Raw genomic sequence first — 288,358 nt, forward strand, 5'->3', positions numbered from 1 at the left:
CCAATCTTGATGCCGGACGCTTGCCAGAATGCGTTTTTGCATCAGCATCTTGAAAGGGAGTCTGTGTAAAGCCCGGTTCAGTACTCACAGGTCCAAGACTGGCCACAACCCACCGCCTTTTTTCGATACGATGAAGTAGGGGCTGTAAAACCCCTTTTTCATCTCGGCCGGAGGGACAGGTTCTATCGCACCCTTCCGTAGGAGGGTGGCAATCTCCGCGTGCAAGATAGCAGCGTTTTCGTCCTTCACCAAGGTGAAGTGGATACTACTGAACCTGGGCGGATGCCTGGCAAACTGAATCGCGTAGCCGAGTCGGACGGTCCGGACCAGCTATCGCGACGGATTGGAAAGCGCAAGCCACGCATCCAAGCTCCGTGCGAGAGGGACCAATGGGGAAATCTCGTCAGACGTACCGGCGGTTGGGGCCTCGCGGCGGGGTGGAGCTCGAGGTGCCACACCATGTCACAGCTGGGCGCTCAGGGGCGGGAAGACTGCCGTTGGAGAACCAAACCTGCCAAATAGAGTGGTGGATGGTGGTCGTGATGACGGCTGTGCACACCGGATACGTGACCCAGGGAACAAGGAAACCGCTCTTGCTGAACTCTTGGGTACTGCAGCCACTTGGGCATGCAGCACAATTAAATGCAATGGTAACAAAAAGATTCTCCTCCCGGCCCTCGACCAGGGGATGGAGTGGTCTGCTTACCAGCTCCAGAGCAGCGGGTTTCATCGTCCCTGGGTCGCACATCTCAGGGATGTTTTGAAGCCTTTCACAGGTTCTTGGAGGCTCCTGGACCACTAAGATCGCCCAAGAGACCGCGCCGTGACCTTCATCGCTTGGAGAGTGAGGTCGGATACCGAGCGCAGTTCCTACATCAATCCCGGGGCGGAACTACCCTCGTGCAGTTCCTTTAGCGCCTTGGCGGACTTGCAGGAGAGCCATGGCGTGCAGGGCGGAGGTGGCTTGTCCAGTGGCACCGTAGGCCTTGGCCGTCAGAGATTACATAAACCTACAGGCCTTGGACGGGAGCTTTGGGTGCCAGGTGGCGGCGCTCAGCGGGCATAGGTGCACCGCGAGCGCCTTTATCCACCAGGGGGATTTCCGAATAGCCCTTGACCACCTCACCATTGAGGGTAGTGAGGGCGGGGAAGCTGAAAGATTGGGACCGGGCAGTAAAAAGTGCCTTCCACGACCTTGTCAGCTCTTCATGCACTTCCAGGATGAAAGGAACGGGGGCGGGGCATGGCTTTGAGCGGCACCGCGAGCTCAGGAGCCAATCATCAAGCCGCGTGGGTTCAGGGGAGAGCGGAGGGTTCCACTCTATCCCGACGCTCGCGGCTGCCCGGGAAAGCATGTCATCATCTCCGCGTCAGCCTGTGACCGGGCAACCGCACCCGAAGGGAGGAGCCCAGCTGAGGCTTCCACGTCCGACTGGACGAGTCCGCTATCCAATGCTGCGCTCAAGAGCTCATCACTTTCGCGGGCTCTGAATAAGAGATAGAACTCGCTGTGAGACAAGCCCGCGGACTCATCCGGTAGCCCGATCGGGGCAGATGAGCGTGCTGGGGAATGGGAGGTCCGCGGGGGATACCCGGTGGAGGCGGTCCCATTGAGGTCCCCAAATTGCCCCCAGTGCTATCCGCGCTGGCCTCATACCCGTGGGTAGAAGGACTGAGGTGGGGAGCCTCTGGGGTGGCTTGCTTTCTTACGAAGGTAAGCCGCGACCGCATCGTTGCCATGGACATGTTCTCGCAATGAGTACAGGACCCATCCACGAACGCTGTCTCCGCGTGAGCAGTGCTCAGACATGAAAGACAGTGATCGTGACCGTCAGAAGGCGAGAGATAACTAGCGCAACCAGGAATAACACACAAAGGAAAGGCATCTTTAAAAAGACACGTCTTTAAAAAGATGTTCCATGTGTGCCGCTCTTTTAGAGAAATATACTCTTATTTCTGCCGAAGTGCCTAGGGGCACTCTCTGCAGTGCACCAGTGCAGAGGAGGGAGAAGCCGCTGAAATGCGCCGTCAGATCCAGCAGAGATGAATGAACAGTCGTGGGAATTCAGCTCAGTGAGCATGACAGTTCGGCTCCGAAGAGAAAATCTGAATGAGTGATTGCATACCAGCTCCTTTTATTTACATTTACATTTACATTTATTCATTTGGCAGATGCTTTTATCCAAACCGACTTACATCATCTTAAGGAGACAGTGGTATGAAAAGTGCTGTATTACAAAGTTTCACTAGCATCATAATAGTATTCAAAACAGAATAAAGTGCAACAGGAATTTTTTTTAATTTATTTATTTATTTATTTATTTATTTATTTATTTTAATGACTGGTTAAGTGCTCATGGAAAAGATGTGTTTTTAGTCATTTTTTTAAGACAGAGAGTGAGTCAGCTTCACAGATGGAGTTGGGAAGGTCGTTCCACCAATGTGGTATGATGAAGCTGAAAGTCCGGGAAAGTGTTTTGGTGCCTCTTTGTGTAGGTACAAAAAGGTGATGTTCCTTAGCCGACCGCAGGCCTCTAGTGGGCGCATAGCTCTGCATAAATGATTTTAGGTATGCTGGAGCTGACCCAGTGACTGTTCTGTATGCCAGCATTAGAGCCTTGAATTTGATACGTACATCAACCGGCAGCCAGTGGAGAGAGACAAGGAGTGGTGTAACATGTGCTCTCTTTGGTTCATTAAAGACCAGACGTGCTGATGCATTCTGGATCATTTGCAGGGGTCTAATTGCAAATGCAGGGAGGCCTGCAATGAGAGCATTACAGTAGTCCAGTCTAGTTATGACAAGTAACTGGACAAGCAGTTGTGTGGCATGTTCAGAGAGGAAGGGTCTTATCTTCCTGATATTGTAGAGTGTAAATCTACATGATCTTGTGGTCTGTGACATGTGGTCCGATTTGGAAGGCATTACTGTAGTTGCACCCAGCTGCACGGTGATGTTGTGTTCAACAGCAGGATTAGCTGGAAAGACAAGGAGTTCAGTCTTGGCTGGGTTGAGTTGCAGGTGGTGCTCCTTCATCCAGGCCGAGATGTCCGCCAGGCAGGCAGAAATTCGAGCAGTCACTGTGGTGTCGTTGGGCTGGAAAGACAAGTAGAGTTGCATGTCATCAGCGTAGCAGTGGTAAGAGAAACCATGTGCCTGATGGGTCCCAGTGATGTTGTGTATATAGAGAAGAGAAGTGGCCCAAGCACTGATCCCTAAGGTACCCCAGTAAGTAGCTGATGTGGCTTGGATACCTCACCTCTCCAGGCTACCTTGAAGGACCTACCTGAGAGATAGGAATTAAACCAGTCACACACAGTTCCTGTGATGCCCAGCGAGGAGAGAGTAGATATGTCCTGTTTTATACCCGTATGTCCGGGGGAGTGGCATGCAAATACCACTCGCCAATTTTCATTAGCCTTTTATCAAAGACCAGAGGTGTCTCGGCTCCCAAGAGTGACCCCTAGTGTCACTACATCGACACAACGTCGAGTGAGTGACAGATAGGGAACTCTGGATACAATGGATACAATGTCAAACAAACAAGTTATAGCCAGTTTTGAAACATTTTACTAATCAGAAATTAGCATAATTAATTCTGTTTCAAAATAATGGTCAGCATCATCCAATCACAGCCAACCATGTTAAAATAAAATTTAGCATTATAAAATTGCTAAATTACTATCTGAATCTATGTAATGATTACCATTGTCCCATGACTGCCAGCCATGTTGAGAGGTCCAAACATCATCTGCAACCTGAAACTGAACTAAACTGGAAGTTTGGAGTGAATGCACTTTGCTATGAGCTGCTCCCTTGCTCCCTATTTAGTGAATGACTTAACCTCCAGTGTGCTGTCTGTCTGCACTGGTCTCAGAACTGTTCGAAATTCACCTTATTTTCTTCTCCATATAAAGCTTCTGCAAGCAACATTTTTCAACTTTTGGATGAACCCATTGATTCTCAGTGTGATAAAGTTCAGCGAATCTAGAATTTCTAAAAAAAAATAGCGCTTTAGTCTTCTATACTGGTTACTGTGTTTAACAGTGTGCCGTTTCATAATACATCTCTAAAAAATTTAAAACGGCATATCAGATAAAACTAGAGACTCTTTTGACTAAAACAGGCTTCAGTGTAAAAACTTAATGAGGTTTTCTCACCAGATGTAGTTTTTTTGGCGTTTCTCCTAAAGACAAACTCCGCTCTGATCTGCGTCATGTTGTTTTGTCACATGACTCGGTGCATGAAAAGTTATCCCTTAAATGACAGCCCAGAGTGTCCTGAACTGAGATCAGTCGGTTTAAGTAAAATTAAATTATACATAGCAACTGAAATTAGATGATAAATTAGGCCTTGATGTCTTGCTGTGGAGGTGGTCAGATGCAAATATATACCACAGTGTGACATCACAATGTGGAGGAAATGTAAGCATAAGCGTAGTTCTAGCAGGAAGATCTCGGGATTCATTTTATCAGGCATCCATTCAATCACAATTCAGCCCCCGCTTTATAGCCCGCTCAGCTGCCTCTCATTGTTTTCATAGTGTACTCCCGTTGCGTTCACCCCCTCCACCCCATCACCACTAGTTTAGGTCCCGTCCTGGGCAGGGGTGAGCTCCACTCTGCTCCCCTGCCATCATCACTTCCAATAGGAACCTGCTTTTGGCAGGATCTGACGGTTCAAGCAAACATCGGAGTGCTGAACCATAGGACGGTGATAAAAGTATCATTTTATTCACATTTATTCCAACAATCTCAAGTCTTTCTGATAGTAGAAAACAATTATTTTTGGCAGCTTGGTTTCAACAAATGCTTCTTTTGTTTTGTTTTTTTCCATTGAGGAGAATTTTTTGAGCTCTGAAAATGACAGTATGTTTTAATAGTACAATGACCTCTTATATGTTAAAAGATCAAGGAAAATTTGAATTTTTGAAAACTGAATACCTTGGCTTTTACAATGTATGTTTTTTATACAGTGCCTTACAAAAGCATTTAGACCTGTTATCATTTCATTTTGGCTGAATTTCAAATCCTTAGATAAAACTGTATTACATATAATTAAAGATGGACTATTTTTGGTTATTTTTTCAGAACTGAAACTCAAAGACAATTAAAATACTGTAAATGTTAACATTAGAATATCTATCTATCTATCTATCTATCTATCTATCTATCTATCTATCTATCTATCTATCCGGTTTAGTCTGGTAAGTGTGACGTGTTTTTTCTCAGCGTTTGTCGTTCATGTCACCGTTCAGAAATTCCCGACCCCTGTCTCGCGTTCAGGAACTGCCCTGTCCTCGCGCGCCGCAGCTTTTCTCATTCTGCACTGGCTGCTGTCAGCGCGCAGAGTCTGTACGGCGAGGCGTAACGCTGTTACTTCACTAAACCCCGTGTTGACACATTAGATATGAAACTATCGCTATGGATATTGGACTGCCCTAAAAACACAGATGACCTGCCTTAAACCCGGAGCGAGACGGTACGTGTTTGTCGATATATCGTCTGTTTACCGCTCACGATTGCTTGCGTTTACATTACAGTATAAGTTATACGTGTTTGTGAATTAAAATGCCTCCGTTACTCAGACTGAAGTTCAAATGGGCTTTATTGTCGAAGTTGGGCTTTCATTAAAGTCACGGGCGATTGTTTTTGAGGTGATATTGCGCTGTCTTTTGAGTTTCACACACTGTTTTGATTGTGGAGTGATTTTACCTCATCTACTATGTGACACTCAAACTCTTTCACGCGAGCAGTCAGGATAATTGTAAACTGACTGCTTCATTCGCCTGGTTTCCTCTGCAGTCAACAGACAGATTATATTATTTCTGGTTGCTTGCAGGTTCACTGTTGTGGTGTATGTGCTGTCAATTTCACTGACATAATGGACTAATAATTTACTAGAATGAACGAGTATTTTCTCTCTTCCATATTGTATTTCCCTAAAATTACAAGATCTGGAACTGTTATTGCATTCATTTTATCACCTCAATCTATATTGTTTCTTTACCACTTGCATTCAGTTTCATAGTTTGCTGCTGGCTGAGTGAGTGTCACTGAGTAAAGCCTTTGTTTTGTCTTTAATTCAAGTTTTCATACATTTCAATTATATGCTTAGTTTTACTGAGGTGGTGTTTAACTCATCCTTGAGCAGTAGGAACTGGCACAGCACTTGTGTCCTGTGCATCTTGGAAAGATCAGATCTCTGTCATGCTGTCTTTATAAATATCCCAGTGGGGTCTCTCTGCTGTGGGTGCAGTTGGGCATCCCGCCTGCACTAAACGCATGCCTGTCCCACTCGAGCGTAACCTTGAGCTGTGCTCTGTTCTTTGTCACTAGCCTGATAACTTGACAGATACTGATACGGCTGGTAAGCCTCAAGATCGTTTCCTCTCTCCAATTAGCCCAAAGTAGCACCTGATCAGAGCTTGGGGCTCTCTTGCATTAATCACTTCCTAAGTGCCGGAATTGATCGTTCTGGGTCAATCACAGCCTGTTATTTCTAAAACACGTTTCTTTTGCCACTTGGACACATTCGCAAGACTGAATTATTCAGTAGCGCTAATATCTGGAAAATATGCTTCCTAATATGCATCCCGAGAGTGAAGTCATTCGCCACCTGGTTTGATTCCTCTCCACACATACAGCCATTCAGACACTCCACAGGCTTGACTGGCTGCCAGTGGGCCACAGTGGAGTGCTTTTTGGCGAGGTTTGGCCAGCTGTGGTTTGTTACTCTTCCCACTGTAGTCCATCCTGCCTTAGCTCGCTATTGACTGAAGCTCATTAAACTTGATGTGGTGGCCAGTGCTGAACCACTGACCCTTACAATGGGCACCTCCTACAGTACATATGTGTGGCCCTGCAGAGAAGTCCGTCCACAGACCCACAGGGCTGCTTGTAGACTGATACCATAGGAAGAGACTAGGCTGTGATTACAGATTATATAAAAAGGGATAGCTGAAAATAATGGTATGGTGAAATGAAAAACAAATTAGCTTAAGGTTTTTTTTAACTCATTTTCAAACAGGCTGAATAGAAAACATTTGAGTAAATTGCTCTATCTCAGTGTCAGGAAAAGACTGCGTCGTGATGAATGACAGATATAAAAACATGGGTTTGAAGCTGTGAAATGGACCTGATCAGTGATCTTTTGCAGATATGGAGTAATGTATGAAGAGCATGCATGCAGAATTGCACACACTCGCAAAGACTTGCACGTAGCAATTTTGGAGGTATACAATTATGTTGCTTGCAAAGTCAATCTATTTCCTCTTGGCTTTGTTTTATTTAAGCAAAGCAAACCTCATAATTTTTGGAAGCATTTGTTGGACCATACAGTCTATTTCGGGGTGTACTACTTGCTTGCATTTATGCTCTTTTTTTTCTAGAGCCTAGATTAAACAACTTTTAAGTAAAGGGAGGTTAGCAGCAGCACTGTTTAATCAATGTAAGCCATGCTGGATCTATGAAGGTCTCTTTGTAAAGTGTGTTTAACAGCAGCTCCTGTTGTAGTATGTATCAGAAGTAATCTCTCAGTGAATGAGCACTGCTATACTATTGCATGCTGTAGATTTGAATTGTTGTCCCACCATGTGCAGGACAGGAAATGACAGCTGGACATTAAAGTGGCTTCCATGGAGGCCACACCTGGACAAGATCTTCAGAAGAGGCAGACAGCCCTGACCATCTCATGAACTCCTCAGACTTAACAGCTTTTCCCAGCAGGGCTGTTGCCTGTTTGCTCTTACCTCATAAGGAGAATATCAAAGATACAAGAAGCAGAGACAGAATCAACTGAATGTTGATTGTTTGTCTGGTTTTGATGGTTTGTAATTAAACTGAAAATGAACTTGGGTTATTCTCACAAATCCTATCAAGAAAATGTTCTGGAAATATTTAACCCCTAAAAAAATGAAATTATATTTTGCATAAAGAAAATGAAGCCTACATTTAGGAGGACCATTAAGATTTTTTGCCTTAGATTTTTGAACATTATGTTCAGGACTGTTAAGCACATTTTCCCCCTCAACTGTGTCCAGACCTTTTACTTGTACTATTCCTATTGATTTTAGTGATGATTGTAATTATTGTAACACAGCCATGTTTTTACTGTATAAGAGTAAAAAAGATGCTGTTGTACAATGATTGTATTTAATAGAATCAGCTAAAATGAAAGGCAGTCCAAATTAGGGATGTGCGGAAAGACTAATTTCACTTGTCTAAAAAGAAAGGATCCCTCAGAAAACAGTAAAAAAATAAATGGTGTTTATGCGACCCATTTAAAATACTTAATCTATTCCACCATCCAAATATGACACTAAATTCCGCTGAAAAGGGGCATTTATCTGCGACGTGCTTGCCTTGCATTATGATCATTGTACATAAGATATAGAACATGACACGCATTCACTGAATCAACGTTAGCGAATACAGGCATATTTATTGAAACAATTATATGAATAGTGCAGGACCAATTAAGCAACCCTAACAGCCTGTTCTAAATGGAATTCACCAAGTAAAATTACTAAACATATTAAAACAGTCAGGACATTGTTGAAAATAATTAACAGGTAAACAAAATCTACGATAAAATAATGTGCTGAAAAAGTTGCTTGTATTTCACAACATGCATTAGCCTGTGATCTAATATGATAGCTGTTCGGTTAAGAGTGTTAACCAATAACAGTTCTGATGTAAAAAAAAAAAAACACAAAAAAACCCCACCCATAGTGACTTGCAAGCCAACCTTTTGGAAATCCGCTTTCCTGCACCATCACCGAAGTGATTTCCAAAGATTCTTTGCTCGTCTTGCGATAGACATTTTCCTGTGCATGTCACAAGTGAGAGATGAAATGCATGAGAGGTGAAATTAAACGTTATTTTAGAGCCCGACCGATATGGGATTTTTGAGACCGATATCGATTTTAGAGGGGGAAAATTCATAGATTGCCGATATAGTTAATTTTTGAGCTGGAATGAAAACAGACATTTTCTATGTGGATTGTGCACCGATATGACTATGCAAAGGTACTCAGAAGGCTGCTTTCTTAAACAAATATTTTTATCAAAGAATATTTGACATTTATTATTATACATTGTCAACAAATTCTAGAAATGAACACTGAGAAAATAAAGAATAAAATACAATAAATAGCTAAATAAACATCAGTACTGTATGTTCAGTATCAGTCAGTTGCTGACCATTTAAATAAAGAATAAATTCAGATAAACTAAATAGCTAAATAAACATCAGTACTATTTAGTATCAGTCAATTGCTGACCAATTAAATAAAGAATAAATACAAATAAAATAAATAGCTAAATAAACATCAGTACTGTATGTTGAGTATCAGTCAATGGCTGACCATTTAAATAAAGAATAAATTCAAATAAAATAAATAGCTAAATAAACATCAGTACTATTTAGTATCAGTCAATTGCTGACCAATTAAATAAAGAATAAATACAAATAAAATAAATAGCTAAATAAACATCAGTACTGTATGTTTAGTATCAGTCAATTGCTGACCATTTAAATAAAGAATAAATACAAATAAAATAAATAGCTAAATAAACATCAGTAGTACTGTTTAGTATCAGTCTATTTTAATACTGCCGGTCGGGCATTACATCTTTTTCATAATTGTATTATTAATTATATTTAAAATATAACATTAACAAGACAGTAATTGAAGCGCATTCTTTGTAAAAATATAAAGCATGTGTAAAAACAGTTTAATGGGGAAAAATATTGATCGACTTGTAATTTCAGTGTCCACTAGCAGCATCAATACCATTTAGTCAACTATTCAACAAGTCTTGCACATCCCTAGTCGAAAGGGAGTACTACTGTGATGTATAAATTCTTCTAATAATACTGCAATTTAAATCATCCATAATTATTTTTCACATTGTGGTAGTAACAATTCAGTGGTAAAATGTGCTCATTCATGAAAATAAATGTCACAATGTAAAAAATATGAATGGCCTTACAAACAGGCTTCATTTTCTATAAGCAAATATAATTTATTCTTTTTTCTTTTGATTTTGTAGTAAAATAAGACCAGGATATCGCAGGTTTTGTGAGAGTCAACCACCTTTGTCTTAGGGCACTGTTAAAATAAACCTTTGAGAATGTGTCACCAAAGAAATGCAATTTTTGGATGAGCAGTGAAATGTTAAATATTTGCAGTCAACAGGTAATGTGTATAGCTCATTCATTTGGGAGTGTTTTTTACCAAACACTCCCATAAGTCACCATGTACCTCCTCCATTCTTAGCATGACATCTGTAATGACATGTTTGGATTACAACACAACTTGTGTTTATAAACCAAAATGGCTTGGTAGGCACAGAGCCTCAATGGAAGACACTGTGCCAGCTTCTTCCTTTCTGTGAGCCTCACCCAGCATGATTCTCTCATTGTATGCATGGTGTCTGTGCTGATTAAAATGGATTGCCTCAGGTTGGTTTACATCAATACGGACAGCCATCTCAGGGTAAGTACAGCGTTAAGAAAACCCTGTGGCAAATGGCAAAGGATTGTGATCTCACCATCAAGATTAATTTGTTCATTCATTATTTGCACCCTCTGCCTATATACTTCCATTCAGAGCGAAGGTATTTCCGTACCACAATGTTTCTCAAACCATTAGAGATTTCATTCAGCAAACCACAGAGTCCCTGTGGGTGAAAGGCTTCCCAAGAAGGCTCCTGATTCTTAATATAGTTCAATTTAGATGCAAAAAAGTTCTGGCTGCATGAGGCCCTGCTCTTTTCGCAGTTATTTCCATAAAGCTCAGACAAAACACTGCTGTCTATGCCCTGAATATAACTAGTGGCTTGCGACTTGTATGTGCGTGGCACAGACTCGCTGCAATTGGAGATCTGAGGCTTGCAGAATAAGAAGTGACAGTTCTCTGGAAATGCCCAGTGGAATAGTAGGGTTATGATCAAATCTTTCTGAAACCATAACAACAGATCTTAGCAAATCTCAGACATTATTGCTGTCTCTGTTGAGATCTGGCCATTGCTTTTGTGCAGAATCTAGGTAGAGCATGGCAGAAAGGGATTTATGGAACATATTCCCTGGTGTGGAGGGAGTTGGTTTGTATCCTCCACATTTGTTTCCGAGGGTGTGTTCACACTTAGTTCAGTTCTCTTGGCCCTCTTGGTCCGGACCAAAAAAGAAAATGATACATTTAGTCCTGGTTTGCTTAGCATTCACACTGGCATTTTTAACACCAGAAACAAAACAAAAGGCATCAGGAAAAAAATCACAAACTGATTGGACAGCTTTTATGATGTATATTTTGCGACGGAACTTGCCGAACATCCAAAACAATGCTGGCTGCTGGGCGAAATGCGCTCGTTAGATTTATATGTGTATATATGGTGGTATTTGTACCAGATGAGTACAAATGAAGAGCTAATAAAATGTGTAAAGGAGTCAAAACAGCACCAGGAATTCCTCAAAAAAAAAAAAAAAAACTCTTATCCGCACTGTAAAAAAAAATGTCCCCGTTAAGTTACAGTAAAGTACTGGCAGCTACATTTGCCAGCATAAAACTGTTATTCTATAGTGTACCTACTGTAATCTACAACAACAGTTTATTACTGTAAAAAATATTACAGTACTGTACTGAATAAAATATAAGCTTTACAGTATAATCCTGTCAGCAGTTTGGTTGCCATTATACTGTTATTTTAGTGTTCCTAATGTAATCTTCATAAACTGTTTATTACTGTAAAATTAAAGTACTGTATAATGTGATCTTTACAGTATAACACTGCTAGAAGCTAATGATTTAAAAATTTTACATTCTAAAATTAAAACACCTGAAAATTGATTGGATAGAAATGGCTCAGACAAGAGATGGCCTTACAACATTAGGCTTTTATTAATGCCAATACAGTATCAAACACATTCAATGCCAATACAGTATCAAACACAATTAATTTTTTGTAAAATACAATCCCTAAAAACACCATTCCTCATGCTGAACAGGTTCTCAATCTGCATGTCCTAGTCCATGTACCCAGAATTCAGTTTCCTTTTTTCTATGACAAGAGATGGCCATATAACATTACGCATCAAACACATTCAGTAGCTAACAAATTTCAAGTAATGAAATTCTTGTAAAATACAATCCATAAGAACAGTTAATAATGTCAAACAGGCTCTCAACAATCTGTATACAACTTGCATACCACTTAATGTACCCTGCCTTCAGTATCCATCTTTCATTATGATAATGCGCAATAGAAAGCGAGTTAAAGAACAAACCTGGAACTTCACAACTGAGACAACTTAACTGAACAGAACACAATGCTGAGACTTGTCACCTTAAAATTATGGCATGAAAAATTACTGCTGCCTCGGTGTGGAGCTCCTCAGTTCTTTTGTTGTTTTTGTTTGTTTGTCCTGTGTTTAGTAATCTTTTTCCAGTCAGTTTTAACAGAGACAAACTGCTGAACATTCGACAGCATGTACCAGACAATCTTTTCCCGGTTTTTGAATATTCCGACGTTTAGCTAGACATTTTAGTTGGAGGCGCAGCTCTGCTGTTCAAGAGACGCAGGCGAGGAAGACGAGCCGGTGCGCTGGTCAAACTCCGTTGACACGGATTTCGAACAGAGCTGCTGAGTATTCACTTAGCGAATCTCCGCTCTCTTCCTAACAAAACGGACAAACTACATTTCCTCACCCGCACAAACAAGGACTTTTCAACCTCTGCTGCCTTGTGCTACACAGAAACCTGGCTGAGTGAAGCCATTCCGGACAGCACGTTACATCTGCTGGGCTTCCAGCTGTTCAGAGTGGATCACATCACGGTGTTAACGGGGAAAACAAGAGGCGGTGGAACACGCTTTTATATCAATGAAAGTTGGTGTACAGATGTAACAACGTTAAAGAGGATGTGCTGTCCTAATAAAGGGCTCTTTATTAACTGTATTAATTCTGGTGAGTGTGTATATCGCGCCAAACGCGTGTTTGAACACAGCACTGCAACAGCTGGCTGATCAAATCACAGACATGGAACAACAATACCCGGACTCAGTTATTATTATTCTTGGGGATTTTAACAAAGCAAATCTCACATGTGAACTGCCCAAATACAAACAGCACATCACATGCCCCACCAGAGACAGGAACATACTGGATCATTGTTACACAACAATAAAGGATGCATATCGCTCTGTCCTTAGAGCAGCTTTGGGACTCTCTGATCACTGTCTGGTTCATCTTCTTCCAACCTGCAGGCAGAAATTAAAATCAACCAAGCCAGTAGTAAGGACTGTAAAGAGATGGACCAATGAAGCAGAGCAGGAACTACAAGCCTGCTTCGATTGCACAGATTGGAGTGTTTTTGAGGCTGCAGCCACAGACCTGGATGAGCTCACAGATACTGTTACATCATATATCAGTTTCTGTGAGGATATGTGCATTCCTACTAGGACTTATTTAAAGTTCAACAACGACAAACCGTGGTTTACAGCAGAGCTCAGGCAGCTTCGTCAGGCCAAAGAGGATGCTTACAGGGGTGGGGATAAAGTCTTGTACAATCAGGCCAGGAACACACTGAACATGGAAATCAGAGTGGCTAAAAGGAGATACTCTGAGAAGCTGAAAAACAAGTTTTCAGCTAACGACCCTGCATCAGTGTGGAGTGGCATGAAACAACTCACAAATTACAGGAATCCTACCCCCAACCCTGTAGGGAACCAACAACTGGCTGATGACCTGAATGTGTTCTACTGCAGATTTGAAAGGCCCAATCTCACACCCCACACCCACTCTGACCTTCACTTCACACCAACACCTCCTGCAACCCCCCTCCTCCCCCCTCCTGCTACTCAACCTGCACTTAAGATCTCTGAAGATGATGTGAGCCACGCCTTTTGGAAACAAAAGACAAGGAAGTCTTCAGGCCCAGATGGCGTCTCACCAGCGTGTCTTCGATCCTGTGCTAACCAGCTGGCCTCCATTTTCACACAGATCTTCAATAGATCACTGGAGCAGTGTGAAGTCCCATGCTGCTTCAAACGCTTAATCATTATTCCTGTCCCAAAGAACCAAAAAAATCACAGGACTTAATGACTACAGACCTGTCGCCCTGACATCTGTTGTCATGAAATCGTTTGAGAGACTGGTGTTGGCCCACCTGAAGAACATCACTGGACCCTTTCTAGATCCCCTTCAATTTGCTTATCAAGCAAACAGGGCTGTGGATGATGCAGTCAATAAAGGATTGCATCATATCCTGCAACATCTGGACAGACCAGGGATATATGCAAGGATCCTTTTTGTGGACTTCAGTTCAGCTTTCAACATCATCATCCCAGCTATACTCCAGAATAAATTACACCAACTCTCTGTTCCCATGTCTATCTGTCAGTGGATTACCAGCTTTCTGACGGACAGGCAGCAGCTTGTGAGACAGGGGAAACTCACTTATAGCACCTGTACAATCAGCACTGGTGCCCCCCAGGGATGTGTGCTCTCCCCACTACTCTTCTCCCTCTACACCAATGACTGCATCGCCAAGGACCCCTTTGTCAAGCTCCTGAAGTTTGCAGATGACACCACTGTCACTGGCCTCATCCGAGATGACGATGAGTCTGCATACAGAAGGGAGGTTGAACAGCTGGCTGTCTGGTGGAGTCAAAACAACCTTGAGCTGAACACGCTCAAAACGGTGGAGATCATTGTGGACTTTAGGAGAAACACCCCAACACTGATCCCCCTCACCATTCTAAACAGCACTGTGGCAGCAGTGGAGTCATTCAGGTTCCTGGGCACTACCATCTCACAGGACCTTAAGTGGAAGACCCACATTGACTCTATTGTGAAAAAGGCCCAGCAGAGGTTGTACTTCCTTCACCAGCTGAGGAAATTCAACCTGCCACAGGCGCTGATACAGTTTTACTCAGCAGTCATTGAGTCTGTCCTCTGCACTTCAGTAACTGTCTGGTTTGGTTCAGCTACAAAATCAGACATCAGAAGACTACAAAGGACAGTTCGGACTGCTGAGAGGTTTATTGGTTGCCCCCTGCCCCCCCTTCAAGAACTATACACTTCCAGAATGAGGAAAAAGGCTGGAAAAATCACTCTTGACCCCACTCACCCTGCCCACTACCTTTTTTGAACTGTTGCCTTCTGGCCGACGCTTCAGAGCTCTGAGCACCAGAACCGTCAGGCACAGGAACAGTTTTTTCCCTCAGGCTATCCATCTCATGAACAGTTAAATTGCCCCATTGAGCAATAACTATGTACAATACACAGTTTAGTCTTTTTTATATTTATCCAACACATCCAACCTCTTCTGCCATTTCATTCCTCTGAAAAACAAAAAACAAAAAAACATTTGCACTGTACATAACAGATTTGTATTTGCACTGTACATAAATATTTGTATTTGCTCTGTACATAACAGATTGTATTAGATTTGTACTACCCATGTGTATGTGTGTATGTATGTGTGTGTCTGTACGTATGTGTATAATTAGTTTTATTTTTAATTTTTTATTATTATCTATGTCTTGCTGCTGTTTTTGTATTGTTGTACACTGGAAGCTCCTGTCACCAAGACAAATTCCTTGTATGTGTAAGCATACTTGGCAATAAAGCTCAGATTCTGATTCTGATGAACATCTGGTTACAGTGTGGACTGTTCCTTTGTGAAAGTAAGGTCCTGTGTGGAGATGTGTTGTGGACTACATAAGCCCCACTCAAAGTCCATGAGGTTTTTTATAAGGGTGGCCACATGAGGATTCACAGTTGCTGCCTTTTTCTGGACCAGCTTCCCTGTCTTCTTGGACATCACCTTCACCTGGCTGGCCTTTGTTCCTCTCTTGGGGTTTATACCAATGACGCGCCTAAAATGTAAAAACGGAGAAAGCATATAAGATATTAGGTGTGGTAAGTAAAGATTATTTGCACAGGAACCCATCGCACTGACCAAATAAAAAGTCTTAAGATGTTTTCTTATGATAATGACCTCTGTGTCTCATAATTATGAGAGGATGATCTCATTTTGAACTAATTTATTACTCTATTTCTGTGTTTCCTTCTCTCTCTATCCCCCTCTCTTTTGATATCAAATTCAAATTCCAAAATTACCTTTATTGGCAAACACGGCAGACGTGAGAGCAACTTAATAACGTTCTGTATAACTATCTAGTGTATTACTCTATAAGCATGTAATGTTTATACTTTTCTGACACTATACATTTTTCGTCACATTGTATGAAAGGGCATGTCTTGCCTTCGGTAATATGACTTTTCAGATGTAAGAGAAGACCCCGGATATCCTCACATTTAGAGCTACACCAGTCAATATGACATGTTAAATCTCCTGCACTATCCAGTTTAGTCCTATTCTTTCCATCTTTATGGCGGTAAGTGTGAAACTTGAAGGCTGAAAACGTAGAAAAAGCTCTCGTGCATTCAGGGTAACCACACTTAAAAGATGCATTAGACAAAAAAACTATGAGTTCTCATGTGCCTGACATATGCAAATATATTGCTGCAGGTCTTAGCACATATGTTGCAAGTTATCATCTTTTTGCTGCAGTCTACAGGCCTTTAAAGCAAAATAATCTCACAGGTCCAATACAGACAATCTTGATGCTACTTTCTCACAGAATAATACTTAATAACTCGCATAACAAGAAAGAGTCCCTCTCTAGGTGGGGAGAAAAGCAACATGACACTTCCTACAAACCTTTATACTTGAAATAACAGCCCCACAACAAATAGTAAAATAGTCTCTGATGCAGATTTTACAACAAATCAACAGAGGATCACATCTTTCCTTGCACATTTGATTAGATTGAGAATTAACATAAGTTAAATGTGAATGACCAAGCTAGCTAACTTAGTTTGTTGATTTGACTGCTTAGAAATTCTATGAAAACTATGAAAATCAAATACATTGACACGTTACTGGTAATGTGATTCAACGGAAATATATAACATTTTGTTCACTCAGCAGCTAGTAGCTAATGTTAACTGAAAACGTGCATGCATGCTTGCAACATGCGGTTAAGTCCAAGTAATGTCAAGCGGTAATTTTGACTTTGTTAGGCTTGTCACTTCGGCAAAAACATTCAATGCAATGTAAATAAAAAAAAAAAAGATATAACAAGATAACGCTGACTTTGATGAGATCGCAGTTACCTTAACTGTATGTAGGCGAGGAGGAATGCAGCAGGTGAATGCTCCGTCCACTTTGGTGCTGGCAGGGTCAGAGTCAGGGTGAAAATCGTCTTCTTCAATTCTTCCTCTTCTTCTTAAAATCACTGATCTATAATATTTTACGCCTATTTTTTTATTTCTTTATATTGACTGTGTGTTGAATTAGTTGATGCATGCTCAAATGAGTTATAGGCGGGGTCAAGCAACAGAGTCAAACGCAAGTTTGATTTAACTGAAAAAGAAAAAATACCGTATTATACTGTAAGACTGAACAGTAGCTTGCTGTTAATATTTTGCTCCTCAAAGGCATCCTCATTTACAGCATTTAACTGTATTTACGAAGAACAGTACATTACTGTACAAAATTCCCTGTATTTTTACAGCAGTTTTTTATAGTGCGTTCAATCTGATGTGGCTTGGATAGTGCTCATATGAGTCCAGAGTTTGAGTGCAAACATTCAGATTGCATGGCAGGTAAGGAGAAAATCTGAAAGCTGCTCCCTCCAACTTATTTAAAACTCAGGCATTGCCATAGAAACGGCTTGTCTGTTTTAACCCAGCGAACATCTATAAGTAGAGAGCAGTTTTCCTGTGATTCAGATGATCCCTTTGAGGTAACAAGATGCTCAAGAGTCGTGAGGAACCTGAAATGTGAAAGAGTGTGCCTCAGGTTTAAGTGCAGCTAATGAGTAGGTGAGTCTTTTCCACATGAAGTAAACTGGACCAGAATGTCATAAATAAAGTCATATTTATAATGTAAGTTGGTGAATGATGGCCATCTTAGTGGTGCTGCAAATTTAAAAGTCTGATGACAAGCTTGATTTTATGCAATCCAATGCTTGCTTGATTACTGTTTTGTACAAGGTCAAGCTCATGCCCTTGGGAACCTTTTAGCTATGTTGCTTACTTATCTAATCTGACTATTTTATGTGTGTTTGAAGAGTAATCTGAACCAGAATTCCTTAGTGCTGAATGGGTATGACATAATAGATAACATAATCTACGGATGTCTTATCTTGTCTCTTGTGGTAGTACGACTTGCCAATCATACAATGAGGATCATTGTATTCATCCCTCATGTCTGCTGATGAAATGTTTCTTTGCACAGTGTGGTGGGTGGCCATTTTCACAAGGCCATGTCACTAACTTTTATTCAAGTTGAAAAACTATCATTTGAAACTCTCATTTCTTTAGTCCTTTAGTTTAATTTTACAGTAATCGGGCTGGTTTCATTCTGAAACAAACCAGTAACAAACAATATGCTGGAGTGTTTTTAAAGGAAACCACATTCTGGGGGGCCTGGGTAGCTCAGTGGTAAAAGACGCTGGCTACCACCCCTGGAGTTCGCTAGTTCGCTAGTTCGAGTTCCAGGGTGTGCTGAGTGACTCCAGCCAGGTCTCTTAAGCAACCAAATTGGCCTAGTTGCTAGGGTGGGTAGAGTCACATGGGGTAACCTCCTCATGGTCGCTATAATGTGGTTCATTCTCGGTGGGGCGCATGGTGAGTTGAGCGCGGATGCCGCGGTGGATGGCGTGAAGCCTCCACACGCGCTATGTCTTCGTGGCAATGTGCTCAACAAGCCACGTGATAAGATGCGCGGGTTGATGGTCTCAGACGCGGAGGCAACAGGGATTCATCCTCCGCCACCCGGATTGAGGCGATGCAACCACGAGGACTTAAAAAAGCGCACTGGGAATTGGGCATTCCAAATTGGGTGAAAAAAGGGGAAAAACCAGAGGAAAAAATAAAAAACACATTATGCACATTTCTGCAGAAGGGCCTAATGCCTGAAGTCCTTCACGCTCGCAGCATGTTGCAGTGTTTCCCACAGGATTTTGTGAGAGTGTGGTGGGTTGACCTCGGACCCTCTAGAGAGGTCTGGGGCCATGCTCCCCTGTAAGAAAATTTTGTACATTTTAAAGTTAAAAGCATCAATCTGGTGCACTTTGAGATCAAAATTAAGAGGCTAGATCGATGAAGAAATGTGTGCTCTTGTAAACAATTTTGTGCACTAGTAATAATTTAATCATAAACACATTGGTTGCAGAGCTCGAAATTAAGCATTGTCATGTGCTTGTCCTCCGGACAAGCAAATTGGTCATTCACTTGTCAGAGTAAAAAAGATACTTGTCTGGATAGAAAATAAGGACATTTAAGTTACATGCTCAAGTAACATGTCAAAGTTTATGTTGTATATTTTTCTAAAATTATGACCGATGCCCAACCTAATAGTCTACATATGCAATCAACTCAATGCTCTGCAACAGAAATGTAAACTGCAGTGGGTAGGAGAGGAGGCTTGTCATATGATAATTAGTTTGTTACCTATGGTAGTCAAATAAAGAAAAGCCTCCATCGCCATCATTTACAGCAGGGCTGTTCCCACTTCTGTGGAATGACATCTACTTTTTCACCATGTTATTGCAGCAAGATCTACCATGTACTTTAAAGGCTATACATTATCACAGTACCAAAATTTCAGGAGTCTTGTGAAATTTGACGGTTCTCAATACCAGTTTTAATTCCACAACAAATAATAACACTAACTAATATGTTAATAATGGAAGAATGGTTTCAAGTTCTTAAGTAATTATTCAAGACTAGTTAACAGTCAGTAATAAAATAACAATAAAAGACAGCAATGAAAAGAGATTAAAAATAATAGAACAAAAAATACAAATTAAGAAAATTCAGTGCTTTTGTAACAGCTTTAAAGGTTTTTAACATCAGTAGGCTATTAAGCATTCATGTAAACATTCAGAATGAAATACAACATGAAACTACTACTGGTCTTCACTGTATGATTATAATACATTAATAATTTTTAAAGCTACTAAAGTTACCCAGTCAAGAGCAGTGAGTGTTTTCTCATTTTCTTTTTCTGGTTGTTTGATTATTATAATGACTCACTAGAGAGCAGCAGGTCTATTAGCTTACATTTATACTTACAATTCTGACATTTTAATACAAATCTACTTTTTTCTCTGCTGTTTACATTCACTTTTGACATCACTCTCTGTGTTTACATGAATGTTGTATGTTCAGCACACAGACATAGCTGCCTGTCAATCAAACAGGGCGCAGCTGTTACTAGATCAGTAGCGAATTAAAAAATTATGTGCTCTGGATTACTTTCAGCAGCAGAATAAGAATATGAACTTTCTAATAAGTGACACAGGCCTAGGCTATCACAAATATAGGCGGTTATTTTTTTGTAATTGATGATTTAATCAGTCTGCTTGTCCAGTCGGCAAGTACAATTCTTTTTCACTTGCCCCTTAAAAAATCCACTTGTCCCGGACAAGCAGACAAGCGTTAATATCGAGCCCTGGGTTGTATAGATATGAATGGTGATGACACGGCAAAAAAGTCACACCCACAATGCATGGTAAATGAGATGGAGTTTAACTGACTGGGAGTGAGAGATGCTTTGCCGAAGCAACAGCGCAAAACACAACGTTAGAGATCTTTTATGTTATTATGAGAAGTGTAAATATATTTTCGGTTCATTATGAAACTGTGGCAGGACAATTTAGACTGTGGTGGGCTACCCATAATTAATGGGAAACACTGCAATGCGTTTCCTCAGGGCAGCTCTGGTGTCACTTCACAGGCCTGTAGCGTGTGGAATGCAGCGGGATGAGTAAATGTCCATGCTCTGTGTGGCCAATCGTTGTCCTCTGTTGTAACACTGCTCTCTTTTGTGTTCTCCAATCAGCCGTGGAGGAAAATACATTCTTTCAGTGTCAGGAGCGCTGCCAAGAGTTCCACAGGAAAATTCAAAAGGAAGGAGGGCAAAATAGAGAGAAAAAGAGAATGAAGCTATTGTGTGGTTTTAGTTACATGCCTCTCTTATTGCTGTGCTTGAATGGCACAGCACCTTGTAGGTTTTTGTCTATAAGGCAATGTTAAATGTTTTATTGCAGGCGTTACCTCTAACCATGTTAATTATCATACTCTGGCATGTTCTTATTAATGGCAAGACGCTGAGATAAATTAGTTGGTTTGGTTGATGTATATTGTGAACTGATAGAGTGTCTTTTATTATGGAAAGACCAGAAACCTATGGAGTCCATGTTAACAGCGAGCATGTGGAATAGTAATATCACAGGGTTGCCGCCCCACTTCCTTGTTTATTTTCTTTCTAAGCGTCACCACCACAGCAGAACACAATGACCGGTGGATGCTGAGCTTTTAGCAAATGCAGGAGATTGTTATACCTCCTTCAAAATATATGACCATTTTCTTTCAGTTCCATCACCTCAATGCTTTGTAATCACACTTGGGCTGGACAGAACCAGAGCTCCAGAGGACCAAATCCTTTTTGTGATTGCCATTTTTTCATCTATCCTTATACCATCCCCACACAGCCTCGCTGGTCAGCTTGGAAAGCATTTAACGGAAGGTGATGAAGACATGTGAAAGAGTTGATGTTTAGAGCCCTCTAGCAGCTGTGGAACAGACAGGGGTCATAACAGGGTCCCCCATGCCCCTCCCCATCACTTGTGGGAAAATGCTCTTTCTCCACCCTAATGGCTCTGTCACTCTGTGGGGAAATGTAGAGAAAGCAGAGATCATAAATCAGTTCTGTCCCTAGGGGAAAGAAGAGAGGACAGAAAACAAGCATTAAAAATTTTATCACGTTCCATAAATGCAGGCCATGGAGGCTGCTGATGTTATTCATGATCGCCACCTCCCTCAGACACTGATGGGTCCGACACCTCGATGACTTGTAGTCAGTTGTGGTTTATTGATTGCGATGTCTTGCTGGATAAAGAGCAGATGTTGGCTCTCAGAGGCCATAGTGAGGTGGTTCATGTGCGTTGAGATGGGATTCAGGGTAGCTGTTATGCATTCAGCCTTGCAGGCTGATTCACACACTTCCAGTGCATCTACAACAAGTAATGGCACCCCTGTGGATCATAGGAGATCAACTTAAACAGACAGCTGAAACAGCCCAATGCTGCCATTCAGTACTCAGAGGCTGGGATGTTCTTGAAAAATTATCTTCCATCTTTGAACCTTAGAATTTTAGTGTTAGTGCTGTCAGAATGCTGGTTTGTCTTTTGGACAAATCATCATTCTGTCTGTGGCAACTTTTGCAAAATGATACTTTGTGGCTCTTCACAAGTATTTCTGCTGTTCCGAGGTGAAATGTCCACTGAGTGGGGCTAAAAGCGAGTTAAATGTTCTCCCTAAAGCCCCGTACACACATGCAGCGACTTCCAGCAACAAAGCTACTAGTTGTCATTCATTTTCAATGAGAGCTGGTGACTTCTGGTGACACGAGAGACAGCGACATCTGGCAACTAGATGTGGGCGTGTCCATCGACTTGAGAAAGTTGAGAAAAGTTTACATTAATGCAAATGAGGAGTGACTTTTGGGAGCGACAACCAATAGGAGTGAAGAGAGTGTCAGTGATGCTCACGTTCTGTCTCCGTTAATGGCGTCAAGTGCAGGCAAGACAAGACAGAAGTTTCTGTGAGCGATTTCACAGTTCTGTATGATTTGTCTGTAACCACATACATGTATATAATAAAAAATTATGGGCAGAAAATAAATTTTCAGCAGTCTGAGTGAGTTTGATTTGTACATTGATAGATTGTTCATCTTATTAATGATATGATACATTGAGCACTGCTACAGTTCATATATATCACTCCCCTACAGAATGTGCTTTTTTAGGGACAAGAAAACTGATTCCTTGTCAAATTAGAATGATGTCTTAGTTTTGCTTCCTCTGTGATCAGATTTTCAAGAGATATGTCCAGACGTGCAGTCCACCAATAACGTTATAGCGACATCAGTAGGAATGCCCACAAGCTCTGTACTGTGAAGTCACTAGTGGGCGTTTCTACTGCTGTCGCTGTAACGTTATTGGTGGACTGCACGTCTAGCAATTTTTTTGAAAATCTGATCACAGATGAGACTTTTTTCTAGTAAAACTAAGATATAATTCTAATTTGACAAGGAATCAGTTTTCTTGTCCCTAGAAATTCACATTGTGCAGGGGAGACGGTTTAATATAACCTGCAGCAGTGCTCAATGCATAATATTATTAGTAAGATGAACAATCTATCATGAATCAAACTCACTCAGACTGCTGACAGTTTCTTTTCCATGCATCATTTTTATTATATCCATGCATGTGGTTACAGACGAATCATACAGGACAGTACAATTGCTCACAGAATCTTCTCTGTCTCGCCCGCACTCGACTCCATTATCTCAAAGGAGATGGGTGACATGAACTCCACAGACACTCTCTTCACTCCTATTGGTTGTCACACCAAAAAGTCACTCTTTAGGTTCACACAATGCAAGTGAATGGTTGCTTTAAGGGTAACTATTCCTTTAAGATTAATAGGCTGTCAAGATTTAAATAAACAAAACCTAGCTCCCTACCCTAAACCTTAAACCTAACCGATCGTGTCAGATAAAGCAAATGTTAGATAAAAACCGATTAAGCAACCACATAATTTTGTGGTGTTTCTGTGACCCTTTCGGCTCACGTGTCGACTCGCGAGCTCTTCAGGACTCGTATCCTGGTCTTTTGCATTGCAAGAGCAACGCATCAGTTGTACAATTTGATCACACTCAAATAAATGTATAAATGTGGTTGGTTATGTAATGCAAAGCCTTACAATGCACTATAATAAAAGTGTTTTGATGTTAAAAGAAAGCATTGTGTGAGGAACAGGGCAAAAAAGCGTTTAAAAATGGACAAACTGCCATTTTACTCCTGTATCATTTACTCATTTGTGTGAAACGGAATAAAAGTTGTTGTTGTAATGCCTCTATCCTTCATTTCACCAGGAAACTGGTGATAAGTACAATGAGCCATGTAAAAATAATTTAGCAAGAAGGTAGGTATAGTAATATTTTTATGAAACCCTGTAGGTTATTTGCTTTAAAAGCCTATGGATTTTTTTTATTTTTATGATTATAGGCTTTATGCTGAAGGCCTCATACTTTTTCAGAAGAAAATCTAAAAATCTAGCTTTATATGGAAGACAAGTTCCCTATCCCTTGACATTTCCCCCCCAAAAATACAAATATTTATAATCCAGGATCAGCTATGCCCAGAGGACTGCTGTCGAATGCTGATGCATTTTCTGTGAAAGTCATTGCTGTGTTCCTTGATGAAAGCTAAATACAAACATAAGCATGGTTGCTGTGAGATTTTTGGGTAGAATGCTGACTTTTGTTTGTCTGCAGGGAATAAACTTAACTCAGGCTTAGTGTTTGGAAAGGTTTTAATTATTGTTCCCTGGAAAACGCCCTGATTATAGGTGGAGTCCCATGCAAGGAACACAATGTAGCATAGCGAAGGTTGCAACATGTCGACATGACTATAATGTTAATGCTAGGCTGTTAATGAGAGGGAAACATTATACCTGATTTTATATGTAAACTCATGTGTATACCTGATGGCTTGCACAAAGCTCAGGGCAGAAATAATTCAACATACATTATTCAAATGACCTTTGAGCTACATGTGGCCAAAACTGATTAGTATTTAGTTGCTAGTGTTCTTTTTTCACCCTATTTATTCTGGTGCATTACAAAAACCCAATGACACACTTCCTTCAGGCTGCGTTTAAGTAGTTTCCATGGTTACAAACGCACTTGCAGCTGGATGGGCAAAATGAGCAGAGAGCATGTACTCCCAAACCCAATCCTTAACTCTCTCTCTCTGCTCTGTCCCTTAAGGTCTTGTTTTGGCAAAGCAGGGGGAGGATTTCTGGGAGGCGTATAATGCAGTTAAGAGTAAAGGAAGTTGATTGCACAGATGTTGGTCCCCAGCACAGATGTGGACATACTAGAGTGGACTGGAGGAGCCAAATTGAAGTGATTAGGAGGTAGAAGCTCATTTATGGGGCATATGGTGCAATTGAGAGTTAGGTAGAGATTTTGAGTTGCTGAGAGGTGAAGCTCTTGTCGAGGATCCTTTGGTAAATTCTTCAAGCATCTGTCACATTCATATGAAAAGACAAGGTATGTGTTTGCTCTACTTTTCATCTTACTCCAAAGAATTGTCACAAAACTACCTAACCTCCTTTGGCTGCTTTTAATAAAGGGAACTTGAAGGCTTAGTTCACCCAAAAATGAAAATTCTCTCATCATTTACTCCCCCTCATGCCATCACAGATGTGTATGACTTAGCTTCTGCAGAACACAAACAAAGATTTTTAGAAGAATATCTCAGCTCTGTACGTCCATACAATGCAAGTGGATGGTGACCAGCAATTTAAAGCTCCAAAAAGCACAGGCAATCGTGAAAGTAATCCAGTGGTTACATTAATGTCTTCTAAAGCGATATGGTCACTTTGGGTGAGAGACAGATTAGCAGTTTGCAGTACTTAAAATCGTTATTTTATGGATTTTAAGCCAAAGAAGATTTTTAAGTTGACATAATGCATCACTTTTAAGTTCACCTTATAACTGACATTTTGTTTTGTACACATAGTAATGCAAATTCTGTAAAGATAAATGTAATAAATATGTACGTTTCTGAGTATATGCTATTAATTTTTTTATGTTGTGGTTGTTGAGCCAACAATTAATTTTATTTCAGTGAGGAGAACAAAGTATGATGCTGATCTTGAATTTAATAAAGTTTGAAGCATAAATAAACAAAACATTAAAGACAAGTTTTAAGGGTGTAAGATACACTTAATGTATCCTTGTACTAGACCAGGGGTTTTTCAAAGTCTTAAACAGTTTATCAGGTATTTTCCTCTAGTGTTATATTATCAACTTCATCATATTCCAGGTGTTGGAGCAATTCACAAATGATGATCAATAACCTTAAATTCAGTGTGACAGACTCATTCGGCAATGCATCATACGCTGATGCGTTATTAATGGCTATATTTCTATTAATAATATTAAACCATATTCTGCAATATTTTTATTAAAAATACATGTTTGTCCTTATGACAGTGGAATTACTTAACTGTTTTTTAGCCTATATTTGTCATAAACTCCCATCACATGAGCCAGTCTCCGCAGGCCCAGTTCCAGATCAACATCACTGAGGGTGCTTCTGAAAATAGTGGGGGTGCTCTGTTTAAAGTGGAGATGTATCATAATTACACATTTTTTAAAAGATTAAATATTTAAATGCTACTAAAACAACATAAAGATTTTTTTTTTTTTTAATGTACAAAATATTTATTGCTTCGGGGTTTTTTTTTCTTTTCGTATGATCTGTCGCTGAAAATTCTGTGCCTGCAGATTAGGACATACTGATTTGCAAAATCATACATATAAGTTTGTGTTCACAAAATGCAGGGATTTTTGTATGTTTGCTGGGATTCAAGAAAATCTGCTTGACAATTTACAGTATTAGTCTTACATATTCAGTTGGTGCAATTATTTTAGGACTGGGGCCACATCAGCCGTTAAGTAGAACATAGAAGAGAGAAGATAAAACGTTCTGCATAGTTGTATCTTTTAAGCCCAGACATGCACTCAATGAATGATGCACAATTTTCTGAAGTGCTTACTGATGGGAACATTCTGCGATTGCTTGAAGTTTTGCTGCTACTTTTCTATCATGTGGTAGTAAAACTGAATAAAGGCTGAATAAAATTGTTAATTGTTTATTTTACCATACTTCAATGCAGTGGTAATTTAGTATTCAATTTAACACTCTACATCAGGTGTCTGGTTTAATAATAAAATAAAATATTCAGAAATTTTAGATTCTAAAAGCTTATTTTAATGTTGGCCACAAAGTGGACAAAGTTGTTTTATTCTCAAAACATTATCAACCTGTATACATGCTCATGGGTCATGATCTGGGTCTTGACAATGGTTTGTTTGGCATCCCATTCAGCACACAACTGAATAAAACAGGCTGCATGACACTGATAAATAATTCCTGCCAGAGTAACATTATTCACCATCATGCCATCCCAGATGTTTATGACTTTCTTCTGCAGAACACAAATTAAGATTTTTAGAAGAATATTTCAGCTTTGTAGGTCCTCACAATGCAGTGAATGGTGGCCAGAACTCAGAAGGTCCAAAAAGCACATAAAGGCAGCATAAAAGTAATCCATATGACTCCAGTGGTTAAATCCATGTATTTTGAAGCAATATGATAGGTGTGGGATGAATATTTAAGTCCTATTTTCTAGACTTCTGCATTTTACAAATAACACAAAGAAAAAAAAATTCCTCTCTCGCTTGCTTTTGCTCGCATGGCCCCTCCGTGTGCGAATGTTGCGAAGATCTATTGGGATTTTACCAAAAGTTCATCACTGAAAAGGTTTGCTCGCAGACTTGCCACTAAACAGCACACGCAGCATCACGAATGGACACGGAGTGGCTGCATCACAATTTTCTTTGAGCATAATATTGCACTATTGAGCGCTAAGCATGCATGGTTGCCAGACTGCACAAATTAAGTATGACATAAGGTGAAATAGTTAAAATTTTTGCAAGTATAAATCTCTGATTGGGGTGATGCATCTATTATCTGGCAACCCTGAGCATATTAAAAGCTTGTGGATGCGTGACAGGTCCCAAAGCCAGATAAATGAAAGATCGAATAAAAAACGTTCATGATAAATCGACCCGCAGGCAGTAGTTTGTCCTGGTCTGCAATTGAGGGTGCTCTAAGGTTCGTTTGAGGGTCAAGCACCCCCGTAGAACTGGGCCTGAGTCTCTGTCTCCATGTGAAACTTCACTTGTCACAAACACATGAAGACACATCGACCTGATATTGAACTCGTAAAAACTTTTTCGCGTGGTGACAAATGAACAGAAGCAGAGCTATATGGCTTTATAAAACATTCACAAGTGCATAGGACACATTTTGAGCACACAAACGCACTCTATTAGCCCTTTTCCACTGGCATGGTTCAGGTGCGGGTTCCTGGTCCGGTGCGAATTCTCGAACTGTTCCGTGCATTTCCACCACAGAAAAGGCCATTCCGGGGCCGAAAACCTGGTTCCATACCGGCCCTGAAAGCTTGCTGGTCTCTACGCAGGAACCGATTACGTCAGGGGACGGAGGGCGGGATAATGTTTCATCATCATGGTAAAGTTTTCCCAAACAACAACAATAGCTACCGTCTGCAACAAGGAGTACTTCTTCACTCTATAACAATAAAAAAAACAAAATTATCAGACATCATAAGCTTTCAGGTAACACGATGAAACGAGTGCTCTACTTGCGATATGGTATTTACGAAGATCCGAGATAAACTCTACGCGAATGAAGATACAGCACAACATGATGCACGCCGCCTTCTATCGTCAACTGACAAATCATAAACAAACTGAAAAACACTTAAGGGAGTACAGGGACCATAAGAAGGACATAAGCAAAAGCGACAGTGGACAGAGCAACGATGTTTTGGACTCCGACACCGACCAGCCTGCTAACTAATCAGGGCACTGAATTCAGCGAGTAACCTTCGTGATAAACAGGGAATTGCTGGTGTCCTCTGCAGCTGATCTCAGTGAGTTGTTATATTTGCCAACTTTATTAGCTTTTCTTACACTGTTGTCATCTTATTTTGTGCCTTGTTTTGTTCTGTAATGGGATTTTTGACTAGCTACTCACTAAGTTTGGAAGATCGCGGCTGTCTGTTAAGTAAAACGGTGGGAATCTCAATCAATAATATTATATGCTATGGCAAAATTCCAAATACAACCATCTGCTACACCAGTGTCAATAATGATTCGAACTTGGCAAGTTAAGCCATAGTTCATACAATATAATGTAATTACATTACCTGTCGTCTTTAGCGTAGGTGTCGTCTCTGACAATCTTGTTGAGCAATGTAATAACGATGGATTGCATTAATCCGTATTAGAGCCCGACTGATATGGGATTTTTGAGACCGATACCGATTTTAGAGGGGGAAAATTCACCGATTTTTGAGCTGGAAAGAAAACAGACCTTTTCTATGTGGATTTTGCACCGATATGACTATGCAAAGGTACTCAGAAGGCTGCTTTCTTAAATATTTTTATCAAAGAATATTTGTCATTATTATTATTATTATAATACATTGTCAACAAATTCTAGAAATGAACACTGAGAAAATAAAGAATAAATACAAATTCAATAAATAGCTAAATAAACGTCAGTACTGTATGTTTAGTATCAGTCAAATGCTGACCATTAAAATAAAGAATAAATTAAAATAAAATAAATAGCTAAATAAACATCAGGGGCCGGTTGCACCAGCTATACGTATGTTACAACTTAGCCTAGTTGTGGCGTAAATAGGCACTAAGTCACAATTTATGCTCTTCTAAATATTTGAGTGTTGCACCGTTAAATTTAGGTAGGACATAACCCTACGTATAAACTAAATATATAAGGCAGCCTCCGACCAGGAGTAACTGATAGAATGAAAAAGCAGACTCATTTAATGACATCATTGAACTCATGTTTTGGTTGACAGGCATCAGTCCTTTTGACATATATGATGGTGTTGGCATTTACACTCATTTACATTTACGAGAGAGGGAAAAAAAAAAACGTTACCTTCAGAATGAAACCGATCTAACGGTGCCGTTTTTAGGGTGCGTCGCCCGGTGTCAAGTTTCAACACATTCAAAATATATATATATATAGGATATTAAAATTAATAAATTCTATTTTTCCAGCCTGTTGTATTAGTATTTATCACCCCTCATTTATTTTAGATACAGTTCCTATATATAATTATTTACATAGGGCAAATATACTATTTATTAAATCTACGTTTATTACGTATCCTATTTTAATGTCTGGAAAACCAGACTTTTAAATATTACATTTTATAAATGCAACGACTGGAATTGTTCGGCTGAAGGGGGTACCAAACTGTGAATCCTGAATAAAACAGTTTGGTGAATACATGTTTACACGCTGACAAGTTATGAAAGTAGCTACATGGTTAGCTAGTTAGCTGTAAGCTCGTTGCCATGGAGCGCAAAAGATTGACTTTATTTACTTTCCAGCATTGTGTCTCACCAGCTAGGTAACAGCAAAGCATGAAATCAACACTCATCACACACAATCCACCACCACACCATTGTCTACTGAGCTGCAAAAAGATGCTCTGATGTTTTACCTTTCAATCTGCTACATTACTGGCAAACTATAGCTGGCTAACAGCAAACAGATGTGATAAACGTGAGTGACATGGTTGTCAGAGACAGGGTTAATGTTATATTAGTTATATAAAATGATGGGGTCATTTTTTATTAACATTCCAGTATGTATTTCACAAACTAGTTAGCAATTTAAGGAGAAGAGATCACTCAAATCCGCACCGTTTAACTCCGCCCTGTCTGCAGAACCACGTCAGTTCAGCTCTGTAAACAATGGAGTCGGAGCATGCTCTGCTGGACAAACTACGTAATGACACCAAATCTAAAGCATTGTTTTCTGCACTATATGTTCTGAAAAAACGTTTTCATATCGGCGCATATCGGTAAAATATACGACGATACCGATATATTGGTGAAAGGCTAATATACCGATATTTTCAGACCGAAAGCTGTATACAAACACACTGTGACATGCCATGTTTGTTTATGTTTGAGGTAGTCACGTGAAACTACCACGTAGACAGTAACCAGTTACGTCACCGTTCGGCTCTCAGGTCAATGGAAAAGCGCAGCCGGTTTACGATAGGCTCCAGTTTGCCCTGGCCACGGTGGAGCACAGGCTCGGCATGTGAACCATTCCAATTTTGGTTGAAAAGGGCTATCTGAGCAGCATAGGCTTTGAGAGCACACGTCCAGTTTTGTCGGCAAAGGAAATCCCCATGCAAGTGGAGTTCATGACATTTAACAGTATTATTAGACCATAGAACTATGGTCAGTTATTAAGCTGGACTATGGCTCATTAAGCCAATAATTTTCATTTATCTTCACAAAAAGTTTTTTTTTTTTTGGATTTATGTATCTTTTGATTTTACTTGAATTTTACGTGAATTTATCATTAATCTCCGGTCTCCCCTGACATGCTCTGGCGCCCCACTGGGAAGGTGCGCCTCTCCGTTTGAAAACTGTGGTAATAGACAGTACAAACATAATTAACTTATTTTCTTATTTTCATAATTTATTTTTAGTTTATATAGTTCATTTAATCAACTTTTTCTTCTTCTGTGAAACAAAAAGAATATATTTAGAGGAATCTCCAAGCTGTTCTTTTCCATATGATGAAAGCATAATTGTGAGCACAGGCTGTAAAGCTCCAACAAAAAATTTCCATATGACTGGTGTGCTGTATTCCAAGTCTTCCGTAGCCATACAATAGCTTTGTGCGAGGAAAAATAACAAATTTAAGTTCACTAAAAATTTTGGCTTCTCTTGTAGCTTTAAAATCTAATTTGCATACACATTTTCAAACCTGACACTTCAGATGTCATACCAGATTTTAAGGCTGAATGATTAACTGCAATAAAATTGAAATTGTGATTATGACCTGATGCGATTTTCAAACCGTGAGGGCCGCAATTTAATTAAATAAATAAATAGTCTCAACGCGCTGCCCGCTGTGCTGAGCCTACATGCATGGCTGTTTTGTGTGTAATGTGTAGTGCTTTCTTAAATGCATGTAAATGGGATTAGTGTATTACACTTGTGTTTTAGAGTGGTTCTGTGCTCCATACACACAAATTCTGTCTATCTGCTGCCCTGAGTGACAGATGTGCTCTGCGTTTGGCTGTTGTCAACTCAACTACAAACAACTTCTGTCCCTTCAGTTTTCAAAGTAAAAGCTTCTGCCGAAATAAAGGCTTGAGGGTTTAACTGGACTGCATAGTAAGTTAAGAAATGTATTAAAGAAATAAATTACTATTGAATAATAATGATTATTATACAATAATAAATTTCTATAATAATTTCGTAACTTATTATTATTGCAGTTGACTGGGTTTAAAAAAAAATAATGAAAAGTTTTTTTTTTTTTTTACATAGCAGACAGATGCAATGTGATTGTGATGATTTTTTCCCCTCTCTGTTTCCACTGTCTTATTTAGTTTGGTTCTTTTTAGAGGACTCAAATACTTGTAATTGGATTAAATTACAATTTACAATTAAATAACAATTTGAAGATATTCATAATCGGACTACAGTTACTTTTTTAGATTACATGATTACATACAGTGCATCCGGAAAGTATTCACAGCGCTTCACTTTTTCCACATTTTGTTATGTTACAGCCTTATTCCAAAATGGATTAAATTCATACAAATTCATCAAAATTCTACAAACAATACCCCATAATGACAACGTGAAAGAAGTTTTTTTAAATCTTTGCAAATTTATAAAAAAAAGAAAAAGAAAAAACACATGTATGTAAGTATTTACAGCCTTTGCTCAATACTTTGTTGAAGCACCTTTGGCACCAATTACAGCCTCAAGTCTTTTTGAGTATGATGCTACAAGCTTGGCACACCTATTTTTGGGCAATTTCTCCCATTCTTCTTTGCAGGACCTCTCAAGCTCCATCAGGTTGGATGTTGAGCGTCGGTGCACAGCCATTTTCAGATCTCTCCAGAGATGTTCAATCGGGTTCAAGTCTGGGCTCTGGCTGGGACATTCAAGGACATTCACAGAGTTGTCCCGGAGCCACTCCTTTGTTATCTTGGCTGTGTGCTTAGGGTCGTTGTCCTGTTGGAAGATGAACCTTCGCCCCAGTCTGAGGTCCAGAGCGCTCTGGAGCAGGTTTTCATCAAGGATGTCTCTGTACATTGCTGCATTCATATTTCCCTCGATCCTGACTAGTCTCCCAGTTCCTGCTGCTGAAAAACATCCCCACAGCATGATGCTGCCACCACCATGCTTCACTGTAGGGATGGTATTGGCCAGGTGATGAGCAGTGCCTGGTTTCCTCCAGACATGACGCTTGCCATTCAGGCCAAAGAGTTCAATCTTTGTTTCTCATGGTCTGAGAGTCCTTCAGGTGCCTTTTGGCAAACTCCAGGTGGGCTGTCATGAGCCTTTTACTGAGGAGTGACTTCCGTCTGGGCACTCTACCATACAGGCCTGATTGGTGGAGTGCTGCAGAGATGGTTGTTCTTCTGGAAGGTTCTCCTCTCTCCACAGAGAGATGCTGGAGCTCTGTCAGAGTGACCATCGGGTTCTTGGTCACCTCCCTGACTAAGGCCCTTCTCCCCCGATCGCTCAGTTTGGCCAGGCAGCCAGCTCTAGGAAGAGTCCTGGTGGTTCCAAACTTCTTCCATTTACGGATGATGGAGGCCACTGTGCTCATTGGGACCTTCAATGCTGCAGAAATTTTTCTGTACCCTTCCCCAGATCTGTGCCTCGATACAACTCTGTCTCGGAGGTCTACAGACAATTCCTTGGACTTCATGGCTTGGTTTGTGCTCTGACATGCACTGTTAACTGTGGGACCTTATATAGACAGGTGTGTGCCTTTCCAAATCATGTTCAATCAACTGAATTTACCACAGGTGGACTCCAATCAAGTTGTAGAAACATCTCAAGGATGATCAGTGGAAACAGGATGCACCTGAGCTCAATTTTGAGTGTCATGGCAAAGGCTGTGAATACTTATGTACATGTGATTTTTTTTTAGTTTTTTATTTGTAATAAATTTGCAAAGATTTCAAACAAACTTCTTTCACATTGTCATTATGGGGTATTGTTTGTAGAATTTTGAGGAAAATAATGAATTTAATCCATTTTGGAATAAGGCTGTAACATAACAAAATGTGGAAAAAGTGAAGCGCTGTGAATACTTTCTGGATGCACTGTATTAACAAGGCAACGCAGTAAATTGTTAATAATTTATTGATCATCCTAATCATTCTCTTTTTTCAATCTTTTGCCTTTTTCATTCTAAATCAGCATACCGATTATATGTTCAGTAAGTCTTTGAGTGTTTTGGAAGAGAGGGGGAGGTGGAGTGTTCTGTGTATTGCACTCAGAACTGATACTCACTACTAGCCAGCCAGGTGAAGATGGAGCGGTCTCTGCATTTAACCACTGGCTCTATAGAGATAATTTTATTTTTAAGAATAAAATTACACCAATTGTATATGTAACAAGACCTTTAGCTCCAGGGAATGAGGAAGCAGGAGATGGCGATTCCAACACAGACGTTCACTTAACCAACGGGATATAAATAAATCAAAGGTGGAAACAAATCAGGGCAGCTTTCAGTATTACGGCAAACACACAAACAGCTTGTCAGCTAGTCTCTCTTTCTCTTTCTTCTGCCGCTGTCTCCTCTCCTTAAAAGCCACCATCACTCCTCACTGTAACACAAAAAATGGTGTTAAGTACAGGTGGAAATCAATCACCACTCATCTCACCCGGCCTCACTCCCCACAGCACGGCACCTGGCCACGCCCCCGCCTCCACAGTATAATTTCATTTTTAAGAATGAAATTACACCAATGGTGTGCAGCTCACACATTGAACTTATTTGCTTCAAAGGATCTAGTGGATGCCATCTCTAAGTGTCCTGCCTGCAGTGTACACAATAGTTCAACTGCAAAATGTGGAGCAATATGAAACAATGCCCATTGCTCTACTGTTGCTGCTGATGCAGTGGAGTCCACTGCATGAAACTTGACATAAAACTTAAAAATAAAATTTAATTGTTCCTTGTGTGACTCTGTGGAACTCCGCTGTTTTAAAATATTCTGCTCTTTTAGAATATTCTTGCTGTTCAAAAGATAATATCTTGCTCCTCAGCTTTGGAACAGGTGATGGACTATCAGTAAGCAGTAAGGGTTAAAAGTGTTTCAGTGTTTTTAGAGGAAAGCTTTGACCTAGCAATGTCGTTGCTGTTGATTTTATGTCATTAATGTTCATAATGTTGCTGTTGTTTTATGCACTTAAACTTGATGTCTCAGTGTTTTGAATGATAAACTTTGGCCATGCACTGTCATTGCTGTTAGATTTCATGTTTATTTCATTCATGTAATGTTTAATGCATTTTTTTAAAATGTCATAATGAGATCTTTTTGTGAGGCTCTTTTTGTTAGTAATAAAGACTAGAATACATTTTCTTCCTCTTTATACTTTTATGTTAATATGATTATCCTACTCAAATGCATGTGACACAAAATAAAAATGGAATTAAATTGAAAGTAATCCAAATGTAAACTGATTAGATTACCCCAAAATGTGATCTGTGAGATTTTATTACTAATTTCATTTTTTTGTCATGTAATTTGTAATCCGTACCTGATGACAATTCACAAGTAATCCGCCCAGCACTGGTCAGCAGTAAATCATGGGCAAAACATGGCCATTAATTTTGGTTAAAAGGAATCACACATTTTTTGCTTTATGTATATCATATCACAGTTCAAATCGCAATCACAATTTTTTTCTAATCGGAATTCGTTTTGGTTTTTTTTTTGTCCAAATTGTTCAACCCTACCAGGTTTGATGTCAGTGAAACCAAATACCATTGGTTCTTGCATGTCTCGCAACCTAACTGTTAACACAGCAAAGTTTAAATATGTGGGAATGAAGCTTGAGAGTTTCAGCGGAGGAAAAGAAAGAAAGTCATATGGGTTTGGAACAGTTGAATAAATTATTACAGGATTTGATTACAGAATTTTCTTTTTTGGGTGAACTGTTCCTTTAAAACAAACATTTAACAAGGAGGAGAGAAGTACAGCAGTAGTACATTTCTTGAGAGATTGTGGTATCTCTCTTTATGTGGAATAGTTCTGTCTTTCTATCTTCTGCCTGAAGTTTGAATACATCTGTCCAGTTGCCTTATTTCACTTCAGATGTGTGAATTTTAAGTTTGTTACGGATTCACACCCAGTCATGAATGATACAGTTTTCAATGGTTCCTCCCTGGGTGGGTCACTAATGGCTGTAAATGTTTATTTTTATATGTTTCTTATGTTTCTTTGTTGTGTAAAAACAGCTTTCCTGTAAGAGCTTGTTATGAAGTGTTAAAGCGATTGAGGCACATTATCTCTGTTTATTATTGGGCAAGGCAGGTGATGTTTTTAACAAAGGCTTTACAGTCTCAAAATGATGATGTGTGTGTAATCATTGGTAAGAGTAAAGCTTGCGATGGCAAAATAACCTCTGCTTTAGCAGTTGTTTTGACAAGTTTGTGTCTGTTGTTAACTATTATATCATGTCTACCTTCCAAACTAGGTCTATCACACAGTGTCTCAAAATGGGATATGGTTATTTGCATGTTTACCTCTAGGTCAGGTCAACACTGAGCTCATCTGAATGTTTCCAAAAAAAGCTGAAATAGCCCCAACTACTTCTGTGAGTTTACAAGTTCAGTAGATGCTCAAATAGATTGTCAGGGCATATTTCACCCAAAAATCAAAAGAAAGAATCAAGAAATAGCCTAATAATTTGTTTAAAGAAAATGAAGCTTTTTAAAAAGATAAATGATTCTTTTTGTTTTGCATTATGAAAAAAAAAATATTCTCATTAATGTAATACAAAAACTAATGACATTATTTAAATTACTAAGTAGCCTATTTTTACATCATAGTAGTAGGCTATTTGTTGCACTGACATTAATTTATGCTTATTTAATTGATAAATTTTAATTTTTTTTTTTTTTATGTAATCCAGTAAAAACTACTATATTGCACTGAGAATTTAATGAAAATCACCATTGAGAACAATGAGAATTACATAAACAGTCAAAAGTTTTCAGGCATTCAGACACATTACGATAATTAGATTTTGAGGGAAAAATTTGCTTAATTTTCATGAACATAATTTCACAATGAAAAAAAATACAATGTACTATGTTTAGTTTTTATGCACAATATCGTTTCTTTAAATAATTTCTATAATTTCTTTCTTTGGATTTTGGGGTAAAATGTGACCTGAACCTGTTTTTGCAAAATTTTTCAATTTAAATAATAAAGATGCTGACAAGCATCGGTGTACTACTGTTTTTGTGAAAGTCTAATTCTTCTGACAGTGATAAACAAGCCAAAGGGCAAAAGGCCAAGAAAAATAATCCTTCAAAGCTCTGGGATTTAGACCTTGGCCAAGAAAAATATATCATGGAATTCAGAAGTTTTGCACCTACTCAATCATGATCTCTTCTTTTGTGGCACTGATTTAGAGGGTGAACTATGCCCTCCGTGATCACTGTGCATAGAAACTTACTCGCATATGTGGAAATCAGAATATGCAAATTCCTAAATATATCAGCTAGAGTTAGATGGATATACAGTGCATTCAGAAAGTATTCAGACCTCTTCAGGCCTTATGCAAAAATGCTTTAAATTATTTTATTTTTTTTTCACATTAGTCTACACTCCATACCCCATAATGACAAAGCAAAAAACTGATTTTTGATAACTTTGCAAATTTATTAAAAAGAAAAAGCTGAAATATCACATTGACATAAGTATTCAGACCCTTTGCTATAACACTTGAAATTTAGCTCAGGTGCATCTCATTTCTCTGGATCATCTTTGAGATGTTTCTACACTTTGATTGGAGTCCACCTGTGGAAAATTCAATTGATTGGACATGATTTGGAAAGGCACATACCTGTCTATATAAGGTCTCACAGCTGAAAATGCATTTCAGATCAAAAACTAAGCCATCAGGTCATAGGAACTACCTGCAGAGCTCAGAGACAGGATTGTGTCAAGGCTACAAATATTTTTTGGCAGCATTGAAGGTTCCCAAGAGCACAGTGGCCTCCATAATTCTTAAATGGAAGAAGTTTGGAACAACCAGGACTCCTAGAGCTGGCCGCCTGGCCAAACTGAGCAATTGGGGGAAAAGGGCATTTGTAAGAGAGGTGACCAAGAACCCGATGGTCACTCTGGTTGAGCTCCAGAGATCATGTGTGGAGATGGGAAAAACTTGCAGAAGGACAACCATCACTGCAATACTCCACCGATCTGGGCTTTACGGCAGAATGGCCAGACGGAAGTCTCTCATCAGTGCAACACACATGAAAGCCTGCTTGGAATTTGCAAAAAAGCACCTAAAGGACTCTCAGACAGTGAGAAACAAGATTCTCTGGTCTGATGTAACGAAGATTGAACTGTTTGGCCTCAATTCCAAGTGTCATGTCTGGAGGAAACCAGGCACCGCTCATCACCTGCACAATACCATCCCAGCAGTGAAGCATGGTGGTGGTAGCTTCATGCTGTGGGGGTGTTTTTCAGCAGCAGGGACTGGGGGACTGGTCAGGGTTGAAGAAAAGCTGAATGCAGCAAAATACAGAGATATCCTTAATGAAAACCTGATCCAGAGCGCTCTGGACCTCAGACTGGGCAGAAGGTTCACATTCCAAAAGGACAATGACCCTAAGCACACAGCCAAGACAATGCAAGATTGGCTTAGGGACAACTGTGTGAATGTCCTTGAGTGGCCCAGCCAGAGCCCGGACTTCAACCCAACCGAACATCTCTGGAGAGACCTGAAAATGGCTGTCCACCAACGGTCCCCATCCAACCTGACAGAACTTCAGAGGATCTGCAGAGAAGAATGGCAGAAAATCCCCAAATGGAGTGTAGATTGATGTGAAAAAAAATATATATTATTTAAAGCATTGTAGCATAAGGCTGCAACATACATTTTTTATAATTCTATGAATTGATTTTAAAAAGTATCTGCTGATTAATCGGTTACCTGCCTTTTCCACCACCTTATGGTATCAGCAAAATCCACTATCGGTTAGAGTTGCACGATCCTGGATGAACTGAAAATCACGATATTTTGGCTTAGAATAAAGATGACGATTCTTTTATGATTTTGAAGAAAAAAAATATTTCAGTGATTTACAATACCTGAGCATTTGATGTTGTGTTGCACTGGTAAATAAATAAGCTAATATGTAAAAAAAAAAAAAAAAACACTTATTAAATTGAAACAATGGAGCCTTCACTGTTTCTTTTGTAAACATTGCTTCAAGCTTTTAAAGTAATTATTCAAGACTCAGTAATTAAATAGAGATCAGAGTAACAGTGCTTTAAGTTTTCAGTAACAGTAGCGATTAAATATTTAAATATATATATATATATATATAGATAGATAGATAGATAGATATAATTAAATAAATATATAATGTTAAACATTAATAATCTAATGCAAAATAAAACTACTTAAACTACTGACAATCTTTACTGTGTGATTATTAGTTATACTGTACATTAATACTACTTTGATGCAGTTAGAATGTCTGAATGCCTATAACAGAGAGCAGCAGGTATATTAGGCTGCATTTACACATCATACAGATCCAATATTTTGAAATATAAGATTTGTGTCCCGTCTGCTGATATACTGTATTAACAGCTGTGTTTACATTAATATCCTGTCAAGCATTTTGACAAAAAAAAAGAATTTGGCTGTTCACACAGCTGCATTCATCACAGGACATGATCACACAGGTAGACATACGCATATGGGTGATTGAAAGTAGCCAGCTGAAATCAAACAGTGTGTGGCTACCGAATTGAGTCAGAGCTTGTTATTGCCGGTATTTTTCAGCATCGGTAGCAATTAAAGTTTTTTAACTGAGCATCGATTTTGTGGCACCCTTAGCCAGTCGTTGTGGCACCCTGCAGTTTGGGAACCACTGCGCTAGACTAACGTCTTTCGCCATTGCGTTTCCTAGTTTATTCAACAGCTTGTGCGGAAGTGCTGTTTTTAGATGCCATATCAAGTTAACATCACTTTAAAAACGTGTCTCGAATTTTTTTTTGACTGTCTTATTAAGGCATGCCATGGGAACGGTAACATACATAGCTGAATCGATGTCATTTAGGAATTAGATCACGTGGGTGTCTGAATAAAGATTGCAATCTTTTATTTTTTATTTATAAAATTTGGAATTTCCCAATTTGGAATGCCCAATGCGCTCTAAGTCCTCATGGTGGCGTAGTGACTCGCCTCAATCTGGGTGGTGGAGGATGACCGTATCCGACACCATATCATATCAATATTGCGATTCTTTATAGGCCTACTTAGTCTAGTGTGATTCAAAACTAGGATGTATTGTGGTCCTTTACTCACTTCTTTCGCATTCATCTTCATTGGACTCCAAATACTCTTGCTGACTAACTGTATAGACTGTATAGACATCCTTTAAGTAGGCCACAAGTTCAGTGATTACATTGCAGACTGGTTCGAGTGATTCACTTAAGATCTTAGAATTAAGATGATACTGTAATGGATTAGTATGTGCTCAGGTGTTCCATGGTGTCATGTAGCACTGCATTTTGGGTTGACTTAGTCATTTTTAAGGGTAAAAAAAAACTTTGCAAAGTATTAAGTGTACCATTTTATTATTCTCCTTAAAAGAGTAGAGGGAGTGAGGGGTATGCAGTATGTCTGTCTTTCATTTAAACAAAAAGTATTTTTCTGTAGTGAAACTTTCAATGTCAGGTAAAATATTAACAACACCTCTTGAACTGATTCAGTTCTGTGCTCTTTATTCCACAGGTATGAGTAAGAATCCCCTCCTGACTGTGAGAGCAGTGCTGGAGCTGGACTCATAAACAGGTAATGAATGGAAGGAGCAGGTAGCTAAATCTAAAACCCATGTGATTGTTGACAGATGGTGCTTGTTTGTTTTCCTGCATAATCTAACTCAGAAGTGGTATGTTTTTACTGGAGTTCTACAAATGTAATGCCTGCAGAAAGCTTAGCTATTGCCTCTGCACCACAAAATCCCAAAGGCACCATACTGAACACCTGTGTCTGCTCAGACCGTGTAATCATCTAGTTTTCCTTCGTTTTACAAGTAGGTGAATGTAATATTTCTGGCAGAGGGTCTTTTAAATGCCATTGAGTAAACTGAAACATGGCAGTAATGACAGCCTATAGCCTTAAACTGTTCACTTGCTCTCTCTGTGAAGCCGATTTTAAGTCAGATGAAAAGAGAAACTCTCAGAAGATATTGAAACACAGCTATGCTCTTAACCTGTAAGTCAAGATGGCTTTGTATGATACTCTGTGTAGCCCACTTCAGTGTAGCCATTGCTCAAAAACCTATGTGAGTCACACTTACTGCAGTGGTAAAACAACCTAACAATCTGGCCTCAGTCTCACGGGACATTCTTAAGGAGTGAGGTAAGACTGACCCAGGAAACCTCCCAGCATTTCATTCTGTGGATTATTTCTCTTTATGGGAAAATACTGTCACCACTCCTTATAGTGTAGATCCCTGTAAAAAAAACCAAAAAAACAATTCATCCGAAGCAGACAAAGCATTGATTAAATTCAGAGTAATGTGTCTACATAGTGCAGCCTTGGATGTTATATAGTAATAATAATTCAGAGGTAAAAGAAGATTTTTTTTCAGACAGACAAAGAGAGACCGAGAGAGAGAGCAATAGAGAGGTAGGTAGTTAAGAAGGCAGGTTTTATTTTTGCTGTGTGATTTGAAATGGAAATGTCTTTCCTTAGTATTTTGCATTAAAAACCTTGAAATATAAGAGAATTATAAAATTGTAATTTTCAGACTTAGAAAAGTACCTGTGTAATGCTTAAGACAGTCCCATTGAAAAACAGTGCATGAGCTGCCATTAAATCAGGTAGTGAAAGAATTTGGTCAATGCCCTTAATAGACTAAGATATGTCTTTTTCAGATAATGATGCAATTTTATTGAAACATGTGAACCCTTTCCCATAAATCATAAATCATGGATGACAACTTTGATAAAGCACATGTGCAGTTCTGTTCCTCAACTGCTTTGAGTTTTCCTCTTACAGTCTTAATCGCAGGTTTACAGGACAGTTTACCCAACGTTCACTTTATTTGTTGGGCTGGAACACTTGTGTTAAATATTGGGAAAATAGATCATGTAAAAACAGTGGCAGCTCAAAGACCAAGCTTTTTCTTTTAATGAAAGACTGGGCAAATAAATCATAGATGCCTGTGTCTTGCAACCATTTGTTAAAAAAATCCAGGTGTTTTCATTAAGACCTGTCTAGACCTCAAACCATGCTTTTATCGAAGTTGGTCCAGAGGCTTCTGCACTGTGTGGCTGTGTAATATTGCGCAATTAATACATGATGGGAGTGAGTTTGAGTGAAAACACAACCATCTGGATAGAGTCTATGACTACTTCTGTTATGTTTGATTGAGTCAAGTACGAGCAGCCCACAGTGATGTGCTTGAGGCATGTCTCCATGTGGCCCCATGGGTTTTGTGGGAGAGCAATGGTAATATATTTCCTTGAAACACATTTGGCAAATTACATAGTTTTTCCACTAATGGTTTTATGCAACCATTGCTATGGCCAGTTAGCATTGTTTTTGTTGCAGGGAAAATTACCCATGCCCAAATGCAAACATTCATTTGTCTGAATGTTTTGTCCATTCCTCCATTATTGCATTCATCACTGTTATTTTTTTAATCGGTCAAGAGAGTTATAGGGGCTGTCAGACTGTACAGACCATGCACGTCATGCATGGCTCTGCTTCATTTCTCCTTTCTAAATCACAGTAAACTCCAGAGCGAATACATAGTCTTCTGAGAGACTCAACTTCAAATTCTCTCTGCCAGAACCTGCAGAGTGACCTGCTCTTCCATCTTAGTCCAGTCTCACTTTCTGAGTCTGATTCTCATGTTAGGTAGACTCTACAATAAGGAGACCCAGGCCAGTGTGATTGTTATGCCTTACAAAATATCATTTGATTTTATGTTTTGAACATTGTTATTCCCCTGAAAAGGGTTTGTTCACCCAAAAAAGATTTTTCTCTCATCATTTACTCACCCTCATGCCATCCCAGATGTGTATGACTTTCTTCTGCTGAACAGATAGAAAAAGATTTTTAGAAGAATATTTCAGCTCTGTATGTCCACACAGTGCAAGTGAATAGGTGCCAAAATTTTGAAGCTCCAAAATCCACATAAGGGCAACATAAAAGCTCTCCAGATGACTCTGGTGTTTGAAATCTGACTCTGGTCGACTCAAACGACTCTGGTAGTTGACTCTGATTTTATTAAAATTGCAAGATTTATTTGTTGATAGTCTTGGACGCATCAGTAAGGATAGGTTAAAAACAGTGCTGGGTGGATTACTTGTGAATTGTAATCAGGTACTGATTACAAATTACATGACAAAAAAATGCAATCAGTGATGGAATCTCGTAGATAAAATTTTGGGGTAATCTAATCCGATTACTTTCAACCAAATTCTGCATGGTTTAATAAGTAGTGCTTATGTCCAAAAATTCAGATAAATGATTGCAAATTTAAAAATATGAAGGAAATTTTCATGTTTTGCCCCGTGATGCTGATAGAGGTCTAGGCCCTCCATCAATGACAGACTCAGATGTGTTTGAGTTTAACAGGCATTTCTTTTTGGAGTTTCTTAAATTATGGACAGGCTCCCGGGGCACTTTGGCACAAATGTGATCATGCAATTTTGCCATTTTACAAACACTATCCACGTGTAGTAAGAGATCTGTCCAGTTATATTTGTGAATCAGCATCACAAAAATGTCTCAAAGTTATCACTACACCAAAAGTGCATTCATATACATTTTTGAAGTAGACTACAAAAGCAATTTAAGAAACTTAAAGTAACTTTGTGGCATTAATCCAGTTGAATATGAAATGGTGGGTATTTGGGCATTTTGATGAGTTTGATGGACAAAACCCTTCCAAAGACATTGTGGCATGGAGTGATAATTCAGATAATAATTTAAAAAATGTGTTTGAGTTGGTTAGATTTTTTGATGTTAAGTAAAAAAAAAAAAAAAACATGCAAACATTCCTCTTTGGAAGGCAGAGTTTACATTGCACAGTGATGTTTTTGCCTGTGTCTCCATAAAAATGAAATTATCTCTATAGATCCAGCGGTTAAATGCTGAGGTAGACCGCTCCATCTTCACCTGACTGGCTAGTAGCAAGTAACAGTTCTTAGTGCAATACACATAATACAACACAAGATATAAATTTAAGTATACTTCTCAGAAGCAGTGAGTGTCACCATTCTTGTATATACAATAGATTTTCTATTGCTAAACAACTGTTTACATTCCCACTGAGTCACAGGGGTGCACTGACTTTGCTCCCTAGAGAGTTTGTGTGAGAGCAAAAGGAGGGGGGGAGGGGTAGTGCGACTAGATTGTCTATGTGTGTGTGTGTGTGTTTGTGTGCATGCATGCATGCATATATATGTGTGTCAGCGTGTGTAAGACTAGAGAGATAGTGAGCGACTGGGCGCTTTTCAACCGAAATTGACATACATTTTACATATTATTCTGCTTATACCACAATTTATGACATTGTTCAGGGTTTTATCTCAAGACATTTTCTGGTTTTTGTCCCTAAAACGGTCTTGTGAGTGGAACTACTTTCTTCTGCCACAGATTCAGCGTCTTGCTTTGACACAGCCCAAAGCCTTCGTTGCTAGTTTGAAAACATCACTTTAGAACTAGCAACGAAGTTTTCAGGCTTTCACTGCTTTTAAGCACTTATTGGAGAAACAAGCTACTGTGTGTTTGTTTGTGTGTCTGTGTGTGTGTGTGTGTGTGTGTGTGTGTGTGTGTGTATTTTCCTGGTATCTACAATAATAAATGAAACAGAAAAGCCAGTGAACAAGTATCAGGATTTAATTGTTATATTTTTCTAATATCTACAGTTATAAATAATGAAAAAGCCTGTGAACAAGTATCAATATTTCTTTTTTTTGTTGGATTTTTCTATTATCTGCAGTTATAAATAACAAAAAAGCCAGTGAACAAGTAGGCCTGACAATATTTTTGTATTTTTTTATCAGTTCTGTTTGTATTTTATCGGCATGAAATGTAAAAGACTGTGAACAAATAGGATTTTAGGGTTTATTTTGTTCATTCCCAGTTCTATTTAATTATTCTGTTCATTCTATTTAATTTACATATTTCTTTATTTGATTTGGCAGTGCTTTATTTATTGAAAATAAATTGCACATATCCACAGATTCAGCTTCTTGTTTTTATACAGCCAGAGCCTCTGTTGCTAGTTCGAAAACGTCACTTTAGAACTAGCAACAGAGGATTGCGATGCTTGCACTGCTTTACTGGAGAACTTACTGAAGTAACAAGGTATTTGTGTATTTGTGCATTTGTTTGTGCCCATGAGCAAGTGAGTGAGTGAGCGAGAGAGAAACAGAGAGACAGTAGCGGATTTAGGCATGGGTAACCTGTGCAGTTGCCCAGGGCGGCATCTTGCGGGGGGGCGGCGGCATCTTGCGGGGGGCGGCACGAGGCACCCACACAGCCTGAGCTATGTCCCAAATGGTGCACAATACACAGTGTACTTACACTATGCCGAAAGTAAATTACATAACAGAAAATACTTTGTAAAACAGACCCCAGCCAACAGGCAGAATAAACACAAAGAACGCATAGATTCATTCACAGAACTGTCTTGAAGGTGTGTTCCTCCACAAAACAACTTCCAGCTGATATAAAGCCGTTCAGTGTCCTCGGACAGACAAACAATTGTTCAGTGAGCTGGCTGTTATGAGTGCAGCAGATGACGTAATCATTCTAATGTCCCTTAAAAATACTCCACAAAAACAAACTCCAGCCGCTAGGAGGAACCAGCACGAAAAGAAACAAAACAGGCATCCCAGTTCCTCGGATAATCAAGAGCCAAACTCACTCGGAGGCCGCATAAAAAAGTACATCATGACTTACTCAGCCTGTCAACTTTATAAAAGACATCCATTATGTGAGCATGTAGATATTTTGCGGTTATCCGTAGTGTTCATTCTCAGTCTGGCCGGGAACTTCAGTGTAAAAGCGGTCGTCCGTCAATGCAAAAGTTTCTTGAAGGAGTCATGCCACAAAACAGACAATCGAGTCACTGAACAGCGAGTCAGTCCACTAATATAAGAAACATCAAATGGCATACTCACTCCAATGTATTTATGAAGGAGAGTGCCTGTTTGGGACATGTAAATATGCTGCCATCCCTGGTGTCTATTCTCAGTTTGGCTGGAAACATCAGTTCGAAAGCGATCTTCCGTTGATGTAAGAGTTTCTTACATTCCTTGAACCGATCGCGTTTCTCTCTTGTCGAACTCGCAAAGTCCGGGAACAAGAAAATATTGTGACTCTTCCAAGAAAGTTCTCCTTTGCTCCTCGCCTGGAGCAACACGAGATCTTTATCAGATGATCTCAGAAATTTGGCCAGAATTGATCGGGGCCTGTCTCCCTCAGCAGATCTGCAAGCCAGGACTCTGTGAGCTCGCTCAATTTTTATGACCTGTTATGTCGAGTAGACTCGGGAAGAGCTCTTCCAGGAATTACACATTATCTCTGCCCTCTTCATGCTCAGGAATTCCAACAATTCGTATGTTATTCCTTCAGCTCATATTTTCGAAATATTTTAAGTTTTTCCAAAATGTGTTCCAAGTCTGTTTTGGACACGGGCGGATTAGCGGATAATTCCCTAGATAATCCAGATAATCGATTCGTTTCTCAACATCTGCGACTCGTGTGACCAACTCAGAGAATTTTGTTTCCATCACCGTAATCGATTGACGTATTACAGCGAGATCCTCCAAGTCAGCAACAACCTTCGTCAGCATCAGCGAGATGTTGGACAGTTGATGCTGAATATCTTCTCCCGACGCGCCATCCAAATCGAGTCCCTGGCTCGCAGCCCCGTCAGAGGCCTCAGCTTGAACACGTAAGTGTCTTTTAATGTCTCCAGAGTCTGAGGATTTTGACTTATTTGCCATGTTTACCTCAAAGTGCAAATATGTAACTGGGTGTATCGAATCTCACCGGATTATAACATGAAAATAATAAAAAAACTAACAAAGTGCGCAGAGCTAGTAGCTCACACATCTGCTTCTCGCATGGCATCATGTGTCCCCCTCTAGTGTATGAATTTTCAAAGTGTAGTATTATCTCAGATAATACTACACTTTACATGAATGAATGTGCTGTTTTTCAGCAGAGAGAAGTGACGTTTCAAACGCATGCAATGTGTTGCCACTAGCTTTAGCATGTTAGCCAAACATGGTCCAGCACTTATTTCTCAAACATTTGACATATTCACACACTATTGTTTTCAGGCCAGCATCACAGCCAGGTTACCTTGCCCCTTCCTCTATATGTAGGGCAAGCTGTGACCACTGAGAGTATGAAGTGTTCAACATTTCACACACTGTTATTTCGGTTGAAGAGGTACTCGTAGTACTCTTCTTATCATTGCATTTTTAGTGTGAACATACTATGTGCAATATTTTTGATTTGGTACACAGTTCTTGTAAGTTTAATGAAAAGTATAAATATATTTTTTTGTTTCACATATAAAATAAATTTTCTTTTTTTATGTAGAGGGGCAAGTGAAAATGTTGGAAATTTTGACTAGTAGGAAATAAATCCTTACTGTTCAGCCCTACATTTGAAGCTGGTCTTTTTAACCATGCTAGACTGTTACGGCACTGACTAAAGCTGATTGGCCTCTTCTACGTTTGACTTTGAGGTTTGAGAAGCACTTGGATTTACTGAGGGCAAACCACACTTCTCTCTTACAAAAGGCACTGTAAAATGAAGCCGTCTTCTCCAAGAGTGGGTTGTGACGTAAAGGAAGTGGAGCCACTGTGTCTCTGTCAGACAGCTGAGGATGGATGTGTGAAGCCCGTGCGCTCTCTCCTACATAGCACAGTCTCGGCTCTCCAGACCTGATCTGAGGATCACATGCACCAAGACAAAACTAATAATAGATTAAAAACACTTCACCTTTCATTAATAGTGAGGGGAGTGGCAGCGAAAAATACGTGGAGCTAGTGCAACACATTGGTCTGGCAGTTGTTAGTGTTCCCTTAACTGCTTCTCCTGGTGGCCCACGTGTTACACATAATTACCTAAGGCAGCATACCCTATTTTCAAGCTTAATACTACTAAACACTCTAAAGCACATGTTATTGTGAATTGGCAGCCAAATAGTCTCTTAAGCTGTTCAACCTGAAATGGATATATTTTGCGATGGTGGTCGAATAGTTAAAATTTACCAAAGGTTGCTTACTCTGTCTCAAGAATTAGTACAGGGAGATCATAATCCTACTCTATCATCACCCTTGAGCCTTTGACCAAGGCACTTAACCCCATGTTTTTCAGCAAAACATTCCCTGCAATTAACGTACTGTACATCACTTTGAAGAAAAAGATTCTGTAAAATACCAAGTAAACAAGTAACTAAATATGTGATTAGTATATAAGGTTGTTTTGAAATGCCCAAGTGAAGTTATCAACAGAGCCCAGAAGAATAAGTATTAAAGACCCCATGAAACACTTTACGAGCCCAGTTTACTTTTCCTGTGCTGACTTATTTTCTATTTCAACAGGAATTTTGGTCAGGAAATATTGAAGGGCCTTTTTTAAAATAGCTAATAGGCTTTTGTTATGTCACTGCCATGATTTGCTTCTTGCTAGAGCATTTGATTGCTGTGCAAGACAAACCTTCAATATTTTTGGTTATTTTTTTCCCAGAAAAGAAAGACTAAATGTTAGGGGTGTAACGATTCCCTCGTTATCTTGATGCATCAATTAGTTATCCTGCCTGTCTATATGCATTGATCTTGAAATATGATTTTTGAATCGAGACAATAATCGATTTAAAATGTATAAAATTGAATAAATCCCAATTCAATTGTACAATATTTTACAATTTATAAATATTTAATTAGTTACATGGATGATTTAATGAAGTTTGTTTTGGTAACATGCACGGCGTTGTTCTCTAGCTCTCCCCTCAGACGCGCGCTGCACACTTCTGTCGGCCTTCATGGGATCACGGCCACTATCAGTTCCTTCCGTAACCCTCATTGGAATATTTCAGAACAGCTTTCGAGCACCTCGGGTCTGATCTCTCCTCAGGATGGCCACTGACTATCACAAGAGCAATTGACAGTTCGTGCTCTTGTCTAGAGTGTCTTTAAGAGTTCCATTCTTTCAAAAACACTGTCTGTTAAGCCATTAACTGGTTAGGCAGCAAGTCAGCCAGAAAGCTGCCTACGTTTTCGATTGCAGCCAGTATTGCATGGCCACTACTAAGGATGCCATGGTGTGAGTTTTTGACGGCTAGATTACCATCTGTGAAAAAATTGCGGTTAACCAGTTTTACTATTATTTGCTAATGTTCTTTTTATGCAACAGCACTGAGGCAAAAATGTCATATCATATCACAATTTAATATGTTAGTGGGAGTATTTCTTATGGTTAAATGGATGCTAAGCGCAGCCCTACAATAGGAAAACGGATAAATAAATAAAAATAAATAGGAGGTATTTAATAAGAGATGCTCCAACAACCTCTTATGCGCATCCCGAGCTCAGCGATGTGCTTCAATGTTCCTAGAGTGCTTTGAGGTGCTTCAAAAGTGCATAAATGTAATATTATTGTAGGTGTGCAATAGGGTTGCGCGGTATACCGGTACTAAAGAAATATCACAACACCAAAAAATTTTTAACGGTACGATATCATCTTGTTGTTAATTTCGGTACCATATTAAAGTATGCTGCCATTAGCAAAATGTATTGTAATATGAGAGTTTTGAGATGAAATCAAAGACTATTTGAAAATAATAAAAAAAAGTCTCGATATGGCCAAGTGTGATAATTTTTTGTTATTAACTATTTTTTATTGATTCCATATACAAATTTAAACAAACAACACAAGAATACACGGAATCAATTTTTAACAATTATATGTCTCCCGAATCTTAAATTGAATTAGGCGCACCCTTGCATCTCTGCAGACTTGACATTTTTTTAAATCTTACCCCATTCTCCATCTTCCAGTACTAAATTCAAGTCTCTCTCTCATAACTTCTTAAGAGATCCCATCCCCTAAACTCTGAATTTGCCAGGAATAGTACACTGAAGCCTCGTGACCCTTTCCAAAAGCAGCAAGCACCATCTCAAGAGTGTCTGCCGCTTTAGGGGGCTGTGTACTACACCCAAAGGTGGTCCAAAGTAGATGGCGCAGCTGTAAGTACTTGAAGAATTGAGATCTGGGAATCCCAAACCGCTGTATAATATTTTCAAAAGATCTCAATGCTCCATTTTCATACAGGTCACCCAGTGTAGCAACTCCCTTCTCAATCCATTCTGTCCAGCAGAAAGAGGACTTGTTAATGCACAGTTTAGGGTTTAACCAAATACTTGCGGCAATGTTCAGGTAAATGTCCGAATTGAACACGTGGGAAAACTTTGTCGACACTAAATGCATGTGCGAGATAATGGGATGTGTCTTTACTTCTCCGGGCAGCTTGGTAGAAAGACTTTGCAATGGCAAGATAGGGTCAAGGACCTCCTGTTCAATAAAGAGCCAGGGAGAGGCTCTCTCATGTGGAAGTGACCAATGCGCCAAATGTCTGAGACCAAAAGCATAATAGTAAAACAAAATCTTGGAGAGACCTAACCCACCTTTGTCAGTTGGCCTGTGTTACTTGTTAAAATGCATCCGAGGACGTTTACCCTTCCAAATAAAAGATTTAGCTATACTATCAAATTGTTTAAAATAAAAGGGGAACTTCAATGGGGAGAGACTGTAGTAGGTAGTTGAATTTTGGAATACAATTCATTTTTATAACATTATCCTTTCCAGTCATAGATAAATGTAGTGAAGCCCACCTGTCCACATTGTTCGAAAACCTTTTTATTAAAGGGTCATAATTCCCACAAATTTGCTGTGAATAAAATACCCAAATACTTAATGCCCTGTTTGGACCACTGAAAGGCACACGGCTGAAAAGCCGTTACTGGGCAGTATGCTGTCAGAGCCAAAGCTTCGGATTTAGACCAATTAACTCTGTATCCCTAGAACTTAGAAAAGGAATTAATAATTCTGTAGAGGCAAGGCATAGGTCTAGTAGGGTCGGAAATTAATAATAAAATATCATCTGCATAAAGCAAAAGCTTATGCGCCATACCTCCCGCCACCACCCCTGGAAAATCATCTTCCCTTATTATCATGGCTGCTAATGTTTCCAGGGCAAAACAGAACAATAATGGGGAAAGAGGGCAACCTTGCCGGGTGCCCCTCTCCAGAGTAAAATAATCTGAAATTAATCCATTTGTTTGTACCGCTGCTACCAAGTGTCTATTAAGTAACTTAATCCATCCAATAAAAGTATTCCCGAATCCGTATATTTCCAAAATCTTAAAAAGATAATCCCATTCTACCATATCAAACGCCTTTTCGGCATCAAGTGAGATGGCAGCAACCGGAGTCTGATCATTTGCCACTGACCACATGATATTGATGAAACACCTGATGTTATCAGAAGAGCTGCGGCCCCGAATAAACCCCACCTGATCTCTATGTATAAGAGATGTCATAACTTTACTCAGTCCGTTAGCCAGAATTTCTGACAATATTTTAACATTTAGCTGGATCAGGGAAATTGGATGGTAACTCTTACACTTGCTTGGATCTTTGTCCTTTTTAAGTATCGAGTTAGTATCAATACCGAGGTACCAGGGCTGGTATCGTTCCGAAGCCAAAATTTTAGTATTGGAGCAACCCTAGTGTGCAACATGTAGTTCACGGCATCCAACAGTTTTTCTTCTGCAACAGTTTATTAAAGCAATCCTCTGTCTGTCAGGCACCCCACTATAAAGAATCCGCTACAGACTTCATAAAAATACATTTTATTTAATCTGTCTACAACACCTCGCAAATAAACCTGTGGACTATGCATATTAACAGGAACATTACTTTCAGCAGGCAATTTAAAGTCTGATAATGATTAAAATTGAAATGCATTGCTGAATGCTGTGGATCTGTACACAAGCAATGCTTTAAATAATGTGGCTAATTTAAGACTCAAATTCTCAAAGTTTACCACGCTGATAGTAACTAAACTCAAATGCACAGCGCACTGTCAGCACGCTTAAACATTACAATTTTTTTTTTTTCCATTTTAAAATTAATTTCATAAAATTAATTCATTACTTCAAAAGCACCACAGCAAAAAATATTACACTTTTTTTTGTGGAAAATCCTGTCCCATTTGTAGGATGTGTATCTTATATGACTTCTGTCAGCATGTTTTCATCCGTCGTCCTCAGTAAATCTCAGTCATTCAAATGCTTCCAAAAAGCCGATTTAAGTCGCTTTTTTGATAGATGAGTGTGGTAGATCAAATTCCTCTGTTATATTTTGGAGTTGGTGTGTAGCCCCAGTTTCATGTTCAGTTCATGGTCAGTCTATAACCATATTAACAGCTCCACTACCCACCCAGGCACAAGAGTATTTCACATTTAGGTTTACAAACTCTTATGAAAAACGTTAAATAATAATGCAAATAATATATATGAGGCCTTGATGAAACTGAATGTAGTCATATGATGTTACTTTAATGCTATAATATTTAGATAGTTTTACTGATTCAGGGTTCCCATGGTCATTGAAAACCTGGAAATATCAGGGAATTTTAAAATTGTGTTTTCCAGACCTGGAAAAGTAATGCAAATTAATAATAAAAAAATAAAATAAAAAATATTGCTATTTTTATAGTATATTAGGAATATGGAATACTTTTGTAGTTATGTGTGGCTCTAAAATATTTTATCACCACATAGCACTCTGTTGTATTCCAAGAAGCCTGTATATAAATGTATTTCACTAACATTCAAACTACTTTTAGTGCAATAAATTATCTTAAGTATTTTGTATTTCTTTTTCTTCCCTAAAACACATTAGGGGGAGTATTTAAAGAATACTGTAAATTAATTTTAAAAAGTGCAGAATGAAATTGTTAATCGAATCAAATCAAATTTCATTGTGAATCGAATCGTTCTGTGAATTTGCAAAAAAAATTTTTTTAATTGAATCGAATACCTATGAATCGTGAGTCTAATTGATTCGTTTTCAACCCAATGGTTCACCCCTAGTAAACTTAAATCTGCTGAAAGTTAGTTGTTAACTTTGTTAACTTTTGTTAACTAAAATTACACTGGCATACAGAAGGCCAGATTTTAGATTTGACTCTATGTTTAAAGCGGGAATAGTTCACCCAAAAATGAAAATTCTGTTACCATTTACTCGCCCTCATGTTGTTTCAAACTTGTATGACTTTGTCTTCTGTGGAACACAAAAGATGTTAGACAGTATATTAGTCTCGGTCTCCATTTACTTTAAATGTTTTTTTTTTTTTGTTGTTTTTTTCATACAATGTAAGTGAATGGTGACTATTGTCATTCTGCCTAACATCCCCCTTTGTGTTCCATTAAAGAAAGAATGTCATTTGAATTTGGAACAATATGAGGGTAAGTAAATTAAGACAGAAATTTAGTGTGAACTGTCTCTTTAAATTGTTTTTTTGTTCTTCACATGCAGTGCAAAGTGTTAATAAGTTGGTATAAAGAAGTTCTGCACTATCTTGTCAAAATTAGAGTACTGTTGGGCTCACATTTCTGCAGTGTCGGGTCTCATAATAAAACCTAACACCGGCTCCACTTTCCAGCCACTATGTGAGAGCCTTGTAGCCACATATGCTGCCATTTAGATTATTCTTTTCCTTACCTCATTAGGACCCTCAGCACACAGCAACTAATGCCTCCTACACACTACACGACTTTCAAAGACTGGTATTGTTCATATTACACAACTGTCTGTCTTGTCATGAAAGTCATAGGGTTTTCAGATTACACGAGGAATCGTCGACAGGGGTGAACACATTGCAAAACATTTCACTATTGACGAATCCCCGACTCTGCCTGGATTCCAAATTACGTTTCACAACAGAGTACACGCGAGAAGTGATACGAGATACGAAAACAAATGCATGATCATATGTTATGCATTTCAGAATATGATGTGTATGTTTTTAATTGCCTTCACATAATGTGTAAAGGCATCATATATTTTATTGGTTACAATATGAAAAAGTACCTCCTACTGAAAAATCTGCCTATTTGCTTACCTGGCTGTCCAAGAGAATTGGCAGTTTCTCTCCAAATCTTCTCTTTGTCCACCCGGTTGTGGTACAGTTCAGAGGAAAGATCAAATAGGCACTGGTGCTCCTGGCAATGTTCCACTAATTTTACCTCCATTTCTTTGGTCCAATGAGACTTTCTTGATACCGCAGCCATGCTAGTTGATGTTCTATTGCAGGTACATCAGGACTCCTCCCACTGAAACTTCCCGTGCCCCGTTTCTTGTTCACTCTTTGGCTGTAGTTCAACACTGCAGTTGTATTCAGTCAAAACACATTTCACATTGCGCGATTTGGAATCGCAGACAGGTCCAGATATTTAACATGCTAGATATCTCGCTGACATCGGCGACGCATCGGCACTTCTCTCAGATCGCGTCTTTGATAATTTATACACTGCGTTTGTCGCTCACGGGAGCGAGCTTTGATTTGCCTATGATTTTGGGCTTTTGTTGGTGATCTCCACAAAACTGTCGGCAAGTGAAAATCGGGCCTAAAATCGTGTAGTGTAAACTCGGCATAAGAGGAACCCACCCAGTTCCATATTTAAAAATCATCAGTCGGCATATCTGCAGCATGACCTTAGACTGACAGATAGTTGTTTTATTGCAGCTTCTGTTTTGTGAGGAAGAGGACAGAAAAGGGATAATTCACCCAAAAACTTTAATTCTCTCATTATTTACTCACCCTTATGCCATCTCAAACTCATATAACTTTCCTTTTTTCTGTGGAACACAAACACAAAACCTCCAAGCTCCAAAAAGAACATGAAGGCAGCATAAAGGTAATCCATACAACTCCAGTTGTTTAATCCCTGTCTTTTGAAGTGATCCGATGAGTTTTGGGTGTGAAACAGACCAAATGACGCATATGCAGAGCGCTGTACACTGACAATGATCATTTTTGGGTGAACTATTCTTTTAAGGGTCACTAACATTAGCTCCTATGAGTAAAGCTAGAGAATGATCTGGCTAACTATTGCTTTACTGTATATTTGATAATGCTGCATATCCATTTTAGATTATGACATTTCCTCAATAGGTGAAAGTAACTTTACACAGATACTTGCCAGTAATGAGACCTGTGATGAAGACATACTGTATGTCTGTCATAAAATCTGGATAGTGTTTTCCAGGATTAGAAAGGTTTATGGCTCCAATAGTATAAGCAGCTTCCTTCAGTCAGGCAATTGCATTTTCTTTACATGGAGCCAGTTTGAGAGCTGCACTTATGACTGTCATACAACTATGCCAGAATTGAATACAAATGATATGACTGATTCCAGTCACTCACAAACGAACAGTTGATATGTCACAGAAATTGGCTCACATCAAAGTGAGTTTGCCAGACTAATAGTAAAGATCTACTGAGCCTATACATTTAACTTATTAAAAGTACATTATAGCATTATACTGTATACATTTAAGCAGTATAACACAAGCAAGAGTGCTATTGCTCTGAATATCAGCATGGCTTTGATTCGGCTGTATTCTGCAGGTAATTACAGCCATGCTGATATTCAGATCAACAGCAGTCTGGCTTGTGTGGTATTTGCTTTTATACAGCAGTTTTATAAACAAGAAGTTAATATGGAGTAATTTGCATTTTAGGCACATTTTTGTTTGCAGTTTGTTTACTTTTGCTTCGTCAAAGAACATAGTTTCTAGAGAAGCCAATGCAGGACACAGGAGCAGCATTGACCTTATCAGCCAGTAAACATGGACAAGTGGAGTGATACAAACAGTGAAGCATGCCAGTGCTGTTATATGAAATATAGTGGAACGGAGCAAACTGTTGTATATTTATAGTGTTCTTTCTGTTGTATATTTATAGTATAGCTTTTGATATTTATAGTGTTCCTCCTGTTTTTTGGCAGCTTACTGTATGAGCATACTCATTATCAGCAAAGCACTTTTCTGTCACTGTTCTAGTTATGCTTTCAGTGATAATTAGAAGTGATAATAAAAGAAGTGCTTTCAATAATAATTATATTTGTAGCACATGTAATCCCCTTTCTGTTATGATCTAATTAAATGCCCAACCTCTCAGTGGTACCAAGAATTTCAAGTTGTGAGACTATTCCATTCATAGCAGCTGTCTACAACTACAGCTGGGGTTGTAGTGTTGGATCAGTGATTCACAGTGTTACTGTGACTCAATAACTCCACTAGAGCAGTGTTTCCCAACCACTCTAGTGTGCCGCGAAAGATTGTTAGGTGTACCGTGGAAAATGATCAGATTCCACAAAATAAATCAGGGCTGCGGACTGAGACAAATAATTCAACCATTTTTCCTAACAGTTCGATTAAACTTTGCAAGAGGTCGCATTGGTGCGACTACAAAGTTGGCTGACTCTCTGATTGTGCTCTGTCATTTTCTGTTCCGTATGAGAAATATCAAACGGCAAATGTTCCAAACGCGAAAGGAAACAGCTTTACCCGAATTAGTCAGCACTGCTCAATGGACAGATCAGCGCAGAGACATGCATTTACACGTGGACTGGTCCTGAGCGCTCAGCTGCGCAGATCATCATAAACAGAGCTGCGAGAAGCACGGGCTGGGTCGCGAATTCGGCATTGATTATTTGTTTAAAACCTCTATGAAAGCCCATAATGTGTCGATGATTAAACCAGTTTAAAATTGTATTAAACGGCCCCAACATTCTAAACAGCATTGAAAAGGAATAAAGGAGAAATCTGCACAATGAACAGATAGAAATTGTAAGGTTTCAATCCACACATCACAGATATTAAAAAAATATTTACCATGAACTTATATCAATATAGTAGTGAGAGAATACAATTTAATTTCAGAATGTGTTTTTCTTACGAAAAATGCCATAATTTGTTTTATGGTTACTGTTAATCATGGTTTTACTTATACTTTTGGTTACTATGATCTTATTGCAAATGCCACAGTTAAAACTATGGATACAGTGGAACTTTGCTTCTGTGTAAAATCTTTTCTAATGCCCTCTGATTGTAGAAAAAGGCTTTGTTTGTCTTCAGATGACTGTATTTTAATCATCAAGATCCTGATAAAAAGAAACCGTGTAAGAAAACAAATTTTCTTTCAGTTGGACTGGTGCGACCAACTCAAGTACTGGTGTGACCATTTGTAGAATTTAACACCGGTGCTACCGCTCTTAAATGTTAGTCTGGAGCCATGTAAATAAATAGATAAATAAACAATTATTTGCTGTGGCATTGCAAGAATTAATTTGCAAGAACAAATCTAAAAATAAGAAAAGAATGCAAATTTGTTGTTTTATTAATTTCCCAATTAGCACTCTTGCCACGTGTGATGTCATTACCGTACATACGTGACTTGCGTTTTTTGCATAGCCGAATTTCAAACATTATGAGTAAACATGCAACTAAAATGGACAGAAAACGTGGAAGTTCTTGAAAAGGAAAACTATCAACAATGGTTATGTGGGACAGTGGGATAGAGGTGTGCCATGGGATTTGTTTAGTTGTAAAAGTGTGCCGTGGCAGACAAAATGTTGGGAAACACTGCACTAGAGCATCTTAGTACCGGACATCCTGTCCATCATCTTTGTTTTGTCTCTCTGGCCTATGACATGGGTCCAGATGCAGACTGGGCTGAAGACCCCACTCGCCATTCATAGTGGCCATTCTATTTTATTCTATTGTACGTAAGTAAGTGTGTTTTGATATGTAGACTAAGACACCGGACCAATTTATGGCCAGTCTGGTCTTATGTTATCTAGCTGTAGCGCAACAGGGACACCTGGGTCTCCATCTCTTGCCGCCATTCACACCCACCCCAGACTCTCATTCTCTCCTTTCTCCTGGATAAGCTCATCTTGGTCACAAGAGACTAATAGCTGCTAAATACCCCTACCATTTTCATTACAAGTAGATTAAGGCAAGTGTGGCTTGAATATGACGAGAGCACGTACGTCCTGTAAGATTAAAAATCTGCCTTAAGTCTATTTATCGTAGATGTTTTGAGTTCAAACAGCAAAAGTAACAGACCATAATATATGGCCAGACTTATTAATCAACCAGTATTTGGCCATTTTGAGATTCAGAATCGGCCAATCATTGTGCCCCATTGGCCTGATTTACAGAAGTGGTCTTTCAGTGCTGTGTTCGTTCTAAAATATACCAACATATTTTTAAATTTTCAGTCTTCATTTTTTGTTGTTGTGAATTTTAAGGATATATTGTGTAAAATGTATTTATTATTTATTTATTAAAGGGAAAAAAGCAAATTTTTTCACCATTAAAAAAGTTTTACTCCTAAATCAGGGCTCAACGCTAAGGATTTTTTCTTGCCCTGCCAAAAGTTTCACTGGTCCCAACACAAAAATGGCAAATAGCTGTTTTTATCATCATGGCTTTAAAGAATGTGTCCAAGATAATTGTTTTTTTTTTTTTTTTTTTTTTTACATATATTATGTTTTTAAGACAATGTTCCCCAAAATGTAATCACATTTAGAATTTGCAAGATATGATTTATGCCTTATGTAACCCCATATAAGTGCTTTACAGCTATAAATTCATAAATACATCATATTAACTTCAGCCGTCCTGCCATTTACACATGAGTTTTTAAGCGAAGAGTTCAGTGCAGCAGATGATGGGTTTTCGGTCACCCGTTTAGTCATGCTGTCATGCAACTTTTGCCCATGTGTAGTGTTTTCACACACAGGATCAAACATTTAGTCTCTGAGTTAAAGATGTGTTTATTGGCTGAATGTAATAAACATGAATCCGTGAGAGGGGATACTTACTACTAAATCGGTTATGACCTGTAATATACAGTAGGTAGATATTAGGCCTAGTCTGTAAATTAAGAATGTGTATATAACATGAAATCAGACAACCCAAACAAGACCAACACTGACTGATACACAAAGCACAAAAACAAAACATTTTGAAACATTACCTAATTAAATATATACTTACATTTTGAATACTGAGCAGCTTGTGATTTCCAGGTACCTGTATTACCGGGGTTTAACAAAGTTTATTACGTTTCATTCAGCGCTTCATCTCTAAAGGCGAATTAATGAGAGAAAATGTGCTTTTTTTTTTTACAGTGAGAATAAAACTAGCGCTCTGTCCCTTTACAAAAGCGCATGCACGTTGGTGCCAGATGGGCTGATTTGAGTATTTCTGTAACTGTTGATCTCCTGGGATTTTTATGCACAACAGTCTGTAGAATTTACTCCGAATGGTGCCAAAAAAGTTTTTTTTTTTTAAATCCAGTGTTCGGCAGTTCTGTGGATGAAAATGTCTTGTTGATGAGAGAGGTCAACAGAGAATGGCCAGACTGGTTCGAACTGACAAAGTCTACGGTAACTCAGATAACTGCTCTGTACAATTGTGGTGAGAAGAATAGCATCTCAGAATGCTATTCTGAGATGCGGGTTGGCGCTGTTTTGACGGCATGAGAGGGACCTAAACAATATTAGGCAGGTGGTTTTAATGTTGTGGTTGATCGGTGTGTGTATAAAATCATGAGCACTCACATGAGATGAGGACTCTAGTCATATCAGTAACCTTATAAAAGCTGTTCTACATTGGGGAGGGGCACCCTCATGGGGGCTGCCATTTTAGGATCACATAACCAGATGAATACAATGCTTAATCTCAGTAACCGTATTTTTATTGGACACTTTCACTCTTGGATTATATTAATCTTGGCTGACTGTGAATAGTGAATTTCTACAATGGAATCTGTAACTGAAAACTATTGATTTTGAATGATGCTGCATCCACACCACCAGTCCAAGATGACACAAACAATAAGTTACTGAGTGCACCTTTAAAGCTGCACTACAGAACTTTGGGTTCTCTAGCGACACATGTGGTTGAAACTAAAACTTGTGTTGTTATTTGGCACTGCTCTTCTGGCGATAGAGGTCTCCACGGGCCTTAAAATGTGGCCTAACCCTACCCATACCCGAGACACGTAAACCGACCCAATCCAATCGGTATTTTCAGATTTTAAACCAAAACCCAAAATCGCTCACTCTCTTTATAATTTCTTTTCAAAACAATAGGATATATGTAAGCTTTGTAGACAACATTTGTAACAGTATAGTAACAGTGAACATACACAGGCAGTAAACATAACACGGCACGGTGGCTACTCAGCACACCAGAGCAGATGGGAAAAAAAACCATGGCTTTCTGATTATGAAGCGCTGAAAAGTTGCTTGGTGCAGAACAATCTGCATTTGTGTATAACAGTCACATGAAGTTCTTTGCAGCTTCTTCAGAATGTCAAATTTTTGTGACACATGTACGAGACACTGCAGCGATCAAAGCCGTCCAGCCAGCACATGTTCACAAAGGACCACAATTGAAAAACAGTGCAGATGCACAAAAACACATTGGTTGTGAACAGCATGGCACGTGTCCACTGAAGTGGAAGAAATCTGCTCAAAGCCACTCACTACACCAGAGACAGAGCTGCCGCTTAGGGGAGTGGTACAGTGACTTTGAACTGAGATTTTCAGTTCAAGAGCAATAATGCTATCTTAAATATCCACGATTACAGTTGAAAAGATGCCAGCTTCATATCCTAATGCTCAAAGTAGACAAAGTGCTGAGTTATTACACTTTTGCTTACCCAGCCACAGTATTGAAACCAATGAATGCATGCAATTATCATTTGAAGTCTGTTTGAAGTCTGAATTAAACATAATAATGAGATTAAAACACTGAATCCAGAAGTAACTTCAGCATTATTATCGTCAGATTTTGAAGGGCTTATGACAGACGTCACTGCTTTCAGGACATAGTAATTGGTTGCCACCTGGCTTTTTTGCCCCACATTTGAATAAACTTGAGCATTTCTCAACTTTTTGACACACTCAGCTGCTCTCAACGCTTGTTTCATGCCACTGTCAGTCTCCATCGCAAGTGTGGCACTCACACTGCTCCCACAGGAATGAATTGAAAACGCCTGCTCAGTTCCGCTCACTACGTGCCAGTGACTCTTCTGTTTGCGAATGTTGTAAGAGGGCATGCGCAAAACAAGGTAGGCCGATTTATTGTTTCATTAGTTACAAACCAGAACCCGAAGTCATACTTGAAAAACTGACCCCAACCCGACCCGAAACCCATTGGGTTTTCGGGTCCCGTCGGACTTGGGTTGGGTTGCAGACCTCTAATGTATGCCCCTGGCACATCCATTCCCTCTGGATCATAGAGCTAGCACATGCCCAATGTACTTGGATTTAACTGTTTTATCTATAATGGACAGCTTTTTACTATTACTATTGTTCATAATGAAGCCTGAAACATACTCTCCACAAGTACATGAACGCAGGCACTTCTAGCTCGATTTTGTGCCTTGTTGTGATCCAAAATGTGTCACACCGACATTCATAACAAAATGCAAGTACGCCTTACATTCTTGCATTGCCACAAGGGCTCATTTGACTTGGGCCAGTAAGCAACCACCTAGCAATGCCCCAGCAACCACAGAGCAACATTCTACATGACCCTAAGACATTACAGATATTACAGTGCATGATTTTCTGTAAAAGCTGCTTCGAAATGATGTGTGTTGTTAAAAGCTCTATACAAATAAAAATGACTCGACTTCTAGAAAAACACTCAGAACAACTTACCAACTGCATAGCAACACCCTTGCATTGTAATATCCAGTTTTGCTGGCACTATACTCACATTTTCTTCAGTATATTTGCTTATAATGGAAATACAGGTAATTGTGTCATCACAAAATCTAGTTCTTTACAAATTCAGACTTAACTGATGCAAATAATCTGTTCGGGTGCATTTTTTATTATTTGTTTCTATCTCCATTGCTTTCTTGTTGCTTTCAAAAAGGTTAAAGCCAGGGTGGAGTCAACTTGTGTTAAAACTTGTGTTTGTTTTGTGATTGCAGGATGTCATTAAATAAAAACAGATATCAAGCCTGGGAAAAGGCTGGAAAAGGAAAGTGTTGCTATAGTTTTCTTATTAAACAATAAAAGGAGTCTTATATATAGATCTTGTTGACATGCCAATGAGTGTTTCTGTTAAGAGCAGTTGGGGAGTGATAAGCCTTATCAGAGTGAGATGGCAGTGTACTGTAGATGTGTAATTTAAATGCTGGCTGTTTATTTTTACAGTTCTGCTGTTTCTATCTCTAGCTATTAAGATCTGTCAGGAAATGTTCCCAGCACCCCTAAGCAATCCCGTTTGAAATAATGGCCTTCCAGAATTCCTGGAGCTACAATGATAATTGATCTCTAATAGCTTTCACGGTAACATATTGATGCAGCCATAAATAAAGCAGGCTCTATGAGACATTTTTTTTTTTTTTTTTTTTAGAGCGTTTGGATCTTGTCTCTGCACTTCCCGTAAATCTTACCACTTTTTTCTAAGACCTTGTGTAGGCAATCATAGATTTTATCAGCGTCACTCAAAACCATTTAGTTAGAACAGCACTAATGGGCTTTTAAAGGCTGATCTTCTGTTGAAAGCAGCATAAGTGTAAGGGCAGACATTCTCTTTCCTTTGTGTGTTCAATAATCACATTTCAGGCCTGCACTGGCTCATGTGTTAAATTTTACACTGAGGATGCCTAAGTAGGTCTTGGTGAGTAGTTTTAATTCTTTTCAAATTGTATAAAGCACACTTGCTGCTGTACGGCAAAGCTCAAGCACCATTTCCACCATCAAATCCATGTCGGCCCTTATGAACACAGTGGTTCAGCATGTTAAAGCATGTGCTCTAACCACAACCTTGTCTTATAGAAACACATTACTATATGTTCATTTTTGCAAAAAAAAAAAAAAAAAACAAACAAACAAACAAACATTTTTTACGTGGCTTGTTGTATGTATCGTGGCAGTTCCCTGGTGAAATTAACACTAGAGGCACTAAAACAACAAGGAAAACGGCAGATTATCAGATCATCAGCACTTACTTTTCACCCTGTTCATCACACAGTGCTATCTTCTGACATCAAAACATTTTACTCTAGTGCATAACATTTTAAAATTTGCATTACATAAGCAATTACATTTATAAGCTTGTTTGAGAATGACCAATTGCGCGGTAGCTCATCTGAAAGAGTTTTGCTCTTGCGATGAGAAGGACCTGGGTATGAGTCCTGAAGAGCACATCGAGTTGCAGTATTGATGACTCGTGAATCGTCTCGGTTTTGAACACTAATGACTCGGACTTGGACTCGAACATTGGGTGCATTCTGACTTGGAGGAGAGGACTCGTTACAACCATTAACTTTTGCGTTCTGCCATTTTATGGCTTGAGATCACATGCATGTCATGCCATGTACCGGTTGCACGAGCGCAAATCTCTGCGCTCGCATGCGGATTTCCTTTGCTTTCTCTCAAAACTTGATGTGCACTCTCAAATCTCCCTGCCCTTGATCAGAGAGTGCGTGTGCCATTCAAAACGTGTCATGTACTCGCAAATCTATTATAACGCAAAATAACTCTGCCTCTGTTTATTCATACAAATATTCTGCCTCTGTAGACGAGGTATAGCGAAGGAGAATACCGGAGTTTGAGGAATCAACTCGCCATTTAGTCAGTGGTGCATAATACATGGTTAAAGTCATACTGTAAGAATGATATTCTGATGCTCACTGACAATGTAAGAGACATGAGCAAATCAAATGACAGAAACCGTTAACAAAGAACACATTGCGACTCAAGTCCTCTCAAAACTTTCACCTCAGTAGAAAACTTACCTGCAGAAGTTTGTCTTGAATGCATAAATTATTTTTCAGAATCTTTGTGGCAGCACATACGTAGAAAACTTGAAAAAATGCGGAACAAAATTGTAAATCATTATTACGAGTTATAATTATAACGGGAACATAAGATCATGTTGACGTGTTCATGCGTTTATTACAGGTGCAGTTTTACATAGAAACTGAGATTGGCTCGTGTGATGCGAGTTAATCACAAATGTAGGCTAAAACAGTTAAGTAATCCCATCGTTAAAAGGACAAACATCCATCCATGAAAAATCATATGAATTGCTCCAACGCCTGAACTATAATTAATTCTGATAATATAACACTTGTGGAAAATTGTGACGATAGATAGATAGATAGATCTCAAGTAATTATTTAAGACAAAGAAACAGTTAGTACTAAAATAAGAACAAAGAAACAAATTAAGAAAACTGTGCTTAAAGTTTCCAAAAGCAATATCAAACATTCAGGTAACATTAAGAAAAAAAACCTACAGAGATGGTATTGTTATTGTGTGTATGGTTTCTCACATTTGCTTTTTCTTAGCGGCACTGGATATTTCACCTTTAACCTCATGCGACCCAACGTCCACATGTTCGCAATACTCTACACTGTCATTTAAGTGTTAAACTTCTGGCGCACAGTGTCACGTGATATAAGAGTGTGACGTTGATTTCTGTGAGGCGCTCATACGGGCACAATGCCAACAAAAGTGCCTCTGGTAAGAAACTTCTGTTTTTTTATTTAAACCTGTTTGGCTGTAAAGAGTAGCGTAGTTTCGTTTAATATGCCGCTTTAAAAAATCCATTAATTTCTTGCACGTCAGCACACTGATAAATATGAAGTCCACGTATGTGGAAAACAGGACATTATTCCCTCAAAAGTTGAAAAAGCATGTTAGCTCTTTTGAATAATTTTTAACTATACACATCTGTGGGTCATTTTGCTTCATTTTAATATATATTTTGTTATATTTTATTTTATCATCACTGTACAATACTGTTTTATTCATTAACATTATTACATGCATTCCTATATATTTACTATGCATTTTCACATTGAGAATAAATGTATTCATCCAAAAGCTGAAAAATGTTGCTTTCAGAAGCTTTATATGGAGTTGGGATGAAAATAGGGTGCTGTTCTGAGACCAGGGCAGACAGACAGCACACCGGAGGATAAGTAATTTACTAGATAGGGAGAAAGGGTGCATCTTATAGCTTTCTATGCAGTTAAGTGCATTCACTCCTAAAATCTGACCAAAAGTTCAGTTTCAGGCTGCAGATGATGTTTAGACCACTCAGCATGTTTGGCAGACACGGGACAATGATAATCAGTACAGAGATTCAGAATTTTATAATGCAAAATTTTACTTTAATATGGTTGGCAGTGATTTGATGATGCTGGCCGTTACTTTTAATCAGAATTATTTATTCAGCTTTGTAGGAAATCATCTGTAATGTCTATAACTTCTCAAAAACATGAACAACCAACTCTCTTGGAAACATAATAAACTATTTGATGAAAAAAAAAACAGACTTTCTATAGCTTGGGATTAGGCCCTAATTAAAATTTTACAACTTAGTCCTGCTGTCCACATATGTGGACATACATTTTTAGGAAAACTATTTGCTCTAGAATGTTATGTTTTATTTTATTTATTGTTTGTTAGGTGTTACTTGTTACAAATTAAAAAAGGGAAATGGAAAATGAACAAAGCAGTCATGCGGGGGTCTCAGGAGGTTAAATTGCCATGATATATTTAAGGAGCCAAGTAATGTAGTTGTGCAAAAATGTTGCAATAGTCTTCATCAGTCTAATAAGTCCATCAGTCTTGCTAATCACTGGGCTAAGACTCCAGCTCACAGAATGTTTTCTCGAACTTAGATAATGGTGCAGCAAATAGCTTTGTGAGTCTCAAGTGTGTGCAAACTAAAGTCTCTTGTTAGTGCTGGGAGTTTGAGTGAGTACGAGAGGAGGCTCGGTTCATATACAGTTTACAGCAAACACAGTGAGCTCCTGTCTCTGGACAGACTATGCCAAAGAGGAAAGCTTTGTTCTGAAAAAGAATGCAGCTGTTTATTCACCACGTGTGCAGTTTCAGCCTCTGCGGACTGAACAGAGGAGGATTAAGCAGATACAATAAGCTTACCCAATGCCAGCCACCTGAGTTTGACTCTCATCCCTCAAAGCTTGCCTAAACTTTGGAGCACTTTATCAGTCTGATCATCTGGAGATAAAAGTTTGTGAAATGTCTGTGAAAATTCTCAATTATCTAGACCACAATAGAACAATATGAATAATTGAGAACCTTCACCTCTGCAAAGACTCTAACAATGAAGGGACTTTAATTGATTCTTGGTTCCTTCCAAGGTTTCTTCCTCATCTTAAACATCTTTGGGAGTTTTTTCTTTCTGTTGTTGCCTTTGGCTTGCTCACTGTGGAGTTTACAAAGCATTGTTCTTTATAAAGCTACTTTAGAACAATGTTTTTGGTGAAAATTGCTATACAAATAAATGAAATTAATTCATGAAGAAGGGAGCGGTCTGTGGGGAAGTCTTTAAATCCCTTTGCTATTCCAGTGCAGGCAAGCACTGAGCTGGAACATCTTCGAATGTAAAAACAAGCTCTTATTCGAGACTAAATTACCTCATTTAAAGTTTCATTGACATGACCAGTGACCTGAAAGAAAGGGTCATAGTGTTCATGTAAATGGTAATGGTAATTTAGCTCTTGCTCTGTTCTCTTAACCAAAAAAGTGAATTGAATATAACATTGGCTGACTCCAACAATTCTCTTGTGATGTCTTGTGATGTCATAGTGTGTGAGTCTCCACCATTAGACCACAACTGATGAAGCCAATTGGATGAGTGGTGAAAAATCTTTAGCAACAGAAAAGATTTTACTGATGTTCCTGAGATTTTCCTAATGTTGCTCTGTACAACATCAGGAAAATCCAGCCCTTCCTATCTGAGCATGCCACACAACTCCTCGACCAGGCATTTGTGCTATCCAGGCTGGACTACTGCTATGGTCTTCTGGCAGGCCTTCTGGCATGTACAGTCAAACCTCTGCAATCGATCCAGAATGCAGCAGCGCGATTGATCTGCAACGAGCCCAAAAGAGAGCACGTCACGACTCTATTCATCAAACTGCACTGGCTGCCAATGCTTGCTCCTGTTAAGTTCAAGGCATTGATGCTTGCTTACAGAACAACCACCGGCTCTGCACCCACTATCTACACTCACTACTTCAGGTCTACGTACCCTCCAGAAATTTGCGTTCGGTGGGTGAACGGCGCCTCGTAGTGCCATCTCAAAGAAGCAAAAAAATCACTGTCCAGGACTTCAACTGTTCCTCTCTGGTGGAATGACCTGCCAAACTCCACCCGAGCAGCTGGTTCTCTAATATCCTTCAAAAAGCATCTAAAGACACAGCTCTTCTGTGAGCACTTGACCCAACCCCTTTAGTGCACTGTCTTCTTATTTATTAAAAACTCTCGTCCTCCTTGCTAGGGTCAAAACAATTTTGAAACTTGTATTACAGCATTTGTTTTACTACTGCCTCCTTAGGATGATTCAATTCTGTTGTTCTCGTCTTTTGTAAGTCGCTTTGGATAAAAGCGTCTGCTAGATTATAACGTGATGGCTCGCGACGTATTGAATCATAATATACTGCATGTGTCACTGTGTTTCTTACCGTAAAGAAAATAGGCAATTTGCAGTTTTATTAAAAAGTGAGAGTTTGGTTTTGTGAGTTAAAGATGGATCGAAGGGAGCAAAAAGGTAGAGGGTAGACTTCACCTCATTATACACTGCAACAAAATACATTTTTGACCTGTTTTTGTTTTGGCTTGTTTTCCAAAATAAATATCTAAAACTCTTCTAAAACAACACACATTTACTTTAGGAGCTTTGCTGTAGAAGAAAAAAAATTTATCTGAGAATGTTGAATATAATATTACAAATTCAAATATTTTAAAATATTTAAAAATCCTTTAAAAAATGCATTCACATGAGAAGCAGCATATAAGATATTTAGACTTGCTTTCAGAAAATATATCTTGCATATGAGTATATTTTGTCTTTACTGCACTCACAGAAGTATAAACAAGTGAAAAAATACACTTAAATACAAAATACACTTATATTCAAGATACATTCTCTGAAAGCAATTCTTAATATCTTACATGTTGCTTCTCAAGTAAATGTATCATGTTTTAAGGATTTCTATACAATTTTAAATGGAGAACAACACAAAAACATTTGATAACAATAGGATTTTTTGCAGTGATATTTTACCAAATTAAACTTAATAAAAAGCATTTAAATGTCATTTAGAGGTATTCTTAAAAGATGATTTGTCCGCTTTATTGTTAGTAAGCATGTTTAATACAACCTTTTAACTCAGATACAAGCTGAATAGTCAGTTAAGAGCTAATGATTAATTGTTGCAGTAATCACCGAATAGTCAAATAATCATTCTAATAACTGTTAGATTAGTCGATTATATAAAAAAAAAAAATCGTTAGTTGCAGCCCTACTAGTGAAGCAAAACCTGGAAATACCCCAGGTTTCTCAGAAAAACATTCTACAAGAAGAGTGCTAAGAACAATGTATTTAAAGGGATGTGATAATAGAATGAAGGTTTGGTTTATAAAGTCTTAAGTGTGCTGCAGGTGATGAAGAGGTTAAGGGTCACATGTTTGCTGCAACCATTGAGCGATCCAGACAAATTCAGGTCAGCTGTCAGACATGATTACTATTTTGAGTGGGGAGAAAGTATCTAAGATGCAGGAAATTTAAATTCCTGTTTGCTTTCACATTCAAACAAACACGTCTTTTTCTCTCTCTCTTGCACCACCCCTAACTCACCACAGTAAGTTCCTTGCCAACACCTCCCTCCCCTATGACTTTGTGGAATAGAGCACAACAATAAGGTTCCAGAAGTAAAAATCCCAATAATGTTCTCCTCAGAAATTTATATTTTATTTTTTATTATTTTTATTAAAGTATCATAATTTCAAGACAATCTTACCATGAGTTCTGAGGATGCTAAATGCATCTGTAGAAGACAAACCGGTGTTATTTCATTTTCATTTTTACAAAATCATATGCAATTGCCAAATGCCTGAAGAACTACACTACCCACAGGGCTCAACACTAAGGATTTTTTCTATTGGCCTGATCGGGCCAGCGCTTCAGATTTTTACTTGCCCTGCCAACATTTTTACTGGCCTCAAGTAAAAAAAATAGCTGTTTTTACCATCATGGCTTTAAAATAATGTGTCCGAAGCTATATATATATATATATATTACATTTTTTAAGTCAATTTCCTCAAAATTGAATCTTATTTATAATTTGCAAGATATGATTTATGCCTTATGTAACCCCATATAAGTGCTTTACAGCTATAAATTCATAAATACATCATATTAACTTCAGCAGTCCTGCCATTTATACATGTGTTTTTAAGTGAAGAGTTCTGTGAAGCAAAGGTTGGGATCACCCGTTTAGTCATGCTGTCAACTTTTGGGCCATTTGTAGTGTTTTCACAAGCAGGATCAAAAGATTTAGTCACTGAGTTTGATTTGAGATTTGATTATTGGCTGAAAATAATAAAACATATTAATTTCTGAGAGAGGAGGCCTTGCTACAAAATCGGTTGTGATTTGTAATATACAGTAGGTGGAAATCAGGCCTAATCTATGGATTAAGAGTGTGGATAAAAACATAAAATTTGACAACCCAAACAAGACCAAAACTGACTGATTCTCAAAGCACAGAAAGAAAATACCTGTAGGCTACAGAAATTAGAAATGTAACAGGTGTGTTATGAGGATGACTGTTTTAAATAGTCATCTTCAGCCTGCAGCTGAACAGCTCTGAAAACAACAATAGCCATAGTGATCTTGCTTCTTTTCATATCAAACGCCATTATCATGTTGAATTAATGACAACATTTTGAAACATTACTTAATTAAATGTATTCTTACATTTTGGATACTGAGCAGAATATGATTTCCAGCCACATGTATAACCGGGGTTTAACAATGTTTATTAGGTTTAATTCAGTGCACAATGCTTTGCGCTCTGTCCCTTTGCGAGTGCACGTGCACATTAAGGTGGGCGTAAACGGTGCGATTTTCGGCTGTCGTGCGAGCTCCTGACCGATTATTTCCAGTCGGGAGATAGTTGGTACTCGTGTGGTCATGGCTCGCATTGTGTGAGAAGAATTATGAGCCAAGCCGAGTGGCTTACGAGCAGCTCATGACTTCCCGATCATTTTTTGAAATGTCTAAAAAACTTGGCCACTGTGGACATGAATTCGTGAAGTGTGTGCCGATTTGGCGATCTACCTGAATTTGACTAATCAGGAAAAGGTGTTACAACTCAGACAGTCACTGAAAGCTTTTTTCACATTTGGAGAAAGTGGTCGTGTTAAAACTGTGTAGTCCTATATTATTCACAGCCACTGGGAAGGATTCTACAGAAATGCCATGCTGTTCTCTGCTCTTCAAACAAGTCATTTGCCATACGGGTTGCGCTAGAAAACAATCTTTATCACTCTGACGGACAGAGTTTAAAAATTTCCGCCATGGTCTATTTCTATTCATCATACTTGCATTCGTTTTGGTTCTTGGGCTACATTTAGGGGATTATGTATGTAGCATCTATTATAATTGTATATGCGCATGATAGATATGCAAGCAGTGAGATGAGAAGTACCTAGCCTACATATAAAGCTGAATAATACGAGATATATCTGTCTGAAGTGCCACAGAGCCATACGTCACAGCAGTTTCATGACAGCAGCGCAAGGCCCGCAGTCTCAGGCCAGAGGTTAGGGGTGGAGCTAATGGAGCCACAGCAGTCTCTTGGACGATGCTTTGTTTTGAAGTGTATTTTCTTACATTTGTTAGCTTTAAAACGTGCTTTTTTCAAATCTTAAACATTTAAAGGTAACACTTTTCAATAAGGTTCCATTTGTTAACATTAGTTAATGCAGTAGGTATCATGAACGAACAATGAACGATATTTTTAACCATTATTTATTAATCTTGGTAATGTTAATGGATAAACACACAATTGTTCTTTGTTAGTTCATAGTACATTAACTAATGTTAACATATACAACTTTTAATTTTAGTAATATTTTAGTAAATTTTGAAATTAACATTAACCAAGATTTACAAATGCTGAAAACCTATTGCTTGTTATCATGTTAACAAATAAAGTTAACAAATGGAACCTTATTTAAAAGTGTTACCCATTTAACTATTTTAAATGAGATAATATGATTTCCTTCATGTTCATGATGTTAAAAATAGTACTTAAAAAGGAGCAAAGCATGGGCATTTAATGTCATATATATTTAACCATATAAAACCAAAAAAATAACATTCAATTTCAAACCTAGCAAAAATTTACATTGAACAATTAGAAAACTAATAAGAAATGTTATTATTGAAAAAATAGAAATAAATAATAATTTAAACAACAGCTACATTTTAACAGAAACACTACAACTTTATACAACAAATAGACAACTCATCACAAGAACAACTGACTCTTAGGCCCATCTTATCATGACATAACAGGAGACAAATCTCCATGTCACCCCTGAAAAGAAAATGAAATGTGATGGTCTCTCTGGAATGTTCTGGTTCTTCAAAAAGATTATGGAAGGCCCTTTCCCTGTACTCTTCTTCCAACTGTAGGAAACAAGGCTCTTCAACTGATGAACTGTTTATTCCCATGCAGCCATTTCACAGCTGTTTCGAGGTCTTTTATGATTGGTAGATCCTTCATTAGAGAAGAGTAAAAAATATATATATATTTTTTTTTAATATTTGCAACAACACCTATATATAAAGTGTGTGTATGGGGGGGCGGATTTTCTCCCCTTTTTCTCCCCTTTTTCTCCCAATTTGGAATGCCCAATTCCCAATGTGCTCTAAGTCCTCATGGTGGCGTAGTGACTTGCCTCAATCCGGGTGGTGGAGGACGAATCTCAGCTGCCTCCGCGTCAACCCGCGCATCTTATCACGTGACTTGTTGAGCACGTTACCGCGGAGATCTAGCACATGTGGAGGCTTCACGCCATCCACCGCGGCATCCATGCACAACTCACCACGCACCCCAACGAGAGCAAACCACATTATAGCGATCACAAGGAGGTTACCCTGTGTGACTCTACCCTCTCTAGTAACCAGGCCAATTTGATTGCTTAGGAGACCCGGCTGGAGTCACTCAGCATGCCCTGGGTTTCGAACTAGCGAACTCCAGGGGTGGTAGCCAGCGTATTTACCACTGAGCTACCCAGGCCCCGAGATTGCAATCTTTTATTGATTAATCGTGCAGCTCCTTTAGATACCTTTTAGAGAGAACTCCAAAAATCTCCAAAAGAATTAGAGCCCACCATTTCCTTAATGGTATGGTCACACTTGAAGACAGAAAAAAGAAAATATTTCAATATCAACTGCAACAACAGCATGAAGTCCAATTTAATTACTTGAAGTGGTCTTCAAATCTAAGGATGCACCCAAAACAATAAACAGCATACTGAAAAACAACAACAAAAAACAACTTCAAAAACAGTTAAAATTGCATAAAAAGTACTATGCAAATATGTGTTTACAGTATGGTATATGCCAGGTTTAGCATGATCCATGCTCTGCCAGTTGAAGTACAGAGTTCCTGCATTTCAACTGGTAGAGATAGAGCAAGGATGACAGAAATGCCAATGTTTTGGGTTCCCAGGAATCACATACATTTATAAGTCAGTACTTTAAATGCACTTTGTTACTTTCAAAAAAAGCATCTGTCAATTAAATAAATGTAAATGCATGTGTCCTTATTCTTTCTTTCAACAAATACTTATAATGCACACCAATTCTAGATGTATTTATGTCAATGTGGCAGCGGGGGCGTGGTCAAGCACCTCTCCGGAGAGAGAGAAAGCGGTAAGGGCGCTTACACCTGAGTTAAATTATGTCTAACACCTGTCTCTAATTTCAGTGAGCACGGGGAGAGCGGCATAAATAGAGCCACACCGCAGGTATACGAGAGAGAGCCTGGGCACCAGAGACCCGAGTGTGAAGCGAAGTGTTAGTTATTGCAATGTTGAGAGTTTATTTTGTGAAGTGGTTTGTGTAGTTTAGACTAAGCTTAGTGAACAACATAAAAGCTCTGAGAGTGTATACCTGCTGCAGAGAGGAAAATAAAAATCCTTACCTGAACCAGGAAACCTGCTTCTCGCCTCCTGCTTCCACTGAGAAGTATTACAGTCAAAAACATGATTTACCTAAATTCCAACAACGTGAAAACCCCACTGTTTTGTTGCTGGCGTGGGCACTGTTGTACTGGTGGTTGATGGTGTGTATCTGACCGCTGGTGTGGGCACTGTGCACTGTAGTTGCTCAGTACAGAGAGTGGTAATTGAGTGATGCTCTACAGCCCAATCCACATCTGTGAAATGTGAAGTAAATATAAATATTTGTGCTACATATGTTGACAAACAACTCAAGATGTTTATATCTCAATGGACAACTGTCTTGTTGTGGCTTTGGGGATGCAATTTTAATTTGTCCAGTCTGGTCTGTTTAAACACCCTGACCATGCAAAAAGGGCAGTGGAAATTGCTCCAACTGAGGTAATGTTTGACCTCTCCAAATAGTAATATGCCTTTATAAGGGGAAAAAATGCACCACACGCATTGCTCAATTTTGGGAACTTTGATCAATGCAACAAAATACTTACAGCGCTCAAAAGTATAAGTAAGCTTATCAGAAATAATAACAAAAGATTCAGTGACTTAATTGCAAAGCCCATTTCCAAAACACATTCCAAATGGTAATCAAAATGTCCACCCAAAATATTTCATTTAATAAAGCATGACAAAAAATTAAAGCTTCAATAAGAATAACAAGAAACACACCTACAGATTCAGTAGTAAGCAGATAAAAACTAAGCATTAATGTATGGATTCATTGTTCACCAAATAATGATCAATTTAATAAAACATTAGAAAAATAACAACTCACCGTGCTCTCCACCATGACAGTTCTGTCATCATTAGCTCCACACAATACAACGATACTTGAACAAAAATGAGCTGCATGGTCGAGTTGCCAGAAAGAAGCCAATGCCACAAAAAAGCCCGGTTACAATATGCCCGACAACAATTTGACACGCCTCACAGCTTCTAGCACACTGTAATTTGGAGTGATGAGGAAGGACGAAAACGCTGCTACCTTGCGCGGAGATCGCTACCCTCCTACAGGAGGGCGCGATAGAACCTGTCCCTCCAGCAGAGATGAAGAAGGGGTTTTACAGACCCTACTTCATCGTACCGAAAAAAGGTGGTGGGTTGTGGCCTATCCTGGACCTGTGAGTACTGACTTAGGCTTTACACAGACTCCCGTTCAAGATGCTGATGCAAAAACGCATTCTGGCGAGCATCCGGCATCAAGATTGGTTCGCGGCGGTAGACCAGAAGGATGCATACTTCCACGTCTCGATCCTTCCTCGACACAGACCCTTCCTGCAGTTTGCGTCCGAGAGTCAGGCGTATCAGTACAAAGTCCTCCCTTTCGGCCTGTCCCTGTCTCCTCGCGTCTTTACGAAGGTCACAGAGGCTGCCCTTGCCCCATTAAGGGAGGTGGGCATTCGCATTCTCAACTGTCTCGACGACTGGCTAATCCTAGCTCATTCTCAAGAGATGTTGTGAGCACACAGGGACCTGGTGCTCTCACACCTCAGCCGACTAGGGCTTCGGGCAAGCTCCTCCCGGTTCAGAGCATCTCTTTTCTCAGTTTGGAGTTGGACTCGGTCTCCTTGACGGTGCACCTTATGAACGAGCGTGCCCAGGCGGTGCTGGCCTGTTTGAAGGCGTTCAAACAGAAAACAGCGGTTCCACTGAAGCTTTTTCAGAGGCTCCTGGGGCATATGGCATCCTCAGCGGTGGCCACCCCGCTCGGGTTGATGCATATGAGGCCGCTTCAGCACTGGCTCCAGACTCGAGTCCCGAGATGGGCATGGCCCCACAGGACACATCACGTGGTCATCACGCCAGTCTGTCACCGTCTTTTCAGCCCTTGGACCGACCTCTCATTTCTATGGGCAGGCGTTCCTCTAGAACTGGTCTCCAGGTGCGTCGTGGTGACGACAGACACCTCCAAAACGGGCTGGGGCACTGTTTGCAATGGGCACGCAGCCGCCGGCCTCTGGACGGGTGTGCGACTGCATTGGCATATCAACTGCCTCGAGTTGTTGGCAATTCTGCTCGCCCTGCGGAAGTTTCAGCCGTTGATCCAGGGCAAGCACGTGTTAGTTCAGACAGACAACACGACAACGGTAGCGTATGTCAACCGCCAAGGCGGTCTACGCTCTCATTGTATGTCACAACTCGCCCGCCGTCTCCTCCTCTGGAGTCAGCAGCAATTCAAGTCGCTGCAAACCACTCACATCCCGGGCAAACTCAGCACTACAGCGGACGTGCTGTCATGACAGGTTACCCTCAGGGGAGAGTGGAGACTCCACCCGCAGGTGGTCCAACTGACTTGGAGTCGATTTGACAGGCACAGATGCACCTGTTCACCTCCCAAGAATCCTCCCCACTGCCCGCTCTGGTACGCCCTGACCGAGACCCCCCTCGGCATAATGCGCTGACACACAGCTGGCCCCCTGGCATGCGCAAATATGCGTTTTCCCCCAGTGAGCCTACTTGCACAGACCCTGTGCAAGGTCAGGGAGGATGAGGAGCAGGTCGTCCTGGTAGCACCCTACTGGCCTGCCCAGGCGTGGTTCTCGGACCTCACACTCCTCGCGACAGCCCCCCCCCCCCCCCCCCGAGGAAGGATCTGGAAGGGGAGGCTGTCCCCTTCCACCTTGAAGGTGTACGTTGCCGCCATAGCAGCACACCATGATGCAGTCGATGGTAAGTCCTTAGGGAAGCACAACCTGATCATCAGGTGTGGTCTCCGCTGTGTCTTCCCCTTGGGAGGGACACCCCCCGACTAGACCTGGCGGCCCAGTCGGATAATCCTCCTTCTTTTTTAGGGAGTGGAAAAAAAAGATGGGGAAAAGAGGCCACGACTGGGTTAAGCCTGTCTTTATCTTTTGGGTAGTCGACTTGTCCCCAAAAAGAGCCGTTTGACACTCATAACTATGTTGGGGGAGGTTATGTGTCGACCTGGTGTGCTGGCTATGAGGCACAGAGTAGTCTGCCCACCACACACCGCCAGTTCACGTAACACAGTTCAGCCAATTGTGGCATTTCGTATAGGGACCCCTAGTGTCACTACATCGACACAACGTCGAGTGAGTGACAGATAGGGAACGTCATGGTTACTTGTGTAACCTCCATTCCCTGATGGAGGGAACGAGATGTTGTGTCCCTCCTGCCACTACGCTGAACTACCCGCTGAAATGGCCGGACCTTATATCGGCTCCTCAGCATAAAACCTGAATGAGTGGTTGCATACCAGCTCCTTTTATACCTGTATGTCCGGGGGAGTTTCATACAAATACCACTCGCCAATTTTCATTGGCCTTTTATCAAAGACCAGAGGTGTCTCGGGCTCCCAAGAGTGACCCCTAGTGTCACTACATCGAAACAACATCTCGTTCCCTCCATCAGGGAACGGAGGTTACACAAGTAACCATGACATTTTTTTGCATGATCAGTCATATTTTCAAAATCAATGCCAAAATTTCACAATTTCTGCCAGGGTATGCAAATTTTTGAGCACAACTGTATATATATATATATATATTAATCGGTAGATGAGTTTTCAGCTAATGCAGCCCCTGGCCATGCCAGTCTTCTTTTTTTATGTCTTATAATGATAAATAGTTTAAAGAATTCATACGATTGCCCCGGAATTCGCTAGGTCGTAAAGCTGTTTTCTACACATTGGTAATTGCTGCTGCTAAGACACTTGGAAAAGTGTGAGGACAGTTCTACGAGAGCGCGCTCGGTTTCTGTGCGCTCTTGTGTGCTCACGCGACTGTGCCTCGCCGCGTCCAGTATATTATGCTCTCTCATCTCTGAGTGCTCGGTTAGAAAACTTTGTTCGCTCCGTGTATTTTTTGTGCTCTCTCACTCGTTGTCACTAACACTAACGTTATAAATGCAGCACTGGTGATAGTTCTTGCAACTGACCTGAATCTCTCTCACACTGGCCCTGGGCCATCGGGCAATCCTTATGGTCGAGCCCTGACCCATAATCCAAAAGTGAGATCCACCAATCACAAAAGTTGCTATTACTGTGGAAACAGAAATCACTGCAAAAGAGCTCAGAAGTGACCATCCACTCCCACAAACCATTGCAAATAGTGTTCAAAACGTATATGTACATGTTTGAATATTTTGCAGTAAACAAATGGCTTAATTGAGCCTAATTTACACAGGAAAGAGGTGTTTTTGCATGGAAAGGAATTACAAAGATTTCATTTAAATACTCGAGACACAGCACAATTCCAGCGCTGACTGCTTAAACTAGAAGGTTAGTGAATAAGATGCAGGTATACTGTATGCCTCGTGCAAAAGTGGCACAACTGTATAGTGAATTCGCCTCACAGTCTTTAACCTTTTGTCTTTCTCTGATTTTCAAATACTTCTTTGCTTCAATTCAAATGTTGTAATGTTATGATTCATCCCAGAGCTGGTTGGTTTGTTTCAGTGAACAATGGAAAATTACTTCCGGACCCAGTGCGGCATAAGAAGTGGACCGTCACTGTCACTCTATTGTTCATACACTGTCCCTCTATTGTGCATACATGTGTACGTCTTTTTATTAATGCAATGTGGTATTTGTATCCTCTCTTTTATTGTTGCACCTGTCTGTCTCGTAAAATAGGGAGGTGTCTGTGGAAAGTTCTGAAGTCTTTTTCCTATTCTGGTGCTGGTAAGCACAGAGCTGGATCATCTGTGGATGTGAAAACAGTCTCGTATTCAAGACTAAAGTACCTCTGTTTAATTTATGAGACCAGTGACCTGAATGAATGGGTTATAGTCTTCATGTGAATGGGACAGATTTAACTCTTACAATGTTCTTTTTGCCAAAAGAATTAATAGAATAAAGCATTGGCTAACTAATGATTCACATTAGTTTGATGTAGCACAACAATTCTCGATTGGGTCATTTGAATACTGATTAGTGTGCTTTTGCATGAACAAATCAAATCAAAATTAAATTATATAAAAACTTTGTAGCCCTACTATAAAAATTGCCTTTTGGTGTGTTACAGAAGAGAGGTGTTTGTAAATGAACTGTAATTTGTGTGCGTTAAAAGGTATTAAACTCGAAAACACAATGATTGCTTCAACATCAGATAATGTGTATTGCACAATCAACAGTGTACAAAACAGTCACCTCACCCACAATGTACAGTATATGCACCCCGCTGTTTGCCAATGAAGTGTCTTTAAATGTTTGCATTCTTTAGCAGCACACTGTAGACTAGGTGATCAATAATCTAGGTGTGTTATAATCTTTATCAATCAATAACGAAGCAACCAAGATAAATTTTAAACCCCCTTATGATCCTTATACTCCACATGTGAAATTAATATGTATATAATAATATTAATATTAAATATTAATATTAAATATTAAATATTAAATATTAATATGAAATATAAGGGGTGAGATGTCAATCAGAGAAGAGTAATAGTGTGCTGTGCGGTCCTTATCTTGCTTGAATTGGGTATGGAAGAATGTAAAGCCTGCCGTTGGTCAAATGGTCACGTGCCAGAAGGACTTTCAGAAAGTAAAACAAGATTTTTCGACCCAGTACACCAGGGGTAAAGAACTTCTATATACAGTATACATATATATTTGTGCATATTTTTACCACATACTGTACTACAGAACATACAGTACTGTGCAAAAGTTTTAGTCACTTGTCAAAAATGTTGCATAGAAAGGATGTCTTCAAAAATAATGCCATAAATAGTTTTAATTTATCTTTTAACATCATACAAAGTCCAGTAAACTTTAAAAAACTAAATCAATATTTGGTGGACCACCTTTGCCTTCTAGATACACTTGTACACATTTTTCAAGGTTGGCAAAAAGTTGTTCCATATATTTAGTCTCAATTGCTTCTGTCTCTTCAAGTAATCACAGAATGACTCGATGTTGATATTCGGGCTCTGTGGGGGCCATACCAGCTGTTGTATGGCTCCTTGTTGTTCTTCTATTCAATTTTATTGCAAAGGGAATGTTGAAATCTAAAATTGGTATTTCCAACTGATTCGCTAAAAGCAGAATGTATAAAATAACCATTTTAAGACAAATGATATATATTTTTTGAAAAATATAATGCGCCTAAGACTTTTGAACAGTACTGTATATAAATGCTCTGTGTTGAACCATTCCTCATCTCATTCTGTCTAGGTAATCAGCTTGTACTATTTAATAATATGTTGGCCATATTCTGTTTCTCTACCCTCTCTGGATAAAGACTGATCTACAACCAGGCAGAAAGTGAACATCCACTGTACCACTAATCACAATTAATGTTGTTGCTAGTGACTGGCAGCTAATGCTTTGAAAGACGGTGACAACCCATTTCACCCATATGCTGTCCGCATGATCTTCTGTGGATTTGATGACCTTTTAGTCATTGTCACATTATAATGTGCATATTTTGTATGTAGATTGGTTACCATGTGAGAACTTGCCAGTGCGATACTGCAGATATTGTTGACTTTGTATGACAAATTGCTTATGTTTCTCATTTGTAAGTCACTTTGGATAAAAGCGCCTGCTAAATGAATACATGTAAATGTACCAATTTAGGATAGTTCTTATTTTACCACTCATCAAATCACAGTACTGAAATTGTACAGAACTCCACCTTCAGTTCTGTACTAGCCTAGGCAATCAAATTGATGATGCAGCTTAACTGTTCTGGGAAGTGTTTATTGTAACTTGACCTTGCTGATTTTTTGCAGTCTTTGTTACTTTAGCAGAGATATCTGGATTAGCAAAAAAAGCTGCTTTGAAGCATCAGGCAGTCTTTCAGCACTGACACAATCTGAATTAAGGCCTGTGTTGACATGACTCTAAAGAGAGTGATTCTTTTTTAAGGCTGTGCTCAGTGAATGAGGGGAAAAAGCACTCTCAGCCTTATAAGGTCCAGCTCATTTAAAAAGTCAGGAAGTGCTGGATAAGACTCATTGTTTCACATTTGAACATGCCAAAGAAGATAAAAGCGTATTTTTCATATTGTTCCTGGAGAATGGAGTATTTTTTGTTCCCTGTCTGTCACTCACTCGATGTTGTGTCGATGTAGTGACACTAGGGCTTCGATCTTGAGAGCCCCAATCACCTTTGCTTAAAATAGAAAAGGCCAATGAAAATTGGCGATTGGAATTTGCATGCCACTCTCCGCCCTGGACATACGGGTATAAAAGGAGATGGTGTGCATCACTCATTCAGATTTTTTCTTCGGAGCCGAAAGCATGTGTGTTCGTCCTCTCGCTCTTTGCTACGCTGATGAATTCTTACGCCGCATATCAGCGGTCACCCTCACATGGTTGAGTGCTGTGTTTCCCCTGGGCGCTTTGGCAGCCTGAGTCTGCTGGTGCTAAAAGAGTATATTAGAAAGAGTATATTTCCTTCTAAAAGAGCTCGCGCAAACGCTTGCCGTCTTTTTAAAGATGTCCTTCTGCGTTTGTGCTACTGGATGTGGCCGTTATCTCTCCCCTCCTGATACCCATGAAATCTGCCTCGAGTGGCTGGGACGCCGGCACGCTGAGGCGGCTTTCGTGGAAGGGTTCTGTTCTCATTGCAAGAATATGCCCATGAGAACGTTGTGGTCACAGCTCACTTCCTTCTTCATGAAGCAAGGAGCCACCACGGCTGCTCCCCAACTCGGTCCGTCCTGGGCTGACGCTCAGCCGGCCGGGTCGGCAAGCACCGCGGGCAATCTGGATGTGGACATGGGAGCATTTCCACCGGCTCAGCCCCCGCTGACCTCCATCCCCCAGAAAGCTCGTTCCGTCCGTACGAGCTGTCAAGCGATGCGGGCGGTCTGCCTCGGGGCGGGTTTAATGCAGCTCACGATGAGGATGAGCTTTCGATTGCGGCATCGGAGGGTGGGCTTCTGCTATCGGAAGCGGACGAATCTTCTGAGCTCCCGCCCACGGGTGGTAGAGCACAGGATGAGTTGGATGCTGAGATGGCAGCCGTGCTTGCCCGGGTGGCTGCGAACATCGGGCTGAAGTGGAACCCTCCACCCTGCCCTGAGCGTTCACGGCTGGATGATTGGTTTCTGGCTCGGAGCGCAACTCACGGCCGTGCCCCACCCCGGTGTCTTTCTTCCCAGTAGTGCACGAGGAGCTAACGAAGTCGTGGAAGGCACCTTTTACTGCCCGTACACACTTTGCAGGCTCGTCCACACTGACTACCCTCGAAGGCTGAGCAGCTAAGGGATATGTCGAGCTTCCCCAGGTAGAGCGCACCATAGCAGTGCATTTATGCCTGCAGGGCGCAGCCACCTGGCACGACCGACCAAGGCTCCCTTCCAAGGCCTGTAAGTTCTCTTCTTCTTTAATGATGAGGGCTTACAAGGCCGCGGGTCAGCATACTGCATACTGACTTTGGTGGACCCAGGCAAAAACGATTGTTGTCGCTGGGCGAGTAAATCTGACAATGTACTCTCCCCTACGGTAGACATTCCGTCTTAGGGAACTTGTTTTTTTATCGCTAGGTCCATTTGGCTCATGTACCTATGCGATTTTGTCAGGATATGAATATTATAAACTTTTCTTGTTACCCAAGCCTTATGGTTCTATATGACTGTTTTGTATTGTCAGGGAACTAACTGGTTGAACTTGCATGAACATGCGTTCTAAAAAAAAATGCATCATCATGCAATGTTGGGAAATTGACGTGCCTAAGTATGTTACTGTTGTTGATATCTGGAAATGTGCAACCTAACCCAGGCCCTGGTTTGCAGTGTCTTCAAACACCCTCTGATTTTAAATCTAGAACTGGTCTTGGGGTTTTTCACCTAAATGTGTGAAGTATGTTGTCTAAAATAGATGGAATTAGGATCTGGGCTAAAACAATAAATGCTGATGTTATTCTGTTGTCTGAAACTTGGCTTGACAAGTCAAGTTCTTGATAAGGATATATGTATAAATGGTTACAATGTGTATCATATGGACAGGGTTAAGAATGGTGGTGGCGTGGCTATTTATGTGAAGTGTAACTTTCTAGTTAGTGTGGTTATATCTGAATACATCTGAATAACAGTTGATATAGCTTTGAATCTTGAAGTTCCTGAAGGATTCTCTATAATGGTGGTCGGCTGTTATAGACCCCCTTCAGCCCTCAGTGATGCACTTTCTTCTTTCATGCATCTGATATCTAAACTCCTCTTCACTGAAATTTTGATTGAGGATCTTAATTGTTGTTGGTTAAAACCAGCCTCTGAGAATTTTAAAATGTATTGTGATTCTATGAATCTTACTCATCTCATTAATTCACCTACCCACCCAAATATTAGATGTCCAGAAAAATGTACTCTAATTGATTTGATATTGATTAATATGCCGCATAAGTTCTCTGCTGTTGGTGTATTCTGTAATGATTTACGTGACCATTGTGCTGTTATTGCTGTTAGAAATGCTAAGGTCCCTAAGACAAAATTGCATTTTATTCACAAGAGAAATCTAAAGAGTTTTAATGAGCAGCCTTTTTTACATGACTTATTTTATTTTAACTGGAACAGAATTGAGCTTATTCCTGATGTGGAAACTGTCTGGAAGTTTTTTCAGGATAGCTTCTTACAGATTATGAACAAACATGCCCCTTTCCGCAAGTTCAAGTTTCCGAGTTAAAGGCCGCAATAATCCATGGTTCTCTTCTGAGCTGTCCTGTCTTATAATAATCCATGGTTCTCTTCTGAGCTGGCCTGTTTTATAATAATCCATGGTTCTCTTCTGAGCTGGCCTGTCTTATAATAATCCATGGTTCTCTTCTGAGCTGGCCTGGGCTAAAGCAAGGATATCATGTTCTAATACTGACTGGCTTCTCTTTAGGCAGCTTCAAAATAAGTGTTCTTCTCTTCTCAGGAAGGCTAAGTCTGAATATTTTTGATCTATCACTACAAAAAATCTGAATGACCCCAGAAAGCTTTGGAAGGCTATTAAGTCTATTTCAGGCTATACCAATGCCAATACATTACCGGCATGTATAATGAAAGACTTAGTTGCTGTATATCACAAAACTGAAATGCTGAATTGTTTTAATAAGCACTTCATATCTTCTGGTAAGTTATTTGATTCAGTTTCTTCTGTCTATGTGCAACCGTGAATGGCTGAGCCAATAAGAGCTGGTCAATGTTTTAGTTTTTTGCCGTTCTCAATTCAAGAGGTGCACAAAGCCTTAACATGCTTAGATCAAAGCAAACCTACAGGTCCTGAACTTCTTGATCCCTGCTTTTTCAAACTGGCTGTGGATTTTATAGCTGTACCTCTTACCTAATTTTTAAATCTTACCCTGGAATGTAATGAAATTCCTAGGATCTGGAAGACAGCATTTGTCCTACCTCTGTTTAAATGTGGAGATCCTACACTTTTAAACATTTATAGGCCTATCTCAAAGCTGTCACCATTGGCTAAAATCCTTGAAACTCTTGTTAGTGAGCAACTTAAGTAGTTTCTGTACACAGATTCCATTTTATCAATGTATCAATCAGGCTTCAGAAAGAAACATAGCACAATTACAGCAGCCATGAAGGTGTTAAATGATATTATGGATGCTCTTGATAAAAAAACTGCACTGTGTTTAACTTTTTATTGATCTGTCAAAGGCCTTTGATACAATTGACCATGTGATCCTGAAGCAGAGACTGTTGAGTATAGGTCTCTGCTTTTAATTCTGTTCAAACTTCTCTGTCTCAGTTGAAGCTTGTAATTAACACTGACAAAACCAAACTAATGGTATTTTATAAAGCAAAGAAAAGACCCCAGAAGCTTCCACCAATTACTACTTTTCAGGGTGATGCAGCTGATTCTGTTACTTCATATAAATATCTTGGGATTTTAGTTGATGATAGTCTTTCTTTTCATTCCCACATTCAGCAACTTACAAAAAAACTGAAGCTAAAACTGGGATTTTATTCCAGAAATAAGGCTTGTTTTTCTTTTGAGGCTAAAAGGAGGCTGGTATTATAATGGCATTCCAATGGCGATTATGGCAACTATGGCGATATTTTAAATATGAATGCTTCTGCCCAGTGTTTGAAATCAATTGACACCCTTTACCATGGAGCATTGAGATTTATTCTAAACTGCAAAACTTTTACTCATCATTGCACTTTATATGAAAGGGTTGGCTGGCCTTCTCTAGGCACCCGTAGGCTCAGTCACTGGTATATTTTTATCTATAAAGCCTTTCTGGGGTTTCTCCCATCTTATTTGTGCATTTTTATTCTTTTTATAAGTAGCTGTTATTCACTTCGGTCACAGGACCTTATTTTACTAACTGTCCCTAATGCTAGAACTAATCTTGGCAAAAGGGCTTTTATGTACTCTGCTCCATCGGCTTGGAATGCCTTACAAGGTAGCCTAAAAATGGACAAACTTGTCCCACTAAGTGTTTTTAAGTCATTGATAAAAGCTTTTGAGACTGATTCTTTGTTCTGTCAATGTTTTAACTAGTGTTGTTAGGTTTTTGATTGTATTTTCTGACTTTTTATTTGATTTATGTTGCCTGTCTGTAACTGTGAAATGACTTGCTGCTGCCTATCTTGGCCAGAACGCTCTTGAAAAAGAGATTTGTAATCTCAAGAGCCTTTCCTGGTTAAATAAAGGTTAAATAAAAAATAAATTAAGAAAAATCATGTGGCTTGTAAGGTCTAGCAAAGCTTGCTCAAACTCCTCTGTGTGATCGAGATAGTGTCAGCTCCTTTGGCCATTCTTTCTTCAAATAATTCACTCTCATTCCCTCTCATCATCCCTAATCCTCTATTGGGATTAGCTTTCCTCGTTGTATTTCTCCAAATACTACAGGGTGGGGGTGGGCAAATCTAGGGGGCAGTGCATTCTTGCATTACTGTGGCGGTAACAAACCTCAGTACTCAAGGGGGCAATAGAGTTACTTTCAAAGGTCTTTGCCATTAAGCTGGATGTGTTATTCGGATAAATTGCTATAAATATATTAACTTTAAATAACTTGTTCAGTAATATTCACTTATATTCACAACAAAAAGTTGCTCCGCCATGAGAGTAGTTTGCTTGAAAGACAAAACTTCCCGTAGAAGCAGACACACATTTATTTTTTTTTATTTCACACTAAGGTCTGCTATGGCACCCCTTGCAGCAGCATTGAGACTCCAACACATACTGTATATAGGTTGTGTTATGAATTGCAGTCTGACATATTTTGGAATGCATTGGCATGAAATCGAGCTTGTATTGCTAGAAGCACATGTTGATGTAGGCCTACTTATGTAGAGTATGCTTTGACGTTAAGAATGTTTAAGACCAGTTAGATTTGACTGTGTGATGCTTCCTAATAAATACTAATCAAAAATCAGTGAATGAATCAGTATCAAAATACAGACTGCAAAAGTTCTCTTGTTAATGCTTTACAACTATAGCCTATAAAATAATTTTAAAAAGATCACCTTGACCTAAAACTCATCTGAGCATCCATGAACTTTGTGCAACATTCGGGCATAGTCACTTTAATGACCTTTCTTGTCCCCAAGACCGGAAAATAAATATTAAATGAATTGTTAATAGTTTTTTTATTTTTATTTTTATCCACTTTTCTCCCAATTTGGAATGCCCAATTCCCACTACTTAGTAGGTCCTCGTGGTGGAGCGGTTACTCACCTCAATCTGGGTGGCGGAGGACAAGTCTCAGTTGCCTCCGCTTCTGAGACCATCAACCTGCGCATCTTATAACGTGGCTCATTGTGCATGACACCATGGAGACTCCCAGCATGTGGAGGCTCATGCTACTCTCCACGATCCACGCACAACTTACCACTTGCCCCATTGAGAGCGATAACCACTAATCGCGACCACAAGGAGGTTACCCCATGTGACTCTACCCTCCTTAGTAACTGGGCCAATTTTGTTGCTTAGGAGACCTGGCTGGAGTCACTCAGCACACCCTGGATTAGAACTCATGACTCCAGGGGTGGTAGTCAGCGTCAATACTCGCTGAGCTACCCAGGCCCCCGAATTAAGCGGTTGGTCTTAGTCAAGTGGCTTTAAACTACTGTTATTCTACTCATTTGGCCTTTTGCTTCTTTTCACAAACTTTCCACAAGCCTATTTCTGCATCTTGTGCAGTTGGGTTGAAGACATAGAGGTCTGGCTCAGTCAAAGAGCAAAAACAAGCTTGATTGCTGATGTGGGAAGAAATGATGAAGCAGGCATATTCTTTACAGCCATGCCTGATTCACACTGTCTGTGCCATTATGTTAAATGGTCCATCAGACACCGTGGCCCAGTTTGGGAGGGATTATTTTTGGAAGCTCTTGAAGAGTTAAATCTGGATCAGTTCACTGTTTGGGATTTGGACATGGAGAGGAACTGTGAGATGCTGTTATGTTAATGATGGAGTTAAAGGTGAATACAAAACTCATCTTATCATTAAGCCTCTTTTCACTTAATGTGAAATAGGTCCTGACAGTACCAGGGCATTTGCTCCCTCTTCCCTCTTAATACTTTCACTCCTCTCTCTCTCATCTTCATCTGTTTACCGACTCATTCTCTCTCTCTGTCTCTCACCTCTGCTAAATCCTTTTCAAAAGCAAACACATAAGTGTCTACCAGCATTCCTGTGACTGAGCTGGAATGCCTGTCACTGAGGTAAAAAGCCATCAGATGAGAATCAAAGAGGAACAACACTGTGACCTGACTCCTTACAGCCAAAGTTCAGTTAAGCAATATCACACTGGCATGAGTGCTGTGAAACAAACTGAAGTGTTTCAAAAAGTAAAGAGTTCCAGAACTGTATGAAATCGCAAAACTCTTGGAATGCCGCTTTGTCCAGTCGGATGGTAACTAACTCTTTAACCTTATATACTGTATATACAGTGGCTTTCCCTCATGTACAGAAATAACTTTATAAAATGGATAGTTCTGGCTCTCAATTAAGATTGATGAGTTATGTCTGAAGGAGCTGTAAATTAGTTGATATACTCTCAACTGGGATCACACATCGATTGAGTTCTACTGTATATTAATGCAGCAAGTTGTTACAAACCATTAAAATAGTCAACTCAGTTATTATTTGGTTACACTCCTTAACCTTAGTAAAATAGCTGTAGCATATGGGCTCTTGTTGCTAATTTCTATTATATTAAAATCTAATTGATACTGTAATATCATAGACTTGCTTATTTATGCTTAGAATAAAGTCATTTATTCTCTCATTCCCTCATTGCCAGGCAGTTCATCTCATCATCATTAATTCATTTGATTTTGGGCTTGTGTAACTTTCTGAGAAAACTGATAAAACTGTGTTTCAGCAGAACAGCCCATTGAGTCATTATCGGCCATGAGCTTTCTGCCTCTATTGGTTCCATAGACTCTTCTGTGACCGCTGAGTATGGCAAATGTTTAGTCATGCTGTAAACATTAAGAAGTATTCAAAGATCTCTGTATGCGGAAACTTCTGTACTATGGGTTTGCTCTAGACAATAAAACAGGTATAGTGCTTAACTGAGCTTAGTTTAGCATATCCAGAGCATCTTTAATGTGCGTTCTGTCTCCCTCCGCCTGGCCAGTGATTGTTAATGAAGCTAACACCTGAAAATCATGGGAAAATCAGCTAGTGAAGAGCCAGCTTAATAATAATAAAACTTAGTGCTTAATTTCACAGTGGCATGGTCAGCAGATTTGGCAAAGTTATCTTCTAGACCAATAAGTACTACCCAAACCAAATGCACAAATTAACAAGATTTTTTGGACATGTGATATGTGTGAATGTTAATTTAAGATAGTCAGCAATGCTATCTGATGAGCTCTGCTTTATAGATTGTTTTGGACAAAGTCTTAAGATGTTCTTTACCACAGATTAGATTCTTCGGATTTCATCGGCAAGCTGAAGCAATCAATGACTTTCTAAGACGGTGGTTGAATACCTGCTTTTACTGTGTGTTTTGGAAATTCTTTTGGTCATACATGAAGTAACTGTGGTGGTTTCACTGCGGGTAAGTGAGTGGTGGAATGTAGTGTAATAGGCACTGGCTTAGATGCAGTAAGCCAGTGCCTGTTACACTACTAATTGCTGGTGGCTATTCTTGCACAGATCCACTTAATGGAGCATGTCAACTTTTTACCATGAGTTTGGTCTTTGTACATGAATTTAAGATGAATAATGAAATCACTGGTGATCAGTAGATGTTCTATGTCTTTTGTTAAATAAAAAAGTGGTTTTGAGGAACAGATATTTATGAGGCTCTATACATATGCTTATCTCTTTTGCCAACCATATGAAACCACATGATATGGGGCAGTAATTTTGCAAAGCTTGAGGTTTCTGGGAGTTTCGCAGTTTTTATTCAGCAGGAAATAGACTTTATTTTTTAACACTCTCCCTTGTTTTTCCCCAGCTGATGGTTTGTGCCTGATAGTGGTTTTAAGAAGCTGTCATGTTACACTTTCACTGATCTATGTTTCTTTTAGATGTTTTATGGAAGTTACAGAGAGAAGACAATGTGGTGTCAGCCACAATACCTGCCTATGGAAGATTTCTAATGTGAAATATATTGGGTGCTTCGTTCAGGAACATGTTTGGTTATTAGCAATAATTAATAATTATCAAAGATAATTATTAATTATTAAAATCAATAGAACATTGATTAGAATAAACATTCTCTTATTAATCCTTCAAACCAACAATCATCAAAGACAACTATCAATTATGAAAATCAATAGAATATTAATTATTATCAAAGAAAACTATTAATTATTAAAATCAATAGAATATTAATTATTATCAAAGACAACTATTATTAAAATCAGGAGAACATTGATTAGAACCAACATTATCTTATTAATCCTTCAAATCAACAATTATCAAAGATAATTATTAATTATTAAAATCAACAGAACATTGATTAGAATCAACATTAGCTTATTAATCCTTCAAATCAACAATCATCAAAGATAACTATCAATTATCAAAATCAATAGAATAATAATAAGGATTAATATTGCTGGGGCACCTCCCTGGAATCAGGAACTAATAAGTAGACAGTATAGTAGTCTCAATATAGGATTGTTCTCTTAGGAAAGTCGACGTCCGGAGAACATCGACATTCAAAATGAAAACAATGAAGGCTTGAATCTGAGCACTGACATCCCCTGCCAGCCCTTGACACGGGTGCATGCAGAACAATACCAAAACACATCTCTTTAAAGTATAACAAAGTTAATTGATGCAGTAATATCAATGAATAATCAATACAATGCAGTCGATAAACTTCCTATTTCCAACTACAAACTAAACAGTAACATGATTAGATATGGTAACAAATAAGCTTATAATACATGAGAGAAGGATAGGTGTGTGTGTGTGTGTGTGTGTGTGTGTGTGTGCGTGCGTGTGCGCGTGTAAGGAGAGAAGGAGGGCACAAAATGGCAGACATGGCTCTCGTGGAGAGTACGTCACGCAAGGTTTCTGGCAGGAGAATGTGGCCGTGAATGTGGGCGGAGAGACTGGTTAATGGTGTCTGCCCATTTAACTCATGTCTCTGCTGGTACAATAACTTAGGGACAAAGCTGGGCTCTACTGCCAAGTTATTTGCTCGGCAAATGTGTGTGCGGTTATGTTTGTGAGGGGCCGTGTGTGCAGTTAGAACGAGAGAGAGAGAACAGAGTGATGGCCGGTATTAGCAATCGTGGGAGAGAAGGCAACCGTTAGTTTTATCACTCAGCGATGCGGTGAACGTCCACCATGGTCGTTGGTTCTTTAATGGATAAACTCAGAGTGCCGGTCTCACCCACGATGGCGGAAATGCACAAGCAGCCCAACGTGGTTGGACGACAACACAGCAAATCTCATTCGTGGTAACAGAAAGTTACATTAATACCTTGAGTATTATTAGCAGCAATGAGTGGACTCGGCAGTCCGTAAACTGTACAAGCAATAGCTTTGTTGCTCAAGAATAACACACTATAATAATCTATCTCTGCCCAGACGTAAACCTCTTACTTGAGTCACGAAAGGACACAGGTAGAATGTGTGTTTGTCCGTCGTTTGACTCCGACTCGGTTCCTCAAAGCTCAGGTGATGACAGGAGGCCGTTTCCTCGCTCTGTCGGCGTGTGGTACGGCGGCTGATTCTCAGCAGGTTGGTGGAGATATCAGCGAAGTCGACTTGGTTGAAGAAGGAAGAGAAATCTTCTTTCTTCACTTCTGCAGGCAAATGGGTGAGACGCGGATTTCTCAGCAGTCTTTTTTCGGATCCGTTAGCGTTCCCGGTGGAACATGGAGAAATCTCAGCTCGTCCAGCGAGATGGAGATTGTATGGCCAAAGTTCAGGTACGTATGTTACTTCCTTGAGCAACGAGGCTACACCTGAGTGCAGCGGGGCTACAACTAGATGCGGCGCGTACTGTCGCTGGAAGCGAAGCTTAGAAGGATCTCCGAGGTTTTTATACTCTCGTTGACATCATGGTTGAGGGACGCGTTCTGTCGTGCGTTTCATCCAATAGGAGTTGAGAGTTCGATCCTTCAGAATTTTACACATAGGTGTAAATTGAGCAAGGCTTGATGGGATCTGTAGTCTGTTTTGGACTCCCTTTGTTTGATTTTGGTGCCGTTGTTGTGGCTATCAGGCTTTGAGTGTTCCTACAGGCCGCAGTCAGCCTTTATGACTGTACATACTGTAGGCCTGCCTTTGTCTCCTATTTGAGTACATGAGGCCCAACAAATATAAATAAATTGTACTTGCAAATTACATTCTGAATACCATTGATTTGATATATGAGACTAAGTGCACCTACACATCAGAGAAATCAGCAACAGAACATTTGATGGATAGGAATGCATCAGATGTGCTTTGAGTTTGTGGAAAGAGGCAGGCCAGTTTGAAATCAAGCCGGAAAACAGCAAATTGGATTTCCAAATGCACAACTGGACACCTGTCTGAAATTCTCATTTGTGAACAGATTCCAACTTTCTGCATTGCACGATGGAGTGTCACTTTCGTAAACCCTTGCGATGCCTCATGGACCTAGAGTACTTCCAACACTGTACATTTTAGATGTATCCTAGATATCTGTAGATATTGGGAATACATCCAGTAAACAAGCCTGATTAGTTGGCATTTAGGGAATTATCTCATACCTCCATCAGTCAGTCTTAAAGGTGCAATGTGCTTTGTGTGAGATTTAAGATCTGGACACAAGAAGAAAGCAGGCAGAATGAGTAGACGTTTTGCTTGCTAAGTAGTGGCCCCCTTTTCTCAATCAAAGGTTGAGTCACTGTGAATAATTGTGAAAGACTCTGGGCAGCTGGGCACTAACACCTGCTTAAAATTGCTGCTTCTCACCCTCTAGCCTGTGGGAAAAAACAGCACAATTATTCCTCTAGTTTCGACCCTGTTCCAGTAGGGTGCCTCATCATGTGTTTGGTAAGGGGTGCGGATGTGGTGACCGGCAGAAAGCACCTATCTGGTGTGGATGGGGCTTGAGTATGAGTCAGCAATGCTCTGCATTCCCGGACCGGACACTGATGTGTCTATCCTAGAAGACTGGGTCATCAGTATGCAGTTCTCCTGTGGCTGTCTATCATCCAAGCTGGACGGACGTACTACTGTCATCAAAGTAGGAAGACGCTGCAGTATAAGAAGACAGGGTCGAGTTACTGCCTTCTGGGTGCCAGTCTCCATTAGGATCTTTGTCTTCTCTATAGCTCCCATCCAATTGTCTGTTAAATTTATATAAATATACAGTGAATATACACCTTTAAGTCAGACTTAATGTAAGGGTTTCATTGCATTAGATAACTATCGGATTAGATTTGTGCTAATTGTTTTGAACGTAACTTGTTAAGAAATGAACGTAACTTTTCAAGGAATGGATAAAAATATAAACTGAGAATTAATAAAAACAATCTAAAACTGAAAAATTAAATCAAAGGCAAAATGTAAACTTAGTCTTCAAATAAACAACATCCTTTGGTAATGATGTTCACTGCTTGTGTTTGCTGATCAGGTTTTACGAATTCACTGCTCGCGTTTTCAGTCACTCTTCCAAAATCTTCATTTACACTCTTGAGTTTTCGATCACAGTTCTGGCACAAACCTTATGGACGGGGCTAACAGAGAGGAGTTCTCATTGGCTGGTGGGTTTTTGAGTGACAGCTCTTTGACCTGGAAGTAGAGATCAGTCAGTAAAAAGGGGCTCTGGTTCAGCTGTTGCGTGTAAAAGTGTGAGAATCTGCAAGGGGCTTGATAATTCATTAGTGTTTAGTGATATATTTAGGCCTTCGCTTTTGTATTTTATGTGGGGTTTATTTCTCCTAATAATACTTTGTCACATAATTACAAGATAATATACAATATATACAGAATACACAACTCTCACTGAACAATATGTAAATGTAATACACAATATTCATATTAAATAATACACACATTGTACACAATATACAGACAACAAAAGACAATATACATATTGATTTTTAGATGCATTACACCATTTAGAATTTAACGTTCATGAGGACGGCAACACATTAGAGACTTGTTTCTTTTAATTTATTCAGTGTTCCTGTAGGCCAACTATAGATTTTACGGTCAAGTATAATTTAATTAATCACCATACATTATTTGAAACGTTTTAATTGTCTCAATTGTTTACAGACAGATTGTTTCACTTTTAATTGACTATATCACAATTCCAGTGGGTCAGAAGTTTACATACACAAGTTAACTGTGCCTTTAAGCAGCTTGGAAAATTCCATAAAATGATGTCAAGCCTTTAGACAATAAGCCAATTAGCTTCTGATAGGAGGTGTGCTGAATTGGAGGTGTACCTGTGGATGTATTTTAAGGCCTACCTTCAAACTGGGGGTGCTTTGCTGTAGGAGGGACTGGTGCACTTCACAAAATAGATGGCATCATGAGGAAGGAAAATTATGTGGATATATTGAAGCAGCATCTCAAGATATCAGCCAGGAAGTTAAAGCAATTTCGTGGTTAATATGGTTTTACTACTAACTACTACTACTACTACTACTACTCAACTATGATTACTGTAGTAAGACCATGGTTAATTATATCTTAATCATGGTTACTACCAAAAACATGGTTACTATAGCATACAGTCATTACTACAATATTACTACAATAAAACCATGAAAAATCTGACGTACCTCAGGCTGCCTCGAGTGTCCTGCTGATGACGATGACGGTATTCGTCCATGCCGCTCCTAAAAGCTTTTCGCGATAAAGTAGTAGTAGGTAAAAAACGGCAGTTTACCAGATGGATGTCTGTTTTGTGAGGTTGCTTACTTGCAATAATGCTTAGATATGTTTTCTGGTAGGGTTTTTAAAGCTTATATTGGTTGTCATGCTTTAATGAATCAAACATTGCGCTATAGACCTTATTCACAGCTGCACCATCTTTGATTTTTAATGGGAATGACAACGAGGCTGTGAAGGATAGATCTAAAGTCTCTTCAATGGGCTGTACAGTTGTTTAAAGTGTTTTTGTGTTGTTCCACTGACAAAACATTGAAAAAATATCTTTTCAAGAAATTTCAGTTGACAAAAAAAAAAAATCCAGACAACAGTTGTGTAAAATTAGATGTGATCTAGGGCTTTTTGATATACTTTATATAGTGGGCTTTATACAGTGCATGTCATTAAAGAAAACGATAAGTCTATCCCTCATAGCCTTGTTTTCATTCCAGTCAAAATTCAAAGATGGTGCTACTGTAAATAAGGTGTAGTGTGAATTCTGATTATTGCATAACATTGCTTTCGTTTTTCGAAGTTCCAAATGTACTGGTTTGGATATGTAGTTCAGTTTTTATTTTTATTTAACTAATATGCATATTAATGTGTTTAGCTTGTAACCCCTCCTTTATAACTTTACTGCCAGTTAAATGAAAAAGAAAACAACTTAGAGGTGTAATTTTAGTATGCATATTTCTGCATTTTATTTTCATGTTTAATGAAGCATATTTTATACCCGTTATTATTTAATCCTCTTGTGTTTTTTTGTTACAGTTTCATTGTGTGGACACTATATTACAGTTTTGTTTTATCCATAAGGCTGTAAATTGTAATCTAAAAACAAGTAAATGATTTCCTTTGAACTCATATCAGCTATATCACTGGTTTCACCTTTTAAATTTGTGATATTTTATGTGTAGTTTAATAGTGCAAAATAATTTGTACTACTTACATTGATTTCCGTAGTGCAGTATTAACTATAAATATGATCTACTTTTTCTGTATTCTTTCTTTAAATTAAACACCTGTTGGTTTGATATTTGGAGTGAAATTTTGGACCATGAGATTTGAAAGAGTGGAGCTTACCGTGCAGCTCAACACCACGTACATCGAAATCAAGTGATCGATGAAAAGTCCATTGCTTGTTGAAGCTAGAGTCGGTTAGGACAAAAACTCAGATTTAAATAAAAGGAATAACTTTTAGCGTTTGTGACTTTCTTTGTTCCACCTTCCTGTGCCCTTCTCTGTTTGACATTTTGACTCTATTCTGATTTTTTCTTTTTCTTTCTGAAGTAACAATTGTCCCCTTTGCACTCCCTGTATTTGACCTATATTTGAGCTCAAGCTTGGCCCAGAGGCTAATGGGGCAACTCTGTTCCCATGCTGTCTGCATGCTCTTTGAAGAACTTCAGGCTCCCAGTCGTTATCTAACCCTCAAAATCCTGTTGGAGGCCCCAGTGGAATGAGTGGTAGATAGAAGAAAAGAATTAGAGCGAAAGAGGAGGAATTGAATCTAATGAAAAGGTCCAGGGTCTACCTGTTCCCTCACTTGGAAACAAAATACATGTAGTTTTGTCTGCTTGGACAAAATTAACATTACAAGTGTCTATCCACTCTTGTCTGCTGCTTTGACATTGAGAAGCCTTTGATATTTTGATGAGCAGGCAATGTGCAGTGGATATTTGAATGAGAACCTGATAAAAACCGATGCACAATAGATGCAGTTATTACTATTAGCCAAGCAGCTGTTGCAACTGATTATCAGTGCAAAGCTTTTTCCAAAGGATCCTTTGTTGTGGCAGAGGGCTCTTGCTGATTATCTTGTTTCTGTAGATAGAGCATTCATGCTGCTCTGATGTCTTCATAAGAGAGTGAATAGTTATAGCCACTGCCGCATTGTTCCATCTGAGTGATGTTGTTTCAAAACAATAGACACTAATTAAGATTTAATTGCTGACTGCTGGTTTCTTTCTGCTGCAATACAAATCTGAAGAACAATCTATAATTACTTTGTCTCTCTTTTGGGGTGTAATTTGTGTTCCCAGAGAGTTTTTAAGAGCCTCTGACAGATAATGGGAATGCATCACGAATTATGTCACTGATAAGGCCTATTTTTCTTTAGACTTGAAGTAACAGAGCAAAGGTGACATTCCGTGTCACCTTAGAGATACATCATTTGTATTGTTTAATGTCAAGTCGGACATGTTCCTAGATTTGTTTTGTTGGTCCAGCAGCAACATTCCTGTTAAACAAAGATAGTCCTAGCTAGGGGTGCAACAGTTCAGATTTCACATAGACTAGTGATATTAAAAAGAAAAATAACCACACTTTTACATGCATTATACTATATGCTGTAGCAAAATGCACAACACTGTAAAATTACAGAAAATTTAGTACATTTTGTGAAATGTCAACATTTATTGGAATATATGCTCTTAAAGCTCATTGTGAAACACCGTGAGGGTTCAGCACCACTCACATATATGCATTCAAAAATAAGTGAGGTAGGCTATATCTAGCAGTAGCCCCAAAACTGCTCCAGTGTGAAATCATTAGTGTCTATGATTCGTTCAACCTCTTTAGAGTTTTATGGAGGTAAGTAATTTAACTATTTATTAAACATTTACAAGAAAGCATCTCAGTGACATTAGTGCAGGATAAACTGTTAGAACTATTATCGTGATGAGCATATTATCTCTGGTGAGCTCTTAAAACAGATTTCACACTGGCTCTGTGAACTGACTCTGAGTGAGCAAGGGTGAGTGAGACAGAACGTGCATGTTAAGAGGCAGACTGAGAGTGTGTGTGCATTGTGCTTTGTTTGGTGTTTAATTCATTGTTACATCTCTTTGCAGTTTATTTTTCCACTTTTATTAACTGTACTGCATTATCTTTACAGATAATAACTGTAATTCTCTGGAAAATGCACAACTTATAATTATAATCATACATATTTAATATTTATATGGTGTCCACTGTCCAGGAGTCATTAGACAAGCGATGAATGTGTCATAAATTATTTTTTTTTTTTTTTGTCCTGACCCTTTTGCTATCCCTAACCCTAACTATTATTAGGGGTTCAAGCGCTTAGCGCTGAAACCCTATTGTAATTGTTAAGATTTTTAGGGGTTCAAGCGCTTAGCACTGAAACCCTATTGTAATTGTTAAGATTTTTAGGGGTTCAAGCACTTAGCGCTGAAACCCTATTGTAATTGTTAAGATTTTTATTATTATTATTATTATTAGGGGTTCAAGCGCTTAGCGCTGAAACCCTATTGTAATTGTTAAGATTTGTATTATTATTATTATTATTATTATTATTATTATTATTATTCCGCCATAAAATTGATCGGGCAGAGCAAACCATAAGGCCTAGAGACTTGAAATGTGGTCAGATGGTAGTAGTGTTGCTCGCTGCTTAGAAACACGGACTCGGCTAAATCGGTCAATAGGGGGCGCTACAGCGATAAAAAATGTGAAACGGCTTTTAACTCCTAGACCGTTTGTCGTAGACTCAAATGCTTTATACCATTGGAATCCTTGGCTCAAACCAAACAAAACGTATATCTCCGATTTCATTTCTGCCTATAACAATTTTCCGCCATCTTGGATTTTTCATAAAACATACTTTTGCAAAGTAGTCCTAGGTTTTTCGTCCGATCGGGACCAATCCAGCGGCAAACGATTCTATGGAGTCTCAATACCAAAAGTTATCAAAAAAAGTTTGAACTTTCGACTTGAACTAGCTACGGTATGCGAAAACATCGGAAGTAGGAGTGGCCAATTTTACGTAAATGGCTATAACTCTTGAAGTTGAAAATCGGCATGCAGTGTCTTTGTCCAAGGTGCCATGACTGTCTATGAGGACATTGGCGTATCTAAAAAAAAATGGCTGCCACGCAACTTCAAAGGCCACGCCTTCGAAGGCCGCGAAGGTCAGACTGAGCATTGTTAATTGGGACAGTCTAGCCTACGGGGGACTGTTCCTGTCACCTAACAACTGTGACTGCTGCCGAGTGACTGTAACGTTTGTACTGGACTTTTTTGAAAGTTATATTAAACTGTCTGAAAACAAAACAGGGTTCACAAAATATTTTCACCATGGTCCATTTCTGTATATAATAAGGAGTATAAACTATATATAATCAAATCTTAGTAAGATATGTCAACATTTGAACCACTTTAAAGTTTTTTTGTTTTTTTTTTACATTTGTATCATTAGCCTTTGTCGTGCAGCAGTGAAACAATCAGCCTTCGAATGCGACCTTTGAAGGATGCAGCCTCTGAATTGGGACGCAGCTATAATTCATATAATTTGTTAGATCTCCTCATACTGAACAACTTTGCCTCAAGAACCACTGCTGTCAATCAAATCGTTCATTAAATATTCACAATTATGTAAAAAAACTACTTTTGTGAACTAGTCCTAGGTATTTCGCTCAACCTCAATAAAACCAATGCAGTACAATTTTCTGGACTCTCTAGGTCAATAATTATCAAAAAAAAAAAAAAAATGAACTTTACCCTTTGGGTTGCTATAACAGTGTCATTTAGAAAATGGCCATGGTCAAGTGTACAAATAAGCCTATAATTCCAAAACAAAAACTCAGAACTTCACGAAATTAGGTGAGCACATGCTAAACAAACATGCAGACTTTTATGCAGATCGGACCATAGGTGGCGCTATGAGCTTTAAAAAGCTGTAAAAACCATATATTTCCTTAGTAAATTGCCTGTATTGGCTGTAAATGGTCTATTCCATCTATGATCTAGGTGGTTACATGCTTGCTAAATAAAACATAATACCTTTTTTTTGCACGTACTTGTGCTTATGCATGTGCAATTGCTGCTCGCAGCTATATTTTTTATTTGTTCTATTGCTTGTAATTCGTTTATTTTGTTCTTATTTTATTACTGTTTACTTTTATTGAAAAATTACTTAAACTTGAAACAATGTTTACTCAAATAAGTAAGTACTTATAAGTACTTTGTACTCAGTACTGAAGTGGTATTGAAATTGGTATTGAGAATTACCGTGTAACAATTTTTTTTTTTTTTTTTTTTTTTTGGTTCCTGGGTAGTAAGTGTTATTTCCTAATTGCTTATGCCTCAAAAGTATAGAAAATTGCTATTATTCCCCACAAACTTTGCTGTTGTGACCAGGACAGTGATATTTTGAAATGTACCTATTTTCCAGAACATTCCAGATAGATTCAGTGCTGAATAAACTTGGAGTAACTTCTAGAACTTTCTAGAACTTTCCAGTAATATAAATAGTAATATAAATTCAGGGGCCTTAAGCCCACCAGTTCAGTTTAGTTCCAGCTGCCTAAGTGAATACATATCAAGACCTTGCTGGACATCTTGAAGTATGATGAGTACGGCTGGGAGGTCATAGGAGACTTTAAAATTGTGGCATCACTGTCCTGGTCACAAAAGCAAAGTTTGTGGGAAATAATAGCCATTTTCTATACTTTTAAGGCATAAGCAATTAGGAAATAACGCTTACTACCCAGGAACAAAAATTGTGTTACATAGTGATCATCAAATTGCTTTCATATGTAAGCAAATGGACATTATAACTTAACAATTATCAAATTAATTTGAATCTAATCAAAATGAATTGAAATTGCAATAAAATAGAATCTGGAAATCTGTATCAATACCCAACCTTCGTGGGGATTGCACTGAAACCAGTCTTCCACTCAGTTGCCATTTTAAAAGAAAATATGTCAATCTTAGTAGCGGTCACATTCATAATGAAATTGATTCAGTTTTCAGTCAGAAGACACTCAGGCCTTGTTTCTCTGTGACAATTTTGTAGTCTTTAAAACTAGGGATGCTCCAATTAGGATTTTTACAGCTGATACGATCACTGATCTTCTTGTCACCTGATCGGTCGATACAGATCCTGATAATTTCACCTTTTATTAGGATCTCGGTCATAACTGGCTATATATAAGCTTTCTGCACACTGTCACTATTAATTGAATGTTCCTCTTCCTAGTAAAATCACTTTGCCTAGTTTATGCTGACAAAAAAAAAGTTTAAAAGGCTTTTTTTTTTATTTTATTTTTTTTTATTAGACTTTAAAACAAGTATATTCTCTATATTAAGATAGATATCCCTATAAAAAATTAAGCTTAGTGTCAAACTGATGACCCAAATGTGCAATTAAATGTTAAATGTTTGGGTATTGATTCATTGTCATTATTTCATATAATTATTATTATTCCTTATTTAATTTCTATATTATTTTTGCATTATATTTAATACATTATATTATGGTATCTTAATATTGTATACAGAATTATTATATCTATAAATTCCTTTCCTGCCTTTTCATTTAGTTGGATGATTGTATTAATAGTTAGTTTTTAACTTGTTGCTGCTTGAACTTAATGAGGGGAACACGCGCTCTCATGAGGGCAAGAGATGAAAGGAAAGCGGAGGAAGAGTGCATGTTTCTAGACTCTACAGGTGCTATTATTGTCAATGCGGTTTAATCGGGAGATATTTAATAAAGAAGTTTGAATTACACCACATCTTGTAACTCGCGCTATTACTGAGATGCCTGTGCCCGGCGGAGACTGAGAAGCTGCCGCCGTGAACGATTATAAGAAACGTTTCACATGTTGTGGTATTTTCCCTTTGCCTTGTCGTGTGTGAAACGGCACATTAACAGTACAGTACACACATTTTTCAAATTTGCCATACCTCTCCTGCTGCATCGTGCTGAATCAAGTTTGTTGTCTTACAACACTATGCCAGTATTCCCCACACTCCATGATGCCATGACAGTACTGCTGAAGTGTTAAAGGAGCTGCGTGTCTTTTTCGACATGCGCGATCGGTTTATGCGATCTGCCAAATTACCGATCACCGATCGAATCATAGTATCTGAATATCGGCCAATACCGATCGGTGGCTGATCGATCAGAACATCCCTATCTAAAACCTATTTAGGCTAAATTCTCCAGTAGCTATCGTCTAACAATTTAATTTAATTCTCATCTCATCATCATCATTAATTCTCATGCCCTGAATAATAACTACACACTTCATACCATAACTCTCAACATTTCATTGAATTCTTTGAAGTTTTTGCAATACTCATTTTGCCTTCCTTTTCAGTGGCTCGGGCATCCTTCTCATTTTCTTCCCGGGGTTCTGAAGGGTTAAATGAGCATCCCGGTCACAGCATGAAGGAGTTGTATCCAGTATGCCTTTAATTCTTCTATTATTAATGTATTGTTGTTGCAGGGGCCAAGTTCTCTCTTACAGCGAAGGCTTTTGAAAGTCATTACTCAAGCTGGGACAAACAAAACTCATGGCAGGCCCCCTTTGGCAGCCTGTGTACATTAACAAGACCGGACTTGACCGCTAACAAGGGAGGACACAAGCTCCACCACTATCCCAATTTCCCTCGTGCTGCCGTTTCTATAATGGTCCTAAACCCTTTCTGGGCTTCCATTTGCTGTAATTCCCTTAATCAGGTCTATTTTACATTGTTTTACCTTTTGTCCCTATGCTCTTAATTGGGCCAAAAATAAGCACAGCAGCATGTCATGATTTATTGCTCTACCTGGCAAAAGTAACAAGATCTGCTTCCCTGCTGGGAATGGGGTATTTGTGGCATTATTTCCACTAGTTAAGAAAGATGTGCCTGTGCTTCCAATATTGTACAGCCCAGAGTCCTGACACTGAATTGAAAACTGCTGGCAGATGTGATGGGAAACAAGTGTGACTTCTTAGCATATGAGTGTTACAGTGTAATTAAAATGTGCAACAAATATATACAGTGAGAACGATGTGATGAGAAAAATAATGAGGCCATTATAGATAGACAGTGTGTTGCATCCTCATTCCTTATTCTCCTGCCAGTGGTCTCAAAACTGTGGTTGGATGTCTTGCTCTCTCCAAACTGTGTGTTTGTGTGTTTTGTGAGCAGCTTTCTCCATAACAATCATTGCATGCTAATTACAGCATTAAGCTTAGATAAAGAGTGTTGCCTGACAATTAAAACCTAATCTTCCAGCAACGCTCCCTTGATTGTCATACAATACTAGCCTTTCAAAGCCAGCTAAATGAGTTTAGCCTTGAACCCGTTGAGGTTCTATGCAGTAAGAAGACTCCCATCAGACGTATAAGATGTTTGTATGGGCGTCCACACCCCTTCAGTGATGTGCAGGTGTAAAGGCTTCTACTGTAGCCCCCCACAGGCCTGAAAATAGAAACACCCACCCAGGCCAATAGATGACCAAGCAGGCAAGGATGAGTGCAGGATCATGTGTTGATCAGCCCATTAAATTGTCATTAAAAAGCCATTGCTTTGCTATGCTCCACACTCTTCCTGTCATATTAAGTTCAGCCCCACTTGATGACAAGTTACTTCAAAGCCCATTTTGAAAGCACACTATGTTATTGAGAAGATCTGTTTGGGGGATACTGGAACTCAAGAGTGTTATCCGCTACGATAAACAAGATCTGCAGTGTGACTGTGCTGAATAGAGCCATGGTCGTGGAAAATCAGTGCTACTCATGGTAAACAGGGACAACCACAAGCCCAGTGTCATTATATTTACTTTGAACCTTTGATATTTAACAAAGAAGAGCCTGCTGTGGTTTCCTATGTGCGATTCACATAGCAGCCCCGCTGTGTGAAATGTACATCACTGTGACTGTGATTGTGTATCTGTAATATCAGTTAGAGGAGACATTATCATTTTGACCTATAGAAGTAAACATTACTACTATTTTTAAAACACCTAAGATAAAGAATAATATTTGTTATGGGTTGATTGTATAATTTATACATTTAAATTGAATATTGGTGACTGTTAATAATTGCTTCTTACATTTCATACCAAGGGAATTTCTGTCTCAACTTATGGCAGGAAATAGACATCCAGGAAATGTAATTTCCTGGTAAAGAACTACACATTACTGAAAAGGGGAGAACTGTTTCAAGTTTTCATGATTATTTGTTCTTATTGTAAAAAGCAGTCACTGTCTTTAAAGGCCTTAATAGCTCACACTGGTGCCAGTTGTGAGAACCCACAGTGTACTGTAACAGGCTGGGCAAGCAGAGCCAGTCCATTGTGAACAGTCTCTCCATAATAAATATCAAGGGTGTGGATTGCAGACTCCCTGTAAATCTCCCTCTGGATATTTTTCCAGGTGTCACCTCGTTAGTGCCCATGTGTAAAACGCAGCTCCAGCAATGAAACCATGCAAAAAAACATCAAAGGGAAAGTTCACCCAAAAATAAAAATTCTGTCATCATTTACTCACCCTCATGCTGTTCCAAACCCATATAACTTTCTTCTGTGAAATACATAAGGAGATGTTAGGCAGAATGTCAGCATCATACACCATTCACTTTCATTTATGTGAAAGTGTGTAATTCCTACACCATTAAATACATCAAACAGAATTGCAAAAACAAACCTCAAACTGCTTTCCCACCCCAAATTCATGCCATTGGTGAGCCAATGTTGCTGTGTTGAGCTGGATAGGCTACCCAAACAAACAGAACAATGTTAGAAAAGCATTAGCAAAAGTGTTTACACTTTTTGGGGAAATCAACATAGTTTATTTCCAGTTGACTCTGCATATTTATCTGGGATAGGAGAAAGTATTTTAACATTGAAAAAATTACATCAGCTTTAACCAGAGAACTGTTAAAGTGTTTTCATAAAATACAGAAATGTAATGCATCTATGAGGTTGTTTGGTAATGAATGCGTTTTATATTGCTTTAAATACTGTTGTGTGTGGCCGTTGTCAGGATTTATACAAGGTAGTTATAGTGGGAATCCTGCGAAGGAGTGATAAATAAAAAGCAAGAGAAAGAAAATAAAAAAAAGAGAATACTATGGCTGTGGAGAACATTTCCAGTTGAGACTAGTAATTCTTTATGCATACTAATAATCAGAATCAGAATAAATATGCCTCCAGTCTCATGGTGACTCATCTGTTAACTTAATTAAAATTAGAGAGAGAGAGAGCAATTCACAGGAATAGTTCACCCAAAAATGTATATTTTGTCATTAAATACTCATCCTCATTTTGCTCTAAACCTGAGTGTAGGGCTGGGCTACAAAACAATCTCAATATTTATAAAAATAAAAAAAATCCTAGATATCAATGATAAACTTTTGAAGTTTACATTTTCGAAATTTAGCCAAAGTTACACATATAGACGATCATGTGCACATCGCTAAAACGCAAGCAATTCTGCAAAGTTATATCCTGCTAATATGATATTGTTGTGTACCGCACAAAACAGCACTGACAATGCAATACAGCTATCGACTGAACACAGCAGTTACTTCGACATCAACACAATTGCTGTTTATTTATGTTCTATTTAGTTAAATGTGTTTTCATGATCCATAGCGCTGTCACGTCTGCTAATTAAAACAAAATAGACTAGTGAAAAACTTTTACACACGATTACTTAAAAGCATAAACTCCCGGTCAAAACAAGGCTAAATACTGTGTGATACAATGCGTAGATCCTGAGGTAATCTTCATGGAGCACGTCTGACATACGAGTGGGAATAGGGAGGTCGGTTGGCTGCTCCCGGGTCCTAATGCCTGCAATTTTGAAGTCTAACAGACATGTGGAATGCATTTCCGTCCTCAGTAATTATGTGAAATGTATAGATGAAGTTACTGTTTACAAACAAATGCTCCACCCCGCCCCTTCCGGTTTCTTTTGGTTGTCCAGAAAAGAACTGCTGTCTATGGGCGCTTCGCTCAAATTGCGCTGAAACTGTCCAAAAAGTGCTGTTTGTGGGGTTGAAACCCGTTTCCCACAGATTATTGGAGATTAGGGCTTCTTTAAATTTCCACCAGATATTTGCATCAGGGAAAACTCAGGATTTTACATAAATTATGATATTACACGGGTCACCGTCATTATTATCACATCTGCTCTATTAGACACAGTTGACCTGCAGCAGCTGTTGGTGGATATTAACTTTTTTTATACGAAGAAATCGTCCAAAGTCAGATCGCAAACGGCTGTTTTTAATTTCCAATGTGCTGTCGCTGTGACAGATATGAGGTCAGATATGACCTAACGATGATCTTATGATCAAGACCACTATATACGATATAACGGGAGGAATGGGACCCGTCTCCACCACCATATGGACTACTGTTTGTGAAAGGATGTCAATAAAAAATATTGTTGTTCTGTTAAAATTATGTCTTTTCATTTATTTTGAATGGAGTAAATCAAATAGTTCAATCGAAAACAGTTATATTTTTATATGGAATATTATCGTATGTGGGTTAATAATTTAAGCAGTTAAGACACATATTGTATGTCTGATGGTAGTTTTCATTTCAAAGTAGCCAAATTCTTAGGCTTTATAAATGTGTTAAACATGTGAGAATGTGTATTCATCAACCTGTTACATGTCCCACATAATAGGCTCATTGAACCAAATTTAAACTTGTTTTGCTGATATTTCAGAAAAGAACCCACATAATTTCCTCACTGTAAACCATAGATATTCCTTTATAATAAATGTATTTACATTAAAAGACATTATTTAATTGTATAAAGCTTAAAAGATTATTAAAACTGCAGCGCTGCCTATTTCCAATATTGAAATCTGCTGCTCAAAAGAACCCAGAAGGCGTGGTTTTCTGCGGTCTGACGTCAGAGTAATTTAATCTATACTGTGATACATGTTGATAACAAACGATTTAAAAACAAATATTGTGATACGATTTTTGGCCATTTCGCCCTACTCTACCTGAATGCTGTTATTTTTATTTTATTTTATTTTATTTTTGTGGAACCCAAAAGACGAATTTTTACGAAACTTCAACACATCTCTTTTCCATACAAGAGCAGTTCATGGTGGTCTCACTGACTCCAAAAAGCATAAAATAGTCCAACAATTTACAGTAAGTGCTATGTTCCAAGTCTTCTGAAGCCATACATTAGCTTTGTGTGAAGAACAGAACAAAATTTTGGTCAAGTCATTGTTAAAGGGATAGTTCACCCAAAAATGAAAATTCTTTCAATTATTTACTCACCCTCATGGTATGCCAGGAGTGTGTGACTTCTTTCTTCACCAGAACACATTTGAAGAAAAATAGAAAAATATCTTAGCTCAGTAGGTCCTTAAAATGCAAGTGAATGTATAAACTTCATCCATACGACACCAACTGTTAAATTAATGTCTTTTAAAGGGACACGAATGCTTTTGGTGTGAAAAAGTTAAATATTTAAGTACTTTTTTTTTTTAACTCTAAATCATGCTTCCGGTGAGCAGCGGTTTGTGCTTGTGACATAATCGCACTGGCATTTGAAACACGTGAGAATTGATCCACGCGCGTCACAGCTGGAAGAGCAGCGCTGTTTACAAGTGAGGAGGAGGAATGCTGTACAGTATTGGTTTTGGTTTAGGTCTGTATTGATCTGTTTCTTTTCTCACAATGGTGCATTTGTGTGCTCATCCTGGATGTCTCAACCATGTGGAGATCATGAGATTACATCTGTATCCATGGCAACACGAATATGTCAAATGAGAGACCACTTGGACTCCACCCTCTAGTGAAGGGTTGGATTAGAGTTAAAAGTACTTAAATATCTATCTTTTTTCTCACCAGAAGCGATCGTGTGGCTTTAGAACAGTGGTTTTCAACCCTGTGCCAGGAGACCCCCCAACACTGCACATTTTGGAATGTGGATTTTGGAATGAAGAAGTAAAAGATTTCAGGGTAAACTTCGACAGCAGTGAATGGGAGACCACAGCAAATATTATTTTCACTTGTCCATTTGCTCCAACAGCAAGCGAAAAAATCCACTATTACTTTTCAGTGACTTTCCAGAAGAGGAAAAAAATTGAGAGTGGTGGATTACGACAGATGAGGGAAAATGCCAAATTTACTGTCACTCCCTTAGCAGTTGTAATAGAAACCCCCTCGCAGCTGTGGTAACAAATTTTTTTTAACTAATTCCAGGGTAATATAACAAAAAGCATGATGTTATAAATTGACACTCAATATTTAAAAAATTGCTAATATAAAAAAGTTTTAACAGCTGGTGTTGTATGGATGAAGTTTATGCTGACTGTCTGTATTTTTTGGAGCTTTAAAAGAGAAATTTCCATTCACTTGCATTTTAAGGACCTACTGAGCTAAGATATTTTTCTATTTTTTTTATTTTTTATTTTTTTTTTTTCAAAAGTGTTCTGGTGAAGAAAGAAACTCATACACACCTGGGATATCATGAGGGTGAGTAAATAATGAAATAATTTTCATTTTTGGGTGACCTATCCCTTTTAGGAATTTTAGGTGAACTTTTGGGTGAACCCTTCCTTTAAAGCACATGATGGAAAACATTCCATCACATCTCGCATTGTCAGACTTTTTACTTAACTGCGAGAAATCAGGTCTGTTTTGCAGGTCATTCTGGAAATCCAGGAAGAGGCTGTCTGACCAACACGTAGCACCCAACCACAGTTTTCGTTTTTGTCTTGTGACATTTAGGGGTGGGTGTATCTGCATTTGGATATAACTCAAAGGGAAACATACAGAAGTGTTCAAGAAGATTTCATATACTTGCTTCTGAGTATGTCAAAATAAAGTAAATGTATTAAAATAATTTATTCCATGATCCTCACAGACTTTCGCAAATACAATGACTATTTTTTACTAGAAGTGCTTCAAGGTATTCAAGGTACCCCTGTACGTTGAAAGCATGACTTTGTTTCCAAGTAGACTGATTTGAACTTGCAATGTTTATAATGAGTCTAAATGTTTGTGAAATAGACAAAAAGTCTACATTTTTATTACAGTTTTAAGTTCACAAAAGTTTTACTAGTACAGGATATAAACAGAAAGACTGCTCATATGAAGGTTACTGTTAGAACTGCAATACTGCACTAAAAAAGCGTAGTCATTAGAAGAATATTTAATTAGATTAATAAGATTAAGTATCGAACCTGGTGCAAGTACAAGTAGAACTGTTCAAGTGTGGCATTTGTGTATTTGGAGAGCATTCTGGTGAGTAAACTCACAATATGTGAAAGAAAGGCAGAGAGAGGTGTGTTGTCAAAGATTGCAAATAGAGTGTCTGTGTTCTTTCATCTCAAACTCTTTAACTGCCTCCACTGAAGTGGGCCATATGAACATGACTTAAGAACACTTTTGATAACACAGGAGACCTAAGATCCCTGAGGCTTCAGTATTTTTTATAACCACATGCCAGGTTTCAGCATTAGGTGAGGTATTACAGCACTTCATTTTGTTTTTCAATTACTTTTTGGATGAAAGACACAATTTGTGGTTCACTGCTGACTTTTTTCTGGGCTTAGTACTTTTCAACATTCTTTTGTGGCGTAGATGTACCAAAGTGAGGTTAAAAGGGTTAAAGTGCTCACAGATTAATAAAGAGAGAAGTTTAACAAATGATCCAAAGACAGGTAAATCTGCAGTGCTCACTTTTAAGAGAAACGAAACATTAAAGATATGCCTCTCTGATGCTGTCATGACAGTGACCTCCTTTTTCATTTGTTTTTCACTTTTAGAAATAAAAAATTTCTTTCAATTAACTGGTCTTTTTTCATACCCCTGACTCTGTTCCCATTTTGTTCTCTGAAAACGAGAACTTGTGTGTGTGGTCTATTTGGAGTGTGCTGAGGCCGGAAGTTCAGTGTTGTTTATAGCTTACAAAATAAGGAACTAAGCCTTTCTTTACCCTGAAGATGCAGTGTCTCAAAGACTGTCTGTACTTCGATTGATCATAATGTCTAAATGTGCCATCTCTCACTCCCCTTTTGTGCCTTTTTACTCACAGGTTGCATTCACATTGGACTGTCAAACTTATGATTCTGGCTGGCAAGAGAGAGAAAGCAACATAAATACAGAGGGACAGGGAAGAACATCTGTGGAACACATCAACGGAACGCTGTCATCAGGTGGGCTATATGTTGTAGCATTGAAGAGGAGGCCAGAGGACTTATTTATGCCCACAGGCCTCTCCTGTCTACAGGGGGGATGATCTGGAGCACTGCACACTGGCCTTTCATTAGGCCAATGAGGACCATGCTTAGGAATGGATAACTTTGCCACTAAATGTTACAGTGCAACTTCCCTTTAACTATGGACAACCGATGAAGGATTGATATGGAAAACCTCCAAAAAGCAATTTTTAAATAACTACGAAGTACTTTTTTTTCTTTTTAGGATAGATATTCTTTGTCATTTTTATATAAATGTGTCTTTATAGCACTGATTGTTTTTAAGTGACAAAAGTTATATCACATATACAGACGTTTGGATTTATGAATAAACAAAGACCATGGCAGCAACCTACCGCATTGTGGTCAGCAGCATAAACTGTTACAACAGTGTAGTAATTGACCGTCGTGTCCAGCACACTGTACACTACTGTAATGGACCCTGTGGTGCCCTAAAACATGGACTTCACTGCACAGTGGCTCACCGGAGCACTTGTGCTGAGCTTATTAATGCCCCCATGTCCAGACCATGCTCTGACCGGCCTGTCAGCATTCATGAGTCAAAAACTATTGAGAACGGGAACTCCGGGTCTGGTTCCTTCAGCGATGACTATCACCAGGTCGTACCTAGAGTCAAGAAAGGACCGACCATGCAAAGCTCAGCCAGCCTCAAGGATATTACAGGTGAGGCCATTAACCTGGCCAGTGGTAAAATCAAAGAATTTTCATTTGAGAAGATCAAGTACTCCTCCAGCCACGTGACTTTCAGAAAGGGTCGTAAGGTTAGGCCAGATTCCTTCAGCAGAAGGTCTACAGATCTAGACATCATCTACGGCCAGTTCACAGGCAATGATGAGAACTGTCCTCCATTCGGGCTATTTCAGAAGTCTGTACTAGAAGAGCATAAGTTGAGTCGCAGTGTGTCCTTGGAGCAGAACCTAAACAGCATGGCCACGCTCTACCTGAACAGCCTCACAGAGGAGAACCTAATAACCCGCATACTGGAGAAAACCAAGACAGACAGCAGTGCCTCAGGAGAAGACATTAAAGCCTGTCTGGACATTCTCCTCAAGTGCTCAGAGGATCTAAAGAAGTGCACGGACATCATCAAACAATGTATCAAAAGGAAGTCCATGGGTGGAAGCAGTGATGACTCAAGTAATCCTGAGGCCATTTATAAAAATGTGATGGCTCGTCTGTCCAATTATTTGAAAAGGCTTCCTCTTGAGTTGGAACAGGGGCAAACTGTGAGGCAAGAACACAGTGAACTTGCTGAACTAGTCAGCAGCATACATGGGCTGCAACAAATTTCCTTTTCCCCCATCTTTGGCAACGAGCAGCCTCCACGTTACGAGGACGTTGTTCACTCGCCCCCACCCACAAAGCCTCAGGTGAAATCCTCTCAGCCAGAACCTGAAGAAGGCTCTAGGGATATTGCAGGCAATGTGCAACCCATGCAGAACCTCCCTGGTTTTTCAGCACGCACATCTCCGTCAACTAATGGTTTTCAGCAAGGCAGCTTGCCTTCAGCCTCCAGTAGCAATTTAACACCCTTTATCTGCCACCACTCAGTTCCAACCAGCCGTTCAGACACTTACACTTCCACAAACTCGCTCTTGTCTACCAGTAGTGAGAACCTCTGTAAAGATGCCATGGAGGCTCTGTATATCGAGGAGGAAGCAGATGTGGGAAGGATGCCAGACAGGACCGTTAAAGGGAATGGGAAGCACAGCTGTAGTCTATCAGAGTCCAGACATTACTCCAAAAAACCCACTGGCTACTCTGAGCCTGGTGGCAGTGTTTCAGAAAAGCTCCCTGAGCTTAGCAGAAATGAAACCGCATTCAATCTTAAAAAGGACTCACATGTTAACCAGATATATTTGCCAAAAAGCACAGATTCCAGACCATCCTCAAAGTCAACCTTGCACATTACTAAAGGAGGGACTGATGACATCGATAAACTGCTAATGGACCTTGAGTGTCTTTCCCAGAACATGCAAAAGGAGCCTCCACTGCCCCCTAAACTGAAGAACTGTGCCCAGCAGACAAGCTCCTCCCAGCACCAGCATTTGATTAATAACCCTAAAGATCTACCTGTAGCAAGTCCTTCTGGCCCCTCACTGGCCAAGCACTCTGAATCAGAGGTTGAAGCCAGTGAGGAGGATGATGGAGCATTGCTACTCAGGATTCTTGAGAGCATTGAGAGCTTTGCTCAAGAGCTGGTGGAGAGTGGAGCTGGGAGAGGTACTCAGTCTAAGGAGCGAGAGGTAATGCGTCTTCTACAGGACACACTGGCCAGCACCAAAGCAGAGGTTGCTCCGCACCCAGTGCCAGTACCTTCATCTGAGACTGCACAAACACCAAAGCCCATACCTGCACCAACGCCCTCAAGTGCACCTGCAGCCATACCTACCCCTGCTCCTACTGTGAGGGACACTGGCTCAACACTTCTTATCCAACAGACACCAGAAGTCATCAGGGTGAGTTCAGCTAAACCAGGTCTATGTATTTAGATTGTCTTTGGAATCCTGCCACATTAAAACAGTATTTGTTTCTGCTTGATATGCCCCAGGCGTGCATTAGTGAAATGGAAAATCCATTTTACCATTAGCTGAAGCACAAAATGATTGCCTCCATAGATGGTAAACCATTACATCAAAATCCCTTTTTGAAATATATTGTGTTATATGCATGAACTGGGGCAAGGGTGTCTTTAGGAGAAATTAAATTGGTTATCAGTATAAGCAGTTATAGGACTAACTGTTACATATTTTTAGCTGGTAATTTTGTAATGTCTCAGGTTTATTTCATCCATACTAAATGACATCACTTTCTCAAGTGTATGTAATAGCTTTAACGTCTTACCCTGAAAAAGTTAGCAGATTGCAGAGAGGCACTTTGCAGTTAACAGTGGGGTCAGTATCATGTGTCTTTGAAGCTGGCTGTCAACTTTAGCCCATTTTCTGCACATCTATCATGCTGGGGAAAAGAAAGCATAGTTTGTCATACTCTAGTTCAGGAGTCTCGGTTGAGATACCAGCAGGGACGTATTTGTGTAAATATGAATGACTTGAAGTGATGGTTTATCCAAAAAATAAAAATTCTGTCATCATAATCTCATCCTCACGTATATGACTTTCTGTATGACAGTCATTATTCACTTTCATTGTATGGAAAAAGATGCAATTAAAGTGAATGGCGACTGAGGCTGTCATATTGCCTTATATCTTTATAACTTTTGTGTTCCACGGATGTAAGAAAGTCTTATAAGTTTGGAAAGAAAGTCACAAAAGTTGAGGACAATATGAGGGTGAGTAAATGATGACTGAATATTTTCTTTCTTTTCTTTTTTTTTATTGCCATATGCATGGCAATCCACTATTGCATAAAACAAACTGTACAAAAATATACAGGTGCATCTCAATAAATTAGAATGTCATGGAAAAGTTCATTTATTTCAGTAATTCAACTCAAATTGTGAAACTCGTGTATTAAATAAATTCAATGCACACAGACTGAAGTAGTTTAAGTCTTTGGTTCTTTTAATTGTGATGATTTTGGCTCACATTTAACAAAAACCCACCAATTCACTATCTCAAAAAATTAGAATATGGTGACATGCCAATCAGCTAATCAACTCAAAACACTTGCAAAGGTTTCCTGAGCCTTCAAAATGGTCTCTCAGTTTGGTTCACTAGGCTACACAATCATGGGGAAGACTGCTGATCTGACAGTTGTCCAGAAGACAATCATTGACACCCTTCACAAGGAGGGTAAGCCACAAACATTCATTGCCAAAGAAGCTGGCTGTTCACAGAGTGCTGTATCCAAGCATGTTAACAGAAAGTTGAGTGGAAGGAAAAAGTGTGGAAGAAAAAGGTGCACAACCAACCGAGAGAACCGCAGCCTTATGATTGTCAAGCAAAATCGATTTAAGAATTTGGGTGAACTTCACAAGGAATGGACTGAGGCTGGGGTCAAGGCATCAAGAGCCACCACACACAGACGTGTCAAGGAATTTGGCTACAGTTGTCGTATTCCTCTTGTTAAGTCACTCCTGAACCACAGACAATGTCAGAGGCGTCTTACCTGGGCTAAGGAGAAGAAGAACTGGACTGTTGCCCAGTGGTCCAAAGTCCTCTTTTCAGATGAGAGCAAGTTTCGTATTTCATTTGGAAACCAAGGTCCTAGAGTCTGGAGGAAGGGTGGAGAAGCTCATAGCCCAAGTTGCTTGAAGTCCAGTGTTAAGTTTCCACAGTCTGTGATGATTTGGGGTGCAATGTCATCTGCTGGTGTTGGTCCATTGTGTTTTTTGAAAACCAAAGTCACTGCACCCGTTTACCAAGAAATTTTGGAGCACTTCATGCTTCCTTCTGCTGACCAGCTTTTTAAAGATGCTGATTTCATTTTCCAGCAGGATTTGGCACCTGCCCACACTGCCAAAAGCACCAAAAGTTGGTTAAATGACCAAGGTTTTGGTTTGCTTGACTGGCCAGCAAACTCACCAGACCTGAACCCCATAGAGAATCTATGGGGTATTGTCAAGAGGAAAATGAGAAACAAGAGACCAAAAAATGCAGATGAGCTGAAGGCCACTGTCAAAGAAACCTGGGCTTCCATACCACCTCAGCAGTGCCACAAACTGATCACCTCCATGCCACGCCGAATTGAGGCAGTAATTAAAGCAAAAGGAGCCCCTACCAAGTGTTGAGTACATATACAGTAAATGAACATACTTTCCAGAAGGCCAACAATTCACTAAAAATGTTTTTTTTTATTGGTCTTATGATGTATTCTAATTTTTTGAGATAGTGAATTGGTGGGTTTTTGTTAAATGTGAGCCAAAATTATCACAATTAAAAGAACCAAAGACTTAAACTACTTCAGTCTGTGTGCACTGAATTTATTTAATACACGAGTTTCACAGTTTGAGTTGAATTACTGAAATAAATGAACTTTTCCACGACATTCTAATTTATTGAGATGCACCTGTATAAATGCTACTATTTTTTTACAATCCACAAATACACAGAGATAATTTTTTATATGTAATTTAATGTGCAAATGAATACTGAGCTGTTTATGTTTGTACTCTGCATCAATAATGTACATAAATGTGCTTTTGTAGTCATGATAACTGTTATTCCTTGGACTTGATTCACATTTGTATGTGGGAAATCCCAGTGGCAGTACCGCGTCTGTTTCAAATGAACACCAGCCCAGCTGTCCATAGATATAGAAACTCTCCCCTAAAGATGCATGTTGCAAACAAAAAGTTCAAGGGTATTGGTCACTGACGGAGAACTGAATTCATATTCATGACCTATGCATTTGAATGGTTAAAAATGACCTTTCTCAAGAATAATACAGAGAGATGCTTTTGACATTTCAAATCTAGCACCACCCCCCCCCCCATGTCCTCTGTTGTACATCTCTCCAACCCACTTTTCATTTTTCTCCATGGTAAATCCTCACATGTTTATTTTCCTGGATTTGTAAACCAATACCAGTTCAGCTTCTATCTAGAGCATGCTATTTATGACGTTGCCATGACATCTGTCAAGAGTGGAACCCCCTTAATAATGGAGCTCCTCCTACAATTCTATTTCTGTACCTGCTCAGTGCATAACTGAAAACCCTTAAGGTGGACGAGTCACATACAAATACACACCAATGTGATTCAGGTTTTGTGAATAAGAAGTCAATTAGACCAGAGTGTTTTTGCTTCCTCATGGTGTGAATGATGCCACTGCATTTAGCCCAAGTCTGTTGCATATCTCTCCAACTAAGAGAGCACACTTCATTGCTATAATGCTTTAAAGTGTAGAGGATTTCTTGGATTGCTAGTGCAATAACTGCCTAGGGGTTTGATCTAGAAGAACAAGGTGGAATTAGTACAAGCTTGAAGTATGCTTGTAATCCTTTGAAGATTAGCTTATTTCAAAGATATGAGAGTTAGATGTTTAGATAGAAAACATGCATGTTTTTATAAAATGCACATCACCCAGGAACAGTCTCTCATTTGTCTACATGTTATTTTGGGATCAGGCTGTGTTGCTGTAGCCATGCAATTGGTGTGGTGGACACACAGTCCTTTTTCGAGAGCACTGGTAGGTCATAGCAAGAGCAGACAGCAGGGATTTTGGCACAGGCAATGTTAATGGTGTTGATTTGCCCAGGGCACTCCTCCTCCTCCTTGTCATCCCCAGACAAAGGTATCAGAAGGACTAAGTCAGTTTACTTCCCGCCTACTATTCCATTCCGCTAAGAGACTGGCTGTCGCCAGAGGGAAAGCGGACCCAGTGTTGCCGCGGGAGTCACAACTAAGTTTGGGAATAGCTTTCTGCTAACCCGATCCGTTCTCAGGCACCTGAGGGAGCAATAAAAATAAGAGCGCTACGCCAAGAGCCCTGCCCACTACCCCATTTAAACACAAAGCTGCCAGTCAAAGAGATAATCAAGGGTGCAGAAATGTTGGACACTCTAAACAGTTGTGTCAGACCTGTTTGCTGTTTTCAGTGGGAATCTGGGAAAGAGGGTTTAGGCCCAGTTGCAAACAACCCCATTATGTTAAGAAAACCCTTAGTTATAATTGTAAGTATAGTGTTGCTAGGGGAATTCCTGCACCACTATCGTCACCAAATGGCATTGTAAAAAACATCACTCCCCTGTCTTCCATTGGATGTACAAACAGATAGTCCTGCCCCAAACTCATACCATTGGTCATTTTGCTGGTTAGGGCTGCTCAAATAAACAGATAAATATTTTGATAGCGCCACAGTGTTGTACTTTTAGGTAAAATCAACCTACAGATGGCTTATAAATTACTCTTTTATATTAAGCTGGTTTATGAGAAAGAGTTTTTACATCAAAACAATTCCACATAAGCCTTAAGGGGTTTGTTCCATATAGCTGCTGATCTTCAACACGGTGCACCTACAATGCCCCAAATGCACCCTAGTGCTCAGCTGGCCTGTGTTTTCCTTGTTTTATCTCATTTAGTTCCTGTGTATGTCATCACAAACACAAAAGCACTAAATGGATCAAGATGTGGCCCATCTGTCAGCATCTCTGCATCTGTGGAATTGACTCCAGATCTAACAGTTACTGTTGTGCATTGCTGCAGACCTGATTGTAGTCTTTGTTTGTGCCTCATGGCTCATTGCTAGACCAAACAGCAGTTGAGGTTGAAAGAGGAAGGTCAATCAGGTTGACCTCCTTACTTCTGTCACAGTGCTGACTAGGTAATCTCTTGCTCTGGATGCTGGGGCTAGTATTTGTCTCTTGAGGTTTCTTATTTACCACTTCTCTCTATTTCTGGGTTTTACATGTTCTTCATGGTTAAAGCTATGAACCAAAGAGTTCATTTAGGTCTGGAGCTTGTGGAGATAATTGAAATGCAAAGGTCTGTAATGTATGGCTTCATTGCGGAGACTTAGATTTGAGGCCTGCATGTAAAACATGGCTAGTTACTGCCTGCTCCATAGGGATTGGAGACCTTGCCCTATTGGTGTGACCACATGGTGCAGACAAGGCAATATGTCCTTCACTGCACCTGTCAGGAAGTGCCATTAATCTCCATGGTGACAGGGAACCCCTGCTTGGCAATAGGAGTGTTACAGTCAATATAAATCAAGAGGATCTCTTCCAAGAGCTCTGGCCAGCGAGTCATACTCCGAGCCACAGAAGCACCACAGTGGGTCACCACTAGCCTGAGTAAATTCATTGAGAGCAAGTTGACTCAACACCTCTGTTGAAACTTCTCTTAGAGGCCAATTATGTGAAGAAGAACTCTTGAGTGCCCCTGTATTTTACTTGAGTATGGTCATGGTTAAAAAAAGGCCTGAATTCTGTGTGAGTGAGAACAGTCCAGTCTCACAAAATAATGTTTATCCGTGCACCACAAAAATGTTGCTTCGAGGCCATTTAACCTCCTTATCCTAAGGCCTCATTTCAGAGGATCCTGTAAAGCTCTGTTACTTAGATGTATTTGATGGCTGGGCTGTTTCATGTGATTCGGTTGTATTTTTTATGAGAAATTGTTAGAATTCTTTACATACCTAAGTCCATGTGAAAATTAAAATTGACCCCATTGGGAGACAGAGATTCTCTTGATGGCAACCTGACTTTTAGCCTCCACGTCCTGTCCACCCTCTCAGTTCCCAGCATTTAGAGGCTCAAATAAATCTTGGCCTGATTCTTGAGAGAAAATGTGTATTCCGTTCTGGCTTCATTCTAGTATAGAATGCCTACACTTCACAGCTAATTTCTGATGGAGAAAATCAAGTCCCGTCCGACATTTATTCGCCTTCATTATTCAGTTTTACTCAGTCATATTATGTAAGTAAAATGGGTTTAGAATATTGTTTCATGTTGACTTTACATTAAAATTACTGTAAATTTATCTGCCTGTTATTTATGACTCTCGTTGCATTGTTTCACGCATGTTAGCTTGCTTACAGCCCTCTTGCGTGTTGCCTTATTTATGTTATATTGCTGTTTTCGACTGTGCCAAGTAAACAATCACATGAACATATGTACATAGTTCATACTGTACTGTAATTAAAATATCTTGCCGTAATTAACAACATATTGCCGTTTTAGCTACTTCTGTAATTTGCATCTTTTAAACGTGATATAATCCTCAGCGTTATTCAGAAACACACGGACATTCAAAGATAACATAGGCTTTAACCTCTGAAATGAGGGTAAAATGGCCACAGAGCAACGATTTGGTGGTGCACAGATAAACATCAGAGTGACGTTTTCTTGTGTTGAGCAAGGGAATGAGCAAGCATGAGACAGACCACTACAATTAGGGCACCTGCTCTTAGCATGAAACCAACAGCAACTGGAGACCTAGAGGAGAGAAAAATACATGAGAAACAAGAAACAGTAAGACAAAGTGAAAAACTAAGGGAAAAAACATTTGAATTATGTTAATGAGAATGACACAAATGGGAATTCACAACTAACATTTTCAGTATATGACCATCAGAATTACTCGAGTCTCAAGTGACAACAGTTGTTCTTTGCGCACTCCTTAAAGGACAGAATAAAAATGGACAACGGAGAAATAAAATGCATAGTGAGTGGCGAGTGAGGATGCCTTTTTGTCCACCTTCTTATATGCTAGAAGTGTTTGCATATGGTTAACTGGGAATTACATCACCAGCACGGCTGCCCCGCATCGAGAGGAAATGAAATCACAGCCCAGGCTTAAGCCAAGAAACCCACTTACACACAACACCCTTCTGTGAATCGCTGCCTGTTGCTATTTGTGAATGGTTTCCAATACAAAAAAGCAATGGCAGAGGCTATACCTCTGGTTTGAAACAATATGAAACTACATAGTAACAGAACAACATCCGGCCTCAAACAAAAGATAAGCAGTGTGTATCAGTTAAAGGACTGATAGAGACCTCCGGGTAATTTCATAATGTTTTACTACCAGCCCTTGAGAATATTTTCTCAGGATTTAGTAAGGGATGTGCTAACACGGTACTTAAACCTCCATTTGTGTCCGGGGCTGCTTAAGTACATGAGCTGGCATGATGATTTGGCTGAAGAAAAACAGCAGCTCTGTGTTACCTCCTGTACCGTGACCATCAGTGATGTATCACGAACAGTGGCTTCCTATTTTTTCAAAAGTGGAACTGTTCACATGCTCATTCATAGTCTCAAACTATGTGTTTTGTATTTGGGTGAATAGCTTCATGGGATAGATGTAGGATGACTCCAGTTAATGCGACTGGAAATACAGTTGTAGAGTCTTTTTTCTTTATTTTTTAAATACATTTTCAGAGCAATGATTTTAGCAATCTTTTAGTGGGAAAAAGAGAGTTAGTGTGAATATGGTTTGTTTATACAAAGACATAAGTGAGGCCTACTATTTTAAGTGAATTTTGTATTGAATTAGTGATAAATGTTTTTATTATAATATTTAACTGTCTGTCATTTTAACAAACTACATAAGGTTTACACACCCTTCAAACGTACAATCTTTTTTAAAACTGCCCAAGTAAAAATGTTTAAATGTAAGATTTTATATTTGTTAGAAAAAGCATTACAAATAGCCAGTGTACTGTATATTAGAGCAGGGTTTCCCAACCACTGTGCCGTGACACAAGAGTGTGCCGTGAAAGATTGTCAGGTGTGCTGTGGAAAATTATCAAATTCCACAAAATAAATAAATGCATGACATTTTTTTTTTATAATTTCAGGGATCCAAACTCCTCGCTGTTTTGAAACCATAATCAGTCACTTTTGTGATTGTGAAGAGCAATGATTAATGTGCAAAAGTGAGTGATATTTATAACGCGTTAAGCGTCTTTCACATGACTCGCGTCAGCGCTGCAGAATACATTGAAGTCTATGAAGTGACGCCACTTTACACCAAAGTGTTTTTCACACACACGTTTTTGCTTCACCAAAAATGTCTTTGAGAGTACTAAGCAACAAGAAATATTTAAAAACTGTCCAAATTTGCGAAGAGACATTGAATGTCTCATAATGTCTTTTAATTAAATATTACCTTATCGTTTACGAATATCAGAGACCCCAGTTATTGAACTAATTTAAATTCACCAAGAAAACGCTTAGACCTAACCATAAATGAGTCCTTTTATTACTTTCTGCTATCAAAGCAACTGCAAGCTTTTTTTCTCTCTTCCAAATACATGTTTTCAATGTTTATTGTGCACACCTCCCACTTTTTTATGTGGCAAACTCGTAAAATCGCCCCTCTGTGACGCTTTCTGCAACTCTTTCATGTGGAGGGCAGTGCGGCGCTTGACGCTGGCGTTGAACGGAGAGTTGACGCCTCGACTCAACTCATGTGAAATGTGCTTTACAATGACAAAAGAACATTATTGAAATTATTATTATTTGTCTATTATTGTGGTCTTTACTGATAAAATCCATGCTCAGCAGTTTAAATAGGCTTCTGTAGGAAAATTATACCATAGATCTGCTTTGTATTTATAATTCTTATACTGAAGTCAGTAGATTTGTAGCCATGCAAGTTTTAATAAAGGAGAAGGACGTTATTGAAACTCACTATTATTAGACTATTATTGTTGTCTTTTTGGATGAAAAATAATGCTCAGACTGAAGGAAGACTATAGATCTGCTTTGTTCTTTTAATGCTTAAACACTATAAAATCTCTTGGTAGATTTCGGTCATGAACAACTCAAAATGATTCACTGACTCACTCATAGCACATAAGACACTCATTTGTCACCACCTAGTGACATTTCCAGAAGGGGTACTGAACTAATCAGATAATAAAATTGAACAAATTTGTGAAACAGAAGCAAGCCTCACCAAAATACTCTTTATTTTGCAGCTAATTCTGCACAATTGTAAACTTGAATAAACTTGAATCACTAAAATAGCTGGAATTGGTGCTTTTAGTTTATTATTTAAAAAAAAATATCCCCAGAAAGAAATTTCATGGACCAGAGATTGTCTTACTTTTTCGCCCTTCATGAGTTTGCATCCCTGTAATTTGTTGTGGCATTGCAAGAACAAATCTACAAATTAAAAGAGAAGCAAATTTGTTGTTTTTTCATTACTAATTTAGCGCTCTTGCCACCTGTGACCTCACACAGCGTAGCCTACCTATGTGATTTGTTTTTTTGTTTGTTTTTTTGTATAGCCGAATTTCAGACATTACAAGTAAACACGTTACTAAGACGGACAGAAAACATGGACAAGTTCTTGAAAAGGAAAGATATTGATGATGGTTAGCCTATGTGGGATAGTGGTGTGCCATAGAATTTTTTAGTCGTAAAAAGTGTGCCGTGGCAGAAAAAAGGTTGGGAAATACTGTTTTAGAGCAGTGTTCAGCAAAGCTAAACTCTTACTTTGCAGCAGACTTGCCAAAAACAATACATGGCTGTGATCAAAGCCTTAAAATTATTGAGAACTGCATAATAGTTCCATGAAGGTTTTACATTTATATGCAGTGAGCCTGCAGGGCTCCAGACTAACATTTGAGAGCAGTAGCACTGGTGCCACCAAGTTCGTCAGATGGTCGCACCAGCACCTGAGTTGTTTGCATTATAATTTATTATTATAAATGACAATTAATGCAGATGTTACAACAGTCAGTTGAAACAGTCTGTTTATTGAACGTACCTAATTTTTTCACTGAAGCTGCGTATGGACACACATTCTACGACAAACCTCAAGGGGACAAGTACACAATCACACACACATTTTTTTATATCTGTGATGTGTGGATTGAAAGCCTTACAATTTCTGTTCATGGTACAGATTTCTCCTTTATTCCTTTTCAGTGCTGTTTAGAATACTGGGACCGTTTAATATGATTTTAAACTAGTTTAATCATCGACATTATGGGTTTTCATTGAGGTTTTAAACAAATAATCAATGCCGAATCCGTGACCCAGCCCTGTTTATGATGATCTGCGTGGCTGAGCGCTCGAGACTGGTCCGTGTGTAAATGCACATCTCTGCTCTGATCTGTCCATTGAGCCTTGAGCTGCGCTGACTGATCCAGGTAGAGCTGTTTCCTTTTGCTTTTGGAACATTTGCCATTTGATATTTCTCATGCGCAACAAAAAACGACAGCGCACAATCAGAGAGTCGGACAACTTTGTAGTCGCACCAGTGCGATCTCTTGCAAAATTTAATGACACTGTTAGGAAAAATGGTCGCAAAATGCAACCATTTAGTCGCAGTCTGGAGCCCAGGCCTAATTCTTAAAAAATCAAATTGTGATTATTTAGTCTGTTTACATGATTGATAGATACTGTAATGATACAGTTCTGTCCGAATGCCAGAGATACATGTCCAATAGACAGGCAGATCCCCTTATTTTGACATGCTGTCTTGAAGTTTTCATCCCAGAGATTACCCATTATACTGTGAACTGAGAGAAAGACAGAACTCACACTGAGAAAGTTACAAAACCTTCCAGACTACCCATGTGCCCTGCATTTGAGTAATCAGAGCAGTGTCACTTTTAATGCCCAAAGTTCAGCATAAGTGCTTATTAAGGGACAATGAATAAAGGCCTGCTGAATGCAGAAAAATTGAATTTTCATTGAACAGTGTTAATGGCTGATATTTACCAGCTCACTAATGGCTTGAGGCAGCAGCATTTGTTTTCTGTTCTGTAAAATCAAAAGGCAGTAACTACACTAACACTGAACCTCCAGGGGAAAAAAAGAGAAAAGAAGTGTGGGTTGTGTTGTTACTGCAATTCTCACACTTTGTTTTCTCTGAATCTGAGCATAGTTAAGTCAAACCTGTCTGTCACAGGACAGTATAATCTAAACACAGTCCACAGTCTCAATTTTGACAAAATACATAGTTACTGCATTTAGCCTTTGCAAAATGGCAGTTGTCATTAGTCGCTTTATCATTATCAGGCCAAACGATTCTGAGCACAGTGAGTAACAGCTGTCCTGTTTTGTTCTCTTGCCCATCAGCCCATTCTAATTCTGATTTTGCTGAATCTCAATGGAAAAAGAAACCATAAATGTGTCAACAAGCCCAGAACTTTAGAGTCACAATTCAGCAACAGTAACCATTTGGCCTGTTGGTTACCTGCATTACTGCTTGCAATGTAATGATTAAATAAGTTTTGAAAGACTAGGTTCATTTCAGCTTGGTCTGTATATTTTCACAACAAATAAAACAATTGCCAACTCTTTCCACAGCTTGTAGGGATCCTGTTACAAGAGAGATCTCAAAACTACAGCACCTGTAGAGTTGGCAACTTTTCAAGAATAGGGAATAAGTTTGGAGGGAAGCCTTAGATTTTGGCAGTGTTTTGTCTCTGTCATTAGTGTTTTGCCATAGTGTTTTTGAGAGACCATGTCACTATGATGCCTTTACTGGGTGTGTTTTTGCAGCTGGTTCTGCTGGCGGGAGTGAGTGTGTCAGGAGTAGAGGGGAAGAAAAGAGCTCAAGAGAAAAGGGGAAGGAAAGTAAGATCTTCAGCTGACATTTTTTCTTGCCGACTATAACTGGATTATCTGATCGGAGAGTGTTTGCAGTGAGGCAGCCACTACAAGGCATGAAGCATCATGTGTTCCCAGGCTTTTAATCCTTGTATAATGACTAGCTAGACCTGAAGAGAGAAAAATTCATTTAAGCATGGATCATTTATTTTGTCTCAGCTTTGGAAGTAGTGAGTGCTGTATGTAAGTCTGTGGCTGTATGTGAGTCTGTGGCATCCAATATCCACACACATTTACAGTAAATCTGACTCTTTTACTATTTGGTCATGGAAAAGTTCTACAGATGTTAAACAGATAGTTCACACAAAACAGAAAATTATGTCATCATTTACTCATCCTCATGTTGTTCCAAGTCCATATAACTGAAATTGTTAGGCAGAATGTTAGCATCAGTCACCATTCACTTTCAAATGGAAAAAAAGATGCAATGAATGTGAATTGTGACTGAGGCTAACATTCTGCCTAATGTCTATTTTTGTGTTCAACTGAAGAAAGAAAGTCAAGCAGGTTTGGAACCACATGAGGAGTGAGTAAATAGTGACAGAAGTTTAATTTTGGGGGGAACCCTGCCTTTAAGTCCACTTCATAAAGTTCAAAAGCATGTGGAATCTCAGAAGTCTTTGAGTGTTGTTGAGACTCTACTGGAGTTGAGGAATTTTCATCCAGGGATCAATGTCTGCCATCTAGTGTTTCAGAGAGACCACACAAGATAAACTACATTGTATATACACAGCATAATATGTATGGAAAAAGACAAATGTCCCCTTGGCATTACAAGGCCTTTCTCGATAAGCCACATTTGTTGCTGTTACTCACCATATTTTCACCTATGATCCAGTGCAGTCTAGGGTATTTGGGATGTGTCAGCCAATGAAACCTGCATGCTTGTCAAAGATTCCATCTGCCTTGAAACCTCACTTGCCATAGGCCTTATTTATTGCACTTACTAGACCATATCCCCAGTCTAGAGTGCACAGGGGCAGGAAATGAGATACTTGACACTTCATGTAAAAACTCTCAGATCCTTGCCACTGCTTACTCTGCCCCATAAAAGTCCTGCCCATAGGCATGGGGTGCTTGAAGTATTTTCCTCTGTCTTAGTTGATCTATGAAATTCCTGACCTCAAACTGTTTCACACAATGTGACATATACAGTGAAGTTGAAAAACTGACAGGCTGTGAGCCAGACAAGACTTTTCAGAATTTCCGGAATCCTGACCTTGTGTCAACCTGGGTGGTAAATGGCATTGCTAAGAATGGTTTTAACAAGTCTGACAACTGCTTTAAGTGTGACACTAATGACAACAACTGTATATGGTGGCAAAAACTAGTCAGATTTCAAAGCCTTCGTGCTCAGTCCAGGTAATACTCTTGTCATATAGTTTGATTAATAGCAGGAATATCTTGATTGAACAGCTGTCATAGCTTTCATTCTTTGAGACCTGTCTTTAACCACTTCAAACTGTATGAATGTGACTTTGAATCTTCCACAACTACTATTTTGTGGCAATAAAGTGACAACTAAGTTCAAATAATAGATTTTAAAAATGTTGCCCATAGATTTGAATTCATCCATCATACCTTTGTAATACTGTAACTTCAGCATATCATGTGCTGTATAAGCCCATACCACCATCTGCTGGTGCAGACTGTGAGTGCAGAGGCCTCAGCTCCATAGCAGTATGTTCTCGTGTCTTCATGGACCTTGCAGTAAAGTTACACCCATATCTGTATCTATATCTGTTTCTTTTCTATTTGTAAATGGGACTGATAATTTCTTTCAGAGTGCAAGCAGTGGATACTGCTTGGATACAGTTTTTTCGTGCAACTGAAGATTTGTGATGTACCATCCTAATACAACAGCAAGAAAACAACATTTTGCCACTTGAGGAAAATTTAACAAGTAGATGTAAAATCTGAGAAATAAGTGAGTTATTTGCAGTGTGTTTGAGGTGGCCACTCAGCAAGCAAGAGGCCTATATATTTTATATATGCTGCAGTTTTACCTCTTTACAAAGACTTTTTGAAGTGGCACAGAGCCACATCAGAGCTGCTTTAGCTTAGTAGTGAAAAGACAGCTTTACAGAAAGATCACAGTGCCACTGTACATTCTGTTGTCAAGCTCGCAGCTTATTTGGGTCTAAAAACGTGAGCAGGTGTCAGGCCAGCACCTCAAAGTGCCCTGACCTGCCCTGAAATAGATGGCAGCAAAGTGGTAAACAACAGCATGTGGAGATTACATTGAGCAAGAGCCACAAACACAAGGCCACCACAAATCAGTTGCAATAATACTGCATTTTCATGTCACCACACTTTACACGTGCTGAACTAAGTTGGAGCATAAAAGTCATGCAGTTACGTATCATACCACTGTGCCGTCAGCTTATTCACATTACAAATATCTGTGCTGTTTCACTACTTTCCAAGGAACAGACTTCGATAATTCTTTCATAAAATTAAATGCTGGCATTTTAATGTATTATAATGATATATTGTTAATTCCATATATATGTTTACAACTAATCATATAAACTAGATATAAAATATTATAACTAATAACATCTTTATAGTTGTAGTGGGGTCCAAAAGTCTGAGACCGCATGTGAAAAAACATCTATTTTCCATTCTTTTGTAATTTAATAGAAACCTTTTCATTATATATTGTAATATCTGCATAACAATTTGAGTGTATTTTTTGAAAGTTTAAGCATCATAATTTTTCTTTGTTTTACATTTTGAATGAAAATTAAATTTTACATTAAAAAAAATACAATAACTTTTGGGTATTCTTTTACTAATTTATTCAAATATATATTAAGTATGACTTATATAATATTATTAGTGATATTTTTATAATCTTATAATTATATGTAAATGACAGATGGAAACATTGTCAAAAAATTACTGGAACTGACACTGTCAAAATATGTTATGCATTGCTTAAACATGAGAAGTGTAAATGCTGGAAGTCAGAGCTGTCTAGCTGAATTTTAAGTTCACTTTTAATATTCTGGCTTTTGAAAACTCTTTCCATCCTCCATGGCCCTGTCTTTGTGAGCTGAAATGTAACGGTTCTTCTTTCAGTGGCTCCACTCTGTGGCTTTTCTTAGAGGAAATTTAGCCTGGAATAGAATAGGCCCTACTAAAATTCACTTCCTCAATTCAGCGCACTGTCGAGTGAGTGTAAGGAAATAAGGCCTCTTTCATGCCCCCACATTCCACAGAGGCAAGCATAAGTCCAGATAAAGGGTTATCGCTATGGTGATGGCATTTGGCACTGCTATTTTCAAGCACTCAGATTGAAACAGTGGTGTATGTTGAAGTGGGCAAGTGGATGTTTGAGTGTGTGTGGTGGGGGTGGGGTATTTGGATGTGTTTTTAAAGTCTGCCCAGTGCCTGCTGCAGAAATAAACTGCAAATTAGAAGCTTTATCTTTGGGGATCATTTTACACACATGGCAGTAGCTCCTGCGTCAAAGCAAGCGAGAGAAGGTGGGGTGAGGATGAGATATGCTGTCCAGTACTGGTGTCTCTCTTTCTGCTCAGCAGTGAAGAAAGATAGACGGCCTCTGCCATCTGCCCCCAGTCAATCCGACTGCACTGTTTGAGTTCAACCTGATATAGAAGAGTTATATGTGTAGAGACAGGTTTATGTGCTATGAGCATCAGTTTGCTTTAATACTGTGTGAATGGCTAATATGATAGTGTTGATCTGTTACTATGCATCATTATGTAACTCAGAATAAGATGTTGAGTAGTAATTTATTTGACAAGTTTTTAAAGAATGTACAAGATTGATAATATAAAGCACCATGCAAAACAAGAAAGAAAAAAGACTGTAGAGGATAAAACAACACAATAAAGCCAATGGCTTATTTCCATTGTGGTACTCTTATGTAATTAAAAAGATGGGAGCATAGGTTAAAGAGGCCAAATAAAACATACTAAGCTAAAAAACTAAAATATATTAAGCTGAAATCTCACAAAAAATCTTCAATCAATTGGAAAAGAAAAATCATTTTACGGCCATTCTAAAACCTCTTAGCCTGTATATATTTTAAAGACACTGATAATTTATTCCAGACAATTGTGCTTGTGCATAAAAAGGTATTTTTCCCAAATAAATATTTGTATTACTACCCTTTGTGACATATTTGTGATTATCTTTTAAGTTGAAGTAGTAAGCCAAATTCTTTGGAATAGAATTATTTAAAATTTTATAGGTGAGACCAACCCTCTATGGACACATTGGAGAAAGAATAGCCATTGGCTAGTAAATTTTTGTTTTACTCACCAAAATGTTGACGACATGTAAGCATAATGCAACTAAAAACTGAAAAAGATATTATACAAACTGAGAAGGCGGCATCTTCACACATATGGTAAGCACTCACTGAGCACTTAATTAAGAACACCTGTACACCTACTTCATGCGATTATGTAATCAGCCAGTAGTGTGGCAGTAGTGCAGTGCATAAAATCATGCAGATACGAGTCAGGAGCTTCACTTAATGTTCACATCAACCATCAGAATAGGGAAAAATGTGATTAAATGAAATGTAAAAATGTGATGAATGTCAGTGATTTCGACCGTGGCATGATTGTTGGAGCCAGATGGGCTGGTTTGAATATTTTTGTAACTGCTGATCTCCTGGGATTTTCACACATAACAGTCTCTAGAGTTTACTCAGAATGGTGCCAAAAACACACACACAAAAAAAAAAACATCCAGTGAGCGGCAGTTCTCAGACGGAAATGCCTTGTTGATGAGGAAGGTCAACGGAGAATGGCCAGGCTGGTTCGAGCTGACAGAAAGGCTATGGTAACTCAGACCTCTATGGACAAATGTAGTGAGCAGAATAGAATCTCAGAATGCACAACAAGTCAAACCTTGAGGCGAATGAGCTACAACAGCAGAAGACCACTTCTGTGAAGCTGAGGCTGCAGTGGGCACAGGCTCACCAAAACTGGACAGTTGAAGACTGGAAAAATGTAGCCTGGTCTAATGAATCTCGATTTCTGCTGAGGCACACAGATGGTAGGGTCAGGATTTGGCGCCAACAGCATGACTCCTTGCACCCAACCTGCCTTGTGTCAACAGTACCGGCCGGTGTTGGTGGTGTAATGGTGTGGGGAATGTTTTCTTGGCACACTTTGAGCCCATTAATACCAATCAATCATCACTTGAGTGCCACAGCGTATTTGATTATTGTTGCTGACCACAGGCCACAATTTACTCATTTTCTAATGGCTATTTCCAGCATGATAATGCACCATGTCACAAAGAAAAAGTCATCTCAAACTGGTTACATGAACATGACAATGAGTTGAGTGTATATACAGTATATACACGATCAGCCACAACATTGAAACCACCTGCCTAATATTGTGTAGGTCCCCCTCGTGCCACCAAAACAGCGCCAACCCTCATCTCAGAATAGCATTACATTTATAATATGCTACATAGGAGTGAGGGTATAAAATGTATTTTTATTGCAACTGTGGCAGTTTATAAATGTTTATATTTTAAATTAATAGTTTTTAATTGTGTTTAGGGTACTGGTTATCATTATAACAAATGCCATCATTTGTTTTATATAAATCATGTTACATCCTGAGGTTACCATGGTGTTGTTAAAAAAACACTGTTAAAACTTTAATAATTAAAATAAAATAAAACTATGGTAATTTTTTAGGGGCAAATAGAAAATAGAATCAAGGGCTTTAAAGCCTGGACCTTTGTGAATTATGGATATAGCTTTTTTTCTTTTTCTTTTTTTTCTCTCTGTGTAAAATCTGTTCCGTTCTAATGCTCTCTGATTGTAGAAAAACAATAACTGGTTTTGTTTGCTTTCAAATTTCCAAGAGATGACTGAACTTGAATCAACATGATCCTGATGAAAGGAGTCCAAAATCGCACTGTTAAAATAATTTAGCCTTGTCTAATTTAGTGTGAACGTTTGACCTTTTATAGATGTTATAGATAACCTTACTGTTTCGCCAGTAAATTTACATCTGCATAGCAACTCAAAATCAATGCCTTACCATCCAATGAGCATTTCAGTGGGCCAAAATATGCAATATTATTGGTAATTGCACTTATTTTTGTAATATAATAATAATATCACTTTTATTATTAGTTTCTGTCTTTAATTTTATAGGCCGCAGATCTAAGTCAAGTCATTTGTATTTTTATAGCGCTTTTCACAACACATATCGTTTCAAAGCAGCTTTACAGGAAATCATGCATTAACAGAAAATGAAACTGTAATAATTACAGTGTCTTACAGTGATCACTGAGTAGTTTGATTAAATATGATTGTAAAATGTGTATAGAAATTAAATAAACAATAATTGTATTTAGAAACCCAGTGAGCAAGCCGAAGGCGACTGTGGTAAGGAACACAAAACTCCATAAGATGTTGGTTAATGGAGAAAAATAACCTTGGGAGAAACCAGGCTCACTGTGGGGGCCAGTTCCCTTCTGGCTAACATCATGAATATTATGCCAGTATTAGTTATTTGTGTGCAGTGCAAGTCATGGTTTTAAATTTGTAAATTAAGTAAGCGTTAAGGTCCAGTGTTTTAAAAAGAAAAAGAAAATATTTTTTTATGAACTGTAAGTTTAAACACTGATGTCTTTGAAGTTCATCCTGGATTAACTGCAGAAGTTCACATAGATGCATTGACTTTTGTTAGTTGGCTGATGAAGGCTTTTGTTGGCAATTAAATTATAGTCTATGGATTCCATTTCAAGAGTATAGTCCATCAATAGACGAAGGTGATGCAGGCAGAGATAAATGATGAGGTGCATTGCAGTTCAACCTGCAGGTCATTTGGATGAGGTTCAGTGGGGTCCATCCTAAGTCCAAGGTTCAGGCAGTGGCATATGAAGTATCCGATGTCTTACAGTTGGAGTTGGCATCAGCTCATCCTCTGAAGTCAGAAAACTGAAGTGATGTCTGGCTAGCACCGGCTGTGGTTTATCGTCATCTCTCAGCGACACGTAGCATTGGAGTCCGACACAAGCAGGAACGGAGCTGGATCTGGCAGGCTCTGGTAACCTTGGGATATTTAGGCTGATATGAAGCAGCCTAATTGTAAGTTGATGGATAAATTAGGTGTATACCTGGCTAAATAGATGAGTCTTTAGTCTAGACTTAAACTGAGTGAGTGTGTCTGCATACCAAACAGTGTTAGGGAGACTATTCCATAGTTTAGGAGCCAAGTATGAAAAGGATCTACCTCCTTTTGTGGATTTTGATATTCTTGGAATTATTAACAAGCCAGAATTTTGTGATCGTAATGAACACAAATGACAGAATATAGCGTGTCAGAAAGTACTGTGGAGCTAGACCATTCGAAGCTTTGTATGTAGTTAACAGAATTTTAAAATGAATACGAAATTTAATAGGTAGTCAATGTAATGACGATAAAATTTGGCTAATATGATCATATTTCTTAGTTCTAGTCAGCACTCTGGCACCTGCATTTTGAACCAATTGGAGTTTATTTATTGAACTTGCTGGACATCCTCCCAGTAATGCATTACAATAATTTAGTCTTGAGGTCATGAACACATTAATTAATTTTTCGGCATCAGCAACAGAGAGCATGTGTCGTAATGTCGAATGCTGTTCTACAAACATTGGAAATTTGATTTTCAAAGGACAGATTGGTATCAAATATAACATATAATTTCTTTGCTGAAGAAGATGACGTAACAGTAAATCCATCAAGAGTTATATTTTAGCGGCTTATTTTTAGAAATCATTGGTAGCTCTGTTTTGTCGGAATTGAGTAGAAGGAAATTTCTTGCCATCCTATCTTTGATTCCATTGATACACTCTGCTAATTTGGAGAATTGTGAATTGTGAATCCAAACCCCGCACTGGTGCTACCAAAAGAGGTGCTGTTGCCACCAACTGTAGAACTCTCAAAAGTTAGTCTGGAGCCCTGTACTGACTTTCTATAATGTCTCTACAAAATAAAGAACCCTTGTTCTTTACATAACTAGAAACTTACAGACATCCAAGTCAAGATGGCTGCCTCTCTATAAGGTCTCACAGCATCTTTGTTTGGGTTTCATCAGATTTTCTATCTATCATCCATTATAATCATGATTGGCAAAATAAACTTAGTTGTTTTAGTTGAAAATCTATTTTAACAGATTTTATTTATTTTGTAATTTGATTTGCTGTTCAATTACAAGGCAGACATAGCTACAAGTGGTGCTATGACCCTTTCTTTACTAGGTGGTGTTCTGGTATTTAGAACTTCCTGGGTTTAAAGGTTAAGTGCTGGTCATTTTTGTTTGGTGTATAAAATGGGTAAACCCCCTTTGGATTTGGAATGCCTTCATTTTTTTGAAGTCTTGAATCTGTTCACTAAAAAGGTTTGATCAGATTTGTTCACGGATTTGTTTAATGACCATTTCTGCACATCTTTACGACATTTGGCAATAAATAAGCATATTATTTATGTCATGAGTCACTGAATCATTGATCATTGAAGTCATTCATGACCAAAACAAGTCTTGTTATCCTTTATTAAAATTTGCATGTCACCAAATTCACTAAGAGGATTTTATCCAGCATCAATTGTCAAATTAAGCATACAACATAAGGGGCTCCATTTGTTATTCAGCAGATCCATAAATATGTTAAAATATGATTTAGTGTATGGAAGTCAACGAGATTGATTTGATTACTCAAAAGATTTGTTCATGAACGAAACTCCGCAAATTTTGTTTTCTTTAATTTAAAATGAATTAATTAAATGAAACCTTTGTGGAAATTTCAGCTAATTATATTAATAGGCTTTGCAATTTTCACGTTATTCATAAGAAGTATGAAATCAGAGAGAAATAAGTCCTCAAATGTAGACACATTCATGCTCTCTCCTTCTTACAGCCGTCACGTCTCACCAGTTTCAGTTAGGATCTAATATAACTGTGAACCTCCTCCAAGCCTCATTCTACTCGAGTCTCAGTGGCCTGTGCTGCACATGCTGTGCCATAAATCAAAACTTTAAGCATAGCTTTCGAAGCTAAAATTAATCTCTGAAAAACAGGTATTAGGCAGCTATGCATTTTTTCTTAGTATTTGGAGCAAAGAGCCCCCTCTGATAACTCAAAGGAACCATGTCACATTGCCAAAGCCAATCACACATTGGGACATTATAAGGCGAGAGTTTTGGGGGACAAGGGACGCATCGGGCTTCAGCTGGCAATGGCATCCCAACACTGTGCAACTGAGACCTGCTGAAAATTGATGGAATGAAAACATTATTATTCCCTCCGATGCAGCTAATTTAGCTTGGTTCTCAGGCTATTGAACTAAACATGCATTGATAAGACATATGCCTTGAGTAGACAACAAAATCCTGGAAGCCCACTGCTCCAATAGTATCTCTTAAAGGTTAATGAGATATGTAATTTTGAGAGGTCATGGCAATGGACCTTTTGGGGACCAGAATATGACACCTTTATAGCACACTGATAGCTCTGGCATCTTGTAGAGAATATTCGTTGTTAATTGAAGACTCAGCATGGTGCTGGTGTTTGCACAGTGTCTGGTATGATGAGAAGGAGACAGGTGGGATGAGTCTGGCTCCTGTCAGTGCAAGAACACACTCAGCACCTGCAGAGCCATCGAGAGACCCAGGCACTGTTACAGCACGTCCTAGAACAAGCTGGCCAGCATAAGCAGGCAGACAGGTGTGACACTGGAGCTAAAGGGGAGGGGGCTGGAAGTATTAACTGTCCCAGCTTGCTCATAGGGTTTCCCAGCGTTGAACAGCACTGCTGGTCTCAGCGAATGCACTCACATCCCAACACTGACAAGCTCCTCTCTCCTTCAGCACCCAGAAACTGTTTCATAATCCAGTCAGCTAAATACCTCCAAAGATTTCTAAATGACTAAGTCGGGGTTTCTTAACTTCATCAAGGACCACTTTTATAACCCCAAACTGACCAATTACTTGCATAAAGCAATGTGAATGAAATAATCAAATCAGTCTCCCCACACTCTCAATGAACTTTGCAATCCCATATTCTCAGAAAGACCTTTTTTATATATTAGAATATTTTGCAATAAATGTTTAATATATTGGATTTTATATGTGTTTATATATAGTGTAAAACGATCCACAAAGATAAAGCTTCTAATTGGTTCTAGAAATAGTCATTTATTCATTCCCTTAAGAGAACACTCTTGTTGTACCTGTTTTTTGTTTTTGTTTTTTCCTTCAAATTACTTTAAAATAAGTCTGTATTAGTTAACATTAGGTAACTACATTAATTAACATAAACAAACAATTAACAAAATCTATGCAGCATTTATTAATCTTGGTTAGTGTTTCAACATCTGTTAAAACTATACATGTTTAACATTAAATGATGTATATACAAAAACATTATCTAATGCATTATGAACTAACATGAACTAACAATGACATTTGTATTTTTATATAACTAACATTAACCAAGAATAATAAATGCTGTAAAAAATGTTGTTAAAAATATTGTTCATGTTTAGTTCATGATACCTAAAGCTAAAGCTAATGTTAACAAATATAACCTTATTGTAAAGTGTTACCGAAAAAATAAAAATAAATCTATGGAGAAAATAACGGGGAAATATATATCCAGAACCCAGTCTGCTGAAAAAGTGAACAGTCGCTATAGCGCTTTATCGCATTTCTTGATGTGGTTTTGCAAATGAGACTTTTGTTTTCAGTTGCCCCTGGCCATTTGAAACTCAAATGAATAATGCTAATGCAATGCATCTGCCGTCTTCTATATATTTTTCGGAACTGAACAGAAATTTCAGAGTACATGTTAGATTATTTGTGTGTTTTTGTGACCTCTTTAAGTAGCAGTGAGTAGCTCTAGGCAACAAATGATTGCAAAAGGTGTAACATAGTTATGGTATCTAATTCTATCTGAATGTTTCACACTTCCACTGATTCCAGCTGTTGTGATTGCATTGATCCCAGTTCACACATCCACACATTAAGGCCAAGAGATTAAGAATTTCTCAGCTGGCACTGCACAAGAATGAGTCAAGGAGACTGTGTGATATTCAGTTTTAGGACTGGTTATGCCAACGATGGTGGTGGATCTTTTGGTGAAGGTGTTTAGAATTTAACTCTGTTTCCAGAATAAGCAGTGTTGATTCCAAAGAACCAACCCAGGGAAGGTGACACTCTTGGATTTATATTATTCAACACTGAAGGACAATAAAGGTCTGGTATGCTCTAGTGTTTCTTGGTATTCTACCATGATTTATCAGGCATCATGACTTGGCAAGAAATGTAATCAGCTAAAAATGCACATGCTGTTTTCAGGATTGTTTTCTTCAAGTAAAGTGTGCATGATCTTCTTGTAATAACTCTCTTGGTTAGTTTGACCTGAAGTGTGGAAAATAAGGTCTATCTGGAGACATCTGAGGTCATTTGTGACCATTTTTATCTCTCAGTTTGATTTGATGCACTCAACCACATTTATTAAATTTTTAGGTATTAAATGTGTTTAATGTCACAATAAAATAAAAAAAATCTTAACCACAAATCATGCTCTGGCCATATGACTGCATTAGTTCATGTAATTCAGCTAAAAGAGAGTTAAGAGAAACAGCAAGCCATTAGAAATTTGATCAAATACTGTAAGAAAAATTAAGAGATAAAGAAATAGAGAAAAGACAACTTATTATACTGAGGGATATTACATTTTGTAATATTGGTGGGATCGGAAAATGACGGATCACCTGCACTAAAGCGCCACCATGCAATGTGTTGTCACATGTACACTGTCCACCAAGCAGCATCCCTGTCTTCACTTTACTTGTAAAATAGTACAAAAATGGTAAGGGGCCCAGTGGGATTTACAGTCACACATGCTCATATGACTGGAGGAGTCATTGTGCTACCGTGGGGTTGCAAGTTCGAGTTAGGATTGCGTCATTTCCCATTACCCTTCTCTCTCCCCAATAGTTTCCTGTCATTCTTTACAGTCCACGGTACGGATGAAATCCCTAGAGCACAAGAATCCAGTGTGAGCCAGATCCACATTAACTATTTAACCTGGTGCTTAGGTTGCAAGTTTCATGAAAAATAAAGGTAATAATATTCTATTTACAGCTGGTTTGTTGTTTCTGGAAAGAATTGGCCAACACAATAATAAGTATTTAATTACATGCACTTAAATCTGATGTTAATATCTCTTTTCCTCCTCCAATAGCTTGCCTTTGCTGTAGAGGAGGCTAATGGTGTTAGCAGCAGGCAGGACTCTTCATGTCCCTTCTGCCCTGCCCACAGTGGAATCTTGATGTGTTTGATATTCTCCTAACAGCTGCTAGAGACAGAGCAGGGAATGCTGGGATTGCTATGTACAGCTGAAATGTCAGGAGGCCTCCTGTACTGCGGGTGTTATTTATAAGGCTTAAAGGAAAGCAGAGACGATCTTCTGGCCGTTACAGCTTAGATGTGCAAAGGGATCAACTCCCCCTACCCCATTCTGCATTACCTTTTTCCTTCTTTAAAAGATTGTTGGTTTATTTGTGCAAATAAAATGTAAACATATAGCTCTGTTTAAAGCAGCTGTCTGGCAATATAGCAACACACCACCACTGTGTAGATTTCTGGAAAGATAAACGTTGGATCATTTATACACACAGGCACTAGGTGTCACTAAACCTTTTTAGTTCTCTATTTTGTACATCAAGTAGCAGGTCATCAAACCTGATGATTCATGGTATACCATCATGATTTTAAAATGTTTCAAAGAGCGCCTTTTGTACTTTAAAGGAAATCTAAATTTTTATACAGTGGAGTTAACATGGTCAATGTCTCAAATTTGCTTTCATTTTATAAGTGCCACACAAAATCTTTTTTAATTTTTTTGTATTTTTTATCCCTTTTCTCCCCAATTTGGAATGCCCAATTCCCACTACTTAGTAGGTCCTCGTGGTGGCGTGGTTACTCACCTCAATCCGGGTGGTGGAGGACAAGTCTCAGTTGCCTCCACTTCTGAGACAGTCAATCCATGCATCTTATCATGTGGCTCGTTGTGCATGACACCGCGGAGACTCCCAGCATGTGGAGGTTCATGCTACTCTCCGCGATCCACACACAACTTACCACGCGCCACACTGAGAGCGAGAACCACTAATCACAACCATGAGGAGGTTACCCCATGTGACTCTACCCTCCCTAGCAACCGGGCCAATTTGGTTGCTTAGGAGACCTGGCTGGAGTCACTCAGCACACCCTGAATTAGCGACTCGCGACTCCAGGGGTGGTAGTCAGCATCAATACTCACTGAGCTACTCAGGCCCCCCCGCACAAAATCTTAAATCTAAAATCATAAATATTTTTTCTTCATTTTACATTCAACTTTTCTAGTTTTTACATTTTCCAAAATCCTGAAGCTTTCTTTTTATTTACAGGTTTAAATAATAATAATAATAATAATAATAATAAAAAAAGCAATGAATGATTTAATTTAATAATGAATTGATTATTTCGATTGATTATTTCAATTAATTTAATTATTTCTACAATTTAATCAGATTAAAAAGACACATTTCCTGCATTTAATTAAAAATGTATACATTTATTATTGTATACATTGGGTACAGAAAATGTTTAAATGTTACAATATAAATTAGAGCCCGACCGATATGGGATTTTTGAGACCGATACCATTTTTAGAGAGGGAAAATTCAGTTTACCGATATGGTGGCCGATATATCTAATTTTTGAGCTGGAGTGAAAACAGACCTTTTCTATGTGGATTTTTCACCGATTTTGCACCAATATGACTATGCAAAGGTACTCAGGAGGTGTTGATTCCAAAGAACCCACCCAGGGAAGGTGACACTCTCACTAAATATTTTTATCATAGAATATTTGACATTATTATTATACATTGTCAACAAATTCTAGAAATGAACATTGAGAAAATAAAGAATAAATAAAAATACAATAAATAGCTTAATAAACATCAGTACTATATGTTTAGTATAAGTCAATTGCTGACTATTAAAATAAAGAATAAATAAAAATACAATAAATAGCTAAATAAACACCATTAAAGTAAAGAATAAATAAAAATAAAACAAATAGTTAAATAAACATCAGTACTGTTTAGTATCAGTCAAATGCTGACCATTAAAATAAAGAATAAATAAAAATTAAATAAATAGCTAAATAAACATCAGTACTGTATGTTTAGTATCAGTCAAATGCTGACTATATTAATACCGCCAAGTCAAGATAAACAGCGGCAGTGGTGTTACACTGTATTCTGCTATACAAGTTCAGGGGAAACTTTCAACGGTGGAAAACCAGACTTTTAAATATTACATTTTATAAATTACACAACTGGAATTGTTCGGTTGAAGGGGGTACCAAACTGTGAATCCTAAACAAAACAGTTCACATGTTTACTCATTAGCTTCCACTCAGCTGACAACAATGAAAGTAGCTACGTGATTAGCTAGTTAGCTATAAGCTCATTGTCACGGAGAGTAAAAGACAGACATTGTTTATTTTAGTTTCCAGCATTGTGTCTCACCAACTAAGTAATAACATAGCGTGAAATCAACACTCAACAGACACAATCCACCACCGCACTATTGTCTGCTGAGCTGCAAAAAGATGCTCTGATGTTTACCTTTCAATCTGCTACATTACTGACTGCACTGACAAACTATAGCTGGCTAGCAGCAAACAGACATGAGTGACATGGTTGTCAGGGACAAGGTTAACGTTATATTAGTTATATTGAAAAGGGAAAATGATGGGGTCATTGTTTATTAAGTTTCCAGTATGTATATAACAAACTAGTTAACACTTACCATGATGACACCGCTGAATTCCGCCCTGTCTGCAGAGCCACTGTCAGTTCAGAGTCAGCTCTGTAAACAATGGAGACGGAGCGCAATCTGCTAGAGAAACTACGCTATGACACCAATTCTAAAGCATTGTTTTCTGCATTATATGTTCTGAAAAAAGTTTTCATATCGGCGCATGTCGGTAAAATATACGGCGATACCGATATATCGGTAAAAGGCTAATATCGGCCGATAATATCGGTTGGGCACTAATATAAATTCAGTGGCATATAGTTTTTTACCAACAAAAAAATTAAGAAAAATTGTATGTCCACAGTTTGAAAGCAGCAACACAATTTAAACCACTAAATTATAAATGATAATAAAGAAACAACAAAACCACAATCTATATATGTTAACTAGCAATAGGTGGTAAGAGGTATAGTGTTCTGCAGGTATGCACACATTCTCTCATGATTATGAAATATTTTGTTGATTTGTTTCATGATCGATTTTTTGTTGCAGCCCTAAAAATCCTGGAAAATCAGACTCAGACTTTTGAACCCCACTGTATACTGTATGTATTTATTTTGTTATTTATCTAAAGAAATGTTTACTGATCATTTTGTTAATTGATTTTTCAATTAATTTCTTAAGGGACAGGTTTATTTTTATCAAGATGATCTAGCATACACTTTTGCTTATAGAGTTGTTGATGCAGTGGATGTTTGAATTGGAAAGCACTTGATTAAAAAGTATAATTGTCTGTCAGTCAGAAAGTTTCTAGAGCAAAGAGGAAGGTCTGTGCACTCCAGATATTAATGTTATTATGCTGTGGGAGCTGTGCCCTGAAACATTTCACACTCCCTCTTTTACTCCACTCCCAAAGTGCACCCCATGAACCCATGGGTGCTGTATGTTGGTGGCCTGGTCATCTAAGCTATCTCCTCAGTTCTCTCTCTCTCTTTCTGCCTTGCTCTGTACGTAAACAAAGTCTTGATCGGCAGCAATTTGCACTACATCTGTGCTCTGTCTAACTTTAGCCTTTCTGTTTGGAGATGGGAGGGGGCTTCCATTCCCATAATACAACTTGCTCATCCATACACAAATACGCACCACAGACATCTGACACAGCTGATCCCCCTCCCTTCTGTATCGCTGCATTCAGCCCCCTGCTCATCAGGACAGGACAGGCGTAGAGAGGGGACTGGCCCGGAAGGCAGACCCCAGAGTGGCTCATGTTTCGCAGGGCTGGGAACCCGTTGGCTATGGACTTGAGTTGAGATTTGTTTTTTGTAGTTTTCAAAGGCAATTGGGAGGCTGACGGCCTGGCCTCCGTGGTACAATGCTCCTGGATTGCAGCTGTCACACTAGCAGGCAAGCTTCTAGGAATTCTTCCATGCACCAAGACACATCCACCTTACATCCCTGGACAAGACCTGGCAAATGAGAGTTTTGAAGTGTGCATGTGAGTGAGTGGACTGCGAGGAGAAAGAGTGTTTGAGGGACACTGGCCAGAAAGGAGTTCTCTGCAAGCTCCTGAACGGAAGTTGACCCTCTTTAACGGAAGTCACAGAGGACGTAGGAATAGCTTGTCTATTTCATTTTGGGCTTTCTCTCTTTTATCACTTTTTGAATCCTTTTGACATTGCCAATATGATGATCAAGGAGGCCTCGTTGAGGGAGGATCCCGACTTGCGGGGTGAACTGGCCTTTTTGGCCCGTGGCTGTGACTTTGTCCTCCCATCACGATTCAAGAAAAGGCTCAAGTCTTTCCAGCAAGCCCAGGTCAGTAACCAACCTCTGTATTTCGACAAAGAATGCTGTGGCTAACTCTCACATGCCAGGCAAGACAAACTATTCACAGGCAGATACCAACATGTTTATTAATAGGACGGTGGAAGGGGGTGCAGGGGTGAGGCTGGGCAGGAATACAGTGTCCAAGTGTTGCATACAGGAGCTTCAAGGAGGGGGAGGGAGTGGAAGAGCAAAGCTCTAGCCACAGCTGCTCTGTTCAGTACTTAGTACATACAGGCCAGCACTGCTTGCAATGGAGCTCTCCAAAATTCAGTTGAATTGCAGCAGCTCCAGCAACAGCTTGATTGACAGTAAGACTGTAATGTGCAGAAATAAGCAGCCTTAAGTGCACACTGGGACTCTAGGCTTTTGCCCAGACACTAGAATAAGAACAGTATGTCAAGACTATGTAGAATGTGTTGGACATTTCTACAACTTGTTAATAGAGGTTTAACCTTGGTGGGGCAAGGTCTTTTCTGCAATGAATGCACAAGTAGATGGACATCAGCTTTTATGACTGTTGTCAGTATCCGGCCTGTAAAATGGACTGTATGCATGCAATGTTTTGAGTCTCAGTGTGTTTCAATTGTTTGCTGTCCAATAAACAAAGAGAAATCCATTTTGCACGATTGTTGAGACCAAGATGCCCTGTCCAGATCGCACCACTTCACTATAACATCAAGAGGAAATTATAGATGGGAATATATACAGTATATAAATGAACACCCTGAAATCAAGACTTCGGGTTATTTTGGTGGGGCAGAGAGGCCGGATGGCCTTATTACTGCTGAGGAGTTCTTGTCATCACATTGGCAGGAAAGTTGATGAGGCCAGCTTTGATTTTATTGATAATCCACCTCAATCTATGATTGTGAATATGTTAGCAAAATGAGATAGCACACTAAGCCAGTATCCTCGCACAGCAAGTACTTGGAGAAAACTCTATATTCACACAAAGTTCTCCAGCTCTCAAAGTCTGCATGTCTTTGGATATAGTGGTAAAACGTAATGATTGATAATGATGACACATAGCGATATTTAAAGTCATGCAATACACAGATAAATATGAAATTCATTATTTACCTGGTCATGTGATACCATATGACATTGATACATATACTTCAAATATTCTGAATAGCTTGGGAGTGATGCTAAAGTTAACTGAGAAGATGTGCTCTATATAAAATATGCACTATATATGATTATTGCAGGTTTTGCTTTGTCTTCTGAATGTCGAAGTAAATTATTTATGCTGAAATTGACTTGCCCACTGCAGTGCTTAAAAGTATTGTCATGCAAATATATTTATCTCATGATAAATAATAAAAAAATTTAAAAGAATTCTCTTAAAGGGGTAGTTCACAAAAAAAATTTTAAATGATTTCCTCTTATGCCATTCCAAACCCGTATGACTTTCTTTCTTCTGTGAAACACAATGAAGATGTTAGGAAGAATGACGGCATCAGTCATCATTCACTTAAATTGCATATTTTTTCCATTTCCTTTTGTGTTCAGTGGAAGAAAGAAAGTCATATGGGTTTGGGATAACATGAGGGTAACATGTTAAAAGTTAAAGTGTAAATGCTGCACTGGGATATGGTAAGTTTGGTTTGCATGGTGTCACGCTTGCCTGGTTGCTATTCCTCAGTGGTCTGTATTGAAGTACCTCTGAATTACTTCAAACACTTCCTCTTTGTTATTGCATTGTCTTTGAGAACAGTTTTTGGAATCTCATTTATACTGTTTTTAAGGTCAAATATCATTGAGGCCTTGTTGACATGCAAATAAACAAATTGGCCTAAACAGTTATCAAACCTATTGAGCTCCAAAACAAGATTCTCTGTTTCTTACATTCATTGTCTCTCTCTGTGTCTCAATAGATCCAGCCAGAGAAGAAACCTGGAACGCCTCCTCCAACTCTTGCACCTGCACCTTCCTCGCCAACCCCACGGCCGCCCAGCCCTCCACCAGCCAAAGTGGTGGCCACTTCCCCACCCCCCTCCATAAACATTCCACGCTTCTACTTCCCCAAAGGCCTTCCAAACTGCACTGCCAACTATGATGAGGCCATTGCCAAAATTGAGGCAGCCTTCACTGAGTTTGAGGAGGAGAAAGCCGACATATATGAGATGGGGAAGATAGCGAAGGTGCATATGAATTGTGAATGGTTTTGTTGAAAGAATGAGATTGATAATATTTAAACCATTTTAAGTAATCTTGGGTTGAAATGGCTTTGAAAATGAATGCTGACACTTGCCTAATTGTATAGCCACAGCACAATGAAGGATGTGATTTCATCTTATATCAACATCTTTTTTTATCCTTTCATATCTTTAATATTAATAAATAGAACTGTGTATGTATGCTGCATCCTGAAGTTAACACTGAGAATCAGACATTTGGATTTATCCTTTATAGCTTCCAATCCTTAAAGGAATAGTTTACCCCCTTCTCTCTTTCTTTCTTTCTTTCTTTCTTAATTTTTGGGTGAACTGTTCCTTTAAGGAGATTTTATGATTTATTCAAATATTCTTACAGAATTAAAGTAATGTTGTAATGTGATACCATGTTATGTATTTTATGTATTTATGCTAAACATAATTTTGGCATTCTTGCCTCGTCTATGCCAACTCCATTTAAATTGCAACAAAAAGCAACAATTAATTTGTTTCACAGGCATGTGGGTGTCCGCTCTATTGGAAAGCACCAATGTTTATTTGTGCTGGTGGAGAGAGGACTGGTTTTGTTTCTGTTCACTCATTCATTGCAACATGGAGAAAGTAAGTGAGCACCTGTCAGTCCACACATGACATTTCATGTCATGTTTTAAAAGTCCTTTCTAAATCTATGTGCCATTGGATTGACAGTTTCTGCACTAATTTTACTTCACAGGTTATTGCACAGCTGCTATGATGATGCATCCAAGTTTGTTTACTTGCTGGCCAAACCAGGCTGCAGTTATCTGGAACAAGAAGATTTCATCCCTCTATTACAGGTTGGAACATTGCTCTTGTAATGCATTGTGTTTTTTAACAGTGCATAAAGTTGGGAAAGGAATGCAATCCTTTTGATACCACCTGTATTTCTGCATGAATAGCTACTTATAGGGGTCATGACATGCCTTTTTTATTATTTTAATATGTTCCTTTAGGTTCACTTATAATATGAATCATATTTATGTGCACAAAAAACAGTCACATATTTGTAAAACATGATCATTTTCCACCTTCATTCTGACCCACTATCAGAAATGCTCCATTTTGGTGCTACTCTCCTTTAAGACTTGACAGTAAATGCCCACTGTTATGACTGGATCTCTGCTTTTGACTGATCTGTTCTATCTTTGCCATCTCACTGCTCACCACAACTGGGTGGGCTACTGAAGTGATAAATTAGGCTTTGATGTGTTGTTGTGAAGGCAGTCAGATGCAAATGTCTAACACAGTGTGACATCACAATATAAAGGAAGTAGAGAATGAGTTGTTTTGGCAGCTTGGTTTCAACAAATGCACTTTTTGCAGTGAGGAGGAAGTTTTGAGTTCTGAAACTTACAGTATGTTTTTATTTTACAATGACCTCGTATATGTCTAAAAGTCAAAGAAAATGACATTTCTCATGTCCTGACCCCTTTAAAGGAGATATGCAGATATAATAATGAATAAAGTCTAACTTAACAAACATATCGAACAAATGGTCTAAACTTTCAAGGTCATTTATGGAAAAAGCTTTCGAACTAGCAGAATTAGTATGCTTCAGAAGAGTTGAATCAAACCAGATGTTCCAATTCATTCCTGTGTGGGTTTTAATAGCCCTGCCATATTGTGAAAGAAAAAAAAACAAAAAACCTCACATTGATTTAATTGCCTGTTCAACACACTGAATTCTGTTCAACTGCAATTTGGCCTGTTGAGAAATGTTTTCAGATTGCCTCCTATGAAAGGTTTGCTCGAGCTCTTAAAGACTATAAAGGGTTTCTAAAGGCTTGGACCTCTGACAGTCCACAGTCAGGTAGATGTAGGTCATTTGTGTTCTGTTGTTACTCACTCTGGGAGTGGATGTCCAACAAAAATCAGGGCAATGGCATGCATTATAATCCATAAGTGAAAAAGAACCCAAGGATCTGTAGACATCATGCAGTTACTGTATTTGTTCATTATTTGTTCATCTGTCATAGGAAAAATACTGAAAACTGCTTATGGGTGGTTACCAAGGAGATAACCTTTGCTTTCCAAAAGAAATGCTTCCCAGCTCTAAAACCACAACAGCACTAGTGAAATAATATTCAGTGGACATAAGAGATAAAAGATGAACCTTTTGATTTACGGTATAAATACACTAAATTTAAGGGTATGCAAACTCTATCAATGATCTTGATCATGTAGAGGCTTTTTAAATAAAGTTAATTATTTCAGTTTTGTGTTATTGGTTAATTAGACTCTAATAAAGGCTTCTTTTTTTACTTCTTTTTTAAATGTATTATGTTATACAGGTGCATCTCAATAAATTAGAATGTCATGGAAAAGTTCATTTATTTCAGTAATTTAACTCAAATTGTGAAACTCGTGTATTAAATAAATTCAATGCACACAGACTGAAGTAGTTTAAGTCTTTGGTTCTTTTAATTGTGATGATTTTGGCTCACATTTAACAAAAACCCACCAATTCACTATCTCAAAAAATTAGAATGCATCATAAGACCGATAAAAAAAACATTTTTAGTGAATTGTTGGCCTTCTGGAAAGTATGTTCATTGACTGTATATGTACTCAATACTTGGTAGGGGCTCATTTTGCTTTAATTACTGCCTCAATTCGGCGTGGCATGGAGGTGATCAGTTTGTGGCACTGCTGAGGTGGTATGGAAGCCCAGGTTTCTTTGACAGTGGCCTTCAGCTCATCTGCATTTTTTGGTCTCTTGTTTCTCATTTTCCTCTTGACAATACCCCATAGATTCTCTATGGGGTTCAGGTCTGGTGAGTTTGCTGGCCAGTCAAGCACACCAACACCATGGTCATTTAACCAACTTTTGGTGCTTTTGGCAGTGTGGGCAGGTGCCAAATCCTGCTGGAAAATGAAATCAGCATCTTTAAAAAGCTGGTCAGCAGAAGGAAGCATGAAGTGCTCCAAAATTTCTTGGTAAACGGGTGCAGTGACTTTGGTTTTCAAAAAACACAATGGTCCAACACCAGCAGATGACATTGCACCCCAAATCATCACAGACTGTGGAAACTTAACACTGGACTTCAAGCAACTTGGGCTATGAGCTTCTCCACCCTTCCTCCAGACTCTAGGACCTTGGTTTCCAAATGAAATACGAAACTTGCTTTCATCTGAAAAGAGGACTTTGGAACACTGGGCAACAGTCCAGTTCTTCTTCTCCTTAGCCCAGGTAAGACGCCTCTGACGTTATCTGTGGTTCAGGAGTGGCTTAACAAGAGGAATACGACAACTGTAGCCAAATTCCTTGACACGTCTGTGTGTGGTGGCTCTTGATGCCTTGACCCCAGCCTCAGTCCATTCCTTGTGAAGTTCACCCAAATTCTTGAATCAATTTTGCTTGACAATCATAAGGCTGCGGTTCTCTCGGTTGGTTGTGCATCTTTTTCTTCCACACTTTTTCCTTCCACTCAACTTTCTGTTAACATGCTTGGATACAGCACTCTGTGAACAGCCAGCTTCTTTGGCAATGAATGTTTGTGGCTTACCCTCCTTGTGAAGGGTGTCAATGATTGTCTTCTGGACAACTGTCAGATCAGCAGTCTTCCCCATGATTGTGTAGCCTAGTGAACCAAACTGAGAGACCATTTTGAAGGCTCAGGAAACCTTTGCAGGTGTTTTGAGTTGATTAGCTGATTGGCATGTCACCATATTCTAATTTTTTGAGATAGTGAATTGGTGGGTTTTTGTTAAATGTGAGCCAAAATCATCACAATTAAAAGAACCAAAGACTTAAACTACTTCAGTCTGTGTGCATTGAATTTATTTAATACACGAGTTTCACAATTTGAGTTGAATTACTGAAATAAATGAACTTTTCCACGACATTCTAATTTATTGAGATGCACCTGTAATGTATGGATTCACTTAGGATCACATTTTAGGAGCCATTCACCGCTATTTTAGGAGCCATTCATGTAGAAATCCAGATAATTAACAAATAAATTCAGGGTTCACAAAAGATTTCTCACTCTTGTTTTTGTAACATAGGACATAGTGGACACTCATCCAGGGCTGACGTTTTTAAAAGATGCTCCTGAATTCCATTCCCGGTACATCACAACAGTAAGTCACTTTATTAAGGCCTCAGTAACACCTGACAGGCGATATCTGAATGTGGAAAGGATTACAGGAATGGAAGTTTTGTTGTCACTGGAACTCATAGCAGAATTCTTTATTGTAATCTTTTATTTTTTTTAACCTCGTTCCATGGCTATTTGAGTGTCAGCTGCTGTCAACAGGAAAATGACTTTGCTTTGTCCGGGGTTAATCATCAGTCTGGCACATGTAATCTCTATTTTTAGAATTGCTCCAATATTTCGGTATTAAGTTTGAAAGTCTTGTTAGCTTACTAAAGTGTTTGCTGTAAATCAGATACAGCTATTTGAGCCGAGCTGTTGGAGAGTAGACACAGTGAGACGTGGAGCCCAGTGCATCTGTCTGTCTGTCTGTCTGACTGTCTATGCGGACAGCTGCAACACGTGCTGTGGAGAGAAAAGGTGGAGGGGAAGGGTAGGAAGGGCAGTGGCGTCAAAGTTGCCTGACATCACGGAAACACAGATGCCACCAACAGGCCATTGACCCTGGTCTTGCACAGCCCCATATTTAGACACTTCCTTGCGCTGGTGCACTGGTTGACACATCCCGGTACCAACCTCTCCTAGGAGGACTGATCTACCAGGAAATGCATGTTAATCCACACTCTGATGTCACTGTTTCTCTTGGAACCTGGAGCATGGGGCCTTTGTCAACACGGGGCTAGATATAACTGTTTTAGTCCAACCAGTCACAAGACAACTGTATAGTTACAGTAGATATATAACCTTTAAAGGAATAGTTCACCCAAGACTGAAAATTATCTCATCATTTACTCACATTCCAGTTGTTCCAAATCTGTATGAATTTATTTTTTCAGTGGAACACAAAAGGAAAGGAATAATGTTCAGAGTGCTCTTTGCCATACAATGAAAGTGAATTGGAACAGATGCTGTTTAGCTCCAAAAATTACAAGAACCATATGTAGTCCATTCGACTTGTGTGTTATTTCAAGCCTTCTAAAGGCAAACGACAGCTTTATGTGATGGGCAGACTGAAATTTAAGTAGTCTTTCATTGAATATCTGCTGTAGCTTTCAAAACTCATTTGTATTTAATCATATTGAAACTGGTGTGGTGCAGTTGGTTATGAGACACACAACAACTAGTGCCGTTTGGCATCATTGATGTCCAGCTTGGTGGAATGCATCTTCTTACACCCTAATAGAATATACTTGACTGCAAAAGAGATTTAAGAGCTGTGCTGGAGGAGAAGATTCAGTAAATACCAACTTAAATTTCTGTCTGTTCCCCATACAAAGCTATTGTATGGCTGCAGAAGACTTGGAATATAGCATGTGAGTCGTATAGACTACTGTTATAATACTTCAATGGTACTTGTATTTTTGGAATTTAACAGCCTCTGTCTACATTGACTTTCTGCTTAACATCTCCTTTTAAGTTACACAGAATGAAAAAAAAAAAGCCATACGGGTTGGGAATGACATGAGGGTGACAGAATTTTAATTTTTGGGTGAATTAAACTTTTATCATTTGCACAAGTTTATTGAAGGCTTCCTACTGCTCTTTGGTTGCTCTGTGCACAGGTGCTCTACAAAATAACACTGGTTTTTATAAAATGATCATCATGAACATCCAAAGTAGCAGTTCTTGATGGGCCTCAGTGTTAGGCTTTGACCAGTTGCCACTGGTTAGAGAATTATTGCTTCTGGAACTTAATTATTGCTTCTGGAACTTGTTTTATCAAGTAGGTTTTTTAGATTTAGAATCCACACAATTTTTAAAGATATTACAGGTGCATCTCAATAAATTAGAATGTCATGGAAAAGTTCATTTATTTCAGTAATTCAACTCAAATTGTGAAACTCGTGTATTAAATAAATTCAATGCACACAGACTGAAGTAGTTTAAGTCTTTGGTTCTTTTAATTGTGATGATTTTGGCTCACATTTAACAAAAACCCACCAATTCACTATTTCAAAAAATTAGAATATGGTGACATGCCAATCAGCTAATCAACTCAAAACACCTCCAAAGGTTTCCTGAGCCTTCAAAATGGTCTGTCAGTTTGGTTCACTAGGCTACACAATCATGGGGAAGACTGCTGATCTGACAGTTGTCCAGAAGACAATCATTGACACCCTTCACAAGGAGGGTAAGCCACAAACATTCATTGCCAAAGAAGCTGGCTGTTCACAGAGTGCTGTATCCAAGCATGTTAACAGAAAGTTGAGTGGAAGGAAAAAGTGTGGAAGAAAAAGATGCACAACCAACGAGAGAACCGCACCCTTATGAGGATTGTCAAGCAAAATCGATTCAAGAATTTGGGTGAACTTCACAAGGAATGGACTGAGGCTGGGGTCAAGGCATCAAGAGCCACCACACACAGACGTGTCAAGGAATTTGGCTACAGTTGTTGTATTCCTCTTGTTAAGCCACTCCTGAACCACAGACAACGTCAGAGGCGTCTTACCTGGGCTAAGGAGAAGAAGAACTGGACTGTTGCCCAGTGTTCCAAAGTCCTCTTTTCAGATGAGAGCAAGTTTTGTATTTCATTTGGAAACCAAGGTCCTAGAGTCTGGAGGAAGGGTGGAGAAGCTCATAGCCCAAGTTGCTTGAAGTCCAGTGTTAAGTTTCCACAGTCTGTGATGATTTGGGGTGCAATGTCATCTGCTGGTGTTGGTCCATTGCGTTTTTTGAAAACCAAAGTCACTGCACCCGTTTACCAAGAAATTTTGGAGCACTTCATGCTTCCTTCTGCTGACCAGCTTTTTAAAGATGCTGATTTCATTTTCCAGCAGGATTTGGCACCTGCCCACACTGTCAAAAGCACCAAAAGTTGGTTAAATGACCATGGTGTTGGTGTGCTTGACTGGCCAGCAAACTCACCAGACCTGAACCCCATAGAGAATCTATGGGGTATTGTCAAGAGGAAAATGAGAAACAAGAGACCAAAAAATGCAGATGAGCTGAAGGCCACTGTCAAAGAAACCTGGGCTTCCATACCACCTCAGCAGTGCCACAAACTGATCACCTCCATGCCACGCCGAATTGAGGCAGTAATTAAAGCAAAAGGAGCCCCTACCAAGTATTGAGTACATATACAGTAAATGAACATACTTTCCAGAAGGCCAACAATTCACTAAAAATGTTTTTTTTTATTGGTCTTATGATGTATTCTAATTTTTTGAGATAGTGAATTGGTGGGTTTTTGTTAAATGTGAGCCAAAATCATCACAATTAAAAGAACCAAAGACTTAAACTACTTCAGTCTGTGTGCACTGAATTCATTTAATACACGAGTTTCACAATTTGAGTTGAATTACTGAAATAAATGAACTTTTCCATGACATTCTAATTTATTGAGATGCACCTGTATATACAACTTGGAAGTGATCTTGCAACAGGCTCAAGAACTTTATAAAGTCCAAAGTAGTCACCTTTTTATTATCTATTGTTCTTAGATGGAGTGTTTTCAAAGGGTATAAATTATTTTGCATTTTATTTTTTGGTTGGAAATTGATAAGTGTGCATTGTGATCAGACTGTGCTTTAATCAAAGAATTTTGAAGTGTTCCTAAGAAATGTCCTCTCCCTCCTCTTTAGGTTATTCAAAGAATATTTTTCACAGTTAATCGCTCATGGACAGGCAAGATCAACATGACCGAGATCAGGAGAAGCAACTTCCTCCAGGTACACACTGTTCAATGCCACCATCACTTTAGACCTTCAATGTGTTCAATTCAGTCTCCAAAACTTGTGAGAAATTGTTACCAGTCCAGTCAGAAAGGACTCTTTCATCTCAATCCACTCTAAATTTCTCTCTAGACTCTCGCCCTGCTGGAAGAAGAGGATGACATCAATCAAATTACAGATTATTTCTCTTATGAGCACTTTTATGTCATTTACTGTAAGTTCTGGGAGCTGGACACTGACCATGACCTCTTTATCGACCCCAAGGACCTGGCCAGGTACAACGACCATGGTAAGTACAGAGGGAATTTGTGGCTGAAGATAAACAGTGGTCGCTAGAAGTATTTTGACATTTAAACCACATGTAAAAATGTATGCATTATGCATTATAGAACAAAAAATAAAAACTAGTGGCATTTGAAAAACAGATAAAACACACATTTTATATAAAACATTTCACAAAAAGATGTAAATTTAAAATGATAAAACAATAGATATGTTGTTCAAAACTAAGACTGGTAGTCAAAAGTTAGTGGAACATGTCCATAATTAATGTGATGAACTATACCTGTTCTTACGGCAGAACACTTGTGTGAACTTTTTGACATACAGTGCATCCGGAAAGTATTCACAGCGCTTCACTTTTTCCACATTTTGTTATGTTACAGCCTTATTCCAAAATGGATTAAATTCATTATTTTCCTCAAAATTCTACAAACAATACCCCATAATGACAACGTGAAAGAAGTTTGTTTGAAATCTTTGCAAATTTATTAAAAAAGAAAAAAAGAAAAAAAATCACATGTACATAAGTATTCACAGCCTTTGCCATGACACTCAAAATTGAGCTCAGGTGCATCCTGTTTCCACTGATCATCCTTGAGATGTTTCTACAACTTGATTTGAGTCCACCTGTGGTAAATTCAGTTGATTGGACATGATTTGGAAAGGCACACACCTGTCTATATAAGGTCCCACAGTTAACAGTGCATGTCAGAGCACAAGCCAAGCCATGAAGTCCAAGGAATTGTCTGTAGACCTCCGAGACAGGATTATATCGAGGCCCAGATCTGGGGAAGGGTACAGAAAAATGTCTGCAGCATTGAAGGTCCCAATGAGCACAGTGGCCTCCATCATCCGTAAATGGAAGAAGTTTGGAACCATCAGGACTCTTCCTAGAGCCGGCCGCCCGGCCAAACTGAGCGATCGGGGGAGAAGGGCCTCAGTCAGGGAGGTGACCAAGAACCCGATGGTCACTCTGACAGAGCTCCAGAGTTTCTCTGTGGAGAGAGGAGAACCTTCCAGAAGAACAACCATCTCTGCAGCACTCCACCAATCAGGCCTGTATGGTAGAGTGGCCAGACGGAAGCCACTCCTCAGTAAAAGGCACATGACAGCCTGCCTGGAGTTTGGCAAAAGGCACCTGAAGGACTCTCAGACCATGAGAAACAAAATTCTCTGGTCTGATGAAACAAAGACTGAACTCTTTGGCCTGAATGGCAAGCGTCATGTCTGGAGGAAACCAGGCACCGCTCATCACCTGGCCAATACCATCCCTGCAGTGAAGCATGGTGGTGGCAGCATCATGCTGTGGGGATGTTTTTCAGCAGCAGGAACTGGGAGACTAGTCAGGATCGAGGAAAATATGAATGCAGCAATGTACAGAGACATCCTTGATGAAAACCTGCTCCAGAGCGCTCTGGACCTCAGACTGGGGCAAAGGTTCATCTTCCAACAGGACAACAACCCTAAGCACACAGCCAAGATAACAAAGGAGTGGCTATGGGACAACTCTGTGAATGTCCTTGAGTGTCCCAGCCAGAGCCCAGACTTGAACCCGATTGAACATCTCTGGAGAGATCTGTGCACAATCAGTATTGAGCAAAGGCTGTGAATACTTATGTACATGTGATTTTTTTTATTTTTATTTTTATTTTTTTATTTTTTTATAAATTTGCAAAGATTTCAAACAAACTTCTTTCACATTGTCATTATGGGGTATTGTTTGTAGAATTTTGAGGAAAATAATGAATTTAATCCATTTTGGAATAAGGCTGTAACATAACAAAATGTGGAAAAAAGTGAAGCGCTGTGAATACTTTCCGGATGTACTGTACTGTAACATATCCACTAATCACCTTTAGAGAACAGTTGGTTAAAATCAAAATCATTTGATGCTACTTGGTTTGATATTTTATATTTAATTCAATGTCATTCAGACATGTTTAAGTATGACTTAAGTGGCCAAAAAGATTTGGGGCCACTGTATACACAGGATGTGTATCAAGTTTGGGCCAAATATTCACTTTTCTCCTTCTTAAAGATTACAACAATATGAACTCATGAGATACTGTTACTCTTGATGAGGCTCATTCAACTTCAGATTGGGCTTAGGGAAATGTGGAAAAGAGAAACAGTTTTTGATATGTCTCTGCCTCTCTTTTTTTTCTTTTTTTATTTTTTTTATTTTTGCAAAGCTTCATCAAGCAGAATCATTGAGAGGCTGTTCTCAGGGGCTGTCACAAGGTAGGACCTGCTGATGAGAAATAAGGTGGTGTCTGAGCATTTGGTCTGTGTCCATGTTGTTTGTTCTAAATGATTGTTCTTTCTTCTAGGGGAAACTCGGTGCAAAGTGTAGGGAGAATGAGCTATGCTGAGTTTGTTTGGTTCCTCATCTCAGAAGAGGACAAAAAGAACCATACGAGGTAATGACAGTATTAGATAAACCTAATACTGTTTAATAGAAGCGCCACAGTTGCTGCTATCTACGGATTCTAGATCATTTTAAGAACACTTTTGTCTTTTCATGAGTGACATGATTGATCAAGTAATTAACTGAATCAATCATCCAATCTGTCTTCTCTGGAACGTAAATAGAGATCATCACTTTATCTGTCTAATCATTGCTTTAGATGTATATCATTACTTTTTTACTAGATCACTTAGTCTATCAAAATATATTTTTTCAGTATAGAGTACTGGTTTCGCTGTATGGATATGGACGGAGATGGTGTTCTTTCCATGTATGAACTGGAGTTTTTCTATGAGGAACAGTGTGAACGCATGGAGGGGATGGGCATTGAACCACTGCCCTTCCAGGATCTCTTGTGTCAGATGCTGGACTTAGTCAAACCAGAATGCCCAGGTATGGCAAGCCAGAGAACCCAGTCCAATCAAACTCTAAACTCCATCTCAACAAAATAGTTATCAGTCAAAACAGGCAGACCTGAGGTTACTGCTAAAGTAGAAATTAAATATATGCTCAAAGCTGTGGTGCAATGGGTAGTGTATATGCTCAGGAGACACAGGTTCGAATCTGGAATCTTTTCAGTTAAAAGGAGTAAAGTTATAAATTACATACTAAATTACACACATGAAATGTGGACCACTTCACTTACATTTTAGCTCTGTCCTTGTGTCATTACACACAGATGTGGATCATATGTTTTCTATCGAAGTTTGTATTCTGTATTGTCAGTACATGTTTTTTTCAAGGTAAGTTCTTGTTCCTAAACCAGTGGCTTTCTCAGGGAACACACATTTATATAAAATATATGTATCATGAATGCACTGTAAGTTGCTTTTGAAAAAAGCATCTGCCAAATGAATAATTACTGTCTTGGCAGGTAAAATTACTCTTCGAGATCTGAAGCGCTGCAGGATGGCACATATATTCTATGACACATTCTTCAATCTGGAGAAATATCTGGACCATGAACAGAGAGATCCCTTTGCAGTGCAGAAGGTGAGATTTGCCAGATAGGTCACACCTATATTGGCATTTTCTGTCGTCTGAGATGTCACAAATCCAATGTGCTAAACCTTGTCTACAGCCCCTTTCACACATACAACCTTGTCCAGAATATTTACTGCATTTTTCAGGTTAGAGGTCATGCGTGAACACAACCGTTTTTTTTTTTTAAATACTGGTAAATTTTGCACTGGCAATTTCCCTTAATGAGAAGTTATATCATTCAGAGATGGGCTGTCAAGTTAGAGACTTGGACTCGAGTTGTACTCAAGTCACATTTTTACGGACTTCAGACTCGACTCGGACTCGACCTCAAAAGACTTCAGACTCGACTCAAGGAAAATGACTCGTGAACATGACGAGTCTTTCATATATAGACAATATTGAGATAAAAAAAAAAAGAAAATGTTTTAACTTGGAATGCGACGATTAAAACGGTTGATGCATTTATTCAATCAGATGATGATGATGGTTTCGTTCTGTTCTCAGAGCTGATTATAAATGTATAGGGCCATGCAGCTCTCAACCCCTCTCTCTCTCTCTCTCTCTCTCTCACACACACACACACACACACACACCCACCCCCCTGCGGAGCACACGTTTAGAAGTGATGGTGAAAGACCCTCTTTACAGATAATTTATTTTTTAAATCAAACTGAGAATCAGCAGTTGACAAAAGTAAAGAGATGTGCATTATTTGAAAAGTGGAATCTATAGAAACGCGAACAGCAGAGCACTTGCCTGCCACCGTCATCTATACATAAATTCATATATGTCCAAAAAGTGTGGCATAGGTTGTTTTATTGTTGAGTTTTTACACATCTGTATTGCGTTCGGTAGTTGCATTTCTCGTGCAGTTTTGGTGCTGATCAGATGCGAGACAAGAACAACCGAGAATCATCAGAGGCGCCCTGAATGCCCCTTCTGATCCCATCCGATTTTAATCCGTGCTCCAATTTGCTCATGAAATACACTGTGCTACATCTTTACTTTATTTACACATTTACATTATTCCAAATACAAGTAAATGAAAATAAGATAACAACGCTTTTATAAGCCATGGTCTTCAATCAAATTAAATAAAAACTCAGCCTTGCAATGTGCATGGAAGTGATGAAATCAGGGACAGAAATATATATTTCTTGTAAAAAAAAAAAAAAAAAACTATAATCTGCAATATATTATGACCACTACTGCTACTACTACTACAACAACTACTACTACTACTAATAGTAATAATAATACAAGGTGTAACAGAATTATATTAATATGGTAGTAGTAAGAATAACAAGCTTAAAAATAATAAATAGAATGATATTAGAAGTCATTAGTGCTGTTGTAAGGTCACTTAATGTGAATCATGTATAATCCCTGAATCACTTTGACTCCTGATGCATAGTCCTATTTTTTATTATTTTTTTATGCTTCTTGACAAGGTTTCAGACTCACAAACAATCAGTTTTACTGGTCAGAACACAATTACCTATAAAAGCCCCTCTTATTATTTACAATGATGCTACCAGTGGATTATTGGTAGAATTATAGTGTAAGTTTCTCAGAAATTCCAGAATTTACTCGTAGCTGTGCAGTGCATTTTTGCAAATAGGATTTTTATGTGACAATAAATAAATACAATTTAAAAAAAAGATGTAATGAAAGATGTAATGTTTGGTGACTCGAGACTTGACTCAGACTTGTCCATCAGAGACTTCAGACTTGACTCAGACTCCAGACTAAAGACTTCAGACTTAAGATGAAAGACTCATGAACATCTCTGTCTCATTACCTATAAATTTCCATATTGATGGTATGTGTGAACAGCACATGTGGTACATTTACCAGTAAAGACAACCCAACGATTTTCCTGTAATTTACCTGGTTGCATGTGTGAAAGGGTGAAATGGCAGCTCTCTGTTAATTATGTAACCGTAATTGTGTGTGCGCGCGTATCAGGATTTGGACAGTGACGGTCCAGAGCCCTCAGACTGGGATAAGTACGCTGCCGAAGAGTATGAGATTCTTGTAGCAGAAGAGACAGCCAATGAACAGCTACGAGAGGGGTGAGTCATTGCATTCTGCCATGGAATGAATTTGTTACAGAGTTCGTTATGCTGCATAGAAACTAGATATAATCTATATGTGGTTGAACTCCATTATGGATACCTTGTAAGGCAAAAGAGTGTGAAGCATAACTGTTGCATGTTTATTTTTGCAGATCTTTTGATGATGATTATGAGTCAGATGAGCTCACAGTCTCCTCAGACATTGGAAATAAAATGGATAAGCTGGTCATATCTGATTTATCGGCATAAGCCACCTTTATCATCTCCACACCGTGACGGTCATCGACGACATGAATGGATCACCATCACCCCATTTTCACACTCTTCTCGAAAAGGGAAAAACTATTTTGTAAATTTTATTAAGGACATTTGTATGTGTGTGCATGTGTGCAATATAACAAATTCTAAAACCAAATGGCTTTCAGACAACCACAAAAAAGCTTTATGTGCAATATGTCTTAACATGTAAATGTATACTCATTTTTTTCCACTCTCTTACTGATAACATCCACTCCCCCAAACTAAACTGCCGGCTGGTTCCATCCACCCTTCATTAAGACTTTGTGTGAAAAGTGGACTTCTTAGTAACTTTAGAAGAAGTTTAGAATGTGCTTCAATGTAAGTGAAACTACGGTCTGTGTATTGCTGCCTTATTTTTAAGGGGTGGGGAAGGACAAGTGAGATGAGAGAGACAAAGAGAGACTGAGCAAATACAGCAAGGACAATGAGAGAGTGAGCAAATAGAGTTGCTCACATTTTCCTTGTGTGATATGTAACTTACTAGAACTTCAAGAGTCCTCTCAGACTAAAATCAAATATTTAAAACATGATAACAGCACATATCATGTGCTATGCTGGGTTGCACATTATGTTTAAGGGTCATTGCAAGTTGCATCAGTGCCAAAATATCAGCGGTTATGTATTGCTATTAGTGGTCACTGATAATATTGCATGTTGTTGCTTAAAAGAAGAAAGCTGTGACTTTTTAGGTATTTGAACTTAACTACAGTCATCAAACCTCCATTACATATTTCCAGATAAACCGACCAGGACAATCTTAGACTTGAAAATGCTTTTTGGAAATCTTCTTTCTCAGCCAAACATTCAAGATATGCTGTCTTTTCTGGGGTTGAAATGGTCACATCTTTTTAAAGAAATGCAAACATGAAATATTTATAAATTCATCCTCCTTTTCATTCTCAAAGTGATGTGTACAGAAACATAGTTCCTAAGGCATTTTGTGTATGTTTTTAAATGATTTAAATACACCTGTAATCATGTGTAAAGATCTGAATGAGAGCTGTAAAGCACTATTTATTTGCCGTGGGCATTGTTAACTAGGTCCGTAAGATTATACAGAAGCATCAGGGGGTCACCTGTGTACGAAATATTATGTCAATGTCCCTCTTATCTGACCTCTGGTTATGAGTGGCCAGTCTCAGGTTTAACCACTCAATCAAGTCATGGACATCACCCAAGTACTGCCAAATTCAGTCCATACATCGTCCCACAGGAACTCTAAAAAGCCAGGAGGCTTATGTAATTGGATTCTCCGAATGGTACCTCTTTCCACTGTTAACACGTTTCCACATTAAAGGTGAAGTGTGTTATTTCTTTGCCATTAGTTGCAACAAACAGAATTGTTTACCTAATTACTGTTTTCGAACAGCTTTCCCAAACACTCCTCCCATCCTCCATTGTGTGGACAAACAGGTAGCTCTGCCGCAAACTCATGCCATTGATCGAGTCATAGTTTTATTGTCGGCTAATGTTGAGAACGCCACAGTGTTTAGATCTTTCAGGGAAATCAACCTGTAAATGGTTTACCTATAATTGTCTCTGCACATTAAGCTGGGATAGGAGAAAGTACTGTAATATAAAAAAATGACACACATCACCCTTAATAAGGAAATTGAAAACATGCCTGTCTCTTAGCCAGATCAGTGCTCTACAAATCCCTCTCTGTGTGTGTGATGGCCAGACCTCCCTTCACTCTGTCACACTCTTTGGTTCATGTAATTAGTGTAATATATTTATATACAGTATGTGAAGTGGTTTGTTTGTTTTTGTTTGGCCAGCCATTATCATGGTTTACCGGTAGCTTTTGTTGTACTGTGGTCTTGCTCTTTTTTGACTTAGGACATTTATTTTATATAGTCACTGTAAATGTCTTTGTATTTTATTTTTCCCATGTGATTGTCTCTGCCACTGAGTGGTGGGGGAAGTTTAAGTTATGATATATCTCTAACTGCCAGTGTTATAATGTGCATTAAGCAGAGTGGGCAGGGGCTTTATGAAGAAATTCAGAATGAATTCACTGATAGGTGACAATCAGATGGATGCGTTTGTGGTATAATGACATGCAAGTAGCACTTCTTAGAAAACAGAGCAAAACAACTGCTGTAGTGTCACACTTTTATCAGTACTATTAGACATTGAGATAAAAACACAAACCTGAATCTAAACTTGACAAATGCTACAATTCTGGTTCATCATTTTTAACACTAGCACATTGAGCTCTATGCAAATCTGATCTTCTGGACAGCTATTCGCAGCTACTGAAGCTGTAAACAACGAAACTTGTTTGTGTGCAAATTTTATCCTTTTTTTTTTCTTTTTTTCTTTTTTTTAGTTTTTGAGTTTTATATCTTTCCATGTGTTTTTTTTTTATTTTTATTTTTATTTTTTTTAGTTTTTGAGTTTTATATCTTTCCATGTGTTTTTTTTTTTTTTTTTTTTTTTTTTTAATGTTTTGCTTGCAGACATTGAAAGAAGGGACTTAAGTATGGTGATCTCCTAAGTGCTTTGATGAGATTGCTCTTGTGTTCGCATGATTTTTTTCCCTCTTTTAAAAAATTTGGAAAATAAAAATATTAATTAATGTGATGTTTATAGAATATTCATTCATAAGGAACGATGATAATGGATAGGTGTTTTTTTGAGGCTTGAATTTAACAATGCAATTAATGTCATTTTACACAGTAACAATAAAACAGTAGAGTCTAAATTATTTATTTTAAAAGAAAGGGTTAAGAAACTGTGCTAATCCTTCCAGATTGAATGCTTGCAGACAAGCTCTGTCTTTATCTGTTCCTGAAGATTGTGAGGGATTCAATTCAAATGTGTCTACCTTTTTCTGTGGCACTACTCAAAGTATTTTCAATAATGAGCACGATTCAGCCGTTGCATTTTAACCTCTGAGATAACTTATTTTTACTCCACTGATGGTTTGGGCTAAGAAAACATGCATTCCTGTTGACTGTATAACATCATATACAACTCTGTTTACAACTCACTTTTGCTGCCACTTTGTGGACATTTCACCCAGAAATTGAACCTCACATATGCCCATACGTTCAACAACACTTCCAGCTTTGGCCACTGGGGGCAGTGGTTTGAATTTTCGTAAGCACACACTGATTTAGCTAAGCAACTTTCAACCTACTGTCGCCAAATTCACACTGAGGTCAGTCTGGAAGGTGCTTCCATATGCCTTGTGTCCGACACTGCCCCTGTAATGATATGTCATCTGAATTGTCCAGTAATCATTGGCTGCAACGGGGTCAAAGGGGTCAAAGTTGAAATAGACATTCCAACATGGCGCTGGGGGCAACTATGTGCTTTGTGTGTCAAGCACCACCATGCGGTGAATTTTCATGCCCTGAAATGCACCTGCACTGTGTTTTTTGGTTTAGGAATAGGAGTATATTTATGTTATTACTACTCAAAAGTTTCTTAAATCAGACAAGCTGTGCCTTTCAAGTCACATCCATTCAAAGAGGTAAGTGAAAGCATGCTGTTTTGGTCTTAGTACTCTTAGGATTAGGGTTTGGGTTAGGGTTAGGAGTATATTAATCGAATTACTTCTCAAATGTTTCTGAAAACCAGACACACTGCGCCTTTCACATCACATCCATTCAAAGAGGTTAGTGAAAGATCTCAGAAGTCTTAGGACAGTTAGAGAAATATGTCAATCTAATCTCTGGACCAGAAACCTATGAAAATTATGTGACTGTGGTGACATTTTTGCAAAATGTGGTTCACTGATCGTGGTTCATTACACGTAACATGACAGTTCCGAGGTGAAATGTGTGTGGTTATAAAAGAGAGTTAAATAATCTCCCAAACAGAATCAGAATGAGCTTTATTGCCAAGTATGCTTACACATACAAGGAATTTGTCTTGGTGACAGAGGTTTCCAGTGCACAAACAATACAACAACAAGACTGAGATAACAAAAAAATAGAATAAAAAGTTAATAGAAAATAAAAGTATATATAGAAATACACAATAAGATATACGTATGTACAAATACAAATCTGTTATAGACATATAGTGCAAGGGAATGTAATGGCAGAAAAGGTAGGATATGTTAGATAAATATAAATAGACTAAGCTGTGTATTGCACATAATTATTGCTCAATGGGGCAGTTTGAACTGTTAATGAGATGGATTGCCTGAGGGTTCTGGTGCTCTGTAGTGCCAGTCAGAAGGCAACAGTTCAAAAAGGTAGTGAGCTGGGTGAGTTGGGTCCAGAGTGATTTTTCCAGCCCTTTTCCTCAATCTGGAAGTGTACGGTTCTTGAAGGGAGGGCAGGGGCAACCAATAATCCACTCAGCAATCCGAACTGTCCTTTGTAGCTTTCTGATGTCCGATTTCATAGCTGAACCAAACCAGACAGTTACTGAAGTGAAGAGGACAGACTCAATGACTGCTGAGTAGAACTGGATTAGTAGCCCCTGTGGAAGGTTGATCTTCCTCAACTGGCAAAGGAAGTACAACCTCTGCTGGGCCTTTTTCACAATGGAGTCAATGTGGGTCTCCCACATCTCATGTGAGATGGTAGAGCCCAGGAACCTGAATGACTCCCCTTCTGCCAGAGTGCTGTTCAGAATGGTGAGCGGGGTCAATGTTGGGGTGTTCCTCCTGAAGTCCACAATCATCTCCACTGTTTCAGCCTGTTCAGCTCCAGGTTGTTTTGACTGCACCAGACAGACAGCTATTTAACCTCTCTTCTATATGGAGACTCGACGTCATCTTGGATGAGGCCGATGATAATAGTGTCATCTGCAAATTTCAGGAGCTTGACAGAGGGGTCCTTGGCGGTGCAGTCATTTGTGTACAGGGAGAAGAGTAGTGGGGATAGCACACATCCCTGGGGGGCACAGGTGCTGATCGTACAGGTGCTAGAAGTGAATTTCCCCAGTCTCACCAGCTGCTGCCTGTTCGTCAGAAAGCTGGTGATCCACTGACAGATAGAGGTGGGAACAGAGAGTTGGGTTAATTTAGTATGGAGAATAGCTGGGATGATGGTGTTGAAAGCCAACTGAAGTCCACAAAAAGGATCCTTCCATATGTTCCTGGTCCATCCAGTGTTGCAGAATATGATGCAATCCCATGTTGACTGCATCATCCACAGACCTGTTTACTCGATATGCAAATTGAAGGGGATTCAGAAAGGGTCCAGTGATGTCCTTCAGGTGGGCCAACACCAGTCAAATGACTTCATGATCACAGATATCAGAGCAACAGGTCTGTAGTCATTAAATCCTGCGATCTTGGGTTTCTTTGGGACAGGGATGATGGTGGAGCATTTGAAGCAGCCGGGAAATTTACAGTGCTCTAGTGATGTGTTGAAGGTCTGTGTGAAGACCTTTTGCTTTTAGACAAGTGGGTAAAACACCATCTGGGCCCTGTTCTTTCCTTGTCTTTTGTTTCCAGAAGACCCAGCACACATCCTCTTCACAGATCTTAAGTGCAGGTTGAGTAACAGGAGGGGGAGGAGGGTGGTTGGAGGAGGTGTTTGTGTGAAGTGAAGGTCAGAGCGGGTGTGGGGTGTGAGACTGGGCTTTTCAGATCTACAGTAAAACACATTCACGTCATCAGCCATTTGTTGATATCGTACAGTGTGGGATGGTGTCTTATAGTTAGTAATGTCTTTCAGGCCTCTCCACACAGATGCAGGGTCGTTAGCTGAAAACATGTTTTTCAGCTTCTTAGATTAGCTTCTTTATGCCACTCTATTCTCCTTTGTTAGTGTGTTTTTGCCCTGATTATACAAGATTTTATCCCCACTTCAGTAAGCATCCTCTTTGGCCTGACGATGCTGCCTGAGTTTTGCTGTAAACCATGGTTTGTCATTGTTGAACGTTAAATAAGTCCTAGAAGGAATGCACATATCCTAACAGAAACTGTGATATTACAGTATCTGTGAGCTCGTCCAGATTGGTGTCTGCACCTTAAAAAACACTCCAATCAGTGCAGTCAAAGCAGGCTTGTAGTTCCAGCTCTGTTTCATTGGTCCATCTTTTTACAGTCTTTACTACAGGTTAAGCTGATTTAAGCTTCTGCCTGTAGGTCAGAAGAAGGTGAACCAGACAGTGATCAGAGAGTCCCAAAGCTGGTCTAGGGACAGAGCGATATGCATCCTTTAATGTTGTGTAGCAGTGGTCCAGTATATTTCTGTCTCTGGTGAGGCATGTAATGTGCTGTCTGTATTTTGGCAGTTCACGGGTGAGGTTGGCTCTGTTAAAATCGCAGAGAATATGAATGTGTGTCCGGGTATTGTTGTTCTATGTCTGTGATCTGATCAGCCAGATTTTGCAGCAATGCGCTTACACACAGGAATGTAAACACTCACCAGAATAAACAAGGAAAACTGCCGTGGCGAGTAGAAAGGCTTACAGTTGATAAAGAGTGCTTCCAAATTAGGACAGCACATCTTCTTTAACATTGTTACATCTGTACACCAACTTTCATTGATTTAAAAGCATGTTCCACCGCCTCTCGTTTTCCCCGTTATCTCCACAATGTGATCCACTCTGAACAGCTGAAAGCCTGGCAAATGTAATGTGCTGTCTGGAATGGCTTCACTCAGCCAGGTTTCTGTGAAGCATAAGGCAGCAGAGTTTGAAAAGTCCTTGTTTGTATGAGTGAGGAGATGTAGTTCGTCCGTTTTGTTAGGAAGAGAGCGGAGATTTGCTAGATGAATACTGTGCAGCGCTGTTCGAAAGCTGCGCTGTCAGAGCTTGACCAGTGTGCCAGCTTGCTTCCCTCACTTGCGTCTCATAGCGCACTTGAACAACACAGCTGCGTCTCTGGCTAAAACATCCAGCAAAACGTCTGAATAGTCAAAAACTGGGAAAAGATTGTCTGGTATGTGCTGCCGAATGTTCAGCAGTTCATCCCTGGTAAAACTAATTGGAAAAAAATTACTAAACACAGGACAAACAAACAAAAACAACAAAAGAATTGGAGAGCACCATCTTGTATGTAAACAGATAAGGCTAATGCTCTGCTGAGTTTGAAATCAACATAACCTGCCTCCCTACCCAAAACCTTAAATCTAAATCTAACCGATAGTGTCATAAAAAAGCAAATGTGAGATAAAAAATGCAATTGCGCAAGCATCCACTTCATTTTGTGGTGCTTGTATGACACTTTTGGCTCATGTGTCAACAGGGCAGTTTCTAGCTATAAGTGGATTAAGCAGCCGCTTAGGGCCCCTGAGTCACCAGGGGGCCCCGCAAAACAAGGTCATTTTTTATAAAAAAAAATTTTTCATTTAGTTTATTATTTAATTTTTAAATATACTAAACACTGTGAGTTGAGCTGTTATGGCTCAATTAGACAGTAATAGGAGGCCCTCTTGTGGCTCAAGATGGAAGGGAGAATATTACTGCAAATAGACAGTTGTAGCTAGATGTGACAGGCACACGCACGCTCAAAGGGTTTTTATCATCGTGAAGCACACCTACTAGTCGAGAGCGAAAAAGAAAAAAAAGAGGAGGAGAAACGTAGCCTGACCACTGCTAAGTCAAGTCATTTTTATTTGTATAGTGCTTTTACAACAGATGTCGTTTCAAAGCAGCTGTACAGGAAGTTATACTTTAAAAGAAAATAAAGCCAGTAATGTCTTAGTCATCACTGTGCTATTTTAAATTTTTTATTTTTGATTGTGCCTTAATAACTAAATAATATTTGTTTTTAGACCCCCCCAGTGAGCCAGCCAAAGGCAACTTTGGCAAGGAACAAGAAAGCTCCATAAAATGTTGGTTAATGGAGAAAAAATTACCTTGGGAGAATCAATGCTCACTTTGGGGGCCAGTACCGTTCTGGCTAAACAGCATGAATAAAATGCCAATATTAGTTATTTATGTGTAGAACAAGTCATGGTTTAAATAAGTAAACTAAGTATGTGATAAGGGCCAGTGTTTAAACAAAATGATTGTGGCATGGGGTGCGTGGTCATGTGTCGGTCTGCGGGAGTGAGAGAGTGGTAAGGCTCGTCACCTGGTTCATAATTATCTCTAACACCTGTCTCTCATTATAGTAATGGCAGAGGGAGACTTGAAAAGGCATGCCAGAGCATCAGAGAGGGAGAGAGAGAGTGACCAGAAAGCATGACAGCCCTGAACCGAGAGAGTGGTTGTTAGCTAGAGTGCTTTCATTTTATTTAAAATGTTTTTCTTTGTTATCGACGGTTACCGTCGATTGTAAGAAAGAGAATAAAAGGACTGACATTGAACCTGCTTCGTTGTCTCCTGACTCCTCCATTACCTGAAATAAGAGATCTGTTACAATGATTATTTATGGACTGTAAGTTTGGTGACTAAGTCTTTGAAGTCATCCTAAATTAACTGTGGAAATGCACATAGATGAATTGTACTTAGATATTTGGCTGATGAAGGCTTTTGTTGGCAGTTAATTCATAGTCTATGTATTCTATTTTAAGAGAGTGTAGCCCATCCTTTGACCAAGACGATACAGGCAACAGTCAGTTAGGGGCATCACAGTCCGGCTGGAAGCTTATGGCAAGTAATTTTGATAAAGTCCATCCTGAGTCCAATGTTCAGACAGTAGCACATGAAGTATCCCATGTCTTGGAGTTTGCATCAATTCGTCATCTGTGATGTCCATCGTTGTAGACTGAAGGGAAGTCTGGCTGGCACAAGCTGCAATTAGCCATCATCACTCAGTGACACGTAGCAGTGGGATTCGGACATCAGGCAGGACCGGAGCTGAATTTGGCAGGCTCTGGTAACTCTGGTTGAGACAGGGAAACAAATAGTATAATATTAGCATAGATGATTTTCACTTTAAAACAGAGTTATAGAATATAAGAAGTGTTTTCCAGTTCCGTCAGACCTAACTAAAGCAGCATAAACTATGATTTGAGGGAGAAATTAGGTGTATGCCTGGCTGAATAGATTAGTCTTTAGTCTAGACTTAAACTGAGAGAGTGTGTCTGAGTCCCGAACACTGCTAGGAAGACTATATTCCATAATTTAGGAGCCAAATAGGAAAATGTTCTCCCTCCTTTTGTGGATTTGGATTTTCTCAGTATTGTTAACAGGCCGGAATTTTGCGATTGTAGTGGACATGATGGATTATAGCATGATAGAAGGTCACTTAAGTACTGTGGAGTTAAACCATTCAAAGCTTTTTAAGTAATTAACAGAATTTTAAAATGAATATGAAATTTTGCCAATGTAACAACAATAAAATGGAGCTGATATGATATTCTATCATATTTTTTGGTTCTAGTCAGTATTCCAGCTGCTGCATTTTGAACCAATTGAAGTTTATTTATTGAACCTGCAGGACATCCTCCCAGTAACGCATTACAATAATCTAGTCTTGAGGTCATGAACGCATTAATTATTTTTTCGGCATCAGAAACGGAGAGCATATTTCATAAGAAATTAATGTTTATTAATTAATGAAGACAGCTACCTCGTTAGATGGTGTTTGTTCGCTGTCATGCATAAAATTGCAATAATTAGTAAGCAGTGTTAGGCGGATTACTTGTGAATTGGAATCCGGTATTGATTACAAATTACATGACAAAAAATGCACTCAGTAATGTAATCTTGTAAATTACATTTGTGTGGTAATCTAATCCAATTACTTTTGGATTACTTTCAACCTAATTCCATGTTATTTTATGTTACATGCATTTGAGTAGGATAAGCATTTTAACATAAAAGTACAAAATGTATGAAGAAAATGTATTCTATTCTTTATTACTAACAAAAAGAGCTTCACAAAAAGACCTCATTATGACATTTTTAAAAAGTGCATTAAACATTACATGAATGAAATAAACATGAAATCTAACAGAAATGACAGTGCATGGCCAAAGTTTATCATTCAAAACACTGAGACATGTAATTTAAGTGTTTAAAACAATAGCAACATTAAAAACATTAATGACCAAAAAATCAACAGCATCGAATTTGCTAGGTCAAAGCTTTCCTCTAAAAACACTGAAACACTTTTAACCCTTACTGCTTACTGATAGTCCATCACCTGTTCCAAAGCTGAGGTCCAAGATATTATCTTTTGAACAGCAATAATATTCTAAAAGAGCAGAATATTTTAAAACAGCAGAGTCACACAAGGGAAAATTGTGTCAAGTTTTATGTCAAGTTTCAAGCAGTGGACAGCAGCAACAGTAGAGCAATGGGCATTGTTTCATATTGTTGCACATTTTGCAGTTGAACTATTGTGTACCCTGCGGGCAGGACCCTTAGAGATGGCTTCCACTAGATCCTTTGAAGCGATTAAGTTCAGTGTGTTAGCTGCACACCATTGGTGTACTTTCATTCTTAAAAATGAAATTATCTCTATAGATCCAGTGGTTAAATGCTGAGGTAGATCACTCCATCTTCACCTGGCTGGCTAGTAGTGAGTATCAGTTCTGAGTGCAATACACACAACCCTCCCCCTCTCTTCTGAAAACACTCGAAGACTTACTGAACGTATATCAGCACTGAAATATTTAGGGGCATCAAAGGCAAATGTACACAGGTACACACATTTCTTGTAAATAGTAATTTGGTATGTAATAATTTATGGCTAATGCAAGACCCTGTCACATACCTGTCACTGTATTTAATGTTAATTTTAATAGATAATGTTTATGTTATACTGTTTGTCATTTTAGTTTTTATGTGAGCAGTGAGGTTATTTACTTGTAATTATTGCTGTGTTTAGATTTTAATTAATTACGCTGTAAAGTTTATGGATTCACAGAGAACGGAGAGTTCATTGCTAATTTGCAGCAAGTTTGACAGAACTCTAGATTTTTTGTAGATTCACATGCTTAAAGTTGGCATGAAATGAAAATTCACCCTATGTATTTTCTAAATCCATGTTATTGATCTTACTGTGAACAATTCGTCCATGCATATGTTTTTTGCGATTAACATTTTTATTGATTCATCTATTAAATATGAACAGCAGAACATATATATATACAGAATCAATATTTAACCAAGCCTATGCAATCTAGAGGGGGTCCAATAGACTGTATGAAAAAACTTAAATTGCATTAGGTGAACCCTTGCATCTCTAGATGCAGATTTGAAATTTTTTAGAACCCTAACCCACACTCCCTCCTCCAATGCCAAGTTTAGATCTTTCTCCCATAATCTCTTAAGAGAATTTGAAATTCTGTCCCCCAGACTCTGAATTAGCAGGGAGTAATACACCGATGCCTCATGACCTTTTCCAAAAGCAGTAATCACCACTCCCAGAGGATCTGCCGCTTTAGGGGGGTGAAACCCACTCCCAAAAACAGTACAAAGCAGGTGGCACAGCTGTAAATACTTATAGAACTGAGATCTAGGAATCCCAAAATGTTGAACCAAATTTTGAAAGGATCTCAACACTTCCTTCTCATATAGGTCGCCGAGTGTAGTAACCCCCCTCCCAATCCACTCTGACCAGCAAAAAGGGGACTTATTGATGCATAATTTGGGGTTCAGCCATATGCTCGAGGCAACATTTAAAAAAATGTCCGAATTAAACAGTCTTGACACTTTTGTCCATACCGAGTGCAAATGCGGGATAATGGGATGTAACTTAACTTCTCCGATTAATTTGATAGAAAGGCTTTTCAATGGTGAAATAGGGGCAAGAACTTCCTGTTCTATACAGAACCAGGGAGGGGCTCTCTCTCAGGTGGAAGCAACCAGTGAGCCAAATTTCTAAGACCGAATGCATAATAATTAAATAAAATCTTGGGTAGGCCTAGCCCACCTTTGTAAATCGGCCTATGTAACTTATTGAAATGTAATTTGGGACACTTACCATTCCAAATGAAGGACTTCGCTATGCTATCAAATTGCTTGAAATAAGAGAGGGGGACATCTACAGGGAGAGACTGCAGCAAGCAATTGAATTTTGGAATAAAATTCATTTTAATAACATTAACTTTCCCAGTCATAGATAAATGTAATGAAGCCCGCCTGTCCACATCACTCGAAAACCGTTTTATTAAGGGGTCAAAATTAAAATTAACTAAATCACACAATTTTGCTCGGAATTAATGCCCAAATACTTAATGCCCTGTTTGGGCCACTGGAATTGACTCTATATCCTGAAAACTTTAATTCCTTTTTTTATTTTCCTAAGAAAAGGAATTAATAATTCTGTGGAGGCAAGGCATAGATCTAGAAGGGTCAGAGATGAATAATAAAATATAATCTGTGTGAAGCAAAAGTTTATGCGCCATACCTCCCGCCACCACCTCTGGAAAATCATCCTCCTTTCTTATCGTGGCTGCTAATGGTTCCAGGTCAAGACAGAACAATAATGGGGAAAGAGGGGGGGTCACGTGACGCCATGCAAGAAGCAGACGTGTGAGCGACAAGCTCTGCGCATTTTGCTAATTTTTGACTATTTACATGTTATAATCTGGTGAAATTCGATACGCCCAGTTACACATTTGCTCTTTGAGGTAAAACATGGCAAAGAAGTAAAAATCCTCAGGCTCTGGAGACATTAAAAGACACCTACATGTTCAGGATGAAAGCCCCGACAGGCCTACAGACCGGGGACTCAATTTAGATGGTGCGGCGGGAGAGGAGATCCAGCGTCAGTTGTCCAACATGTCGGTGAAGGTTCTTGCTGACTTGGAGGATCTCGCTGTAATACGTCGATCGATTACGGCGATGGAAATAAAATTCTTTGAGATAGTTACAGGAGTGACTGATGTTGAGAGACGAATCAATTATTTGGAGTCTTCGGAGGAGGAATTAACCGCTAATCCACCCGCGACCAAAGTTGATTTGGAACGGGTTCTTGAAAAGCTTGAAGATCTTGAGAATAGAAGCCGCAGGAATAACGTTAGAATTGTTGGAATTCCTGAGCATGAGGAGGGCAGAGATATGGTGAAATTCCTGGACGAGCTCTTTCCAAGTCTGCTCGACATAACAGGCCACAAGCTGGAAATCGAGCGATCTCGCAGATCTGCTGAGGGAGACAGGCCCCGATCGATTCTGGCCAGATTTCTGAGATCATCCGATAAAGATCTTGTGTTGCACCAGGCGAGGAGCAAAGGAAAGCTTTCTTGGAGGAATCATAATATTTTCTTGTTCTCTGACTTTGTGAGTTCGACAAGAGAGAAACGCGATCGGTTCAGGGAATGCAAGAAACTCTTGCATCAACGTAAGATCACTTTTGCATTGATGTTTCCGGCCAAGCTGAAAATAGAAGTGAAGGACGGTTGCAAAGTATTTACATGTCCCAATCAGGCAATGTCTTTTATAGAATCAATGGGTGAGTAAACCATCAGATGTTTCTCATGTGAGTGGGTCGACTCGCTATACTTACTCTGGGTTTTGGGGAAGCTGGGCATCATTTTGGTTTCTTTCTGCACTGGCTCCGCCTAGTGGCTGGAGTTGGTTTTGTGAATAACACTTTTCCTTAAAGAAACATTTGCATTGACGGAAGATCACTTTTACTTTTACAGTGAAGTTCCCGGCCAGTTTGAGAGTGGACACTATGGATGACTGCAAAATATCTACATGCTCACACAAAGGATGTCTTTTATAAAGTTGACAGATTGTGTAATGCTGGAGTATGTTCTGTTGAATAACACTCCTCTGGAACAGCTGGGGATTAATCTTTCGTTCTTCATGCTTATGCCTCCTGCTGGCTGGAGTTTGTTTTGTTGAGTAGTTTTACGGGACATTGGAATGATTACGTCATCCGCTGAACTCATAACAGCCGGCTCACTGAACATTTGTTTGTCTGTCCGAGGAATCTGAATGGTTTTATAATCGGCTGAAATTTGTTTTTGTGAAGGAACACACCTTTGAGACAGTTCTGTGAATGAATCTACATGTTCTTTGTGTTCATTCTGCCTATTGGCTGGGGTTTATTTTACAAAGTAATTTCTGTTATGTAATTTTGCCTCACAAATTTGTGAGGCAAAATTGTGTATTCCAATGGCAAAGTTGTCGTGGGGGCTCGTGGGGGCTCGTGGGCATTCATGGACCTTTTGAGTTTAAAGGGATTGTCGTCGGTTGGCGCTTTCGTGCGCGGGGTTAATGCGCAAGTTTTTCTTTTTTCTGTTTGTTTTGTTCGGGGGGAAGTTCGGAGTTTGATTGTTTCACTAATGGAGAATGTGGTCTGTATAATTTTGTTTTTGACACACAATTTATTTTTTCTACTATATCAAAATGTCAATTGTTAAAATGAGTGTACTATCTCTCTCCACATGGAATGTAAATGGAATGGGGCACCCCATAAAAAGAAGGAAGGTTATTACTTTTCTTAAACGTAAGAAATATTGTATAGTGTTTCTTCAAGAAACGGAAGCTGAAAAATTTGGGAAGATATGGGGTGGACATGTTTTCTTTAGTGTTGGCTCAAGTAAGAGCAAGGGAGTCATTACAGTGCATCCGGAAAGTATTCACAGCGCTTCACTTTTTCCACATTTTGTTATGTTACAGCCTTATTCCAAAATGGATTAAATTCATTATTTTCCTCAAAATTCTACAAATAATACCCCATAATGACAACGTGAAAGAAGTTTGTTTGAAATATTTGCAAATTTATTAAAAATAAAAAATGAAAAATCATATGTACATAAGTATTCACAGCCTTTGCCATGACACTCAAAATTGAGCTCAGGTGCATCCTGTTTCCACTGATCATCCTTGAGATGTTTCTACAACTTGATTGGAGTCATCCTGTGGTAAATTCAGTTGATTGGACATGATTTGGAAAGGCACACACCTGTCTATATAAGGTCCCACAGTTAACAGTGCATGTCAGAGCACAAACCAAGTCATGAAGTCCAAGGAATTGTCTGTAGACCTCTGAGACAGGATTATATCGAGGCCCAGATCTGGGGAAGGGTACAGAAAAATTTCTGCAGCATTGAAGGTCCCAATGAGTACAGTGGCCTCCATCATCCGTAAATGGAAGAACTTTGGAACCACCAGGACTCTTCCTAGAGCTGGCTGCCTGGCCAAACTGAGCGATCTGGGGAGAAGGGCCTTAGCCAGGGAGGTGACCAAGAACCCGATGGTCACTCTGACAGAGCTCCAGCGTTTCTCTGTGGAGAGAGAAGAACCTTCCAGAAGAACAACCATCTCTGCAGCACTCCACCAATCAGGCCTGAATGGTAGAGTGGCCAGACGGAGCCACTCCTCAGTAAAAGGCACATGACAGCCCACCTGGAGTTTGCCAAAAGGCACCTGAAGGACTCTCAGGCCATGAGAAACAAAATTCTCTGGTCTGATGAAACAAAGATTGAACTCTTTGGCCTGAATGGCAAGCGTCATGTCTGGAGGAAACCAGGCACCGCTCATAAAGTCTGGTAAGCGAGGTGTTAGGTATTCAGGTATTATTCTGCCTCAGACTCTGTATCTTGGGTGATGGGGCGGTCATTGACATTGTAAGTAGACACATAAAGAATTGGGTCTTAACCAGTGTCATGATTGCCAGGCAGATCATTTTGAGGGGCTGGAGGTTGGCTAGAGCACCCTCCTTTCATGAGTGATGCTCGGAGATGGGAAGGGTGGCGGCCTTTGAGGAAGTTACTTTCAGAGGAACAGGGAGGTATAAAGTGTTCGTGGAGAAATGGGGTGGGTATTTGTCATTTGTGGATGTGTGATTATTGTTGTGTTTTTTTTTTTTAATTTGTTTATTTATTTATTTTTATGTATTTTGTTATGTGTGTGCATGTGTGTCTATGTCATTTAAGACCACTGTTATGTTGTTGGGGTTAGGGTGGGATTGGGAGGGGGAGGGGTTATAGTTGGGGTTAAGTTTGATTCTATGTATATATGTTTTGTTCTATGAGGTACATTTATGTGAATCAATAAAAAATTGTTAATCAGAAGAAAAAAATAATGGGGAAAGAGGGCAGCCCTGCTGAGTGCCCCTATCCAAAGTAAAATAATCTGAAATTAATCCATTTGTTTGTACCGCTGCTACAGTGTGTCTATAAAGTAACTTAATCCAACCAATAAATGTACTCCCAAACCCATACATTTCCAAAATCTTAAAAAGATAATCCCATTCTACCATATCAAATGCCTTTTCGGCATCAAGTGAGATGGCAGCGACCGGAGATTGATCATTCGCTACTGACCACATGATATTGATGAGACACTTGATGTTATCAGAAGAGCTACAGCCCCAAATAAATCCCACCTGATCTATATGTATAAGAGATGTCATAACCTTACCTAATCGGTTAGCCAAAATTTTGGACAATATTTTTACACCTAGTTGGATCAGGGAGATTGGACGGTAACTTTTACACTCGCTTGGATCTTTGTCCTTTTTAAGAATCAGACTGATCCGGGCTTGTGTCATGGTTGGAGGAAGATTTCCATTCTTTAATGATTCAGTATAAACTTCTAACGAAAGTGGAGCCAGTTCTGTAGCATAGGATCTAAAAAAATTCTGCAGCAAAACCATCTGTCCTCGGAGCCTTGCCAGTTGGTAGGGACTTAATTACCTCGTCAAGCTCCTCCAAGGTTATCTCAGAATCAAGAGAGGTTTTTTGCTCAATCGTCAGTTTAGGAAGATCTAATGGTTCCACAAAGTTTCTAATATCTTCATCAGTAGACGAAGACGTGGAACTATAAAGATCAAGATAGAACTCTTTAAAGGCATTATTAATATCAATGGCTGAGTTAAAAATGTCACCACCAGCAGATTTCACTGAGGGAATGATAGAAAGAGACTCTCTCTGCTTTATATATCTAGCCAAAAGCTTCCCTGCTTTGTCACCTGACTCAAAGTATGACTGTCTTGACCTGAATAACCAAAACTCCACTTTCCGTGACAAAATAGTATTATATCTATATTTCAATCGGGTCAATTCTCTGAAGCCATCAGCTGACATACGGCGCTTCAGCTCTGCCTCTGCACTTTTAATATTCTCTTCCAACTCCACAAGTTCTCGTGCTTTGGATTTTTTGATGAATGAGGCATACTGTATGATCCGACCCCTAAGAACCGCCTTAAGTGCCTCCCAAGCCACGCCCACAGAGGATACTGAGGACCAGTTGGTCTCCATATAAACATTGATTTCGGTCTTTAACATTTGTTGGAAATCAGGATTTTGCAAAAGGGTCATATTAAGGCGCCAACTATATGATTTATTTTTCTCTGTATATGGCAACACCTCTAAACTCACCAGGGCATGATCTGAGACTAAGATATTTCCGATTGAGCAATCAACAACAGATGAAATGAGGGATTTGGATATTAAAAAAAATCTATTCTAGAATAAATCTTATGGACTGATGAAAAAAAATTATAGTCCCTACCAGATGAATTAAAGTCTCCAAATATCCATAAGACCAAGATTTTTACACATCCTGTGAAGCGTCATTGTTGCTCTAGGGCGTTTACACACTTTTGCTTCACTGTGATCAAGGACTGAGTCCATCAAAAGATTAAAGTCTCCTCTCAATATTATATCATGAGGGGTGCCAGCGGTTTGCAGCATCCCTTCAAGATCTATAAAAAAGCCCTGATCATCAGCGTTAGGTGTGTAAATATTAGCCAAAATCAACCTTTACCCTTGAATTTCAGCTAAAACAATAATGACTCTCCCTAATTTATCTTTAGTCTGTTTGAGACATTTGAATTGTAGATGTTTATTAATCAATATAATGACTCCCTTGCTCTTACTTGAGCCAGCACTAAAAAAAACATGTCCACCCCATATCTTCCCAAATTTTTCAGCTTCCTGCGGGGAGAGATGTGTTTCTTGAAGAAACACTGTATCATATTTCTTACGTTTAAGAGAAGTAATAACCTTCCTTCTTTTTATGGGGTGCCCAAACCCATTTACATTCCATGTGGAGAGAGATAGTACACTCATATTAACTTTTGACATTTTGATATAGTAGAAAAAATTAATTGTGTGTCAAAAACACAATTATACAGGCCACATTCCCCATTAGTGAAACAATCAAACCCCGAACTTCCCCCCGAACAAAACAAACAGAAAAAATAAAAACGTGCGCATTAATCACGCGCACGAAAGCGCCAACCGGCGACAATCCCTCTAAACTCAAAAGGTCCAAGAACGCCCACGAGCCCCCACGACGACTTTGCCATCAGATTGCTCAATTTTGCCTCACAAATTTGTGAGGCAAAATTACATAATAGAAAATACTTTGTAAAATAAACACCAGCCAATAGGAAGAATGAAAACAAAGAATGTGTAGATTCATTCACAGAACTGTCTCAAAGGTGTGATTTTCCACAAAACAAATTCCAGCTGATATAAAACCATTCAGATTCCTCGGACAGACAAACGAATGTTCAGTGAGCCGGCTGTTATGAGTTGAGCAGAAGATGTAATCATTCCAATGTCCCGTAAAAATACTCAACAAAACAAACTCCAGCCAGCAGGAGGAATAAGCACGTAGAATGAACAGATTAATCCACAGCTGTTCCAAAGGAGTGTTATCCAATAATTAACTCGGAGGCCGCATAAAAGTATATACCATGACTTACACAATCCGTCAACTTTATAAAAGACATCCTTTGTGTGAGCATGTAGATATTTGCAGTCATTGGTAGTGTCCACTCTCAAACTGGCCGGGAACTTCAATGCAAAAGTAATCTTTCGTCAATGCAAAAGTTTCTTTAAGGAAAAGTGTTATTCACAAAACAAACTCCAGCCGCTCGGCGGAGCCAACGCAAAAAGAAAAAAGAAACCAAAATGACGCCCAGCTTCCTCAAAAGTCAGAGTAAGTACAGCAAGTCGACCCACTCACATGAGAAACACCCAGTGGTTTACTCACCCATTGATTCAATAATGACATGTAAATACTTTGCGACCGTCCTTCGTTTCTATTTTCAGTTTGGCTGGAAACATCAGAGCAAAAGTGATCTTTCGCTGATGTAAGAGTTTCTTGCATTCCCTGAACCGATCACGTTTCTCTCGTCGAACTCGCAAAGTCCGGGAACAAGAAAATATTATGGTTCTTCCAAGAAAGCTTCCCTTTGCTCCTCGCCTGGCGCAACACAAGATCTTTATCGGATGATCTCAGAAATCTGGCCAGAATCGATCAGGGCCTATCTCCCTCAGCAAATCTGTGAGCTGGGACTCTGTGAGTTCACTCGATTTCCAGCTTGTGGCCTGTTATGTCGAGCAGACTCGTGAAAAGCTTGTCTAGGAATTTCACCATATCTCTGCTCTCCTCATGCTCAGGAATTCCAACAATTCGAACGCTATTCCTGTGGCTTCTATTCTCAAGATCTTCAAGCTTTTCAAGGAGATGTTCCAAATCAACTTTGGTCGCGGGCGGATTAGCGGTTAACTCCCTCTCCGAAGATTCCAGACAATCGATTCGTCTCTCAACATCAGTCACTCTTGTAACTAACTCAGAAAATTTTATTTCCATCGCCGTAATCGATCGACGTATTACAGCGAGATCCTCCAAGTCAGCAAGAACCTTCGTCAACATCACCGACATGTTGGACAACTGACGCTGGATCACCTCTCCCGCCGCGCCATCCAAATCGAGTCCCCGGTCTGTAGGCCTGTCGGGGCTTTCATCTTGAACACGTAGGTGTCTTTTAATGTCTCCAGAGCCCGAGGATTTTTACTTCTTTGCCATGTTTTGCCTCAAAGAGCAAATGTGTAACTGGGTGTATCAAATTTCACCAGATTATAACATGAATAATTAAAAATTTAGCAAAGTGCACAGAGCTCGTCTGCTTATTGCATGGCGTCACGTGACCTTCCATTTTTCAGGTAAGTTAAGTTATTAGTCAGGATTGTGTCCAGCATTTGTTCCGATACAAAAGGATCCATCACTGTAAAAATGTAAAGATACTTGAGACATCATATGGGGTTCCTCAGACGCCATACTGTTTGAACCCTTTGGAGATCCTCCAGGCCAAATATCCTATATATGTACTCAAGGATCTTCAGTATATTTCAAATGTTCAAAACCATTATGATGGGGTTACTGTAGGAACCATTGACAACTATTGAGAGTTCTTGCAGGAACTAAGAGTAAGTTTCTCACAAAACTAAAAGGCTGTCTGGAGGATCTCCAAAGGTTTCTGCCAGTGTGGCATCTAAGGAATCCCAAATGGTGCCTTGAGAATCTTTTACATTTTACAGTCGACTCCTAAATTTTGGTGAGGTTCAATGCATGATTGGTGCAGTTTGCAGTGGCTGTGATATCCATCCTACTGGGAACTTACTGCTATTTTTCATTTTCTGGAGCGGTGGGCACTGGGTTCTTGGCGTATGCTGTAAAATTCCCCTATCCATACTTGGCTTTTCCTGAGTTGTGTCTTGAGCCCAGGCATTACGAGTGGTACCACCTTACCTTAAACAGCACAGCTATTATTACCAGTGTGTTGATGCTCACTCTGTCTCTCATCGCCATTGTCAGTCTAACACGAAAAGTGCTACGCTCTGGACATGTTAGTGTGAGTTGTGTGGATTATGTGCTAAAAAGACCATCTGTCTTTTTCTCTGTTTGTCTGCTTGTGTATCTTAAAGATGCATGTAGCCTACATTGAAAGCACAATGACATATGGATCTTCCTTTGAAAGTTGGTTGTCTCAAAGTGTACAGCATTTAAAACTGTAAAGGTCGTGGGTGTTTGCTATGAAAACATCTGCTATTGAAGTGTTTTAAGGATTGTGTTTCTTAGCTTTATCCTCTTTTTATCCACAGAGATCAAGACATTGATGTGGATCTACATGACAGCTCTATTGTGAAGAGCCAGTTTTGTCATATTAAATCATCAGGGATTGTTACGCCTTACATCTCTTACAAACATGTTTTGATGCAATTATCAGACAGTCTGATGCCTTTTTGTTTTAAGACATGAAAATGCCTCAAAAGGATTCTGTTCGTTTGGAACTAATCCCCATGTAAAATTAAACAATGTTGAATGATAAAAAGTAAAATAATTGTGTTTGGCTGTGGACATAAAGAAGAGTAATGTGTATGTAATGTACAAAGACCCTCTGGCAAATTCCTACAATCTGATGTAGTGGAGTCTCTGAAAAAAAGAAAAAAAGCATTTCAGAATGATTTCTGAATTCTGGGCAGGAACTCATGGTATTAAGTGAACTTCTGCAAATCCAGCCCATGATAAAGCTGGCCTCTGTTTCTCAATGTGAGCAATTAATTTTTTATTCTCTTTTAGTCTCTAAAGAATTCCCTTAGTTGTCATCCCGTCTGCAGAATACTCATTCCAGGTGGGTGTCTACATAGGAAAATGTATGGGGTGTCTACGTAGGAAAATGACTTCCTATTAATGAAAAATTACAGTGGGAAATATATTATCAGATCAATACACCCAGACACGCTTGTGTGTGTGTTTGTGTGTGTTTGCCTGTCTCTTTCTGTTTGTGTGTCATGAATTATCATTACTTTCCATCCACGTCTGGCAGTAGTGAGGAGATTGCATTATCCTGGTGTAAACGCTGAGTAAAAACACATGTTCTAACTGCTGATGAGAATGCGTTCCAATCTGAAAGAAAATCCAAAGGCTTTTAGTGTCATCCAGTTAATCGCAAATTATGTTAGCTATCAAAAAACAAGGGCTGGAAAACCCTACCTCTATGTGCATGGGAGAGGACCCCCTCCTGAAACCAAAAATCCATGTGCAAAAACAGGATATCTTAACTAACAATTTTTTGTTCACAGAATGTTCTGGAAGCGTTAGGTTTTGGTTCCCAGAATGTCCCCAGAACAGAGCTTTAAGGTACGTTTCAGGAATGTTCTTTTTACTGAAAGAGAACATCTGTTTTAAGTTGTACATGATGGTTCCCCAAATGTTCCCTTAACCTCTTAATTCCCAGAACCTTTCTGCAACCATACTGCAACCTCAATAAACTGACAAGCCATTGATAGATTAATTATTTATTATACTAAATTATAATGTATACCCTGAATGCAGTGTCGCTATAGATAAAAGTGTCTGCCAAATGCATAAACGTAAATGTAAAACTGAAATACTGAATACCTAAAAAACTGTACCTTAGCACCAGATATTAATGTGTACATATTGAAATGAATTATTCTAAATAACAAGTGATTTCAACATGAAAAATATTTCTACAATCAGAAATTTTTGACAGACATTTTCAATTTAATAAACATTCAACTATGCTGACATTTCAGAAGATTAATTTCTTACCACTAAAGTGTACAGTTTCAGACATCTCTGCTTCTCTTCATTTATAGTCAATAAACAAAAAACTTCTCTGTTACACTTAATATTCTTTTCTATTATGGCTTATTTATCACTGTCAGTGACACCGTGAGATGCTACAAACATATTCTTGTGTATCAAATACATATTCTCCAGAGTACATTTTTACATACAAGTATACAGTGCTGGGTAAATTACTGTATTCTGGTACTGGCTAAAACTGTAGTCAGTAACGTAATCTCTTGGATTACATTTTAAGGTAATGTAATATGATTGTGTTTAGATTACCTTTGAATTATTTCTGACCTAATTCTTGTTTATTTGATGTCACATGCATTTGAGTAGAATAAACTGGTACCATTCTGACAATGTTGCATAAATGCAAGAAAATTACTAAATGGATAAAAATATGAGAACTGATAGTATGTGTTCTCTGCACTGCACGTATATCTACATTTCAACAAGATTTTCAAACGATGTTTCAGAAACTACAAAAATTAGATTACAAGTTAGTCAGGTCTAGTATTTTCACCTGTTTCCAAATAGATGTTAGCGACTAGAAGACACGTTCATCTGAGGAAGAAACCATAGCAACAGTACCCTGCTCAAGTGCTTTCCATTGCAATCAATCAGTATCAGGCAGTATGTCAACAAAACATGACAAGTAGGTACTGACGTTGTTTATCACTTTATTATAGATTAATATATCACAAATTTATCACCAAATCTTGTGAAGTCTTTTGATTAAAAAGTCTTTCAGACAATTGAGATAATAGTTCACTGCGAGGCGTAAAAATCTATTTTCTTTGTGTGATACAAACCTCAAAAATGTGTGATTCCTTTAAAGGAATAGTTCATCCAAAAATTAAAATTATGTCATTATTTACTCACCCTCATGTCCTTTCAAACCCATATGACTTTTTTCTTCTGCGGAACACAAAAGAAGATATTTTAAAGAATGTTGCGATCGAATCAATGAGGTTTGTGGTGTCGCCATGTTTGATTTGGGTTCCTCTCATGAGGGTGAGTAAATAAGGACAGAATAAAAAGTTTGGGTGAACTGTTCCTTTAATGATGTCAACCAATCGACCGATAGTGCCCTGCGAAGTGAACTTCACACTGTATTCAGCCAATTCGAAGGCAAATATGTCCAGTTTGAAGGGCACTCCAAACGGCATAGGGAATAAGCGGACATCAATAAATCACTTAACAGGAAGTAGAGAGGGACATTTACCCACCACTCATTGTGAACCATCATACTGACAAAGTTTGTCTAAAAGAAACGCTAAAATAAAAGAAAGTTTTGAGACTGGCATTTTTATTCAGTTTTATTCAGTTTAATTAACCACAAAATAACATTTATTTTTATATTAAAAAGCAACAGTTTTCTTATGGGTCACAAGTCAAGAAAGTGGAGAAATATATTAAATTAATTATATAAAAATATATGCAGTATATTATTATAATACACATGGGTGTATTTTTTTCTTTCTCCCCAATTGGAAAAAGTCCTCGTGGTGGTGTAGTGTCTTAAGGAGGATGAATCTCAGTTGCCTCCACGTCTGAGACCATCAATCTGCCCATCTTATCACATGGCTTGTTTAGCACGTTACCACAGAGACCTAGCGCGTGTGGAGGCTTCACGCTATTATCCACGGCATCCACGCGCAACTCATCATGTGCCCCACCGAGAGTGAGAACCACGTTATGGCAACCACAAGGAGGTTAATCCAATGTGACTCTACCCACCCTAGCAACCGGGCCAATTTGTTGCTTAGGAAGCCTGACTGGAGTCACTCAGCACACCCTGGATTTGAACCTGTGACTCCAAGTGTGGTAGTCAGTGTCTTTACTTGCTGAGCTACCCAGGGTGTATTAAATTAATGTATATAAATGAAAGTAGGGTAATAAGTCAAATGTTTTAATAATAAAAAGCATTTACACAAGTATATTGTCATTTTATTTGAAACTCGTATTTTGTCTGTGTTTGATGCCATTGAAGGGTATTACAAATTAACCAATTTTGTCAAGTTAAGTGAACTTCAACAGATATCCCGTGCTCAGTAAGTAGGGAGCAATGAACACTGTGTAAGGGCCCTGCTAAACAAAACGCAGCTTGTGAGTGAGATTGATTTAGAGATGACTACCACGCGGGGTAGGAGAAACAGCTCTACAGCAGTGGCTTTGGAGGTAGACCTTCTCACAGGCTCTACTCTGTTGTCCACATTGTGTAATGTACAGAAAGCAGGACATGGATGAAATAATAAAAAATTATATTATTCATGTGCCAAGGTTCCTGGCCAAAAAAAGCATGTATATGAGCTATATCAATCAACACATCAAGTTCTCCATCATGGTGGACTGTTGGCTTTCAAGGATCTATTGTTGATGTTACCTCTGTTTTGAAGGATCTCTCATGATGTATGAGAGTGAAGACAATTACTTGTCAGTGCAGGGGATTCAAGTGTTTGCTGTTAGCATATTCCTTACTGTTGATTTGAGGTGTCCTGGTTTCCTGCTATCATGGAGGCCTGATGATGAAGGTGGAAGCAGAGATTTCAATAAATTCACAGGAAATAGTTGTCCTCATATTTAAATTATTCAGCTTAGAAAATCATCAAACACAAATGGCCTTGGAGTACCATAGTTGTTGCCCTCCATTATTCTGTGCTCTGAGACTGCACAGAGGTGCTTGTCTGTACCCATTGGTGGCTATATGCCCTGTTTCCCATCTGATGGTCATGTGATTTTGTTTTGATAACCTTAAGCTACTGTGTTACACTTATTTTACACATGTAAAGATTTTATACATATGCCGGAAAATACAAAATTTGTAGATAAAACTATTGCAGCTACAAATAATACAAAGCTTACACTGTACAACAAAAAAATATATATATTAAATCCTTGCATTCAGTTTATTTATTAAGACTAACTGTCTTTGTGTGCCATGCTGGTAATGGTAAAGGCAGTGATTACTTCAAGAACTTTAAAAGAATAGTTCACCCAAAAATGAAAATTCTCTCATCATTTACTCACCCTTATGCCATCCCAGATGTGTATGACTTTTTTCATCTGCTGAACTCAAATGATGATTTTTAGAAGAATTTCTCACCTCTTCTGGTCCATACTATGCAAGTGAATGGGTGCCAACATTTTGAAGCTCCAAAAGTCACATAAGTCAGCATAAAAGTAATCCATATTACTATATATGTACTCAAGGTATGCAATATGATAGGTGTGGGTGAGAAACAAATTTACATTCTTCTTTTTGTGTTTTTGGTGATTCACATTCTTCCTGCATATCGCCCCCCACTGGGCAGGGAGAAGAATATCAAGCAAAAAAGGACTTAAATAGTGATCTGTTTCTCACCCACACCTATCATATCACTTCTGAAAATATTGATTAAAACACTGGAGTCGTGTGGATGACTTTTATACATTTTGGCACCCATTCACTTGCATTGTGAGGACCTACAGAGCTGAAATATTTTTCTAAAAATCATAATTTGTGGTCTGCAGAAGAAATTAAGTCATACACATCTGGGATGGCATGAGGGTGAGTAAGTGATGAATTGTCATTTTTGGGTGAACTATCCCTTTAAGTACTATTAAAATTGTACAGCCATTTTAGTAGTAGTAGTAGTAGTAGTAGTAATTACACAAAAAGAGCCACAGAAAAGTCACTGAAATAATCAAATGCGTCAGAAAACATGCCCATATGAAGAATGGCTGGCAGAATGTGTATGACAGCCAATGAACATTGACCACTCATCCAAAGAGAGATGGCTGAAATATGGGTGCGAATCCAGGTCCAAGATCTAGTGTTACCTTTGACCGATTGAGACTTGATGCCTTTAATGTACAGTACTTTATGCCTACAGTGATAACTTAATTCAAAATAAAATATTGGCAATAGCCACCGGAGGAGCTACAGTGCCAATATCCACCTTTTGGAATTGTCCCATGAGCATGAGAGAAGCTTGTTTTTGTTTTTTGGTAACACATTTTGTTACATTCAGTTAGGCACAGGGTTTTTAATCAGGCAATACTGAGGCCTTTTCAGACCTGACCTGGAAAAGGCAGAGAGAAGGATGGTTGTGTGTGAACCACAGAAAAGGATTGTGTTCAACACCCTTGAAACTGCTTTCATATCAGTTCTCCTCACAGCTTTTCCTGTTACAGCCTCACACCTCTGACACTGCGGAATGGGCTGTTGTGTCACAACACTTTAATAAATAATTTAAAAAAAGGAACACCCTATCCTGTATCAGCCAGAAGCTGTCTCTGATTAAGAGAATCACAGATCCGTTAGAGGATTATTACTCCCCTTATTTGCCTCCAGGAAATCCCCTGACCATTCAACCTCCATGACACCAGGAAACCCCTACTATCATTACTGCATGATGTCAACACCTGGACCCTGCACTGACATGATCCACTTTTTCACCACACTTAATTCCATCCCCTTGTAAAAAAAAAAAAAAAAACGTTTTCTGGTAGACTTGCACCTTATTTCAGTGTGTTTGTCCCTTTCATCACTTATTTCAGTTACCATGCAGGCTTAAAGCAACACCTAAAAATTAAATGTAGCACACCTGTGAGGCAGGTCAAGAGTCAAGACAAATGAATTATGTAGTAAATTAACATGAATAGCAACTAAAGAGATGAAAATTTAGATTTGGGCAAAGACTCTGCAGTCTTGTCAGGTGAATAGCACTTTTTGTTTTTACTGCACGAGCAATCATAATCCAAACTTAATATTTAAAAGAGATTCATTTTGAAGTGTGAACTTAAATTTGCATGTTGAGTTGAGTGGGACACATACAGCAATCCAGGAAAAATACCATGCAAGCACCTGCTGTCGAATGCCGCTAGTAAAAATGCCTACTATGAAATCATTCCCTCCAGTCATTTCCCACTTATCAGTCATCTGAAGGCCCTAAGCTTGATGCAAAGGACTTTGTAGTGAGGTTATTTATTTTTATTTTAATGAGGGAACTACAATGAAATGTCAAAAATCCACTGAGCCAAATATATTCCATTTTATGTGACAGTTTCAGTGTTAAGAGCAGCCAAATCTCTCAAGCCTAGCCAAAGACATTTTCATGCCTGGCTCTATATAGCACTGTTACCAGTGGAAGGGTATCACACATTACATATAGATTTCTATTTAAAAAATATATATATCTTTAATCTTAACAAATTGAGCCTTTGCATAAACAATTCAAGGCCTCAGTAAAAAAAAAAAAAAAAAAAACTATCATGGAGGATTTGCCTGTAATCCAATTAATATCACACATGTTGCAGTGTGACCAAATGATAAGTAGCAGTGCTAACAATTATTGTCCCTCCTTTGATCCATTTGCAACAGGCTCAGTGCTCTCCTGCCCTGCTTTTGTCTCCCTGCTGATGGCAGCAGACACATTTACACGGTGTGACTCGCCTGCTGTTGTCTGCAAAGTAAAATGTAGGACAAGGGGCACTGAGTTTGTTCAGCTGTGCTCCTCTGATTTTGAGATTTAAAAAGAGGGTATTATCAGCTACCTACATGATTATGGCATGAGTCAGGGACATGCAATGGACTTAAAATAGTTTGCATGGTTGAATGACAATAGGTTTTGTGACTAAGTCGCAAGTTCGAATCCAGGGCGTGATGAGTGACTCCAGTCAGGCTTCCTAAGCAACCAATTGGCCCGGTTGCCAGGGTGGGTAGAGTCACGTTGGGTTAACCTCCTTGTGGTCACTATAATGTGGTTCTTGCTCTCGGTGGGGCGTGGATGCCACGGAGAACAGTGTGGGCCTCCACACGCGCTAGGTCTCCGCAGTAACGTGCTCAACAAGCCACGTGATAAGATGTGTGGATTGACGTGGAGGCAATTGAGATTCGTCCTCCGCCACCCGGATTGAGGCAAGTCACTACTCCACCACGAGGACCTAGAGCGCATTGGGAATTGGGCATGCCAAATTGGGGAGAAAAGGGGGAGAAAAAAAATAAAATAAATAATGATCCATTTAAATTTCTAAATTTGCCTTCTGATGTCTTCTGGTATTCTTGGATACAGACAGAATAGCAAGCATTATAGACATGCACAAAAACTTGCAAAATACACAACTGAAACAGAGGATGCTGTGCTACATAGGCTTCAGTTTTCAGAATATACAGTAATGACATCTAGGAGAACTGTTTTCGACTGTGTAGTCAGTATCAGCCTGGCCCATTATAACTTACTGATAGCCTTTTAGTCAAAAACATCAAACCACAGGAGACAGTAATTACTCCCCAAATATGTATGTATAGTTACTTCCAGAGGGTTGCCTATATGTGAGTGTATAAAAGTTTGTAATAGTGTGTTAAAGGAATGTTCTAGGTTCAATACAGGTAAAACTCAATCGACAGCAGTTGTGGCATGATGTTGATTACCATAATGATGTTGGTCCCTCGTTTATGTAAAAAAGAAAAATCGTGGTTACAGTATGACACTTTTGGAAGTGAATGGGGCCAGTCCATTAAAATTAAATACACACTGTTTCAAAAGTATAGCCACAAGACGTATACACTGTATGTGTTAACATTATTTTAGTACGATCAAATCAGGGATTTACCAGCATTACGGCATTTACCAGGTTTACCACGTTACTTCGTCATAACAACAAAGTTGTAATACTGGATGTAACTTTACACAGGTAAGTTTAGTAAGCAATTTTATCACACTAAAATCATGATAACACATATGGTTAATGTAGCTATACTTTTGAAACAGTGTGTATTTTAATGTTTATGGACCCCATTTACTATAGCCACGATTTGGGCTTACTTTCTTTCTTTTTTTTAATAAACAAGGGATAAGTTGAAATTAATATTACTATGATTATTTTGTTGTAATCAGCATTATGCCACAAGTGCTGTCTTAAAAGGATAGTTCACCCAAAAATTAAAATTCTCTCATCATTTACTCACACCTCATGCATCCCAGATGTGTATGACTTTCTTTCTTCTGCTAAACACAAAGATTTTTAGAAGAATATCTCAGCTCTGTTGGTCCTCACAATGCAAGTGAATGGTGAACTCAGAACTCAGAAGATCCAAAAAGGATATAAAGGCAACATAAAAGTAATCCATACAAATCCATACAGTGGTTAAATCCATGTCTTCAGAAGTGATATGATAGGTGTGGGTGAGAAACAGATCCATATTTAAGTCCTTTTTACTATCAATCTCCACCTTTGACCAGCCCCAACTAGAGGTCGACCGATATATCGATTTTGCTGATTAATCGGCAAAAATCCACACCGATAGTTTTTCTTTGTTGCGTCCGGTGCTGGAGCGGCTAGGAAGGGTCCGCTGTTGTTATACAGTATGAGAGCGGCCTCTAGAGGCTAAATAAAAACTATCACTTCACTGATGCCTTGTGGTGTTTGTTTTGACACGTGAGACTACACTCTGCATGGAGCGGAACACTTCAGATGCGGATTTAAAACATCAATAACGAAAAGATATGTATACAATACACTACAGTACATGCTGTCATATCATTATAAAGTAATTAATTTGTTGACTAGATGCCGCATTAATAGAGAACAGCAGTATGTTTGCCGACGAGGCTGAGAGAACGCTATCATTAAAGCTAACCTCAAGCACTTAGAACAATGTGACAAAAATACACGCAAGTCCTACCCAAATGTTTAAATGTCACAATTGTTACCATCTATTACCATCTATTTGCATTAGTTTATATCCAGCTGGTCACATTTATGCATTTGTTAGCCAGCTAAGTTGCGTATTTAGAGCTAGTGATGTGAGAAAGTAAATTAATATCTTCATGCTGCTGAGAGAAATGTATAAACCAATCAGAAACGCATCTGATTTCAATTAAAAAAAATGTATCCTCACTGTAAATGATGACTTCAGATTGATCACATTCTCGCACTAAAAAGGCTAGACACAGCACAACAAATACAGTTTAACAGAAAGCAGTTGTCTCAATATGCTTTTAAAGTTCTTTTTAATTAGACACATCATCTAAAAAACAGCGCTCCTGCACAAGACGCTGAATGAAAAACCCCAAAGGGAAACAAAGATGTTTGTCTAGCGCGAGTTTACAGAGAAAAACAAACGGATGTTTGCAAAAGTGTTCGGTGTTAACAGCCCCTTACATTTGATAGAGGTCTTTGGCCATTGCGGCTTGCTCTCTTATAAGCGTTTCTCAGATTAAGCAATGAGTTGTTTAAATTCTTTGTCAGGAAAGATGTTCAACTTGGAAATGTATGTCTCGAGATTCTCACGTTCAGTTCCAGTCTGTTGTGTTCCATCTGTTTGAACAGCCCCTGGCCTGGGCTCATAGTCTGAGCCGCTTCACCACCGAGTTCAGCCGAATACCACTGCTATCTGAGAATATTGCTACTCTACATACAACTGTACTGAATAAAAACAACGTGGTATTTCGCTGTTATTATGAAGCTTGAGTCTGAAGTAGTAGGAATCAGTGCAAGTGTAACACCATGTGAACTGTCTATTGAAGTATTTTCCCCCCTCATTTTACTTTTGACTTAAGATTTGAGAATATGGACAAACTAAAACGTATTTATTTATTTATTTTATGCATATTAGTTGAAAATGAAATGCTCTTTATTTAACAGTCAGGATAGGAATGTTCTATGCAATAATATAATGGTGTAGTATGGTTTCTGTATTTATTTCACCCTCTTGTGGACTAAAGAAACAACGTCAATTTAAAAATCAGCTGACTTTAAAATTCTAATATTAGTTCATATATGTTAATATTTACATATTTCATTTAAACAAGTACAATACATTTTCATGATTCAGTCAGTACTGTTTATTTTTGTAAAAAGTTCAGCACTATTTTACTTTGAATGTAATTTTTTCATTCAGTTTCAATTTTAAAAAATATCGGTTGATTTATCGGTTATCAGCAGGTACTGCCCAACTTAGTTATCGGTATTGGTAAAATCCACTACTATCCCCAACAAGTAGGTGGCTGAATGTGGAAGTGAAAGTGTAGATTTCAAGTAAAAAAGGACTTTACTCACCCTCAGGCCATCCCAGATATGTATGACTTTCTTCTGCAGAACACAAACAAAGATTTTTTTTTTTACATAAATCTCCACTTTCACTTTCACTTTCACATTCTTCTTTTTTTATGATTCACATTCTTCATGCATAACACCACCTACTGGTCAAAGGTGGAGATTTATAGTAAAAAAAGGACTTAAGTGTTTATCTGTTTCTCACCCACACCAATCATATAGCTTCAGAAGATATGAATTTAACCACTGTCGTATGGATTACTTTTATGCTGTCTTTATATAATTTTGGATCTTCAAAGTTCTGGTCACCATTCACTTGCATTGTGAGGACCAACAGAGTTGAAATATTATTTTAAAAATCTTTGTTTGTGTTCAGCAGAAGAAATAAAGTCATACATATCTGGCATGAGGGTGAGTAAATGATGAGATAATTTACATTTCTGGGTGAACTATCCCTTTAAATGAATACACCAGGTTCAATACAAGTTGAGCTCAATAGTAAGCATTTGTGGCATAATGTTGATTACCACTCAAATTAATTTCAACTCGTCCCTCCTTTTCTGGGTTACAGTGAAGCACTTACAATAGAAGTGAATGGGGGCCAATCTGTAAATGTTAAAATGCTCACTGTTTCAAAACTATAGCTACAAGACGTTAATAATATGCATTTTAACATAATTTTAGTGTGATAAAATTGCTTACTAACCTTTTCTGTGTACATTTTACAACTTTGTTGCCATGTAGATGTAATTCTGTATACTCTAAAACCATAAAACAACCATACAAATGCAGATTTACGCAGCTTCACAGCTCAAATGATACAATACAGTTTTAACAGCAGAATTAATATAAGTGATGTAAGCACTTACATTAATTCTGCTGTTAAAACTGTATTGTATCATTTGAGCTGTGAAGTAAGCATTTGTGGCATAATGTTGATTACCACTCAAATTAATTTCAACTCGTCCCTCCTTTTCTGGGCTACAGTGGTGCTTACATCTATGCCTTTAAACCCTCCAAAAATTGGCCCCATTCACTTGCATTGTAAGTGCCTCACTGTAACCCAGATTTGGCATGGATGATAGAGATTTACACATGGCATGTGTGATAGAGACATAAGAGAAAGATTCTGAAGCAACTGGCTCTAGCTGGCTAGGCTATCAGCTGTCAATCATAGAAAAATGCATTTGGCTAACTTGAACTATTGTCAAGTCAAGTCATTTTTATTTGTATAACGCTTTTCACAACACACATCGTTTCAAAGCAGCTTTACAGAAAATCATTAATTAACAGAAAATTAAACTGTAATATCTATAAAGTCTCATTGAGTAGTTTGATTAAATATGGTTGTAAACTGGGGGCCTGGGTAGCTCAACGAGTATTGCCATTGACTACTACCCCTGGAATACCCAGCACGAATACAGGGCATGCTGAGTGACTCCAGCCAGGTCTCCTAAGCAACCAAATTGGCCCTGTTGCTAGAGAGGGTAGAGTCACATGGGGTAAGGTGTGGTAAGTTGTGTGGATGCCGCTGAGAATAGCCTGAAGCCTCCACACGCGCTATGTCTCTGCGGTAACGTGCTCAACAAGCCACCTGATAAGATGCGCGGATTGACGGTCTCAAACGCTGAGGCCACTAAGATTCGTCCTCCACCACCCAGATTGAGGCGAGTCACTATGCCACCATGAGGACTTAGAGCACATTGGGAATAGGGCATTCCAAATTGGGGAGAAAAAGGGGAGAAAATAAATACATTTAAAAAAACAAACAAACAAACAAAAAAAAAAATGTGGTTGTAAATTGTGTATAAAAATAAATAGTTAAATAATAATTGTATTTAGACCCCGTTGAATGAATGAACCCCTGTTGAATGAACATTAAATTAATAAATCCTTGTGTTTGTGCATGCAGGACTAAACTTCGTTACAAATGTTGCATTAGAAAAAAAAAAAGGAAGGAGAGTATTCATGTTAAGTTGTTTTAAAACTGTTTCAATGGCCTCTTCTATTAAGTTCGCTTATATGGTTTCTTACGGTAAAAGGGGGCAGGATCTAGCTCACATGTGTTGTAGGACATAATTGACATGGCTGCGGAATCTCCAACTGACTGCGCGGTGGCAGGCAGACTAGAGCTGTGGATTGCCAAAGTTGTGTCTGGGGTGAAAGTGGAGCGCTGGAGTTTCTTTGAAGATCATTTTATTGCAGCGAGGTGAGCAGAGTTTGACTTATCTCTTACTATCTCCATCTTTTACCACAGTTCGTGTTCGTCTGCATTTTTCCCAATCAAATGCGTCTCGGGGAAAATATGATTATTATAACGGAAAGTTGGTGCATTTTTGTGTCTAGATGGCGGTGACGCCGGGAGTCTGGGTTAGTTGGCCAGCCAGGAGGAGAGACAGAAAAAAATAATAATAATAATAATAATAATAAAAAATAAAAAAAATCATTTCGCGGGAAAACAAACTTTGCCATTATTTCTTTGGGTACACAACCGTTATTTGTCTGAAGATGCTCAAAACTTTGTAACTTTGTAAGCGCTCGCGCCATTTACGAGAAATTATATAATTTGACGCCTGCTGTTGTTGAGGGAAACTTGTGAACTTGGGAAAGGCTCAAAGCGCGGAATGTTTTATTTAACGGGTGTGTACTCGAAAAGGAAAACGCTAAAAGTCAGCTTCATGGAAAAGTATCTCGTTCTTATACGTGTGGGGCTTAAATGTTAATGCGAGATCTGTTGGGGATGCTGAACTTCACATTTCCAGGTATCTTTCGTGGCTAATATGATGTTGGCAGTTCTCTGTACTTGCATGTGCATGTTTTTTTTCGTAGCTGAAGTATTTGGGCAAAGATGTATGGAATAGTGATTGATGAGTTGCACACCCGTGATGTGATGAAGTGAAGGTGGTCAACTCCATCATGCCCTAGTATTCCAGACAGCCTTTTCTTCAAAATCTCCACATACTACGGTGTCGGTAGATGGAGGAAAATGTAACTTGGTTGTTGTTCTGTCATATATTGTGCAGAGAATACCTCGACCAGCTTATTTGTCTTTTTTCCGTTTTGCATCTTTTTGCTGCTTTTAGTTATTTTCATCGTTTCATCGCTTTGAATTTCAATAAACGTCAGAAAGTTGTACTTTTGCACGCAATAATTAGGCTAATAGACTTTAAAAGCTCTCTTTTAATTTCAAGGATGTTGTTGGTGATTTATATGAAGCTTCAAAATAGTTTGAACCCTGGGGTCTAGATCCAGCTGCCTGGATCTAGAGGGCTTATTGGAGAGAAAAAAAGCACATAGCTGCAAGAGGAGAAATCTGATCTGAAATAAATGACGTCAAGTTTGCATTGTCCAGCTGAGAGAGGGGTTTCATACATTTATATTAAGTAAATTATTGCACTCAGTCATGAGGAAAACTCAATGATATGTCTGTTACAAATATTGTCTGCAGGAAGATAACGCAGTGTTCAACTCCCTATCAGGTGTCTACCTCCACAAACTTCAAAACTACTCATGCAGAAAATAGCTGAAGAACTGTAGTTTAAAGGGTTAGTTCTCCCAAAAATGAAAATTCTCTCATCATTTACTCACCCTCATGCCATCCAGATGTGTATGCCTTTCTTTCTTCTACAGAACACAAACAAAGATTTTATAAGAATATCTCAGCTCTGTTGGTCCTCACAATGCAAGTGAATGGTGGTCAGAACTTTAAAGCTCCAAAAGCACATAAAGGCAGCATAAAAGTAATCCATATGACTCCAGTGGTTTAATCCATGCCTTCAGAAGCTATATGATAGGTGTGGGTGAGAAACAGATCAATGCTTAAGTCCTTTTTCTACTATAAATCTCCACATTTGACCAGCTCTGACCAGTAGGTGGTGATATGCACAAAGAACGTGAATCACTAAAAAACAAAAGAAGAAGAATGTGGAAGTGAAAGTGAAAGTGGAGATTTATAAAATCTGTGTGGTCTGCAGGAGATAGTCATACACATATGGGATGGCATGAGGGTGAGTAAATGATTAGAGAATTTTTGGGGGAACTGTTCCTTTAAAATCATATCTCATGTAATAACTGATGCCCTCAGCCAGAATAAAATGAACTGCATTTATTGGACACTAGTGTGAAAGTATCCTCTAAGACACAGCTAATTTTTATCTTCACACTGTTAATACAAGAATCTTGATACTAATCTTTAGGTACACAGGGAAGGGCACAGACTCTCATAATCATATCTGCCCAGTGTAATGTAAATTTTGAAACACTTTCAAAGCAAAGGGGCTGTGTTTTTTTATTTTTATTTTTTTTTGGCCAATTTCTGATAGTGTCGGCAGCCATTGTTCATTAGGTTACTGTGCAGTGGGAGTTGGTATGACTTGTCCTCCTGGAGTTTAACTTCCTGATTGGGCATAGCTGAAGGAATGTGGTCTTCCTTTGAGGTCACAGGGTCTGTACCTGGTGAGCTCTAGATCTGTTTCCCCAGGGGCTACTCAAACACTACACATGCACTCATACACCCCCCCCCCCCAGTTCCACATATGCCTGGGAGCAGCTCTGTGCTTTGATGTCTGCCGATGTTATGCAATGCAGCGTGATAAAATCTGTTGTGATTGTTCCTAATTGCAGCAGAGAGTCCACCTTCTTGATGATGTTTCCTGATTTTTTTCCCCTGACCTTTGCCCTGCTTAAACAACTTTCACATTTTTGCACCCATCATAGTCATTTTAGGACCATTGTTCTGCAGACTTTGTAAAAATTGTATTTTTATCAAAAGTATGACATGCATGATGTATTCCTCTAGCTGGTGCTCTGCTATAATGCCTTGGCAATGGTAAACAGCCTTCACTTAAGCCCACGTCCACACTAACCTGTTTTGGTTTAAAACATCCGTTTTCACTTTCTTTCTTAATCGAGAAAAATGCAGTTCCAGTGCGGATGTGAGGTGTAAACGTAGCAAAATGAATGAGTTTTCAAACAAAAACATATTAGTGTTAGACCAATAATCGGTTTTACCAATATTTTTAACCGATATTAACACTTTTCCATTGAGCCTAATCAGTTATCGGTTCTTTAATATTGGGTTTACCTATAAAGGTAGCCACAAATGACTTTGGAAATATTAATTGAGTGAAGGGCTTTGAACAAGTGTATATTGCAAATTAAAGTACTTGATTAATTCTTTGTAGACTGTGCGCATTATTAATTTTGTAAAGCAGGCTATTCACCTTCGGAGGATAGTGATAAGTAATTCAGTTTTATTGTGCCTTAAAGCAGAAATAAAATGAATAAAAAATGTGTCATGCATATCAGTTATTGGACACTGAAACGCGTACAAAAAGAGTATTGTATCCATCATTAAAAACAAATCTCTAATTAGTGTGGATGTGGCCTAAGGCTATGTTATACTTAAGTTTTTCCACGTGCACGGTTGAGCACTCAGCCTTTCAAAGTATACTATTTTAACCACAAGCCCATATGGAAGCGCACTGTGACTTGCAAAGATGCAGACTGTTTGCATATCTAGAAAAATTAGGCTGCTTGTGGACTGGCTGTGTACTGTGCTGATAATGAAAAACTGTGCGCAAGACATATTAGCACGCAGAAAACCGAAGTATACTTTGCCGTCTACTAGGCTAATGAACTATATAATTTGGCTGGAAAAGTCTTTAGTCTGATTCCTAATAGTAAAATTTTTTTAATTTATTACATAGAAGCCTAGCTTTATTGCACAAAAGATACCAATGTTACCACCACTGTATAAAAGCAATAAGCTGTTACATTGATTTTGAATTGCCTCTTGTGCCTTATTGCTTTAATCTCCACAATATGTGATCAAACAGCTTGTCAGTTCAATGGCCTCTATGTGCAATTTTGTTTAGGAAAAATATGATGCTTGTGAAAAAGTGAAGGGGATGAGCCCAAAAAATTCTCAGCTATGTGAGGAGGTCATCAACATCAACCAAGTCACATGAGCCTTGCTCTGCACGCTTATCTATTAACTCTCAAGTCCGCTGTTCTCCCTTGACCTCATTAGGAAGAAACAGTGAAAGCCAGCGTCTCTCCAAACAGACTGTTAAGCAAGACAGAACAAGTTTGTATCTGCGCTTTAAAATTAAGGCTTGGGAAATATGCATGCAGTGATGATGTGTCCGTCAGCTGGTCCATGAATCAGTGTCCTGTTGCTCGTCTTGAATCAGCGAAGCACGGCCAAGTTTAGTGTTATTGAGAGGAGCTGAAAGCTGCATTCTGGCACAACAGTAATTACTCTGGCATAAGGCGGAGCATGTGTAAGGCTGGGCAAGGCCTAGCCTTCCCCTGGCCATGGGCATGATGTTTGTATTAATGCTTATTAGGTAGGCCTATTGATAGGAAATTACTATTGCTGCTCCGGGATAACACTGCTCGTAGCTGCACCAGTAAACTGTCTAGGATCAGTTTTCCCACCTCATATACAAACTTTAATTACTAGCGTGAAGGGAAAGCTGACTCTAGATCAGTGACTGTAGCCAAATTCATCTTAAAACGTAAATCACTTGAATCACTGCGTGGGTTGTCTTTATTTCTGAAAGAATTATTTTTTTTGAACAAATATAAAATAATGTCGTGCCATTCTTACATGAATACATATTTATTAGATTATAGTAGGAACATTGAAACAAGTGTATCCACATTTGTAACATTCCATTCCTTGCATCCATTCACATTTAAATTATTAGCCTAAGCATCCAATCAAACTCGAAATGATCCAGGATAATTTCTTTGCTTGCTGCTGTAGCCTAATTTGAGTCACTAAAATAATTATAAATATGAGTAGCCTACTGGCATCTGTGTAGACAACAATAATAGGCTGAACATTTATTAATCTGGAAGGTTTTGTATGGAGTGTGAACATATACAGTTGGTAGTAGATGCAGTTTATTAAAATATTTAGTCTTGAATGCAGGGGTTAAATTGAGATTTCTGAGGTGGGGAGCCTTAAAATTGTGTGATTGCTGTTATAACAGCCATTCAATTAAAAATATTGGTGTCTAAAAATGTATATTCATATGCCTGTATGGTATTTCATAGATTTTTTTTTTTTTCTCTCAGATGAATCACTTTTACTGGGATTCTTTTATATAATTTGTCTGTCATTATTTAACTTAACTGTGAAAATGGTTATTTGATTTAGTATTTTACATTGTCAAAAATATATATTTTTTATAATGATATCAGATGTATTTTATAAAAATCAAATGACAGCTGGAACAAGTTTATCCTCTTGCCTGAGGTAAGTCCTCATCTTGCCTTTGAACATGATAAACTATCCAATTATTTTACAACTTAAAAGTAGGCTAAATGCACATTCTTCAGGGGTACACAGCTTTGAAAATCTAAGCAAAATTGCTACTGCATATTGATCTCAGAAATGGGTGAGCAGTTGATTACATACAGTATTTCGCAATTTCTATGAATTCGAGATCAGCCCACAGAACAATAGAGAAGCGGAACGCGTGTCTGTATGCGGGGTTGCGCGGCCTCGCGCAGCTCTTGAATAGCTGCCTCTACCAGCATGCGGAACTGACTGGAGCGAAGCATAGGCCTAATGAACTTGAAAAGTTTCTGAGCAATACTTCTGAAATGATGCCGGAATGTATGAAAGTGACAAACAAATATGCTGTCAGAGCATAAAAGAAATAGAATAGACTGACAAACAAGCAAAGGTGCCAGACTTTTGCAGGCCAATTTAAGCCCTGACTGAATGTATGGCTCCAGATGGCAATAACTGTATTTAAATGTAGTATTATTATTATTTTTATTATTGTTATTATGTTTGTATAATTATGTTGTGCACAGTTCTGCTATGTTTGCACGCCAGGCTTCTCTGTCTTCTTGGAGATTTACTCTGTAAAAGAGATAAAAGAGACCTTTCAACTCCCTTTCCAACTTTTCTCCCCTTAGACAGTCCCCTCTCCACCCAACTCTACCCCACCTCTTTGCCAACATTACAAGTGACAAGCTGTAAAGAAGCTTTTGCAGGATACCACAACAAATCTCTTGAAATTGATTGACAAGCACAGTTTTATTTCCTGTTTTCATGTTGGAATCATTTCAAAGGAATGATCCCCTTTTAAAAAAAATAGTCAATAGGCTTCAGTTACGTCACAGCCATGGACCATAATTTGCTATTTGCTAAGTCAGGTAATATGAGGGACAGGGACGTTCTCATTCTAAAGAGCATTTGATTAGGCAAAAATCTGTTTAGTGTAAGATGAGTCATAAATATTGTTAGTCCATTTTCTGTGAAGAGAGACTGAAATTTTTAATGTATATATCTGCTTATGGTTTAACGTTTAGGAGTACACCAGCTAGCTAATAGACCTGGACTAAAAGCATCAGAACTCCAATTGTTTTAATTTTTTAATTTTTAATGTTTTCTCCCAATTTGGAATTCCCAATGTGCTTTTAAGTCCTTGTGGTCGCGTAGTGATTCGGCTCAGTCCGGGTGGCGGAGGACGAATCCCAGTTGCCTCCACGTCTGAGATCGTCAACCCGCGCATCTTATCACGTGGCTTGTTGAGCGCGTTGCCACGGAGACATAGCGCGTGTGGAGGCTTCACGCCATTCACAGCGGCAACCACGCTCAACTTACCATGTGCCCACCGAGAACGAACCACATTATAGCGATCACGTGGAGGTTACCCCATGTGACTCTACCCTCCCTAGCAACCGGGCCAATTTGGTTGCTTAGGAGACCTGGCTGGAGTCACTCAGCACGCCCTGGGATTCGAACAAACGAACTCCAGGGGTGGTAGCCAGTGTCTTTACCATTGAGCTACCCAGGCCCCCCCAGAACTCCAGTTTTGATTTAATGGAGACTTTAAACAGCTTTGTTTTACATCTCTTGCTTTTCATTTAATGGAGAGGGTAAGGGACTCTGTTGTGATGGTCCTACTCCATCTCCCACTGATTTCTGACATGCATCCACTCGGTTATGCAAATGCATTATTCAAATGGCCTGGCCTGCACATTAGCTAAAACAGAGTGGAAAAACACTCTGTGTATGGCCAGGTGGTTGCTGCTATATGTTCGTGCTTGCATTAGCATTCAGAGTGCAGAGATGGCTGTTGTTAGCCGGGCGATGGAAACTTCAGATGTTGCAGCAGCTCATTAATGACGCTTTTATTTGACTGGAGCTGAGGACAATTTTAGCCCCTGGAGGCACACATACATGTACAATGAGAGAGTTGAAGAGCCTGGCTGCATTTATTTTGGTGCATTTATTGGCTCTTGAACCTTGCTAACTCCACCTTAGCTGGTTGTAAACCATAAAGTGCCTTAAGGTGCACATATGCACTGCCTGATCCTCCCCTATGCAAACACTTGTCAACAGTGCCACTGAGCATATATTTGTAGCCTTTCTTTTTGTCCAAGACTTCCTGTTTTCCCAGAATCCCTCCATCTCAGCAGGTCTTGTTAACCCATCCCCCTACAAGCACTCCCCTTAGACTGTGTGAAATCTGGAGGCCTGAAGGAAGATTAGGAATTTCACCCTTTGACATCTGGGAGTGAGGAGGGGTGAAGGGGGCTATCCATTCTTGCCAGTGAGATCTGTTTTAGCCTGGTGAATGCCTAGTGAATTTTTCCAGTTAATTCATATTATTTTTTTGGATTAATACCACTGATCTCTCTTTGTTTGATAGCCATATTTTGGATGTGTGAAGTTACCAAAATAAAGTAAACACGAAGGTCGTGGGAATGGTAACCATGGCTGTGAGGGCAGTGGCATCCCAGGTGGCACTAAAGGAATGTGTCAGTGTTGAATTTTTGCTTTCTAGAGGATTCAAGAGTCAACATGGGGTGAAAAGGCTGCTCCACGGCAATCCTGCTGAGGAATACTTAATTAACAAGTAATTATTATTTTTTTCAATTCCATGTTAGTTGCTTTTGGGAAAATTTCTTGCACTCTTAGAGTCATAGTGTACTTGTTTTTTACTTGACACTTCATTGCTTGTATAATAGTGCTCTGCTGATACAATAAGCTTGTTTTTATATGCACACCAATATGCTGATAACTACCAATAATCAGATAGCCACATTTATAGGGGTTATTCTGTTTTTAATGTCAAAACGTAAACAGTTGGATAAGCCAGTAAGAATGCCTGTAAAGCTGTTTACATGCAAATCAAAATCTGTGTGTGCCAATTGGTTTATGCTTAAACTGTTAATGACATAACCCAGATAAAGGAAAACCATTTAAGACATTTACATGACCACAAATGATGTCAGTTTATTAAGCATAAGTTCGGGTGCAAGATTGTGCATGTAAACTGACTCACTGATCAATTGATATATCACAATTGTTTTTTCACAATGTTAATTCTTTACATCCTTACATTAAAATGTATATATTTTTTATACTTATGTGCACATTTATCTAATTACCTAAGGATCAATTAATGAGGAAGCCGGTCATCTAAATAAGTGCAAACGTTGAAACTGGCATTTTCAGTGAGGTGAAAGCCTCTTCTATAAGGTGTCATACAGGACAAACTGGTGTTCCACAGTTTCAGTTGCAATCCAGTTGTGATATTGTGATGCATTGTGATTTATTGAATTGTGTCACATCCTATGTTAGGCAATACCCAGCCCTTTTGTTTAAAGTGCACTATTTATCATGGATTTTCCATCATACTAACGAATGTTTTGAATGATCAAACTAACTTAACTGTTGGCAATACCCTTCTCTCAGTGACTGACAGTTGTTTAGGCTTCAGTCAAATGAATGTACACTGTATGGATGCTGCCTGCAGACATTGTAACAGTGTTGTGTGTGAGATGGAGTTGAGGGGCAGAAACTCGTTTAAGCTTTTCCAGGGTGTCTGCAAACGACAAGCCACACAGGGCCGATTGTGTTTTGGCGGCTTGCTTTTCTTTCCCCCAAATGACCCGGTGAGGAGCGATGGACGGGTTTCTGTTTAAAGGCTTTGTGTGCGGTGAGGAGGAAGTGGTTATGTTTGTTTAAACTGAGCTGCCCTCTTTGAGAGAGCTCAGCCATGTGGAACATATGAGCAAAATCTGTCCCCCCCCAGTTCCAGCACCCACACCCCTGTACCCCATTCCCTGTGTCTTCCTCGGCACTGAATTCATCATACCCAATTCAGCTGGAGGTTGAGGGAGCCCTGAATGTTGGTTTGGGGATAAGATTTAGCCCTACCAAAGTACTGACTCATTCAACATTCCAGCACCCTAAAATGTCCATACAAATCTGGACTAAAAATGACCACTTCCGCACTGAAAAGCAACACTGACCACTTTTACATCTGGTATTAAGATGCATCTCGGGTGATCTGATCACGTGTGGTCAGACGAAACACATTGATGTTTACACCTTGTCACTTAAATGCGTCTCCTGTGACCACTTGTGATCGGGTTGGATGGGAGGGTCTCTGGCTGTGTCTCATTTGGAAGGCTGCGTCCTCCAGAGGTCCGTTTCATTTTTTTATTTTTTATTTTTTTATAGGGAATGCAAAAAAAGTTAATAATTGTATAAATGTAAGTGCATATACTTAAACGGCATTGACAATAGATAAAAAAATGAAACGAGACAGCCTCGATGACGTATGCGGCTGACAAATGCGACCTCTGGAGGACGCAGCCTTCCAAACGAGAGACAGCCTCTGTTTTATGACGACATGAATCAATTACTATGTCAGTGTGTTACTCTGACATTAAAGCACAACAAAGTCAGAAAAGTCAAAGAAAGCACAAAAAAAACAGCACGCTATTTCTCCCAGATGCATCTGAAATGTAATCCAAGCACATTGCAACATTTTGAGTAGAATTGTCCGTTATTTTAGTGGAATCTCAAACAAATAGAGCAATGTTTTTATATCATCACAGAGTCCGAGTGTATACACTTTTGGGGAAATGAACCTAGGAATTGCTTACTTGTAATTATTTATAGTTTCTGTCAGGGACTAAAAACGGTTCAAGGAACAAAAACCGAAAACAAAATTTTTTTTTTTTTTTGCAGAACTTCACCGAAAACAGGAACAAAGGCCCTTTCAATTGTTCCGGAGTGAAAACGTTATTTTTAAATGCTGGTAACCGGTTTATAACTGGATCATTTCGTTCCGATAATTCTTTTTTTTTTTTTTTTTTATGAAACCAAAAACGAAATGGTTTATCACTGTACATTTTTGGAAACGACACCACCCAAGAAATGGGGCTTCACTCTCTTTTAGTTGAACTTGATAATCATGTGGTTTAAATCTGAAGGAAACTGCTGAATCACACATTTCTGTGTCTTTATGCATATCGTTGTGGATATAGCCTTCCATGACATCCTGAAGAACGTTTTGGCAACTATGTAAAATTACTAAATATACATGCATGATTAATCCAGATGCAAGGAAAAATATTGAGGTAAAAAGTACATTTCTCAGTTGTTTTCAAGTCATCACTGAATTATTGTTAGATATGATGGATTAATACAGATTTGATGCTGCCGGGTTCTGACCAAGAAGCAGATCTGATAAAATCAGATAAAGAGCAGATAAAATAGTTAAACAATTATTAAATAATAAAAATATTTAGCCCACATAATATAAGGTGTAGTCCAAACGAGCCCACGCAGTATGTTTATGCATGCAGGTGAGAGAGATTTTGGCTATTCATTTATTTTAGATGGCCTGATGTATATTTGAAATATTTTTCAGGAAATTTTTAGTATTAAGAATACATTTATTGAAAAGACATTATTTTATATAGGCCACTGTATACTATGCTTGTTATGATTTTATGCTGATAATTCCCTCACATGGGGGAAAGAAAAATAGCTTATTTTGGGTTAAGGCAAGTCCCTTATTTTGACCTGTTTTTTTTAGCCAGATCTGGCAACACTGCAACTGGTATATCACCTACCCTTAGCACAGAGTACTTTCAATTTAAAAAGAATGTTAATAACCATTCTTTTAACCAGTTACGAGAAAATATAGTTTCTTCTCAGAACGAACCAAAATGCAATTTAAAAAAAAAAAATGTATTAGTCCCTGGTCTCTGTATATTTAGATGGGATAGGAGGAAATATTTTAACATAAAAAAAAAAAAAAAAATATATATATATATATATATATATATATATATATATATATATATATATATATATATATATATATATATATATATATAATATAAAAACACATCACGTTTAAGAAATTCCAATCTTGGTAAAAGCACTTCTGTGTGTCCTAGATTTATGCACTGCTCTCCATCTAAAAAAAAAAAAAAGGAAAAAAATGAAGAATCTTGAAGCACAGTCATGGATATGGAGTGAGTCATTTTCATGTGTTTGTAGGAGTTAGGCTGCTTCCTCTCAGCTTGGTCTAAACACAAGTTCAGCGTGCCAAAAAAAAAAAGCTCAGGAGGGTTGGAATCTGGGAGATGTGTGGTGACCTGGCTGTTTACACTCTTAGTAGTGAGGTGCATATTGGAGATATTTAAGACATTACTGTTTTTTCCTGTTTGTGGATGGACTGAGTCACCAAGAAGTCTAGACGGTCCCACTACAAGAGCCACTTAAAATATCTTCAAACTTCAGAATTCTTAATTCTTGCAGAACACCTTTCTCAGAGAGGATATTCCTTCAGAAAAATGTTTGTTTACCACCATGATTACATTCTAACCACTATTAAGAACTTCTTAAATTTGTCAGTACAGTAGCTTATGTCATGTTACATAAAAACTCTCTAAGTGTTATTGTAGTGCAATAGGATTGTGCTGTGTTTGCAGACAGGCAGTGGTGCTTGTGCTGCTCTGTGGGAAAGTGTATCTGTAGGAGTAAGACAGCCTTTTCCCTACAATCTATCCTCCTGCATTAACAGCTACGTGGCAGTTGCACATCGGTCAGGGACTTTTACTGCCTCATGGACCCGTGCCTAGTCCACATCCAGATGGTTGGATGAGTTTCTCTCTCTCTCTCTCTCTCTCTCTCTCTCTCTCTCTCTCTCTCTGGCAATGTCAGACTGCTTTGCTCTCATTGCTGCTGAAAGATAGGCTGACTGTTTTGCCTTTTCAGTCCTTTTCTATTAAAATATCTCTACAGAGTTCCTGTCTTTCAAGGATCTTGCGCCATTAACCTCAGCAGGTTTTGCTTATAAGCATCTGCCCAGTGGTTTCTTATTGACCTCAAGATCATATGTTACTTTTTAGCCCCATTACACCTGCTATAATAAGATAATCTTGAAGTTTAATTCAAGCGCAATTGTGATATTTCAAACAGAATTCTTATTTAAAAAACATGTCAATCATCCTCTGCGCTCTGTGTGTGGTTATGCACAGACCAACTCCAAATGAGGTTTAAATGAACAAATTTGAAAAATGTTAAACCCAGTTTACATCTGTCTTTAGCGACGTGCCATTTCACACATCTTATTACCAGGAGTAAACAAGGCCTTAGAGTAAAATTTCCCCCTCTTGTTTCTTTAGCTTGGTATTATATTTGGTAAGTTTGGGGGGAGGGCAAAAAACTTGCCAACTTGCTTTAGTTGAGTAATAGGGCTGAAACGTTTAGTCAACGTTATTGACAACGTCGACAAAAAAAATTGTCGAATAGTCGTGCGATCTCATTTAATGTAACGTGATCATATGAAACTCTCATGATGATGCGCGAGAGCAGCACTGCAGTTTATGCCTGACTGAGGAGAGGAAGAATTACACAGCTCACAGTCCAGATGCACTCTAAACTTTCCAAACAGCTTCAGGTGATGTAGATTGCAAAGTATGAGGGAATTATACAAAAATACCAAATAAGTAAGTACAGAAGCACTCTCGTTGTGGAATAAGCGGAGCTGGAGCTCTTGAAAGGAAACACTCCGGCGTTACATCTTAAATACAGTTATATTTAATGCGCTATAGCTTTATTAAAGTTCAAATAATACGGAAGCAGAAAATGTAAATAACTACAAACTCCAAAACTGGCATTTCTCTGTGCGGTCAGCACCTCTTCTATGAGTTGCGCGAATGTCTCGATCTAAGGGGGTGAGACTGAAACTGCACCTGGCTGATGCACACTCTGTCGCGTGGATGCTCATCCCTCAAGCACGCACGCTTAACCCTCTGGGGTCGACGGACACGCTGGCGCGTACTGCTGGATTTTTTCCGCATAACAGCGGAAACAACTTAAAATACTCCGTCATTTTTGGGCATACAGATAAGTGTAAGACATCATTAGAAACTATAAAGGGTCTACTTTTATTTGTGTACACTCACAATAACAACAAAACCTTGTGCTTTTGTAAAATAAAGAAAATAAACAGGGTGCGCTTTCAGCCGTCTCTGTCTCCGTGAGCATCTTTCTGAAATACGTTACAAAAATGAAGTGAAACTCCACGAATACTTATCAGACAAACACGAAACATATGTCTAAAGAAATCTTAAAATGTCTACTTTTAAATAAAACAATTCATATTTAAAGCAAATATTCTCCTGCAATGTAATCTGTATGAAACAAAGTGATGTACAGTTTCTATGGGCTCAGCTCATTATCTCTAATGAGATCGCACCCACCAGCAGAGTGTGCTATTCATACGGTAATGTGCTGAGGCGATCAATGCAAATGGTAAACGCCCCCGACAATGCCTTAAAAAACATCAAGTTCATCATCAGATTCATTCACTTTCCTGCGCATTTGGAAGATGGCATGCTACACAGGTGAGGAAGCACCTAGGTAGTGACGAAGAGTTCACATTTTCCTCAGAAAAAGAGCGGGACTCCGACAATGAATGTTTTCATTTTGTAGAGCGACTTGATCCAGCCAAGGATACAATTCCGGATGAGTAAATAATTTAGTTTTACTTACATTAGTTGACATGCTATTTTATATAAACATGTACATATTTTACTAGCTGGACTATTTCCAGACTTGCCAGCCAGGATTCAGAGTATTGCAATTTGAAATATGTCCTAATAGGCAAGTTTTAGTTACATTTAAATGTTGTTTCGGCTAAAGCAGGTATTTAAATTGTATGCTGTATGAATGTTTAGATTATATTTTAACGTGTTTATGCTGCCTCATTATCATCAACGAAGCTTGTGCTTGCAAATATCTGTTCGGGTGTAAATGTGTAAAATGTACTGTAAATATGCCCATATTAGAAAATCAGCATATTAGAATGATTTCTGAAGGAACATGTGACACTGAAGACTGCAGTAATGATGCTGAAAATTCAGCTTTGATCACAGGAATAAATTGCATTTACCAGGTTGTATGTCAGCCTAGCTATACACTATGTAGACCTATGTGTAATCTGGACTAGATAGGGAATAGTGTCATTTAAAGAAAATTACTCAAAGTTGTCCACTGCAAACTCATCTGTGTTAACTGAAATAGAAATAAAAATAAAAACTAAAATATATTTATAGACTAGAATAAAAACTAAAATGTATTGAAAAACTAAAACTAACAAACACAGTTGGTGAAATAACTGAAACTAAACTAAATAATAATTTTAAATTGAAAACTAAATAAAAATGAAAACTAAATTAAAAACCCAAAACTATAATAACCTTGGTGCTTAGTCAAAGCTAGTGTACTAAAAACACAAGATGAATTAGTTCTACTTGAGTAGGTATAGGCACTGTAATTTTAGCAGCAGAGGATACCTAATATTAGTGTTGTCAAAAGTACCGGTACTTCGGTACCAAGTCGATACTAAAATAAAAAAGGTGTAACGATACCAGTTTTTCTGCAGTACCGGTAGTACCAAGCACCGACTCAATCCGGTACCAGCGCACAGTATGACTGACACACGACTGCTTTAAAATGCTCATTTTGAGCATGTGCTCTGTTACTCCTTACACTAAAATGGATCCCTAAATCAAATTAAAATCATCACATGTCCTAGTTTGATTTATTAAACCGCGAAAGGCTGCAATCTTAGTTTGGAAGAGCTGCACACTTTGAATGTATAAATCCGACTACTCATACATATTGAGAATCATTCATGACATGTTGTACAAGATGACAGAGCAGAGCACTAATCTACTGTAAACCACGCAGCACATGTAAACTATATATTTATATAATTAAATCACAGCATTTGCACTTTAATCTCAACTCAGCTTTATGAAGCATTTAAAACAACAGAGTTGAACAAAGTGCTTCACAGAAAATACAATTTAAAACATAACATTTAAAAATGACCACATACACAAACACCAGTAATCTAAAATACAAACACTCCAGAACTGTGTCCTACATTTCATTTGTCAGACGCAAAAGCCAGTGTAAAGAGATGAGTTTTTAGACATGATTTAAAAGTCTCTGTGTTGAAACTGTTTGTCCGGAAAGTGAAGCATTCGTCAAAAAACATACGTCGTCATAAAAGCACGATTCAAAATAAAATCTAGATACCTGAAATTGAATACAAATATATTACAACTGTATAGGAAAATGTAATATTCACTGTAATAATAATAATAACAATTAATCAAAATATCACAAGCAAGACTATAGCAAGAAAATAAAAGTTTGTCAAAAAAAAAAACAAAACAAAAAAAAATGCAATGATGACAAAAGTTCTATTTTCACTTGTTAAAAGTTTTAAGAATGAATTGATTAGACACCATTTTGATGATGAAATTAAATTAAACTAAAACATGGAGTTCTGGCAAATATAAATAATAATAATAAAAAGGAAAACATGATTTGGTAAAGAATAAAACAGATTGGGGGCCTGGGTAGCTCAGCGAGTATTGACGCTGACTATCACCCTTGGAGTCACGAGTTCGAATCCAGGGTGTGCTGAGTGACTCCAGCCAGGTCTCCTAAGCAACCAAATTGGCCCGGTTGCTAGGGAGGGTAGAGTCACATGGGGTAACCTCCTCGTGGTCATGATTAGTGGTTCTCGGTCTCAATGGGGCACGTGGTAAGTTGTGCGTGGATCACGGAGAGTAGAATGAGCATCCACATGCGTAGTCTACACGGTGTCATGCACAACGAGCCATGTGATAAAATGCACAGATTGACTGTCTCAGAAGCGGAGGCAACTGAGGCTTGTTCACCACCACCCGGATTGAGGTGAGTAACCGTGCCACCACGAGGACCTACTAATTAGTAGGAATTGGGCATTCCAAATTGGGAGAAAAAGGGGGATAAAAAAACAAAAACAAAAAAAAGAATAAAACAGATTTCAGTAGGGTGCTACTTAAAAACATTTAAGCAATGCATCCTTGACTGAGAAACACTTGAAGGAAACATGAATTTCTTTTAATTTATTATTTACAATTTTATTTATAACTTTTAATTATTTTAATTGTTTAATTACTTTTAATTATTTAATTATAACTTTTTAAATAGGCTAAACAGGTGTGTTCAATAGCACATTGGCATATTAGCATATTTATGCTGTGGTACCGAAATTGGTATCGAGAACCGTGAAATTTCACTTGTATCGGTACCGACTACTGAAATTTTGGTACCGTGCCAACACAGCCTAATATAATTTACAATACATTTTCTGAATGTGTAAAAGATTTTTCCATATACTTCTGTTTCTTTGTATGTTGTTCCCTCATTAGTATAAAGACTGAAGCTACTTTTACCCCCTGTGGTTTTAGGGAGCCAATTTAGTTAAGTCTGTGAGGAATAGTCAGAAGTAACCATTGATGACAATGATGCTGTATGGTTGGCAGAAAAAGTGAGAGAACCTGTACAATGGCCTGGTCCATGTCTGCCTTCCTACCAAAAGTTGACTCAAAGCATAGTTAGACTGCTGTTCCCAAGGCCCATCTTATTTCCCTCCAAATGACATTGTTCAGGGGGGCCATTGCTTCATTTTCATGTAATGGCTGTAGGCCAGGGTTTTCCAGAAGATGTTTTTCCTTTCCCATAATGGCAAGTTGCCTGACACACAGACTGTAAACCATGATGTGGGTTAGTTTTGCTGAGCTCCACGGTGTGGCTCATGGTGTTGATGCCGTACTCTTTAAGTGAGTGCAGGGTTGGCCAACTGGCCTGTTTTTCATTACAAATTTTTTTTTTTGAGGGTCAATCTGGTTCCTTGATCAGATGCAAAAATCTATTAACCTTGATGTCTAGCATAGGCTCCTCAGCAACACTTGAAGGAAAAATAATGTGGATTTGTACTGTTATGAGACACTAGTGATGCCAAACCAATCCCGCCTAGCATCTGGAAAGCTAAATTATACAATAAAATTGATAAAATGTAGTATGGGAAGAAATAGGAGAGGCACAAAACATAGTCTTTGTTGTAGCAACCATAGCTACTGAGTGGAAAGAAGTGTTTATGGTTCAGCTAAGGCCTGTGAGTGTGGCCCTCTGACACTAAAGTCTCAGGCCTATACAAGACCCTTCCTTTCAGAGCTGGAGTTTTGTGACATCAGAGGAGTGTATAAACAGGGGTTTTCCTTCAAATGAAAACTCATAAATGTAAACAGGGTCTTTTATCAGAAATGTGTACACTTTTGTAGCCTACATAAGCAGACTAACTTCCCCACAAGTCCTTTGGAAAAATCAGCTTAAACCAGCCCAAGCTGGTTCGATGGTCTCCCAGCCTGGTCAGGTTGTTCTGTTGGTTGATTTTAGAGGGGTTTTGGGCACTTTTAAACTGGTAGACCAGCATTTCCAGGCTAGGAGGTCAGTTTAAACCAGCTAAGATGATCTTAAACCAGCGAAGTCCAGCAAACCAGCTTATGCTGATTTAAGTTTTCAGCAGGGATTTCAATGCAAATTAAACAAATGATGGGAGATTAGACAAAATGCCTGAAGCTTGAAAATGTTTGATGATGACAAGATAGCACAAGTTATCCTTAAGCTCACAAGCTGAAAATTTGAAATCATTTTTATTGCCATGCCAGCTCAAGGCAAAGTTCTCTTCTCTGAAGTAACTCCCTGAACAAAGGACTGTTTGGAAGATGTTGGGGGTGGGGGGAACTCCTGAATGACGTAGTGTGGACAGAGTCCTCTCCTCTACTGAAATGGAGAGACCAGTGTTGCTGCTGTCTACACCACCCCTAAAGCCCACAGTGCATTTCTGTACATGTTGATTATTGTGATAACCTATTGGGTTGGGGACTGGTGTAATAGCATCATTTCTTCCCCTTGAGTCCTCAGAGTTTCTACCTAGATTCCTATCTCCCAGATTCCAAACATAAACCAGGTTAATTTGACAAGCCATACTTGAACTACACCTGCAAAGGAAACATCTGACCATAGAGTTGGCAGCTGGACTTGCAAAAATAATATATGCAAAAAAAACAAACAAAAAAAAACATAACGGAATAAACAGGGTCCAAAATTAACTCTCGTCAAGTCCCAAATCTGAGTAAAAATGGCCTTTGGTGGGTAAATAAAAGTAGTTACTCGCCAGTTGGTTAGGAACTTTTTGATGTACTGGCTTTATTGGATAGGCAATTGAAGAATGAGACAGGAATCGACAGGGGAGAAAAGGGTGGTGCAGGATCAGCAAAGGACCTTGTGCTGGGACTCAAACTTGTGTCACCCGTTATGTTACAGTACCATATGCCAGAGTACTGTCCACAAGGCTATGGCACTTACATTGGTGGTCAATAACTTTATTTCAAACAGCAACATAATACATGTTTTAAATTAAATTATAAAAATGCTAATCTTACATTTTATTTTTGACGCTGGGAATAAATAAAAATAAAATAAATAAATAAAATTCAGAAAGCTTCACTGTGAAAAATTGCAGAAATGAAAATGTAGCCATGACAAAATCTAATTATTGATCTGGTGTTATGAGGCACAGACAGTTGCTAGCTGGGTCAGGACATAGACACCTGTCCCTGATAATGTCAATGTTCTGTGTCACACAGATTTCAAAGTGGTTAAAGGATGGTATGATTAACCTGGTGGGCCTGAACATGTCAGTAAGCCCTGGAGCAACCTTTCGGTAGTGGTTGCACAAAAAAGTTATGCTGTGTGTACCTCCCTTCCCATCAAAAATCGTAGCCAATAATGTTATCAGGAGTGACCTGCCTCTTTCATTCCTAATCTATCTGAAAGAAGTGATATTTTGCTGTTGCATCACTCAGCCAAGTGGGAACTAAACCACTTCTGATATAACCAGCCAGATTACACAGCTCCATATATGCTTGGCCTGGACCCAGACAACTATGCTCCCTTCACAGGTTATGCGGCTGTTAGACCTCAAAGCAAACATTTCATGCCTTTGGCCATTTCTCTGTCTGCAGGACACTTTCTACTGTAATCACACCCGGTCCAGACTATTACCACCAGTACTTGGTGTAGAACAGCATGCAGTAAGAACAGTGTGTGTAGCCTAAATGCTACCAAATGCAGTTTCTTGAATAAAGGGAGGTAAAAACCTCTCTTTGACAATGTTTGTAGTAAATGGCAGTCGTTTTATATCTGACAAAATAGATTGCCAAACTGCAGCTAAATCCTTGTGTTTTTGAAATCAGAGGAAGGTGTGAGTGTGTGTGGTGTAATGGCAGTTCACGCATTCTCCTAACATCTGCAAGTTCCAGATGTGAAAGGGGATCACGAGAATGGAAATATAGGCCAGAAAGGGGAAACATTCTAGCTTCATGTTACAGGAAAAGCAGACCCCTTAGCTGGTTCTGATCCAGTCCAGAACCATGTCTGTCACTGATGTCAGACATAATGAGAATAAGGTACTGTGGCAGGAGGCTCTCTCAGACAAAGTGTGAGAAGAGGGCTGTAGTCTGTTTTCTGGGATTCTGCATGCAGCATCTGGAACCTTCTTTGCTGATGTTCCAAAACAGCTGGCTTTACTGGCCCTCCCTACAAAAATGGCAGTAAATCTCAACGTTTGTGTGTATGTGTGGCTGTGGTGGTATTGCTGCACATTGAATGCCCAAAAGGATCACATGCAGTTTTCCTGTTTTTATTTATTTTTTATTTGAGGCTGAATCAGTGCCCAGGCTTGTTGCAAGCTCCCTTTACCAACCACTGCGATGGGAGCGAGCTCTACTTGGAGAAGACCTTTGCAGCGATGTGGCCGGGTCCAGACGCACTGACTCCTCAATCACATGGGAAATGATGCATGCTGCAGATCCAGCCAGCCTGGTCACTTTCCCACAAAGCTGATGTTCAACTGCATGATCTCAGATGCCCCTTGCCGCACTGGACATTTTTACTTGGTGATTATGCATGGAAATTTTGTGTGCTTGGCTGACAGGTTGTAAATAATGCCCTGGCACTGTCTCTCTCCTGTAATGGGTTTCAAAGCAGCTGCCGAATGCTCTCATTCGCTCTACCACACGAACTTTAGTTCACTCTTACTCTCAACACTATGAGAACCCCTCAGTTACTCATCTAAGTCTTGCTTCTTTTAGTTAGTCCTTTTCATGCTCTCTCTCTCTCTCTCTCTCTCTCTCTCTCTCTCTCTCTCTCTCTCTCTCTCTCTCTCGCATTTGTGCTGGAAATGGTGTTGGAAAGACTGAGTATTGTGTGTTACCTGAGTTTATAATTTCCCAGACTTGAGATGTCATTGCTCCATAACAACCTTTCTTTTCATAAGAAAACCTTAGCTACCATCTTTTTATTTTTCAGTTGGATTTTATGCATTTAAGTCAATGGACTTAAGGTTGGTCCACCCACTCAGAGCTTGCCACATCTCCTGTGGTATTATTGCCATGGAGCAGAGTGGGTGGAAGCTCTTGCCAGTTGATGTTCCAATGTTTTCCCTAAAATATGCCTTTTGAAAGCTTTTTGGAACGTTTGTTTGGTTGCTTTTATGGGGCAGGAAGATTTTTTTTTCTCCTGCTTGTGTGTGCTTGATTGGAATGTTTTCAGTATGGGGACATCAGTTTTTGATTAGGCTTGAAAGACTGACAAGTTCACAAGAATGCCTGTTTTGTATTCCTAGGATAACAGCAGAAAAGAGAAATGATGGCTCTCTGAGCTGTTCATCAATGGTGGCAGAGTGAAACTTGTAGTCTAAGTAAAAGAAATTAGAAAAAAATGCTGAGGCTGCCATTTGTCTGGGCCAGGTTTGGACACGCTGGAAATAGAAGTCAGGATATTTTTCTGTAAATTAATGGTATTTGCTGGAAGCCAGATTAGGGACATACGCTGTGAGGTGTTGCTGTGCAGAGTAAAGGATTCTGCCTTTCTTATACTCAGTAATTTTCTCCAGAATGATTTGCATGATAGTGGTATTAAAAGCTAGGGTCAAGCACTCAAGCCTTTTAGAGTATAATCTTTTTACCGCAAGCCCATATGGACATTGTCAGTGCATACATAGAATGCTGCTTTTGCCCTAAAACTGCTTTCCTTAGGTTGTGAGAGAGATTGTCATCGAAAAGTACAAACTATAGAATAAAAACATCTAGCATTATAGAAGCCAGTCTGGTACTGCCTCATTTTTCATAGAACCCTTGCATGCTGCTTCTGCGCTTTCTGTTCTTAATAAGGGCTCTTGAGGTGCTCTTGTGTTCAGTCAGCCTTATAAAAACTGCTTGTCTCCCAGGCTGGCTCCATGCACAGGGAAGCCTTTGTTCCTGACTCCCTTGTGAAAAAAGCTGAGTCTATCAGACACACAGACCTCAGGTTTGTGAGTCAAGTGTACCTCAGTCTCATTGATTTGAAGTGGCATACGTGCCACTAGCACTGTCAAAACTTAGCGAGATGAGGTCTCTTGCAATTATTGACTAAGTTCTCTGGTAATTATTGACAGAATACAACTCTAATGGGTGTTTGATTAGCAATAGTGAGAGGACATTAAAATGTTTGCCGAACAGTTGAAAGCTTGTAAGACAAGGCTCAAGCAGAGACACAAGTGAGGTGCTCGACTCAGCTATCCAAGCTCTTGCAGGTGGCCGAGGGAAGTCCTGCGGCTGCACCAGGAAGCCTTCCTTTTTCACCGTCAGGTGCAAAACTCTTTCGTTTTGGCCCGCCCTGCCAATAAAATAAGTCAGGATGAATGTGGACAGTGAGTGTCCTTGGATCCCCTCTTCTCAAGTGTGAATATAAAAAACCCTCAACATCCTCCTTGCCTCACCTCTCCCCCACATGCATCTAATTTCTAGCAAAACCTTCCCCACGAGCTGCAGCTTTTTCAGCAGGGAGACCAGTCGAGACATGACTTAGCAGTGGGGGGAGGTCATTCTTTTTTTTTCTGTAGTGTAGAGAAGCTTTAGCAGAGAGGAATTCATGCACTGCCAGGGCTCCTCTGCATAAACAACATGTCATTACTTCAATTGCAGGGAGCGGGTAGACTCCACTCTGCTCAGTGTGGGCCGCCCCGAATAAACCCTCAGATATTCCTCTCTCTGTCACTCTCTCTTTCCTTCTTTTTTTTTTCTTTTTTTTTGCTTCACTTACAAAAAGTGTTGTGGCGGTACTGTGGTACAGGGATGGTATCATGGTTGTAACATGATTACCGTATTCATATAGCATGGTATTTAAATGGTACTTCAAGGTACTTCAAAGATTGCCATCATGGTATCGTCCAAAACAACATGGAAGTACTATGATACGAAGTCCAAAAAAATATGGTAACATCCTCATACTTTTTTGTAAGGGCCCCTTTCTCTTATTGTCTTTTGCTGGAATGAAACTATTTTACTGTGCTCCAGAGGGACTGAAATTGACAGAATCCATGCTGTGCAGTTTAGATGGGCAGGTAGAGATGCTGGGCACACACCTCCTGCTGCATTATGCAGGTATGCACGTGCCCGCCCACATCATTTGGATCTGTTGAACTCCCTGGCATGGTCTGAAAGGGTGCACTCATTTAGCTCAGCTCTGCTCCAGAGAGACCCCATCACACATCTCCATCTCTGCTCAACTGAGCCTCTGTGTTAAAGCTAACAGAAGTCTCCTGCATTCCTCCCAACCCCCTACTCCCCCTCAGCCCCATTCCATACACACCCTCGCCCCACCTCATCCAGAGCCGCCTGCACAAAGGTGCTCCACTCTGGGGCCAGGCTTTCTGCCCTCCTCTTTTCAAAACCTATTGTCGGGAGCAGGGGACTTAATGGGAGACATGTGAGAGCCTGTTTCCCACCATATTTGAGTACCTTTCTGACTACCAGAAGAGAAGATTGCAGGCTAAGGTTTAGCAAGGGGAGGGTTGTCTCTACACAGGTGCCACAATCATTTCGCAGTTGGCACACATGCATTTGACACATTGAGTGGTGCTCATGTGGTGGTGTAGGTTTGAATCCGGTCTGCAAACCTGTCACCCATTATTTTGTAATAAAAGTTTATTTAAAGTAAGATTAACATTGGTACCTTGGGATATCAGCTTTAGCCAAAAGCATCATTCAATACCCTACTCCTCCTAATGTCTCTAAAGAATATTTGGCAGGGTTCAGCTTTCATTGTATGAGGACACCTGAGAGCATTCCTGTAGGGATAATGTTCACAATATCAGCTTTGGAAGGTTCGCTCATTTATAATGGAACATTCAGTGTACTAGTGATATGCTGATATCTCAGCCTTGCTGCATTTTAAAGGTGGAAATATTTCAGAGTTTTAAGGGGCCCTGGGCTCCATCTAAAGCATTACATTCTGTCAACACTCTTTTTGTTTATGGATCAAGTATGGGACAATGTTGGCCTCTCTGTGGACTTCAGTACGTGATGTGCATACTCTCAGTGCAGGAATTTGTGTGCACCTCAAACATGCCTGTGGTCAGCGGCTTGCTGCGGTTAAACTTCCTGTTTGTGCAGTGCCCTCTCTTTAAAAGGCCTTATTAAGCAAGGGCAAGCACAAATACCACAAAAATTGGCAAAATGCTTAGATATTTTTCTACATTTATTATCACTATAGTAGAGCAACAAAACACTTATTACAAACATCTTGCCATAGTGGTCCCTAAAAAATTTTAACAACACAATTTTTTGCCTCAAGCTGAGTCCCATTTTAATTAAACCTAAGTCTGACCTGGAAAAAGGTAAGTTGATACTTGAAGAGATGCTGTTGCTATGAGAGACTGCTGTTTCCATGGCGTCGTTACATGGTTCAGATAAAACATCAGTTGTCAGCCCTAGTGCTTGATACGTATGTTCCGTGGATGGTATTGCATGGATATTCCTACTTCTCAGGTTTCAGCCTAAACGTACATAAAAATACACACAACCTCAGACAACTATTGGAGCATCTCTCTTTTTAAAGAATGATGCTTAAGCTCTCTGTCACATACTCTCTTTTTAAGACTTTCCTCACTTTGATTGGAAAATATGTGGATGGAGCGATTGGAAATGAGACTTTAAACCACAAGGGGCCAAAGGCATAATTCCCCAGGCCCAGAATACCCAAACACAGCCCAGCTGTATACTGAACCTATCAGGACATCTTCCACTCACTCCAGCCAGATCAAATTATAGCCCTCTCTCTTCCATTATGCAGATTTCAACCCAAGCAGGCCATGGCATGGACTTTACTCTCTCCTGCTTTTATTTATGAAGAGTTTTATGGTTAAAGAGAAGGAGTGATGAGACTTCATGCTTGATTTTTTTTTTAATGTTTATAAAGGTTTGCATTTTAACCTTTTAAAGGTGCTGTGATGGTATCAGATGGTAATACCATGGTACTTTGAATTACAGTGGCCTCAAAAAGTGTTTGTAGGGTTTTGTACACGTCACAATTAAAAATTCCATTGCATTAGAAAAAAATCAAACCAAGTGGCTTCTGCAAACAAATAATGCTTTTCTTATTTTTATAAATAACTCATCAACTTTCATTATTTTTAACAAATTAGTTTCAAGGAGTTTTTTAGTGGATGTATGAAGATATTCCTTTGCACATGTTCCACAAATGTTTGACAACCAGAAAGTGTCCAAATAATCGAAATAATTCTTAGAACTTTTATCAAATGACAACAGAACAATTACTTTGCGAAATACCATTGCATTATTTTTATCATATAAAGTGATCCTATACCAATTCTCACAGCACAATCCAAAACACAACATTGTAGTTATTTTGTTTGTCAAAGATACTGCTACACAGCACTGATTAAAACTTTAATTCAGTACAAAAGCACTCTTGCTTGTGAAATATTGCATACATTAAATTATTATTGATATATATTATTATTACTACTACATAGAATATATAATTGTACTATATAGTAGTGATATATTTCTGTTGCAGTTTCTTCCATTTTTTTGTGTCTAGTTAAATTGAGCTTTTATTTTGGTGGTCTATTTAGCCTTGAAAGGGACTTTTCCTGTGATGTGTTGGTTGTTGTCCGTGTATGAGCGGCTGGCTTCACATATTCATTTTGAAGCATGCAGCACATGCAGACTGTATATTTATTTCTTTAAATTGCACAATTTAGTGGTTTAATCATCACACTTGGACATAGCACGATCAAGATGGTGCCGCATATGGCTGCCTCGGTGTGGAGCTCTCCAATTCATTTGTCGTTTTTGTTTGTTTGTCCTGTGTTTAGTAATTTTTTTCCAATCAGTTTTACCAGGGATGAACCGCTGAACATTCAGCAGCACACACCAGACAATCTTTTCCTGGTTTTTGACAATTTGGATGTTTTGCTGGACATTTTAGTTGCAGGAGCAGCTGTGTTGTTTAAACGCGCTATGAGATGCAGGTGAGGAAAATGAGCCGGCAAGCTGGTCAGGCTTCGTCAGCACGTCTTTCGAACAGCGCTGCCGAGTATTCATCTTGCAAATCTCCACACTCTTCCTAACAAAATGGACAAACTACATCTCACCCTTACAAACAAGGACTTTTCGAACTGCAGACACCAATCTGGACGAGCTCATAGATACTGTTACATATCATTTTCTGTGAGGATATGTGCATTCCTACTAGGACTTATTTAACATACAGCAATGACAAACCATGATTTACATCAGAACTCGGGCAGCTTCGTCAGGCCAAAGAGGATGCTTACAGAAGTGGGGATAAAGTCTTGTACAATCAGGCCAGGAACACACTGAATAAGGAAATCAAAGTGGCTAAAAGAAGCTATTCTGATAAGCTGAAAAACAAGTTTTCAGCTAAAGAACCTGCATCAGTGTGGAGAGGCCTGAAAGATATTACTAACTTCAAGAGACCTTCCCCCAACTCTGTAGGGAACCAACAACTGGCTGATGACTTGAATGTGTTCTACTGTAGATTTGAAAGGCCCAGTCTCACACACCACACATGCTCTGACCTTCATTTCACACAAACATCAACACCTGCAACCTCCCTCCTGCTACTCAACCTGCACTTAAGATCTGTGAAGAGGAGGTGTGGAAACAGAAGACAAGGAAAGCACAGGGCCCAGACGGTGTTTCACCCACTTGTCTAAAATCCAGTGCTGACCAGCTGGCCCCCATCTTCACACAGATCTTCAATAGATCACTGGAGCAGTGTGAAGTTCACTGCTGTTTCAAACGCTCCATCATTACTGTCCCAAAGAAACCCAAAATCACAGGACTCAATGACTATAGACCCGTCGCTCTGACGTCTGTGGTCATTTAGTCATTTGAGAGACTGGTGTTGGCCCAGCTGAAGGACATCACTGGACCCTTTCAGATCCCCTTCAATCTGCCTATCGAGCAAACAGGTCTGTGGATAATGCAGTCAACATGGGATTGCATCATATCCTGCAACATCTGGACAGACCAGGGACATATGCAAGGATCCTTTTTGTGGAATTCAGTTCAGCATTCAGCACCATCATCCCAGCTATTCTCCAGACTAAATTACACCAACTCTCTGTTCCCACATCTATCTGTCAGTGGATCACCAGCATTCTGACGGACCAGCAGCAGCTAGTGAGACTGGGGGAATTCACTTCCAGCACCTGTACAAACGGCACTGGTGCCCCCCAGGGATGTGTGCTCACTACTCTTCTCCCTGTACACAAATGACTGCACTGCCAAGGACCCCTCTGTCAAGCTCCTGAAGTTTGAAGATGACACTGCTGTCATTGGCCTCATCCAAGATGACGATGAGTCTGTATACAGATGGGGGGTTGAACGGCTGGCTCACTGGTGCATTCAAAACAACCTGGAGCTGAACACGCTCAAAACGGGGGAGATGATAGTGGACTTTAGGAGGAACATCCCCGCTCACCATTCTAAACAGCACTGTGGCAGCAGTGGAGTCATTCAGGTTCCTGGGCACTACCATCTAACAGAACATGAAGTGGGACACCTACATTGACTCCATTGTGAAAAAGGCCCAGCAGAGGTTGTACTTCCTGAAGAAGTTCAACCTGCCACTGGCGCTGCTGATACAGTTCTACTCAGCAGTCATTGAGTCTGTCCTTTGCACTTCAGTAACTGTCTGGTTTGGTTCAGCTATGTAATCGGACATCAGAAGACTACAAAGGACAGTTCGGACTGCTGAGAGGATTATTGGTTGCCCCTTTCCCTCCTTTCAAGAACTGTACACTTCCACAGTGAGGAAAAGTGCTGAAATAATCACTCTGGACCCCACTCACCCAGCCCACTTCCTTTTTGAACTGTTGCCTTCTGGACGGTGCTACAGAGCACTGAGCATCAGAACTGTCAGGCACAGGAACAGTTTTTTTTCCCCTCAGGCTACCCATCTCATGAACAGTTAAAACTGCCCCATTGAGCAATAATTATGTGCAATACACAGCTTAGTCTATCTATATTCATCCAACATATCATACTTCTTCTGCCATACATTCCCTTGCATCTGTATATAACAGATTTGTATTTGTACATACGTATATATAGAGTTGGAGAGTAACGGAATACATGCAACAGGATTACGTATTTAAAACTGTATTCCACTCCAGTTACAATTAAATCATTGATAATTAGAATACAGTTACACTCAAAAAGTATTTTGATTACTGAAGAGTTTACTTGGCATTTTATTGTCATTTGTTTTCATTTAATATTTAGTCCTTTCAGATGGAAAACATTTATACATATAAATGATGCGATCCAAAGTACATTTGAACAGTGGTGAAACATTCATATGAGCAGACAGAGAAGTAAGTCTGAAGTAAGTTTGGAGCAGAAGAAATAGAAATAAACCTTGTGTAAATTTGCTAAGCTAAAATGCTATTTCTAGCCATTTTACATGCACATGTTACCAGGCACGATCATATTTTTTTTTATCAAGAAAATTCACGTTGGATCATAATTTCTTTTTTTTCTAGTAAAACCTTTGATATTAGGGTAGAAATCATATTCTTGATGATAAATGTTGTATTGTTTTCCTGTAAAAATATCAAAAAATCCTTAAAACAAGATCAGTTTGCTTTATCTTGTTTTAGAAACAACACTGCATAAGATATTTAGGCTTTTCAGAGAATGTATTTTTAATATATGTATTTTGTTTTACTGTACTGGCAGAGTTTTTATAGTCAAAACAAGTGAAAAAATCAACCAGTGCTGAAGTAATCCAAAGTATTTAGAATACGTTACTGACCTTGAGTAATCTAACGGTATACATTATAAATGACATTTTACAGCATGTATTCTGTAATCTGTAGTGGAATACATTTCAAAAGTAACCCTCCCAACCCTGTGTGAGTGTGTGTGTGTGTGTGTGTGTGTGTGTGTGTATATATATATATATATGTGTATATATATATATAATATATAATATATACACACACAGTTGTGCTCAAAAGTTTGCATACCCTTGGAGAATTGGTAATATATGTACCATTTTTAAAGAAAACATGAGTGAACAGGCAAAACACATTTCTTTTATTTCTTATGGGATTCATATTCAACTGTAGGTTATAACAGAATGGCACAATCATAAAACAAAACATGGCAACAAAGAAAAAAATGAAATGACCCCTGTTCAAAAGTCTGCATACCCTTAGTTCTTAATATTGTGTATTGCCCCCTTTAGCATCAATGACAGCGTGCAGTCTTTTGTAATAGTTGTTTATGAGGCCCCAAATTCTTGCAGGTGGTATAGCTGCCCATTCGTCTTGGCAAAATGCCTCCAGGTCATGCAAAGTCTTTGGTCGTCTTGCATGAACCGCACGTTTGAGATCTCCCCAGAGTGGCTCGATGATATTAAGGTCAGGAGACTGTGATGGCCACTCCAGAACCTTCAATTTTTTCTGCTGTAACCACTAGAGGGTCAACTTGGCCTTGTGCTTAGGGTCATTGTCGTGCTGGAAAGTCCAAGACCGTCCCATGCGCATCTTTCTTGCAGAAGAATGCAAATTGTCTGCCAGTATTTTCTGATAACATGCTGCATTCATCTTGCCATCAATTATCACAAGATTCCCCATGCCTTTAGAGCTCGCACACCCCCAAAACATCAGTGAGCTACCAACATGCTTCACAGTGGGGATGGTATTCTTTTCACTATAGGCCTTGTTGACCCCTCTCCAAACATAGCGCTTATGGTTGTGACCATAAGTCTCATCACTCCAAATTACAGTGTGCCAGAAGCTGTGAGGCGTGTCAAGGTGTTGTCTGGCTTATTGTAACTGGGCTTTTTTGTGGCATTGGTGCAGTAAAGGCTTCTTTCTGGCAACTCGACCATGCAGCTCATTTTTGTTCAAGTATCGTCGTATTGTGCTCCTTGATGCAACCACACCGTCTTTTTCCAGAGCAGCCTGTATTTCTCCTGAGGTTACCTGTGGGTTTTTCTTTGTATCCCAAACAATTCTTTTGGCAGTTGTAGCTGAAATCTTTCTTGGTCTACCCGACCTTGGCTTGGTATCAAGAGATCCCCAAATTTTCCACTTCTTAATAAGTGATTTAACAGTTCTGACTGACATTTTCAAGGCTTTGGATATCTTTTTATATCCATTTCCATCTTTATAAAGTTCCATTACCTTGTTACGCAGGTCTTTTGACAGTTCTTTTCTGCTCCCAATGGCTCAGTATCTAGCCTGCTCAGTGCATCCACGTGAGAGCTAACAAACTCATTGCATATTTATACACAGGCACTAATTGCAATTTAAAAAGCCACAGGTGTGGGAAATTAACCTTTAATTGCCTTTTAAACCTGTGTGTGTCACCTTGTGTGTCTGTAACAAGGCCAAACATTCAAGGGTATGTAAACTTTTGATCAGGGCCATTTGGGTGATTTCTGTTATCATTATGATTTAAAAAGGAGCCAAACAATTATGTGATTAATAAATGGCTTCATATGATCACTATCCTTAAGAGTTTTTTTTTTGCATGATCAGTCATGTTTTCAAAATCAATGCCAAAAAAATGTATTTCTGTATATACTTATATTTTCTATTCACTTTTTATTTGTATTCTATTTTTTTATTATTATCTCTGTCTTGTTGTATTGTTTGTGCACTGGAAGCTTCTGTCACCAAGACAAATTCCTGGTATTTGTAAGCATACTAGGCAATAAAGCTCATTCTGATTCTGATTTTCACAATATATTTATCTGATCAAAATGTAGAATTTAGTAACACTGCGCATTTTATTGTTAATTCCGTTTTTATGGCTGGACTCCACGATTCTGTCCATGTTTTCCACGCTGGGGAAATCATCAGGCCTTACCTGACACACTTTTTTTGTGAAATATTTTTCTTGAATTTTTTTTTTTTATCTTTATTTAAAATGATGCTTTGTTTGATATTTTGTTTGACTATATAATGAAAACACTAAATGCATTTTTAAGTGTTGCTTATGTGTCCAAATACTTTTTGGTGTCACTGTAGCTGTAACATGTTACTGAATAAAAGCCATATTCATATACAATGGAATTTACATGGTACTCTAAGGTACTTCAAAGAATAGCATGATACTTTTTTTTTTATTTTTATTTTTTTTACTGTGGAGCTTTGACACCGATTTCCGTCTTTTCTGTTATTTAGCAGCATCAGCGTTCCTTAGTTCCTTCTTCTGTATATTCCCTCCTTGTGGTTACTTCTGCCTGCAGGAGCCAGACAGCTCAGAGGATCTTATTAATTGCCCATGTGTGTGTCTCTGAAAGTGTAATTGGCATTCTCTGAGCCTGTGGGTCCGGTGTGTCTTTGTGCAGTTCGTGATTAAACAGAGCTAATAAGCAGATATCAGACAGCCCTGGCAAACGTTCCTATCTGCAGCCAGCTGGGTGCATACCTACAGGTAGAGCTCATGTCTCCCTCCTTGAGTTTTTTTCCCCCAACTGTTTCTTTGACTTTTTTTGAACTCAATTTTACATCTACTCCTCCTTTGGATGTAGACTGTTGTGCTACAGTTTCTCTGTTATGTTCAAAACACAGAGTTGCACTACTTTTTAGTAGTGATGCACCAAACTGAAAATTCTCTTCTGAAACCAAACCAGACTGCACACACTAGGCTGAAAACTGAAAAAGCTAATTTTGAATTAGCCTTTGTTTGGAATAGCTATTAGGTCTATTACTGTTTTTCAAAATAATAATGTATTATATATATATATATATATGTAATATAATTTTTTTTTCACTAAATTCCTTTGATGCGACTTTACAGTAACATATAGGCGCCAAAATGTTTTTTTAAAACATTTGTTAACATAAATTGACAACTCAATTTGGAAAAAAGTGTATTTTTGTTGATCAGTATAATATTGACTTTAAACTCTTGCACACACTATTACATGTGTGATCCCCAAAATAACCATCAAGCTGATTTTTTTTTATTTTATTTTTTTTTATACAAGCACATCTGTACCCTACTATGACATCCACCATATTTACCACAGCATTTGAACTAACAAAACATCCCAAGTTTCCGTGCCTTCAGCCATCTCACGTTTCTGCTCTGCGTGTTTAGATTTGCCATGATCTGAGTTTGTGCCGGCTACACCACAAACCACCACACGAGCTGTTTCAAACAGTCTCTGATGTGTTGAATTAAAATGCAGTAATTAAGATGCTGCTCTGTATTCATTGCATGAAATGAAAGGCTGTAAAGATGAATCTGTAAAGGGTTCATCTGTATTTCTTTGAGAGAGAGAAAAGTGGGTGAAAATATTGATGCACTATAGTATTCTTATAGTATATTATAGCGCTGTGTCTATCTATCTATCTATTAAAAAAAACTTCTTAAACTACTTCAAAGAGTTTTCATCAAAAAATCCTCCACGTGCAGCAATGACAGCTTTGCAGATCCTTGGCATTCTAGCTGTCAGTTTGTCCAGATACGTGACATTTCACCCCACACATCCTGTAGCACTTGCCATAGATATGACTGTCTTGGCAGCCACTTCTCACGCACCTTACAGTCTAGCTGATCCCACAAAAGCTCAATGGGGTTAAGATCCATAACACTCTTTTCCAATTATCTGTTGTCCAATATCTGTGTTTATTTGCCCACTCTAACCTTTTCTTTTTGTTTATCTGTTTCAAAAGTGTCTTTTTCTTTGCAATTCTTCCCATAAGGCCTGCACCCCTGAGTCTTCTCTTTACTGTTGTACATGAAACTGGTGTTGAGCGGGTAGAATTCAATGAAGCTGTCAGCTGAGGACATGTGAGGTGTCTATTTCTCAAACTAGAGAGTTTAGTTGTACATCTGGGCCTTCCACATCTCTTTCTGTCCTTGTTAGAGCCAGTTGTCCTTTGTCTTTGATGACTGTAGTGTACACCTTTGTATGAAATCTTCAGTTTTTTAGCAATTTCAAGCATTGTATAGCCTTCATTCCTCAAAACAATGATTGACTGATGAGTTTCAAGAGAAAGCTTTTTCTTTTTTTGCCATTTTTTGACCTAATATTGACCTTAAGACATGCCAGTCTATTGCATACTGTGGCAACTCAAAACAAACACAAAGACAATGTTAAAGTTAATTTAACAAACCAAATAGCTTTTATCTGTGTTTAATGTAATGGCAAGTGTTTTTCTAGTACCAAATTAGCAATTTAGCATGATTACTCAAGGATAAGGTGTTGGAGTGATGGCTGCTGGAAATGGGGCCTGTCTAGATTTGATAAAAAATTACTTTCAAATAGTGATGGTGCTGTTTTTTTTACATCAGTAATGTCCTGACTATACTTTGTGATCAGTTGAATGCCACTTTGGTGAATTAAAGTACAAATTTCCTTCTGAAACAGGTACATTATTCCAAACTTTTGGCTGCCAGTGTATATATATTGGTCTAATTGCATTGCTATATTTCAATAACATGACAGTGGTGTAAAAATCATGATGGTGGAAGTTATGCATTTTATTTACCTAAAAATGTTATACATTAAAATGAATAAACAAGTTATCTGTTTACTAAACCAATGAAGCCAAATTATATAATTGGTTTCTTGGGTATCTTCTACCCAATAAATTTTATGGGCTTTTTTTTTTTTTTTTTTTTTTTTTAAATAGGCTAAGTTGTTTGAGAATCAGCTAAAGTGTCCTAATTTTTCTGTACACTAAAGTGTACAGAATTTCCTTGAGGTTCACTTGTTAAGTTTTCTTGCACAAAAAATGGTCATAATGTAGTATTACATTACATTCTTCTACCCTGTTTAGCCCTCTGTCTGAAACGCTCCGTTGTACCCGTAGTACAGATTTACTTTGGAAAATGTTAATAAAACATTATATTATTATGTACTGTATTGTTTTGTTTTCTTTCCTAAGAAGGAAACAAATTTATTTTGACAACAAAAAAGTACATTTAGAGTCGAATTTTAGCATTTTCCAAATCTGCGCTTAATCGCGATTAACTATGAAAAATTGAGATTATTCACAATTAAAAATGTAACCAACTGACAGCACTAGTTAAAATTTTTGCAGAGCGAATACCCTCCCACTATTACATGTGTTGAACTGTATTTTCCAAAAATGAAAGAATGAAAACATGCAAGTGATTTACAAAAAGCACTCACTCCAGACAGTGACTGACAGCTATATGTCCCAATGTGAAGCACACAATCAGATTAACAGATTTTCGACTGAAAACAGAACAAAGTCGGCACACTGTTGCTTACCCAATACTTTTATTATCAGACATGCAAGATTTGGTGATAAAATAATACTATGTAAAGCTGACAACAGTGAAAATAGTCCAGAGTAACACAAGCAGTGAATGTAAAAGGCTAAAAAAAAAATCAGTATTTGGCTGTTAAGAGAGTTATAAGAGACAGTGCACTCTCGGGTTTCCCCTGTCTCTCTCCGCATTTATACAGTACGCTTTCCATGTCAACACATATGAGATGTTCACCAAATACATGACGTCCTTGCTAACACCAGACAGTTAAGACAGCTGGCAGCCTTACTAGCTATAACCTACACTTCACCACTGTCTTTTGTCATGCTCCGCGTTCTTCTAACATAATAAATAATTTAAGCTCAAATAGATACTTTGAAGAATTATGTATTTCTGTGGTGAGTAACCGTGTAATAAGTACGATCCGCTCTGTGTTGGAGTTCTGATCATGGGTTATTATAAAAAAATAAAAAAGAATAAAATAAAAAAAAATTCCTTACATATCAAACAAACTCAAATTAAACATTAGAATTACATTCGTCACTCACCGGAATTACTGTAATGTCCAAAATAGTTGGAACTACTCCATTCAATATAAGCTTCTTTGCAAAGCCTGAATCATGGTTCTCAAAAGATTCCATAGAGAAAATGTGCCCCAAATTATTCTTATAATCCCACATTGACTCTTTGTTTGAATAAGTTACTGGTTACTTACGTTGGGTTCCTTCAGAAGGCTAGGCAGAGATGCAGTTTGTCCATAACCAGGAACACAATAATGTCTGGGTACGTTACTCCACACCTTTTAGTTGGTTAAAAGCAGCAAACTATAGTAACAATCGGAGAACTTCCAGTGTTTGTGTCCCTCATCCACTCTCTCTTTCTAAATTCACATATGTACGATTACGTATGTTGTGGAGGCAAGGCTATTCTAATGGATCCTTTCTTCTATGTCACAAGGGTGGTGTAACAGAACCTTAGCTCCAGGGAATGAGGAAGCGGGAGATGGCGATTCCAACACAGGAAAATCTGTTTATTCAAAATAAAAAACACGTTTGCTTAATAGCGTTAAAGAAACAATGGAGATGCAAACAAATCAAAGGGCAACAGATCAGTATAACGGCAATGGCCAACACAGGGACAGCTTGTCAGCTGGGCTATCATCTGCCGCTGTCTCCTCTCCTTAAAAGCCCACGTCACTCCACACTGAAACACAAGACAGGTGTTAAGCACAGGTGGAAATCATTCACCACGGCACACGGCCACGTCCCCGCCTCCACGGGGAGATTTCAAAACAAGTCGTTTTTGCAGGGTGGAAAGAATAAATGCTCTTTTAGGGCTGGAGAGGAATTTTTGAGTACTAAAACTTACAGTATGTTTTTAATATAATGACCTCTTATGTCAAAATATGAAGGGTAATTTGACACCTCATGACATGACCCCTTTAATAGTGGAATTAATAGGCATATTAGTACTTAGCCTATACTTTCTAAAAATGGTAGCAATGCATACCTAGTACAGTATGCAGCAAAGCTGCGAATGTACAGAATATACAAATGTACAAAGTAAAACAAAATAGGCATGGTATGGGCAAAGGAACATGGGCAAAGGAATATACAATACACTTTATACAGAATAATACAAATTATTCAGAGTATTTAGAGCATATAGAATCAGTATTAACATATGCACACAATGGAAGAATTATAGAGCTGCTGGCAGGAATAACCATCCGTAGCACTCCCTGTTACAGCATGATTGAATCATCCTGAATCTGGATGTTCTCTTAAGCATGCTGAGAGGATGACAGACACTTTTCATTATTTTCTCCCCTCACCAACTCCCTCCAGAGAGTCTTGGTCAGACCCAATGACAGAACAGCCTTTTAATGAGCTGTTAGCAGCCCTCACTCTGATGCCAGAATCCCAACACATCACCACATAGAAAATGATTCCCTCTGCATTGAAAACCTGAGAATTCTTTGGATGGCCCTTCTAGTAGGTCACATTGGGTTTGTCCATGCAATTCTGTCATCTGTGTGAATGCACACTTATTTGTATGACTTGTCTACATATCTCTTCTTTGCGTACACAGCGAGTTGTGCTGGATCTCGTCACAGCCTCAAGCACCGTTCACACATGCAGCGACGTTTAGTGACAAAACGACCTGGGCTGCGTTTCTCAAAAGCATTGTAAGCCTAAGTAGATTGTATAAACCATTAGTGGCAATGGTCTCTACGATTAAATTAAGCTTGCAATGCTTTTGGAAAATGCAGCCCTGATCACATTCATTTTCACTGAGAGCTGGTGACTTCCGGCAACTAGATGTTGGCGTGTCCAGCGATTTGAGAAAGTTGAGAAAAGTTTAACTATGCAAAAAGGGAGTGACTTTTGGCAGTGACAACCAATAAAAGAGAAGACTGTGTCAGTGGAGCTCACGTCATCCTGTGAGATACTGGAGTCAAGTGCAGACAAGACAAGACGGGAGAAGTTTCTGTGTGCGATTTTACTGTTCTGTGTGGTTTGTCTGATTTGTCAATTCCCGCTAATAGAAAAGCCTTGAGATCTGTAGGCCACAGATACTCTTCATTACTGAGAAGATGGGAGGTTGAATCTCATTTCCCAAAATGAATGCCATAACAAGCACTCAAATCTAGGGATGCACCGATTCCACTTTTTCTCTTCCGATTCCATTATCTGAAATCTCAGTATCGTCCGATCCGATATCAGTGTTGTTGTTTTCTTTGCATAATCAGTTTAGAATACAGTATCTTTACCTCATTGTGTGATACTAATTGGGAGTACTCTTTAATATGTAAAGAAACACAAACCTCTAACTACACATTATTTCAATAGAAATGTATAGCCTATTAAAAAAACTTTATTGTTAACTAGTTTACTGGATAATGTAGCAGCAAAATTAACAGGAATTCCAGTCTTCCGAAGAAGCCAGTTTTCTTTGCAAATATTTTCAACTTGTATCTGGACATTAAAGGATTCAGATCTCTTATTTTTTGGAACCCATTCAACTTAAATATTGTTATAATTTGTAAACAAATAATAATGATGATAATAATAATAAATTGTTATTATTATTATCATTGACTTTTAGAATTTTAAATACAACAGTAATATATTCATATATTATGCACCTTCATATATCATGCACCTTTAACTTTAAAACCCTCAGGCTTTTATTTTGACATTCTGAACTCAAGGAAGTCCTGTATGTATGTAACGTAGCTGGCAATGACAGGCAGACGAAGGCGATGAAGTGTTAAGAACCCAAGTGCTGTGTTTATTTACAAACGAATATATTCCAGAATGTGAAATCCAAACTTGAAACCAAACCAAAACATAAACATGAACTTCCAAAAACGTGAATCCAAAACAAATGACTTGACTTGACTGAACAGTGACACGACGTTACACCAGCAATACCTGAAAAAAGACAATGGCAAACATGAGGGCTTAAATACATGGACATGGGCAAACACATGACAGTGACAACCTATAACAAGACTAAACTAATAACAAGATAATCAAACAATGAACCAATGAAAACAAGACACATAAACAGGGGAAACACATGACAGGATCACATGACAAGATCACATGAGGGAACAGGAACTAAACTTCCAAAATAAAAGACATGAACACATTTAAACGTGACAATGTAGGCGAGTTCACAGTAGTTTAATTTGTTTCGTATTCAAATTACTGTAAAATGCACCTCTGGTGCCATTCTAAATGCATAATATAAACATCTGAGATGTTGTTCGTGAGTAGCGCTCAAATTGCTAAAAATAGCCGCGGCGTGAGTTTGTAGGTCAGCAGAGCAGCGGCATTCACTAACATGCTGGCGATGCACATACTATATATTTACTTATTAAACACAGCCTTTTGCGATTCACAAAGCTATCACACATCTTGTATTAATACACGAGTCATATGGACTACTTTAATGGTATTTTTATGGTTCTTTTATTACATTTTTGGAGCTTGACAGTAACAATGTTACTAACACATAGTATCGGATTTGGATCGGGTTCGTCGGACCGATACCCGATCCATATAAAAACATTGGAACGGATACTGATCCAGATATTGGTTCGGTGCATCCCTACTCAAATCCCTGCTGAAAAGACATGCATGGCTGGTCACCAGCATATGTTGTGTTTTGAATGCTTGTCCATGACATGGGTGGCTGCTAGGAGTGTAACATTTCTCTGTAAAAAACCAATCGTACGGTTCGCCACCCACGGTTCAGGAAGCATTGGCACCGCGGTCAGTTCACCTCAAGTTTAATGACACATCTGGAGCACAAGTTTTGGTCAAGAAAACAAAGTGTCAAACAGACAGGCACAGTTACAACCTCTGCTAATGCACCTGAATGGATCTGTACATGGATACACTGCACCTGTGTTTCATGTGGGTCAGCTCGATGACATCACTGATCTGCAAGCGTTGTGAGTAGTTGAAAATGGCAAGTGGAGAAATCGAGCCGTTGATAGAGAAGCCCCCTGAGTTTCTCCTTTCTAGGAACATTTTCTTTTTGCAATTGATGGTCAAAAGACATTTACAAAACAGGCACTGTTTGCAGACATCGTTCGACAAGAGTGCCGTATACTGGTAATATATGTCAATAATGCGCGTGAGGATTTATTTAAAACGCGCACGCAAGTTATTTTTGTTTCCTCGCGCGACTGTAACCTATCGCGAGCATCAATAATGCGCTTTGATTAATGGCCTTAAGATGCCGTTATAGTAATACATTGATACATGATTAATCATTTACACTGACATCACCCAGGGAAAGAGCCACAGGTGAGCCGAAACTGCACACACTCCCTTCAATTTTAACCAGATACTCAGTGCTAATTCGGACAAACATGAAACAATAACTAAAGTGCTTGGGATGTTCATGTGGGATTTCCTCGTATATGTTTAAAATACTTGAGCAGCATTATCACAACATCCCTTCTCGTATGCATTTTAATAGCAAGGTTATTCCTTTTATAGTGATGTACAGCTTCCAAGTATTGAATATACTGTATGTTGAGATTAATTTGAAGTGCACTTTATGTTGATGAATGTAGCGTATTAGTGCAAGTATTAAGTTAAAATGTTGATTTAGTAATTAGATAATTTTTTTTTTTTAGTTAAGGACCCTGATGACAATTAACCATGGTTTTACTATAGTAATATTGTAGGAACCATGACTGTTGTCACCATGGATTTCTGAACCGAAATCATAGTTTTGATACAATTAACCATGGTTTTACTACAGTAATACTGTAGTTTCTATATAGTAACCATGATTATACTATATATTGTAACCATGACAGTAACCATGTTGATTTTGTGGTTACTATGATTTTACTACAAATACTACATAGTAACTATGGTTACTGTTGTAAAACAATGATTGTTATTTAAGGGCAAACCTGTTGAAGTGATTACCAAATAGATTCATCTTTGGATTTGGCAGTAATACTTTTTTTTATTTATTTTTTTTATGAACAAAGCAAATACAGAACTGTACCGAAACCATGACTCTAAAACCATTATACAAACCAAACCGTGAGAAATTTGAACCGTTACACCCCTAGTTGCTGCTATGCTGGTGCCCCTACCAGGCTTATAAACTAGCTTAACCAGCAAGCCTCCCTTGGTCAACTTTATCAGAAAAACAGTGCTGGTTGCAGCTAGACCAGCACCAACCCAGCATTAACCATCATAAACAAACTTGGAAGCACTATAATGTGGAGCCATGCCTTGTCCAAAGGGGCTGCAGAGCTTTACAAAGCAAGAAAACTCCCTTGTGTCTTTCACTATGGTGTAATGAGACTATAATGTTGTGCTTTGGGTTGCGGTTGGTTCACAGAACCGGCTGTCTTGTTGCATCCCAGCTCTATTTTTTGCATTCCACAAGCTGGGAATTAGTCCGAACAGACCCTTTCCAAAAGAGTCGGTGGTATTCAGCTTTGTACTGGGCCAGAAGGGAACAGTTTGTGGTGCTGTCTGTCTGACCATTGCTTCAGCAATTGTTTATTTTCCTTTGTTTCCTTTTTTAGGGAAAAAGACTATAGAAGCTGGCTGGCATGTGACAGGAGGCACTGGACAAGTGAGTGAAAGACAGACAGACAGACATAGTGAGAGAGAGAGAGACTGGCTGCACTGCACGCCTCGCTGCCCAAACTGTCCAGAATTTAATTAGTCTGTGTGATATTTATGCATAAATAAAAGTGGGAGCTGCCATATTTGCTAAGCCTTCCAGCCTACACAACTCTTGCCTTGTTATAGCTTAACCAGAGACAACGACAGACATGGTGTGCTTCCATGCATGCTCAGACAGCTGTGTTGCATAAAACCAAAACTCCTGAAAGTTGTGAGGATTTGTTCATCACCTGTGACGTATTCCCGAATCTCCAAACCACTGAATAGCTCCAGAACATTCCATTCCATTAATGGAATCTTGAACCTTCCATATCTGTATTAATGTCTATGTACTCATCATGCTGTGGCAGAGGAATGCTGTGGATGTGGCAAGCCAACATCTTGTGTCATGTAATGAGGGTGTTAGTGAGTTATGTTGTCCCAGGATAAAATTTGAATGCATATTGTTGGCACAATATGGTACATCAATTGAAAAGTGTGTGAGTGTGTGTAATTGTGAGAGCTTCTAACTTTATTAGGCTCCAGATGAGTTGTGTTTGCGTATTTGGTTGTGCAGTCATGAACCACAGCTGGCCCTTTCCACCAGGCTGACAGGAAACAGGAAAGTAGGGGTGTGCATGACCAATTTTTTTTTTTTTCTTTTTTCTGGACCGAACTGCTGTGGCAAATCACCCACCATGTGAACTGGCTAAGTAAAGTGTATGTGCGTGCATAATACGTAAGGTGGCCCGGGGCCTTAAACATTTGTGAATGTCTTTGCATTATATAAAAAAATATCTATTAAATATATAATGTGGGATTTATTTTTAAGAAATATAGCATGACACACACTTTGCAAACAAAACATTACACCTAAAGAAGTTTGTTAGATTTTAAATTGTAAGTATAAATATATTATTCATAATTAAGACAAAAAGCTTTTGGACACTTTCTGTTTGCCAAGCTTAGTGGGACAGTTAATGTGATGAACTACTCCTGTGGTTACTCTGCTGGGATACCTGAGTGAACTTGAGGGACAAGTTGATTAAAAATTTATCAAATAATTGACTCAGAAAAGTGAAGTTAGTTTTGAGAACATCTCTAGTATCATTGGACTGCAGATACCACTTTGTTTGATATTTTGAATCTAATACAATGACATTCAGACATGAAGTGTCCAAAAGTGTACAAATACTTTTGGGGCAGCTGTGTGACCATACTGTCCTAACCTCATCATCCTGTACAGTGTTGCATACATAGTCTGCTCTGAGCAGACTCTTGACTTTAGAACAGGAAGTGGCTCTGTGTGTGTTGTTTTGAATGGAAACTAGTGATATTGATCTCCGGTTAGTCAAAGCACTGCCTGTCATTCAAAAATCCTCTGCTCCTTCATTCTAAAATGCCTTTCCTTTAAATTTCTCCTGACCTGCTTATGCTTTCACCGCAAGGTCTGGAGAATGAGTCTGTGCACCACAGGGAGACTGCAGCAGGAGGGAAGGAAAGACATAGGTGGACACAGCAAAACACAACAAAACAGTCCAGTGAAGCCCTTAGCAACAAAACTAAGCTATTACACACACCTTGCTTAGGACTCTGTATTCCACTCGATAAATGTAAGGAGGAAATGAGCACCACAGCATTCCAAACAAAGAAAAAAAATAAAACATTTATATGCTTTTTGTGGGTTTTGATGCTGGTGGTAAGGGAGTTGTGGACCACCAACGGTACAAGTTGCCCACGACCAGAAGATTCCTTGCCTCCTTCAAAGCACAAGCCCTCTCACACCCACAAAACACAACAACACACACGGTCAAACTGTCCTTAAAAGCCAGCTTGGTAACTCATCCAGGCAGCTATTTAGGCAATAGGGATACAAGTTTTAATAATGCAGATTCACAGGTCAGAGTTCACCAAACTTAAACTTTGGTTGGCAGCAAAAAAATTTGCATATGAGAAAACACCACAAAACCAGTCGACCAGTTCTACCATCTAAGTTTTGCTTGTGAATAAATGGCTTTGCTTGACCACCTTCTAGACTAGCACAACACTAGCGCCAACTAAAATAAACCAGCAAAGACCACCATGGAAATTGTGCTGGTGAATATAAAAAGTGAATATAGTGCAAATCCTAGTGTGAATGCACCCTCACTGAAAATGGTACCCTCAGATCTTCTTACCACTCCCAAGGCAAACTAGCTTGTTTTTATCTACCTTTAATCTGAATGCCAATCGGAGATATGAAGCTATAGAACTCAACTCAGTGTTGGGAAAGCTACAGAGGAAGCAGATTATACAAAGTTACATGCTTATGGATTGAATCAGAGCTGGTTTCTGAACAACTTTAATGGGGTTTGTTGGTATTCAGACTTTGACCAGTGCTAACTGGTTCGATTCAGTTGATTAGTTTATTTTGAGGACGGGTTTAAAAAGAAAGCTTGATAGAGTGAGAAGAGCTGGAAGAGGATCAGTAGAAGAATATAAGTAGAAAAGAAGTAAAGTGAAAGGTTAATAATGGGGTCCATCAGTCCCCTAGTATAACAGTTTGCTTAGGACAAGGTGTATTGCTGCTAGCCTATGGCATGAGCTGTGTGGGTTTGCATATGTAGGTTGTTGTATGCAGGTTTGTGTTTTAGGCTGTTTAAGAAAGTGAGTGCTGAACAAACAGAGCTGCTTTTTGTTTCTCAAGCTGAGGAGGGAAATTACTGCGAAAATTAGGTAATGAACACAGTAAGCAGCCAGAGGGCCTGAATCTCATTCACACATTCATGGACCACCTCTACGGTTGTGACTGTTTGTTGTGTTGTAGAGCCAGTATGCATACATGTTTATTAGTTGTAGACTGGTTAACGGCAGGACGATTAATCAGGCGGTATTTAGTATTTTGAGATTATCAAATATTTCTTCCTAAAGGACTAAAAGAATTTGTAATGGAATTGTTAAGGAACCAGAATCGTTAAATTCCGTATAATTCTCACCCATTTTGTAAACCCATTTCGGTTTAGTACTAATACTGCCTATCCGTACAAAGGTGGAGGAGATGGTTATGAGTCGGATGTGAATAGAAGCTGAGTGGAAAGATGGTTTTCACAGAATCAGGGCTCTGGGTGTAAGCTCAGCTGGGCCTCTTTGGCCCCGACAGGCAGATGTGGTGACACTTCTGTGAATTATCATCTTATACGTCCTCTGTTAGATTTGAGAGGCATTCCTTGGTTTTCGCTTCCAGCAGCAAGCCTGGCCCCTTCACACAAGGCTGTCTCTTATCCCACCACTTCCCTCAGCCTCAGCAAACAAGCACCCGATTGTTGCAGCCTATCCTTGAAGGAATTTTTCAATTTAACTTTTTATCATCTTTTGGAATCGACACTTTATTAATCAGACATTCTTTTGAAGAAGAGGAAACCTCAAGGATTTTTGCTATAAAGGCAGTCGGAACAACCTTCACCAACAAACCACACTCAAGCCAGAGCAAAATAAAACACTTGAAACAAACAGATAAAAAAGGCTCCATATGTGTATGAAATATTAGGACGGCCTTTCTGTAAACACTGCCATTAAGCTTTCACAACCCATATCCATCTCATTGCAAATTTCCATTGTAAGTTGGACAAATCCTAAAATAAATGCAGGCTTCAGTTTCAATGGAAATCCTAATTATAGCTTTGTGTGTGTGAGAGGCCGAGGCTTAGCATAGGCCCCATTAGCTGCTAAAGCAGGAGGGATCCAGGCATCAAAGCTGCTCAGCATGGGCCACTCAACTGGGCTAATCTCATCCTAACCGCCCAGCACTTTAACCTGTCGCCTGGAACCAAGACTGCACCAGGATCACACTTCACAACTGCTCAGGGCCAGACAGCTGACTTGAATTAAAAACACTGGCCTTTATTTAGTCATTTAAACCCTTTTCCCTTCTCTCTCTCTTTTTAGTTATCACTGTTTTGCCTTTCTCCCTCCATCTCTCTACGAGCATCGGCCCTCAGCTCTCTGGGACTGTGGCTTGGCGGCTCTTGAAAGGCCATTCATTATTTCTGGTTTGCTGTAGGGTTTGTCACTGTGTGTGGCCAACTGTTGGCCTGTCTGTCTATCGCTCTCTCTCTCGTCCTCTTTCCTTTCATTCTTGCGTGTATGATGGTGTAATTCACAGTGCCTGTTTAAAATTACAACACTTTCAGAAGCCAACTTTTCCATCCATCTATTCTAACCTGCTGTCTTCAACCCCTATCTTTCAGATGTTAAAATTTTTTTCTTTCTTTTTGTCAATTGTTTTTTTTTTTTTTTTTGGCTTGAAATGAGACTCAGCAGGGATTTTCAATAAATTATTTGTACTTATGTATATAGTGATTCAAGCTGTTGTTTCTCATTCATCTTCATTGGTGCTGTGTGCAACAAATGCTGAATGTCCCGCTGTACTCAGTCGTAGAGCTTTAGAAGTGTTGAACAGTGTCAGTTAAAAAAACAGCATAAAGGGGAACAGTACATGGGTTCCAGCATTATCATTATACAAAAACCTTTGCCGTCTAGCTGTCCATAGGATATGCACAATGGAACATGTCTGTTTTTTAGCTCGTTCTGAGTGTTTGCTGACTCAATGCTCAGGGCTCAACGCTAAGAATTTTCTCTACTGGCCCGGTTGGGACAGTGCTTCAGATTTTTACTGGCCCTCCCAAAATTTTCACTGGCCCCAACATAAAAATGACAAATAGCTGTTTTTACCATCATGGCTTTAAAAAAATATGTCCGAAGATAGATAAATAATTTTTACATATCTTATGTTTTTAATACAAAGTCCCCCAGGGGCCTGGGTAGCTCAGCGAGTAAAGACGCTGACTACCACCCCTGGAGTCACGAGTTCGAATCCAGGGCGTGCTGAGTGACTCCAGCCAGGTCTCCTAAGCAACCAAATTGGCCCGGCTGCTAGGGAGGGGAGAGTCACATGGGGTAACCACCTCGTGGTCGCTATAATGTGGTTCTCGCTCTCGGTGGGGCGTGTGGTGAGTTGTGCGTGGATGCCGTGGAGAATAGCGTGGGCCTCCACACGCGCTACATCTCCGCAGTAACGTGCTCAACAAGCCACATGATAAGATGTGCGGATTGAAGGTCTCAGACGTGGAGGCAACTGAGATTCGTCCTCCGCCACCTGGATTGAGGCGAGTTACTATGCCACCATGAGGACTTTTTTACAGTGGGAATAAAACTAGCGCACTATCCCTTTACGAGAGCACATGCATGTTAAACAGTCTACGCTGCACGGAGAGAGATGATGATGAGACATATGCATGGAGAGACATGGATTTTCAGTCCTATAGAAAGAAACTGTTGATTTCTTGTGTTCCAATGTGTGAATTACTCATTTTCACCAACATGTAAAAAGGACAAATGTGGGGATTTCGCGCACTGTGAACGTGGAATGTGCGGGGATACTTAGTGTTGCACAAGACGTTAAATCCCACTACGAAATTCATTAAGTGGGTTTTTTTCCTGCTATTTTCTACACATTGGTAATAGCTGCTGCTAAGACACTTGGAAAAGAGCGAGGACAGTGCTAGGAGGAATGAAAAAAGTTTATTTGGGTTGAACAAATGCTTTATTATAATTGAAACTTGAAACCATTTTTTAATTATTTTTTTTATGGAAGTACATGTAAAAAAATGTCTCCCTTTTGAAAATAGAATAAGAAAGCTAACAGAATTATAATAATAAACTGAATTATAAACATGATAAAATAGCATGTAACTACAACATGTTATATAACTAAAGCATGTTAGTTTACATATTTGCATAGCATGTTAAATTAACTACTAAATGAAAAATAACATAAGCTGTGTGAGCTTTTAAAATAATGTCCTTTGATTATTAACAATAAATATATACTGTAGGTGCGTGACAGTGCAGCCAGACTGCTCATGTCTGTACCTTTAACTCACTCACACACACACACACACACTCGAGGAAAACCCCCCATTCGTTTTTGCGATATCCAAAGTAATCCCACACTGCTGATTTTAAGTTCTTTTTCGGCGGGGGATGGAGATTGGCGATATCAGCCTTGCTTCTCTCTGACATTTTCTCCGCTGCGAGTGTGTGTGTGTGTGTGTGTGTGGCGCAAGTTGACGAGTCTGACAGGCAGTCGAGGAGGAAAGGAGATGTGCACGTGCAGGTGACATTCTCTGTATGGTTGCATTTTTTTTTCAATACCGTAGATAAGCAAATGTACATGGTATGATAACCGTCAATTTTCGTACCGTGATATACCGTGAAACAGGTATACCGCTGCAACCCTAGGGATGCCTTGCGTCCGAAATGGAGAAAGTTGTGCGTCTATTCCTTCACTCCGCCCTCCATTGCTGAGTTTTATTCCCCAAACCCTTTCCTCTATCCTCCATTAGACCACAGTCACGCAGCACTTAAGACCTGCATTATTACTGGCTTTTGTGTGATGGTCTTTTATCAAAGCTGAGTTCATCGTTAGTGGTGAAATCACTCACCAGATTTTACTCGCCCACTCTACATGTCGCAAAGCTCAAACTCAGGGATAAGAGCACACTTTCATTTCGGTTACACACTTCTCATTTAGGAGAATTTCCCTCAGGCTGTCCAGCTCACAATGACACCGCTGTGCTCTACAGTTGGCTTCAGTTGCCTGCTGAGTCACTGGTGAGGTTCTGCAATGCAAAAAATGTATATTCTTAAGTCTCTTTGTCTTTGTCTTGCAAGTTAAAATATGGAAACATCATCAAAACTTACTTGATAAGCAAAACTGTAAGATATCAAGACTTTTTTCTTTCAGAGAATGCATCTTAAATATATGTGTATTTTGTCTTGTGGAACTGCCAGTTTTTCCCCCCCTTGTTTTACAGTAAATGCATTCTCTGAAAAGCATAAATGTCTTATGCTGTTTTCTTTTTTTTCAGCTGTATTTATCTTGTCTTAAGGATGTTAGTTTTACTGTTAAACAAGACAAACACACTGATTCAGAAAATGATTTGTATTTGCAGTTTTTTGCATCTTCCATCCATTCATGCTTTAGCTCAGTCACTGGAACATCAAAAATTAATTGTGAAACAAATTGTGAAACCATGTTAAATAAATGAACCCATTCACTTCCTTCATAGCACACAAAAAGCCACACAGAGAGGGTGTGTTTGAGTCTGAGATCATCTAAAATTATTTTGCAGCTCTCTTACGGTCTTTTGTTGTGCTTGTTTATTTTTCCGTTCAATGACAGTCTGTCTTTCTCGCTCTGTCTCCTCACAGAAAGGCTGTCCAGGAAAGTTCTCCATGAATGTACGTCACAATGATGATGACAGACCAGATTCCGCTGGACCTGCCACCACCACTATTGAACGGGGAGGTGGCCATGATGCCTCACATGATTAATGTTAATGGGGATGGATCGCAACAGGTGAGCGGGAACGCTACTCTGAACACTGTCACAGAGGTTCAAGAGCATCTTTGTCTTGTTTTCCAGTAAAAATATCTAAGCATAAACAAGATAAATTCACCTAATAAGCAAAAATGTGTTAGACATTTTGATTTGTTGATCTTGATATTGGTGTACAGGTAAAAACATTCTGCTAGTGTCACTAGAAAAATACACTTATTTTCAAGAAACATTACTTGGAAAACTAGTATCTTGCATTGTGTTGCTTATCAGGTGAATTTATCTTGTTTTAAGGATATTTAGATTTCAGAATCAGATTCAAGAAAAATATTTTTGCAGTGTAGAAGTTCAGTCATTAAAAGTGTAGTGTGTACAAATACTACTTTCAGTGCTTAAAGGGATAGTTCACCCAAAAATGAAAATTCTCTCATCATTTACTCTCATCCCAGATGTGTATGGCTTTCTTTCTTCTGCAGAACACAAATGAAGATTTTTTGACGAATAGTTCAGCTCTGTAGATCCATACAATGCAAGTGAATGGTGGCCAGAACTCAGAAGGTCTAAAAAGCAATCAATATAACTCCAGTGGTTAAATCCATGTCTTTAGAAGCAATATGATAGGAGTGGGTGAGAAACAGATCAATATTTAAGTCCTTTTTACTATAATCACCACCTTTGACCAGCCTCCACCAGTAGGTGGCTAAATGTGAAAGTCACTTCAACACTTGAATGTGGAAGTGAAAGTGTAGATTTACAATAAAAAATGACTTAAATATTGATTTGTTTTTCACCCACTCCTATCATATTGCTTCTGAAGACATGGATTTAACCACTGGAGTCAGACTGTGTCTCATCGACCAATAGAAGACGGTCGGAGTGTTCGGGGAAACCTGTTTATAAAACAGTTGTTAGTTTTATAATTATGTTTGGTCATGATAGTCGCACAGAAATGACATATTTCAGCTTTAAAAGATTAAGTTTAAAGAAAAAGTTGAGACGGACAATTTAAGACTAATAACAATTTGACGAGTTGAAATAACAAGGCGATGTGAAACAGGAGATGTTAAACAGGTGAGGCAATTGTCAAAATACTGTAGCCTAGTCCTTCAAGAGCGAGGATCGTTGAAGACTTGTCCATTTGCCAACAGATGCTTCAGCAAATAATCCAGCACTTTGAGAACAATGTTCACCAAAGACAAATTGGAAGGATTTTGGGCGTTTCACCCTCTACAGTGCACGATATAGTTAAAAGATTCAAGGAATCTGGTCAAATCTCGGTGCCACTTCTGAATGCGTGTGATCTCTGATCCCTCAGACATCACTGTCTTTAATGGATTTCATGAACATGGGCTTGGGATAACTTTAGTAAACATTTGTTAGTCAACACCACTCGCTGCTGCATCAACAGATGCAAGTTAAGACTTTACTATGCAAAGCAGAAGCCCTACATCAACACTGTCCAGAAGCGCTGCCGACTACTCTGGGCTCGGTCTCATCTTAGATGGAAAGTAGAAGAGTGGAACTGTGTTTTTTGGTCTGAAGAGTCCACATTTCAAAAAGTTTTTGAAAAACAAAGCTGTCATGTTATTCTGACCAAAGAGGAAAAGGGCCATCCAAGCTTTTATTAGCATCAGGTCCAAAATACAGTGTCTGTATGGCCCCAGGGTTCATACTGTGTTAGTGCCCATGGCATGGGTAACTCGCACATCTGTGAGAACACCATGAATGCAGACAGATATGTACAAATTTTGGAGCAACATATACTGCCATACAGCAATGTCTTTTCCAGGGATGTCCCTGCATTTTCCAGCAGGACAACTTCAAACCACATACTGCCCGGATTTCAAGCAAAGAGTGCGGGTGCCTGATTGGCCTGCCTGCAGTCCAGAAATGGTGATGTTTCACAGTGGTAAACACTCGACTGCCCCAACTTTTTTGGAGCGTGTTGTAATCATCTGATTTGAAAAAACAAACAAACAATGAAATTCACAGGGTAAAACATCATATAATGTGTAGTTGTAGCAAAGGGTGAATATAATTTGCAAATCACTCATTTTTGTTTTTATTAGCATTTTTCATACTGTCTCAACTTTTTCGGAATTGGGGTTGTAAAAGTGAAAAGTTGATGACCCTTGTAGCTGAGGGTCAGCTGTGACCCTAAATTCAACCGAAAGTTAGGCTGTTCCTTACTCATTCTTAATAAAAAACAGATAAAAACATCAAACATACTCAACCATTCAATCCTCCAAACCTTGCATTCATCAGGTCAGTACATTGGTCAACAGTCTGAGTTATACATAATAATGAGGAACATAGATGTCTTACATTAGACATTCAGAGAGTGTTCTGAGCCCTTAGACATGGTTCAACTTTCCTTCACACATCTCTCTGTAGATCTGCACTATCAGAGCGGATCAGTTTGTTCTGATCACTGCTCCAGGTGCTGCTGATACAGCGCCCTGGCCACGTTTCCTCTGGCCAGAGCAGAAAGAGTATCAGACCCTTGAGAGATAAGTAAAGGGCGTCTGCTGCAGATAGTGAAGGTTAAGTGCTTTGAATTCTGCCAAGTTCACGTCCACCGTTCTCTGCATCACGGAAAACAAGACTGCACAACCTTTCTGGTCATGACGAGGTTGTCAGGTGTGTGTGGATTTCAGGGGTGGGAATCAGCAGGGATGTGGTGATATGACATCATATTTACATCGATCTGGGTTGCAATATGATAATATTGTGTTTTTGTTATAATGATGTGTATTGCAGTTGAAAACTGTGATATTGCAATGTTTTACTCGTTTCTTGTTAATTCTTTGTGCTTCGGTGCTTTACGGAACAAGTGCTGTACTCCCTGCTTTACTTCATTGTTGAGCCATAGAAGTAGCGTAGAGAATAGGTACATCAGTGTTAGTAAAAAAAAAAAAAAAAAAAATGACACAAGGGAATAGTGTACCTTAGTTTCAGCATGTTTATCATTACATGAAAACCCTTATAGTCTAGCTGTATGAACAATGCGTACGAACATCCTCACAAAAGAAAGAGTTCTTGACTTACATTCTTAGCTCATTCTAAGATCACGTCCACACTAATCCATTTAAGTTTGAAACCTCAGTTTTCAGTTTCCTGTTTCTTTACGTCATCGTTTTCCAGTGTATGTGGCTATGAAGAGCATTTTTGAAAGTCTCAGTTTTCGGTGGAGGAAAATGCCGTTCCAGTGTGGATGAGAGTTGTAAAGTCTATGTGTTTCAAACTAAAACTGATTAGTGTGGACGTGGTGTAAGTTTGCATGTATGTCGAATATAAATAGAGTATTTGTTGAAATAATGTTGCAGTACATTTTGTCTGCTCGCACACTTGATTTGAGTGTTGGTCAATCTCTGTTTTCCCAAAAAAAAGTTAATGTGAAAAATGTTGTTAGAATAATGATATAGTGTGGTAAGTTTAAATATCACAATTAGGGTTGTCAATCCAATTATATGATATGCTAATTATTTAATCGAATTAATCACAATTTTCACATGAATAAATATTTGCTGAGAAAGCCCCACAAATAACAATTGTTCAATAAATAATGACTGAATAATTATAAATAGTTATATTTAAATAATTATAATATATACTATAAAAATAATTCAGATATTTAAAATGCATTACATTATTTTGGCAGACAAGTAAAGCATTAATAAGACAATATATTGTTTGTATCCATATTGTTGAACATAAGCCTATCATTGGCCTACAGTTCACAGATTCATTTTCCAGTTGAATTCATCACACTGCCTGAGATAGATTTATTATATGGACTTATCTAAGGACTTGTCAGTGTACACCTGCGTCAGACGGATGCTTTTGGAGCATCTCACTTTGGTTGTTGCATAATAAACAGAGTCTTTAAAATGAAAGCTGTGTCAAGTTCAATGTAGTTTGCCAGATTTGCCAGTACTTTGAAAAACCTTTGAAGTACTCAGAAATACTTTCATTCGGAGTTGGGCTCTGTCGAGCTGTGTTTGAATGCAAGAATGCGTTCCCATCTTATGCTGTCACCAGTGTCAAGCATGCAAGTTTGATTTGTTCTCTTTACAGCTGCATATTGCCTATATAGCTCGAGACTCGCTTACTGCCCCATGCTGAAAACAGGTGGTACTTCAAACTTGAATTGGTCCGAGGGTAGGAATATTCCATATTATGGTGCAGGGACAAGATTAATTGCTTACATTTCTTATGCTTTATTTTTTTGTATAATTAATCGCACTGACAGCCCTAATCACAATACTTTAAAAATCTATTTGCCCCCTACCTCTAACAATTTACTTGGTCTTAACATGGTTGTCAGGTGTGTGGATTCTGTGTGGGGATTCAGTGTGTGCTCAGTCACAGATGTTTACCTGCCATCCTCAATTAATTATTACACACATGCTTGTCATATGTATTTTATGTATCTCGGTCTGATATGCAAATCTGCGATGTTTGTCTAAGTTTGTGCAAGTGTACATTTGCATTCTGCTGATGTTACGTGTCTGTTAGTTAGGCAAGTCCTTTCTCTGCATTTGGTGTGTGCTAGAGAGGACGATTTAGAGAAGGGGAGGGCGAGGGAGCACAAGCTTTTTTTTTCTTTTTCCTCTGGAAAGCCGGTTTGACTCTTCAGTGCATGCCGCCGTTCCCATAGCAACAGCAGCAGCAGCAGACAGTGTGTGTATGTGTGCGTAAAGGAGGAAGTAGGTGCCCAGATCTCCAGGGCTGAAGCGGGGAGATGGTAGGTCTGCCTGACACACAACCATCAGGATCAGGGCTGTGAAGAGACCCAGCCTTATACACACTGCTATCACACACTCCGGGCTTGTGCAACATGGCGGGCCAACTTTTTCACATCTATAGGCACGTTTGCACTCTCAACAACCTGTGCACTGATAACATGATGGTAAGCAGCATGGACGAAAAGATATCAGATTGGTTGAGTTGTGTTAAGGTGTTGTGCAGAGTTTTGCTTGTCGTTTTTGGTGTGCGTTTGTGCAAGCAGTCACTCAGTTAAGAACATTTCAACATCTGGTTACATCATCGTTCTTGGCTGTTGTGGTCACTATAGTGCTGTGTTTCTGGTTCAAATGTTCCATGGCTCATTTGATAAGTTATGGATTAATGCATTGAAGGATATGTGTAGGAGAATATAACTTAAGAAAATTGTTTTTACTGTCTAAGATTGTGTTTGCTGACACAACTTTAGGCTCACTGGTCTTGCTCTGAAGTTTTGAGTTAAATGCATGTCTGATGCCTGGTTTCAAATGTTTCACAGGTGATCCTGGTTCAAGTCAACCCTGGAGAGACCTTCACCATTAGAGCGGAGGACGGCTCTCTGCAATGCATTCAAGGTATGCCATTCTTCCTCTCTCAAGCTCGGTGAAACACAATAGGTAGCCTCTTGCCTTTCAAAGGTCTGTACCTGCTGAAATGACCAGCTTAATCCAGAATTTTTTTTTGTTATGATGGTCCAAGCTAGTTTAATGCTGGTTTGGCGCTGGTTTAGCTGGTGGACCACAGGGTTCCCACGTCTTGGAAAACCTACTACCAATTTTATATAACTTTTTCTTGGTATTTTTCTAGAAATTGCTTTTTTGTGATTGCAATATCTGTACAATTATTTTTAAAAATCTTTACAAAGTAATAAAGAACTGCAAAAAAAACATGGAAAATTCATTGCTCAAAAGATGTGGGAACCCTGAGACCAAAAAAATGCTGGTCAACCAGTCCTGTTGAAGCTGGTCGTTTATGGATGTCTTGCTGGTTAAGCTAGTCAAGAAGATGCTGGTCTTTTCAACAGTGTGTGATTCTCAGACTTAGCAGTCAGCTGAATTCATTGTTTCTGGACTTGATAAATGATGTGAGCTGCTCGTGTTAGCTTATTGAGCATACAATTTCAGCACTGTGTGAATTGAGGGATGCTGCTGTTGTTCCCTCTGTTCCTGTTTGTATGGTGTTTTTATAGCTAATCGGAACCATGGCTGCTGTGTTATTGGATTTGGAGCTGGTGTATACTGATGAGAGGCCGGGCGCAGGGCCACAACTGGCATGCTTCTGGGGATGTGAAAGGCAGGGCATACAATGGCAGATTACAAAGCCTCTTTGTCTCATTATCCCTCTCCTGTAACATTCAATGTCTTAGTAGCTAATTAATGATGGACAAGAGGCATTATTTGCCCTTGGCTGTGGTTGAGTTCTCCGAACAGCTGCACAGATAAAGATGGCTCTCTACGGAGAACATCCATCCAAAAAGTTTTAAAATGCTCTTGCATGCTGCCCTCTTGAAATACCAGAGTTCAATTTGTGGTAAAATGTAACTTTCTTGTTAATGGGAGATGTGAATGAATGGTATGCTACCAGGTCACAGCCAGACAATATTGTTAAGTATCTTCTTGTTTTGGCTTATGGAACTTATGTCTTTTGACTTTCAAGTTGCCATTGCACTTATTGCAGGGACAACCCCCCATGGAGCAACATGGGGTTAAGTCCCTTGATCAAGGGCATATTGGTGATGACTAATGAATCACTTCTTGTGGCTGTTGAGCCAACAACCCAGCCCTGGGCCTTAGCCACTACACCCCAAAGAGACTTAGGACTTTTGGATGGAATGTTTTTGGATATTAATGAAAGCATTTATATATGTGGTTGTGTAATGTATGAAGACAGAACTGCAATCAGGGCAGGTTTACTTGTTTGATGCAGTAATGGATATTAGCTCTTATTGGTGTCGGCTGGAGCCCTTTGAGGACCAATGTCCTTCATTTCACCACAGGTTGGTTGGTCATTGGTCCAGACATCTTTGGGGTTCAACACTGTGATCAAAAAGCTGGTTAGCATACAGATGACAAGATATTTATATTTTGATAATTTCATCAATGGCATCAGCCTTGTTCATGTAGTGTAACATGGATTGCATTGCTCAACAGCCACCTTTAGCTGTTGCTAGCTTGAGATGGATGGAGGGCAGGGTGGATGGGGCCACTGTCTGGCTGAAGGGCACTCTGTTGTGACAAGGGCCCATCTGTATGAAACGGGGCTCTTCAGGTGCATTGGCAGCAACATGTACCATAGGTAGCAGACACTTGTCTCTTCTTTGCGCTGCAGAATCCAAGAGCCAGACTCACTTAGTTCAATGTGCCTTTGAGTGTTTACCAGCTTATGCAGTCTTTATTTGGGATCCTTTTCTTAATCATTATTTCTGTCTTGTTTTGCAGTAAAAAAAATATATATTTTTAACATCCTTACAATGAGAAACATAAGTAACACTTTACAATAAGGTTGTATTTATTTACATGAGTTAACTACATTAGTTAACATGAACTAACACTTAAAAATAATTAGTCAGCTCTCATTAATCTTGACTAATGTTAATTTCAACATGTTCAAAAATTTTTTTATCAGTTTATTAGTATGTCAACATTAGTTAATGCATTCTGAACTTACATGAACTAACAATGAACTATTGTATTTTTATAAATTAACATGGAACCAAGTTTATTAAATGCTGTGCATTTAATTTAAATGCAATGAATAATGTTCATTGTCAGTTACCACCTAATGCATTTATTATAGGGCTGCCAATCGCTAAATTTTTTTTATTGAATGAATTACATTTGGCGACTAATTAATTGAATTAATCAAATTAATTGCAATTAAGTGAATATAATCAATATTAGCTGAGAAAGCCCCTTAAATAATAATTCAATATATAATGATTAAATAATTATAAATAGTTGTATTTAAATAATTACAAATATAATATATTTTATAAAAATAATAACATTTAAAATTTATTAAATTATTGACGAGTAAAGCATTGATAAGTATAGTGGCTTTAGAAGGCAATATATTGTTTATTTCCATATTATTGAACAGAAGCCTATTATTGGCCTGCAGTCCATAGCTATCTATTTTGCAAATGAATTCTTCAATCTGTCTGAGATCGATTTATTATAAGGACGCATCAATGTACTTCTGCGTCAGATGGACGCAGTGTCAAGTTAAACATAGGTTGAAACTTAGAAAAACACGTTTGGGAATTGTGTTTAAACGCAAGAACACAACCTCATCTTGTGATGTCACTAGTGTCAAGCAAGCCTAAGCATGGTTTGTTGTCTGTACAGCTGCCTATACAGCTGAAGTTTCGCTTACTGCCCCCTGCTAAAAACAGGTGGTACTTTAAGCTTGAATTACTATTCCATATTACGGTCCGAGGGCATGATTAATTGCTTTCATTTTTTTCTGAACGTGATAAATCACAATAATCTCACTAAACACCATAAAGCAACAGCCCTAGTTTATTAATGTTAACAAATAGTATCTTATTGTAAAATGTTACTGAAGCATTTAATTGTGAGGAAAAATGCCATAAAATATTAAGTCTTGTTTTCCGATAAATCTAACAAAACTTAGTGAGATTTGCACCTAAAACAAGAACCTATTTGCCAATATAACCAAAATCCAAAGGCAAAACAAGTCAGTTTATATATATATATATATATATATATATATATATATATATATATATATATATATATATATATATATATATTGTTTGTTTTAAGCATAAGCCTCACTAAATTTTGTTAGATTTATTTTAGAACACAAGTCTCATATACTGTATATCTTAATAGTTGTCATTTTGCATCCTTTAGTACAACTCGCTGTCATCCTTTGTATTCTCAGCCATGTTGCTGCACATTTTTGACAAACCAGTTCCTCCTATAAGAAAAGCATCAATGCTATAATTAATGAACAACTGCATTAACTTCTCCCCTCAACATTCAGCAAAAGGTTACAAACCACAAGGAAAAACTTAGGTCAAGCCTTTCAGGTCATGCCATTGTATTGCACAGAATCACACATATACATCCGACACGGAGTGAAAAACCTCTGCTCATAGCATCACAGTGTTGAAAAAGTGCCGTAAAGCAACTGACGAAACAATGAGGACAAGGTGTGGTGCACTGAGGAGAGGGGCATTTCAAACACAGTGTTTACAGAAAAGGTCACTGGGTTTAATTAGAAGTGTCGACTGCAGCAGAGGGCTCTGAAGTAGCTGCTTTTTACGGAGAGGCTTCTTTGTCATTATGCAAACCTCAGAGCAAAAGCCTAGATTTAGGATTTTATATAAAGTAACCACTGTTTAGCCTGTGGAATGCTGGCAACACAGAATGCACAGAGCAAACTTTTTTGAGAAGGCTCTAGCCAAAAACACACTTGGAGTCGAAAAGGTTTGACTAAATACGAAGCTTTTGCTCTCAGCATGGCTCAGTCACTTGATTTGAATGCTAGGCCTCTGAAATCATTTGACTAGGCTAGTGAAAAAAGTGGAAAGAGAGGAGGCTGTTGGGTAAGAATTGTATAATTAAGGATTCTCTGCGTTTATTGGTCGCTCTCTCTCTTCCCTCATCATCATCTTTCTCTGCAAAAACAGCACTTTATCCTGAGGTCTTCCCACATAGAGATCCCACTCTCCTCTGTAGGGCTTTACTGGTTGTTTAGATCAGTGTTACTATCAGAAATAATTAATTATTTCTTTAGTTATTAATTAATATTTAAATTAATTGAATCTAACTCATTAAAACCTCATATGGGGCTCCAGTAAATGTAGTGTGCTACGTTTAGGAGCGGGTTTGATTATTAGCAATAATTAATAATTATCAAAGGTAATTATTAATTATTAAAATCAATAGAACATTGATGAGAATCAATGTTAGCTTTTTTAATCCTTTAAATCAACAATTATCAAAGATAATCGTTAATTGTTAACATCTATGAAACATTCATTAAAATTAACACTAGCTTATTGATCATTCAAATTCAACAATCATCAAAGATAATTATCAAAAATCAACAGAATATTAATAAGGATTAACATTGACGGGGCACCACCCTGGAATCAGGGACTAATAACCAGATAGTAAAACAGTCTCAATATTTGTTTTCATAGGAAAATCGACATCTGAAGAATATCGATTTTCGGGAAAAAAAAAACAATGAATGAAGGTTTGAATCCAAGCACTGACATCCTGTCAGCATGACACAGGCGTATGCAAAACAAACCAAAACACTTCTCTTTGTAATATAACAAAGTTTATTTATCCAGTAATATCAATTAATAATTAATACAATGCAGTCAATAAACTTCCGACTTACAACTACAAACTAAACAGTGATATGATTAGATATGGAAATAAAAATAATCCTATAACACACAAGGTGTGTGTGTGTGACAGTGTGTGTGTGTGTGTGTGTGTGTGTGTGTGTAAGGAGGGACACGCACAAAATGGCGGACGTGACTTTCGTGGAGAGTATGTCACGCGAGACTTCCGGCCAGGGAATATGACCGCGAACGGGGGCGGCGAGAAACCAGTCAATGGCGTCTACCAGTTACTGTGTGTATCCGCTTGTACGATAGCTTAGGGACAAAGCTGGGCTTTAGCATTAAGCTATCTAGGAGCCAAAAATGTGTGCCAGAATGTTTGTGAGGGGTCACGTGCGTGTGTGTGTGGTTGGTACGAGAGAGAGAGAGAAGTGACGGCCCTAAAGCCGATTTCGCGATCGTGGGAGAGAAAGCAGCTGTTAGTTCATCGCTCAGAGACGCGGTGGACGGCTCGTAAACAGTCCCGCGTACTTTGACTCTTTAATGGATGAACTCAGTTTACCTGTCTCACCCGCGATGGCGAAATTGCACAACAGTCCAATTTGGTTGGACCACAATACAGCAAAACAAATTCTTGATAATTAATACCCTGAGTATTAATAATGAGCGGACATGGCGGTCCGTAAACTGTACAAGCAAAAACCTTGAAACACAAGAATAACACACTATAATATTCTATCTCTGCCCAGACATAAACCTCTTACTTGAATCGCATGAGGACACAGGTAGAATGTGTTTTCCTCAGTCCTTTAACTCCGACCCGGTTCCTTGAGACTCGGGTGATTACGGAAGGCTGTTTCCTCACTCTGTTGGCGGGCACGGCTGTTGATTCTCGGCGGGCTAGCGGAGAACTCAGAAATGTCGACTTGATTGAAGATGGAAGAGAAATCTTTAATCTCTTCACTTCTGCAGGCAAACGGATAAAGTTGCGGATAGCTTGGCGGTCTCCTTCGGTTCCGTTAGAGTGTTCGGTTGAACACAGAGTAATCTCAACTCGTCCAGCGAGATGGAGATTGTATGGCCACAGTTTCAAGTCGGACGTTACTTCCTTGTGCCACAAGGTTGCACCTGAGAGCAGCGATGAGCTGCGTCTACACGCAGCTCACAAAGTTGCTGGAAGCAAATCCCGGAAGCATTTCAGAGGTATTTCAACTCCTGATGAAGTCATGTTGGGACGTTCTGTTGTGTGCCTCATCCAATAGGAGTTGAGAGTTCGATCCTTTAGTGAGCAAGGCTTCATGGGATTTGTAGTCTGTTTTGGACTCCCTTTGTTTGATTTTGGCGCGATTTTTATCAGTATAATTTACGACTTGGAATGTGGGGGCCCGAGTTAGGTTTTTACGACTGTGTTAGGCCTGCCTTTGTCTTCTATCTGAACACATGAGGCCCAACACCTCTATATTTAATATAGACAAATGTCATGCCATTATTTGGAGTTTAAGTCTCAACATCTAAAAGGAATAGGGTAGTTTACCCTTCAAATGAAAATTGTCATTATTTACCCACCCTCATGTCACTACAAACCTTTATGCTGTTATTTTTAAGGGATTGTTTAAAGAAAGTTCACTCAGGGTTTTTTTTTCCCCATACCACGATAGTTTGAAATGACTACAGCATTAATGACCGTGGCTGTTAGGCACCTTAAAATGGTCTGTACAATTTGAGCACTACTACCCGAGACATCTAAAGCTACATGATAGCTTTGTGTGAGAAACAGACTAGATTTTAAGACCATCTCAGCACTAATAAGTTTCGGTTAAAAACGCATTGATTTTGATACGATTACGCCTCTCATCCACAATTTAACAGCAATCCTTCCTCTGAAAACGGAGACTTTCGAGAATGCTCTCTAGCATGGCATACTTCAAACGCTGACTCGCAGCTGAAAATATATTAGTGTGGACGTGCCCCAAGTCAGTATTCACTGTTAATCTTCCCCTCCATTGAGTTTTTGACTCAAACTGCTGCGACTGGATCTTTTTTTTTTTGTTGTTGTTTTTTTTCTTCATTTTTTCTTCATGTGGTGATTCTTTAAAATATAAAAAAATTGAAGAAAGCCAGTTAGACAGATTTGGAATGTGGAAGTTAATGATTACAGAATTTTCATTTTTGGGTGAACCGTTCCTTTAACCCTACTTAAAATGTTAACCCTTTACCTGCTGGGTGACATTTTCAGCATTGCGAGCGCTGGTGTCTTTAAGCCAAGTGACGGCGTTTTGCTGCTGGTCTCTGGCTAAGTGGCAGGTCATTACGGCACTTGATGCCCTGTGTTTACTGGAGCTCCAGTCCTCCCCTATCTCTGCTAATTAGAGTGGAAGAGGTTGAACTATAATCTTTGTCTTGTTTAAACAGGGTGACCTTTTTCTTTTTCCAGGGGACTGCTTAACAGCCCTCTGCCACAATCCGTTCTCGGCAGCAAGGCCACTCCGTGCTGCTTTCCCACACTTTTGCAAAGGGAGGGCGGTCCTGCTGTTTGAGTTCACCCTGTCCTAAGTTTGGGCTTCCTCCCGCTGTCTGTTTTGTGTTTCTGTGTTCGCACTCCTTTTTTGTTTTGTTGCGAGGTCAGTGCAGTGTTATAAAGGAGACCTTGGATAGTCATTATCTCTAGTCATGTCTTTCCCCGCTGAGGAAGAGCGGGGTTATGTTTTGACTAGAAAAGCAGAGCAACGTATTTTGGTGCGCTATGGGGTAGAGATAGATCACGATAATGCAACCCTTTCAGAGAAGTTGCATCTTTAAATTGCCCATTAAATGCATTGGAGCATACACATGCAGAGTTACATCACAATGCACACTTTTTTTTTTTTAAATGCTTTGCACAATAAGCATTGCATTTTTAAGACAGCTTGTCAAATTAAAAACCCGCTAGCCCTTTGGATTCTGTTCCATTTTGTTGTGCTACATCCAGCTGTTTTTGAACACAAGAACGTGTCTAATTTAAACACTACCTACAGAACTTTTCTGGTAGGGATCAGGTGAACCTGAATCAGCCAAATTATTTCATTCTTCCTTAAGGCCAATTAGTCGACTAGATGTTCAGGGAACCCATTGACTAGTCAATTTTAAATATACAGTATGTTGCTTTACACATCCCTACTGTGGGAAGGTACAGTGTGGTCCGGCATTGTACTACAGAGAGCAGGGCGAGTGGGTACTCTGACTTTGGTTTCAATAAAGGAGTAATTCAGCCTTCTGTGAGCATTTCCTGTTTGCCATTACTCAAGTCCGTGGCCTGATCAGCCAGCCATTTTCATCTCTAAAGTTTTTGGACAGACATTAACCAATTTAATTTGTTTACCTATCTTTTCAGTGTATGCTTATAAGGCAAACTGTTCTCTTTTTTTTTTTTTTTATCTGTGGATATTTAGGAAAGGCTGTTTCTCTAAAGTCAGTACAATATCAAAATTGACCCTGTTCACTGTCTTGCAAGTTATTGGTGGAATTGTGGAGGATTGACAAGTGCTTTCAGTTTTATTGTGCATTATTCATGAGTGTACATTATTAAAAGGATATACAAATCTTTAACACTTTACAGTAAGGTTCCATTGGTTTACATTAGTTAAAAACTTTAGTTAACATGAACTGACAATGAACAGTACTTTTACAGCATTTACTAATCTTAGTTGATGTTAATGTTAATTTCAACATATACAATACAATGCTAATTAAAATTAAAAGCTGTATTTGTTAACATTAGTTAATGCACTATAAACTTACATGAATTGTATTTTGTTTATTAACTAACATTAAGATTGAGAAGTGCTGTAAAAAATATATTGTTCATTGTTAGTTCATGATACCTACGCATTAACTAATGGTAACAAATGGAACCTTAATGAAGTGTCACCAACATTTTTCATCAAGTGTAATAACTTGCTCTGCCTCTGAAACAACATTCATTTTCTGATGATGTCACTAAGGCCGTTTAGGTTTCAACCAAGGGTGCTGGCAGTGTTTTAGGTGTGGAGTAGTCCTTGATATTCATATTCAGGTCTGGTTTCGTACTGGTGTGGAAAACCTATTTTTTTTTTTTTTATTCAAATCAAGTCCCATCTTACATTTTATTCTCCATTAATAACAATTTGTGAATGCTGTTTTATGTTGACTTTAGAGACAGTATGAATGACAGTGCCACTAAATTGGTGATATTGTGCATCTCACATAGTTGCATAAATCTGTATGTTAAATTACTTTTGTACATTGATTTCACAGCGTTGTCTTGGCAGATTGATATGCGATTGAATTAAACTTTCATAGCTGAATGTAGCCTGTAAAATGCTTCAATCTAGATTGATAAAATTGCATGAAAAGCCCCAATATCTGTCACCACACTGAGTATATATGTGTAATTAAGTGTGCTTTATTGTTTCTGCACTGAGGAGCCATGGAGAATGGCTTTTACGGTGTAATTACAGCTTTTGCTGAGAGCACATTATTCTCATCTGTACAGAGTAATTTTGCAATGATGCACAGCAAAAGTGTTGCAGTCAGCAATCGCTGAATCTGATTTTCTGCACAGCAGACACCAAAAAGATTTCATTTATGCCTCAGAAAGCATAGCGGCACTATGAAAATGATACATGCTGAATGAATTTGTCAGGGGCCCATGGGAATCACAGACATTATATTGCACAGAAACCGATAAAAGAAACACAAAAAAGGGCAAGGGAGACATTTTGCATTCTCTGACTGAAAGAAGACAAAAGTGTTCTTGTCCTTGCCATTGAGCTGTATCTACATTGACTGAAGGTCATTAGCTATCTTTTGAATGGCCCCATGAATGGCATTGTGGCATGAAGTGAGTGACTTTCTCAGCTTACAGTATTCGCACAAAGCAGGGAGACAGAGAGGCAGACAGTTCACGCCACAGGCTCTTTCTTGTAGGGAAGGGCACGAGTACCTACATTTACATTTACATTTATTCATTTGGCAGACGCTTTTATCCAAAGCGACTTACAAGAGAGGAAGACATAAGCGAATCATCTTAGGAGACAGTGGTATGAAAAGTGCTGTATTACAAAGTATCACTAGCATCATAATAGTATTCAAAATAGAATAAAGTGCAACAGAAATTATTATTAGTTTTTTTTTAATGACTGGTTAAGTGCTCATGGAAAAGATGTGTTTTTAGTTGTTTTTTGAAGACAGAGAGTGAGTCAGCTTCACGGATGGAGTTGGGAAGGTCGTTCCACCAACGTGGTATGATGAAGCTGAAAGTCCGGGAAAGTGTTTTGGTGCCTCTTTGTGTTGGTACAACAAGGCGACGTTCCTTAGCCGACCGCAGACTTCTAGTGGGCGCGTAGCTCTGCATAAATGATTTTAGGTATGCTGGAGCAGACCCAGTAACTGTTCTGTATGCCAGCATCAGAGCCTTGAATTTGATATGTGCACCAACCGGTAGCCAGTGGAGCGAGACAAGGAGTGGTGTAACATGTGCTCTCTTTGGTTCATTAAAGACCAGACGTGCTGCTGCATTCTGGATCATTTGGAGGGGTCTAGTTGCACATGCAGGGAGACCTGCAATGAGAGCGTTACAGTAGTCCAGTCTAGTTATGACAAGTGACTGGACAAGCAGTTGTGTGGCATGTTCAGAGAGGAAGGGTCTTATCTTCCTGATATTGTAGAGTGTAAATGTACATGATCTTGCGGTCTTTGAGATGTGGTCTATGAAATTTAGTCTGTTGTCGATGGTTACCCCTAGATTTCTGACCGATTTGGAAGGCGTTACTGTAGTTGCACCCAACATCAGGGTTGGCTGGAAAGACAAGGAGTTCAGTCTTGGCTGGGTTGAGTTGCAGGTGGTGCTCCTTCATCCAGGCCGAGATGTCCGCCAGGCAGGCAGAAATTCGAGCAGTCACTGTGGTGTCGTTGGGCTGGAAAGACAAGTAGAGTTGCATGTCATCAGCGTAACAGTGGTGAGAAACCATGTGCTTGAATGATGGGTCCCAGTGATGTTGTGTATATAGAGAAGAGAAGTGGGCCAAGCATTGATCCCTGAGGTACCCCAGTAAGTAGCTGATGTGGCTTTGATACCTCACCTCTCCAGGCTACCTTGAAGGACCTACCTGAGAGATAGGAATTAAACCAGTCAAGCACAGTTCCTGTGATGCCCAGCGAGGAGAGGGTAGAGAGTAATATCTGATGGTTGACTGTGTCAAAGGCTGCAGAAAGGTCCAGCAGAATCAGGACTGATGATCTGGATTCAGCTTTCGCCCGTCTCAGCGACTCGGTGACAGACAGCAGGGTGGTCTCGGTGGAGTGTCCACTTTTAAAGCCTGACTGATTGTCATCCAGCAGCTTGTTCTGTGAGAGATAGGCAGAGATTTGATTGAAAACTGCCCTTTCAAGTGTTTTTGCCATGAATGGTATGAGAGAGACTGGTCTGTAGTGTTCTATTTGTGTGGGATTAAGTGCGGGTTTCTTCAGCAGCGGGGTTACTCGAGCCTGCTTAAATGTAGTGGGAAAAGTGCCTGTAAGTAGAGATGTGTTAATTATGTGTGTGAGTGCAGGTAAGATGGATGGAGAAATGGCCTGGAGAAGGTGGGAAGGAATGGGGTCAAGGGAACAGGTGGTGGGGTGGTTGAAGAGGAGGAGTTTAGAGACCTCAGTGTCAGTCAGAGGAGAGAACATGGAGACAGAAGAGTTGCATACAGGAGACAAGGTGTGGTGCTGAGAATGTATTGCTGATGGCTGCAACCTTATTAGTAAAAAATGTGGCGAAGACATCTGCTGTCAGTGATGTGTCAGGCGGTGGAGGGGGAGGGCAGAGAAGTGTGTTGAATGTTCTAAACAAGCTCTTGTTCTGGTAATAGGAGGTTTTTGCAGATTTTACATTATCTGAAAAAGTTGCAAGCAGGGACTGATATTTACCTAGATCTGCTGGATCTTTAGATTTCCGCCATCTCCTCTCAGCTGCCCTGAGGTCAGTCCGATGTTCACGAAGGACGTCAGACAGCCAGGGGCTGGGTGGTGTAGCACGTGCTGGCCTAGTGGAGATAGGACAGATGTTGTCTAGACAGGTTGTTAAAGTAGAGCTTAGTGTGTCTGTGGCAGTGTTTACATTTAAGCGTGGTAAATATATTTTGTGTAGGAAGAGATGTAGAGACAGCAGTGGAAAGGCGAGAGGGTGAGAGGGAACAGAGGTTACGGCGAAAGGAAACCAATGGTGGAGTCTGTTTTAATGTAGATGGGAGTGTCATGTTGAATTGAACAAAGTAGTGATCAGAGTACCTGAAGTACCTGAATACCTGAATACTTCGGAAGCAATGATCGATCATGAAAACTACTACACTAACTACTACACTACTAAACTAATTTGCGTGACTTGAAAACACTTTACACAAAGTTCAGAAACAATTATCCACAAATGTGCCAAAATGGAGCATAATTTTAAATTTTTGCGTTTTGTTACTGGTGATATATTGCAGCATTTAGGGTGGTCCGATTGGTTAAAGTGACAGAAACTTACTATGTCAGTACTGTATGTGGTGATTTTTGGTGTGGGGCAGCAAAAGTGCTCAAAACTAACACTGTATGGCAAGCATTAGAGTGTACACACAGGACATGTTCTTCCATTAAAAAAGCAGAACAGAACGGAACTTAAAGAAACACAAAGCAGAGGGCTTGAGACCATTTTTTAAAAATTGTGCTATTTGAACCTGACATCATCGTAAAAACACTGAGCTTGCCACAGAAAAAACTGCAAGACACAATGTTTTGATGAACAATTAAATAATAGTTTGTGAGATATTAACAATAGTTCATGATAAAAAAAATTATAAAATGTAAAAAAACATATATATATATATATATATATATATATATATATATATATATATATATATATATATATATATACACACTATATTGCCAAAAGTATTCACTCATCCATCCAAATAATTGAATTCAGGTGTTCCAATCACTTCCATGGCCACAGGTGTATAAAATGAAGCACCTAGGCATGCAGACTGCTTCTACAAACATTTGTGAAAGAATGGGCCGCTCTCAGGAGCTCAGTGAATTCCAGCGTGGTACTGTGATTGGATGCTACCTGTGCAACAAGTCCAGTCATGAAATTTCCTCGCTACTAAATATTCCACAGTCAACTGTCAGTGGAATTTTAACAAAGTGGAAGCGATTGGGAATGACAGCAACTCAGCCACGAAGTGGTAGGCCACGTAAAATGACAGAGCGGGGTCAGCGGATGCTGAGGCGCATAGTGCGCAGAGGTCGCCAACTTTTTGCAGAGTCAATCGCTACAGACCTCCAAAGTTCATGTGGCCTTCAGATTAGCTCAAGAACAGTGCGTAGAGAGCTTCATGGAATGGGTTTCCATGGCCGAGCAGCTGCATCCAAGCCATACATCACCAAGTGCAATGCAAAGCGTCGGATGCAGTGGTGTAAAGCACGCCGCCACTGGACTCTAGAGCAGTGGAGACGCGTTCTCTGGAGTGACGAATCACGCTTCTCCATCTGGCAATCTGATGGACGAGTCTGGGTTTGGCGGTTGCCAGGAGAACGGTACTTGTCTGACTGCATTGTGCCAACTGTGAAGTTTGGTGGAGGGGGATTATGGTGTGGGGTTGTTTTTCAGGAGCTGGCCTTGGCCCCTTAGTTCCAGTGAAAGGAACTCTGAATGCTTCAGCATACCAAGAGATTTTGGACAATTCCCTGCTCCCAACTTTGTGGGAACAGTTTGGGGATGACCCCTTCCTGTTCCAACATGACTGTGCACCAGTGCACAAAGCAAGGTCCATAAAGACATGGATGAGCGAGTTTGGTGTGGAAGAACTTGACTGGCCTGCACAGAGTCCTGACCTCAACCCGATAGAGCACCTTTGGGATGAATTAGAGCGAAGACTGCGAGCCAGGCCTTCTCGTCCAACATCAGTGTCTGACCTCACAAATACGCTTCTGGAAGAATGGTCAAAAATTCCCATAAACACACTCCTAAACCTTGTGGAAAGCCTTCCCAGAAGTGTTGAAGCTGTTATAGCTGCAAAGGGTGGGCCGACGTCATATTAAACCCTATGGATTAAGAATGGGATGTCACTTAAGTTCATATGCGTCTAAAGGCAGGTGAGCGAATACTTTTGGCAATATAGTGTATATATATATATTTCTTATTACCTCTACCATTTATTTATTTATTTTATTTTTATCTGAAGACGCACAGCCCACCTGAGCTATCAGTGCATGTTTACTGCTGGAAATGTAGTCATTTCATATGATTAATGATATTCCATGTCAAGGGTTGTGCTCATATTTGCATGTTTGCTGAGCATAGTGCTGAGATGATTTGGCAGGTGACAGGCAGATACAAAATACATAATCTAAACTGTAGCCTTGAAGGCAGATTTTCTGTCTACAGCAGAAGTATTACTGTGGTGAAAGTGTGTTGCAGTCCCTCCTTTAGGGTTTATTTATCTATGTAAAGAGCAGCTGGTCTTCTGTTTATGTTTGGGAGCCCTGTCGCCTGAGAGACAAGTCCTTTTGTTAGATAACAGGTCAGCTGGAGGAGACACTCAGGTGCTGTGCAGTGGCATGTGCTGAGGAGGTTTCACTCTGAATCCAGATGAAAAGTCCAGTATCGCCTCAGATTATTACTTACATTTTTATAAAAAAAATTAATACAAGCTCTATCAGCATTTGTGGGATATTGTTGATCACTAAAGAAAATAATTTAAAAAATGGGATGCTGCGATAGAACACAGCTGCCTATGTAGGCAGAAGACAGCGAGGCAGCTCACTAAATTAAGCAATTACTTAGACAAGTTGAAATTATTTTCAGTGGTAATCAACATTATGCCACAAATGCTGGTGATGGAGCTTAACTTGCTTTGAACCCAGAACATTGTTTTCAAGAGAAAGGTGGCATTTGGGTAACTTAGATTTGCGTGAATTGTTTAAGCTGATGCATTATTAAGAAGAAAGAAGATAATAAGTAGTCATTTTTCCGTTGCTTTTATCGAAGGCATCTTAAAGTTCACTTTAACAGGGACAATCCCCCTGGAGCAACCATGAGTTAAGTGCTTTGCTCAAGGGTACAATGGTCAAGGTGACTTGCTCCTAGGGTGGATGTACCGCAACATTCTGGGTTACCAGCCCTGAGCTGTACTACACCACCCCATAGTCAATCCAAGCCTGAATGTTTTTTAAGATCGAAAGTTTATATTTGAGGTGAGAAATAGCCATAACTGTGCAGAGCTTCTGTTTGTTTTCCAGACTGAGATGAATGTGCTTGTTTGTGAGAATGAGATGCAGAGAGGATAACAAAAGGAATTTTGTCTGCAAGTTTGCTTGACAGTTTGAGTTTCCACTGGAGTTCCACTAGAGCCCAGGGACCTGCAGTGCACATAATTCAGTCCTATTGAGAGAGAGAATCACTTTAACATGACACCTCTTTAGTTTAGTGAGTAAATAAGTGGTTTTTGTGGTTGTTTCCCCAACCCAATATAAACAGGACCAGTCAAATCTGCTCCTGGAGGGCCACCATCCTGCAGAGTTTAGGTCCAACACTGCTTTTACACACCTGCAATTTTCAAGAATCTTGATGGCGGATTTCCAAATCATAGCATGGCAAGGGAAAATTCACTCATATTTATGATGAATGTATTACCTATTTTGTTAGGGGTAGGGTTTGGAGTAGGGTTATGGGCTGGGTTATAGTTTCTCAGACCAGTCAGGTAGCGCTTTCCTGATAAATATAATTGACTCTTCCCCTGCCATCCTACATTTTGCAAACTCTCATCCTGAAGACCTTGATTAGCTGCTTCAGATGTGTTTGATTTGGGTTGGAGCTAACTTAGGACAGTGGCCCTCCAAGATTGGATTTAAATAGCTCTGGCCTAGAAGGTGAACAGGATTTGTCATCCGATTGAAAAGGAATGTTTTCTCAGATCCTTGGATAAAGACCCAAAACAAACACTGGCACACTTATGACAAATACTGTACATGTAATAATTACAGTTTAACTAAAAAAAAAAAAAAAGGTCCGTGGGACTCAATATGTCACAAAGAATGAAGAAATGACTGAGAACGATCAAGTGAGGTAGAGTGAGAGAATTCCTCCTGTCTACTGGCCCAAGCTCAAGCTAGGAGAGCAGCACGGGGTGAAAGGGTTCATTTGGACTGGGCCCGGGTGACCGTGGCCAGAGAGGCAAGGCCCGAGACATTTTGCTTGGCTTATTCCAGATGTGCCTCACAGGCCTGGCAGAACATTAAAGCTCTGCTGCCCATTCCTCTGCCACACCCTCTTAGAGCAGAGAGAGAGAGAAAAAGTGTGAAAGAGAGCAGGTCTGCATACCAGTTCTCTGTAGTTTCAGGACACTGTAACCGTGCACTTGATGTCCATCACAAATCATGCTAAGGCCATAACGAGTTAAGTACAGATGTCAGAGAACAAAAACCATCAGTGGAAACTAGATTTCATCAGGAGAGAATGTGAGGTCCAGGAAATCACTAAGAAGAAGATCCAGTATTTTTAGTGGCTGTAAATTTCGGAATGGTTGCAAGGTGTTTGGGGTTTGGAAGGGAGAAAAAAGGAATGTACAGCTGGTCTGTCCCCATACAAGTAACTTCCTGTACTTGTCACCTAAGAAGACCAGTATAGACCAACATGAATTTCTATGCCAGTGAAGAATGGTTTATGTAGATTTAGCTGGTAGGCCAGTATAGCCAATAGGGCTGGGTGTCGCTAATTATTTCACAATATTTTTTCATTGCGATAATTGTGTCACAATTCAATACATTGCCATGCGTTATGATATAATAGAGCGCAACAGTGCCTGTCCACTTTTTCAGCCGTCTTGATTCTGGAAGTGTTTTTCCCATTTACTTTTTTCATATAGTGATTTAATAAAAGTCATCGTGAAGGCGTTTTAAGCCATGAAACCAAACCAACAGGTGAATTTCAAGGTAAAAACTTTGATTTTAAAAAATGTGAAAATCGGACCAAAAGACAAAGGTACATAATGTCTTTAAAGAGGGAATCCCACAATCATTGCCTATGGCCTAATTGAATTGGAATGATGCAGAGCTTGTTTGTCGCAACTCTGATTAGATCATGGGTAGTGTAGTTCTTCACCAAGAATTCCATTATTAAACAAGTTTATTTGTTTAAGTAAAGTTGAAATGGACTGATGCCTTCAGCAGAAGCATATACCATTGATTAACAGCCTCAGAGCTCATGGAGAGTCTAACTTTAAAGGTTTATTATTTTAAAAATCAATTCCCTTATGTAAAAAATTGATTAATTCCGGAATCAGACCAAAGCTTTGCTGGTTAGGCTAGTTAAGAAGCCAAATGAGCACACCAGCATTCCATGCTGAGGACCAATTGATTTTGCGTGATTAACTTCCGGTGGCGAAGAATTTCCTCAAGTTCAAGTGTGGTGAACTTTGACAGGTGAAATCACAGCGTTGACCAATAGGAAGTTGTTTGGTTTGGTGGTGACCCCTGTGTGGGCGGTGCTTTGTAAACAGCTTCACTGAATATTCACAATGCACAAGGATATAATTTTAGCGGTGAGTTTATTTTTAATTTAAGTCTCACTCAGTGCAGCATTAAAAAAGGCTGCTTGACAATTACAGGTTTCACACGCACTCAACATCTGCCCATGCCATTGACACGCTGACACTTCTCGTCTGTGCGCATCGTCGCCGCATACACCTGCCATTGACTGTACTAAAGGAGTATCACAAATCAGTTTTAGTGCGCATACGTTATATTATGTCCCCTTCTCAAGATCTCTACATCTGTCTAAATGGGTTAAGAGTCCAGATGTAGCTTGTCCCAAGAATTATTGCTAATGTTCCTCTGAAATAGTGGGAACTGGGCAGGCTATTCTCAACCCTCTGCAATGAACTTCTGAAGTTTGTCCACTACACTGTCTAAGAATGAGATGCCTCACCTTTTCCTTGGCTCTCTCTTCCGCTCTGCTTCCCTTCAGTGAAATACTCACACTCTTTTTCTGTTTTTAATCTCTCCTTGTGTTGCCTTGTACATTTTTACTCTCTCATGGGGAGTCTAGTCCTTCTCCTACAGTAGTATTTCTTTGCTCACTCTGCACCCGTACCTTCCATCCTATTCTCTCTCTCTCTCTCTCTGCTCTCTGTAGGCAGGCTGCTCCAGACAGTTTGAGTGCAACCTGGCAGTAGTCTTGTTTCCTGCAGACGTGGCTCTGCTATATCAGGGCTGCTTTCTTTTTATCTCCCTTTTTCTACCTCCCTCCATCACACTTACTTGCTGCTTTAATAGTTGGCAGTCTGTATTTTACTCTTACAAAATAAATAAATAAATAAATCTCCAGACATCCCATAGCCCTTTTATACTGATCATTCGGGTCCCTCAGTGGTGGCATATGGAACAGAGTTGAGTAAGGTTGGTATGGTCCTGTGCCATGTCTGCCCTGCTCTGCTCCAGCTGAAGAGTCTGTGGTCTGTAATGGAGCCAATAAAGGGCACAGTCTCCAAAAAAATTCAGCTGATGCTGTCTCTTCTGTACAGAGACAGCAAATTAGAGTTTTTTCACCAAAAAGTAAAATTCTACCATCATCTGCTCTCCATGTCCATATACTCCATGTGCTCTCCAAGTCATGTCTTTTCCATACAATAAAAGTAAAAAGGAACTGGAGCTGTCATGCTCTAAAAAGGACAAAAAAGTACCATACAAGTAGTCCATATTTGTATGCTATATTCCAAGTCTTCTGAACACATATGAAAGTTTTCTTAATGGAACAGACCAAATTTTAAAAGTGGATTAAAGGTGATTAATCATTGATGATAGTTGCTTTTTGGAACTGTCGGTTATCTGCACAAATTTATGCAGATTTTTATAATTCTTATTTCTCCGTGTTCCTCTGTGGCCAACGCTGGATGATTCTATACTTAAAATGGCTTGGTTCAGCAGTATAACAGCAGTCTATAGAGGTGAATTGAAAACAATCACTGTCACCTCGTGGGGATTTGCTGTATGTAATTGAACCCTCATTTTAATGCATATTTTGTTCTTTTGATTAGATAATCAATTGTTTTAAATTAAAAGCAAGGGCATGCAAAGAAAAATGAGACTATATGGAAAAGTGCCCCCTCAGCACATATATTGTGTCTCCAACTTCATATCTTGTGAATTATAAACATTATTCATAATTAAACATCATCTGGTAAAGTCTATAGGCTATTAAAAGCTTAGTTTGGTTAATACTTAAATATAGATCATTGTAACGGAGCCAAGTCTCATTTCAAAATAAGAGTCCTGGTGTGTTTCAGGCTTATTAATAGTTAAAAGTCCCACATTATGCAAAAAAGCTTTATTTTTTTTATTGCGATTTTAGTTTAACAATAAACTACATCTGGGATTGTATTCATTTTAGACACTTTAGGAATCCATGTCTGTCCCCATCATAGTAATTTATTTTATTTTTTTTAACATTCTAGTAATCGATTCTAAAAACTATCAAATTAATAATCAGTTATCTTGGTGGGCCTTTTCCCACCACCTTAGTTATTGGCATCAGCAAAATCCACTATTGGTCCACGTGTGGTTTGAATGTATGGATGCATGAACAAGATTTCGAGTGCTACAGTGCAATCAAGATTTTTGGCTGAACTACTCCTTTAAACGAAAATAGCTGCTTAATCTCTCAGCTCTTGAATATGGAAAAAGAGGACAAGAGCTCAGTGGGAGCTTTTCCCATAGGTCTTGTAGGACTTCCTCTTGTATGTCTTCAGCTAAAGGTGGACTACAGTTCATAAGTGGGGCATTGTTGTCTCCTTAAATCCTCCTCAGTTGGTAAAGTCAGAGTAATGCAGCAAGAACCAGTCATCTGAAAAAACTTTAAACACTTCTACATGTGTCTGTCCTAGTCTGCCAATCATAATCTGAGGCTGGGCACTGGAGCCCATTGCTGCTTCTGAGCCTCTTTGTTGTCTATTGAAGTGCAAACTCCTTTTATGTTCCTTGTTTCAGCTCATAACTTATGCTGGTGTCAAAATGCTATTTGGTTTTAATCAGGCCAACAGCACGTAAAATAGAAAGAGGATGCCTGGTGCATAGCACATACCATGCTCATATGCAGTTTGCCCCTTTGAGAGTTCTCTTCTTATCGGTCCCTAGGAGCCACAGGCTCCATCTTAACAGTTCCTCTCATGTTAATGAATGCCATTAACTTGGTTGCTGCAGTCAGTAAAGTCCTCAGAACCTGTGTGTGTGCATACATGTCTGTGTGTTAAAGAAGAATTTTTTTTTTTCTCCTACTGGATTGGGGCAAGTAAAAAAAAAAAAAAAAAGAGAGAGAGTAAGGTTAGCAGTAGGTGTCAGACATTCAGTGACACTCAAAGCCTTTTGCTACGTACACTGGCTCTGTACCATATCCTAGTGAGCTGCCTTGTTGTATACATAAGCTGCGTTGAAGTTGGCACTCTAACCAAAATGGAACATAATAAGTGACTGAATTGAAACCGTTTACATAGGTAACGTCTCCATTAATGCTCACTCATGTGCGCCATGCAAAAAAAAAAAAGTACTCCTCACATAAAACAATGTTGATTCTAATCTGAAATTAGCATGTTGCTCACACAAGTATTGAGTAAAATAGCCTACTTTAAAACAAATGGAACTGTTTTTGATACTCTCCTGCACTGAATAAAAATAAATCAATATATAATTAACATTCCCCTCGACTTTCCCTCGTCCACAGTTTTGGATAAAACTTTCCACGGAGCTTGGCGCAATGCATATGGGACTGTTTTATCTCTAAAGGATAAAAGTGATACTGCTTCAGACTTAGGCCAAAATGAGGCATCCAACATGGCAGCATAAGTTTGAACAGTTCATGTGCCTATGATGCTTAAAAATCCTGTTTGTGATGGCAGCTCACCAGGATTTGGAACAAAACCATTGTACGGCCACTCACTCAAAGCCCATGCTCTCAAAACGCAATACACTTCACATGCAAAACCAGTGCTCTTTCATCCAGTCACCATTCCTCCTCTACACAACTCAAATGTTCCAACAAGCTTTGCTTCTCTGGGTTTGTTTCTTTTATCTGGTTCTCCTGGCTAGAGATAGCAGATTAGAGAAAATAATGTGTTGCCTGGGTCTGATAGCACTATGAGAGACTGTGAATTTCAGCTATGGGAAGCATGGGCTTATCCTCACTTTTAAGCCTGGAAGGCATTCAGGCATTCTTTCTCTTGTCCTTTCAAAGAAAGTTCAGCTAGACTTGGAGCCTAATGAGGCCATTCTCATGAGTGAATCGTTATATGCTATAGACATATTTGGTCTCAGGTCGTCTGCAGTGTAGGGTTGTCCAAAATTTCAGTATTATGTACCAGTCCCAGTGGAATTTTACAATTCTTTAGACTGACTTGTTTGTAGATCTACATTTGTGCCAGTGAATTTGTATTTGTGTCAATAATGTGTTCTGGCATAGTTGTTGCTGATTATGTTAGCGTGTTATTATTGATGTTAACTTATTGTTGTCAGTGGTAACTTTTCAGTGTGTGTTTTTTTTTTTTTTCTTCTGTGTTCCAGTGGGTGGGGTTGGACATTTGTTTGTTTATTTTTTATAATTAAAAAAAATAAAAAAAATCTTGTTTAAACACTTGAAATTGTATTGAAACAATATGCCCGGTGCTGTGAGGAGAAAGTTTTTATCCATGTAGTATTTAAGGCTAATTTAGCATCCACCAGCATCACAAGCCTGTCAGTTAGGCATCTTTCATAGTCAAATCAAGTCATTTTTATTTGTATAGCCCTTTTCACAACACACAAATCATATCAAAGAAGCTTTACAGAAAATCATGCATTAACAGAAAATGAAATTGTAATATCTGTAAAGTCTTAGAGTCATCATTGATGTTTTATTAAATATGATTGTAAATTGAGTATAAAAATAAATAATTAAATAATAATTGTATTTAGAACCCCAGTGAGCAAGCCGAAGGCGACTGTGGCAAGGAACACAAAACTCCTTAAGATGTTGGTTAATGGAGAATGGAGCATGAATATAATGCAAATATTACTTATTTATGTGCAGTGTAAGTCATGGTTTAAAATTAGTAAACTAAGTAAGTGTTAAGGACCAGTGTTTAAACAAAGATTTTGTAAGAACATTAAGATTAATGACTAATGTCTTTGAAGTTCATCCTGGATTAACTGCAGAAGTTTACATAGATGCATTGTCCTTTGTTAGTTGGCTGATGAATACTTTTGTTGGCAATTAATTGATAGTCTATGTATTCAGTTTCAATAGTGTAGTCCATCATTAGACCAAGGTGATGCAGGCAGAGATGAGTGAGGTGCATCGCAGTTCAACTGGCTGGTCATTTCGGTGAGGTCTATCCTAAGTCCAAGGTTCAGGCAGTGGCATATGAAATATCCCATGTCTTATGGTTGGAGTTGGCATCAGTTCATCCTTTGAAGTCCATCGTAATAGACTGAAGTGATGTCTGGCTGGCACCGGCTGCATTTAGTTGTCATCACTCAGAGACACGTAGCAGTGGAGTCCGACACCAAGCAGGAACGGAGCTGGATCTGGCTGGGTCTGGTGACCTTGGGATAGGAATCCTGAGGTTGAAACGGGGATACAAATAGAATAATGTAAGCGTAGATGCCATTACATTTTTTGCAGAGTTATAGATCATGATAAATGTTTCTGGTTCTGGCAGACCTAACTAAAGCAGCCTAATTTTGAGTTGATGGATACATTTTGAGTTGAGTTGCCTGGCTAAATAGAATCTTTAGTCTAGACTTAAACTCAGTGTGTGGGACTGCGTCCCAAACAGTGTTAGGGAGACTATTCCATAGTTTAGGAGCCAAATAGGAAAAGGATCTACCTCCTTTTGTGGATTTTGATATTCTTGGAACAATTAACAGGCCAGAATTTTGCGATCGTAATGAACGTGGTGGTAGAAAGTCACTTAAGTACTGTGGAGCTAGACCATTCAAAGCTTTGTACATAGTTTATACGAAATTTAACAGGTAGCCAATGTAACGATGATAGAATGGGGCTAATATGATCATATTTCTTAGTTCTAGTCAGCACTCTGGCTGGTGCATTTTGAACCAATTGAAGTTTATTTATTGAACTTGCTGGACTTGTACCAGTGTCAAGATGAAAGGGCAAAGCGAAATTATGTTTACTGAATGTTGCTGAGCAGGAACATCTACTGAATTTGAACTACATCCAGAGCAGTGAAGGAATATGCATCTTCTCTCTCTCATTTTATCTCTTTTTCCCTCTTACCCACATATGCACACACACTCATATATGCTCCACCCTTTTCCTCTGTTTCCTCGTAGCTTGAATGTATTTTTTTTTAGGTGCTCAGAAATGACTGGAGGGAACTCCTGGGCTGATCCTTGCTGTTTGCGCACAAATGTCTAGGTAGTAGGGATGTACAAGTACATATTTTCAAAATTGAGTAGTCTGTGGGGTTACCCAAATGACTTGTCAACTAATCGGTCTTAAGGATGTCCTGTATAATTTGGCTACTTTCAAATTCAACTGACTTCCATTAAACATGTTTCTTGGGGGCGTGTTTACTAGGGATGTGCAGAACGACTAATTTCACTGACGTTTAAACAAATGTAGGAGTCGATTTCTAAAATTCAGAAACCTTCAGAAAACAGTGGAAAAAAATGTGTTTATGCGACCCATTTAAAATACTTAAAGGAATAGTTCACCCAAAAATGAAAATTTGCTGATAATTTACCCTCAGGCCATCAAAGATGTTTTTGTTTCTTTCTTCATCAAAACAGAATTTAAGATTTTTAGGATTTCATTTAAGGCCTCCTCTAAACAATGCAAGTGAATGTCCTCCATTTTTTGACTGTCCAAAATTCATATTTAGGGTGCATCAAAATAATCCACACGACTCCAGTCGACAAATAAAGTTCTTCTGAACCCAAACGATTGATTATTTTTAGAAACAAAACAATACTTATATACTTTTTGTCTCTGTGATGCTCATGAGAGGGATGATGTAAGCTCGTTGGTAAGGTCACGCGTCACGTGGAGGAGGAGGCAGGAAGCGCGTCATCGTTTACAAGAGAAACTTGCACAGTCCACAGACCAAGTGCCGTTCACAAACCAAAACATTTAAAAAAATAAATAAAAATAAAAATCATTTCCAAATAATAATAATAATAAAAAAAAAAACATTACTGCAGTAAATAACCATCCTTTATTTTGGAGCAGTGCCGTTGCGTTATCTACTTGTGCTTTTTCTTTAGCAGAAATATATAGGCTATATGACTGTCAGGAATTCAAGCCACACAAGTTGTAGTTAGTGAAACCAAGTGCGAGAGCATTTACTGAGATTTACAGGGTTTACACAGTGAGATCAATGGTACAGGTGATATCACACAGAAGAGAAGCTTCACAAACTGAAGAGGGATTCACAGGGTTTAAAGTCCACAGAGCTGAAGAAGAGGTAACAGGCGAAACAGCAGGGTAAGCACTAAACAGATATCGATGACGATCAAGAGCAAATACAGACAGGTAAATAAACACTGTGTGAGAGCAGCGCGGTCAAACTAGAGTCCTTTGTGTGAGACTTGACAGTGAAGTGGCGTGAAGGTGAGTTATTTATGCAGGCAGTGATGAGCGAGTGAATTGAGTGCAGGTGCGGTGAATTAGAAATCAGGTGATGCTGAGGGAGGTGCAGAGACTGAGGGAGGCGTGACAATGACTACGTTTTCACACATACCTGAGTTTACTGGAAAAACAGCACGGACACAGCCGATAAATTCATATATCGACCCTTTGTTTCTTTCGATGGTCTGAAATCCTCAGGGGTAAAATGTTCACTGCACACCTTCCAATATTTGAGAGAATGTAGGGGTGTACTGATATCCAGTTCAGCTCGATAAGCCAGAGCTTCAGTTGCTCATGATCACGTATAGGCAATATATGAAAAGTTAATATTTTTCCCGGCGTGCATTTTCTTTGGGGTTTCTGAAGGTTGAAGCATCCAGGATACACACGCCAAATGACCATTTTGAACTGTACACTTATACAAATACAAATCTACAGCAAAGACAATTCAACTTTTGTACAGCGCTCCTTCTCTTGTAAACAATGACGCGCTTCCTGCCTCCTCCTCCACGTGACGCGTGACATTACCAATGAGCTTACGTCATCCCTCTCATGAGTGCGCGTCACAGATGTACGGAAGCGAATATTTGTAGTTAAAAAGTATATAAGTATTGTTTTGTTTCTAAAAATAATCAATCGTTTGGGTTCAGAAGAAATGTATTTGTCGACTGGAGTCGTGTGGATTATTTTGATGCACCCTAAATATGAATTTTGGACCGTCAAAAAATGGAGGACATTCACTTGCATTGTTTAGAGGAGGCCTTAAATGAAATCCTAAAAATCTTAAATTCAGTTTTGATGAAGAAAGAAACTCAGATACATCTTGGATGGCCTAAGGGTGAGCAAATTTTTTTTGGATAAAAGCGTCTGCGAAATGAATAAATGTAAATTTTAATTTTTGGGTGAACTATTCATTTAACCTATTCCAAATCTGACTGTAAATTCCACTGAAAAAGGGGCATTTATCTGCGACATGCATGCCTTGCATTATGATCATTGTACATAAAATATAGAACATGACACACATTCACTGAATCAGCGTTAGCGAATTCAGGCATATTTATTGAAAGCAATTAAATGAGAAGTGCAGAACCAATAGAGCAACACCAATAGCCTGTTCTTAATGGAATTCACCACGTAAAAGTTACTTAACATATTAAAACAGACAGAACATTGTTTAAAATAATTAACAGGTAAGCCAAATCTACTTGAGAGAAAAAAATTTGCTGATAAGTTGTGTGTATTTCACAACGTGCATTAGCCATTGATCTAATATGACAGCTGTTGGGTAAAGAACGTTAACGATATATGATTTAAAAAAAATAGCTGTAGGATAGAAAAAAATTGGCCTTTGAGAAATATACAATAAACCTAATGTACTCTAAACATGACATGCACACAGAATAAAATATATTTCCGTTAAGTAGTCGGCACATCGTTGATAATAGTCATTTTCTAGGATACTTACTGAAAAGATAAGAAAATTTCTTGAAAAAATCCTAAAAATAACCAGAAAAAATTAAGGACTTGGTTCAAAATGCGGGACATTTATAACTTTGAACAAGCTTGAAACACATTGGGGACTCTTGTTTTGAAATGATGTAGACTTGTGAAACTTTAAAAAAAAAAAAATATAAAAAAAATTAGCTTTCTTCCACTTTATTGTGAGAAAAAGCAAAGAGATGATGGGGAGAAGAGGGAGCATAGGATCGGGACACAATTGTGAAAAAATCAGGCTTGATTCAAACCCATATTACCTGCATTCGTACCATAACTTAACATTATTTAACAGTATTATGGTATTATGGATATTTAATCTAAAATGCATTCAAAGCTGAAATCCACTGGTCGGCTGCCATTCTGGCTTTCTTTAAGGATCAAACACTGCAAGATAACTGGCACTGCGTGAAGACACAGGCTTTTTTCACTATTGGCTTTATTTAAAAGGCCAGTTCCAGTTCTCCAGGCCAAAATTGACAAGAACCTTCCTGAACAACGTAGTTTTGTTTTTCAGGATATTGGGGGAGGAACAGTATCCAGGGTAACTAATGAGGAGAAGTGTGAGAGCGGACTATTTTCGGAGAGCTTATCTGAAGGGCAGAGCAGGACATGGTTCAGTCTCAACCCCTACATTCCTGTTACATGATCTCGGGCTGTGTCCAAGCTGCCCCTTCCTCTAAACAACCAACATTACAGGAGAGAGAGGATGCAACTTTTGTTTGTGAGTGTGCTTGTGTGATATTTACACGTCATCACTGGCTCCAGGTGTATGACTGGTGAGATGAATGTGTAAAGAGTGCTGTAGAAAAGCCTGCTGTAAACACAGCTGTTGAAACACCACGTTTGCTGTCCTTCCCACAGTCCAGTTCTTGCCATTTTAACATGGACGTATGCAAGGCTGCTCTCACACTGTGTCCTAACCAGATGCAGGCAATTAAACAAGCAGCTTTCATGTTAATCTGAGTTTTTGTCATAGCCAACCACAGCAAGTATCAGGATACTTTGTCAATCATTGAGTTTTTGTTTAGCCCTGCCAACCATGAAATCTCACTGGTCCAAAATCCTTCTCTTCATAACTGATGATTTACACATTAAATATGTTCTAATTGGCATTGATTGTGTCACGTCACACAGCAGTTTTGCTTCGTGTGTGGATAGACAAATTGCTTGCCGATGGAAACTTTTCGCATTGTACCTGGTTAGGACAAACTACATGTCTGAAAATGCTTACTTCCATACTATAAAGTATGCCAAAAGTGGTATGTCAGTGGAGCAGTATGTTCCTGGGAATTCAGAAAACAGTAGCCTAGAAATACCCAGATGACCTACTACAACCGGCGAGATTCTGAAGTGCGCATCCACTTGAACCCCTTAAAATCTCATTATCCCATGGGAGCTGCGGTGATGTCATAATCAAAACAGTGAATTAAAAAATGGCGGAGAGAGCTGTTCCTTGTGCTTAAATTGTACTTGTTTAACAAAACCAGAGTTGATAATTTTCGCAGTTGATACTACATCATATATTCGGGTCATGGGACAATACCCACGTTCCTGCATGAAGTTTGTCTGGGAATGTATTGATACTACTCAGCTGCTTATCTATAAAAGGTACTTTATGTAACAGCCAATAAGTACGTTCTGTATCAAATGATACTACAGAATGCAAACTCAGATGCAGCATTAGCCTCCAAGATTCCAAGACCTAGACACATTTTTGGCAAATCACACACTCCAGGAGTGGAAATCTTAAGGAATTTACCCTTTATTCTCAATTATGGTTTCTTAAAAATCCCCTTGAAAGTTCTTTTATTGATCATTTTGGAGGAAAATTTACAGTATTTAGAAAAAAATTCAGATAGCATTTTTTGAGCTTTAAAGGGATAGTTCATCCAAAAATAAAAATTCTCTCATCATTTACTCACCCTCATGGCATCCCAGATGTGCATGACTTTCTTTCTTCTGCAGAACACAAATTAAGATTTTTAGAGGAGTATTTCAGCTCTGGTCCATAAAATGCAAGTGAATGGGTGTCAAAGTGTTTAAGCTCCAAAATCCACATAAAAGGAGCATAAAAGTAATCCATATGACACCAGTGGTTAAATCCATATCTTTAGGCACGATATAATAGGTGTGGGTGAGAAACGGATACATTTTTAAGTCATTTTTTATCATCCCTGCCCAGTAGGGGGTGACATGCACAAAGAATGTGAATCACCAAAAACAGAAGAAGAATGGGAAAGTGAAACCAAAGTAGAGATCAGGGAGGAGAATTTATAGTTAAAAAATACATAATTATTGATCTGTTTGTCATCCACACCTATCATATCGCTTCTGAAGATATGGATTTAACCACCAGAGTCATCTGGAGTACTTTTATGTTGCCCTTATATGGATTTTGGAGTTTCAAAATTTTGGCACCCATTCACTTGCACTGTATGGACCTACAGAGCTGAAATATTCCTCTAAAAATCTTTGTTTGCATTCAACAGATGAAAGAAAGTCATACACATCTTGGATGGCATGAGGGTGAGTAAATGATGAGAGAATTTTCATTTTTGAGTGAACTATCCCTTTAAAAGCAGTTTTCCAAACTCAGAAATGCCATTAATCATTATAACAGCAATTTTAAGTCTGACACAATTCTGCCTAGGTAATCTGTCTAAATGGGAATATGCGAACAGCAATATTTCAAATATATGTTATCATGTTGCACCCTTGTAGCTTGATGCTGTGCTGCAGCAAAAATTGTGTAGTCCTTGTAACAGGTTATTTTCTTGTCACATTTCCCTCTATCACAGCTTGACATCTTTCCTAAATGTACAGACACATTTGGTTAGTTCGTCTATGAGCCATGCCAGTCACACTGTTGAAGAAATTTGTGATTTTGAGGGAAGGGCCTCTAATTTCGTGACTATATGCATAACTTATATATATACATAACCTTGTGTTGGTAAAGTTCAAAAACACTGTTGCTTCCAAATAAACATCCAAAATTTCAAGCCGAATTCTCATTATTTAGATCAAGCTCCAAACTTCATCATGAGTGCTTCAGATTCCCAATTTTTTGATCAGACATTTTTTCTTCCTCCTTTTAAAGCCGCACGTAACCAGTTTTTAGCACGCCGGCCTGAAATGGATGTAATACCAGGTGTAAAGTATACAGGGTCACTGAGTTTATATGGTTTCAAGTGTTCTGATGAATTCCAAACCAGTTCCGATACTAAGAACCATAAGTGTGCAAAGAGAGTAGTGTACATTGTTTATAGAAAGGAGAACGTCTTGCAGACTGCCTGTTGTACACTAACTGCTCAATGCTAGCCAGAGGGGCTGTTATCCTGGTGGGACTGCCTTGATTTCTGGATACATGCTTTAGTCATCTGTTTACCATTTGAGTCACACAGCATGCACACACACACACCTGTGCAGGAGGTAATGTTTACAGATGTGCCGATGAGGGTGAAGTCATGTTCTTGCTCTCTTTGAACACATCAAAGCCGCCAAACACACCATAATGCACACTGATGCATTCAATACCCTTCATCTCTCTCATCATTCTAGTCTTCATTCTCCTTTCACAGTTATTAGCTTATAAAAACATTACACATGCTAAACTGACCCCCAAAGGAGGCTTTGAAAAGATGATTTTAAAGAAGTGCTCGCTTTTATTAATGTGAGTTCCTCTGAACTTAAGGAGTCATGAATACACAGTTTGGCTTTGTGTGTTGCAGTAGTGAGAGTGTGTGTTTTGTTTACACATGCACTTTGATATGAATTTAGGGGTAAAGTTGTGACCTAATACAGGTGTTAAAATCACCATGAAATGTTTCTATATAGGCTAACTGATAGACCATGTCAACAGCAAGGTCGTGTGTTTGTTTCCCAGGTAAAACACACGATAATAAAACGTATATGACAAAAAAATGTTAATGCATAATTGTTAATGTAAAACGTACTGTACATCCTTTTCAAAAGGATTTAAAAAAAATCTTAAATTGGCCTGAATTGGTTAGCTGTAGAGGTGGACTGATAGTAGATTTTGCCAATACTGATAACTTAGCAGGTGGCAAAGGCCAATAACCGATAAATCAGCCGATAGTTTTTAAAATCGACTTATTGAATGTTAACTTTTTTTTTTTTTTTTAGCATTTCCTTACTGTCACAGGAACAGAAATAAAGGCTACAAGAGTACAAAATTAATAAAATCCCAGATGCAGTTTATTTTGCAATTTAAAATCCCAATAATAACCATAAAACAAAAAAAATGATTTGGTCCATAACGCAGGACTTTTAACTGTAAACAAACCTGAAATTCACCGAAGACTCTTATTTTGAAAAGTCTGTGCTCCCAGCTCACAATGAGGGAAACAAAACATGCACTCTTACAATTATCTGCAATGTATTATAATATAAATATAGGCTAATACATACTGTATGAGCAGTATTTCATTAACAGTAGATTATCGTTCATCAGTAGTCAGTGATTCAGTAATAAAAAATAAACTTTTTCTCTTTTCTTTTCAGACACTGTCAGTGGGGAAAAAAAAAACATTAACATGAACTTATGATTAACATATATCTACTTAACAACAAAGCCTCTTCAGGGCGCTTATTTTTATATCCTTGTAAAAAGGAATAATAATACAAAAAACTATCGGTAACTATCGGCTTTAATTTGTCGGTCGACCTCTAGTTAGCTGGTCCCACAGTCTGGTCAAGCTGGTTAGACTAGTCTCCTTTGCCTGTTTTAGATGGGTTTTGGAAACTTGTAAGCTGGTCAGATAGGCCGACCAGCTTAAACCACCAAAGACCTGCAAACCACAATAGGCTGGTTTCAGGTATCTTACAACAGGGATAAACCCTTTATGGGAGGGCTGCACAAGAATGGTTGAAATGATGATCACAAATATTTTGCTCAAATGATAATCGTTATTATAATCATGATTATTTTGTCATTTGATAATTTTATTTTAATACACTTCAACAGATTTATTGCACTTTCACAGGATCCAAAAATCACTGTATTTAAAAATAAGAAAATGAAAAATACTTGGTAAAAAAGTACTATTCCTTATCCTACATAGTAAATGCAATTATTAGTTTAATCATATTGCGATTATTTTGAAAAAATTATTACGATTGTCATTAGAATGAGAATTATTTCGGACTTCGCAGTGCTGGAGGGGACACTTTTCCTTTGACCTCACTTAGATTGCAGGAGGAAAGAAAGGCAGCAATGAGGAAGGATGGAAATAGGGAGGGAAACAACTTAACTGGACTCAACTTATAAAGGACACACTTATGTCACAGAAGTGATGGTAGACACAAGCAGCTCAAGTTTATTGAAGGACTGTTAATCAGCTCCAAACACAACTATAGACACCTATAGAGGATAAAGAGTGAGTTCAGTGTTCATTTCAGCAGAAGGGTTCAAATTGCTCTCCTTTCCTGTCTCCTTCAGTGGGCATGTTGTGGCAGCTGCCCTCTCGCTTGCACAGGGAGCAGAAAGAGTGCGTTACTAAAACAGGGACTTTCTATGCTAGAAAGATTTCCCCAGGTTGACCGAAATTGAGGTGGATCACTTTCTGTCTGCCACATTCAGGTCTGTTCTGGGCTGTGAGCTCAGGAATTTGTCGTTTGCTTGAAAGATTTGGTGTTAAGTTCTTCATTTTGTTTGCTTTGACTCACATAGATTTTTATTTAATACTTTGGTGCTATCATGAACTCACTTTATTAACTGTTATCTGCTCACCCTGTCCTGATTTTGTTTTCAGGCATGTTAAATATTTGCCACTTTGAATGCTGGTTCGAAGGCGCTGCCAAAAGTTTACAGGAAGTCATCTTGGAGATAAAGGTTAATGCTGGGTCTTGTGTATCACAATGAGGTGTGAGTCGCTCATCATCAGGGGTGTGTTTACATGTGCTGTCTATCCCTCTTCCTTAATCCCAGGAGTCAAAGAGTTCAGCTGCTCTCTCTCTCTCTTTCGCTGAGTCTCTGAATCATCAAAGCTTTATTTGGCACGAATGTATAGAATGGTGGTATCACAAAAGCATTCACATGCTTACAAAGTACAGGTGTCAAACATAAAGGAATTAAAAGAAAAAGTGCTATAAATAGACTGAAATATCTGTCTCTCTCTCTCTCTTGTCGATTCTTGTTGGCATGACTTTTCATAGTACTGAAAGCATTTAAAGTCATAGTAATATGGAATTGTAGTATTCTTATTGAAATATCAAGAAAAAAGCAATAGCATTCAAAATTGTCATTATACATTATTATTGTCACTATGAAATGTATTCTTTGGATTGTCCAATATAGAAATTTTGACAGATAGTGATCGGAGTCATCATCAGCGGGGGACAACCAGGAATTTTGCCCTGGGCCATGTGAATTTAAAGGGATTTTTCACCCAAAAATGTAAATTCATTTAAAATAATTTTATCACCCTCATGTTGTTCCAAACACGTATCACTTTCTTTCTTCAGTGGAACACATACAGATATGATAGAACAATTACAACCTCAGTCACCATTCGCTTTCATTTCATTTTGTTTTCTGTTTAATGATAATGAATGTTGACTTTGGTTGTCATCCTGCCTAACATCTGTTTTTGTGTTCCATGGAAGAAAGTCATATGAGTTTGGAACAACATGAGAGTGAGAAAATGATGGCAGAATTTTCATGTTTGAGTGAACTATACTTTTTAGAGATGGGCCTGCTGATAACAATTTTTTTAAATATGTAAACTATGATGTTTTAGCTGAAATATGACAGATGACAGATATTATAAATATGTTTTTGAGTGTTCAGAAGTGTTCATACTAAGCCTCCAATCAAGTATTTAAAATGCTTGTGAAACATGCATAAAAAATGATAATATTCAAGATTTTGGTATGTTTGAAATCTGACATTGAAAATGAGTTTGAACTAGGAAAAAAGCCTTAGTATTACCTGATTCCAATACCTGCTGATGTTGATATGGCCACTGATTATATTGCTCATCCTTGCAATGAACACATTTTCACTAGCACCTTTCTTGGCAAGAATAAGGCCAGTAAGAACAAAGAATTTTAAAGAACAACAGCAAAAGAATCATTAAGGATGTAAAATCTAAATTACTAAAAGGAACACTGTAATGATTACATAAGTGAAGATAATTAAAATTAAAGAGTGCTCTCTCTCTCTCTCTCTCTCTCTCTCTCTCTCTCTCTCTTCTTATTCTCTCCCTTTGTCACTTAGTCCCTGATGATGAAGGCTTTCTAAGTTTGTTTCTTAGAGAGTCCATCACAGAGAGATGAATTATGTTATACAGCATGCAGCAATAGATGTTTATCAATCACAAACCCCAATAGTAATCGCAATTAGTTTTTTTGAATAAATCATGCAGCAGTAATGTGTGTAAGAGTCTTCTACACTCTAAACCCTTGTTCTTGTGCTGTTCTTGAGCACTGGATGAACTAATCCAGAGGGGGTGGGTGGGTGTGTGTGTGTGTGTGTGTGTGTGTGTGTGTGTGTGTGTGTGTGTGTGTGTGTGTGTGTGTGTGTGTGTGTGTGTGTGTGTGTGTGTGTGTGTGTGTGTGTGTGTGTGTGTGTGTTCCGGTCCCAGCAATAAACCCTGGATGTTGGAGAGGCCTCACTTTCATTTTCACTCTACAGTATCAGGAAAATAAAACCCTTCCTCTCTGAACATGCCACACAACCTCTTGTTCAGTCACTTGTCATAACTAGACTGGACTACTGTAACGCTCTCATTGCAGGTCTCCCTGCATGTGCAATTAGACCCCTGCAAATGATCCAGAATGCAGCAGCACGTCTGGTCTTTAATGAACCAAAGCGAGCGCATGTTACACCACTACTTGTCTCTCTCCACTGGCTGCCGGTTGATGTACACATCAATTTCTAGGCTCTGATGCTGGCATACAGAACAGTCACTGGGTCTGCTCCAGCATACCTAAAATCATTTATGCAGAGCTACGCGCCCACTAGAAGCCTGCGGTCGGCTAAGGAACGTCGCCTTGTCGTACCAACACAAAGAGGCACCAAAACACTTTCCCGGACTTTCGGCTTCATCATACCATGTTGGTGGAATGACCTTCCCAACTCCATCCGTGAAGCTGACTCACTTTCTGTCTTCAAAAAACAACTAAAAACACATCCTTTCCATGAGCACTTAACCAGTCATTAATAAAAAACAAAAAAACAAAAACAGTTTTGAATACTATTCTGACGCTAGTGAAACTTTGTAATATGGCACTTTTTCGTACCACTGTCTCCTTAAGATGATTTGCTTGTGTTTTCCTCTTTTGCAAGTCGCTTTGGATAAAAGCGTCTGCCAAATGAATAAATGTAAATATAAAACAGGAAGTCATCCGTGATCAGCCTTATTTTTCATTTCCATTGGGCTGTTTACTCACTCCCAGCTGTAACACCTCTCTGTGAGAAAGAGAGGGTGTTTGATTGTGTGTAGCTTTTTTTAAAATATAGTCCATGGATTACATAAATAAATATTATGTAGTGAAATTGCATATATTGCATATATACAGTATATTGTTACATGTTTGTTGTTTACATGCCTAATTTGTACTATTTAAAAGTATTTACTTAGATACTGTATGTAGAACAGGTGCTAAAACGGTACTGTCTCTTTAAGACCTATGGCAGGGACTTTGACAGTGGTATTCGTTTTGTTTCTTGTTTGTTGTTTTTGATAAATAACTGACTGTAGAGAACAAAAAGGATATTAAAAGAGACATTATAATACAACAAATGGTTTGCTTGGATCTAGTCTTTGGACTCGCATCACACAGAAAAAGCTTTTACTCCCAGCATGCAGTGAAAAGACCTCTGTGCTGAACTTCTTCGCCACTACACCACTCAAACACTGGTGAGTGATCTTGGCATTTTAAGAATTGACATTGGGACAATTTAAGATTAAGTAGAAAATCAATATTTTGCCTGGCCCTAGATCCAAACACGTGAGAGAGGTCCAGCATGTCTCTGAGAGAAACCGTGAATCCTGCAGGATCAGTTTCGTGCCTCATAGAAGCATCTCTGACTGCACTGAAAATATCACTATATATCACAATGTATGGATCTATTTATTGATACAATATCGTGAGAAAAAGTATCGTGATATTTCAATGTTTGATTGTATCGACACAGCCCTAGTAGCTGCTGGGAACAATGAGTCACCAGGATCAGGGTTATTAGAACTCAACAAAATGCCTTGCCATAATTAAAACCAATCATAAAATCTCTCTCTCTCTCTCTCTCTCTCTCTCTCTCTCCCCTTTAAAGGTGTGTACATCTGTTCACACAGATCAGAGGAATATCATATTCTGTAGCCTTTGGCATTTTTAAGCAAACATGGGGGAAACGAACCGATAATGACCCTGGACACTGTTGTAATGTCTTAATCACACAGAAAGGTCTAGAGCACAGCATCAGAGTCAAGCATTGTGCATGTGTATTTTAGATAATTCTGTTCTAAAGGTCCTCTGCATACATACATATACTTTATATTTATAACTCACATTTCCAATCCACTGTGGTCTCTCTCTCTCTCTCTCTCTCTCTCTCTCTCTCACACACACACACACACACACACACACACACACACACACACACACACACACACACTTTCTTCCTTGCTCTCTCCAGTTCTGAGGTGCAGCCTGTTCCTCCAAATTCCCCTAACTTGGGTTGGGCCTGCATTCACGTCCATGTTCTGGCCAAGTTACAAGAACCACTGACAACTATTGACAGCGTTTAATCATTGCCACTTCACAGTCATTTTTCACCAATGCGATTTGTGCCAGATTTAGGAACCTTAAGAAAAGAAAAATCTCAAATGAGATCTCTTTGAAGGAATATTCCAGGTTCAATACAAGTTATGCTCAGTGGACAGCATTTGTGGCATTATGTTGATTACCACAAAAAAATTATTTCAACTTGTCCCACATTTATAAAAAAATAAAATAAAATAAAATAATGGTTACAATGAGCCAGGCCATAAACATAACACCAGTTTCAAAAGTATAGCAAGAAGACATAAACGTTATATGTGTTAACATGAATTTAGTGTAATAAAATTACTTACTGGCCTTATCTATGTAAAGTTATATCCAATATTGCAACTTCATTTTCATGACAGCATCACACCAGTAAACCCTATAACCATGGTGGACACCATAATGATGCTAAATCTGTGATTTCATCACACTAAAATCATGTTAACATGTTTAATGGTTACGTCTTGTGTCTATTCTTTTGAAACAATGTGTATTTTAACCTTTATGGACTGGCCCCATTGACTTCCATTGTAAGTGCCTTACTGTAACCACAATTTTTACCTTATAATAAGTGAGTCAGTTATTTTTTTGTGGTAATCAATGTTTATAATTGTGTATTAAAAACGTGCTACTTATGGTGCTATACCTTGGAAAAAAAAAACAGAGAAACATCGGCATGGTAATCACAATGGCATTCATCGACCTTTGTCAACAGTTGTAATTTGTCTCTATTGTCTCCTAAGGAATTTTAAATCTCCAGAGCTATGAAAGAGCAGTCTTTGAGCTACAATATTGTTCTTTCTGAATCTAGAGTCTAGATGTGTTTAGTTTCTTCACTGCTATGAATATACACAGTGGTCTTGGTCTTGTAGATTTACTCTTAGTGGCTGTGTGTTTGTATGTTTGTGTCTTTCCACTCCACCCTTCTACAGGGTGAGTGGCGAACAAAAGCTGGCCTGGTGGCTCTGGAGACATGACGTTAGCCCTGGCTCTCTGGAGCTACTCCAGACTTAGAAATAGGTCAGTTTAGCAAAAAATAGGCCTGTTACAAGGGAGCGTCTGCTGCTCTCACTGTTCCACCACATGTTTTTTTTCTCAGCGGCCAGTGGACCTAAACCCTCCTCAAAGTTTAGAATAGATGTTCCCTTATTGAAATTGAGGTGAAAATGACTGACACCGTCTGGTCCTTGGACAGTCTAGTAGGGCTGCTCGATTATGGCAAAAATCATAATCATGATTATTTTGGTCAATATTGAGATCACGATTATTTAACACGATTACTCATTGACTTTGGAAACTTCATGCATTTACTGAACTTTAAAAAAAAAATTAAAATAAATAAATAAATAAATTCTTTTTAACAGTGGATTTCCTTGAACTTGAAATGTTAACTGCACTGGGTAGGGGAGGAGGCTATTGTCATATGATAATTATTTTATGTTACGTATGGTAGTCAAATAAAGAAAAGCCTCCATCGCCATCGTTTACAGCAGGGGTGTTCACACTTCTGTGGAATGACATCTACTTTTTCATAATGTTATTGCAGCAAGATCTACCATGTACAGTAAAGGCTATACTTTATCACAATACCAAAATTTCAGTAGTCGGTAGTGAAATTTGACGGTTCTCAATACCAGCTTCAAAACCACAACAAATAATAACACTAACTAATATGTTAATTATAGAAGAATGTTTTCAAGTTCTTAAGTAATTATTCAAGACTAGTAAACAGACAGTAATAAAATAGTAAAAAACAGTAATGAATAGAAATAGATAAAAAATAATAGAATAAAAAATATATATATATGCTTTTTTAACAGCTTTACTGGTTGTTTTATTATAATGACACACTAGAGAGCAGCAGGTCTATTAGCTTACATTTATACTTACAATTCTAACATTTTAATAAAAATCCACTTTTTTCTCCGCTGTTTACATTCACTTTTGACATCACTCTGTGTTTACATGAATACCTCACCAAGACTCGGAACACACGCACATGTTCAGCACACACACATACGCCACCTGTCAATCAAACATGGCACAGCTGTTACTAGATCGCTAGCAAATAATAAAATTATGTGCACTGGATTACTTATTGGCATTTTAATCAGTCTGCTTGTCTGGTCGGGTAAGTAAAATTATCTTTCACTTGCCCCTTCAAAAATCCACTTGTCCTAGACAAGAAGACAAGCGTTAATGTCGAGCCCTGATTAAATATTGTATTTAAATATTGTATTTAACATTCAAATTTTTTTCTTCTGTAATATAGCTCTTAAAGTAAATGTATGTTTTAGATATTATTTTGGAAAACAAGTCAAAAAAGACTAATCAAAAACATATTTTGTTCCAGTATATAATGGGCTAAGACTAAACTCTCTCGCCTTAATGTTCACTTTGATCCATCTTTAACTCACAAAAAACTTCTTAGTAGAGCTGCGTATCACCAATTTTCTTCATAAGATACACACAGTGAACGTGACACCTATTATGATTCACTACATTACAATGAATAGTTACACAACAGAACACTACAGTAAGAACAGTTTTTACCCTCAGGCTATTTTCCACATGAACAATTAAACTGCCTTCATGATTCCCCCATGGTGCAACAATGTAAATAAATATCTCATGTACATATATAAATTTACTCATTTAACTAAATAACTGTACATACGCTTACCTTGCACATACATTACCACTTGCACATGTACATATGCCATTCTATGTTATATGTCCTATTATTTGTATGTATATTTATACTCTTACCTTGTTTTATATTCTGTGTCTAACTGTAATGTTCTGTGTGCACTTGTTTCTCCTGTCTCCATAAAAATTCCTTGTGAGTGTGAGGACAATTGGCAGTAAATCTCATTCTGATTCTGATAAAGCTCATTCTGATAATCTAGCTGCAGCAAACGCACGCGACTGATGAGCGTCCCCGTGCCAGAGTGTGCATCAGTTAGGAAAAGATTCAATCTCTTCCCCGGTCACTTAACGCAACTTATAGGTTGACCGCTGACCGCACAGAGAAATGCCAGTTTATTTTCATAACCCGCTTCCTTATTATTTGAACTTTAATAAAGCATGCTTTAAAGATATAACTCCGGGGTGTTTCATTGCGAAACGAAATGCGGCACAATAATCGTTTTATCTCGATTATCTTGTTTTCATAATCGTGGGAAGCCAAAATCGTAATTGAAAATAAAATTCGATTAATCGCCCAGCCCTACAGTCTAGGTGCATCTAAAGCCAGCTGTTAAGCATTGTGACTGTGTTCTTGAAAAGGGTCTGTTAAGAGGTCCACAACTTTCCATTTGGAAGTTTATGTATTGTTAACTGAGGCCGATAAGGCTGAGGTCCTCATTTCCTCCTGATATCCACGCAGAAACGCATTCACACACGCTCAATTTGTTCATCCGCACCCCGCCCCCATCAAGTGAGAAAATAAATATTGAGGTTAGAGGGAAAATCTTGACTCAGCATTGTTCTCCCCTCCCCTCCTTTCATTCTCCCCAGAGGAAGTTTTCATTGCTCAGAGGTTGCTCTTTGTAGCTCTGGAGACTTGAAGTCTCTCTTAAAATTCCTTTTTTTCTCTTTAAAAAAAACAAAAAACAGTGAGATAATTGTTGACCTACAGTAACAGTATAGAGCAAGAAAATTAATGTGGAAAACATTGCTCATAACTTAGTCTTGGAAAAGTTTGATTTGATTTAATATTGAAATATCAGACTTACCATTACATATTTCGATATATTGGCAAATCTGACTACAGTTTGAGACATTGTTGAGATTACTAGGGTTTATTCTCTGGAGAAAAGCAGCAGACTTAAAGGGCTAGTTCACCTAAAAATGAAAATTCTCTCATTATTTACTCACCCTCATGTTGTTCCCAACTCATATGACTTTCTTTCGTCTGTGGAACACAGATGGAGATGTTAGGCTTCAGTATGTTGGTTTCAGTCTCAATTCACTTTTATTATATGGGGAAAAAAACTGATGCAATGAAAGTGAATGGTGACTGAGACTAACATTCTGCCTAACGTCTCCTTATGTGTTCAACGGAGGAGAGAAAGTCAGCCATGAGGGTCAGTATATGAGTGCAGGATTTTCATTTAAGTGAACTATATATTAAGCAAAAGTCTCACTTTGCTGTTTATTTAATCTCTTTGCAATCAATGAGAAACGATTGAGATCAGATCTCAGCAGACCTCAGAACTGTGCGTCACTGTGTATTCTCTCTCCTCCTGATAAAGCTATCACATCAGAGCTTATCCATAAATCAAGCAGACTTTAGTTGTTGTTGTAGTTTACGACTCTAGGTCAGTCACTATTCAAAAGATGAGTGGTGCTGCAAAACTGCTGTTCTGGAGGCCAAACACTGAATCATCCCAAGTTCTAGATGTTCCTTAAGCTCCCCTTTACATTCCCTTTCCACTGATCTAACTTCCAGTCATCCTGTTCTGGTGCTGTGCTCAAACCTCTGGAACATTTCGTCACTGCCTCCCTGTTATGCCTGACTATGCAGTTCAGTGTAAATATATTTGCATCAGGCTATATCCAAACAAAACACAATTTACACAAAGTTATTCACCAGCATCAGTGCACAGGAAAATCCTAGGAAAGAAAAGTCACAAATGAGATCTCTTTAATATCTCTGTTGTTTCTCCTAAACAGCAATGAGATTAAATGGAGAGTAAATGGAAACGTACTTCGGTTACGTATCCTACTTTTCAGATGTCTCCTGAGATAAAGACCCTAATAATGTTACACTTGTCTCTCTTGAGTTTCAGAGAGACCTCAAGAATGTCTCCAATTTGCCAAGATAGCGGAGTCCGAGATTTCAATTCAAAGTCAAATCCCAGTGCTATCCTAATTTATTTTATAGCTCTATACTGTTATTGTTTGTCAACAAATGTTTTATTTGTGCCTAATAAGGATAAATAAGGATTTATTATTGCTAAAAATGACTGAATTTTAGGAGAAACATCTCAAAGTTGATACTTCAAAGTTGTGCTCCTTTAAGAGTCCTGAGCTATGAAAGAGCAATCTCTGAGCAACACATTTTACTCTTGGATGTCAATATTTTAATGTTAAAGTGTCTGAGAGCATTTCTCTTTGTAGATTCTGCATTTTGTTTTAGCCTTGTGATTTACATTCCTGAGCAAATCAGCTGCCTTTGTCTGTAATTACAGTTCATGTCTTCCTCAGCAGACCACATGGAGGTAAAGGGCTGCGAGAGAAGCTTGTGTGCGAATGTGTGTATGTGTCAGGAGTCTTCTCTGCTAAACGATGTCTTTATTGTAACCACTGTTGCCTGGCAACTGTTCCTGCTCTTATCTTGTTCTCTCTGATAAGTAACTGTGAGTCTGAGAGGGATACAGGTGGATAGAGGTGTTTCATAATAGAGAGAGAGAGAGCTTTCACAGCACTGAGCCAATCAGATGAGTGGATGGAGATGTATTGAGAAAAACAGTCTGGGAAGGTCCTCTAAAGCATTGAGTTGAAGAAGAGGAAAGACAATGTTACATGAAGACTAGAGTGTAAGGAGAACAACTGGAGAGTCATCTGCTTCTCAGATCTTTCTCCTTAGAAGACCCTAGAAATCTCACTCTGGAGTTTCAGAAGAGATCTAAACAATGTCTCAAACTGTGCTCAGATTTGCTAAGATAACAAAGTTTATCAAAGACTAGGATTAGGGTTAGAAATTTCTCAGACATACCTCATCATATTCTTCCAAGACCAAAGTATCTGAGCTATGGTATGCAAATTGTTTTCATAGCTTTATACCGTACTTTTACTGTAGGTAAATACAGTGACTGGTCTCTCATGCTGTCTCAGACACAAACTTTGTTTCTTAGTCTTTAGTACCTCTGTGGAACACAAAGATTCTTTAAAGGGATAGTTCACCCAAAAATGAAAATTCACTCATCATTTACACACCCTCATGCCATCCTAGATGTGTATGATTTTCTTTCTTCTGCAGAACACAACAAAGATTTTTAGAAGAATATCTCATCTCTGTTTGTCCTCACAATACAAGTGAATGGTGACCAGAACTCAGAAGGAGTGTTTAAGTCCTTTTTTTTTACAATAAAAAAAAAAAAAAGGACTTTAATATTATCTATTTCTCACACACACCTATCATATAGCTTCTGAAGATATGGATTCAACCACTGGAGTCATTTGTATTTCTTTCATGCTGCCTTTTGGACTTTCTGAGTTCTGGTCACCATTCACTTGTATTGTATGGACCTACAGAGCTGAAATATTCTGCAAAAAATATTCATTTGTGTTCTGCTGTTGAAAGAAAATCATACACATCTGGGATGGCATGAGGGTGAGTAAATGATAATTTTTGTTTTTTTTTTGTTTTTGGATGAACCATCCCTTTAAAGGATGTATGACGGACGCATTAAGCGTGTGAAAGTGTCAGCAAGCTTCTCTCATGATTGTGCCAAGGAGACTGCGGTGTCAAAATTTATAGTAAAAAAGGACTTTTTGGTCTGTTTCTAACCCAAAATGATGGGGGAACAGTGAGAGTGAATATAAGTCAACCCCACTCTTATTGTCTCCTGAGTCTGTTATTTTGCCCTCTTTTTCTTAGAGGAAACATTTATAGATTGCATTTCTCCACTTTGCCAGGAAATGTACAAGAAACCAAAATAGTGTTGGCAGTTTATGTTGTACATTTTGTGCTTGTATGTCTTATTGCATGCAACCGTAAATCTGGTCCAGGCTTTGCTCTGTCTGCCTCACTGCTATTTCAGCGGTGTGTCCTGTCTCAGTTAGTTCCTGCACTCTCTCTCTCTCTCATTTTCAATGTCCTTATGTGGAATAGCAGTGGTTAATGCTGGGCAATATAGCAAAAAAAAAAAAAAATCGAAATATTTTTTAGCTTTTTGACAATGTTTAATAGTTATTTATTAGTGCTGTCATTGTTAACGCATGCAATTAATTTAAAATGTATAATGCATCAATTGTTTCTTAATCACGATTTAGGAGTACCGATTTGACATTAGATTCTGACATTTTATTCAGCTCCGTGTGAGTTCTGAACACTGGTGGGAGGGCGGAACCCTCGCGATTGTGTCCAGAGGGGACGTTACAATCGTATACACATTACAAACTAACACACAACAGTGAGTCCGTGCTGGAGGAAGGACCTCTTATAAAACGAACGCTGATGGGACTTGACAGAAGTTCTTCTCGTATTTTGTAAGTCAGCATTTTACCACATAAGCATGTCAATTCGTACAAGCCTGCTGCGCAGCTTGTTCTCCCATGGAGGATCTGTTGGCGCTCTGCTCAAATTTAAAATCATTTCAATTTGTACACATTGTTGCCGACCTTCTGAAGCATCAGTTAATGATTACCAGACAATTCGGCTTAATTATATTACCATCGGCAGTGCCAGCGCTAAAAGCAGAACAAGACATGCTTTTCATATGGAGTTCAATGCAGTGATTGATAGAACTATCATTGCAATGGTCATTAAATCTCTTAAATCCTCATCCTCCACAATATTTATCTGCCCTTGCTGCCCTGAAACAATTCATGTGCATTCCATATTCAAAGTGAGAAGACTGATGACGATAAATATTGTGGAGGATGAGGATTTAAGAGATTTAATGACCATTGCAATGATAGTTCTATCAATCAGTCAATATCCCACTTAGACTTTGGTATAATTGAATGTTACCTGAATTGGTGCTATTTTTGTGAATTTCTGTCTTTGTACTGTGGAGTTTGAAAAATTTTAATAAAGTATTATTATTACATATTGTTTTGCTGTTCTTTCCAAATAGGGAAATAAATGCATTTTGACAGGAAATAAGTATATACAGTATAGAGTCAAATTTCAACACTTTTAAAAACTGAGATTAATTGCGATTAACTATGAAAAATCATGGGATTAAAATTTTCAATCTAGTGACAGCACTAATTTGTATCTATATTTATGTATTTGTTTTGAAATTGCTTAAAAAAAAAAAGTGTTTCTTTTTTTGTCAGAGGTACTAACATTTCAAGCAAATTGGCATTGTTGCCAAGGAGATAGAGCTCCATAGTGCATATCTATACAGATTTCTCCATCCAATTTTGGTTTCAATTCGATTTGATTTAGTTCTGATTAATTTGGGTATATTTCGGCAATTATTTCCATTTCGCTTACATATGAAAGCAATTTGACGATTCTCAAAACCAATTTCGATACAACAGCAAAATACTAACTCATTTGAGTAAACATTGCTTCAAGTTCTCAAGTAATTATTCAAGATAAGGTAACGGTTAGTAATAAAGTAAGAACAAAGAAACAAATTACAGGCATTAGAGCAAATAAAAACAATATAACAAAAACAGTGCTTTTATGTTTTTCAAGTAAACATTCAGAAATTAAAAAATGTTTTGGAAATAACACAACATTCACTTTAGACATAACTGAATGTTTTAACATTGTTACCTAACTAAGACAAGCATTTTCTCAATGTTGAAGTGTATTTTTTCTATTAAGGTGCATATTTGCATTAAAACAACTCTACGAGATTTCTCAGAGCACATGCACATATAAAACGAAATAAAAATAAAATGTCATCTTTAAGATTCTCGTTATTTGTGTTGATTCTCTCTCTACTCTCATTTCCTTTTGGCCTGTTAAGGAGATCTGGTCGACTGGCTGATCTTGATCGAAAATGAGCACCACAGCTTATAGTATAACTTTTTTTCTATTTACCTTTTTGAGTTCAAACGGACAGTTTGAACAGTCTGACAATTCTTAACCCTCTCATTCATGTTTCGTGAGACAAGAATCATGAAAATAGTTTAATGACACACCTTAATAAACAGTCAAATAAAAAGCATTTAAAAATCATTGCAATATTGCAATAATATATTAGAGCAGCAAAATCATTGCAAAAATGTTCTGAATATTTTGATCGTCTAGCTTTAGTGGTGGTCTTTGAACAACTGGCAAGCAATGGCAACAACAACAAGCTAACAACAGTAACAGACCTGGGCTCACATCTGCATCTTGTTCACCACACTTATGATGTCCCTGAAGCCCGCTTCCTTGTTTTTATTTCTCTCTCACGCTCGCTCTCTCTCTCTCCTTCTTTCTGTCTTTCTCTCTCTCGGTCATTGATTATCTGGTACCAATCAGGCACCAGTTCTGACTTGTCAGTTACAGTTACTAGTGATCGACCAATATGGGTTTTTTAATGACCGATGACGATATCCAGAAAGCAGGGTGGCCGATAGGCTGATACAATGCCAATATATCACACAATTGAATACAGTAATTAACATAAACAGAAAATTGCTAAAAAATGAATAAACTCTTATTTAGCACTATATTTAGCATGATATTTACTGAATTTCACAAACTTTTACTACATAAAAAAGAATCTAAAAAAAATATTGTATTTTAAATGGTATATAGCAGTTTCTTCAGATTTCTGTTTAGTCATGAAATTTTAGTAATTTATTTGCCCTTGAAGAAATTGATAATATATTAGCAAGAAGGAAATAACAGTACACACAGTAGTCCAGCAACCATGGATAGCATGTCCACATTAGCAATCGCATTTACTCAAAAATACAGAATCAAACCAATTGCACATACAGTGCGTAGTGAATAATACATTTACTTAAAGCACACGTGAAGCGCTTTTACTTTGAAGTTGCACTCATGCGCTTGTGCGATCCAGCACAAGCAGCATTCTCCTGACAGTTTAAATGGCCTGGATCGCCTGCTTGGATTGTCTTGGACTTACCGTCATGATTTGTGAATGAGAGGAACTTTTGATTCTGATCCTGAAGTTTTGATTCTTGCTGATGAAATACGTGCTTCAGAGGAAGATATTAGATGAGCAATCGACGGGGAAAAAAACGCTGGATTTTCGTGAGGTTTGTGAATTACATCCTTTTAAATGAGACATCTGCATATTTGCAAACTGTATATAATAGTTTTGTTGATATTTGCCTTTTATCATTAGAAAAGTGACTGAACTGTTGAGGAGAGACTATTAGAATATGTGCATCAGAGGAAGATATATGAGCATTCCACAGGATGCTTGATCTGCTGAAGTTGTGTGAGGTTGGTTTATTACATCTGTTTAAAAAAGATATGTGCATATTTGCAGGCGGTATATGATTTTAGTTTAATTAATATTTGCCTCTTTATCATTAGGCAAGACAGTTAAAAATGACAGGGAACTGTTGAAGAGAGAGAGTGAGAATGAAACAGGCGAGCACTTTAACGTTATGAGCTCAAACGCGTCTGTCGCGGCTCTGATATGCAGACCACTTAAATGACACTGTGATGCACACCGGTCTATTATTTTAGTAACACGATGGCATGTAACAACAAAACGAACTGTGACTGGTCGTTTACATGTCTCCGCAACCTCAAACACATCGGCCAAATGGGAAAATTTATTGGCCAATGCCGATAATACAATTATTCCGAATATCGGCAGATTTATCGACCTCGCCAATATATTGGTCAACCGCTACTTTTGACCAGACATCAACTCTCTCTCTCTCAATGGTGACTAGGGTGTTTTCCTCTTTCTCATACACTTGTGTATGTAGGTCAGAACCCAAAACAGAGCAGCAATGATGTGATACTGCTCTGCCACACTGGAGCTTTACCGTTTCCTCTCAATGTGGTCACCACATGTGCGACTTTTCTAGAGAAGGAGAGGAGGAGGTTTTAAGGATGGAATAAGAGACAAAAACAAGTGTTAAATCCATGTGCAGTTCTCAGGCAGTTATTTAATGCCTGTAACTAGGTTTGTCTGTTCTTTCAGTCCCATCTTATCTCCACCCTAAAAGAATGACAACAAAAAGAGGTGGATTTCTAGTGCGAGCTATTAGGTTTCACTGGAGAACATGACACAGCTCAGCATGTCATGAGCTCTTGTGATGTGCGTGAGGTTGGGAGAGGCTCTCAGCTGCAGTTACTGTGAGAAAGATGAACGCTTGGGACTGCAGGCACAGAAAGGAGATAGAATTTATAACTCTAGAGACCTCGGATATGTACAGGCTGCCCTACAGAGAGATGGCCTCATGGAAGTCTTCCTGAAGAATTAGGAATGCTTGGCAGGATATTATGGCAAAAAAGACCCTCAGCTTGATATTAGTAGTGATATCCGTCCAGGTCGATTAATCTGCATTGACCATTTTTTGGGATTATAGGCCGATAACTGTGGCACGATTAGCAAATTAACAGAAGTGGTCATTGCGTAATGTCAATGTATAGTGGACATTTTCTATTTTCAGATATTTTTAGTGAATTTTTAGTGCATTTTTTTTATTTATTTTTTTAGCAATTTCTGTTTACCAGTCATCATTAAATTGCATGGCGCTTACAACGCCAGGGTCTTGGGTTTGATTCCTGATATGATTGATATGATATAGCTTGAAATGCTCTGCAAGTGGCTTTTAATATATATATCTGCCTTATGCATAATGTTATGTGTATAATTATCATGAACCATTAAAAACCCAGGGGGAAATTCACAGAGAATGAATTGCACCCGGTAAAAATGTCATTTATTTGCACGCCCTGTCTGCTCTGGTTAACACATTCTTTTAGCAGGTTTAGTGCTCAATTCACTACAGGAATTACAGTATGCGAGTCACGCAACACTGCAAACCCACCCTCAAAATCTGTGCTAAACGCAATTTACATGGTGCAGTTCCAACGGGCTGGTTCTGAGCGCTGTATATTGGTGGATGCAAGAGACCACTGTGATCTGATTCACTCTGCCCGGACTGTACAGCATCACTCC

The 288,358-nt window shown here is 38.9% G+C and overlaps 2 protein-coding genes across 4 annotated transcripts in view; both read left to right on the forward strand.

Moving 5' to 3' along the window:
* Positions 1–5,341: 5,341 nt before the first annotated feature.
* LOC127441515 (serine/threonine-protein phosphatase 2A regulatory subunit B'' subunit alpha-like) lies at positions 5,342–157,541 on the forward strand. 2 transcript variants are annotated; one of them, XM_051699037.1, is made up of 15 exons: positions 5,342–5,482; positions 40,614–40,673; positions 108,062–110,704; positions 140,733–140,999; positions 141,529–141,632; positions 141,745–141,847; positions 145,059–145,133; positions 148,729–148,815; positions 148,951–149,107; positions 151,293–151,341; positions 151,431–151,520; positions 151,785–151,960; positions 152,442–152,560; positions 154,520–154,626; positions 154,782–157,541. In XM_051699037.1, the coding sequence occupies exons 3-15, from the start codon at positions 108,566–108,568 to the stop codon at positions 154,876–154,878; spliced, it is 3,570 nt and encodes a 1,189-aa protein (XP_051554997.1). In that variant the 5' UTR covers positions 5,342–5,482; positions 40,614–40,673; positions 108,062–108,565; the 3' UTR covers positions 154,879–157,541. The 2 variants fall into 2 exon arrangements, with proteins under 2 accessions (XP_051554997.1, XP_051554998.1); XM_051699038.1 differs by lacking the exons at positions 5,342–5,482; positions 40,614–40,673; positions 108,062–110,704 and adding an exon at positions 138,215–138,843 and having other exon boundaries at positions 154,782–157,540.
* A 30,668-nt stretch (positions 157,542–188,209) lies between these two features.
* LOC127441514 (fibronectin type III domain-containing protein 3B-like) overlaps positions 188,210–288,358 on the forward strand; it is a 225,655-nt gene continuing 125,506 nt past the window's right edge. The window contains exons 1-4 of one of the 2 annotated variants that reach the window (XM_051699035.1): positions 188,260–188,347; positions 228,044–228,093; positions 235,377–235,524; positions 240,788–240,863. In XM_051699035.1, the coding sequence (XP_051554995.1) occupies positions 235,405–235,524; positions 240,788–240,863 (196 nt within the window). In that variant the 5' untranslated portion in view covers positions 188,260–188,347; positions 228,044–228,093; positions 235,377–235,404. Of the gene's footprint in view, positions 188,348–228,043; positions 228,094–235,376; positions 235,525–240,787; positions 240,864–288,358 lie in introns of both variants that reach the window. The other variant, XM_051699036.1, reaches the window with a different exon arrangement.

This window comes from Myxocyprinus asiaticus, chromosome 5, assembly GCF_019703515.2.
Source record: "Myxocyprinus asiaticus isolate MX2 ecotype Aquarium Trade chromosome 5, UBuf_Myxa_2, whole genome shotgun sequence".
NCBI lineage: Eukaryota > Metazoa > Chordata > Actinopteri > Cypriniformes > Catostomidae > Myxocyprinus > Myxocyprinus asiaticus.

Bases quoted from the DNA above. Each gene is read 5' to 3' on its own strand.
- LOC127441515 (XM_051699037.1), top strand. From the start codon at position 108,566: ATGGCAGCAACCTACCGCATTGTGGTCAGCAGCATAAACTGTTACAAC. The intron at 149,108-151,292 runs GTAAGTACAGAG...ATTTTTGCAAAG, and splicing joins GGCCAGGTACAACGACCATG to CTTCATCAAGCAGAATCATT. The intron at 151,342-151,430 runs GTAGGACCTGCT...TCTTTCTTCTAG, and splicing joins TTCTCAGGGGCTGTCACAAG to GGGAAACTCGGTGCAAAGTG.